At 36.6% G+C, this 288,358-nt stretch overlaps 5 protein-coding genes across 5 annotated transcripts; 2 read left to right on the top strand and 3 right to left on the bottom strand.

Annotated features, from left to right (window-relative positions):
• Positions 1-12,165: 12,165 nt before the first annotated feature.
• LOC131029600 (endo-1,4-beta-xylanase 5) lies at positions 12,166-17,456 on the top strand. Its single transcript, XM_057960135.2, has 9 exons — positions 12,166-12,374; positions 13,103-13,198; positions 13,299-13,336; positions 13,485-13,707; positions 14,856-15,046; positions 15,231-15,329; positions 15,426-15,572; positions 16,314-16,754; positions 16,891-17,456. The coding sequence occupies exons 1-9, from the start codon at positions 12,359-12,361 to the stop codon at positions 17,434-17,436; spliced, it is 1,797 nt and encodes a 598-aa protein (XP_057816118.2). The 5' UTR covers positions 12,166-12,358; the 3' UTR covers positions 17,437-17,456.
• A 5,429-nt stretch (positions 17,457-22,885) lies between these two features.
• On the top strand, positions 22,886-29,147 carry LOC131029639 (endo-1,4-beta-xylanase 5-like). Its single transcript, XM_059217341.1, has 5 exons — positions 22,886-22,892; positions 26,997-27,088; positions 27,188-27,334; positions 28,028-28,465; positions 28,602-29,147. The coding sequence occupies exons 1-5, from the start codon at positions 22,886-22,888 to the stop codon at positions 29,145-29,147; spliced, it is 1,230 nt and encodes a 409-aa protein (XP_059073324.1).
• A 40,076-nt stretch (positions 29,148-69,223) lies between these two features.
• On the bottom strand, positions 69,224-69,883 carry LOC131874099 (predicted GPI-anchored protein 58). Its single transcript, XM_059217340.1, has 2 exons — positions 69,783-69,883; positions 69,224-69,686 (listed from the first exon to the last, which is right to left on the bottom strand). Exons 1-2 carry the CDS (start codon positions 69,881-69,883, stop codon positions 69,224-69,226), a joined length of 564 nt encoding a protein of 187 aa, XP_059073323.1.
• Positions 69,884-94,744: 24,861 nt separating this feature from the next.
• On the bottom strand, positions 94,745-253,057 carry LOC131029625 (uncharacterized). The gene is made up of 18 exons (XM_057960193.2): positions 252,408-253,057; positions 219,866-219,974; positions 219,536-219,643; positions 218,765-218,946; positions 178,975-179,170; positions 167,454-167,711; positions 167,088-167,234; positions 166,159-166,237; positions 159,083-159,196; positions 158,693-158,865; positions 155,782-155,900; positions 151,503-151,626; positions 151,258-151,329; positions 150,529-150,655; positions 150,217-150,331; positions 95,465-95,655; positions 95,214-95,326; positions 94,745-95,119 (listed from the first exon to the last, which is right to left on the bottom strand). The coding sequence occupies exons 1-18, from the start codon at positions 252,755-252,757 to the stop codon at positions 94,838-94,840; spliced, it is 2,859 nt and encodes a 952-aa protein (XP_057816176.1). The 5' UTR covers positions 252,758-253,057; the 3' UTR covers positions 94,745-94,837.
• A 30,335-nt stretch (positions 253,058-283,392) lies between these two features.
• LOC131874607 (uncharacterized) lies at positions 283,393-286,345 on the bottom strand. The gene is made up of 2 exons (XM_059218233.1): positions 286,122-286,345; positions 283,393-285,835 (listed from the first exon to the last, which is right to left on the bottom strand). Exon 2 carries the CDS (start codon positions 285,812-285,814, stop codon positions 283,496-283,498), a length of 2,319 nt encoding a protein of 772 aa, XP_059074216.1. The 5' UTR covers positions 285,815-285,835; positions 286,122-286,345; the 3' UTR covers positions 283,393-283,495.
• Between the last annotated feature and the right edge of the window lie 2,013 nt (positions 286,346-288,358).

The following is a 288,358-nucleotide window of genomic DNA, read 5'->3' as shown; positions in this document are numbered from 1 at the left end:
TAATGTTATCGATAAAAAAAAAAGAAAATGTATATTTTTATTTTTTATTATAAAAGATCTCTTTTTAAAATTAATATTATTTAAGTGATTAATTCTATAGTCTTCCTTCTTCTCCCCAATTTTAAATCATTGATTTCAATAAGTAGGTGGTTCACTTCATATAGGAAATGCTTCGACATAATAATTATAATATAATAAATTTATGATTTTCAAAAAGTATTAAAGAATAGAATGATTTCAAAAAATATATAAAATATAATTATAAAGAATATATATAATAATTAGGTTTATTTTTTGCCAATAGTGGCATGTTGTGATGGTTAAGTTGTTGTGTTGTCGTTCTTGCTGTCAAGGTTCAAGCCCCGCCGGTTCATAGCTCCGGGTTAAAAGCATTTACCCATTAAAAAAATAAAAAAATAATTAGGTTTATTTTTTAATAAAAATATTTGTATTTAATTTTTAATTTAATTTCATTTAAACTAAATGAAATCCTTATAATTGTTTTTATTGTCTATATTTTAAAATAAAAAATAACTATTAAAATTTATATGTTTATTTAGAATAAACTTTTTATTAATATTATTATAAATGATAAAAAATGTAAAAAACTGTTTAAAATAGACATTTCACTTTTTAAAATACAAAGAAATCCAAAAAAACCTAAAAAATCTATCATGCCTAAAAATTTGCTCCTATAACACCAAATTTTTTAAACCAATCATAGTGTAGATAAATAATTGTTATAATATTTTAAATTTAAAAATATAAATCTTAACTTTACAAAAACCAAGTTTTTTTTTTAAGAATAAATAATAATCTCTTTTGATTGGTCAAACTAATTGAATAAAGAAGCTTCACTCAATGCAATAGTATTGCCTAGGCAAGTATAAAAGGATATAATTGTTTTCATTTTTTAAAATATTTTTAATAAGATTGTCCTAAATATGAATTTAGAAACTTGTCATAATTGAAATAATATGATATAATTGTTTTTTATTTTTTAAATATTTTAATATGAATTTTTAAAATAGTTTCTTTCTTTCTATATGGTTTTAGAAACTTGTCATAATATACAAAACTTAAACTTTTGACATTTATTATTAGTAAATTAGTAATTATTAATTGATTATAATTTAATATTAATATGTAATATATATGATTGTATAATGTTTAAAATAAATTAAATGAAAATTGAATTAAATAAATAAAATATTTTATTTAGCTTCTTTTCGTTTAATTTTTACTTCAACTTATACTTAGTCGAATTAGCTTGCAATTTTATAAAAATTGTAAGCTTTCCTTATTAACAAATCAACTTATACATGAAAATTGCAAAGTTTTCCTTATTAACTAAACAATTTATACTAAGTCTAGTTAATATCTAGTAATATAGGTATTTATTTTATGAAAATTGCAACGTTTTCTTATTGATATTATTCTTAAATAGAACAAAAGTTGCATAATTTGCAAGTTTTCCTTGTTAACCAAACATTTTATACTTAGTCCAGTTAACTTGGAGAAATACAAACATTTATTTGATGTAAATTGCAAGTTTTCCTTATTAATATTACTTTTAACTAGAAGGGAAGTTGCATAATTTGTAAGTTTTCCTTATTTATAATCTTTTTAATTAGAAGAGGAAGTCTTCCTTATACTTGCATTATTTAAGATGGTTTGGTGAACAAATTAGTGGCTATCCATTTGAATAATATACTCTCCTTCATTCCATTTGCTACAACACTTATTGAGGTATCCATCACAACAATAATAGTCATCTTTGATGCTTTAATCCATAATGAAAGTTATTTGTAAATTCTAAGAACGGATATTATCTTTATATGTTCTCCCATTTGAAATATGATAGTTTTGAGACTAAAGTAATTGTGTGGTTTACCATTTCTTTTATATGTTGATAATTCCTTTTTTTTTAAAATTGGAGTGGTGTCAGTTGATTTTCCTACAACACCTTTGCTACTAGCAAGGGCTCATATTTGCATATCTACTTCTCATACTAAGTAAGATTTATTGAGAGTGTCGAAAGTATGTATATGGTCCTAGATCCGTTACTATTGTAACTGCATTTTTTGTTTTGAATGTAGAACCTCTGGGCATTGTTCAAATGAAAATGTAAATACAAATATGATGTTTTTATCCCATATTTAAAGAATGATCATACTAGATATTTTCTTAATCGCATGTGTTAACAAGCACTTATTAACATCCCTGAGAGCCTCATTCATCTGTTTGATGGCATTTCTTTGTTGCTCTATTGGTTGAATTTTTTGTTGGACCAGTAACGAACAATTTGTAGCTAGGTTTCATTCATATAAAAATGGTCTTGTTTGTCTCTTTGAAATTATTTATCATGAGAATTCTATTTTGATGAAATTCTTCCAAACTACTATTTAAACTATTGATCTTAGATTTGGCTTCTACTTTAAAGGATCTCTTCAAAATAGAAACCAACATTTCAAATAGAAGCTTTAATAGAAATATATATAATTTTCCATATATTGTATATGAATTAAATCCAATTATTAAATATTTTTAAAAGAAAATATAACCTTATTGTAATTAAAATTAGAAGGCATGCAATCAATGAAAACAACCAACTATGACTTAATCTTGAATTTGGAGCTTATTAACCATATGAAATTAATTAATCTATGATTTTTTAAATTTGATATCTCTCGACGAACCTTCTACATAAATTTTATTTATAAAATATAGGTATGCTAGTCTAGACTATTTCAAATGTTTATTGTGTATATTAATTAATTAGTCTAGATAATACATTTGAGGAATTCTAATAAAACATCATAAATTTATGGAAAGTTTATTTTCCTCTATATTTATGGCACGGATTTGCTTGCTCTTATATGACCTAATTTCTTGATAGGAATCTTTGTCAACATTATTATTTCCAAATACAATATCTCTCATTCACCATCCATATCCAACATTGTCTAGGGTTTGATTTACCTTTCTTATTCATTTCAATTGAAATTTGGGTATACATAATGATTTATCTTCTCCCACCTTCCCACTCTAGGATATTGTCATTACGGCTCCAATGATGTGAAGTCTTGCATTCTCAAATATCTCATTTATATTGCCCATCGTCAAATTGTTTTCATACTAAATATGAATATCCTTATATATTGTGTAGTCTATGATGAAGTGCCATTTAGTCTCAACCACCCCTTTGTTGCAAAAAATGTAATTTCTTTCTTCCAAATCTTTCTTGGGGTTTGTCCATTTACCAATCTCACACTTAACATGATGTGAACACCTCAACTATGCAACTAAAAGCTCATCCTTTCCCATATTTGCAGCCGAAAAATAGGTTTTTTCATCATATTTCTACATGAGGTTGAACTCTTTGACATAATGTGTGTTAATTGGCCAATCTATTTTGTCCACATGACACTCTTGAATTCCTCTAACACAAACTTTTTGATTTTTTATAATGGTAAATTAGGTGAATTAGAAAGTAAAAGGGAACATTATAAGACTTCAAATTTCAATACTACAATATAATTCTTCATCAAGAGTAAAGTTAAGAACTTTTCTCTTTCACTTTTAATTCACAAAACTAACATTTAATCTTTTACAGTTATTGATATACATGCCCACAATTTTTCTATCTAGATTATTTCAAATGCTTATTGTTTATATTAATTAATTAGTCTGCATAGCCCATTTGAGGAATTCTAATAAAACATCATAAGTTTAGGGAAAGCTTATTTTTCTTTATATTTATTGTACGGATTTGTTTGCTCTTACATGACCTATTTTCTTGATAGGAATTTTCGTCAACATTATGATTTCTAAATACGTTCTCTCTCATTCATCATCTATATCCAACATTATGTAGGGTCTGATTTACCTTTCTTATTCATTTCAATTGAAATTTGGGTATACATAATGATTTATCTTCTCCCACCTTCTAACCCTAGGATATTGTCATTATGGCTCCAATTTTGCGAATTCTTTCATTCTCAAATATCTCATTTAGATTGCCCATCGTCAAATTATTTTCATACTATATATGAATATCCTCATATATTGTCCAGTTTATGATAAAGTTCCATTTAGTTTCAATTACCCCTTTGTTGCAAAAAATATAATTTATTTCTTCTCAATCTTTCTTGAGAATTGTCCATTTACCAATCTCATACCTAAGATGATGTGAACAAGTCCTCCAATATGCAACTAAAAGCTCATCCTTTCCCTTCTTTATGGCCCACAAATAGGTTTTTTCATCTTTTTTCTACAAGAGATTGAACTCTTTGACATAATGTGTTTTTTTTTGGTGAATCTATTCTGCCCACATGACACTCTTGGATTTCTCTAACACAATTTTTTTAATTTAATATATTGGTAAATTAGGTGAATTAGAAAGTAAAAGGGCATATTATAAGACTTTAAATTTTAATACTACAATATAATTATTCAGCGAGCGTAAAGTTAAGAACTTTTCTCTTTCACTTTGAATTCACAAAACTAGAGAACCCAAGTTGGATTCATATATGATTTCTCTTGGGATTTGGGAGCCACTTATGGGTGGTATTGGCTTTTGTTTGTGATTCCACTTTAGTGGTTTCCTAGATTAGTTGTTGTTTATTTTTTGGGTTTTACAGATGAAATTTGGATAAAGTATTTTTAGGTAATGTAATATTACTAATATTGCTCTAAACTAAGTGTTGGTGGTATCTCTTAATAAGGGTCCTTTCCTAGATAATATTGTAACTAATATTGTTGATGATTAATACATTAGTTAGAGTTTGGAGACTAGTTTTATATTGAAAGGGTTTTCTTGAAAGATACATTATTGTGGTATGGTGAATGATTTTATTATATGTTTCTTTTCTATACATTATTTTAGATTAGTTTTTTGCTCATCTCTCTTCTTATATTATCGTAGGAATTTTTTCTTCACCTTAGCTTCCTTTCACTCACCAATGCCCTTACAATAATATTTCCAAATCTTCAAAGAATAATAAAATAGTTATGCATACACTTACATGAGTTATCCATATAACCCACTACATAGAATTTGGAGATTCATAGATAACTGACTATCTATGAACTATGAAAACTTATGATATGAAAGGTGAATAGTGAGGGTGAACAAGCATTAAAAGATAGGGAATTATAAGGCAACATAAGTTCCCTCCCTACTATCTTCATGTGCACTAGGACTATAAAAAATAGTGGATACTACTTCAAATAAAAGAATTATAATTAAAACAAGATATCAATTCTCTACCACTTAAAGTACAAGTCTAAACTCACTATTCAATAATATATCATCATTTAAGAACTCATAATTAGCATGTAAAAAATATTTTACGCGTAAAGAAGCATTTGTAGAACCATCATAATATTTATGTAACAATTCCTCACCGAGAGTATCATCAAGTGACTTAACATTTTTAAAATGCCTAGTTTTGATTACACTTTCAACACACATGGAAGGATAGAAAGGTTATGGTAGGGGTGTTAGCTTTCTTGTTTTCAAGGAAACCATTGTAGCTACTACAAGGTTGAAAATTGACAACAAGAAGGTCAAAAAGCAAGAAAAAATTAGGGACAAATAAAGAATCAACCAATTTCTCAATACTAGAGAACTTATCAAAATTTAAAATATTTTTAAGTGGGTAGATATCCCATATTCTTGGGAAAATATTAGTCAAGTGCTCATTAAGTACTTCACTCTTAAAGAAAGATTTAAATGTGTTTTTCATTATCATTATTTGCTTCTTAACCATCTTAGGCATAATAAGGTTATCAATTTTGTCCTTTTTTTTCTTAGCTCCCTTGAAAATTTGGTTAAAGAGTTTGATAATGATAATGCTTTGGTGCCTCTATGCTAGGGCATAAGTTTTAGACTTCATAAGTTCCACCTTGCTATGTTCCCATAGAAACCTATTATTCTTCTTATTTCAAGGCATACATTGTTCCCTACCCCTATTCTTATGAAAGCTTAAGGTGGTACTTTTGTTTTGCTTGCTCTCTCTTTTTCCACGAGTAAGGGTAAACCTATCAAACTTTTTCCATTCCTATCAAGCACAAATTGATCTTTGAAAGTGGGCCTAGTAATGTGATGGTGAGAAATATTGAACTTGGTAAAGAAAATACCAAGGATATTGATAAAGGCATCCTTTAATATTCTACAATTGAATCCCTTTGAAAATAACCTCTCAAACCCTCAATAAATTTAGCAATAATGTTAATATAACTATGGCCAAGACTAAAAACCCAAAGATTTAATGCTCTAACTAACCTATTACTACTTTTGGTAAGGAGAATTTACTTGCTAAGAACAAGAACACTAAGGCCCCTATCATGGATACTTCTAATAGTTTAGTTGCTATGAAAAATCCACCAAAGGGAAATCATTGAGATGATCCAAAAGGCTAACTTCCAAAATTTATACTAATTTTGCTACTACTATCAATGTGGAAGTGATCATTTCTATTGACAAAGATTCTACTAGGAATGAATAATGATTACATCAATAGTGGGAATGCGGATCTTAGTCATTGCTAAGACCCCATGAAAGATGAAGGTGATTCTCCTACCAATGATTCTATTCCTAGTTTATTTCCTTAAATGAATTCTCATTATGATATTGATTTGTCTAACCTTGGGGATAATTTTGAGGTTTACAAAGATGTGACTTTAGACTCTAAAATGACATCATGTCTAAGAAAGATCCTAAGCGTAAAGTAATCTAGGAGGATAACAAGATTGATTCCATGTATTTATTCTCTCATTGTGCCTATAACACCAATTCTTTAAGTTAATATAGCAAAGTATAAACACTTTGGAGGAAAGGGTTAATAATGTGCTTAATTTTAGTAAAAAGGTTGTGTAGGTTTAATTCTACTCTACATCTACTTAAAATGCTATCCAAGACCTCCCAAAAAAAGGATTGAGGATAAGGGTGTGTGCAAGATCATGGGGGTCCAAAAAGTGGCAATGGGAAAAAAAACGCGTTTTAAACTATGCCAAACACGCCAAATTTCGCTTCGACTTTTTGTATGGGTTGGGAAAAATTGACTTTGGTTTGTTAATACCAAACCAAAATAGATATCCATTAATAACAAATATCTGTTTTGTGACATCATTGTTGTGATGTCATCTTTTCCAAAATGGATATTTGTTTTGCTTAGCCTAAAAACCATACTTTAGTAAAATGGGCATAACTTTTGTGTTTCTTATCGAAATTTTGATCTTTTATAGGCGTTGGAAAGGTGATTTAGAGACCTATAAAATGAATAAGATAATTTTATTATAGTAGAGACCAAAAATTAATTATAATATTTCTAAGTCAATCCTTCATTTTTAAAACTTTAAAAACTCACAAATTTTGCATACAAAGTCTTTTTAAATTTTTATTTTTTTTGCTCCCTGAAGAATTAAAACATCTAAAAAGTAGTAAATAATGATTTTTTAAAATTTTAAATACTAATGATACTAAAAAAATTAAATAAATCATCATAGAAGATTGACTTGTTGTCTTTGATCCTATGCATGTACCTTTGCCGAAGTTGATGTAGGAGAAAATGTCCTATACCTCTCTATCCTTCTCTCTATTTACTTAGGTATATCTCATTGTCTCCCCCTCTCCTTATATCTCCCTCTAAAATATATCTCTCTCCCTTTCACTTACTCTACTTCTATATATATCTTTCATCTATCTCTTCCTTCTCTACTTATCTCACTCCTTTTCTCATCCCATCTAGATATTTCCCAAGTTACATCTATCTCTACATATATATACTTCTTTCTATTCCCATCTCTCCCTCTCCAACTCTACCCCTATCACTCCTTATTTCTATATCTCTCTAATAATATCTCTTCTCAACTCTATTTATCTCCCCTTTCTACCTTTCTTTGCCTGCACCTATTTATTAATTGTCTATATCACCTCCTTTCTCTCCCATTCTTGTCCCCTCTATATCTATCTCTCTATAGATCTATCTTCATGTATATCTATATCTCTTTATCAACAAAAGGAGAGGGGGATAGAGGTGAGAGAGATGGTAATTGGGGGGAAGAGAGAATGAGAGAGAGAGAGAGTTGGGAGTAATTAGGGGGTAGGAGGAGATGGTAAGAGGGGAAAGTATCAACAAAGGGAGAGAGAGAGATATGGGGAGAGAGGTCCAGAGAGAAGGTAATTAGGGGGAGGGGGGAGAGGGGAGTATCAACACAGAGAGAGAGAGAGAGAGAGAGAGAGAGAGAGAGAGAGAGAGAGAGAGAGAGAGAGAGGTGGGAGGAGGGTAAGTATCAACAATGGGAGAGATGGGGAAAGAGCCCCCTAATTAACCTCTCTCTCTCTCTCTCTCTCTCTATCTATCTCTTTATTGATACTTCCATCTCCCCCCTAATTGCCCCCTCTCTTTGTCTCTCTTCACCTCTCTCCTCATCTCTCCCCCTCTCCCTCTCCTCCTATCGACTAATTACCTCCAACTCTCTCATTCTTACTTTCCCCCAATTACCCTCTCTCTCTCTCTCTCACTACTCACCCCTTATGTCTTTATAGACACTTTCCTCTGTTGCAAGGTGTGTGCCCTTGGTATCCTTGTGTTGTGCAACGCAGTGCTCAAGTTTGTGACATGGCTTAACCGTCTCTTGTGGATTTTATAAGTCTAGTGGTTGTATCAAGCATTAACAGGTTGATCTTTTGGTGCAACGACAACCATACTTCTAACAAGTGGTATTAGAGCCTAGGTCATAGGTTCAAACCCCCTTGCTTGTGCTGGGGGGGATTGTTGCAAGGTGTGCACCCTTGGTCTCCTTGTGCTCAATGCAACACTTGATTTTGTGACATGGCTTAACTGCCTCTTGGGGATTCTATAAGTCTAGTGGTTGTATTGGGCATTAACAGGTCAATCTTTTGGTGCAACAACAACCATAATTCTAACATCCTCTCCACCCCCTAATTACTCTCTCTCTCTTTATCTCTCTTTATCTCTCTTCACCTCTCTCCCTTTCTCTCCTTTTCTCTCTTTGTTGATACTTGTCACTCTCCCCCTAACTATCCCCAACTCTCTCTGTGACCTCTCTCCCCCTCTCCATCTATCCCTTTGTTGATACTTGCCCCTCTCCCCCTCTCCTCCTACCACCTAATTACCTCCAACCCCCCCCTTCTCTCTCTCTCTCTCTCTCTCTCTCTCTCTCTCTCTCTCTCTCACCCTTTGTTGATACTTCCCTCTGCTCCTCTCTTCCTCCCCTCTAAATTTTGTTGCTAGGGATGAGAGGGAGATGTAGAGAGACAAATCTAGATCTTAGGGAAGAGAGAGAGATAAAGGAGGGAGTGATGAAGAGGTAGAAACATAAGTGTATTGCTTGAGAGAGAGAAGGAATGAGGGATTCAACAAGAGTTAGAGAGATAGGTCTAGAGAGAGATGCATAAATATGGACAAAAAGAGAGGGAGGGAGCAATAGATAGGTGGAGTGATAGGTTTAGATCTTAGGAGAGAGAGGTAGAGAAAGGAACATAGAAAGTTAACATGGTTTATCAGAATTTATCACACTTTAATAAAATTCCTAAATTTATTATTTTATTTCTCATTTAACGTTTCAAGTATTTTGAGATGATTGTTACAAAAAATTTCATGAAAGTGGGAATTCATTTACAAAAATTGTGAGCTTTTGATGTTTAAAAAATAAATGATGAATTTAAATTAATTATAATTATTTTTCTATACAAGTTATATGAATACTATCTATTCCATATCATAGAGCTTTGAATTACCTTTCCAATGGCTATAAAAAATCAAAATTTTGATAAGAAACATAAAAGTTATGCTCATTTTACTAAAATGTGTTTTTCTAAACTTTTCAAAACAGATATATGTTTTGGTTTCCAAAACATGACATCACAACAATGATGCCAGGAAATGGATATCCATTTTTTTAACATAATTTTTTCCCTTCGTTTTTCCCTCGGGTCTTGCTTTGGGATTTGACTTGGACATACCAAACCTAGAAAGTCAACCCAAAAAATGTGTTTACAAGTTTTCTTTGGTTTTCTAGATTTTGCCCATGTGGCTGATGACTTTTATTTTATCCAAAATTGATGAAACGAAAATGGTCTTTTAAGAAATTGTCAGTTTTTTACCAATATAAAGTTTGTCTTATTTTGAATTTAATAAATTATTATTGTTGATTTTTTACACACATTATGTCTAAAGTCTTGATTGATAGGCCGATTGAAAAATATCTATAACATTAAGATGGTTAAACATTTTTCAAATCCAAAAAATGTTGCACATTCTATGCTTCATCTACTATAAGAATAAAAAAAAAATTGAATTTCATGGATTTTTTACCAAGTTATGGTCCGTAGGCAAACATGCTTTCTTATTTTTAAAAAGTTATAATAAAAAATTCATAATTAATTATTTACTTGCCATACCTACTTTTTATTTTTTCCCTAAAATTTTTGTACTACTGCATTGAAATTTCAATTTTCACCAACTAGATTTAGATTTTTCTAAAAAACAACTAGTATCTTAGAAACTAGATTCAATTTGTTACAAATTTTGTTAATAACCTATTCAAATTTTTATGTCAAGTTGCCTAACTCTAATTTTATGAATTTTTATTGCCACATAAGGGACTATTTTAGACCCCCATGATCTTGCACACACCCATAATCCTAATTATCTTGCTTTGAAGAAAGCCAAAAAGGATGACCCTAAGGTCATTTTTGAAGATATGGGGAAATGTGCCTCCCTACAAAAAAATGTTGTAACTACTCATTGCTTCCCACTATTTTTTTGTTGTGTGTGTGTGTTGTTTGTCTTTACTTTTCTACTAGTTCTTTCTATTTCATCATTTTTTTTTATTTTTTCCCTCTCAACCTATGGGCTTGCAATGTATTAGTGTTGGGAACTTGGTTTCCCATTTTGTAATATAAAAAATATTTAGATTTAAAGGTATTCCAAGCAACTTAGATTCACCTATAAACTTAGAGATAAATTTAATGCCCTTTGACTTGTTTTCCATTTTATCTTGGGAGCAACCTCTTATAAACACGATGTCCATTGTTAGATCTTCCATGATTTCCCCCTCAGATAGCAAGGATGTGACCACATCTTCAAGCTTTAATTTGGATAATGTACTACTAACAAATATAACAATTTTATTTTCATACATCTAAAAAATAAAATAAAAAAGTGATGCATTTATCTTTTACATCTATTTTAATACCAACAAAGATTAATTTACTTACCAAAATGGCGAAATCACATAATTGCTCTATTGTAATCACCTTGATTCATCTTAAGAGACTACAAGTTTCAAAGAACTTTTTCATACTAAGAATTTTTCTTTATGATACAGATACCCTATTTATCCCATAGTCCTTAGCATTAATTTCTCTTGAAACATTCAACCTTCCCATTAATATTCATTCAATCTTTGTCATCTTACTATTGGGACTCTTTCTTGACTCAATAACCCACCAATCTTTGTCCACAAGATCTTCCATTATTGATTTTGAACATTAGATTTCTTTATCTTTATTATTTCTTTTTCTTTCTTATATGAAACTAAAAGAAATACTGAAACTATAACATATACATATCTTACCCTTGCATATTCAATCTCATATCTCTAGATAGAAACACAACTTTCGACCATCCACCCAAATCAAGCATCCATTCACATAACCAAAATCTATTAAGAATTGTATCCTTGCTTTTCCTACAATATTGGTAGTTTATTGAACAAACAACTACCATTGTTGGTGCCTTCACGCATCAAATGAAATAGTCTTTGAAGAAAACCATGACAGATAAAATCGTATCCTCAAAACACTTTATCAAACCCCACAATTACCGCATACAAAAGTGGAAGCCAACAAATAAGCTAAATAAATATGGAGATGGGAATGATATACAAGCAAAGTCATTTGAGACAAAACCACAAATATATTTATATATAGTATATCTTTCTATGACACAAATAATGAATATATACACATTCTTAAACATAAAAAACAGAGAATGGACAAATCTAGTGGGTCATCTTGGTTTTTGTTGTCTTCTCAATCAATTTGACATGTATTCATAGGATGGAGTGTCACTTCTTCTAGTGGACATGGGGCATACCTAAACTTTAAATCCCTGTTTGTTGCAAGCATTTCACTGTCTTCTCTGCTAAAGAAAGATTCATAGTGCTCATTCACTACTAATCAGGAATGGTTTTTAAATCTGAATTGCCCACTTCACACTGAAGCTTTTAGTGTGTATATATTTTATCTTGGCTGATCAGGCTCAGCACATGTATATAAAGCCTCCTCCAATCCCATAAAATTTCAAAGAAGTGGAGTACTCCTATGCAATCTTTTGAAGGTGTGTAGCCTAATATGATTATGTCTATAATCTATGTAACAAACACAAAATGTATTTGAGAAACACAAGATAGCTTTCAATTTATGTTTAAGATATGCCACATTTACTTGTTCAGAAGAGTTTTTCTTTGGGTATTTTGGTAATGTATAAAGTTTAGGAGCTTTCTTTGATCCTATTCCTTTCAGATTCTTTGTTACCATCTAAGTTATAGGCTTCACAGATTCTCTGTTGTCAAGAATTTTTATGGGTGGATGTGTTTCCTGCAGTCAGTGTTAATAGATTTTTAGTTTTACAGTCAGATCACGTTTTAGAAGTTTGAAGTATTATAATTATAATTGGTTGAATTATATGTTGTTGATTGAAGGATAAAATAGGTTTTGAAGGGACCTGAAATCTTTAAAAACACGAAAAACTGATATACAAGATAAACTATGCCAAACAACAATTATTAGCGAAACAGCAGAAAGCCAATTTCATAAATTTTGTGATTCAACTGACCACAAATTATATGATATTGACTCTTAATTTTGAAATCATAATTGAGAGTGGGGTTAATGTGTCACTGTTCTTGATTTTACAATCACAAAATTTGGCCAACAACTTATAAGGCAGATCATAAATCTACAATGTTTTCCCCTCTTCCTAACTCACTAGGCAGTCAGCTAAGGTTGATGGTATTTCTTTTTCATTTTCTGCTACTGCTAACAAAAGTTGTCATGTCATATCAGATATAGCAATTATGGGTACTAGCCATCTTACAGCAAATTTCATAATTTTGCTAGTTTTGCTATCCTCAGCCCATCTGGAAGCAGTTTATGCCAATGGTATATCTATATACATGCATTTTTTATTACATATGATATTAACTAACCTTATTTGATTAATTGAAAGCCCTTAAACTTATGCCACACATTCTGTTTGCAGAGGCAGGGTCTTATTATGATTCTTTTGCTACTACAAAGGTAATGCAGTGTTATTTACCATGTCTTATAGGGGACAATCCTTTCTGTACATATATATATGTGCCTATGTACAGTTTATATATTGACTGTAAGTAAAACATCAAATTTGGTATATTGTTAATTGATATTACTCTATTTTCTGTTACAGTGTGTTAGCTTGCCACTGGCATCTTCATATGGAGGAGGAATTATTGTGAATCCTGAGTTTGACAATGGGATGGATGGTTGGAGTGCCTTTGGAGGTAGCAAACTAGAAATAAGATCTGATGAAGGAGGAAATAAATATATTGCTGCCACTGAAAGAAAAAACAGCTGTGACTCTGCCTCTCAGAATCTCAACTTAACCCAAGATCTGATGTACACATTAGCAGGTATGAACTATGATGTAGGTTAATTTTTAGTACCAATCCGGATAGATATTGATTATTGTGCAAAGAAATTCAAATAAACTTGAATTGCCCTTTTGAAATTGACTGTTATGTGTTACTAATTGAGGGAGCCACTTTTATATGGTCTGCTTTATATTATATAGTGTAATGGTTGAATTGTGGTGTTGTGATTCTTGTCACTTCTGTTCAAATTTTTATTTGTGTTATTGTCGAGTATTCTTCATAATAAAGATGAGATCCCACAAATTTGAAAATATATGATTTATCAATATATATGCACAAATAAATTTTATAGTTAAAAATTAATTATTATTAGAATTGAATCTATAGATAAATTTAATGTAAAATTAACATTATGTAAATTTTTATTATGTTTAATCTTCATTCTCTTTACTTTTTTAGATAGATGTACATAAATTATCTATATTAATTGTTATGAAAAATATGATAATAAATTTAATATATGTTTATTATATACTAAAAAATAACTTATAATATTTAAAAATTGAATCAAAATAATTAAATAAATATTTTTTAAATACTTTAATTTTTTTTATTATTTTATATTTTAATTTTTTTCACTATATAAATATAATAAGACAAATATATAAAAAAATAAACACATTTTTTTTAAATACAATAAAAAAAAAGTAGAGAATGCACATTTAGCAACTTGTGTGTGTATGTATATATGTATATGTATATGTATGAATTAAGTAATTGAAAACTTTTAATTTTATTTAAGTCTAAATTTAGACAATTAAATGTAAAAGATAAAAAACAAATATTATTTTTAAGTCTAATTATTTATTTTACATTAAAATTTATAGCTATCCATTTAATATCTATTTTTTTTTAAATAGATAATAATAAAAAAGCCACACAATTAAAGTTTTGACTTCTCATCCATTAGGAGGTCTACTGTTATTCATTTGAGGTGATGGTATAGCGAACAAGTTACAAACGATCTTCAATAAGAAGTCAAAACTTTAGTTATGTAAGATCCAACCATGAATGCCATGGTGCATCCTGATGACTGAATAGCCATTCCCAACAAGAATACTAGTATATAGAAAATTAATTCATATTACAACTAAAATTCTGTAAAATATAGTTTTTTTTTTCATCAGCATGGGTGCAGATAAGTGGAGAAAATTCCAGTGCTGCTATTGTCAAAGCCACAGTTGCCATGAAAGACCCCAACACAGGCAGTACCACTTACAACTGTGCTGGTACGGCCATTGCCCAATCTGGTTGTTGGACTCAACTCAAAGGAGGTCTCACTGCAGACTTCTCTTCTTCAGCCACAATATACTTTGAGGTACATCACCATATTTTACTTCTTCTACAACATGCTATCATTTTTTTACCTCTAACTCTTCAATACCATTGCATATTTCATCCCTATACTGATATGCAATATAGTTTTAATTGCAATTCTAATCCCTTATAAGATGTGTAAATTTAACAATGCAATTAATGTATGTATCTGTATAATATATCAGAGTACAGATGTTGGAGTAGAAATCTTTTTGGATAGTGTGTCTCTGCAACCATTCACTAAAGAAGAATGGAGATCACATCAACAAGCCAGCATTGAAAAGGTAAAACATATATTTTTCTGCTCATAGCTTAAGTTGATCAATCTGTTATCAAGATATTTTATCAGTAAATAACAATAGATTTTATATATATGACAGAATAGAAAAGGGAATGTTACTGTGCATGTTGTAGACAGTGAAGGGAATCCTGTGAAGGGAGCCAAAATCATGATAAACCAAATCAAGAGGGAGTTTCCCTTTGGATCAGCCATAGCTAAAACCATCCTGGCTAATGATACTTATCAGGTATATATATAGAGAGTAGAATCATCTTCTTTTGAGATATATTAAATAGTTATTGTTTCCCTTTTATTGATATATTATGTGTTTAGAGTCTTCTTTTAATGAGTCAAAAATAAGTTTTAAAAAGATTATTTAAGATAATTATAAAGATGTTTAAAATGTTTCAAAAGATAATAATTTTTATTAAATTTATTTATATTTTATTTAAATTTATTTAGATAATTTAAATAAATTATTAAACTTATTTATATTTTATTTAAATTAATTTAGATATTTTAAATATATTTATCTAAAAAATGTCAAGAAATATTAGGTTCTAATTATCTTTTTTAAATTTAGAGTATGGTAAGTTTTATATACTTGTAGGTTACTTTTTGATAATTTCTTTTTTAGATATTAACAAATATAATTTATAAATTTTATATTTGGTAATATTTTACAAGAGTAATTTGTATTTTTAAAGTGTTATTTGTGATCATCTATTTATCACTAATACTAGATCTTATCAATTATATATACAATTGACAAAATTGCATTATAATAATTTGTTTTTAATTAAAAAAGATTGGAACTTGGTACCATTATATTCAATTGGATGATAATCTTATTATATACTAGTTTATTTTCTTCCATCTAAATACATCATTTTTCAAATTTTAAGAATGGTTTTAAAAATAATTTGTTTTTAATTATTAAACATTAAAATTTATGTTTAACATTTCAATGATTTTATTGAAATTGCAGAAATGGTTTGTGGAGCGATTTAATGTGGCAACTTTTGAGAATGAGTTAAAATGGTATAGTACAGAGAATCAACAAGGATATCTCAACTACAAAGATGCAGATGCTTTGGTAGAATTTTGCAATTCTAATAACATATCCATGCGAGGGCATAATATCTTTTGGGAGGACCCAAAGTACACTCCTCAATGGGTTAAGGATTTGCCTGATACACAACAACTACAAAGTGCAGTGGAGTCTCGAATTCGATCCCTAGTGGGTCGTTATAAAGGTCAATTTTTAAATTGGGATGTGAGCAATGAGATGCTTCATTTCTCCTTCTTTGAAAATAAGCTAGGACCTAATGCGTCACTTGAGTTCTTCAAACTTGCTCAAGAATTGGACCCCACAACACCTATGTTCATGAATGATTATAACACCATTGAGACTTGCAATGATATCATGGTAAATAACATGGTCATGAAAACAAGAAATATTCATTTATTAGATATAACATTATAACATAAGGAAAATTCTTAGACCACTATATATATGCGTTTTGAATTTATTTTATAAGTGACATCCTTGTCTCACCTTGCAGGCTATTCCAGATGAATATCTAAGAAAATTGCAAGACATATCAAGTCTAGGGGTGATGACTGGAATCGGTTTGGAATCTCATTTTGGAAAGGCAAACATTCCTTTGATGCGTTCAATTTTGGATAGATTGGGGTCTATAGGGTTACCTATTTGGCTTACAGAAGTGGATATACAAAATTCTTTAGGTGGTGATAAACAAGCAGAGTACTTAGAAGAAGTGCTAAGAGAAGGATATTCACATCAATTTGTGAATGGGATTGTGATGTGGTCAGCATTGCATCCATATGGGTGTTACCAAATGTGTTTAACAGATAACAATTTCAACAATTTAGCCACTGGAAATGTTGTGGACAAGTTGATAGAAGAGTGGAACAATGAAAGCATTGAAGGAATCACTGATGAAAATGGTGAATTTAAGTTTTTTGGATTTCGGGCATATTATAAAGCCATTGTAATGCATTTAGAGCTTAGCAATTCTACTACTTTTAAAGTGACTAGGGTTTCAACTACCACATATCAACCACAACAAATCTATATTGTAATATGACCCTATAACAATATAATAAGATGAATGGTAAAAGCACCATACTTTAATAATACATTATTATTTGATTTTATTGGGCTTCAAATTTTCAAATTTGTGTGTTTTTAAAGATTAAATATTATACACAAAATACGTTTCTCATAAAGCTTGTGAAATTAAAGTTGTTGGTCCTCATTTGTTGTTGGTCCTCATTTGTTTATTGTGGAATGGAAAATCAATCAAACTTTATACCATATTTTACATAATATGGGTGTCTTTATTGTTGAGAAACATGGTACAAACTACTACAATGTAAGCACAAACAAATAGTAAGCAAATCCGGTGTACCAATCAAAATTGCATGAGATTAACCATAAAATAACATGAAAAAGCATATAGAAATATGTATTAGCAAATTAAAATAAGAAAACACTTATACTAATGAATGTACATGGAGAAATCTTTTTGGAAAAAAACTCTATTACCAAAGATTGATTTCTAGGATTTATTGTCATCACGATTTATGATTAGTAGATGCTAGTTCTAATTCTTATTTAGTTGCATAGCTTGTTGTACAATCATCACCACAAAAAAAATTCCTTAGTAATCCTCTCATCTTTATTCTCCTATTATATGTTGTACCACATACTAAATCTAGATAAAAATTATTATTATGTTCCCTCTATTATGCCACTTCAACACTTGAATGCCATCCATTTTTCATTTACTTTGTACCCATTGACTACACATATATGTATATACATACAAACACATATATACATACATGTGTACATTTACATGTGTTAAATTTGAACCAGAATATAAGAACAAACTGAGAACAAAAACTAAGAGAAACACAAATACACAAGTCCTTATCCTGGGAAAACCCTCCACCTAAGGGTGAAAAACCCAACCCACAAAAGTAATCTCTTTATTGAAAACTTCAAATGATCAATACATATATAGAAAGCTGCAATTGACTATCACAAAGTCTGAATCACTTTCTTATTAGATACAACTCCTTGACAAAATGATAACTAATGATATACACATCAATTGTTCTCCATAAAACAATAAATGCCAAAAATCTCAGAATTCGGACTTAGCAAAATACTGAAAAATAATAACACGTGACATAAGACAAAGTATACAAATAACTATCCACCACCTGCACGAAACATAAATACCTATATATTGCCGAAAGAGAGAGCACTCAACATCAAGAAGAATACACACACACACACACACACACACAAATATATATATATATATATATATATATATATATAAAATGTACATAATGCATAATCTTTTAGGAGACGTCGATACAAGAAGGTATCATAGAAATGCCAAGAGACATTCTCACCAAAGAACCGGTTACACTCCTACAATAACTCATGAAAAATGGTAACAAAAGAAGATAGATAAGCCACCAACATCCACCTAGAAGACTCACCAACAACTACAATAAATAATTCACTGACAACCACCATAGCAATCGGAAAAGCCAAAAATAATATTGAAAGAAACGGATGCCAAAAAAGCGGTAAAGAGGTAACCGAAATCACCAAGATGGAGACAAATAGAAGGTAGCCATTTGAAATAAATAGGAGACATTGAAAGAAAGGAGATATGCATCTTTAGACCTCTATCTTATCTATAATCTTCAACACTCCCTCTTAGCAAGAGAGAGATCTTCATTTTGTCATCTCATGACAGGTACATACAGTTGCAACCAAAGAAAATCAACAGAGTCTCATCACATATTTTATTCAATAAAACTGTTATCTCAACATAACAATATTCACCATAGCTAAACCTAGAGGGTGAATGAAAACAGAAATAAAAATCATAAAGTCATACACATGACTTCCACAATAGCTACTCCCAGAGGGTGGATCAAGAGATTTCACCTTGAACTTCTCTCACAGAGAAGAACTCATTAATAAAGGGATTTCACCTCGAACTTCTCTCACAGAGAATACTCATTAATTAAGGGATTTCACCATGAACTTATCTCACAAAGAAGAACTCATTAATCAAGGGATTTCACCACGAACTTCTCTTACAGAGAAGAACTCATTAATAATAAGGAAAGAATCAATAAAGCTGAGAGTCTCTTCAGCAAGAGCTTCATTCTCCACAATACCAAGCTTATCTTGGAAGTAACAAAACTTCACTCTTGGAAGCGGCTTGGTGAGAATGTCTGTTGTCTACTCTTCTGTAGAAATATACTTGAGTTCAACTGCTTTTCACTGAACCATGTCTCTTAAGTAATGATATTTAATTTCCACATGTTTGGTTCTATCTTGAAACATTGGATTAAGTGAAAGCTTCACACAACTTTGATTATCACACATAATCACAGTAGGTTCCAAAGGCTGCTCAAACAAGCGTGTAAGTAATTTACGAAGCCAAACATTTTCTCTTGCAGTCACACCAGCTGCAACATATTTTGCTTCAGTTGTACTCTAAGAAACACAAGATTGTTTCTTGTTGCACTAGGAAATCTTAGCTGAACCCAGGCCAAAACAACAACTTGAAGTGCTTTTCCTATCAGGCACACAACCTGCCCAATCTGAATCTGTAAACCCTAGCAATTTCAGATCTACACAAGAAGAAAATTTTAAGCCAAATCCAATTGTACCACGTACATATCTCAATATGTGTTTGGCTGCCACAAGGTGAATATGCCTTGGTTCATACATGAACTGACTCAAGGTATTAACTTCATAGCATATATCGGGCCTTGTGTTAATCAAGTACATGAACGAGTGAATTAATTTCCTATACATAGTAGGATCAACTAAATCTGAATTTGTTGCATCATCATGTATTTTTTTTCAGATTTAGCTCCATAGGAGTCACCATAGACTTACACTCTAACATGTCAAATCTTTTCAAAATATCAATTGCATATTTTCCTTGATTCAATATGATTTCATTGGGTCTTTGCCATATTTCAAGTCCAAGAAAATATTGTCACAAGCCAAGATATTTCATTTCAAATTCTCAAGCTAATTCCTTCTTGCATTTGACAATAAGATCATCATCACCAGTGAGAAATAAATCATCAACATATAACACTAAAATCAGCATCTTGTCATCACATGCCTTGAAGTATAAATTTGGATCAACATCATTCTTTAGAAAAACCAAGCTCAAGAGATAGTGATCTATCCTCTCATACCAAGCACGAGGGGCTTGTTTAAGACCATATAAGGCCTTTTTCGGTTTGCATACATGTAAGTCTCTATTATGAATAAGAAATCCCTCTAGTTGCTCAATGTAAACCTCCTCTTCAATTTTACCATTCAAGAAGGTTGTTTTCACATCCATTTGATGAAGTTTCCAACCCTTAACAACTACAACAGCTATAGTAGTCCTGATAGAAGTGTAACGTGCTATAGGTGCAAAGGTTTCTTCGAAATCTATACCTTCCTTTTGGGAAAAACCTCTGGCTACAAATTTGGCCTTGTACTTTTCTATACTCCCATCAGCTGCATGTTTGATTTTGAACATCCACTTAGAAGAAACCACAGATTTGTTTTTAGGTCTTGGAACAATGTCCCATACATCATTTTTCATAATAGATTGATATTCCTCTATCATGGCATCCTTCCACACTTGCTGATTTAAAGCCTCTTCAACATTTGAAGGCTCAGATGCTAAGATATGACTCATCAAAGATACGTAGCCAGCAAACTTGTGAGGTCTTTTTCTTTCTCTGAAAGTACCACGAGGGGCTACATATTTTTTAGCATCTTCCATAGTATGTCTAGCCCACAAAGGTCTTTTCTTGTTAGCTGAACTAATATTGGGACCTGCTGATGTAACTATAGAGTCTACTAGATCTATTGGATCAGCTGAATCAACATGATTTCATAAATCTGTAAACTCCCTCTGAATGTCTGAAGATGGATTCAGATCATCTGTATCTAAATCTTGAGGGTTCTCAAAATCTTCTTTATTAGCTTCTATGCTAGATTCTTTGAATTTCATGCAAGCTACATCTTCATCAAAAGAAACATCCTTGTTGATCTCAATTTGTTTTTGTCTAGGAATGTAAATTCTATATGCTTTTGAAGAATCACTATAACCAACAAAGATGCCTTTGTTGCCTAAAGGTTCTAATTTAGATATTTTCTCTTTAGGAACATGAAATAAGAAGTAACAGATTCTCCTCTAGACATTTTCACATGAAGCAGTTGATGCCCAAGGGATAAAGATCTGCTGGTATTGTTGAATTCATAAAGATCATTTAGAGAAACATTTCCTTAGCTGAATCCAACTTAGAGATGATAGGTACTAGATGATACTTAATAGAATCAATTAGAATTTTCTTAGCCATGGTCTTGTTCTTTCTCCATTGAACTTTCTCTCCATCAGTAGAAGGTTCTTCTACATCTTTCGAGACATAGTCAAGGAGATCATTCTCTTCTAGAGTAATCATAATTCTAAATTTCCAAGAAGAGAAATTTGACGAACCATCTAGTCTATCTTCTACTTTCAAACCGTTCACCATAATGAATGACTTGGGCAAACAACTGAGAGAAATAAAGAACTTAAAATTCTGGTTCTGGATCAATCTTGTAGATCTTCTCTAATACCATGTTAAATTTGAATCAGAATATAAGAACAAATTGAGAACATAAACTAAGAGAAACACAAATACACAAGTGCTTATCTTGGGAAAACCCTCTCCACGTGAGGGTGAAAAACCTGGCCCGCAAAAGTAATGTCTTTATTGAAAACTTCAAATGATAAATACATATATAGAAAGATTCAATTGACTATCACAAAGTCTGAATCACTTTCTTATTAGATACAACTCCTTGACAGAATCATAACTAATGATATACACATCAATTGTTCTCCATAAAACAATAAATGCCAAAAATATTAGAATTCGGACTTAGCAAAATACTGAAAAGCATAACACATGACTGAAGATGAAGTATACAAATAACTATTTACCACTTGTGCGAAACATAAATACCGATATATTGTCCAAAGAGAGAGCCCTCAACATCAACAAAAATACACATATATATTACAAAACACATAATCTTTTAGGAGACGTTGATACAAGAAGCTATCATGGAAATGCCAAGAGACATTCTCGCCAAAGAACCGATAACACTCCTACATTAAATCATGAAAAACGGTAACCGATGAAGATAAATAAGCCACTGACATCCACCTAGAAGACTCACCAACAACCACCATAAAGAATTCACCGACAACCACCATAGCAATTAGAAAAGCCAAAAATAATATTGAAAGAAACGGATGCCAAAGAAGCGACCTAAAGAGGTAACAGAAATCACCAAGACGAAGACAAATATAGGGTAGCCATATGAAATAAAGGGAGACATTGAAAGAAAGGAGATATGCATCTTTAGATCTCTATCGCAGCTATAATCTTCAACACTCCCTCTTAGCAAGAGAGAGATCTTCATTTTGTCGTCTCATGGCAGGTACATACAACTGCAACCAAAGAAAGTCAACAGAGTCTCATCACATATTTTATTCAATAAAACTGTTATCTCAACATAACAATATTCACCATAGCTACTCCTAGAGGGTGAATGAAAACATAAATAAAAATCATAGTCATACACATGACTTCCACCATAGCTACTCCCAGAGGGTGGATCAAGGGATTTCTCCTCGAACTTGTCTTACAGAGAAGAACTCATTAATAGGGGATTTCACCTCAAACTTCTCTCACAGAGAAGACTCATTAATCAAAGGATTTTACCTCGAACTTCTCTCACATAGAAGAACTCATTAATCAAGGGATTTCACCTTGAACTTCTCTCACAGAGAGAGAAGAACTCATTAATAATACGTGTAGACGTATAAAAATGACCACTTTCCTAAGTGAATATTTAATATTCATTTTAAACCTCATTCCTCTATTTAATTAAATTTTGTTTAATTAAATTATTCATATTCATCTATTTGATTAAATGAATTACTCAATTTATTTAATTAAGTTCACCTAAGCCTTTCATAGCCTTTAATTAAATAAATCACTTTATTTAATTAATTCCCCTTTCTCCTCTTTTAATTAAATTTACATTTAATTAAATTGATCCTTGCAAGTAAATAAATCTAATTTATTTATTTTAATTCTTCACTTGTATTTATGCAAGTTGCATCTATTTTTGTTGAAATAAAGTAATTTATTTTAATTAAAATTCCTCTCCATCCACTTGCATTCTCCTACATCTCCCACTTGCCTCTCTAACCCCCCTTCTGGATTCTTCTAATCACTTCTAAATTAGCCTAACCCATCTCTTAAATATTGTCACATCCCTAAGCAAAGGGAAGTCACTTCTCAAACCCTCAAAGTCTTTGAAAACCATTAAAGGCTTTATGTCTTCATCAAGTTAACCTTGAAAGTCTTCCAAACCATTAATGGTTAACTCAACCCTCTTGCATGATCAAAGACTTTCTCTCTAACTCAAACCTCATCTAACCCAAGGGTCTCATCAAGCATTCATTGCTTTGACCATGGTTATCCCTTTAACCCTTGCACAAGAGTTTGCCCCTTGGGTAAAAGCTTTATCCAATGGATAACCCTAACCTAACCTTAACCCTTACCTCCTAGGGTAACCATGAGGTATTCTCAAGCATTTAATGCTTCTTACATCTCCTCTCAAGCACTCTTATGTTTACAATTGTCACCATTTCATTGGTGAGAATTGTAAACATGGATTGATAACTTTCAATCCTAGCCCTTGTTGAAATTATTCAATCTTGACCATCCATTGCCCTGTTTTTTCCTATAAATAGAGCCCCCCTTCTATCATTTTCATATCCAAGTCTTTAGTATCAAACTTATAGACATTTTATTAAGCATCTAATCTAAAATCATTTTAATCAAGCATTTAGCCTCTCTTTGAATAGAAATAATCTTGATAATCATTTTAGGAAGCATTTCTATTATCATTGCATTCTCATGTTAGACTAGTATATCATGCTAGGATAGTTTTACTAATCCTTTCATCTTATTATCATATCCATGTTAGATTTAATATCATGCATAAATAGGAATGCATTCATGTTAAGTTGATCAACATCCCTCGTTCTCATGGTTGTCATCCCTAAGTCACTTTGCTCAGTGATCTGAGAGCAAAGGCATTGGCTTGAGGGGTCTTGTGAGATAGAGAACAATTGAACGTCCCTTGGGAAGTTGAGTTATTCAATATAACTCCATAACTTGCACCAAGAGTCCCATTGGTGTGTGGACTTGTCCAGAAACCAAAATCCAAGTTTCATCCCCCCACTTTTCCCGCACACATTTCTGGCGCCCACCGTGGGGCTTAACCCCATAAATGATATCGTTTTTAATGCAAGACTAATATTGCAGGTACACGGAAAAGCTGAGTTAGCGCATTGGTGCCTTCTTTTAGCACATTCGGGCCGTTTGTCAACGCATTGTGAGTACTATTTAGCGCGTCAGACCCAAACCTTAGCGCATACCATAGTCTGAATAGTGCATAACTCTTTCTCTGGCAACTGATAAACCTCAACGCATTGAAGCCTCAGTTCAACGCATCCAAGCAATGACTTAGTGCATCCAATTTGTTCGGTAGCGCATCCGTGCCTTTATGTAGCGCATAGAATTGGCAGAACAAAAAAAAAATTGTAATAGAGGAATATCATTTTAGGCTTGTGGAAGCTCACCTAAGATTTCAACTTTTGACTAACTTCTTTCTTGCAGGTTCTAACAATTTCTTGCAGGTTATAGGAGATAGAATTAGGAATTTTAGTTTATTTTTAAAAAGCTTTTTCAAAAGTTGGATAAAAAGAACTCATCTTTCCTTTGGGCTAAAAAGAGCATTACCTTTATTTTGGGCTTAAAATTAATGACATTTTTTTCTTTGGGTTTAAAAAGAATTGAAGTTTTTAAGGTAAAAGAACCACAAAAATCATTTTTTTTCTTTCTTAGGGAGAAAACACTTCATTTTGGGCTCTAAAAAGAGTAAGACAAAATTTTCTTTCTTGCAAAGTTTAAAACGAACCTCACCATCCTTTGGTGTTTAAGAGGATCCACTTTACTTTGCACAAGTAAAAGAACCTCACTTTCAAATTCTAGACAAAACAAAAGAGGGAAATCTTTCCCCTTTCAAATTTATATTTTGTTGACCAAATCGCAAATTTGCTTTGTTGACCAGGTTTGATTCAAGAATTTAATCTTAGAAATGCACACTTTGCTATGGGGAATTAAAAAGAACACCATGTCTTTTTGGAGCAACATCTCCAAGTAGAAGTTAGAAAATCATCGCCTTTGAGGGTTAAAAAGAACTTGATTGCTTTGTCTTGAAAGTGGAAGGTATATGCTCTCCCTTAACTGGGTGACCAAAAAGCCACACCACTCTTATGCTTTATGTATTTTAAGTACTTAAATCCTTAGCGCCATTTAAATGGTCGGTGAGAGGGGAACGACCTAAGTAGGAAACAATTTTTTCGCCAAGTGTTCCGACCCACTATAATCAAAAGTGGAGGTTGACAAAAGTCTCTTCAACGGTTTTGCTCAGCGATTAGCCTTCCCCCAGTATCTTCACGATACGTAAAGCCTTTGTTCTAAAGGTTGGGAAGCCTCCCGAGGGAGTTTATCACTGAAGACCGAACATGAAGCTTGATTACGAACTTTAGCAATAGAAACCTTGAGCTGAGTAAGCATCCAAACATCTTCGATATCCTAGTGCAAGAGTGGGGAAGAATCCGCCCCCAAGATTACTCACCATGTATCTCCCAAGATAACTACCCAATTGTGAAGCAATTCACTTTGGGTTAATTTCTGGCAAAAGACAAAAAAACGGGCGCTCCCTAGGGGGTGACACGGCTGTTTGAGCTGACGGAGTATCGAGACTAGTGGGCTATGATATTGTTGATGACCCTTGAATAAAGAGTCTATCTGATTTGTCTTCTTTGTATCCAAACCTATGAAAACATTGGGGATTTGAACACATCCTTGCAGAACATACACTATCTGTTTAGCATAGGCAAAATTGGTCTCTTTCATGTTGTGTTTTCAATTTATATTTTCAGAAAATCATCCATCAAAATCAAACAAGTGTTGAAAATTTCCAAAAAGGCCAAAAACAGAGCAATCAAGGCAGTTTAACGCATAAGAGCAACTTCTTAGCACATCTGAGACATTATCTAGCGCGTACCAACCCAACCTTAGCGCTTTTATCCATCAATCTAGCGCATAACACTTATCTTTCTGATAAATATTTCACTAGCGCTTCTAGATACCGTATTGGCGCTTCCAAGCACCAGTCTAGCGCATTGGGGGCAAACCTTAGCACGTTGAGTCTAAACTTTAGTGTGTATTGAGGACATAATAGCGCTTAATCTTCCCAGTCAATTTTTTTAAAAAACTTTGAGTTAGCGCGTCGCACATGCATCTTGGCGCATAAGGGACTTTGAATAGCGCATCTAGATCATATATTAGCGCATCATGTCTCTGTCTTAGCGCATGGTTAAAACTTAGAAAAACAGAGAGTAAACCAAGCAGTTTTGAAATTTTTTATCATCAGTCTTAAATACCCTTTTGAGTACAGATGTTGGAGTAGAAATATTTTTGGATAGTGTGTCTCTACAACCATTCACTAAAGAAGAATGGAGATCACATCAACAAGCCAACATTGAAAAGGTAAAACATATATGTTTCTGCTCATAGCTTAACTTGAATATCAATCTGTTATCAAGATATTTTATCAGTAAATAACAATAGATTTTATATATATGACAGAATAGAAAAGGGAATGTTACTGTGCATGTTGTAGACAGTGAAGGGAATCCTGTGAAGGGAGCCAAAATCATGATAAACCAAATCAAGAGGGAGTTTCCCTTTGGATCAGCCATAGCTAAAACCATCCTGGCTAATGATACTTATCAGGCATATAGAGAGAGTAGAATCATCTTCTTTTGAGATATATTAAATAGTTATTGTTTCCCTTTGATTGATATATTATGTGTTTAGAGTCTTCTTTTAATGAGTCAAAAATAAGTTTAAAAAAGATTATTTAAGATAATTATAAAGATGTTTAAAATGTTTCAAAAGATAATAATTTTTATTAAATTTATTTATATTTTATTTAAATTAATTTAGATAATTTAAATATATTTATCTAAAAAATGTCAAGACATATTAGGTTCTAATTTTATTTTTTTAAATTTAGAGTATGGTAAGTTTTATATACTTGTAGGTTACTTTTTGATAATTTCTTTTTTAGATATTAACAAATATAATTTATAAATTTTATTTTTGGTAATATTTTACAAGAGTAATTTGTATTTTTAAAGTGTTATTTGTGATCATCTATTTACCACTAATACTAGATCTTATCAATTATATATACAATTGACAAAAGATGGTTGCATTATAATAATTTGTTTTTAATTAAAAAAGATTGGAACTTGGTACCATTATATTCAATTGGATGATAATCTTATTTTATACTAGTTTATTTTCTTCCATCTAAATACATCACTTTTCAAATTTTAAGAATGGTTTTAAAAATAGTTTGTTTTTAATTATTAAACATTAAAATTTATGTTTAAAATTTCAATGATTTTATTGAAATTGCAGAAATGGTTTGAGCGATTTAATGTGGCAACTTTTGAGAATGAGTTAAAATGGTATAGTACAGAGAATCAACAAGGATATCTCAACTACAAAGATGCAGATGCTTTGGTAGAATTTTGCAATTCTAATAACATATCCATGCGAGGGCATAATATCTTTTGGGAGGACCCAAAGTACACTCCTCAATGGGTTAAGGATTTGCCTGATACACAACAACTACAAAGTGCAGTGGAGTCTCGAATTCGATCCCTAGTGGGTCGTTATAAAGGTCAATTTTTAAATTGGGATGTGAGCAATGAGATGCTTCATTTCTCCTTCTTTGAAAATAAGCTAGGACCTAATGCGTCACTTGAGTTCTTCAAACTTGCTCAAGAATTGGACCCCACAACACCTATGTTCATGAATGATTATAACACCATTGAGACTTGCAATGATATCATGGTAAATAACATGGTCATGAAAACAAGAAATATTCATTTATTAGATATAACATTATAACATAAGGAAAATTCTTAGACCACTATATATATGCGTTTTGAATTTATTTTATAAGTGACATCCTTGTCTCACCTTGCAGGCTATTCCAGATGAATATCTAAGAAAATTGCAAGACATATCAAGCCTAGGGGTGATGACAGGAATTGGTTTGGAATCTCATTTTGGAAAGGCAAACATTCCTTTGATGCGTTCAATTTTGGATAGATTGGGGTCTATAGGGTTACCTATTTGGCTTACAGAAGTGGATATACAAAATTCTTTAGGTGGTGATAAACAAGTAGAGTACTTAGAAGAAGTGCTAAGAGAAGGATATTCACATCAATTTGTGGATGGGATTGTGATGTGGTCAGCATTGCATCCATATGGGTGTTACCAAATGTGTTTAACAGATAACAATTTCAACAATTTAGCCACTGAAAATGTTGTGGACAAGTTGATAGAAGAGTGGAACAATGAAAGCATTGAAGGAATCACTGATGAAAATGGTGAATTAAATTTTTTTGGATTTCGGGCATATTATAAAGCCATTGTAATGCATTTAGAGCTTAACAATTCTACTACTTTTAAAGTGAGTAGGGTTTCAATGACCACATATCAATCGCGACAAATCTATATTGTAATATGACCGTATAACAATATAATAAGATGAATGGTAAAAGCACCATACTTTAATAATACATTATTATTTGATATTATTGGGCTTCAAATTTTCAAATTTGTGTGTTTTTAAAGATTAAATATTAGACACAAAATATGTTTCTCATAAAGCTTATGAAATTAAAGTTGTTGGTCCTCATTTGTTTATTGTGGAATGGAAAATCAATCAAACTTTATACCATGTTTTACATAATATGGGTGTCTTTATTGTTGAGAAACATGGTACAAACTACTACAATGTAAGCACAAACAAATAGTAAGCAAATCTGGTCTACCAATCAAAATTGCATGAGATTAACGATAAAATAACATGAAAAAGCATATAGAAATATGTATTAGCATATTAAATTAAGCAAACACTTATACTAATGAATGTACATGGAGAAATCTTTTTGGAAAAAAACTCTATTACCAAAGATTGATCTCTAGGATTTACTGTCATCATGATTTTGATTATTAGATGCTAGTTCTAATTCTTATTTAGTTGCATAGCTTGTTGTACAATCATCACCACACAAAAAATTCCTTAGTAATCCTCTCATCTTTATTCTCCTATTATATGTTGTACCACATACTAAATCTAGATTAAAAATATTATTATGTTACCTCCATTATGCCACTTCAACACTTGAATGCCATCCATTTTTCATTTACTTTGTACCCATTGACTATGTATATATGTATACATATATGTATACTTGTATACATATATACATATGTATACATATATGTATATATATGTACATGTATATATATGTGTGTGTGTGTGTGTGTGTGTGTGTGTGTGTGTGTGTGTGTTTGTGTGTGTGTGTGTGTGTGTGTGTGTGTGTGTGTGTGTATGTATATGTATATGTGTATATATATATGTATGTATGTATATATATACATATACACACACAATTCCTCATACACATACATGTATGCATATATACATACACAAACACATATATACATACATGTGTTAAATTTGAACCAGAATATAAGAACAAACTGAGAACAGAAACTAGGAGAAACACAAATACACAAGTCCTTATCCTGGGAAAACCCTCCACTCGAGGGTGAAAAACCCGGCCCGCAAAAGTAATCTCTTTATTGAAAACTTCAAATGATCAATACATATATAGAAAACTTGACTTGACTATCACAAAGTCTGAATCACTTTCTTATCAGATACAACTCCTTGACAGAATGATAACTAATGATATACACATCAATTGTTTTCCATAAAACAATAAATGCCAAAAATCTCAGAATTTGGAGTTAGCAAAATATTGAAAAGCATAACATGTGACTGAAGATAAAGTATACAAATAACTATCCACCACCTGCACAAAACAAAAATACCTATATATTGTCGAAAGAGAGAGCACTCATCATCAAGAAGAATACACACACACACACACACACACACACACACACACACACACACACACACACACACACACACACACACACACACACTTATGTATAGAACGCATAATCTTTTAGGAGACGTCAATACAAGAAGGTATCATGGAAATGCCAAGAGACATTCTCGCCAAAGAATCGGTTACACTCCCGCAATAACTCATGAAAAACGGTAACGGAAGAAGATAGATAATCCACCGACATCCACCTAGAAGACTCACCGACATCCACCATAAAGAATTCACTGATAGCCACCATAGCAATCGAAAAAGCCAAAAATAATATTGAAAGAAATAGATGCCAAAGAAGCGGTAAAACGGTAATTGAAATCACCAAGACGGAGGCAAATAGAAGGTAGCCATATGAAATAAATAGGAGAGATTGAAAGAAAGGAGATATGCATCTTTAGATCTCTATCGCAACTATAATCTTCAACACTCCCTCTTAGCAAGAGAGAGATCTTCATTTTGTCATCTCATGACAGGTACATACCAAAGAAAGCCAACAAAGTCTCATCACATATTTTATTCAATAAAATTGTTATCTCAGCATAACAATATTCACCATAGCTACTCGTAGAGGGTGAATGAAAACATAAATAAAAATCATAAAGTCATACACATGACTTCAACCATAGCTACTCCCAGAGGGTGGATCAAGGGATTTCTCCTCGAACTTCTCTCGTAGAGAAGAACTCATTAATCAAGAGATTTCGCCTCAAACTTCTCTCGCATAGAAGACTCATTAATCAAGGGATTTCACCTCGAACTTCTCTTGCAGAGAAGAACTCATTAATAAAGGGATTTCACCTTGAACTTCTCTCACAAAGAAGAACTCATTAATAATAAGCAAAGAATCAATAAAGTTGAGAATCTCTCTCAGCAAGAGCTTCATTCTCCACAATGCCAAGCTTATCTCGGAAGTAACAGAACTTCACTCTCGGAAGTGGCTTGGTGAGAATGTCTGTTGTCTGCTCTTCTGTAGAAATATACTTGAGTTCAATTGCTTTTCGCTGAACCATGTCTCTCAAGTAATGATATTTAATTTTCACATGTTTGGTTCTATCATGAAACATTGGATTAACTGAAAGCTTCACACAGCTTTGATTATCAAGCATAATCACAATAGGTTCCAAAGGCTACTCAAACAAGCCTGCAAGTAATTTACGAAGCCACACAACTTCTCTTGCAGTCACACAGGCTGCAACATATTCTGCTTCAGTTGTACTCTAAGCAACATGAGATTGTTTCCTGCTGCACTAGGAAATCATAGCTGAACCTAGGCTAAAACAGTAACCTGAAGTGCTTTTCCTATCAGGCACACAACCTGCCCAATCTGATTCTGTAAACCCCAACAATTTCAGATCTACACAAGAAGAAAATTTTAAGCCAAATCCAATTGTACCACGTACATATCTCAATATGTATTTGACTGCCACAAGGTGAATATACCTTGGTTCACACATGAATTGACTCAAGGTATTAACTGCATAGCATATATTAGGCCGTGTGTTAATCAAGTACATTAAAGAGCCAATTTATTGTCTGTACATAGTAGGATCAACTAAATTTGAATTTGCTTCATCATTATATAATTTTTTCAGATTTACCTCCATAGGAGTCACCTTAAACTTACACTCTAACATGTCAAATCTTTTCGAAATATCAATTGCATATTTTCCTTGATTCAATATGATTTCATTGGGTCTTTGCCATATTTCAAGTCCAAGAAAATAATGTAACAAGCCAAGATATTTCATTTCAAATTTTGAAGCTAACTCCTTGCATTTGACAATGGGATCATCATCACCAGTGAGAAATAAATCATCAACATATAGCACTAAAATCAACATCTTATCATCACATACCTTGAAGTATAAATTTGGATCAACATCATTCTTTAGAACACCCAAGCTCAAGAGATAGTAATTTATCCTCTGATACCAAGCATGAGGGGCTTGTTTGAAACCATATAAGGCCTTTTTCTGTCTGCATACATGTGAGTCTCTATTATGAATAACAAAGCCCTCTAGCTGCTCAATGTAAACCTCCTCTTCAATTTTACCATTCAAGAAGGTTGTTTTCACATCCATTTGATGAAATTTCCAACCCTTAATAGTTGCAATAGCTATAATAGTCCTGATAGAAGTGTAACGTGCTATAGGTGCTATGAGTTTCTTCGAAATCTATACCTTCCTTTTGGGAAAAACCTCTGGCTACAAATCTAGCCTTGTACTTTTCTATACTCCCATCAGCTGCATGTTTGATTTTGAACAACCACTTAGAAGAAACCACAAATTTTTTTTTAGGTCTTGGAACAATGTCCCATACATCATTTTTCATAATAGATTGATATTCCTCTATCATGGCATCCTTCCACACTTGCTGATTTAAAGCCTCTTCAACATCTGAAGGCCCAGATGCTAATATATGACTCATCAAAGATACGTAACCAGCAAACTTGTGAGGTCTTTTTCTTTCTCTGAAAGTACCATGAGGGGTTGCATATTTTTTAGCATCTTCCATAGTATGTCTAGCCCACAAAGGTCTTTTCTTGTTAGCTAAACTAATACTGGGACCTATTGATGTAACTATAGAGTCAACTAGATCAATTGGATCAGCTGAATCAACATGATTTTCTAAATCTATAAATTCCCTCTAAATGTCTGAAGATGGATTCAGATTAGTTGTATCTAAATCTTGAGGGTGCTCAAAATCTTCTTTATCAACTTCTATGCTAGATTTTTTGAATTTCATGCAAGCTACATCTTCATCAAAAGAAACATCCCTGCTAATCTCAATCTGTTTTTGTCCAGGAATGTAAATTCTATGTGCCTTTGAAGAATCACTATAACCAACAAATATGCCTTTCTTGCCTGAAGGTTCTAATTTAGATCTTTTCTCTTTAGGAACATGAATATAAACAGGGCATCCAAAGATTCTGAAATAACTTACATATGGTTTGACACTTGTAAAGGCTTCTTCTGGAGTCAAGTTGTTTAGAATCTAATGAGGACTACAATTCTGAATGTGAACTGCTGTCATGCAAGCCTCGACCTAAAGAAATGTTTGAAGACTTTGGTCATGAATCATAGCCTTTATTGCTTCAACAATTGTCCTATTCTTCCTTTCAGCCACATCGTTTTGTTGAGGATTATAAGGGACACAAAACTCTCTCTTAATCCCAATTTCAACACAAAAGTTATGGAAAACACCAGAAACATATTCTCCTCCATTATCAGATCTAAGAATTTTTATTTTCTTGCTAGATAAATTTTCAACTAGAGCTTTGAACTCTTTAAATTTGGACAACACTCCATCAGACTATTTAGACTTAAGAAAGTAAATCCAGCACTTACGTGAAAAAAAATCAATGAAGGTGACATAATACCAAAAACCACTAAGAGAAGCAATTGACATAGGTCCACATAAATCAAAACGAATTAATTCTAGATCATCCTTTGCCTTACTTTCACTACTATGAAAAAAAGTGCTCTTAATGTTCTTACCTAAAGCACACCCCTTGCAAACACCTTCATGATTTTGATTCTGCGTTGGAAGACCATTGACAACCTTCTCCATTGCAGACAAAGTTTTGAAATTCAAATGATCAAATCTCTTATGCCACAACTCACTTGAACTTGAGGAATCATGAGCTAAGACTTGAATGATATGAGTTGAAAGTTTATAAAGACTATCTTGACGAACACCAATAACACGAGGTGATTGAATATTTGAGTTCTTCTTCCATGCAAGTACTTTTCCATCATCAAAAGCAACATGATAACCTTTGTCTTCTAATGCAGAAATAGAAATCACATTCCTCTTAATTCCAAGAACAAAAAGAACATCACTTAAATGAAGAGGAATACCACAGTCCAACTGAAAAGAAGTAGAACCAACACCCTTCACAGAATAGCATGCATCATCACCGAATATTAACTTGAAGATGAGAGTCTTTTTCTTTCAAGTTAGAAAGGTGTTCACGATAACCAGTGATATGACGAGATGCTCCACTATCTATCAACCACATATCACTGTTAGTAAGAATATTACTAGAAAGTGCAGAAATAAATAAGAAGCCTTCAAAATTTTCTCTTGACTCTCTTTGAGGAGAAGGATTCTCAACATTTGCAGCAACTATTCGAGTCTTCGATTTTCAAACACAATCATAGGCAAAGTGATGAAATTTGTCACACCTAAAACACTAAATTCTAGAAAGGTCCTTCCAATTTTTCTTGGCAACAGGGGCTGACTCATCGTTCTAGTCTCTGAATCTTTTGAAGTTACCTTTCTTTCCTTTCCCCTTAGATGCATGGGCAGCAAGCACATGATCATCTTCATGATGAGATTTGTGACCATAACCTCTTGCTTCTTGTCTGCATTCTTCCTGAATGCAATCTACCCTCAACCTATCGAATTTAGGAGGATCATCTCTTCCACTAATGCCTTGAATGAAGGATTCCCAGGAGATGGGAAGTCCATTCATAGCTAACATAACCAAGTCTTTATCAACAAAAGTATCTCCAATTGCACTGAGTTGATCTTTTAACTCATAAATTTTCATGAAATAAGAAGTAACAAATTCTCCTCTAGACATTTTCACATGCAGCAGTTGACGCCTAAGGGTTAAAGCTCTACTGGTATTGTTGAATTCATAAAGATCCTTTAGAGTTTGAAATCCTTAGCTGAATCCAACTTAGAGATGATAGGCACCAGATGATCCTTAAAAGAATCAATCAAAATTTTCTTAGCCATGGTCTTGTTCTTTCTCCATTGAACTTTCTTTGCATCAACAGAAGGTTCTTCTACATCTTTTGAGACATAGTCAAGGAGATCATTTTCTTCTAGAGTAATCAGAATTCTAAATTTCCAAGAAGAGAAATTTGACGAACCATCTAGTCTATCTTCTACTTTCAATCCGTTCACCATAATGAATGACTTAGGCAAACAACTGAGAGAAATAAATAACTTAAAATTCTGGTTCTGGATCGATCTTCTAGACCCGCTCTAATACCATGTTAAATTTGAACCAGAATATAAGAACAAACTGAGAACATAAACTAAGAGAAACACAAATACACAAGTCCTTATCCTAGGAAGACCTTCCACCCGAGGGTGAAAAACCCAACTCGCAAAAGTAATCTCTTTATTGAAAACTTCAAATGATCAATACATATATAGAAAGCTTCAATTGACTATCACAAAGTCTGAATCGCTTTCTTATCAGATACAACTCCTTGACAGAATGATAACTAATGATATACACATCAATTGTTCTCCATAAAACAATAAATGCCAAAAATCTCAGAATTCGGACTTAGCAAAATACTGAAAAGCATAAGACGTGACTGAAGACGAAGTATACAAATAACTATACACCACCTACATGAAACTTAAATACCTATATATTGCCAAAAGAGAGAGCACTCAAAATCAAGAAGAATATATTATTCTTCATAAAACAATAAATGCCAAAAATCTCAGAATTCGGACTTAGCAAAATACTGAAAAGCATAACACGTGACTGAAGATGAAGTATACAAATAACTATCCACCACCCGCACGAAACATAAATACCTATATATTGCCAAAAGAGAGAGCACTCAACATCAAGAAGAATATATATATATATATATATTCTGTACAAAACACATAATCTTTTAGGAGACACCGATACAAGAAGCTATCACGGAAATGCCAAGAGACATTCTCGCCAAAGAACCAGTTACACTCCCGTAATAACTCATGAAAAACGATAAGGGTAGAAGATAGATAAGCCACCAATATCCACCTAGAAGACTCACCGACAACCACCATAAATAATTCACCGACAACCACCATAGCAATCGGAAAAGCCAAAAACAATATTGAAAGAAACAAATGCCAAAGAAGCGGTAAAGAGGTAACTGAAATCACCAAGATGAAGACAAATAGAAGGTAGCCATATGAAATAAATAGGAAACATTGAAAGAAAGGAGATATGCATCTTTAGATCTCTATCGCAGCTATAATCTTCAACAACATGTATGTATATATATACACACACATACTCATACATATATACGTATGCATACATGCACATACACATGCACATACACACCCATATACATACATACATATACAATATATACATATATACATACACAAACATACATATATGTCAATCTCAATCTCAATTAATATATCTTTAACATTGTAGAATGTATTTAAATAATTCAACATATTCAAATCTTTGCAATTAAGCAATGTGTGTATTTATATGTCAACAAATAAATGCCCTTAATCAAATATCTATTCATTTTGATTATGCATTAGTACTTTTATATACAAATATTATTGGCCTACCAAACTACCATCATAAATAGAAATCTATATTTTTTTCATATTTAATGTGTGATTAATAAATTTTTTTTAAATGAATGTGTAATATAATAGGAGCTCTCTATTCTCCATACAAAACAGTATCTCATGGAAAACACAAAATCTGTATATCACAACAGATTTTTATGTGATTTTTATTAGTTATGTGATTTTTAGTAGTTAGATCCTCTTAATCTGTCTTTTAAATGCTGTAAAAATGAAAAAAATGACTGAAAAACAACAATTATACTATACAGATTTGTGTTTTTTATCAGATACTGTTTTGTATGAAAAATGACAATTACCAATATAATATGACTCGATTCTTCCAAGTGTTGCAAAATTCCACAGATCTTCTACATGCGCTTCTTCCCATGGCGTTGAAGATTTGCATACAGGCGTTGCAATTGGGGGCGGCTCATTTCATTTTGTTGCAGGATGCCGCCACCAAACCTAGTTTTAGTAAAGCTCTGCTCAATGGCACGCAGGCTGGAGCTTCCCTTCATTGCCTCCCCTTAATGGCCGAAACCCTAGATTGGTTTGCCAAATTAATGGGTCGCTCAGAGATGATGCGACCATGACTACGCATCAAAAGGGCTGCTTGGATCCACTCTCTCCTTTCACCTCCCTCAGTCAGGGGTTTGTGTCAGTGTTGGCGGAGCCTTATCATTCAGAAGCCATACCTGAGATTTGTCTGGATAGGCAGGATTTTTGTAACAGGGCATTCTTTCATCTACAGATTTACCACATCGTGGTCGAAGCTTTGCGATCTGCATGCGTGGATCCCAAATTGCTGGAAAGAGGGTTTAGAGGAGAAAGCATTAACCTTTGCGATCTTTATAGGGAGGATCCTTTATGCTTATGTCTAGCTTACCAAAAAAAGAAAGAGTATGATTAATAATACGTGATAAAGATGTTTAGTGTAAATTATTTCATGTAAAAAAAATTATTTTTATTAATTTTGATAAATTTAATGGTTTTTTGTTAATAATTTTTTTTAAAATGTCAATTGAAGTTAGTTCAATCACAAAACTGTCGTAATATTTTCATATAACTATAAGGGTGATAATCAAATTAAAAGTCTAATGTGAAAGGGTAAACATGATTATTATGAAAGGTTTAAAGTAATGAATACATAACTGTAATGGTGAAAAAAGAATATTTATTATCTTTTTTCTTATGTTTATGGACTATTTTCATTATTTTGTTTTTTATGAAATAATTTTACAAGTGGATACACTCTGCATAAAATTTTATTTATAATTTTATTTTAATCTATCTCGCCACCACTCATTCTTGAGAACTATTTCCAATACCTATATATTTCATTTGCCACCTTGATTTAGATTTGTAGATGCTAAAAATTGACCTAGTTCATTTTTGTGCACATGGATTTGAACCTCAAAATTTAAAACTAAAATTTCAAATTTGAACTTACTATAAGTTTCTTAGCAAATCTTGTGATTTGATCTAATACACATTTGCATGGATTTGTGTCTTGTGATGTGTTTGAGAACATGTGTTGATTCATTATTATCATGCATGGACATTCACGACATATTCATAGAGAATATAAATGAAGCGTCAATAGTACATCACCAACTTACATCTTCGTAGGCATATTGCATTTAAGTATTTGTGTACTATGTTGCATTAAAAGTATGCCTTAATTGATTAGTATCATCTAGATCTAAGAGCAATTATGATACATCTATATAGATCATAACTAGAGTGTTAGCATTACATCATGTGCTTGCATCATCCTAGGCATATTACACTTAAGAACTTGTGTGTTATATTATTGTTTTTAAGAAGATTGTCCTAATTTATTGTAATCACATAGATTTAGAAGTGTTCATGATACATTCATATAGAGAATAAATTGAACATTAGCATTGTATCATCTGCTTACATCATTCTAAATATATTTGTTCCTATGAAGAAGGATCTTACCTAATTTATTGTTAGGAATACAATTTATTCTTGTCATATTGATCTTTTGAATACATTGTGCTTTTCATTAGGCCTTTAGCATTCGGTGGCTATCTCTATATCCAAATTTTACATGGTATTAGAGCTTGTTGAATGCAATTGGTTGGTATTTTGGTCAATCTTGAGTGTAGATCTTGGTTGGTATTGAAAATTTGATTATACTCTTTTCTCATATCAAGTGATGACCTAGAGAATTAAAAAAATGATAAAAATATCAAAATTTAGGAGGGTTTCTCTTTGTGAATTTGTATTGCAAGTTCATATTAAAGCAAGTGTAAAATTGAGCTCGCCATTGAGTTCAAGGTGTCCATTAATAGCCTTTTGATTCATCTAAATTGAAAATTAGAAGCTAAATAATAAGGGTTTGAAGTTGGATCGTGGTTGTCAGATATGGAAGGTAGCTGCATTTTTGGAAATCAAATATGACCCTACCATAGCATCTAAAAGGTCCAAGACCCTAAATATTAATTGTTAATTCGTAAAATTTGGAGCAATTTTCCCCAAGCCCTTTGGAAAAAGTCTACCCTCCCCCATCGTATAGATTGTACCTTATAGAATATTCTATGCACAATGAAAAAGATGTCACTCTACACATGCATCGAAAATTCATATTGGTAAATTTTTTTTATTTTTTTTCATTATTTTTTTAGAATTGAATTTTTTTTATTAAAACCATCCTTGTATAGGGTACTATTCAAACCCTGCATAGATTGAAAATATATTAGTACCCCAAGGGCCTTGCGAGAGCCACATGGCTTCTAGTGCATTAGTAGATCACTTCGCCCTAGCCAACCCTCCTTTCTAATGGGATTTTGGTTTAAGTAGTTTATCTTTATATTATCCAACTCAATCATCTAATCTCCTTTTTGTTTTTGTTTTATTATTTTGGGTAACATTTTTGTGAGCTTCGTAGTGATATACGTATTTTTCTGTTTTTGGTGTCTTATTTTTTTAGAAATTATAGTTTTTGTAGATGAACATGCTAATTAGTTCTTATTTGGGGAACTTCCAAGGCTCCATACAATAACATTTTTTTATATGCAATTTTTTTTTTGTTAAAGTGAATAATTGTTTTGTGTACTTTACATTGTTGTGATCCAATTAACCCCATTTTATCAAAAAAATTGAGTTTTCTTTTTTATGGTCAAATTTGGCGTTTTTTATATACTATGATCAAAACCACTTTATAGTTTTGGCAAGTGGCACATATAATTACAATGACTATAAATTGTCAAATCATATTTTTGGGGGTTCTTTCATAAAGTGAATTTGAGAGTGTAATCTTGTGGTTGATTCATATGTTTTGAGATTATTGGTCTTTGATTTTATCATTTGAAGTTATATCATAAGTTTTTGTTCATCCTTATGTGGTAATATTTAATAGTATAGGTGTTGAGGAAAAATCAACTCAACAGCTCCCAAGGATCACTTGCATGCAAACCTGCCATAAAAGGAGAGAAGCAAAAACAAAGCTATGGAGGCCAGAATTTAATGATCCAAAAAAGAGGAGTCATATTGATTGTGCAAGAATAATGCAATACAATTATAAAATACAAAGAGAGAATCCTTATAAAAGGATACTAGAAACCCTAAAGGAGAAAACCCTAAAGAATTATAAGATGCCTAAGTTTAGCTTAAGCGTAGAGTATAATAGACTAATAATTAAATAAATAATTATTAGCCACAACATGATAACTCTAACACCCCCTTTAAGATGAACTTAGGGAGTAGCTAAAAAAAACTAAGCACTAAAAAATGCATGTAACAAAATGCATGAAAGTAACAATGGGTCCCGACAACTAGTCCTGATGAGGTACCCAAGTACAAAAGATCTCTCACAACTGGAGAAAAGGAGAAAACCTCATGGGAAAAACTCCTCTCCTAAAGAGAGAAATACAAGTGAAGGACTGAAGAAGCCTCCAAACAAGAGAATGTTCCAGCAAACAGGAACAAAGGATGAACATGAAGAACACCACTGAAGCATGAAGCTGCAAACACTGTCAAAGAATAACTGTCGATTTGAAGAACCTCCACTGAAAAAGAAGATGATCAGGTAGAGAAGACTGTAATTTGCATGAGTGCCCTCAAATAATACTACTTGAATTAGATGGCAAACAAAGGCAAACAACTAAACTTGAAGATACAGATGGTTAAAACACCAAAGTCTGAAGAGCTGATCAATCGAAGATGAAAGGTTGCCTCCAAAAAAAGGAATGAAAGAGTGTCCATATGGTAAATGATCCATCTCATCGAAATGCATAGGTAACTAGCCACTGCATCCACCTAGTACATAGGAACAAATACTGAATACATAGATCACTCCAATGAACCAAGGAAGCATTAGAACCAAAAACCAATAGGAGAAACCCCCCCATAATGCTGACAAGGGAGAGGTGACAGGTACACTGAAACTGATTTCTAAGAAAAACTACATGATGAAGAACTAGGAACATCGAGAGTGCAACAAAAAGTACAAACACATATGAAGGCTAGTGTCATGGAAGGAACACTCACTTGACACACATCATGAGGCTAATGTCGTGGAAGGAACACTCATGTGATAAAGGTAGATGGTAAACAAAGACAAACATCAAACACCCCCATGGCACTTTATAATGGAGTGCAAGTACAATAAGGCACAAGATGTGCAAGAGCCCAAGCATAGTGGCACTTTATCTCAGTGCATTTGCAAAAAGTAAAATGCTTACAAAATGATGTATACAATTCTCAAAGAAGACAAAAGGCTAAAAATATAGAAATAATAGCCAAAGATGAGTCATCCCACACAAAGAAAAAGATCCCACGAGCTGAAATATCTAAGATATTCATCAGAGTGCATAAATGCAAAACACTGAATAAAATGTACCTGGAGAAGAATCTAGAAAGAAGACCCATACCACTAGAAATTGCACAAGACCATCTTTCTAACGATATCTTGTGTGCCAAAAACGGAGTCCGGATGCTCAAGATATGTCTCCCGAAGTGCAAAAAAGAACTTCTGGCTTTGACGTCAAAAAAAGACATCAAAAAAACAAAAAAAAAATATCAAACCTCCAGATCTAAAGAGAGATCAAAAAGATATTTCTAATGCCTATTTGTTTGCCAAAATCCAACTCCGTTTGCTCAAGTTATGGTGAAAAAACCAACCCCCTATCCAAAAGGCTTGCAAGAGGGGCCTAAGTGGTGACTGGGCGGAGCTGCCGGTGGAGGTGGCATGTAGGAGGAGGATCGAGGTGCACGAGCGGCGGCGGTGGTGGCCAGTGGTGGCGATTACTGCTAGCCACAATGGTTAACAAACCGTCAGAGGGCTACTAACCGTGGCGGCGACGACTGGCTCAGGTGGTCGGCTCAGGCGGTGGTGGCAACTGATGACAAGGTCGATCGGCGGGGGCCTAGGTGGCGACAAAGACTCCAAGGCGGCAAAGCGGGGCAACTGTCTGACAGAGCAGGTGGGTTGTAGAATGGGCAGTAGTGACAGGGGGTCGCCAACCAGAAACATGCGGGGGCTGTGGAAAGAACTGGCGATGGGTGAGGCCCGACAATGATAACTCTAACAAATAGGATAGTTATAAATATTGACAAAAAGACATCCTAAAACATTTTAGGTGGCTTATTATTTTTCCTTATCTTTATGGACTCCTACCTAATATGGGGGAAGCTAGTAGTAAATTATGTGAATCCTATGGTTAAACAAGGGATAAAAGATTAGGAATGGAAAGAATTGAAAGAATTAGGCTTACTAAAAACTAAAGTTTTAGCATTATAGAATATTTTGAATAATAGGAAAATTTGGTTGACAAAAGGAGAAGACTACATTAGATGGGATTTATCTAAGAATGGAGAGTATTTTGTTGAGATTGGCTTTACGGTAGAAGTGTCAATTGAAAAGAAGACTAATATTACCCATTTCTCTATGTTGAAACAAACTTTGCCTTCCCATAGCTAGGGTCTTTACATGGGAAACATTACATAAGAAAGTCTTAAATCCAAAAAGATATAAAAAACTTGGCGACAACATCCCCTCATTATGTGCACTATGAAAGAAAAGAAAATACACAATAGATTATTTGCTACTAAATTATCAATTCTGAAAAAAGTGTTGGTAATGGTTGTATGCTAGGCTATGGTGGAAAAGTTCTTTGCCATTGATATATTTAGCCTCTTTCAATCATGTTCAGTTCGAAAAAGGAAAGCTATCATTTCCAAAATTTGGATAAATAGCCCATTATTTAAGATGTAGGAGATCTAGAAACATTTTTTAACAACTTAGATCCACTATTCAAAGGTGGTAAATAATAGAACTATGGTGTAATCATGAAAAAGGAATCTTTCACAATGTGGGATAATGAAATTGTCAAAAATCGGCAAGGACTTAAAGTTCCTCTTAATGGGAATGGAAAAGTCAAATCCTCATCTTAGGAAATAAGCACATTGGTATAGTGTCATAAATTGTAGCCCCTAGCAATTTCACACTTCTTTTTGGGCCCTTTCCTTAGTGTGTCCCCTCATAGCTCATCTCAAGCCTATTTTTGGCTTTTTCACATCCAAACTATCATCATGTGCTTATTTGGTGAACATATCCTATGCCCTAAACTTGTGCAATCCATATATGCCTCTATTTCACCCATTTTTGGGTGGACTATGGTGCTAGATGCCATAGTATTGCTGGACTAGGGTGCTAGGTTCCATAGTACACCCCGAAAACAAGCCCAAATTCAAATGTGTGGATGTAATGGTTCTTGTCATTTGTGATTCTATCTTGAAATTGTAATATGACAATTGGAAGTAGGTCTAATTTATGAAATACCTTGAGAACCCTATTTAAGAGCATCTTTACTAATTCATTTTCATCCCTAAGCATCCTACAACATTACAAATTATTGAGATCATCCTAAGAAAGCATTATAAGAAAATTTATTTACATTTGAGCATTATGGAGCAACAAGTTATAACAACCTTCATGGAAGTGTGTTTTCATGATTGATTTCATCTTGTTATGTCATGTTATTGTATCAACACTTGAGGGTCCTATTCGAAGAACATTGCATCACCACCATTATCAAATTTGAGGTATGATCTTGTCAATCCAACATTTTGCTTCATATTTAGCCTCGTCCTTACAAAGGGTAAGATCTCTTTTCTAATCATAATTGTTGTAATGGAGGTTATCTCCTAAGATCTCTTTTCTAATCATAATTGTTGTAATTGAGGTTATCTCCTACCCGACATTTGGTTTAGGCAAGCCCCTATATAACCCAACACTTTTCTATATGTGTGTAGATGATAGATCCGACAATAAATAATTGCATATATAGGAAGAGTGGACTGAAACTAGCAGTTCTAGATTCAAAACATGCAAAAAACCTTGAACACTATCAATTCACTCTAGTGTTTGACAATTTTTTGTTGACATTTCAGGAGCATGATCTACACAACATATTGATACAGAATCTACACTTCAAATTTGACTTAGACACCCTTGGACAGTGGCACCTATTGACATAGTCCATGGTAGTTTTAGGCCCATATTGTGAACACAGATTCCTCTTTATATCACTCTTCCAGATCTAACTTTAGAACTTGCATTCCTATTTTGTAGCTTACTATTTAAGCTAATTTTGGTCAATTTTCTAGCTCTTTACCTAGTTCTTACACTTGATCATCAACTTAATCAAACTAACAACAAAAAGGATAATATCACATACAACATCTAGCTCTCCTTTAAGGGATTGATGTTGGATCTTATTGACTACCCCTCCTTAATGAAACAAGTGGGAATAGTGATTACCTAAGTTATTAGTTTACATTTCTAAGATAAGACTCATATTTTCACCCTTCATCTTGACTAACTCAATACTCCTTACATTTAAATGCATAAGTTTTATTTAGAGTTTTAGATTGATTTTCATTACAGATCTTACAAAATTTGATTGGTTTGCAGTTTCACATGTAGTTGCACTTCTCATTAGTTAGATCCATCAACATCGCATGTTGAATGTTGGCTTCTTTCACTTCATGTTGCTTGCAATGATTCATTGCATTTTAATGTATTAAAAAATGAAGGTTTAAAAGATATTTCCAACATTTACTTCATTTCTAAAAGCTTTCATATATATTTCATTGAATGTTTGGAATTCATTAAATATCTAGGGGATGTTTCATTAGGTACCTTTGATAATCCTTCTATAAATGATGTTGAGATGGATAATGCTTGCATGTCTTCTAGAGTATCCCTTAATCATGAGGAAAGAGTTAATACTCCTATCAATGATCTCTCCAATGAAGATGTAGCATTGAAGAGTAATGATGGATCCTCTTTCCATAAGGTTATTTTGGTGCAAGAGGGACATGCTTCAAACAAAATCTCAACACATCTATCACCTTAGGTCCTCCTTATTCCCCTAGAGCTTATCTTAACCATCAATATGTTTTGAGACAAGATGATGTTATACATTTACTTAATGATATGTCACCTAGAATTACATTGAGTAGAAATGAAACTTTAGATGATGAGAACACCTCTTCCCAACCCAAAAATTTAATGCAAAAGGACTCTCTTACCTCTGAAGTGGACAATGATAAAGTTGTGCATCCTCCTACACAAATCCCTCCTTCTTTTGGTCCTTCAAGGTATACTTATATAAAAAAATTCAGTGAGGTCTATGATGAAAGAAGATCCCTGCACATTTGCAAACTAATTATAAGCTTGGATTTGACATGATTTCTAAACAAGGATATAGTGGTCATGGTCTTGGAAAGATGGGACAAGGAATCAAGGTCCCTATAGAAACCTTATCCTAATACACTAGAGAGGGTGTAAGATTTCCTACTCCTTTCTTGTCAGCTCCTTCATCAAACCCTAGTCTTCCTCTCCCACAAGAGAAAATGGATTTTTCTATGTTGGAAAAAGTGTTTTGGAAACTTCTAAATGATGGTCAAATCACCTTTCCTCTCAATAGTTGTATTGCTAAACCAAGAGGTTGCACAAAATATTGTCTTTATCATCGTGTGCATGGTCATATTATTATTGATTGTAAAGAATTTGTTCACGACTTATATGTCAAATCTCTTATTCATATAAAATCCGATGTTGATGATTTTATAAATCCAAAATTGCATGTAGTTCCTTAGCACTCCTCATCCCTATTATGTTGCTTCTCACTATGTGACATTAGTAGCTTGTCTTTTGGGAGCTCATTGTCATTCATGGTAGTACAATTTCATGTGCGATCATACTTGGCTAGCAACATAATAACCTAATTATTCTTGTCTCTATTCTAGGTGGCAAGAATAATTTTTAAATCATTCCTCCTTCAAAAGGACCCACTTTCCCTTTTTTTTGTTGCATCTTTTATAAGGATATCCTTTCTTGCATATAATTGTTTATATTTGATGAGCATTTTCTCCTTGCTTGAAGGTGTGTATTCTTGATTAGGGCCTATTCATTTCTTGAAATAATATCTTTTATAAATGATCTCTCATTAGTGTTGAAAGTGTGTAATCCTTCACCAAGAATTCCTCTCCTAGAAATAGAGAAGGTGTATATTCTTGACCTCATTCCCCTTTCTTAGTGTTAAAGATGTCATTTTTATTAAATATCTCCTCTCTTCTTGGAGGTAGATATCTTTAGGAAAAGATCTATTCTTCCCCTTTGATAGTTATGCATCCTTGATAAGCATCCCTTCACACTTGTTGCAAGATATCTCTTCTGCAATTATCTCTTCCTCACTTGAAGATTGGATTCTTCCTAGCTTGGGAGTGTATGCATTTTTGTTAAGGATATCTCCTTGGTGGTGAAGGTGTTTATCCTTTGTATGGATCTATATCTTCCTTAATATATCATAGATGTATGTTGACATCTTAAGGTGGGGGTAGGAGGGGATGCGAGCCCTCCTATTTTTCTGTGCTTGGTGACTGCAACACCCATTTTGTAGTCTCACATCAATTTTTTTCTTGGTGCACACTGCATCACCCATTTTTGTAGTATCATATCTTGGTGCATATTGTAGCACCCATTTTACACTCATGTTTTCAAATTACTTTGCAAATAGAGGTTTTGTTTTGTAATATGTGTTTGGTGTATGCTGCAACACCCATTTTGTTGTTGCATTTTCAAATTATCTAGCAAATAGAGATTTTTCTTTGTAGTCTTCCTTAGTGTGAGTCAACTAGCATAATACACCTTGCTAGACCTGCTTGATTCTCATTAATCTAAAATAGAGCACACAACATAACACACCTTGATGTTTAGTAAAATTCCTGCTTCTCCCTCTTTTTCTTGGATCACCTAACATAAGACAACTTTCTAGATTATAAAATGCACACCTTTAACATGAATCACCCAACATAACAAACCTTGTTAACTAGTTGAATTCATAGTTTTCATTAACCCATTACATAACACACCTTGCTGGTTATTGTATCATGGTTTCTTGTCTCATCAATTGGTGTAGGCTCTTTCTCTTTCTATAGGATCATTTATACTCTTGCGACAACATTCCAAGAATGATATTAGCAACGCAAACAATTTGATTAACAAGGTCTCTTCAACTAGTTGACTTGGAGCCTTTGTTTTTGTATATGGTGAAAAGTGATGATGATAAACTATTTTAAAACCATAAAGATCCAACCACAAACAATCTAGGTCCTACAATGAAGCATTCACCAATACCAATAGAGATACCTAAGATCATGTAAATCAACAAAATAAAATAATATTACCATTCACATGTCAAGTAGGGTTTCAATCTCCATTGATCTTGTTTGATATATTTGCTCTCAGATTTTATGTGTGCACAAGAGCTCAACAAAGAATAGATTGTGGTTGATATCTTGATCGCAAGAAAGCTTAATTGCATAAGATTGATTAGACACATTGATTAGACAATTAGGGTTAAAAAGGAAGAGGGCATCCTCTTATATAGAGAACACTATAAGAAATGGAGGGATAATATTAAGAGGTGTAAAAGATAAATGGTTGGCTAGGATTAAAGGGTAGGTAGAGGAAATAATTAAATGATAAAGGGGGTAGGTAAGAGAAGAATTAAGAGATGAATGACATGTATCATGGGTAGAAAAGGCTAATTAATTAATTAATTAAATAAAGATTTATTTAATTAATAGAAGTGGGATCAATTAAAAAAATAAAATATTTATTTAATTTAGGAAAAGGACAATTTAAATAAATAAAAGTATTTATTTAAATGAGGAAAGGCTTAGAAGAGGATTAATGAATTATTTAAATAAATAAGAATTTATTTAATTAATAGAAAAATTAGGATAAAATAATTAAATAAATAAAATATTTATTTAATTAGACAGGACAATTTTAGGTGTCTACATTTTGCCCCTCTTTGAGACAATGCAGCTTGTCGTGTTGGCTCAAAGAAGAAAAAATGATACAAAGTTGCCCCATAACGGGAATGATATGCCACCTCGAGAGATTGGATGGAAATGTTTGAAAAGATTGTAGACAATCTCTCACTAAGAAAGAAAGGCCAGAAAGGATTGACAAGATAGGGTGACAAGGTCACGTAGGAAAAAGACTGACTCAAGAGGAATCAACAAAATCATGTCTATGTCTTAAAAAAATAAAATTGACACTTTTGTGATGAGCATACACTATCAATTGGATAAGATGCTGAGAGGATTCACTCAAACATGTGCCCTAGGGAAGACAAACTGAAAACAAGACTAAAATTGACAATTCTGTGATAAACATGCGTTGCCAATTGGATAAGTTGTTGAGAGGATTCACTCAAATAGGTGCCCTAAAACATGTAGGTTTTCTTTAAGCTGAGTATAGGATAAGTCGTCAAATTGATAAAATTTGGCAAGTGCTCTAGCAAGATAGGATATAGTGCAATGTGACAAACATATACACTAGGATGCAATGCCATGTGATATACATAAGCACTAGGATAGAAGTAGCACTATATGATGAACATGAGTACCACTAGGATTGACATGATTGATTTGGTTGGATGTAGGATTACTTACCCCAAATTGAGTCTAGAGAGCGATTCCCTATGACATAACGGTTACGAACAAATTTGACTATTGAGGACCACACCACAATCAAGGCGATGGGATTGAGACACAATATGCATATGCTTGATATTTGGGCAAACAGAAGACTGCTAACTACTTTGGTGAAAATATGGTCCCATAGGGTCTGTAGGAGGGGACATACAAGATGATCCAGGGGTTGGTCCTTCGGGAGCTTAGATTCCTTTGAGGCCAGCTATCTCTAAGGGATGGTCTTCATCATAGCTCTCTTGGATCCCATTTTGTATCAGTTTTTGTATGATGATGTAGACACCTTTGGGTGATTTTGTAGTCTTATGAGATATTGACATCAGTGTATCATGACACTTATTATTATTTTTGATATATATATGAGATGAATCATCCTTGCAGTAGCTATATGCATGTGTTCCTATGGATGTTCTATATGCTTTATGATGATTTTATGATGCTTATGATATGGATGAAAATATGTACATGATGAAATGCAATATATTTTTGTTCCTTTTTTTGGTTTATATGTACTAAATGCAGATGAGTATATGGTAATGATATGATATGATTATTTACAGGATGAGATGCATGATGTGTTATTATTTTGGCATTTTATGTTTTATATGAGAATGAAAATTCTTATTATTAGATGCTAATCAAAGTGTGTGCAAGATGTGATGCAATTATGATATCTATATGCATTTGGCGTGTCATTATACTCAGTCATGTGATAGCAGGCTACACAGACTCAGGAAGGACGATGGAGGTCAATCATGAAAGGGGAATGAAAAATAGAAGATATGGAGGTGAAAGAGCTTCTTGTGCTTTATCATCATTGAGATTTATTATGGAAAATAGGTTATGACAATCGAGGTATAGGTTTGACCCAAAAAGTCATTGTACCCGTTTGCATGGAGATCATACAATTGCAAACAAGGAATGCCCTAGTTCACACTAGACTCACAATATCCTCATATCCTTGGACAAGTCATAACATTACTAAGAGACAATCCACAGACAGCAAAATAATAGGTGAACATATCCCATCCTCGCCTTTCTAGTCAAAGACATCCTGGAGATAGCATCTTTGGTCAGAGACATCCTGGAAAAGCTAAAAAACATGTCACCAAAAAATGAAATCAAAAGAAAACCAAGACTTGACACCAACACACAATGAAATCTTCAAGTTACTTGTGTTTCTTTCCACATATGTTAACATGTTTGATTTGGTCACAAAACTATCAGATTCCTGATAAAGAACAGATTATGTTGAAAAACATGTTGTTGCCAAAGTCTGCTGAAAGATTTGATTTGTTGAAAGCCCACTGGTGCTTGTGTCTCATCTGAAACTGACATGATCCATGAAACCGATACTTTATTGCGAAGAATATCAAAACTTTATTTCATATTGGCGATGCAAAGGACCTTTATTGTGGATTGTGTGTGAAAAGGAGTTATGAAAAGATGATGCTCTTCAAAACATGCGATGCTTAGGGTACCACTTCCGTCACTAGATTTAGGGTTTTGCCCCAGTTGCAGATTGGACCTGATTTATTATGGAAGGACAGGGTGAAAAGAGAGGTTTTATTATGAATGGCTAACCAATCTTAGGTAGATCAATACAAGACATGATGGGAATGTGTAAGTTTATTATGGATGTATAAGTTGTGAGTGTGTGCAAAGTGAAAGGATAAGATTTGAATCTTGAAGGAGAGAGGAGAAATGTCTCTATACATGGCGCCGGTAACTCGGTTTTCACCATGGTACTTGCCTAGGGTGCCACTGAAGTGGTTTTCACCATTGGAAAAATTTATTTCTCTTTACGTTTTTTGATTTTTTTCAATTTTTTTGTGTCCCAAGGTGCCTATTTGCCAAGTTTTCACCAAGTAACATTTTTATTTTATTTTTATGATTATTTTTTTTTATTTTTGATATTTTTTTTCATTTTTTGATATTAGGATATCTGAAGAGCTATGTGTAAAACCTACGAAGGTGCATGTTGTTGATGGGATCTTTAAAGGTTCTCCATCTGGTGTTGCGAGTTGATATGCACCTGATCCGTAGACTGTTGTGATGACATAAGGACCAAGCCAATTTGGTTCAAACTTTCCTTTCTCTTCTCGGTCCTATTGATTCTTAGGATTCTCTCTCAATACTAAGTCACCCACCTCAAATGTGCGAGGCTTTACCTTATGATTGTAGATTTGACGTTCCTTGAATGAATGATGTGTAGCTCCATAAATTATCTTCCTTGATGAAGGAACTAAGGTAGAATTACTAATGTGTGGACTACGTTCGCCCATATGCATGTCACCTATAGAAGTTTGGGCATCCCTGATAACAAAGTCCTTCGAGGAAGTTCCATTAAAGGTCCATTGATGTGATGTATCACCAAAAGGGAATGAATGTGTGGAACAAGTGGATGAGTTATGAAGGCTTATGATTGTGAAAAGAAGTGAAAGTAGCATGGCATGATGGAGACTTAGGATCAACAAGTATTCTTTTTGACTTGAAATATTAGAACTTTTGCCCCTAGTTGTTTTGATATTAGGGGAGATCAACTCTTGTTCTTTTTTTTTCTTAGGATTTTTATCGTTGACTTTGATTTTTGTAGAGTCCAATAACTTTTGATTTTGATTTGGACTGAAGGACCTCTTTTTATTTTTTACCTTTAGATTTTTCTTTTCAAGGCTTAATTTTTGATCCCCAATAAGTAAGGGCTTTTGTAATTCTTGTTGATCCAAGTCTAGAAGTAGGGTCGAAATGGAATGAGTAGATGAAATGGTAAATCTATGGGAGTTCTCAAGAGGGTTGGCGATATATTCATTTGATTCTTTGTTGGATCCACTCTTATGACTATTGATATCAAGAGCTACTTGCACCATTAGAGGATATTTGCATTCAGACTTAGTAGCCACAACACTTGGTGGTTCACACCTAATTCCTTGATATTGCAAATTGTTTGTAGGTTGTTCCCATTGACTAAATGTTTTAGGAGATAGTGGGAGTTGATCAACAGAAAAGATATACTCACCACATCCCATGCATTTAACCTTGAATTTTTCTTTTAGCTCTGCTTGTTTTGATGTAGAAGGTTTTAATGATTCAGGATCAACATATGCGGATGATGGAGTTGCTTCTCTATTGGTTGGTATTATTGTTTCCAATTTTGGCCGCAAGTTATTGCAATATATGAATAGATTTGGATTGCCATTGACTATCACTTTGGTGCAGTCACCGATTGGGAGGGACCTCAAAGAGATCAATCCAGACCGGGTTGCAAGAGTAAACACAACAAAAACAAGAGGCTATGATGGAGGCAATGCAGAACTGAATGAATTAGATCATAAAAGTTGATTACAGATAACTGGTAACATCCAGGTTACAAGATTCATCTCACTAACCTGCAACAAACATTCTTAATTACAGAACAGGTCACTCTCGAACCTCCAACCTAAGATCTGTCTACTATGTTCTATTTGATTTCCTTTTGAATGACTTCTAATGCTTAATTTCAATGATTTATATGAGCCAAGGAGATCCGGTTGGCTCCAAAATGATCAAATGTCGAAGAACCAAATCAAGCATGTAAAACCAACAGGTTGGCCTCCGCCAAAGAGATTCCTTCGGAAAATACAAAGGATGAAGTGCGGATAAAAGGGAAGGTTGGCCACATGCCAAGGAATATTGGAATCAATGCATAGGGCTCTACAAGATATGAAAGGGATATGGTAGATTCACCAATGCAAAAAGGTCCAAATGGTTCTGGTGCCAGAAAACTGTCTCAGAATCCAGAGTCAATAACTTGCTCGAAAATGATCCAAATGCTCCATGGTTTAGGAATAAGGAATATGATCACGTCCTCAGGAAAAATCCAAATCCACAAGATCCAGTGAGCCAATGCAAGAAAATGCAGAATGAAATGTTGAAACTGCAAAACAAAAAACAAACAGAGAAGAAATATTTTTGGTTGATGCAAGATTGCCAAGAACCGGGGATGCTCCTGCATCAAACATCTAGGGTTGTTGAAAAAGTGAGTCTCTCACTTTGTTGGGGTCAAAGGAAAACCAAGGCGGTCTACCTCTTCCTGAGAAATCCAAGATGAATCTTGAACTGGTGTGCCCTTCCATTTTATAGGATACTCCTTATATTGTCTACTCTGGGTGCTACGCCCAATCCTACTGTCCAAAATGTCTTCAATTTGATCTCGCTCCTTTCGAGGCAACTATTTTTCCAAGTCTGCAATACTATCCTCACTGAATTTTTATTCATGATACTGATGTAGATCTGCAATGTTGAATATAGATGAAATAGTCAAACTATCTGGTAACTCCACTTCATATGCATTTTCAGAACTGAACTTCCTCAAGATCTTACAAGGTCCAAACTTCCTCATATGCAACTTGTTATAGGTTCCAACGGGAAATCTCTCTTTTCTCAGATACACCATCACTTCATCACCAACTTCAAATTCCTTATGTCTTCTCTTCTCATTTGCCTTCTCCTTATACTTGTTGTTCATATCCTCCAAATGTTGCTTAACCTGAATATGAAAGGCCTTCATGTGATCTACAAAATCTTCTACCTCTGCACTCCACTTGTCTTCATTACTTACATCTCTTAATTCTGATATACCTCTAGGGTGTGGTCCAGTAACAGTCTCAAAAGGTGTTCTTCCGGTACTCTTGTTCATTGAATTATCGTAGGCAAACTCTGCTTGTGCAAGAATCAAATCCCAACTTCCGGTCTTTTCTCCAACCAAGCATCTCAACAAATTTTCCAAGCTTCGGTTTACTACTTCTATCTGTCCATCGGTTTGTGGGTGAAAAGTAGAGCTGAATTTCAAATCTATCTTCATCTTCTTCCAAAGTGTTCTCCAAAAGTAACCAGCAAACTTAGTATCTCTATCTGAAACTATGCTCTTAGGTAATCCATGCAATCTCACCACTTCCTTGAAAAATAGGTCAGCTATATGCACTGCATCTAATGTCTTCTTACAAGGTATGAAATAAGCCATCTTCAAGAATCTATCCACTACCACAAATATAGAATCATTTCCTCTTTGTCTCTTAGGCAATCCAAGTATGAAATCCATGCTTATATCTTCCCAAGGTCTCTACGGTACTGTCGAAGGCTTATACAATCTCACATTCTGACTACTGCCTTTTTCAACTTGACAAGCTCTACAACTTTGCACAAATTTCCTAACATCCTTATGAATCTAAGGCCATAAGTAATGCTCACTCACCAATTTTATTGTCTTATCAACACCAAAGTGTTTGTCTAATCCTTCACTATGCTTCTCCTTTATCAGATTCTCTCTCATAGAACTCTTAGGTATGCACAACTGAACTCTTCTGAATAACATTCCATCCTGAATGAAGTAATCCAACCACTTGCTTCAATCTACCATAACCGGTTCTCTACATGCTTTCCAAGGTTCTACAAAATCCAGGTCATCATCAAACAAGGTCTTCAACTCCTTAAATCCTAATACTATCACTCTCATCTTTGTCAACAAATTCCTTCTTCTAATCAATGCATCAACAACTTTGTTAGATTTCCCACTTGCATGCTTCAACACAAAGGTGTAACTTTGCAAAAAAATCTACCCGTCTCATATGTCTCTGATTCAACTTACTCTGACTATTCAAATATTGCAAGGCTTGATGATCGATATACAACACAAACTACTTAGGCAACAATTAATGTCTCCATTTCTTCAAGGCTTGAACTATGACATAAAATTCCTGATGATACACTGAATATCTCCTCCTGGCATCATTCAACTTCTCACTAAAATAAGCTACTACTCTCCCTTCTTGACTCAATACAGCTCCAATTGCGGTTCCAATTGCATCACAATCTACTTGAAACACTTTGTTGAGATCCGGTAAAGCTAACACAGGCTTCTCAGTCACTTTCTGCTTCAACAATTCAAAACTTTTGTTTTCTCCGATTGTCCACTTGAATTCCTTCCTATCTCCCCTCATTGTCTTAGTCATAGGGTTACAAATTGAACCGAAATTTTTGATAAACTTCCAGTAGAAACTAACCAATCCATGAAATGATCTTACCTCTCCAATGCTCTTCGGTGTAGGCCATTTAATAATTACTTTTACATTCTCAGGGTCCATCTTCAAACCATCTGTAGATATCACAAATCCCAAATAGACTAACTCTTCCTTCATGAAAGTACACTTTTAGAGGTTTATCAACAAATTTTCTTCTCTCAACCTTTGCAAAACTTGTTTTAAATGCAACAAATGCTCCTCTTTTGTCTTACTAAAAATCAAAATGTCATCCAAATATACAATAGCAAACTTACCCAAGAATTTATTTAATACCTCATTCATCAATCTCATGAAAGTACTTGGTGCATTACTCAACCCAAAAGGCATCACCAACCATTCATATAGTCCTTCGTTTGTCTTGAATGTTGTCTTCCACTCATCTCCTTCTCCGATTTTGATATGATGATATCCACTCTTCAACTATATCATTGTGTAGTATTTGGCTCCACTCAAACAGTCCATTATGTCGTCCATCGTAGGTAAAGGAAACCGATATTTCATTGTGATCTTGTTTATTGCTCTGGAATAGGTACACATCCTCCATTCTCCATTCTTCTTAGGTGCTAATACTACTAGTACTCCAAAAGGACTCATAATTTATCTAATCAAACCTTTCTTAAAAAATTCTTGGACTTGTCTATTCAACTCTTCATTCTCTGCCGATGTCAACTGGTGTGCATCTTTGTTAGGCAAACTAGCCCTAGGAATCAAGTCCATGCAATGACTGATACTTCTCACAAGTGGTAATCAATTAGGTACATTATTTAAAATGATGTCTTCATACTTTTCCAGCAACTCCCTTATCTCCTCCGGTTGTTCTTCTTCATGTTCTGGATGTTGAGTCTTCTTAGGAACTAAGGAAAAACACACATTCTCATGTCTTATTCAATCCAGGAATTTCCTTCCATCCACTAAACAAATTCTAGCATTCGTACAACATTCACTCTTCAAAGGCTCCTCCAAGGGTAACAAGGTTTGTTTCATCCCATTTGATACAATAGTGTATATATGTTCTTTCTCCCATCGTGTATTTCCTTTTTATCAAACTACCAAGGTCTACCAAAAAAAAGGTGACAAATATCCATATGCATAATATCACACAGGACTTCATCATGATAATTTCCAATTTTTCAGTTTCACCAAACATTGCTCACTTACTAAAAACTTATGATCATCCTGAATCCATGCTATCTGATAAGGCTTAGTGTGTTTCAATCTTTCCAATGTCAACTTATTCACCATCTCTTGGGAAACTAGATTATCTGAACTATCACTATCAATAACAACTTTACAACACTTACCGGATACCTTACATCTGGTCTTGAACAAATTTCTCCTCTGCAAGGGCTCTTTATCTTCTCCGATATGACACAAAGCTCTCCTCATCATCAACAGTTCTCCATCTTCCGGTTTGTTAGCTGATCCTGTGGGGCTTTCTTGTACCAATGTTTTTCTCCTAGTGTTCTTTGTCTTCTTACATTCGAAAGCATGATGTCCTCCTTCACACTTATAGAAAGTTCCTCTAAACACTCTCTTATCTTGTCTTCTATCATATTTTCCAAAACCCTCATTCCGGTAGCCATCAGGTTCTCTCCTCCAGTAGAAATTGTTGTCATCCTTTCGGTATGAATTACTTTCTTTTCTTATTTCCTTGTCCTTGTTATGATCTATATAGGTTCCTCTTCCTCTGGTATATCCTCTTCCTACTTGAAATCTTCCTCCAGAAAACCTTCACCTCTACCTCACTGTCTCTGCTCGTGTCTTTTGTTCAGCTTCTCTTCTACTTTCAAGGCATATTGATAAGCTTCTTCAACACTCTGTAACTTGATCAAACTGAGTTCGTCCTGTATAGACATTCACAATCCATTTAGATATCTTGCAACTTGTTCAACCTCATCAGCAACATGTCCAGATCTGATATTCAACTTGTAGAATTCTTCGATGTACTCCTTCACACTAGATTTCTTTTTCTTGAAGCAAAAGGAATCTAGTGTGAAGGAGTACACCGAAGCATTCTACAAGTTGAATATCAGATCCCTTCTAGAACATATTTACTTGATAATCAGCTGGCATAAACTTTGATTTTAACTTAGCAACCATCCGCTCCCATGATTTGATGTTCTCTTTACCTCTTCTATGTCTATCAACCTGCAAATTCTCCCACCAAAGAGATGCATGACGTTTCAACCGGGTATAGGCATACTTCACCTTTCTTTCCTTTGTGGTGTTCTCAAAATCAAAATACTTCTCCATCTCCGAGATCCAATCCATCAATTCATCTGAATCCAACTTTCCATCATACTCCGGTGGGGTAAAATGTGGTTTAGTGTTCGCCCTACTCAAAACCCTCAAGAACCTTTCTTCTTCTGGATCAATCGCTGGTGGATTTTCTACTTGTTATGTCGAGGCCTCTTCTTCCTCATCTTTTCTCACATATTCAATATGTCGGCCTCTTCTCTAGGTTGTCTTAATGACTTCCAACTGGGCTACAATTCCTCGCAACATTTCCATCACAATAGGGTCTACATTCCCACGTGCTCCACCATTCCTATTTCCCCTTTGCGCCATCTTCGCAATAGTCCTCTATAGCTGCATGTCGGATCCACAATCCGCCACCCCACAACAAGATTCTCAAGACAACACAATCTTTGAAACGAAATCTCGCTCTGATACCACTTGGTGCAGTCACTGGTTAGGAGGGACCTCAAAGAGATCAATTCGGACCGGGAAACAAGAGTAAACACAACAGAAACAAGAGTCTATGATGGAGGAAATGCAAAACTGAATGAATTAGATCATGAAAACTGATTACAGATAATCGGTAACATTCGGGTTACACGATTCGACTCACTAGCCTGCTACAAACATGCTTAATTACAAAACAGGTCAGTCCCAGACCTCCAACCTAAGATCTGTCTACTATGTTCTATCTGATTTCCTTTTGACTTACTTCTAATGCTCAATTACAATGATTTATACAATCCAAGAGGATCCGGTCAGCCCCAAAAGGATCAAATGTCAAAGAACAAGATCAAACGTGTAAAACCAACAGGTCGGCCTCTGCCAAAGAGATTCCTCCGAAAAATCCAAAGGATAAAGTGCGGATCAAAGGGAAGGTCGACCACATGCCAAGGGATATCAGAATCAACGCACAAGGCTATGTAAGCTATGAAAGGGATCCGATAGATTCACCAATGCAAAAAGGCCCAAATGGTTCCGGTGCCAGAAAACTGTCTTGGAATCCAGAATCGATAACTTGCCAGGAAATGATCCAAATGCTCCGCGGTTTAAGAATAAGGAACATGATCATGTCTTCAAGCAAAATCCAACTCCACAAGATCTGATGAGTCAATGCAAGAAAATGCAGAATAAAATGTTGAAACTACAAAACAGAAAACAAACAGAAAAGAAATATTTTTGGTTGATGCAAGATTGCCAAGAACCAGGGATGCTCTTACATCACACTTTAACTCCATTGTGAGGAAATTTTATGCATTGATGATATATTGATGGTATATCTCTCATTTCATGTATCCATGGGCATCCCAAGAGTATATTGTATTTGAGATCTAGATCAAGGGCTTGACAAACCACATCCTTCGTGATTGGTCCAAATCTTAAAGGTAAGGTGACTATGCCCTTGGATGAGTGCTCTTCGTCATCATATGTGTTTATGGTGATTGCATGTGTAGAATTCACAGCCTTTTCAGAATATCCCAATTGATTAATAATGTTCAATGTACAAATTTTTAGACCTGCTTCTCCATCTATCAAGACTCGTTTTATTCTATTTTTATGGAGAAAGGATTTAATATGTAAAGATGCATTATGAGGCTGGGTTACAGATGCATCATCGACTTCTATGAATGTAAGGCAATGTGGAACAAAAAGGTATCTCACCATGGCTTGAAACTTGTCCGCGTTCAGATCAGTGGGTACAAAAGTATCTCTCAAAGTCTTGTTAAGAATAGCGCTATGTGAAGGGGATATGCTTAAAAGCTCAAGGATGGATATGAGGGCGGATGTTTTCCCTAGTTGATCTACAAGGTCATACTCATTCTTGGTGGATGATGAGGCTGTGGTCTTGGATGAAATGCCTTGCAAGGTGACTTTACCTCGACGAGTTGTGACATTACATTCAGAGGTTTCATCTTTAGAAGATGAAGAAGATGGTCCAATGTCATTTAAAACAAATTTACTCCTTTGGGTAGACCCTTCAGGAGTTTTGTCCTTTATAATGATAGTAGAAACATTATTGTCCATTGAAATGTGATTAATAGTGGAATCATAGTCATAGGACATCTTGGTATAATTGTCTTGATTATCCGTAGTTTTTCCTTTTCCTTTTTCATGTTTAGGAAATGGCTCCTTGAACATCTCATGCTCTTCATTGGAGGTATGACCATCAACCTCTATGTCACCTCTGTCAGTGAGATCATGTATGATATTCTTCAATCTGTGACAATTGCTAGTTAAATGCCCTTTACTCTTGTGATATTCACAATATTCATCATCAATGTCATTCCACCAATTTGGTTTTACTTTCAGCTCATATGGTAGATTTTTAGGTAGTGTCATGAGCTTGTTTGCCATTAATTTCATGAATGATGTTTCAATCGGTTCTCCCAACGAAGTGTACTTTCTTTGGGGTTTTGATTGCCTTTGATTGTTCACTTGATCATTCGTATTGGATGAGCTTGCATTGGGGAAATTTATCTTAGGTTTCACAATATTTACATTTACTACCATATCATTGACTGTGTTCTTATTCTTGTTCCAAAAGCTAGGTTTGTCTTTCCCATTTTATTCCTTTTTGTTCTCTTTGAATATCTTAATGACACCTTGTTCGATAAGGACTTTTTCTATTGCCATTACTTTCTCAATGACCTCTTTGAAGGTAGACAAACAAGCTTTTATTATCTCATATCCAATACCCTTGTTGATGTTTTGAGTGATTATTTCTACCATTTGTTTTTGTGGCATATCACAAAAGCATCAACTAGCAAGACCTCTCCATCGCTATAAAAATGAAGAGAAGGATTCCCCATTTTTCTACCTAGTATTGCACAAAGTAGCTACTGACACATCTTCTTCAATTTTGTATGAGAAACATTGTATGGAATCCTTTGCTAGGTCACTCCATGATTTAATTCCAAGTGGAAGTTGGGAGAACCATTCCATTGCTTGTTCACCTAAGATTTGTGGGAACAATCTCATCAAGTACGTTTTCTCTCCTACTACCTCAATGCAAGCTATGAAAAACTATCTTATGTGTGCCTTAGGATCCCCTTTGCCTTTGTACTTATCAAATATTGGTGTCACAAAATGTGGAGGGAATGGAGGCATTGGAATGCTTCTATCAAATGGGTAAGGACATATATCTTCCATTGTATATTGTTGCTTTTGTGTACTCATGTCCACCATTTTATTTTGTAAATCCTTGATCTCTTGTTGCAAGTCATTCTTGGGTGGTGTATTTTCTCTTTGAGCTAGTCCCATGCTTGAGACAATGGGAGGAGGAGGGATATAATGCATATATGGATGGTATTGATCATAGATGTGTTCATATGGAGGAAGGACATAGTTGTAGCTTGCATATGGCCCACTTGGTATGGTATTATAGCGAGGAGCACTAGGTCTAGGTCGATACATGTCATGACCATAAGGATAGGAGGTGTCATAAGAGTGATCTTAAGTATTGCCCCCAAATCTGACATGGGGTCTCCTCGTGACACGATTTTGAATATTTTCTTGGGCCTAATTGTATGCATGGGTAAGATCTTGGGTATTATCATGGTCATTTATAGTGGTAGTTCTTCTCCATGGGAAAGGTCGACTGCAAGGTTGTTCATGAGAGGTTCTATCATAACTGGCATGAGAATGAGTGTATGTGTTTGTAATTTTAGGTTTTTGAAATAGGGAGGAAGGTGACTCAAGCACGAGACACTCTCTTCTATTACCACCATTATTAGGCATCCTATGCCTTGTATTAACTTGATTTGTTTGATTTGGATCATCCTCCAAAATTTATAACATATTAAAATCATGGGGTAATCTTGTTCCACTTTGTGCCATGACTTGGAAGAAATATTGTCTATCTCTCTTCATGATTTCTTGAATCAATTTTAATTAAAATGGGCTATCCATGATAGTTTCCTCAACATCTGCAGAATCCACAGATGCATTGTCATTGTCATTATCATTTCCATTGTTGTTCTCATTGTCTGGTATATTACTGCGATTGTCAAATGGATTGTAGAATTTGTCTCGATCAAACTCATAGGCACACATGTTTAAAGACCTTAGAGATTCTTTAACTTCCCTTCTAGACCTTTGTGAACGAGTTTCAACCATGAACTAAAGTCTTGACCAAAATGAAAGGTAGTATGAAAATGCAAAGACTATGGAAGACCAAGAGGTGTATGAAGTGTAGATGAATCTAGGGTAAAATTGCAATGTCCAAGAGTGTAAGACCAAAGTATGTATGTTTGAGAGTAAGGTGTGGCTTCCAAAGAGATGATGGATCTCTTGATGAGGTAAGTTGACCTTTACTCAAGAAGACCAAATGAGACCCTAAGATGATAGATCTTGATGTGGGAATCACCTAGTGTTGTGTTGTAGTATGTTTTCAAAGTGTGATGAGGACATGCAAAGTAACCTCTTGACTAAAATTTAGAAGATATGTATGAGGGCAATGCAAATGAAGGAAAATGATTGACTGTGTGTGACCAAGACAGGTTGACTGAAGAATGAAGCCCTATAGGAAGCAACTTTAGAAGCTATTTGAATCTGAAAACTTAAGTCCTTTTTCTCTTGACAAATCTTTTGCAATTTCTTAGTTCTGAACACAGACACAGTTTAAGTAAACCTAGATGTGATTTTGAAAATGTTTTGCAATTCTGTCCAATTGTGAAGTTGTCGAATGTGACCAAACCTCGATGTTTTGACTTTTAGCGACAAGAAAACACATCAAACAATGACAACACAATGTGTGAAGGTGTTTTTGTCCAAAAATGATAGTGTTTCAATTTCAAGTGTGATTATAAAATGTCCTTGTTTGTTTTGCATACACTTGAAAACACAATAAACACAATGTTTCTTTGTTTTGTTTGAAAATGTTTGTGTGTTTTGATCATGTAATCACAAATCCTAAGGTTGACGAGGATAATAGTTGTTGAATCTCACTTGGGGGGGTTACCCCAAGCTATGCAATTCAAAGCAGATACTTAGATGCTTGACCCCATAACACCACCCTCGGTACTCACTTCTCTGAGACAGACAAGCACTAGTCCCCACGAAAACTCCTTATGGCAAACTTTGTATCTCTACTAAGAACCGTAAGAATGTGAGCCGCTTCAGAGGTCCAACCTCCTGCGCCAACAACTAGAAGGTTTTTGGCTTCTAACATAAAATAGTGTCTAGTAAGGGCATCCGTTCGGGTGGCTATAATCAACAGCTTGTTACGCTTCGTTAAATGGAAGGCCTCCCAACCTATAGAGGTTGCGCTCTATAGGATTTATGGGGAGTCATCATGTCGTTATAGTAGCATGTAACACCTATTGCTTGCAACTTTCATCACAAACACTTTTATTTATAGTGGTTTGGAAGAGCTTGACTTTAGCCCGTTACCACTTGTTTTGTTCCCTCTCACTTGACCTTATGGGTTATTCGGGAGGCAAGCCCTCTAAAAGGTAAAACAAAAAGAGCCTATTTCTCAAGACACAAAAGAAACTTGTTAATTTTAGAGAACCAATTGAAGTGTTTTGCTAGACTATAGAAGACAAAGCAAGAATCTCAAAATAAAAAATATTGCCCAAGGTCCTGCACCAAACTTGTTAGTAGTTTTTGAAATGATACCCCTCCTGCAAGAACACAAGTTAGGTAAATTTTTAGAAATCCCAAATCATGGTATTAATATTTTATTATTTAAATCATTTTCGTGATTTAAATAATGATACATATGTGAAGAGTGAGGGCATAGTTTTGTATGGCGCCTACCTCTCATACCATACACTCAAATCAACTAGGTGTGAAATATGGGGTTAAACGTAATACAAAGTTATTATTATTTAATAATGTTTTTTAAACATTATTAAATATGTATCCTAAATGTAAAAACGGTTTTCTATCATATGGGCCCCATTATTTTCTCTTTGGGCTAATATTTCACTCGGAGCTCGGTAAGGGTGAAAAATCTACTTCAACGAGTGCCGAGTTGGTATAAAGAAGGAAAGAATATAAAATTTTGTGGGGCCCTCCTTTAACATTCACTAGCAAAGGAAAAGTCTCAAAATAGCTTTTATTTAAATCACTGTTTAATAATGTAAAAAAATATTTAAACATTGCAAATGGACGCACCTTGTTTATACAAACAAAAGCAATACTCGGGGCTGAACAAGGTATGGAAAGAGGCTTTAAAGAGCCTCGAGAAAATGACCAAATTAGAAAAGGGCGAAGTTGAAGTTTGTGGGGGCATTTAAATTTTAAGTCAAATCTCAATGAGTCCCGAGTAAGTTATGCTCTTAACTCCCACTTGAAAGGAGATTAAATTAGGGTTTCAAGGATTTTTACGAGAAAAGGGAACTATGGATATAGTGGCCAATATTATTTGACATAATGCTTCAGAAAGATGACATCTAATGGATTGCACACAATGAATTTGTTGATATGGTTTTAGAAACTTCAAGCTATTTCAATTTGCAGATGTAAAATCTATCTGTCACCAATCTGTTGATGTTTTTAAAAATACGATTTGGGTTTGGCTGATTCCTAGATATGTTTTAGAAGACTCAGGTTTGAAGAAATACTTAGAGCTGCAGAAAACCCAGATTGTGGATTGAAAGATACAGTACCCAAAAGCTATAGAAGTTATTGTAGAAAATATGGAAAACATAGAAGCACAGGTAATGCACAGAGAATGTGAGCTATGACCTTCTAGAATGCCCCAAAGAAATGTGATATCATGGTTGCAACAATCACTGAAAAAACATACGTATTTTGGTTTTGTGGAGTGGGCATATTATTATGGTCTAATAAATAAATGAAAAATCAAAGTGCAATAAGTTTTAAGTTTTCACTCAGTGGTAAAAGCATTCACATGAAAGGTTAAAATATACATAGGTGGGCACTAGTCTTTGATGCCAAATGTAAAAGTGCAAGTGAATGAATTTCACCAGGATCAAAATTTTGCACCTATGCAGGGACTAAAATTTTCTTCCAATAGTGAAAGATTGGTTTTACTGACAAAATTCATTTTCACTTGGGAAATGAAATTATTTTGGGAAAATGATAATGTGGTAAGTTATAAATGGAAAGAATACACATGGGTGATAAATGATTATTCTAGATTAAAATTAAGCAATGGAAGGAACACAAATGGTAATATTCAAGAAGGGGCACATGTGTATTTGATTTATTACTGAAATGGTGATTCTTTGTTTTCACCTTAAATGAAACTTATTTCACAAAAGGTGTGGCCTATTTTGGATGAGGCCAAATTTTCTAGTTGAAAGTGGTTCATGAGGAATATTTGTTATACTAAAGAAATGTTATTTTCATTCATGTGAACATAGAGTGAGATGATTATTATTGTCACTAGTAATATTGTTTCATTTAAAGGGGTGAAATTTTGCATCAAGACAATTATTGTCTTCTTCTCCTTCTCCTTCTCCTCCTCCTCCTCCTCCTCCTTCCTTCTCCTTCTCCTTTTCCTTCTCCACCTCATGAGTAAATAATAGTCAGATTGAGCATTAGATAGATAACATTTTCAGAATTGTCTCCATGATTGTAAATTCATTCTCATTTGAATACAATGCATTAAGGATGCTTTGGATACATCCTTTCAGAATTCCCGATTTTTGTTAGTTGTATAGGGGTTGCAGTTTTGTTTTAAGTTTTGTGCATAGGTTAGGGCTGAAATCTAGAGTTAGGGATATGGCTTGCTGTTTGTAAGTGTCCAGTCTCATGAGTAAATAATAGCCAGTTTGAGCATTAGATAGATAACATTTTCAGATTTGTCTCCATGATTGTAAATTCAATCTCATTTGAATACAATGCAATAAGGATGCTTTGAATTTGTCCTTTCAGAACTCCCGATTTTTGTTAGTTGTTTTTTGCTTCCTTCCAAGTGAGGGATTAGATTGCTTTGAGCAACTTGCAGTGAGGTTGAGTGAGTAATATGGATCTCTAAGAAGAGTTATGTGAGCAAATTTGTTAATATCAAGCATTAACATAATAAAATCTATTGGTTATAATGAGTTTACTAATGAGATTCTATTTGCATCCTTTTGTTTGACTCTTTGCCCTAGGATAGGCATTGTTCTATGTATAGATTAATTCATTTTCGAAATATATTCATTATCGAAATCATTTTTTCTTTTCATGTTTTTAGGAGTAGAATTGGAATAAAGTTTTTACTCTCAGATGTGCATAAAAGAGATATAACCAAGATAGAGCTAATTTTGGATAGTGTTTTATGTATTCTGGATATTCAAGTTGAGAGCTATTTGTTGTATGTAACATTTGTCTCAAATTATGTCAGATTTGTAAATGTTGCTAGAGGTATACCCACCTAGTTTTGTAGAGCCTAAAGTGTATAAGGGTTGCTTAGTTCATAGGAAACCCTTATCAATTGGCCAATGAACTTAGAATTCTGTTGAAAGAAGAAGGCTACTTTTGAGGTAATTCTGAGACATCCCTTGGAAAAACCAACAACCTATAAGCTATATCATGCCTTAGGGAACCTTTACAATGCATATTTCAAAAATTCCCAGATATCATAAATGAAGGTGACAGAGATGACAACTTCTGGAAGCTGAGGCTATAGGTTTGATGTGACTGATGCAAGCATGCTCAACTGCAATATTTTCTATCGAAGTCAATCTGTACTTCAACTTTGGCTTTGTCAGGTACTTTGGGGGCTGATGAGTGAAGAATGAGTGCTCCAATCTCCCCGTCCAAAATTGGAAACCTGTCCAAAAATATAGGAGGTACAAATGTGGAAAAGACAACGACTAATCCTCCTCCTTTGGTTGATCCTCTTCCAAAGAAAAATACCTTTTGTGCCATACATGTATCTCATCAACTGGCCGAGAAAATGTCTTCAAGCCTTGCAACTTACTCATTGCCTCTTTTGTCCTATGAGCTGGCATAGTTGCGGCCTCGAAGGTGAACTTATGGTACACTGAATCAACTTCCATAATATTGTCAATAATTAAGTGACATGAATCACCTTGGGAAGAGTCCTTAGCCAATGAATTCAAAACTGCATTGATCGCCTCCTGGAATCCCTGCTTCCACATGTCTAAATCCTTGATTTATCCTTCTATTGTCAAAATAAGGGGAATATCCCACTTCTCAAGGCCTTTGAATAATTCCATCCTTTCACCCAATGCTTTCTTTTCCTCTTCAACGTGGGGAAGCTCTTTAATCAACAAATTGTAGTTTTTCCACGTTGTCCCCACAATCTGGGGTGTAGATGGCATATTTTTGACTGCCAAAAGAATTTATTTTAATATCTGACCCTTAGGCAGCCAACTAATCCTAATAGGCTGAAAGAACAAAAAAAATTCATCCAATTGGCTAAGGAGCTGTGACATCAAAGAATAAGAGGTATGCAACTCACTTAATTTTTCAATAATCTTATTAGAGACCTGCAAAATTGTTGACCTTCTTAGCTCAAAATAATTTATTTCTGCATCTTCCTTTGCCTTCTGAAGGTCTTCCTTTAATTTCTCAAAATGTTTTGGCTTGGGTCATGCCAGGGTTCCAATATCTCTCTTGGCTAGCTCCTTCATTAATCTCACATTTTCAATGAATACCTTATTGTCATTATTTGTGAGGGCCACACGCCTATCCCTTAGAGTACCATGCCTCTTTTCATCCTCTTCAACTGCCAACTTTGCAAAATATGCAACATGATATGAAATTGTTGCTGCCTCAATAGATGAAGTGTTAGCTAGGGTCTTGATTACTGCATCTCCAACTTTATGCTTAACCCCATACAATATAGCTGGATTATTTGTTCTAGGGGCCCTTGACCAAAGTGCAAAAGCCTTTACACTCAAGGATTAACCCCCAACCCATGCTCACCAAATTCTTGAGCATAGATTGGGTCCTTTTGCCTCATGACTTGATCTAACAAGAAAAAAATTTTGCTGTCCCACCTCGGGATAAGCATTGTCACTTTTTCCTACTATATCCCTTCCTTCTTCAGGGGTGCACTTATACTATCATTATCAAAATTCTAGAGCTCCTCCTCAGATAGATCCTTTAATTTCTCCCTCATCCAAAATGATTTGAATTCAAGAGTGTTGACAAGAAGCATCATTTGTCATAAATTGCATTCAATCAATTATTCTTTCATCCATTGCCTTCTCTAGTGGAATGGCGCTTGGGATCAGAGACCTGTCAAGGTCTACAAGCACCTCTACTGCTTCATCATCTTGGAAAGTGTCCCTTGGTGGAGAGGGTGGCTTGATACTTTCATCAAATTCAAGGTCAATGACTTCCACAAAGTTAGAGAGCTTTGCTTTTTCTTTTTCCACCTTCCTTGCAGGTGTTTCCTATTGTGGAGAGGGTTGTGGGGGGACATCTTGAGAGGATTCCCCAGTGAGGGGTTCCTTTCCTTTTGACCCTAAAGGCTCATAGGCTAGCCTCTCCTCCAATTTATCCTCAACCTGCCCACCCTCTCTTCTCTTCTTTTCGGAAGCAAGAATTTCATTTTTCTCTTCTCTGGATAGCCTCTACAGAGCTAACATTTTTTATTAAGTCCTCCCCTTCATTTAATTGATGAGAGTAACCTCTCACCTCCAGCCTTTGAGTCCTCAAATCATGAATGTATCCTTTTGGATCAAAATTCCTTGCTTGACCTACCTTGAGCCTATAATTGCTCACCAAGAAACTTTACACTTTCTCAAGTATGTTGGATCCTACAAGGAAGTCCTAAAACATTATAGCCCTTGGGAGGTGTTGCCCCTTTCTCTCTTTTTTGACTATCTCCTTCTCCATCCACATCAACTGTCACATAAGCTCTATGATTGCAAGTTGTGGAAGGACTGCTATTAGCAGAATGTGTGGTGGCTGGGGGCATCCATAAACCCTGATTATTATGCAATCCGCATAGAAAAAAAAATCACCAAAAATTTGGGAGAATCCCCCCTCTCGGTATTCAGTATTCTTTGCCCTGACATCCTTCATTCTTAGAACTTTGGCAATATGCACAAGAATCCTTGGCATCCTGACCCCCATCATTCCCAGGACCTTCATTACAAAAGGATCACAAAAAGATTTGTAATCTACAAACATAGACCTTTTGTCCCAGACTTGGGTCCACCTCTAAATTGGCCATCTATCTCGTGTTCGAATTTCTTTATCTGCAGTTCATCATTCCAATCTGTCCTATTTTGAAAAAGAATCATGTGGCATATAAAAGATTAGTCTTTGAATTTTAAATTTTCTCTTAGATCCTTGGCCGCTAATAAGCCCTCATACAACTTGTCTTCAATATATGTAATAAAATCATAGAGTTCACTTGTTTCAAGGAACTGAATCCTCATTGCCATAGCCATAAAGCCTATTGGCATCTGAGTCAGTCCATATTCCTCCCCTAACACGTGGCATAGAGCATGATAAGTTTTTACAAAATAATCCTAAAAATTTTGTAGCTCAAAGGGCTCCCTCTCAGAGTCAAAAAGATATCTTTTTGATCCCTTGAACATCCTTTTCATATAAAGGGGTAAAATATTTCCCCTATAGAGCTTCTTTTTAGCAATGTACTCTACTTCCAACCTGTTCTTGTTGATCGTGGTGAGGGCACTTTTGTCTAGATTAAAACATTCTGCTATAGCATCTTTGGAGACATCCAAAAGAATGTTGCCATTTGTTGTCCTCGCAGTCATGTTCTCTGGATGATAATGCTTTGCCAAATCCTTGATCAATAGTGGCTCAACAAAAACATTGGGAACTACTAGATTACCCAAATTAAGGTTTCAAGGATTGGATACAAGAGCAACCTTGTCCCTATTCCCATAGAAAAAGTGGAAAATATCCCACCCCCTTTCAGTGGTGTGGGCATCCTTCCATTGGGCACTATTGTCTCCAAAATTTTCTTTGAAATTCTCCATTATAGTTGACCCTTTGAACATTTCTAAAAGATCTTGGCTGAAACTTCGGGGTTCCTTCTTCTTTTTCTACTCTTTAGCTTCCAATTTCTCTGCCAATTCCTTGGCAATCTCCTCAAGAGTCTTGGCTGGGACAAATGAGGATGGGGCTTCTTCTGTTTGCTTCTGTTGGGCCTCTGAGGGGTTTTCACTAGTAGGAGGCATGGGCTCTACCTCAGCGGTTTGTCCTGATTTAGCTGATGCTGAGGGTGTGGATTTCTTTGTGGGAGCCCTTCTTCTTTTGGGCTTGGGAGCCTCTTCTTGAGGGTTAGACCCCTCTTCTTGTGGTTTTTTTGCAATTGGAGAAGCTGGTGTAGATGATTGTGCAGATGGTTTTTTGGGAGAAGCCCTCCTTCTCTTGGGAATGGGCTTTATAGCTTCTGGAGAAGGATGGGGCTCAACAAAATGTTCACTATCAGAAGAGACTACAGTGGCATTCTTGACTGATCTCTTTCTCTTTGGTTTAGCAACTTCCCGCTGCTGCGGTGGTGCGCTTGACTCCCCAGCCTTAGAAATTTAGGTAGTAGCTAGAGGGTTTGTCCCTTCCGTGGGTTTATCTACAATGGATTGGATAGGCAGAACAACTGACAAGGAAATTGCATGGGTAATCTGAGGCTGGGTGGAGCTTGTTCCTGATTGGGGAGCCTCTTGGGAAGTAATAGGGATGGTTTTTTCAATTGCAGAGGCCATTGCTTCATCTAGAACAACAAAATTTAAAAGAAACCCCACACAGACATACACTCCCTCTAAACCTAGGGCAAAATTATCAAATTCACACATTGACACTCCTCAATTTCCCTACAAAAACACATAGAAGGACTTGGAAATTCGATTTACTGATTTGCACGCAAATGGGTGTTGTTGAAAACTCTGGAGGTGCACTGATTGCTCTGGTTCACCTTGTCACTCTATGCTTCGCTCTTCAATTGCAGGGTGAGGAACTATGCTTCAAATTCCACTTTTATTTCTCGTAGATGAAACACCATTACTTCATACGTGCAAGCTTCCACTGGTTGGTGGCCTTCAAGATTCAAATGCTATCGTTGATCCTCAAATGAATGATCCAGATCCTGTGTTGACAAACATGAATGCTAACATGACCCCCTTCTCTAATTACTTTGCCACCTTTGAAAACACGTTGCTTATTCAAATCTTCAACTTTACCATCCTTATGAAAATATGACCCATGCGAGATAGCGGGGCCCTTGTATTTCCTTGTTGCTCAACATCCTGCATGGTCCTCGATGTGCCCTCTGCCTTGCCACGTGATAGTGGGAATCATTACTCCCTTGCTATTCAATCATCTTGTGCCACTATCTTCCTATTTCTATTTACCCCACGGGATTGCGAGGCTTCATTGTTTCTTATCACTTCACTACCCCGTAGTGTCCCTTCTTTGTTGCTAAGACACCTGTGGGATGGCGGGGAAAGCGAAACACTTGACCCGCTACCCCGCACAAATTTTCTTGATAATTGTTTAGCTCTACGAGAAGCCCCTTTCTAAGCACTTGACCCCTTCCTGCTATCCCGCACTCATGTCCTTCTTGTTTATTTTCTTTGTTGTGCTTATGCATTCATCAACCCTGCGGGATAGCGGGGCCCTATAGTCCTTCGATCGCCTTGTCACCTCGCAACATCCTTTCCTTGTTATTAATTCAACCGCGGGATAGCGGGGACAACAAAATACTTATCCTGCTATCCCACATAGTATGCTTTTACCTCATTGCTTAATGCCTTCTCTACCTACTTGCTCATTGATTCCCCTCCTGAGGGATAGCGGGGTCCTATTTCTTCATGTGCCAAGATCATCCCGCGAGGTCTTAATTTTATTGCTTTATTCATCTAGTGCCTCTTCCCGCTATCCCGCACCTTCTAAAGACCCCTAACAAATGACTTGCGGGTTAGGAACAAAGTGTTCCTAAACAACGATCCCGCTATCCCACACTCACCAAGAATAGAAGGGTGGATTTAAGTGAAATATTTTAGCACGTGATCACTTACTAAGGGCGAACGGGGTCATAGTATGGGTATACCTAAGACACATAGACCTTAGAACATGGTATTTCGACAAAAGACATCAGATCATTTGAAAAATTGATAGCGACCGGTACAAAAGGTGAAACCTAGCATGTGGGGCGAGTAAACATACGACTAACAACCCTCCCGAGGACAACTTAAGATGCAAAGACCGACTACTCGCTGTCAATGAAGAATTAGGACAAAGCTGAGAATAAAACACAAGCCACTTAGAAAAATTGAAACCCCTCTAAAACCCTACAACCAAGGACATTTCAAAAACACAGAAGACTCAATTAGATTAGAAAATATCACTCCCAACAGTTTCTACATTCAGTCTGCCATTGGCTCCTCATCTTCAATGCTTAAATGGGTCACTAACCAAACATAGTGAAGATATTTGTGTGCTTGATTTCCAACCAATGTTCCTTGAAGTTTCTTGACACAGGGATAGGTTTCGGGGATGGGGGTATAGAAGGACTGTGGGGGGATGACAACTAGGGTAGTGGAGCAGTGCTGAAATACATACAATACTTGAAAATTAGTTGTAAAAAGATGTATAACTGTATAAAGAATAAGTACATACATTGAAATATTGCATTGAACTTTGAACATTAAACTATAAACTTAATAACTATTAAATTATTAACATTTAACTAGTAGTAGTTTTTACAGTGAAAATAAAAAATATCGACATTGAAATGAGAATTTTCAAATTTTCATAATGATAATTCATGATTACAATCAACAACGTTCAAAGTTCAAATTTCAAAAACAAAATAGTAAATAGTTGATAGTAATACTAATGACTCTTGCCTCATGAGTCAATGACCCGATGCCTCTAATCATCCCCAAGCTCTTCGCCAAACCTCTCATCAATGGAACTACTAGACCCCACATGTCCAAGCTCATCTACAACAATACCAACCACTCTTGTTTGTGTAGTATCATCATCAATCCATGTTGGCTCTTCTAGCTCTACATCTAAGCTAGTTGTTATACTCTTCTTGTACATAAGTGTGTTGCGGTCAATGAGATGCAATACACTATGTATAGCCACAAGCTTCTTTGCCCTCCTAGAAGTAAGCTTGTCCTTTAATGGAGTGGATGAAGCTATAAGTAGACCAGTTCCTCTCAGCAATATAAGAACTAAAAACCCAAGACAACAAATGAATGGATAGAGTTGTAGTCAAAGATATAGGTCCATGCAAACTCCACCACAACTTGGGGTCCTCTCATAACATTCTCGAGATCTATATTGGTAGCATTTGAATATCCCCAAAGAGTGACAAGTTTTGTCCACTTAATATGAATCAAGTTGGCCCCTATAGGATCATACATTTTCTCAATGGCCTTCATGAACCCATCCTTCACCTTAGCATCCTCTACAGGTGTAATTCTATAGAACCTTTGCAGGTACCGCTTCAAGTTCAATGCATAGGCAGCCATGTGTAAGGAAGTGTTTAGCTTCTCCCATCTATGCTAAATGATTGGTTGAATATATTGTATGTAGAATTGGAATGTGGGGTACTCTCACACAACAACCTTCATTTAATCAAGCATATAATCAATGCAGTCATACACCTCTCCAAGGGAAGGTGCATTAGAATCCTCATATCTAATACCCCTGAAGGATTGGAGTAATGATGGAGACAACATATTTGACTTTGGCCCAAAAGACATCATTCTTCACCACCTTCTTCACCCTAAATCCCTGTTGTGTCTTTGACTCAAGGCCACCGATTCCATTATGTTGTCATAACCATTAGTTGCAATGCCTCTTGCAAATCAAGCATCCTCTCCAAGAGAATAAAGTATGATGCATATTGAGTCTCTACAAGTTTCAAAAATTCTCTCTTAGAGGACCTAAAAAGCGCATGTGAAGTGTGTTGATTGCAAATAAACATTTGCACATCTCTAGCATCATTGACAATTGTTATGATCCAACATATTTTACCCATGTCCTTGAGTGCATTATTCATGGCATGCAAACAACAAGAAGTCCACCAAATATGTAAATAGGCTATCTCAATCAACTTCCCTATAACTTTGTACAGATAGATTGCATATGTCACAACCTGCACCACATTTTGTGACCCAACCTCCTCTATAGCATCTTTGACGACCTGGAACTAAAAATGAGCATCCCTACAATGTTGTGAACAATCAATAGTCCTAAGGAAATAAACATATGTTGTAGATGTCACCATGATATTAATGATTGGATGATTCCTAATGTCCGTCTACCCATCCATGACTATGTTGCATCCACTTGTGACTTAGGTTCTCTTCATCTTCTCCATCAAAGTATTAATCTAGGAATAGTTTTGATTCAAGAATGTTGTCCTCAATTTAGACTCCCCTAATGGTACATATGATTGTCTTTCCCTTATTATCTTTGAATAGCTACCTTATAAAAAGGAGAGTAAGCCACATAAAATGGAATGCCATTGGCAAACATTTACCAATGGAATCATCTCCCGCATCCTTTGCTTGCACATTGAATAAATTTGTCAATGGTTGTGCCAATGGTTGTGAAGATGGACTAGTCATCTTACATTTGACCTTAGGCTCTACTACCCCTGAACTAGATGGATTCAGTGGCCTTAGATTTTGCAAACTAGAAGTAGAAACTATAAAAATCCAACGACCCCTACTCCTTTGTAACAAAGTGGCAAATGCAAGTACTTTGAATCTTCATTGCAACCCAGTAATTTTAATATTTCAGACCTATATTTCAAGCACCCTTCTACTTTTTTACATACATCTACAACTTTTCCTAGGACAAGAAGGAAGTGAGTATTAGATCTAGTAATGTGGCTAAACCATTCAAGATTACACATGGCACTTCCACTGTCTAGCACCCCCAGCTGTCCCAAGCTTTGCCAGTACCTTAGATGCAAATTTTTTTAAAGGTAAATTTAGATCATTTGCAGGATTTGAGAAGGGCAACCATAATTTTGACTAGTCCCAATAGAATTTGTTTCAGTCTGAGTGTTAAGTCATCTCCCATTCCTTCTATGCCAGGACCATTCGATGATTCATTTTACTTTGAATTTCTACTTCAACCTCTTGACCCTCATCCTTGCTCATGTTGTGATAATTCATAATGATAATGATGTTGCAAGAAAGAATGATTAAAAAAAATCAGAAAACCTATATGATGGTCATAATTTATTAATTTCAAATTTGTCAAATTAAAAAAATTGCTATGAATTAAATTTTTTTGAAGTAAACATTTTAAGTTTTGGACAATGAATTTGAGTGCATCATTGCCTACACATTGTCAAATTCTGATATAAATTATTAAACAATGACAATGACAAAAAGGGGCAATGTTTTCATTGTTTCGATCATTCATAAACAATAGGGGTTTCAATGTTCATTGTGTCAAATATCAATCTCAAACAACAATGTTTTACTTTCCATTGTTTTAATCATTCATGAATCATAAATTTAAAAAGTAAATCATGATTCATGATAGTTGTTCTCTTCCTATAGAAAATATTAAGAATCTCCAGTTTGCTTGCTCCTCTTCCTATGTTTGCTTCCAACTCAATCTCCTCTTCACTCTTCACTTTTAGACTGCAGCCACTAATTTTGTGTGAAATTGAATGGGACCAAATATTTCTTTTACAACTTTTTTAGAGGCCTCTCCTTCCAACTCAATCTTTCAGTCTACACTCTTCGCTTTTAGATTGGAGCCACTAATTTTGTATTAGATTGAATGGGACCAAATGTTTCTTGGGATTGGTGTCGAATTAGGATTAGGGTTAGTCACTTTGAAGTGACTTTTTTCTTTTATTTTTATTTTAAAAAACTTGCTTGAATCTCTTTCGCCACAAGAAACTTAGCCACATCTCCTCCAAGGTCAAGAAAAGCCTGGGTGTCTCAAGAATGCCCCAATGTCCCCTTTTGCCATTTCCCAACAAGAAACATCTTAGAGATGTCCCCTATTAGAGGAAACGCCCCAGAAATGGCAAAGGGTGTGTGGTGGCGGCAGAGGGATGGTGGGGGACACTTCCTTGGTGTTTCCACTTCTTGAGGATGTCCCCGTCTCGAAAATGCCTAGTTTTTTTGGCGGTATGTGTCCCATGGAACCAAGTTTTCGACCATAATAACATTATCCTGGGTTAATGTTGCTCTATCCTCCAATTTTAGTTTTTTGACACATGGTTGAGAACTGTAGACGTATAAAAATGACCATATTCCAAAATGAATATGTAATGTTCATTTTATTCTCATTCCTTTATTTTAGTTAAATCTAATTTAATTAAATCACTCGCATTCTTCTATTTAATTAAATAAATTATTCAATTTATTTATTTAAATTCACTTAAGCCCTTTACATCATTTAATTGAATAAATCATTTTATTTAATTAAATCCATTCTCTCTACTTTTTAATTAAATTTACATTTAATTAAATAGTTTACCCCAATTAGATAATCCCCAACTTGCAACCAAATTAAAATGAATTAATTTTAATTTATTTAAATTCTACTTTCCCCACCCACTTGCATTTTCCTACATCTCCCACTTGCATCCTAACCCTCTTCCTAATTTCTTCTAGAATCCATCTAATCCTAATCAATTAGCCTAAACCCATCTAAAGTCCCTTTTCACTAAATTTGAGGAGGTCACTTCTCAAATTTGGAGTAAAGTCTTCAAAATGCATTAAAGCCTTTATGCCTTCAACAAGCTAAATTGTTGAATACCCCCAAATTTGGAAGGACTCTTACAAATTTGTCCCCAAAGTCTTCAAACCATTAATGATTAACTAAACCTTAGTGACATGGTTAGAGACTTTTTGCTTAATTTAACCCTCATCTAACCCATGGGTCTCATCAAGCATTCATTGCTTTGACCATGGTTATCCCTTTAACCTTTGCACAAGAGTTTATCCCTTGGGTAAAAGCTTTATCCATTGGATAACCCTAACCTAACCTTAACCCTTACCTTCTAAGGTAACCATGAGGTCTTCTCAAGCATTTAATGCTTCTTACCTCTCCTCTCAAGCAGTCTTATGTTGACAATTGCCACCATTTCATTGGTGGAAATTGTAAACATGGATTGATAGCTTTCAAATCCTGACCCTTGATTAACTCCTTCAATCCTGACCTTCCATTGCCCTATTTTCACTATAAATTGAGCTCTCATTCCTCCATTTCAAAGATGATCCAAGCTTTTAGTATCTCATTTATGCTCGATTTTATCAATACATCTAGCCTCTCTTTATAATAGGAATAAATCTAATAAGCATTTTAGAATATTTATGTTATCATTAGCTTAAATCATTAACTAGTATATCATGTTAGGATAGTATTGCTACTAACCTTGTCAACTTATAATCTAGTTTAAACTCATTTGTAGAATCATGCATAAATAGGATGCATTTCATGCTAATATCAATCTAAAGCATCCCTCGTTCTTGCATTCGTCATCCCTAAGTCACTTTTCTTAGTGATATGAGAGCGAAGGCATTGGCTTGAGGGACCTTGTGAGATAGAGAACCATGGAACCTACCTTGGGAAGTTGAGTCATTCTTCATGACTCCATAACTTGCACCAAGAAGTATAGTGGGTGTGTGGACAAGCTCTTTGAACATCATTTTTCACATTTTGAGTTTCATAGCCCCGCTTTTCCCGCATACATTTTTGGCGCCCACCGTGGGGCTCAACCCCATTAATCAAATTGGTTTTTAAATTTAATCATTTTTGCAGGTACGTGGGAAACAAGAATCTACGCGTGGGGAATATCCCTTAGCGCATCTGGTTAACATTCCAATGCATCCAGCTCACTATTTAGCGCGTGGGACTCATTTCCTAGCGTGTGCAGAACATCACTTAGCGCATATAATTTTTAACATTTTTCTTGTAGGTCTCAGTACGGGAACTTAACAGAGCAGCGCATTCGGAAAACATTTCAGCGCATCAGATTTGTCTGATAGCGCATCCCGGTTATCCTGTAGCGCATACAGTCTTTTCTGTAACGCATCACAGACAGAAAACAAAAAATTAATTTGTAATCGAGATTAAATCTAGACTCGTAGAAGTCCAAAAAAGCCAAGGTTTTTCTAACTGTTTTGATTGGTATTTTGCAGGATTTTTTGACAATTTCTTGTAGGTGGAGCTTAGTTTTAGTCTAAGAATTACAATAGTTTAAATTTTTACTAACTTAGTTAAAGTTGATTAAAAATTTAGAGTCTTTTAATTCTTGTTGGATAAAATTGAACTCACCTTATTTTGGGCAAATAAAAAGAACCACAAAAAAAAAACATTTTTCTTGCTTTTTCTAGGAGAAAAAATTTCACTTTGGGCTATAAAAAGAACAAGACAAATCTTTTTATTGTTGCAAACAAAGGGGTTTAAAAAAACTTCACCATCCTTTGGTGCATAAAAGGACCCACTTCAATTTTTGCAAAGTAAAAGAATCACACATATCCAAGTTCATTCATAATTAAAGAGGGAAAATCTTCCCCTTTTGATCGATTTCTTTTGTTGACCAAACATCGAAGTTGCTTTGTTGACCAAGTTCTTTTTTCTAGATCAGAAAATCATTGCTTTGAAGGGATACAATAAACACCATGTTTTTGTGGAGCAACATCTCCATATAGATTTTACCAAATCATTGCAATACAAGTTAAAAAGAACACTTGTTTGCTTTGCTACGAAAGTGGAAGGAATATGCTCTCCCAACTGGGTGATCAAAAAACCAGACCACTCTTACGCTTTCAGTGTTTATTGCATTAAATCCTTTAGCAGTCCTGCCTTCCCGAGGGGTTGAAAAACTCTTAAAGTCATTCTTTGGCCGATGTGAAGGGAATGGCCTAAGTGGGAAACAACTTTGATGCCAAGTGTTCCAACCCACTATAATTAAAAGTGTAAAGTGACGAAAGTCCTTTTCAACAATTGCGTGCAGCGATTAGTCTTCCCCCAGTATCCTTGAGATATGTAAAACCTTTGTTCTAAAGATTGGGAAGCCTCCTAGGGAGTTTATCACTAACGGTCGAACGGGAAGCCTGATTATGAACTTTAGCATAGAAAATTTGAGCCGAGTCAGTATCTAGACATTTGTAATATCACAGTGCAAGGGTGGGGAAGAATCCATCCCCAAGATTGCTCACCATATATCTCCCAAGATAACTACTCAATTGTGAAACAATTCACTTTAGGTTAATTTCTGGAAAAAGGCAAAAAAATGGGCGCCCCCTAGGGGATGACTAGGCTGTTTGAGCTGACGGAATATTGAGACTAGTGGGCTATGATATTACTTATGACCCTTGAATAAAGAGTCCAACTGAATTGTATGTTGTTGTATCTAAACTTGTTAAAACATTGGGGATTTGAACACATCCTCGTAGAACATACACTCATTGTTTAGATTAAGCAAAATGGTGTCTTCTTTTGTGCCATGCTTTCATTTATTACTTCAGAAAATAATCCATCATCATTGAAAACAAAGTCCCAAAGATTGCAGAAAAACAACCAAGTCAAACTATTAGGGCAGTTTAGCACGTAAGAGCAACTTCTTAGTGTGTGGAAACCATCCTTTAGCGCACTCGACCTTCACCTTAGCGCATTAAGTCTGTACTTTAGCGCTTCATCAAAATCCAAAACTAGGAGTTTAAAAGTAGCACTTTTTGAAAACATTCTGGCGCGTTGAAGCAACAGCTTAGTGCGTGGGGATCAAGAGTTAGCGCTTAGAGACCAGCAGCTAGAGCATTGACATCACATATTAGCGCATAACGTTTTAGACCAAGACAAATTCAAAGCAAACCAGTTAGCGTGTCACAGAGGGCAGCTTAGCGCGTGGAGTCTGTTTTCTAGCGCATTAAAGACATTTTTTAGCGCATTGCATTTCTGTTTTAGCACGTAGCAAAAACAAAGAAAACAGGGGGCAAAATAGAGGCTATTTTTGAAAAAACTGAAAAACAATTTAGGAAGCTTTTTTTCCTCAGCCTGAACTTCATCAAACAGAAAATCAAAACAGAGTATCAAAAGATATTCTCAAAGCAAGTTTTCTGTCAAACAAAGTTGTCAAAATTTGAAAAACTAGTCGCAAGATAAAACACATCTCTCCTATCAAAATCAGGAAACCTCATCACAAGTATCAACAGGTCCTTCAATCTAAAGGATTTCTATCCAAAAAAACACACTTGTTTTTAACACTCCAAGTTGTCAAATCAAGTTTCCATATCGGGAAAGCTCGTATTTCATATCATTTGACACTCTTTGTCGTGAGGGGGCATCTAAACCTTCATTTGATAAAGTAAAACTTGAATTTCCAAAACAAGCTAACTAAATCCAAAATAAATCAAAGGAAACCATTGATTGCTTGTGTATGACTAATCCTCATATTCTGAGAAGAAAGAGTATTTATCATAACACTAAGTTGAGGAAACAACAACCCAGTTCTCTAAAACTTGCCAAACGGAATAAATTTTTATACATCAATTGCCATCTCTTCAAGTCTCATCGAACATTCCTTCATCATATCCGCTTGTATCTTCAAGACAAAACCAACGAATTTGACAAGGAACCATTGAGGAGTAGAACATTCTATCAAAAATCAACATTCAATCAACGCCTAAATCAAGGAGGAAAGATCAATCCGACCTTATTCTCTGAAGAGTGCATCACTTACAACATACCCCGATTTGAACCACCAACCCTTGAACAAAACATCGAAGAGGAGTTCGTTCCTTTTGTCACAGAAAGCTTCTACTAGATGTCCGTTGTTACTCGCTCTCAATGAAACAAACAAAGCGAAATGCAACCAGAGTCCAACATGAATCGAAGATTATCAAATCCTTTCGAGTGTCCAAATCTAGAGGACACCAAAATTTCTGAGGAACTCCTCCAAGAGTGTCAAGAAAGCGCTTCATTTCAAAAACTTGTGGAGAGACTCATGGAAAACGACAAAGAAAAATATCTACTCATGCTCACAAGAAAAGGAGTTAAACTCCCTGAAGACTTTGACACTGATATATTTAGAACAGGATCTCGACATTATGACTATCAAGAATGACAAAGAGAGGAGGAAGCACGTGACCCTGAACAAAACATACCTGAACAAAATCTACCAGAACAAAATTTGCTTGAGCAAAACATCCTTGAGCAAAACATACCCCACCACGCACCATTTCAACTTAGAAATAATGCAAGGGAAGAACTCTTCCCTCGATAGGCAAATGCACCTTTGATTGCTCACTCAGCAAATGCAAATGTTGCAAAGACAAATGCAAGACATGCAACAAGGGACAACAATACAGTACTCCTTGACTGAAATTTGTCCTTATCCTTTTGACAAACGGTTAAACATGGTGCCTTTTCCCCCAAACTCAGATATTCCCAAATTTGACAAATATAATGGGAAAAGCGATCCTCGTGATCATGTTCAGGAATTTTGTACCATGAGTCTTGAATTTGCCCATGATGACACCTATTTGATGAGGTTATTCCTAAGAAGCTTGGGAGGACAAACAATGGAATGGTTATCCAAAATCACACCTCCTGTCAGATCATTCGATGAATTAGTCAACAAATTCATAACTAAATATTCTTATAACATTCAACATGCTATCACTACGCTAGATGTCTGTAATACCAAGCAGAAAAACAATGAAACATTCATAGTATTTCTTCAACGATGGCGACGTATGGTTTCAAGATATCCTTGAGATGTGCCCGAAAAGGAAAAGATGGAAATTTTCATCGACAACTTGAATAGTGATATGAGTTACATACTCAAACTTCAATGCATACCATCTTTTGCCAAATTGATTGAAAATGGCATCCAAGTAGAGGAAGCATGTGTCAAAAAAGGAACATTAAAATTCTTCAAAGAAGGAACAAGTTCATCCAACTACAACAACCAAAACAACAACTTGGACAAATCTAGATTCTGGACAAGAAACAAAAACAATGGAAATGAAGGAGGAAATGAATTAAATGATACAAAATCCAAACAACTAGTGCTAGCGTTATCAGGTAATCCTCAAGCTACAAAAAATCCAAAAGGTGCTAACCAAGGCACTCACACTTATACACCAAATACCAATCAAGATCAACTCAACACAAACAACGCCAACAATACCCAAATCAATAACACCAATCGAGGACCTAATACAAACTCACGAGATAACGCCAACAACTTTCCAAAATGCATTTACACACCACTAGGGCAATCTTTGGAGTCAGTATTCAGAGAACTCCAGGCAAACAAAATTATCTCCTTACCAGCGATCAACAGCGTTGAACCACAAATCAAACAACACTGGTGGAATGACTCACACTTTTGTGATTTTCATTGCAACAAAGGTCATCAAACAAATGATTGCATGGGATTGAAAAACATTGTTCAAGACATGATTGATAGAGGCGATTTAACAGCTGATGGTCTCAAGACCAACGGTGACCATGGAGCCTTTAAGAATCCTCTTCCCAACTACAACAAGGATGGAGCTTCAACCTCTCAAACAATACACGTGGCACTCATATCAATCACATATACAATAACACCATCAATCATATATCAACCGAGGACAATCAAGTAAATGTCATCACAATCAAAGACAAGTGTGAACATGAATCCATCAACATAACCACCAGAGCTCAAAAATATGTCTTGAAGGGGCATACGTCAATAACAAACATCATACCCAAGATTCAATATGATCTAGTCAGCCAATTGCGCAAAACTCCTGCTGAAATATCTATATTGGAGTTGCTAAAACTTTCACCAAAACACAAAGACATCTTGGAACAAGCACTATTGGAAACAAATGTACCTCAAGATCTGGATGCTGACAAATTCCAAGCCATGGTGGCTCATATGATAGGGCCTCATAACCATACCTTTTCTGAGCATGATAATATCTCATTGAGCCATCTACACAATACTCCACTCCACATTGAAGTCTTGGTCTACAAGCATTGAGTCAAAAGAGTATTAATAGACTGAGGAGTTGGACTCAATATCTGTACCTTGAAACTTATCTATGCATTAGGCTTCTCTGAGCAATCTATTGATCCATGCAAAAAGATCACTATCAAAGCATATGATGATGAAGAAAGATCATCCAAAGGAACAATAATGTTGCCAATTCAAGTAGGACCAATACAAAAGGACACTATGTGCCAAGTCTTAGACATAGACCTCACATATAATATCTTATTGGGTTGACCTTGGATACATGAAATGCAAGCAATACCTTCTACTTATCATTAGTGTGTTAAGTTCCCCTACAATGGACAGGAGATTTCTATATCAACAGATCATAACCCATTTCAACATTGTAATGCTATGGGGGCAGCCCAAGATAGCTTGGTTCCACATAATAGAGAAAAACAAAGTTCCTTAGCACCAACTATTCAACAAGAAAAATCTAAATTGCTATCTATGGATTTCAAGAAGAAAATGAAAATCAAAGAGCATGACATGGTAGAATACTCTTTGGAACCTTTATGTTTAGCCAACTTACCAGCATCACCTAAATCTCATGGATTACCTACAACATCAACACATCAAGCAACACAGCCCATCACCAAGTTTGATGGCAAATTTATCCAACTAGACACTCTAGCACATGAATCAGAGGAAAAAGACATCCTTAGTTGGATATACAAGGATGAGGAAGAAGACAAAGTGGCTACTATGGAGGTAGCTATACCAACACACATGTATGGAAAAGGTTACTTGATCATGCAACAAATGGGATAGAATGGCAAAGGACCTATCGGAAAATGACAGGAAGGCGTCACAGAACCATTAGATCCTCCTTCACAATTCAGTAAAGACAAAACAGGATTGGGCTATGAACACACTCTACCACCAAGGAAGACACCAAGCAAATACCAAAAACCTCAGTGGAAGGCAAAGAAGAAATACAAGGAGGACTCCTGGCAATAAGCACTATTTGAATCAGCAGAGACAATACGTAAAGAACAAGAATATCAAGAAAGAAATCAACATCAAGAGAAGCCCATCAAACAAAAGAAGGAAGCTGCTACTGTAGAATTACATCATGTTCAAGAATCAGTGCCTGACAAAGAGGAATCTCTTCCTGATAACATCATTCCTCCCCAACGAGAGACAGTATATGAACAAATGCAAAGAGTGGAAGCAGGATCTGACACATAATCAATCATCAAAGACCTGTTTTCACCCTACAACATACCCGTCCACAACACTGCCAGAATCTGGGATAATACCTCTAAGACTGATTCCAATGAATATGAATGGGGCAACTGTTCTAATGTTACTGAAGATATTGCTACAAATGACAGTCATACACCCATCTCTCAAGAAGAACACGACACAAAACCTAAACCACTTGAATTTGGTCGACAAAATATCTATGACGCCAAAGAAAACGAGCAACGACATTACGAGCAAGTCTACATAGAAGATGATACCATCGAAGACCTCGACGAAATCCTTAACTTCTTTAACACCCTAGCCAACCACGATGATACCTCCATCCTGACACTTACATTAGCTGAACTTGATCCACCTAATGACTCCTTACCACTTATCTTTCCTAACCTCATAGACTGGGACGAACCTGAAAATCATGACATACCAATTTTCCCAAATGACGAATCCACTATCCATTACTTATGTATCGTTAAGCTGGAAATAGACTCTACTAGTGAACAAAGTAACGACATCTGCAATTAGGGGAGTGTCAAGTCTCTCAGTCACAAAAATAAACAACATAAAAGATCTACTGCTGAAAACCAGTCAATGGCAGCAATAGATCACAAAAAAGTAAAAATAAAGGACGCATCTGAGGGTGAAAACCTTTTTAAGGCACCTAGAGATTGGAGACTTGACACTCTTCCTAAACATTATCAGGAGCGATCACCCATATTTATTGAGCCCACTCAATCAATCAACATTGGTACAACAAAAGCAGCCAAAAACATACACCTTGCATAATCTTTGACAAAGGAAGAAAAATCAAAGTTTATCCAATTTTTTAAAGAAAATAAAATCAACTTTGCTTGGTCATATGCAGATATGCCTGGGATTGATCCACAATTAATCATGCATCACTTGTCCATTGCTCCAGGAGCTAAGCCAATCAAGCAAAAACTGAGAAAGATGAATCCACACGTAGCACTCATGGTCAAAGCTGAGCTGAAGAAACTATTAGACGTCGGATTTATTCGACCTATCGACTATGCTGAATGCATTTCCAACATCGTACCAATATCTAAACCAGATGGCAGTATCAGAATATGCACTGATTTTAGAGATGTCAACAAAGCATGTCCAAAGGATGACTTTCCTTTGCCCAGTATCGACATAATTGTAGACCTCATAGCAGGCCATGCAATGCTATCACTAATGGACGGTTTTTCGGGCTATAATCAAATCAAGATAGCCCTAGAGGATCAAGATAGAACAACGTTTACCTGTCCTTGGGGAATGTATTGTTGCAATGTCATGCCTTTTGGCCTAAAGAATGTAGGGGCAACTTATCAATGAGCAATGACAACAATCTTTCATGACATGATGCACACCTTCATGGAGGACTATGTGGATGATTTAGTAGCTAAATCATTTACTCGGGCATAACATCTAAGCATCTTAGAAAAGGATTTTGACATATTGGAGAAATTCCAAGTCAGACTCAACCCTAAGAAGTGTGTCTTTGGGGTTACATCAGACAAGTTACTAGGCTACATAGTTTCGGCAAAGGACATTGAAGTGGATCCATCAAAGGTACAAGCCATAATGGAGATGCCACCACCAAAGAACATCAGCTAGCTTAGATCTCTACAAGGACGGCTCCAGTCAATCAGGCGATTCATCACTCAACTAGCAGATAAAAGTCTACAATTCAATCATTTGCTACATAAAAATGTACCATTCAGATGGGAAGCCAAATGTGCAGAATCATTCTATCAAATCAAGCAATATCTAATGAACCCACCAGTTCTAATACCACCAATAGCAGGAAAGCCACTCATTCTCTACATTTCAACAACAGATATATCACTAGGGGCATTATTGGCACAAGAAGATCAACAAGGCAAGGAACGAGCTATATATTACATCAATAGGACATTAAACGGATATGAACTCAACTATACATTCATTGAGAAGGCTTGTCTAACAGTGGTTTTTGCTTCTCAAAAGTTCTGGCATTACATGCTAGCTCACACAATTAAGCTAGTCGCAAAAATTGATCCTCTCAAATATTTGCTCAATAAAGCAGCTCTTACAGGAAGATTGGCTAAATGGGTCATGATTCTCAGTGAATTTGATATCCACTACATAGAGCGACGAGCTATCAAAGGACAAACAATTCCGGATCAACTGGTTGAAGCACCACTACCTAGAAAACAACCAATGGAGATCGAATTTCTGGACAGGGATGTTCTTTCTATTTCCACCAAACAATGGACCCTATACTTTGATGGATCCTATACTCAACATGGCTCAGGTGCTGGCATTCTGTTCATCACTCCTGACGGGCATACCATACCAAGATCATATAGGCTCATGTTTCCATGCACAAATAGCGTTGTTGAATATGACGCACTGGTTATAGGCATCAAAATGGACGTGGAATGGAGAATCACATAATTAAAAGTCTATGGAGATTCACAACTAGTCATCAATCAAATCAACAATGACTATCAGACAAAGGACGACAAGCTACTACCCTACAAACGAATGGTGGATGATTTCAAACAATATTTTGTACACATCACCTTCGAGCAAATACCAAGGTTGGACAACAGAGCAGCCGATGCAATGGCTACTATCGCTTCACTACTGCAAATTCCAGAGCAACAAAGTCGTTACGAGTTTTTGATAGAGCAACTGTTCTCTCCAACCTATGACCATTCTGATTCCCATGTTATCTACGCCTTGACCGATTCAGACTCTCCGTTATACGGACCGATATATGACTATCTTAAAAGCAATATCCTACCCATTGACCTATCCCGAAACCAAAAACGCAACTTTATCCGGCAAGACGCCTGTTATACTCTCACTGCTGATACTTTGTATCGTCGAAGTCTAGATGGTACTCTTCTTCGTTGCCTTGATCGTAATGAATCTGACTCCACTTTACAAGAGCTTCACGAAGGTATCTGTGGCACACATTCAAGTGGTCCTACTCTTGCTAAAAAACTTCTAAGAATGGGATATTACTGGCCAACAATGGAAAAAGACTCTTATCATTTTGCAAAGAAGTGTCCTAAATGCCAAATCCATGGCAATCTTATACATGCACTAGCACAGGAACTGCAGCCATTCACAACATCCTGGCCCTTTTGCCAGTGGGGACTGGACTTAGTCGGCAAAATTCATCCTTCACCTTCAAATGGACACAAGTTCATTATAACTGCAACAAAATATTTTACCAAATGGATTGAAGCAATCGCTATGACCACAGTGACTGGGAAACAAATAGCCTCTTTTATTCTTAATTATCTAATCTGCAGATATGGCATTCCAAGTTCCATCATCACAGATAATGGACGACCTTTCAAGAACCAAGATGTGCGAGAACTATGTGAAAAATTCAAAATCCAACATCGTTTCTCTACACCTTACTACCCACGGGGGAATGGTCAGGCAGAAGCATCCAACAAAACAATATTGAAAATCCTAAAGAAAACAATGAATGGTGCAGGTAAAAATTGGCATGTACAACTCAATCTAGCACTTTGGGCATACAAAACTAGCATTCGCACACCTACGAGAGCTACACCATATTCATTGGTATATGGTTCAGAGGCAATTTTACCCCTGGAGGTAGAAATTCAATCTCTCAGTCTCTTTGAAAGGCCTAATTCTAGATGAAGAGTATCGAGTTAACCGACTACAAGAGCTAGAACTTCTAGATGAAAGATGCCAACATACCTACACTCACCTCAAAGCATATCAACGACGCATGTGTAGAAGTTACAACCACAAGGTCATTCCCAGAATTTTTAAAATTGGTGACCTAGTACTCAAAGAAAATCCTAGAAATCAGCAAGATCGGGAAAAGAAAGGGAAATTTGAACATAATTGGTTAGGTCCTTATGTCATCATATCAGCCTATGGATCAGGTGCTTATCAGCTAACAACTTTAGAAGGAGATGTGCTCGACGAACCAACTAACAACATCCATCTGAAGAAATACTACACTTGAGTAGTCTAATGCACGGAAAAGACGAAAATATCAAAAAAAAAAAAAAAAAAAGTATCAACAAAAAAAAACAAAAAACAAATAAAAAGGTACAATAAAAACAACTAGTGAAAACCGGGCAACAGGCGCAACTGTGAGAGGACAACTCCTCTATCTATCTTTACTACCAAACCATTATATCCACAGTCAAGCACTATCGGCCATCGCCCGACATTTTTATCACATTATCTAGGACATACTTAGTGTAGTCACTATCCTGGTTTATCCACATATCCTTTCACCACATCTCACCATGGCTTGGTAATCATTGTACATATCCGCATTAAGAGGAAAACTCAGCTAGGGGCAGCATTGATCAAAATTTGTAGTACATTCAGAACATCAAAACTTGCAGCAAACTCAGACAATCATATCCAGCAAACAGATCAACAATAACAAAACCAACCATTGATCACTTAAAGATTCACAAAACATGATGGATGATTTTATGAAGTATCAAATGTTTGCATCTTGCATGAAGTCTTGACTATTTTGCACTTAAACTTTTTGAACTATTGGATCCTCTACATTTTTTCAACAATGCATCAAGCTGGAGAAAAGTCATGGGAAATCCAATATTTTTTAGTTTTTTGTTTGTGAGGCGATCACTTGTACTGTGCAAATATTTGTCTCGAGACGTGATTCAAAGCATATCGTTGAAGACATGACTCCACTTTGCGCATACAAATGATTTAATCTTGTCTATTTATACACAATCCGCACTCAGGTCGTCCTGGTTCAATTATACCTTGACGCTTGTGCTATCTTGCAATATCAAAAATCATGTAAATTTTTCTCAGGTCATTATGGTTCAATTATACCATTATGCTTGTATAAATTTTCAAAATATCCCAACAAATCAATGCTCAATGATGATACCTACAAAGAAAGAAAAAACATGTGACTATATAGGGATGGCAAACGCCGAATGAGGATGCTCAAATTAGTTGCACATCATTTTACAATTAGTTGCATATCATATCATACATCTCATTTTCAATATACATCTCACAACATATCATATCATACATCTCATTTTCAAGATACATCTCACAACATATCATTATCATCTCATTTTCAAGACACATCTCACAGCATATCATTATCATACATTTTCAAAATACATCTCACAGCATATCATTATCATACATTTTCAAGATACATCTCACAACATATCATTATCATACATTTTCAAGATACATCTCACAGCATATCATATCATACATCTCATTTTCAAGATACATCTCATAACATCATGCATTAACACATCATATTCATATCAAATCACATACATCTAAGCATTGCATCATCATCATCATATTAGAAACATCAAAATCATATAGAAAGCATCATCCATAACACATCACATGAGAATCAAGGAAAATGGTGTCATATGTATCTCAAAAATGATCAATGTACAAAATATGTCATGTCTATGCCAAGTACAACAGAATGATCAAAATACAATGGAGACAATGTCTCTCAGGTATGACTATCTCCTGAGGATGACGGTCTCGCGCAGATGTCCCAACACCTGGATCTCCAGGAGGATCCTGTCTGGTAGGCCATGTCACGCCTCTGCTCGCTGTCCTCGACTTAGTCTCTCGGGATCGACTGGATCTCGAAGCTGTAAAACTCGGCACTCGGCTCTCCATGGGCACCGCATCCTTGTAATGCCTCTAGTAATACTCTACCTCCTTGGCTCTCAAAGCCACCTCTCTCAAGGTATCTCCCATCGAGCCACCCGCCACCGCTCTCTCCAAAGCCTTTGCTCGAGCCTTAGATCGACCCAACCGCTCTAGAACTGTATCTTGCTCTGTGGTCAGCAGTATAATTTGCTACTGATGCGCCAGTAGCTGTGTCTGTAGGTGTTGCACTGATAACTGCAGCGACCTAATCTGTGCGTCCTCCCGGTGCATCGGAATCCGCATCTGGATGGGTACCTGGGAAGTGGTACCCCCTACCCATCTCCCTGTCCTTGGTGCCGATGGGGGTAACACATCGGACCTCCTCCTCCGAGCCGGCTGTCTAAACTTGTCAGTCCCTCCCACCGCTGCTATCACCTCTCCTACCCTCTCCTCTCCCCCAGCTCCGATAGCTAAACCTCCTCTCCCTCTATCCACCACAGCTCGTCGCACTGCTCTCTCCACCCGCATCCCTTTGTCACCACCATCACCACCCCTATCTCCTCTCCTTCCCCGATCTCCACCCCTATCTTCTCTCCTCCCTCTATCCCCTTGCCGACCTCGACCACCTCTACCATCAAATCCATCATCCCCTCCACCATCCCCACCTCCCTCATCCATCTCCTCTCCACCCTCTCCCCATCTCCCTAGCCTCTCGGGCTGCTCATCCTCATCATTGTCAAAAGCGGGAATCATCTCTACTAGATCTGATATCCTAGCCACAACATGTGCTGCAAACAGTGTGGTGAACTCCTCTGTCATCCCTGCGTCCACTACCCCATAGGCGTAGTCCCATATCTGGTCGGCTAAGTGAAAGAACTCCTCAACTGCCGCTGCGCTATCAATAGTGCGTCCCCACTCTGGTATATCATGTCTCTGTCGAGCATACAAGCATGCTCCCTATGGAACTCCCTGCTGACAACCATACTGCCGCAACACCCGGCTATGCAAGAATCTCTCAATAACAAAGGGTGTCCGCCCTATCAAGAATCGGGACATGTAGACATAGGGCATCTCCATCCCATCCTCTGCCCATACCTCGCATTCCATGTATGGTAAATAGACGACCGTATCAATATCATCTAACACTCTCCTCCAATGCTCTAGTTTTCCCAACTTATGTTGGACAACTATCCCTCGATATCCGTATGCATAAGCACACCCAACAGACCTATCCGTATGCATAAGCACACCCAACAGGCCTATCTCTGTCTGCAAGTGGCCTGGCTGCGGGAATATGCTCCCACGCCCATACCTGTAGCAGTGTAACTCCAACGGATAGACTGTTGTACCCCAAGTAAACCACATGATGCAGATCCATGTATAAGTGGGCCAGCATAGTAGACCCCCATGCAAATCGGCGACCCTGTGTCACCATGTCCTCCAGGACCAACCCCCATCCTACTGCCAGTCCCTTTGACCTACGGTCAGGACATAAGCAACCACCTATGAATCATGCCAACACTGATGGTAGAGGAGCGTAATCCAAATCAATGAACTCCTACCAGGGGATCTCATATCCACAAATCGTATCATCCTATCGAATCCGACGAAGTACCTCTGTCCCGCCCTCCTCTGTTTGCTCATATGGTAACAGTGCACCTACCACGGGAATCCGCAGAATCCTGTAGCAATTCTCAGGTGTCATTGTGATCTCACCTATCGCTGAATGGAAGGTATTGGTGTCGCTATGCCACCTCTCGGCCAACGCTATCAATAAACCCCGGTTAATGATAAGCCGGGGCATCTCTAACAAAAAGGAGAGACCACACCTCTCAATGATATCCCTGTCAGCCTGTGTCAATCGTGGTATCAATGACCACGGTCTCAAAAATCATTCTCGTGACTGAACAACTCCAATGCACTCCTGTCAGAAAGCAAAACAAGTCCAATATCAGTTTCCTCATCAAATCAATTCATATCAAAATCAAATTCATATCAACTTGAAAATTTGAAAATCTAATCAAGTGTCACATCATATCAAATCCATTTCCATATCAAATCATATTAACTTGTAACACAACTCAAGTTCCACAATCATATCAGCTTGTAAAACAACTCAAGTTCCACAATCATATCAGCTTGTAAAACAACTCAAGTTCCACATATATATCAACTTGAAACAATGCATATCAAATCAAGTTCATATCAAAACATCCATATCAAAATCCACATCATATCACATCATCATCAAATCAATATCAACTTGAAACATTGCAAATCAAATCGAGTTATCTATCCAAAAACCATATCGGAACTCATATTGGACAACTTATCAAAACAATGACAGCAGACACGCAGGCTGGAATTCGCACCCATCCCAGCAAAAATTGACAAAAACTTACCTATTTTTCTTCATCCACAATCCTACTTTACCCAAATTTTTCCGCTCATGCGCTCTTATCTACATGCTAAGTTGCTGCCTATGCGCTACCTTTTCCTATCAATGCGATACACCATTAACCCTACACGCTAGCCTACACCTATGCGCTACCCTGCCCTATCGACGCGCCACCTAAACTACCCTCTGTGCCACTTCTTTCCTACGTGCTATCCCTTTTCCCCTACGCGCTACCCTGTGCCCCTGATTCACGAATTTATATCCACGTGCTACCCTAACCTATCGTTGTGCTATCCTAATCTACTCGAACACTACCCTACTTCATTAAACTCTATACGCTATGCAACCTATTGTATGTGCTACAGTTTAACCCCGACGTGCTAAACGATTAAATTCGTGTGGAAAAATTCAAAAACATGATAAAAAAATGACAAAACAAAAATCCAAAAGAGGTAAAAAAGGATGACTCACCGGTGGTCCATACGTGGCGGACCTCCGATACCTTCGAATGTGCTCGAATCGATGATAAGCAAAAGGAATCGACATTTTGTCTTTTTCTCCAAGTGTCACTTTCTCCAAAGTCAACAAACACAAATGAGACAAAATAAATCACTTTTTACCTTTTTATAGGGTAAATGAAAATTAGGGTTGCGTGGACAAGCACGCAAATTGCTCGTGGTCTCATTTCTAACCCTCGCAAACATCATTATCGGGAGATGAATCAATTTATCGCATTCAACATAGACAAAAATTTAAAATGCAATCAAATTTATCAAAACAAATTAAATTTTCAAATTTTTGATTCATCTCCCGAAGGGGCATTATCAACATCATTTATCAAATATGGGGCACGACATGAACATCTTGACACGACATCACACTGATCATAACCAAATCATGACGACCTATCATTTTCTTTGAATCAACATGTGCACACACGTCACTTCAAAAAGGGACAAAATGTAGACGTATAAAAATGACCATATTCCTAAATGAATATGTAATGTTCATTTTATTCTCATTCCTCTATTTTAGTTAAATCTAATTTAATTAAATCACTCGCATTCTTCTATTTAATTAAATAAATTATTCAATTTATTTATTTAAATTCACTTAAGCCCTTTACATCATTTAATTGAATAAATCATTTTATTTAATTAAATCCCTTCTCTCTACTTTTTAATTAAATTTACATTTAATTAAATAGTTTACCCCAATTAAATAAATCTAATTTATTTAATCCCCAACTTGCAACCAAATTAAAATAAATTAATTTTAATTTATTTAAATTCTATTTTCTCCACCCACTTGCATTTTCCTACATCTCCCACTTGCATCCTAACCCTCTTCCTAATTTCTTTTAGAATCCATCTAATCCTAATCAATTAGCCTAAACCCATCCATTGTCCCTTTTCCCTAAATTTGAGGAGGTCACTTCTCAAATTTGGAGTAAAGTTTTCAAAAGGCATTAAAGCCCCTATGCCTTCAACAAGCTAACTTGTTGAATACCCCCAAATTTGGAAGGACTCTTACAAATTTGTCCCCAAATTCTTCAAACCATTAATGGTTAACTAACCCTTAATGACATAGTTAGAGACTTTTTGCCTAACTTTACCCTCATCTAACCTAGGGGTCTCATCAAACATTCATTGCTTTGACTATGGTTATCCCTTTAACCTTTGCACAAGAGTTTACCCCTTGGGTAAAAACTTTATCCATTGGATAACCTTAACCTAACCTTAACCCTTACCTTCTAAGGTAACCATGAGGTCTTCTCAAGCATTTAATGCTTCTTACCTCTCCTCTCAAGCAGTCTTATGTTGACAATTGTCACCATTTCATTGGTGGAAATTGTAAACATGGATTGATAACTTTCAATCCTGACCTTCCATTGCCTTATTTTCACTATAAATAGAGCTCTCATTCCTCCATTTCAAAGATGATCCAAACTTTTAGTATCTCATTTATGCTCAATTTTATCAATACATCTAACCTCTCTTTATAATAGGAATAAATCTAATAAGCATTTAAAAACATTTCTGTTATCATTAGCTTAAATCATTAACTAGTATATCATGTTAGGATAGTATTGCTACTAACCTTGTCATCTTATAATCTAATTTAAACTCATTTGTAGAATCATGCATAAATATGATGCATTTCATGTTAATATCAATCTAAAGCATCCCTCGTTCTTGCATTTGTCATCCCTAAGTCACTTTGCTTAGTGATATGAAAGCAAAGACATTGGCTTGAGGGATCTTGTGAGATAGAGAACCATGAAACCTACCTTGGGAAGTTGAGTCAATCTTTATGATTCCATAACTTGCACCAAGAAGTCCCGTGGGTGTGTGGACAAGCTCTTTGAACATCATTTTTCACATTTTGAGTTTCATAGCCCCACTTTTCCCGCATACAAGAACATTAACCAATTTCAAAAACAACTTATAAATAATCCTTTCCAGATATAAAAACTTACAACATTGTTGCTTTACAAAATTGTGAATTTCTTCTTCAAGATTCATAACAAAAGGGCCGAGTTAGAGAGAAATCTGAAATAGTGTTTGTTTTTGGACCTCTATGTCCCTTAGACCACTTGGTCTTGTAGAGGTTATTAAAATTCCTTCATTCATTACATATTTGTCTTTGATGTGGCATGAATTAATGTAATAATCATATATTCTCTTTTTTGTAATAACTAGTAAGAAACAAACAACATTAGATATAACTATGTATAATAACCATGTACGACTCCTTACTATCAACATCCATCGATTGTACATTGTGTAAGTTTTACTTGGGAGGCTATACCTAATAAATCAAAAAGCCTAGTCCCTAGTCCCTAGTGGGTTTTTTTGAGTGTGGATTTACATTTACAAGTAAGAGGTCACGTTGGAATACTGCTGGCACGCTCTCCACATCAAGCAAGCTTTAAAACCTTTGCTTGAGAGAGGCAATAATGAATTATAAAGTTGTTATTGCCCCATCAAAAATCCCGATTTGGTCTTCTAGATGGATTTAAATCTACAAGGAAATGATCAAGTTTACCCCCATCTAGTCTCTTTGTATTGTAAACTTCGCTTTGACAGTTCATTGCAACATACCCTATAGAATCCACTAAGGATAGCCATACATGTCTGAAATGGTCAGCCTTGTTGAGTCCAAACAATACGTATACTAAGGTCTTTTCTGTATGACTTACAAAAGGATCTGGAATCCCTTTAGACAATAACTTAAATCAATGCACAATGATCTGATACGCATTACCAAATAAGACCAGAAAAAATTAGGTTAGTAATCAGTTCGAGATTTGAACTGGTAAACTTCTGCCATGTATTAATATAGAAACCTTTTTACATTATCATACAATGAAGAAGGCAAGTTCTTCATAAATTAGCATGATCAAGTCTTGCAATAGTCTTTCAATACTTGTCTTGCAAGATCCACTGCACCGCTATTTTTATATATCAAATGCAAATTATAAGCTGCCTCCTTTCCCAAGTCACAGTGTCCATAATTTTCAAGCTTAGGTTCAATCTCAGATACAAAGCATGTATCCTCGTGTGGAAGTTTTGGGATTGGATGATCCTTCTCATAATGAGCAAGGACCTTCTCATAATATAAAACAGCCAAATGTACAAGCCCCACATGCTGATATGCACGAGCAAGGTTGTAATTAGATTCCTGCAAAAAAGTGTTAATTTAATGAGGTAGTTTAGTTTTCAGAATATTTCATACTAAAAATAGAGGGAGCTACAAGTACAGGGATAATTCAAACCTGATTATTTTTACATAGTCGTTGGTAGTTGTATAAGAAGGCAAAACCTTGTACGACACATTGGTTTCGGTTGTTAACTCGAAACCCAAGAGCCAAATTGATGAAGGATGTTCCTACAACATATAAAGGGAATAGAGTTAGACAATTCAGTATTATATTTTAAAACTAAACAAGTTTTACCATTTCAAAAGCATCACAAACAAAAAAAATTAGATCCAAAAAGTAAAAGTATTCATAATTAAATGTCATACCAACACACAGATTGATCAATGGATTATCAGGCTGTGTCTTGTATGCTTCCAGATACTCTCGAAGAGCACCTTGCGATTGACTAATCATAGCAAATTGATGCCCACATATCACCATTGGTGGTACACAGTCTGGATACTTTGCTCGCATTGCAAGCATAAACTTGCCATGTTTCCCAACACGACTCTCCAATCTGGAAAAAACAGAAACTAGCATTAAATTATTGAACACTGAATTTGGCAGAATGGATAATAAGAAAATGGCAAGTTTAAAATTTAAACCCAAAATAGAAAATCTTTGAATGAAATGAACACTTCTCAACTAAGGACAGCATACTAGTTTCTTTGTGCTGTCAACATGCCACGTGGCTTGGAAAACTTCACTAACAAGTCCTTGAAAAATTGAGCAAGCAGTCAAGGAGATAAGATAGATGACTTTTAACATTGTTTAGGCCAAAATGATCCGTAAAACTATCAAAGTGTTTTTCACTTATTTAGAAGATTGTTTCTATGTATTTAGAATCCAGATTTCAAGTGATCATCCCAGGCATTATTTGATTCTCTCGATTTATGATTTTCATGTGCTAGTTATGACTGTCAATATCTTATAGCTGCATTCTAAGTATATATAGTGGATAGGTTAAAAGGAAATTTATCTTATCTTCTGCTTCATCTAAACTATACAAACTTCACAAATTCTTTGTGACTTGGGTGAGGTGGTTCTTGGTTTTGCAATCATTGAGGCAGGTTAGCTTACATGGATAAGTTTGATACTTGATGGTATATTGTTCTTATTTTAAAAATATAATTTTATATTTAAGTATAAAAATTAGACACATGGAAGGGGTCTGAAATAAAACCAAACCAGCTTCAAGCTGATTTTGAGTAGTAGATACATAAGACTAGTGAGGGAATCACTGATAAAAAAGATAAGAATAGTAGATGCCTAAATGAATAGCCTGCAATTAAGATACAGAAGGCTGCTGAGAGTAAAAAATTTCAGATGTAACATTGAGAAGAAATCATAGAAACAGTGAGTTAAAGCATTTGAAGAATATTAACATATCTTTTGCTACTGTTATAATCTGAAAGATGTTCATTCTTTTGTAGAGAAATTATAATCATGAAAAGTTTGAGGGCAACTTTCCTTTTGTGGAGGGTGTGTTGTGACGTTTTCACACATCACCCCATTGCAAATGGAGATCCCCAATTTTTTCTTAGATTAGGTGTCTTAGTTTGCTTAGCTTGGCAATAGTTTCTTTAGTCGTTAACCTTTGCTAGTGAGTAAGAGATATCAGGTTGAGTTCCCATTGCAAAATTGCTGGAGGTTGTAGGAAGATGTCAATAATGTGTTGGCATTCTGATGCAGTTTTGTATGACCGGTAAATGATATGGTTGTCATTGTTGGCAACATCATCTCTTAAGTCTTCAACAGTCCATCGGTAGTAAGCAGACTAGGATATTGAGGTCAACCGGCTAAGCAATAAGTAAACAGGATAAGCAGTAAGCAAACCAGCAAGCAATAAGTAGACCGGGTAGCGGTGAGTAGATCGGCACAGTAGAGGTCCATCGGCTAAGCAAAGAACAGATCGGTATACAGGAGGAAACTGGCTAGACAAATTTTGATTGGTACACTAGAAGAGTCTGTAACCGACAAACTGGTAACGTTCAGTTAAACCGGAAGTCTTTTCCAGTCAACTGACGAACTTATCGGCATGTTCAATTGTCTTGACAGAGATTCCTGCGATGATTTCAGGGGCGTGATTTAAGGCATGATGACAGAATTTCGAATGGGATGTTTTGGAGGGAAAGTTGGCGACAAACTGAAGGGTCAATAAATTCACATATCTCATTCTTGAGATGGTTGTTGTCAAGGTGAGTTAAGATAATGTGAAAGTGCACACAGGGGAAGTTTAAAAGATTGCAGAGCCGAGTGACAGAGGACCGGTAGAGTGAAGTTCCACAGAGTGGTGACCCAAGTGATAGAGGATTGGCAATATGGAATCCAAGGATCAACAAATCGGCAAAGGACAGAGTTGAAGGTGTATTCAGGAAATCAATATTGTGCAGAACAGACACAACCGATGCAGACATAGTGTGATTCTTCACTGTGATTTGATCAAGCTAATGTGTAGCCACTTTAGCAGATCATCATTTTGTTGCTCTCTAACCATTGCAACTAAAATCCCTTAATAGGGCGGACTTTAACAGGTCCCTTTTGTAAAATCCCTTAATCGGGTGACATCTTAATTGATGTTCTTAAGTCCTTTAATAGGGTAAAGGCACTAACCGTCCTTGAACAAAAAACCTTAACCGGGTGGCACCTAACAGTGTCTTTGTAATCTCCTAATAGGGATGGCTCTTCACCGAGCGTACTCCAGAAGAGTACAAATTTTGTGAGTCCAGAAGAGTACAAATTTTGTGAGTTACTACTCACACCGTGGTTTTCTCCCATTTGGGTTTCCACGAGATAAATCTTGGTGTCACTGTATTTCCTTTCATGCATGGTTATTCTTCTGCAATAGTTATTTATATAAATGAATGTTAAGTTAGTGATAAATTAAAAGTTTTAAAAGAATAAAACCGGTAAAGTGTTGATTCACCCCTCCCCTCTCAACACCGTTGGGACTAACATAATGTCGATATGTTGCAAGAATTGCCAAGGTTGTCAGGAAGGAGTCAAGGCAAATGAACTAGAAAATTCCCTTCTAGGCCTTGATTTCAGGAAAATAATGATTTTGAAGGAAATAAAATCTTCCTTGTATAATGAAGTCCTTCTCTTGTGCATTTCAATTTTCATCTTTAGGAGAGAGCAAAATTCTAAGGCAATGGAGTTGGACAATTTACCTCCACAAACATGGAAGGGGTGTGGATCAAGCTAAACAAACAAGTAAGGCGAAAAAATATTAAGTTTGAAGGATCAATCAACCATCAAGGTAAAGAAAATTTTCAACCTCAAACATCAAGCAAGAGCCTGCACATCAACTTAAGTTAATAAGAAAGGGGGCGCGCAACAACTTAGGATCAACCCTCAAAGACAAAAAGGCTTGGGGATCAACTTAGGTTGATAGGAAGTAAAATTTTCTAAGTGAAGGCATGTGGATCAACTTAGGTTGATAGGAAGCGAAAAATTTCCTTAATAAAATATTAAGCCTCAAAATCAAGGAGGGCTTGCGGATAAACTTAGGTTGATGGGAAAGTGAAATTAGCTTAACCAAAATTTTAACCTCCTAAAACAAAGAAGAGGATGCACAACAACTTAAGTTAACAAGGAGGATACACACCAATTTGAGTTAGTAAGGAAGAAGGGTGTGGATCAACTAAGCTTGATGTGGAAGGTGAGGCAAATCAACCCTCACAAGTGAGGAAGGCGAATTTTAAAAGCAAAATACATAAAACGTTTTTTCTTGTAGATGAGGAAAAAAAGCGAGCCCAGGTGACTAGGACCTAATCCCACTTTTGCCAACACATTGGGAATACGAAAGAGCCTAGGGAGATAGCTCACTTTGGCTACTTCTTGTGAGAAAGAGAGAACCAAGGATTATCTTAGGGTTTCTATTGCTCTTGTTGTGTATGAAGATAAGATGTGAAGAATAGGGTGTGATTGATCAACTAGACTAGGAGATGAACAATGAAGCATATATGAACTGAAATTGCAGAAACTTACAGATCTAAAACTGAGATACTGGAAGCAGAGAAGGGGGAGGAATTTGAATGTGTACCTAGTGTTGAAAAATGAGCCAAATTAACTTGGATAGGGATTCCATGCTCCGATCCTGTTTTGTCTGACAGAAAGCTGCAACTGAAGACTTGCAAATTTGATGCTCTGAGCTTCCACCATGCCAAATTTCACCTGAAACTGGGAGGACCAGGGCGCAAGACCAAAGTGCCCAGAGAGGACTAGAGTGCCTAGAGAGAAACAGGGCGCCTAGAGAGGACCAGAGAGAGGACCAGGGCGCAGGACCAGAGCACCATGACCCTGACCCACTGATTTCTGCTCAAATTTGATCTTCGGGATTGTGTCTGTGTGCTTTGTCAGACCTGAAAATGCAACGATGATTGGATCTTGTACCTACACCTGTAACTGAAAATAGGGTTTTGGGTGGCTATATAGGGTTTTGCCTCAATCAAATCTCTATTTCAGTGATTTCCACCTCAACAAATAGCCGATTTGTATAGTAAAATAGTGTGTGTACAAGATCCTAAGATGAATGAAAACAATCTAGAGCAACCCTAAAGAGTAAACCCTAAATGCTTGTAATTGACAAAGTAAATGCTCTAAATCAATGATGAAAAGTGATCTAAAGCATGAATTTAAATATGCAAATTGATGTAATGAAGCCCATGCAAAGACATAAAAACAACATGAAATCATACCCAACCCCTAAGGGAGGGGTACAAACCAGTCGTCAATCGGTGATCTCCTATTATTCTTCAATGTCTTCAAGGCTCCTAATTGATGATGAATGCTTGACAAATAATTGATGGGTGCTTGATGAATGTTGTTGAATGTTGTTGAAGACTCCACATAAGCCTCTCTTTCACTACATAAAAGGTTCCTTGTGCTCGCTCCAAAAGCTTTTTTCTAGATTCCATTAGATGCCTTCAAATGAAGAAACAAAGCTCTTATGTATGAAACCCTAGATCTTAATTTCATCTTTAAGGCGACCTAGGAATTGAATTTCCTGCCAATCTTTCGAGGTTAAGCATTATAATATCATAGAATTATGCTCCCAAAATTTTGGGAAAAATGTCGGGGACTAGGTGCAAAGTTCACCCGGTTCGACCAACTTTTCACAAAATTTTCAAGGCCATTAGATATGATGATATTAGAGCGAATCCCAAAGTTACAGCTGATTTCAAGATGTTTTGATATGCAAAATCGAGCCTTCAAGGTCGAAATATGACATAATTAGGGTTTATGATTTAATGATTCATTGGAAGAATAAAATAAAAAGGGGCACACTTAGGGTAAAGGGCCCAATTTTATGATGTCGGGAGTGATGAAATATGACTTTAGATTTAATTTAATTAATTAATTAAATGCTTAAAGAGAATTTACAATGCAAGATGCAAATGCACTAAGGCGGGTGCTAAACTAAGTGTAGAATTGTACCACCCTAGCAAGGGTGTACAATTTACGACGCTACATTTAACCCCCCACTTTAGTAGTCATATGACACTACGTGCATATGCAAGCTAAATTAAAGAAAAACAAACATTAATGAAAAAGGATATATCCACAAGTTGTCGAACGAAGCCCCCAGTGGTATCTGCAGTACACAGTTAGGAACCGCACCCTACAAAACCACATGTTAGATAAAATCACAAAATCACCTAAATGCTTACTAAGGAAGGTGATGAAAATCCGAGGGTAGCTATATGCCCCCCCTGTTTTGGCTTCCTAATTTAGTGAGTTCAAACAGGGTATCATGTTTACCACATCGAATTGTGAAAGAAGATTGATGACAAATGCTCACAAGAATATTTGATACAAGATCAAAAACTAATGGGAATCATTTGGTAAGAAAGAGGACTAGACCTCAATTCGAACACAACAAAGAGTGTGAGGATTTGAGAGCTCTTTAACACAAGATGAAAGATTTAAATGAAAACAAATGCAAAAGATATAATTCAAAAATGCAACTCCATAAAGGAAATTGGAAAAAAATGGAGGATTGAAATGACATCAAAGAGATATTACTTATAGCAACACTCTTCTTAAAGAAGGCAAGGGATCCTCATCAGGGACATGCACGTTCACAAAATAGAAGGGTGTATTATAAAAGATACTTCTCAATGAAGAAAAGAAATTGATGAATGATCAAAGACTTCCAACACCAAGGAGGAGGTCCCAATTAAGGATATGTACTTACGATCCCCATTAGGGATGCTTGTTCCAATATGAGAGAAGGAATTCAAATATGAATACACCTCTACAATCAATAAGAAATCCTTATAGAAGACACTACTTCAGAAAGGGGAAATTTTAATCTTAAGGAGAGATGTTTGAAATCACTCTTGCCCCCCATATATAGGGAGAAGAGATGAGATAGAAATAGGCTATTATGTTGCTTCCAAAAGTATGATTGCACGTGAAATTGTACCATCATGAGTGACAATGAGCCCCCAGTAAGTGAGCTACCAATGTCACATAATGATGAGCAACATAATAGTCATTAATGTTATTTAAAGACATGATAGATTGAATGAAGTATTTGAATATGACATGTTAAATGCTCTACTATAAGTGAGATTAAAAACATGTATAAGATGATGAATTTTAAAAAGTCTTTAGAAAGAGAGAAGTTTATAGGAGAAGAATAGGCCACTGAGTCATACTTTTTTTGCACACAAGAAATCTTAGGAGAGGGATAAGTGTAATTCATTAGAGCCTTATTTCTAGAAGAAGGGATTTTAGAATGAGTAGAAGATAAAGTCTCATAAGTGGGATTAGAAATCTCTTGAGGAGATTCATAAAGAGATTTGTTCATCACCAAGATTTCTTTATGAGGGGGATGAGTGTTGAAAGAAGTAGAAGATGATTTAATTGAGGTGAGGTCATCATCACTACTAAATATAGCATTCACATTGAGAGATGGTCTTTTAGATGCTTTGGTGTGCTTAGAAGGATTATATCCAAGTCCAAATGAAGCTTCATGTGTGTTAAGTTCTCAAGGAACTTTAATTCCTTGTTCATTTGCGCCACAACCATTGCCATTATAGCCACTCTTAGCTAAAATGTGAAAACCAGGACCATAAAGGGATGCCAAATCAGAGAGAGATGGTTGCACCTCATTGGTCTCAGTGCTATATGAATTAGAGGAATGATTTGAAGAATTATTTGGATTAGAAGCAGCCACAAAGTGGTTACTTAGTTGTTCAAACAAAGTGGGTTTCTCTTTAGGTTCCTCCTTAAATTTCTACTTCTCAGTCTTAGATTCTTTCCAAGATACTCTATACTCTCCTATAAAAGTAGGGTTAAAGTCTAGAGATCCCCAATCATCATTTGAGAGCACTCCTTCGAGAGAAAAGATATCTTTGGGAGGAGATTCCGATTGAGTAGAAGAATCAGGAGTACTAGAAGGAACAAGATCATTAAAGGAAATAGATGTATTTGAAGAAGTCGGAAGATCGGGAGAAGAATGGGAAGTAGTTGAACAAGAAGATCTGAATTTTAATGGAGCTTGAAGATTGGTATCAGCTAACAAGGTGTATGTCGTATTGTTGTAAATGAACTTGACTTGCCTATGCAAAGTTGAGGGGACAACTTAAATGCTATGAATCCAAGGTCTCCCTAATAGAAGGTTATATATCAAATTACCAAGCATGACATGAATAGGTGTAGGTAAAATAAGAGGATCTACCTTAACAGGCAAGGTTATGACACCTAAACATTATTTAGCTACATTATCAAAGCCTCAAATAGAAATAGAAGCAGGTTCGATGAGAGAACGATCCACATTAATCTTATAAAATCTTATCCAATAAGTCCACACCGCAAAAATTAAGGCCAGATCCATTGTCCACAAGGGTTCGTCTTATAGTAGTATCGTTGATAATAACCACAATCATAAGAGGATCATATTGATGTTGAATTTCATGAGAAGGTAACTCATCTTGTGTGAATGTAATTTGAGCTTTGGGTTTGTTTGTAGGATCAATCATAGAAGCCATGTTATTAGGTGTCACTGCAGGTGGGACATCTAAGTTTTTCAAAGCATCTTGTAACATCCCGTGATAAGCAGGTGAATTTTGAACCATCCCAAATAGAAATCTTGGCAGGAGTAGCTTTAAGTTGTTCAATGAGATCATACTCCTTACTAAGAGTTTGTGATATATGAGGTGCTTGTGGAAGAGTAGGTTGAGAGGGAGGAAGTGAAGTTAAGATAACTAGAGGAGGACTAGGTTGCCTATTGTTTCTTGTGTTGTAAGTATGAGCAACCGTATGATAACTCTCTTCGGTGATTTTCTTAGCATACTCATAAGGGCTCTTAGTAGGATAACCTCCTTGCATAGTAATAATAGGTTTCTTAAGAGTGCAAAAAGAATCATTAGCATAACCACCTTAAACCACTAAGATAGGCTTACGTTAAGAATTTTGAGAAGGACAAGCACCTTGAACTGTGAAGAGGGGTTTATTAGGTGTTTCATTCAGATGTATCAAATTGATTGAAGATGGTTTAGGAATATCAAAGGTGTCCTTATGAATTTTAGAAGAAGAATGGACAAGATTGTTGGAAGAATTGTTGATAGTCTCTTCTCGCACTAAAATGTTATCATGGATAAGATCAATTTTAGGAGGTAGACTAGGAGTAGGCATTGATGTTTTAGAAGGAAGAGTATTAGTAGGAAAGGTCATATCAGCCTTTATCATCAAAGGATCTACATGGGGAATAGACTCTCTAGGAGAAGGATCAACATTACTCTCTAAAGTTTTACCTTTGAGAGGGAGACCTTTGAAAGAGATATTAACAATCTCTTCTTGAACTAAGGTATCCTTATGAGTAGAACCTAGTTGGGGAAAAGGAGATGCCTTACCTTTAGAGGAAAAATGATTGAGATTCATGGAAGGTGAGATGCTATCAAGAGAGTTACTCTCATAGGGTAGAGAATAATCAACACCTTCTTCTAATGGTTAATCCCAAATAGTGAGGTCTTTGAGAAAAGTATTAGAAATATCTTGCACAAAGATGTCCTTATTGTTATTGCCAATTCTGGGAGAAGGGATAACCTTGTTCAATAATTCTTCATCCTTAGAAGGCAGAGCATCACTATATGTGTTTAAATCATCCTCTTGCCTCAAAATGTGTTCAATAGGATGTTTAGGGGAGAGAGAATCAAGGAAATTGATTATAATTTCACCTTCTTTTTCTAAGGCATCTTTATGGGTAAGACAAGCTTCGGGGCAAGGAGAAGCATTTCTCATTAATGCATCATCTCTAGTGGGAATTTTGTTGAAGTCAAAAGAGGAAATGCCATCACTAGGAGAAGTAAGGACAATACCATCTTCTTGCACAAAATGATCCTCATAAAGGGAGTATTCTTTAGGAGGGAGATGAACATATTTCTCCAAAGATTCATGCTTAGGAAGGAGATCCTTGAAAGAAGTGCTCATAACCTCTTGTTGCACTAACATGCCCCCATTGGTAGGACCAAATTTAGGAGAAGATAAGTCAATGTCCATCAATGCCTTTTCACTTAGAGAGACATCATGTAAAGAAGGTAAAGTAACATTAAGAAAGGTGTTTATGATATCATCCTCTTCCTCTAAGATAGCTAGATGGGAAGGGCACATTTTAAGAGAATTGTCAAGATCACTCTTCAAATCTTCATTCTTAGAGCATGGGAGAGTTTTGAAGGGGTTAGTAACAACTCTTTTAGGCACTAAAATGTTGTCATAGATAGGAGGAGGTTTTTAAGAGATGCAAAAATTGACGCAAGGGAAGCTAACCCATTATCCCATTTATGAAATGAATGCATCATGACCACAATTTTCCTCTTTCAAATGATAACATATGCAAAATAGAAGGAAATGTTCAATTTTAATCAATGCAAGCACACTAAATGTTGATTTAGAAAATGAAATTTATGAGTGAAACGTGTTCCTAAATCAGATCTGAAATTAATGATCCAAATTAAGCTATCCACAAGTTCAATTTTGAATTGAAAAATTAGGGTTTTAAAAAAAATTGACCTATAAATTTTTTTTTAATTTTTTTTGAAACTTGTAAATGTAAATTTGAATTTGAAATAGCAAAAACACTCAGATTTGAGAACATAAATCAGAATTTAAGGAAGATTGGATTCACGTCGGGTTCACCAAAATGTGGAGGGGAAAAAGCGAGACCGGGTGACTAGGATCTAATCCCACTTTTGCCAACACATTGGGAATACGAAAGAGCCTATGGAGATAGCTCACTTTAGCTACTTCTTGTAAGAAAGAGAGAGCCAAGGATTATCTCTTAGGGTTTCTATTCCTCTTGTTGTATATGAAGATAAGATGTGAAGAATAGGGTGTGATTGATCAACTAGACTAGGAGATGAACAATGAAGCATATTACTACAGATGCAAAAGCATATGGATTTCAAAGAATCGATGTTGTTCAATTAATCGAGGAGACAAAGCTCCTTTAAATAGAGTTATAAAGACGATGTTTCTAAAAGAAACAATCATTAACTAGAGGCGAAATTAGAAACAACTTAAATCACCATTAATAACACAAAGAGAAAGATATTATTCTAATACCCTCCCTTAATGGTCATCATTCTAACTACCAAGAGAAATAATAGAGAAGGTTGCCCCCTTCTTCTCAAAACACGTTGCAACAGAAGACAAGAGCTTGCCACTAACTCTGCCGCTTCAGATGAGTCTGCCACCAACCCTCCCAGAAATTGCAGAACTTCTGGAGATACACAAAACAACACCAACCGTCCAAACTGATGTTGGAGAACTGTCCCTCCCTGTAACCAGAGACACACCAAGAACAGCTGTCACGATTTTGAAGAAAAAATCGGCAAACCCTCCAAACTATTGCAGATGAGCAAGATGCCCGAAAATAAACTGCAAACAAGAGACTAGTGCAAATGTTTGCACAACAACTCCAAGTGCAACTAAAAACAGATTGCAGCAAAGTACAATTTTTGAGGAAAAAATCATAAACCCTCCCATGATTTCTCTTTTTACAAGGAAAAAAAATATTTAAAAACCCACAGATAATTTTTTAGGACAAAATTATTAAAACCCACATATTTTTTCGAAGGAAAAAAATATTAAAACCCATCAGAATTTTTTTTTAGGTAAAAAAATATTAAAACCCGAAACAAACATCGATGCCCATAAGCCATCTTCATGCTTTTTGAGGCACAAAAAACAAGGTACTGAGAAGATGCTAAGTGCACAAAACCCGACTACCTTTCAATGATGCCATCTTGCACGTTTCCCAATGAACGAAAAAGAAAAAAACTGAGAAGAGGAGCTGGCACAGAATTCAAAAAAATTGAATCCCAATGCAGAATCAGAGGCAAATGTAGGTACAGACTTCAAAAAATTAAGTACGACGGGCACGAATTTCAAGAAAAAAATTCCGGTTGACCTAGAAAAATCCAAAGACAACCCAAAAATCCTTGCGAAAAACCTAGAAAGAATCTGTTGTCGGAATCTGGATCCACTGGCTCGAAAATCGAGGCACTAAAATCGAAGCACCCAAAAAATTCTGACGACGACCCAGTTGAGATCTTGAAAAACCCACCAAGAATCTGCAATCGGAAAAAAATTCGACTTGATCTGAAGGGTAAAAACCCTAATCGAAAATGCAGATTTCCGTCCAAAAATGGCAGAAAAAAATTTGCACGCAGGAAAAAATTTGCATCGCATGGTTGCGCGAAATGCAGGAGAGACAGGTTGCGGGAGAGGGCAGAAAATAGCTAGAAAAGCCTAGTAGCTGCAGCCAAAACGAACTGCCAAAGTAGCAATTTCGAATAAACAAAGAAATTTTTCAAAAAAAACTGTTAAAAATTCATGATGAATTTTTAATTGAAAAATTATTTCGAAAATAACCAAGGCTCTGATACCATAATATAGATGCAAAAGCATATGTATTTCAAAGAATCGATGTTGTTCAATTAATCGAGGAGACAAAGCTCCTTTAAATAGAGTTACAAAGACAATGTTTCTAAAAGAAACAATCGTTAACTAGAGGCGAAATTAGAAACAACTTAAATGACCATTAATAACACAAAGAGAAAGATATTATTCTAATACATATATGAACTGAAATTGCAGAAACTTACAGATCTAAAACTGAGATACTGAAAGCAAAGAAGGGGGAGGAATTTGAATGTGTACTTGGTGTTAAAAAATGAGCCAAATTAACCTAGACAGGGATGCCACGCTCTAGTCCTATTTTGTCTAACAGAAAGCTGCAACTGAAGATCTGCAAATTTGATGCTTTGAGCTTCCACCCTGCCAAGTTTCACCTGAAACTGGGAGGACCAAGGCACAGGACCAGGGTGCCCAAAGAGGACCAGAGCGCCCAGAGAGGACCAGGGTGCCCAGAGAGGACTAGAGCGCCTAGAGAGGACTAGGGCGCAGGACCAGGGTGCCTAGAGAGGACCAAAGCACCTAGAGAGGATCAGGACCAGAGCGCCACACCCTTGTTCCAGTGATTTCTGCTTAAATTTGATCTTCAGGACTGTGTCTGTGTGCTCTGTCGAACCTAAAAATTGCAGCGACGATCGGATCCTGTACCTGCACCTGTAACTGAAAATAGGGTTTTGCCTTAATCAAACCCCTGTTTCAGTGATTTCCACCTAAGGAAATAGCCGATTTGTATAGTAAAATAGTGTGCAGGAATTTTGTGTGTGTGCAAGATCCTAGGATGAATGCAAACAATCTAGAGCAACCCTAAAGAGTAAACCCTAAAAGCTTGTAATTGACAAAGTAAATGCTCTAAATCAATGATGCAATGTGATCTAAAGCATGAATGCAAATATGCAAATTGATGTAATGAAGACCATGCAAAGACATGAAAACAACATGTAATCATACCCAACCCCTAAGGGACGGGGACAAGCCAATCGTCAGCCGGTGATCTATTATTCTTCAATATCTTCAAGGCTCCTAATTGATGATGAATGCTTGACAAATACTTGATGAATGCTTGATGAATGTTATTGAATGTTGTTGAAGACTCCACATAAGCTCCTCTTTCACTACATAGAAGGCTCCTTGTGCTCGCTCCAAAAGCTTTTTTCTAGATTCCATTTGATGCCTTCAAATGAAGAAAGAGAGCTCTTGTGTATGAAACCCTAGATCTTAATTTCATCTTTAGGCCGACCTAGGAGTTGAATTTCCTGCCAATCTTTTGGGTTTAAGCATTATAATATCATAGAATTATGCTCCTAAAATTTCGGGAAAAATGTTGGGGACCAGGTGCAAAGTGCACCCGGTCCGACCAACTTTTCACCAAATTTTCAGGGCCGTTAGATATGATGATATTAGAGCGAATCCCAAAGTTACAGCTGATTTCGAGATGTTTTGATATGCGAAATTGGGCCTTAAAGGTCAAAATAGGACATAATTAGGGTTTATGATTTAATGATTCATTGGAGGAATAAAATAAAAAGGGGCACACTGCACACTTAGGGTAAAGGGCCCAATTTTATGATGTCCGGAGTGATGAAATATGACTTTAGATTTAATTAAATTAATTAATTAAATGCTTAAAGAGAATTTACAATGCAAGATGCAAACACACTAAGGCGGATGCTAAACTAAGCGTAGAATTGTACCACCCTAGCAAGGGTGTACAATTTACGATGCTACATTAGAGAAGAGGAAAGTCGGCTTAATCATTAAACATATGCAAATTCGAATTTAAGCAAATACCAAAAAATGTTGTTTCTAAAGAAAGTCAACTGTCTAATTGGAATGAAAGGGTGCGATCTTTGGTAGGAGATGTGTATATAACAAAGGAAGAAAGTACTATTTTAAAAAGCAATTCAAGTCACATCCGATCTGCCTCTCCAAATTTCCACAATAGATAGGAAGATTACTTCAAATTTGCATTTAGGAAGATCTCCCAATTTTGCACTCAGCCAGTAGAAATTCGAAATTCAGACATTATTTTGTCCTAGCTTTGGTAGGCGAAATTGGAAGCAAAATCAAAATCACATGAAGATATCAGAAAATCAGCAGTCAAACTTCTGGAAACTCAGAAAATCAGACCTGATTTTGGCGAATTTCTCCAGCTAGGGCATTCTGATTTGAACATCATTTGATCAGATCACAAGTCAAGCAACATCAGTTCCAGCTTTGGAAATTCATGATCAGATTTGAAAGGGTTTTAGGAAGCATAAATTTTGTGAAATATTGTTTTCATTCCTAGTGCTTTAATGCGAAAATCTCTTTGTTTTCCAGATTTTATATGAGGATGGAAAGCTAGGAAGGGGAGGATTTGACAAGGATGGTGAAGGAGTTGAGCTGCACAAGGTCAAAGTTAAGAGGAAGACTACCCCAAACATGAAGGAGACTTCACATGAATTCCAGAGGATGAAGGACCTTTCAACACAATAATCAGAACATTCCAAGGGAATCACCAAGTGTTTGAACTTCTAAGTGAGGATGGAAGAGGATCAAGGGACATTAACATCACAACTCAACAACATGATGACTTCAAGTTGACAACGCAAGAAAGATCAAGATCCGAGCTAGCGAAGATGAACATTCAAAGTGACATGAAGACTAAATATTCATCAAAGTCTACATTTCAAGACAACAACATGTTCCAAATCCCCAAAGAAGGTTGAGGAGGAAAATACTTCATGATTCAAAGGTTGAGATTGTGAATGCATCACAAGGAGGAAAATTTCCAAGTTAAGAGTAAAGAAGAGTGAACGTGATCAAGGAATGGAGATAGTTTCAGAAGATGCTGAAGTGGCATCCTATTCACATTCAAGCCAATCAAGTTACTTCCACATCAGCAAGTCCAAGTTCAATGAACTTGATTCATCAAGTGACACATTGCGTTTCATCAGATATTATTTTATGTACCTAAACTCATCGCTCATTGGTGCATATTCAATGTTGGACATGTGTTTAAATTATTGTAATTATTTCATTGGCCAAAAGGAAGTTTGTTGTAACAAACCCTAATTAGGGTTTTATTGTAAGATCTCGGCCATTGATCACAAATTGATTTGAGCCATTGAGTTGTATTGAGAGCACTGTATAAGACTCAAATCACCCATTTGTAAAAAGTTAACAAGAGTAGAATAATAGTGGAGTAATAGATAATAGTTCATAGATAGCAATTAGAATAGAAGTTAGATTAGGAGAAGGCAAAGATTGTTGCCAAGACTTTGTTGTAAAGAGCGTATGATTTCATTGAAGCTATGGTGAATTTGATGTGTTATTTCAACAAGTTGCATGGCCTCTACTTTTCAATTCATTTTCATGTTGTTTAGATGAATGAACGAACATTGTGCATGATTAATGGTGAAATTCATATATCCATACCACTAGCAATTTACTGATTGTAAGTTTGCCTAGAGTGGTCAACTAGAATCCTTAAATGAGCTTAACTTCAATTGCTATTCACATTTTGATATGCATTGCCTTAATGGTATCCTCGTTGTTGATAGTGATTTGAACATCACATGCTTACCTTAGAAGATCGCACTCATCTTTGTGGAGATGTTTCTTTGCATGTCAAAGCAAGGTTTAGTTGAGTTTCACCAAAGATTGTCCATCGTTCCTACATTCTTAGGATTAGGTTAGAATCCCTAAACCTCGTGTCTTTTGCCCTTTTTTTATTTTCAAAGCAAGTACTCAAATGATCAAGTTCCAACAACATCCAAACATTCAAGCATTCAAGATTCAACGTAAGTCCCCTTGTGATTCCAACAAAATCACATCATATCACTAAGTCTATATCCAACATAAAGTCAAGACCTGACTATAGAAACCTTGGAGTCATCTTGGTTGATCATTCAATTTAGCATCCACGAAGATTTTGATCAAGAGGGGATATTTTAATCTGTGATAGAGGTGTCTAAAAAACACGTCAACAAGGTGGAATTGCCATGGATTAAGGGTCATATTTTTCTTTTATTAAAAGCTATGGACATTTAGCTCTTCACACGGTTGGGTTGATGGATCTTTGGCATCTGAAGACATGACACTTTGGAGGAGGAATTGTCATGTCCCCTTTCTAGAGTGGACATCAGAGACGGAGGAGTTAGCCTATCATTGGAGTCTCGTAGCCTAGCAGAGGTTGATTGGGACTCATTCAATGCATATAGTGATTGGATTTTGGCTTTACAGGTAGTTTCGAGCTAGTTTGGAGCAGTTCCTAGATTTTAGGGGGTATCCCTAAATTTTAGGAGGTCGTGACAGTTGCCAGTCGTGAGGTTATTCGTGACCTTTTTGATGGTTTCAGTTTCAGGAGATTTGGGTGTGTTTCCTAGTTTCTAGGAGCATCCCTAGATTTTAGGGACGAGACTGCCAGTTGATCCATGATTTCCGACTTCAGTCACAGACAGGTGGCAAGTTTCGTTTCAGGCTTTTGGAGTCATTTGAGCCTTCTACAGCTATTTGGGATATATTTTTAATATATTTAAATATTTCCTAAGTTAGCATTTAATTATTTAAATAAGGCTATGTTTATAGCCATTTTGGAGTAATAAGGGGTTTTTGGCTTCATTTGGATGCGTATCCCTTGGTATAATAGCTCGTTGGAAAGGTCTTGGACTTTTCTAAATATTTCTCTTTTGACTCAAATCCTTTCGATGAACAAATTTCTTTATATTTGAAAAAAGGTCATTTTCTATGCACTTGGCAACTTAAAATGAGAAATATAACATTTTAACCCTAAACGCCCCATTGAGTCACTTTTAGGGTTCGAGCTAAGTGGGAAGGTGTTATAAGGAAATTGAGACCTAATTCTTATTATCTTTTACACATTTTACATCTTGGATTTGAGATTTGGCTCTGGAAGAGCTTTTCAGCATCTGGGACGCCAACCCCAATGCCTTGCCTGTTTGGGACGTAGCCCCCAATACAGATGTTTGGATTTGCTTGCAGCTATTAGCATCTTGGAGATTGTACGACATTCTTTCTGGAGGTTCAGCGATTCTGACAGAGTTCAGCGTGGGGTTTGGGGTTTCTAACCAGTTGGGTGTAATTGGCAGCCACTTTCCTTCCCACGTGCAACACTTGGAGGGCTGGAATCTTGCCGCAGCTTCATTCCTGGTTATGTTACTCTTTCAGCATTCAGGTTGGGATTATTCCTGATTGTAATCTTCCTGAATTATTGGAAATCTTCATCTGGTCAAATATTTGATTTTATATCCAGAAATCTGCCCTGAATCGAATTTGTTTTGGCTGTATATGAACTTCATTTTCAGTACTTTGTTCATGTACTTGTACTTCATTATTTACTTGTTGAAAAATTATCAAAATACAAAAAGAATCCAACCCTTCTACAACTTCTGTCTATTTCTGAAAGAAAATATTAATAAGCAGGAAAAATCAATTTAAAATAATAAAAATTACAGCAGATTAGTAAAAGAGATCCATCAGGGATCTTTCAAATTGCTTGATTTGTTCTTGAATTATTTCCATGATTCTATGTTGAACATTTTCTAAGAGGAAGAAAGAGTTGATTTCCTGCAGCATGTGTTCACAATTCTTGACAATCGCATTCAATTTGGCAAGGCATGTGTTCATAGTCTCAATTTGCTCCCATTGTTGTCCACTACATATAAGAGCCTCAAGAGACCTGTTTCCCTTGGGGCTCCTTATCTCCGTCAGATGTTTGCTTTGAGCCTAGATGGATTGAAAAATATCTTTTAAAGATTGAAAGCAGATTCATGTCTGCATTTTATGCTCTTCAGTGCAAAGCGATCTTATATAGGCAGGCCACCATAAAAAACACAAGTGATGCTTGATGAGAGCTAAGAAGAGGGAATCTATGGGCTAATATGTAGTATTGAGGTTGGAAATTAAGAAGTTTGATGTGTTGTAGGTGGGTCAAGTGAAAGAGGAGATAAATCTTGAGAGGAATTAAGGTCAAATCTGGTTAAAGAATAGGCTAGTGAAAGTCTAGCCATGGTATTGAAATGTAGTGGATTCAGTCACAAAAAAAGTTTGTTGTGGTTGCATAACTTTGGGATAAACAATGGAGGATGGGAAGGATAGAGTTGAGTCAATAGCAATAGGAGTCAACATCTAATTGAGATTGATATACCTAGGTTGGCAAGACACAGAAGAAGCAAACACAATCATGAAGTCACTCTTCATATGGTTTGGAACACATTCCTAATCATCCACAGAGGATGCTAAGGAATATGGTTGCCACTTCTTTCTTTTCACATTTCAGTTCTAGAACTTTTTCTCACTTTTTTATCTTTTGTCGACCTTCACCTCAGCTTTCTTTACTTTTTGTTTGCTCTAACCTCTTCCAGGTTGTTGATTTATGAGAGTTTTCTAATGCCTTGATGAATAGTCATATAATACCGGAGCTTTTCTTGTCTTTGATAAGTACATTGTGTGTCAGAAAGAACAAATAGATTTGTCCAGACTTCGGACATAGCTATCTTTGTTTTACATTAATAGATTAATACTGTAAATATCAAAGATTTTTCTTGAGCCAGATATTTGTTTGGAAACTTTAGCTTTTACGATCAACTTGACAGAATTTTAAATTCTTAACTAACTGGTGCTACTAATGCTCCAAATTCCCATACATAGTCGACTTATTTATTTTTTCCTGAATATTAATTTTAGAATAATATCTAATTGTAAAATGCTTCTGCACAAACTAATTTGGCCAATAGAGATCGATGTGGTTACATGCTATTCTTGGTGAGGATGGTCATCCTCGTAATTTCAAACCACTTTGCACGGGGGCTTCACTGGCTAGGCAATATTATATCACGTGCATTCATATTGGGGGGTTTCATATCCCAAAAATGAGGGTACAATATTGCCTATTGGTGAAAATAGGGGGGTTTTTAATTCGGGCTATGAAAAAATACAATATATGGCAAAAACTAGGGGTGCTTTTAATTCAAGTTGTGTATTGTGTAATGTCCCCACTTTGAAAAAGAATTTAATAATAAATGATAATAATAAAATTAAAAAATTAAAAATTAAATTAAAATATAAAATAATATAATTAAATATGATTAATTAAAAATTAATTAAGTTAATGAAAAGTCAAAAGACATGAAAGGAAAAGTTGCGACTCCCTCAACAATGAGATATAAAAGATAGAAGAAAACCTCATTTGAGAGGGGGGGATAATTTGGAAATGAGAAGTGCAGATCTGATTTAAATAATAAGTGGAGATCTGATTATGAAACGCTGTGTCCCTTTCAAAGGGTAGAAATAATGAAGAGTTGCACTCTTTCAAAGGGTGCTGATGGTGAAAGGGTATGTCTCTTGCCAAAGGGCATACATGATGAAGAGGTGTGACCTCTCCCTCAAATTGAGAGATATAAAGGGAAGGAATCAAAAGCATCTAGTGACATCACCATTGATCAGATCAGATCAGAATTGTTATCAAGTTACAGGCAATAACATTTGTGTTCTTGGTGGTATGCACGTGCTTAATATGTATGCTTAGTATATAAAGCCTGATAAAGTTGTTATGCAGAATCTAGTAATAACATTGTTATAAACTGCAATATGTATGGCAGTCATACTTAATTTCATATATATTTATAATACATGAGAAGTGAGAAGTTAGTGTACTTATAGTCTAAATCATGTTATTACTGTTAGTATTTAAGAAGATGGGGATGAGATGTTCCAAAGAGGGGCAGTCTAAATCCAAGCAATAGGTTAAGTCCCAAGATAGGGTGGGGATCAGCGACCCATAAACCTTGAGGGTATAGACCCAAGATAGGTAAGGGCTTGGATCTGTAAACTTTGAGGGAACCTATTGTAGTTGGTCTCTAAGCGCTTTGATAACATACGTAAACCCTTCTCCCTTAAAACTGAAGTAGTAACAAGGTCTGGTATCTATATTAATAATGATATTAATCATCCAATGAGGAAAATAGATAAGCACTTGTTAATAACTAATTGAAGAATATCAATCAATTTTAATATGTTGAAATAGATCAGGTAGGGGACATTACATATTGGGAGGGGGTGACAAAAAAGGAGTTTAGGGCAATATTTTTTGAAAATAGGGGGTATTCTTTAGTATGCTATGAACGCATGTGATATAACCCTGGTTCACTAAGTGAAGCCGCCGTGCCACTTTGCAGCTAGCCATATAAAAATATGTTTGGTAAAACATAAGCAAATAATTCAAGGGAAATAAACTTGGACCCTTGAAAAGAGCAAAATTCTTCCACCCATTGGATTAAATGACAAACCTAAGCACTATTTTCTCTTCAATCACTTTGTTCGAAGTGATATAAAATGAAGCAAATCTTCTTTCACAACACCTAAATAACTCCCTAGATGCAAGCTACATAAACGATTTAAGATGAGATGGTGATTTCCTATAAAATTTGCAATTTCTCTCTTTGTGAATAGCTTCATGTATCTATGCATTTTTTGCCAAGTTGTGAAACAACAAATCCAAACAATGGGCTGCACCTTGGCTCCAAATATATTTGTGGGTACTTCTCTACAATCAACTTCCTAGATCCTACACATTTTTCTGCACTCAATTAGTACTTAAACCACATTCTTCACACTTAAAAAGTTTTAAACATATACTGTAAAGTTTTCTTATGGTTAATGGTGTCAATCACCTTTAAAAACCACAACACTTTTGAGGGCAAGCCACTGAAACATTAATCAATGGCCTCTGACATATATTTGACCCTCCATCACTTAGTCTAGTGCAGCCTATTGCCCTCCAAGGGGCTTTGATCTCAGCTAATCTTGAAGTCACTCTATTGTTTAACCTCTACAAAAGAGTAGTTTGAAAAGATTGTGAATAGGGCATGTTTACCCTTTTCCAAACTATGCAACTTTTTTAATTGTATTCCAAAAATGGCAACTTCTAGCTACATTGAATGGAATAGCACTTGAATAAAACAAATCAACTAATGTGTCGTCCACTTGTTTTTCCACTAGTTTACACAAGCTATTCAATGTTGCATGCTCTATTGAGGACTTGGGCATAGTAGAAGAGGAAGACATAGAAGATGATGAGAACCTAGACATGTCCTCTTCAATTCTTTGTTTCTTTTGTGTTAATTTCATCTTTCTTGTAATCAAAAAGAAATATTCTCTAATCCTTGGAGTCACTTTATTACATGGAGTAACAACCCCTCCAACACCCGCCATGATGCCAAGCATGCAATCCATCACCCTTGTTAAAGTTCTGAAAAAAGGAACCAATATAATTAACATTCGATATTAACATTGTTGTAGGACACGGTATTTTGATTAAAAAAGTGAAGAAAGGGCCCTGATCCCAAGAGTTCGCATCAAAAACATCAAAAAACTAAACCTAGAAGGGAATGCAGGCCCAAACCAAGAGCAAAAATTGGCATGCAAGTCAAAGACAAACACGTAGAACATAAAAGGAGGCACGTAGGCCAATACTTATCATATGAATAGGCATGCATGCCTGATAACAACACACCATAAAAGAACAGACCAATAGGAAGCAACAAAGAAAAACAGTAGAATCCATCAATCTAAAGAACCTTTAATAAGATTCCTAATGTCCTTGAGGTAGTCCTAGGACTCCATCCACTCTTCTTTGGTCTTCTTGTTTTTACCTTTACCAAAATCTTTAAGCTCATAATTCTTGTTTTGTTTATTTTTCTTCTTTTTTATCTTTGACTGCCTTGAAACTGTACCCATGACTGTTTTATGCATTATATAGTTGGTCACCAAAATTATGCTGCTAGGAGCTTGCTCCATCTTATTCAATTTCTCAACATTATTTAAAGAGTCAATCTTAGATTCCAAGACAAAAATGCGAACATGGAGATTGGCAATCAAAACCTTAAGATCATTATTCTCTTCCATATCAGTCTTATAAACTATATCATAAATCTCCTTGTTTGTGTCAAGCTCAGTCTCCATTTCCATAACATCCTCCTCCCTCTTGTAGTCTTCTTCCTCCTCTCCAATATAAACCTCAATCTCCTCATCCACAATATCCTCATCCTTTTCCTTTTCTATATTACCCCCGAGACAGCCTTCAACATCATCCTTGTCAACCTCCTCTTCTTGGACACTATCTTGAAGGCTCTCCTTAGAAGTCTAGGGGTTAAACTCCTCATTTGTAGAGTCCTCGTCCTCATCAAAAATAATTTCTTTTCATTTTGGCTTGGGACGCTTCCCATGGGAAGCAGCCTTAGCCAGTTGTGCTGACCTTCTACCACTCGACTGTACAAAACCAGAGTGCCCTAAATTCTTCCCCTCTTTTTCTCAATCCCAACGTCGTCAAAAATATCAATTGTTTCCTCCGGGACACCCAAGCCTGGATTATAGTCTAATTTCCTCTTTTTTGAGGAGCTAAGGGTATGGGAAGAGGAAAGTTTTCTTTTTTCTAGGGTGATTTTCAACAAATCCTTCGATAGGAACGAGGTTGACGGAATACCACCACTAATTGCCAAAGACAATTTATTAGTTTTGGCTTTTTTTGCCCTCGAGAGTTTGGGTTTGAAAAGGGTTTTGAGTAGCAAAATGGGGCTTATTCTCAATTAACTTAATCTTAACCAAGCTCTGTACTGCACTAGGGTTGGGTTGAGGAACACAAGAAAGCACATACTTGTATAAGGCCGTATCAAGCCTTGGTGGAGAGGAGGGAAAGCCCCATTCTTGATACATTTTTGGAGTGAGGATAATAAATAGGAAGGAATATTGATTTTTTCCATGTCTAATATGATTGAAGATGGGAAAATTATACCATGCACAATCATGAATCTACCATCTAGTGTGAAGTACTACATAACATGAAAACTTACCAAATCCTAAGGAGTAGGGAGGTTAACTATGTTGAAACAGTTTTGGAACCACTCAACTTTTTCTCCCTCAAAGAATTTGTCAATGAACTTTGATATTTCACATTGCTCTTTTTAACCACCTTGAGACCATTACATTGCAATCCCGTTGCACCTATAATCAACTTTGACATCATTGAGAAATGTAGACTCCCAATTGTGACCTCACCATCATTCCAAGAGTTGTAGGATTTAGAAGTGAGCTCGTCATTATACCCTTTCATGGTGTCGAAAAAAGGAGTGAGTCCAACATTGTCAAATATTTTCCTTGATTCTACGTTTTGTTGAAGCATGTTGGACATAGGTTCTGAACGCTTCCCGGGCCCTCCCATCTTTCCACAATAGTTATGCTCTCCAGAAAAACCCTTTCTCACCACAATAATTACAAGGACCACAAGCTTGTGAAAATAAGGCTTCAAATTGCATATACCACTCTAGTCTTCTAATTGAGCAACTAAGCTACTTAGCAAAACAATACTTTACACACAATTAATAGAGGCAATCTAATGATATTTCCAATTGTTGTTGTTGTAACACATCATCATACTATTACATTTATTTAAACTTACCTTTTGTGGCCTTTCCAAAGAATGGTTTCCCAAATTGAAGTCGGCAATCATGCAATAAAATAAAATCATTGCACACATGAGAATGATTTCCTAAAGAGTGCTTGGACTAAGACCCTTTATCCAGCCTCTCAGGGAGTCTTCTAATCTATCCATAAACAATTCTATCAACCTCCTCTCTATATGTCGTTAACCAAAATAGAAAATCTTTTAAAATCAGCAATGTAAGTGTCTACTTATCCCCAGTGTTCCAGCTGAGCCAACTTCTTACGTGAAGATCTGGATCCTTCTTATCATATTTGTTAACGAGTCCCTAAATAATCTCTGTGTAAGATGCAATCTAGTTATGTCACATTGTAACCAACCCATAGTGCCAACATTCAGGAGCAACACCATCTAAATGAATGGCAACATATTTTACGGCCTCATCTTCTAGGATGGGATTAAGCTAGAAGTTTCTACTTTCTAAACCCATGCTTTAGCTGTAGTTTTACCTGACCTGTCATAGAAGGGAAGTGATAACTTACCAATATTTCTTTGTAGATCATTATTATGTGCTCTACCTCCCCTATGAGGTATATGCTTCATCTAAGGTCCGTATAATGGAGGATAAACTATGGCATAGAATGGAGGAACTTGGGATCCCTTTGCATCTTAGTTGTCAGTAGGCTTTATGAAGAGGTTAAAATTATAATCAGAACTTTGACAGGAATTTCAGAAAGTTTCAGGAGCAACATTGGGATCAAGCAAGGGTGCCCCTTATCCTACTCTTTATGGTCTTTATATTGACAAGCTTGAGAAATGGTTAAATTCACAAGGTAATTATGGTGTTCGTTTGGGGGTGTGTGTGATAAGAATTCTTATCTACGCTGCTGACCTTATTTTGATTGCGAATTCAGCTCAAGGGTTGCAAGTGCACTTATATGCACTTGAACATTTTTGCAGTGTAGTGGGGATGCAAGTTAATATCAACAAGACTAAAGTCACGATTTTCTCTAATAGAAGAAAGCAAAGCCAACATAAGTTCTACTTTGAGGAAATATTCTTGAAGAAGTTACGGAGTACAAATATCTTGGGATTGACTTCAACAACAAGCTAAATTGGGAGGGCTGCAAAACAAGAAAAGAACTTTGGGAGGCTGAAAAGCATTATATGCTCTTCAAAATAGATGTAGGGATGCCGAACTTTGAGATTGGAAAGCTACCTAGGTTCTTTTTTCTCTTCTAGTGCTTTCAGTGGTGCTGTATAGGTGTGAATTGTGGGCTAGCAGCACTTCTTAATCAAAGTGGAAACAAATTGAGAAATACAAAAGCGCTTGATCACAAGAAAGTTCAAAATTAAAAGTTCGGTTACTAATAATATTATGTTGAGCGAAGTGTGGGTAGATTCTATTGAAGCAATACTATGATGCATCTCATAAGATATTTTAAAAAAATCGAACAAATGGAAGCAAGTACATGGCCTAAGGTTGTTTTCAATGATTGCTTGAGCAAAAGAAAGAAGACTTGGATGAGACAAAACAGTAGATGGATAGGTAAATAGGATATCTAACTAACTGCTTGCCCTATAGATAACAAAGAGATAAAGGCTTTTGTTATGGATAATTTTAGTACGCATACTTGGAGTAAACTGCTAGGGGGCAAAAAGAAATATTATATTGAGTTCAATCCCACGTGATCTTTTCAAAAAGTGTCCATAAAGGCTTATTTTGTGGAGAAACAAAATTCTTATTGCTCAATTAAGAACTAACTCTCATCAACTCCGATGTGAAAGGGGCTAGTCGAAAAGGCCGAAAGAAGCTTGGGAAGAAAGGGTGTGTATTTTTTGCACTTCCAAAAGAGCAGAATCTGAAAAACACTTAATTTTGGAGTGTGATGCTTATTGAGACATCAGAAGCAATTATCTTGATATCTTGATAGCTGGTTCTTGGTATAACCTTTTAAATGAGGGAGCTGTTGGAAAGATGGGGGAGCTCATCATCATCTTGTATAGAAAAGGGATTGTCCCATAGGTTATTTAATGTTTAGCCTCGTGGACATTAAAAAACTTTATTTATCCTTCTTTCTTTCTATTATCTCCAAGAGATATATCAGCCTGAAATTCTGGACCTGCATTCCTCCAATCCTGGTCTGAACTGATCTTGTGAATCAGTTAATGTATGTTAATCTTTTGCTTGTGGTTGGACTCTAGTTGGGAAGATTGGCATCAGAGGTCTAGTATTAGCTGCTTCAACATGCTGATTTGCAATCTTCTTATTCACTGAATTGTCACCCTGATTGTTATTACCTCCATTGTTTCCACCATTGTTATTGTTATTGTTATTGTCATTATTATGGTTGAAAGCGAGGTTTTGAGCCATCAAGTCCATCAATGAGCCATGTGCTGATTTGTTGTACGTTCCACGATATAGTCATTTAGAAGATTCATTGCGAGATCTCCTCCTGCATCTCTGTCACGTCACCCATATTCACTTCTCCCTGATCACCACCACCTATGATGGAGTTTGAGTTATTTGTCCCACTACTAGAAGATGAGTCCCGATGGATTCCAAGTATACCAGAAACAATTTTTCCTTCAGGAACCTGTGGGGGCTGCCACCTAGTACGCCACCTCATGATATATGACCGGCAAGTCCGATGAGGCCAAAGGGGTATGAAGGGTGCTGCCTTTGGGTCTGTGAAGGGTGGACTTTCTGGGCACCCAATGGTAAACTGCCCTCAAGATCTGCCCTCAAGATCTCTATCATAGTGAATGTCTGTCTTAAAAGATATTCAATTATAGGAAGTAGGATAGAAGTGACAAGATCAAGGGGAACAGTGATAGGACGCTTCACCAGGTATGCCAATTCATATGAACGGCATGGGCCACATGAGGCCAAGGGGGACAAGGTCTACCCTTAGGTCTGGGATAGAGGGTCTCTAGGACACCCTATCGAGTCATCCTATCTTAGACCCCCAATGGTTGAACCCTCTCAAAATGATGTTAAGTATTGAATTTATACTTTTAATATGTATACAAATATGTTGTTACTTCCTAAATGAAGTTATCTATTTTGATGAGTTATGATTACTAAGAAATCCCTAACTTGTTTGCAGGACCTTCATCGAAGTAAAAGGTATCTCTAACCCTGCTCTGATTTAATTAGAATTTGTGCCCTAGGGCAGAATTTAGGCATTTATAATTTGGGGACATTACACATAAACTCAACTCCAAGCCCTCCAAACATACCAGCAGCAAATAGACAAAAGACTTCAAGCAAGAAGAGTATCAAACACGAAACTGAAAGGAGCTCGTGGCAAGGTAAGAAGTATCACATCTGCTGAAAGAAGCCCATGATTTGAAATTAGCCGTACCCTAGGCCAGTCACATTCTCCAAAATATTGAAGCGACCACTTTGATTTTGGTTCTCACGCTATAGTGGGAGAAAAATAATTACAAACTGAGCAGCCCACAATCTCCAATTCTCAGACATAAGTTGTTCAACCACAAGAAATATATTTGCCCAAACATAAGATATAGTATGATGAAATGTACAGCTAGGTACATTAAATTTGAGAAGTCACTTTCAGTGACAAATTTCAGTGGTATATATTGACAAGCTTGTCAAGAAATGATGTTTGTATTATAATATCTATTGCAAGCTTATATTAAGTTGAATATTCTTATGATTTGGTGTGAACTTTTTGGGCATGTGAAATCAAATACATACTATTGCTTATGTTTGGGCGAATAAATTTCCTGTGGTTCTAGGGCAGATAGTTTTACTACCAAAACCAGCAATCCCTTAGGGTTTTCATCCTAGGGTTACAAGCTCCAAGAAGCTCTCCAAATAAATAAGAGAAAATAACCAAGCATATCTCAATTGGGGACCAAACTGCTCTTCCATAACTACTAGAGAAGCTTCTATACACATTTTTGGTTTTTCCTCTATTTTTCATTTAAACTAAAACTTATGAAATTAATAAAGTGACTTTATTAAAACTTCACTAGATAATCATTAAAGTCAATTTATACACTTTACTAAATTAATTAAATAGTATTACCATTATAATAAATTTTGATGATAATATTAAATAATCTAATTAATTGATTCCCTTTCTCCAGCTATAGCCTACAAGAATTAAATAGGCTATTAGGTCCTCCTAGAATGACTACTCCGAAAGGGACATTACATAGAATACAAACACCCTTGCAAAAGTCAACAAACACTTCTATAAGGAAGCAAATGCTTGAAAAATTTGAAGTCAGAATACTAGCACACCAACATATAGGAATATTTCTTCTTTCTATGCAAAAGCATGTCAATAGAGTAATGGTGCACACAAGATAAGCATGGTGCACTCATTCAAAGTCATTTTGTGTTTAAATGTGTTTAACAAGGTATTGGTGCATGCCAACATGATCAAGTGTGCCAACTGCCAATACAAAGTAATTGTATCAACAAGTTCATTCCAAAAATAATAATTGTTGCCTAGACTATAGCGACTTGTGTAAGAAGAATGTTGTGTCTCAACAAAAAATTACAATCTCTATGGCATGTGAGGATTCAAAACAATTTGGAAGTGTGCAAGATCGAGAAGGTGCTCAAAAGATAGTGTATAGGTGTGCATCAAAGTAGAAGCATGTGCTTCTACATAGAGGTTGAAATTTTACAAAAATAAAACATGTTTATTGATGCACGCTAAGAGACAAGTGTGTGCCTTAACAAAGGCATGTGGAATAGATGAAATTCACTTATGAAAGAGGTTTAGACTTCAAAACAAAACTTGTGAACACCAATATATTGGCACACACCAAAGCAAAGTACACAACAAGCATACACTAAAGATGCATACAAAGGTAGAAGCACTTCTACAAAAAATGTTTTCATTTAAAAAGATTTTGAATGCCAATGTGTTGGTTTGTGCATAAGGAAGAGTATTTTTTAAGCAAATTCCTCTAGACCACTCGCATGTGCCTAAGGCCATAGCATGCCTATACAAAGCAAATGTTTTTCAAATAACATACATAAAGACTATAGGTGCATGGGTGGAAAGAGGTGTGCTTCTATAAAGAAGTGAAAATATTGAAGAAGCTAAATCCGTTGTTGTAGCATTCACCTGAGCTTTGGTGCATGCCAATACAAACAAGTCTTTTGAGTTACATCTTCATTGTCCAATGTTTAGGCACATGTCTAACTAGAAATGAGTGTCAATACAAAGAAAACTATTCATTCTAACATTTTCCAATTCATGTGTAGATGCATATCAAAGTAGAAACGTGCAGATATACAAAACAGGGAATTTTACAAGTACATACCTATGTAAATTTTTTAACTTTTTTAGTATGTTAGCCATGATTGGTGGAAAATTTCCAAAATCATGAAAATCATCTGGAGTTGCCTATCCAATAGTCTATTTTTGGCCCATGCTAAAAATAGCTTGTGTTATTTTAAGTTGTCACCGTTGATTGTTTTTTAGACACAATCTAACACAAAATAAAATACCCAAAAGTATCTTATCCTCTCTTGAACAAAGTTATTCAAATGTTGAAAATTAGCTTAAGGATCACTTGAGACAACTCCAAGGTTTCTATATGTCAGGTCACGACGTGTGGATAAGCACAGTTGGCCGTTGTGTTTGTTGTTTCATCAAGGGGCCTTGTGTTTTCTTAATGCTCAAGGAATGGTGTTTAGGCAATAGGCAATGAATCTTTCTTACTACTACTAGACGTTCATAAAAAAAAAGCAAAAGGATATGGTTGCGAGATACTAAAACTATATCTAGGAATGCAAGGATGAAGGATAATTTTAGTGAAACTCAACTAGTCTTAGTTTTGCCAAAACAAGAACAACTCCACTAAGGCTAATGCAATCTTCTAAGGGGATCAAACGAATTTCAAATTATTATCAAGCAAAGACACCATCAATTTGACGCATATCAATGACCAAATAACAATTGAACTTAAGCACATTTAAATATTCCGGTTGACCACACAAGGCATTTGCAATCAACAAACAGGTAGTGGTATGGATTAAGAGTTCCACCATAAATCATACGCAACATTCTACCATCCAATTCTAATACTTAAACAAAATTCTAAAATTTGGATTGAGAAGATGAATAACCATACATATGCTCCAAAGATTAAGTAGAAAACACCACACTTCTATGTTTTTATTAATCTAGCAGCAAAGTAGCAACAATTGTTCAAGTTTCTCATACCTACAAATAAAAGAAATGGTAGCTTATATAGAGCTCCAAAATAAAATAGAGGGCCAAGATTGCCCTGGAATGGACGATTGAGATCAAAACCCTAATTAGGGTTAGTTGTAGCCAACTAACCAACTACATAATTAACCAAATAGAAATAAGGCATGTTTTGACACAAACTTCAAGAATATCTCCACCAATGAGAAAATAAACATCACATACAGCTCATAACAAACTTTCTTCTAGAAGTTTGTTTCCTTGATCCTTCTCTTTGATAGCAAATGCAATGAATCTGGACATCACTGCGTTGAGTTCCTCCATGGACAAGTTAGGCAAATTATCGAGTTTGAACTCGATCACGTCCAATGCATCAGCACAAGCGGGAAGACCTTTTGTCATTCTCTTTCCTTCTTTTGAAACATTCCCATGAAAGCCATGAATGAACATGCTCCTGTCAAAACAGCATCTGAGAATCATGTGGTTGGCTAGATTATAGACTTCACTTGATTATACAATTCTTGAGCACTGAAACCATCTTCATCAAGCATATCTTGTAGGAACATTTCTTTGGTTAAAATGAAGAATTGTCCTTGAATTGCTTTGAGTGATTCCTCCATCTTGATGCAATCATCCTTTGTTTTATCAATAGTTTCCTTTTTAGTCACCAAAATGCAATACCATCTGTTGAAGTCATAAACTACTTTAGCATCCATCACTCTATCATCAATCACCATTTGTTTGGGGATTTCCTTCGATGCCTGTAAACGCTGAATAGTCTTATCCCGGATGAACTGAAATTCATCCCATATCTCCATAATGTTCTAGATTCTGCACAAGAATGTGGTGACTCTATCATAAGTTTGTAGATACTCATGGGTGAAGGTACTGGCTTTCTGAAAAGCATTCTCAATCCATGCCTTAGTGGTTTGAGCTATCACCCTTGTTTCTTCTACCCCCTCAACTGTTTCTTTGGAAAGTATTTGAAGTGGAGGAGGTGCATCTTCTTGTCTGGAAGACATGTGATGGATGTAATCTATTAATTGCTTGTTTTCTTCTTTCAATTGCTTCTTCTTTCTGAACTCGATTTCTTATTGCTCTTCCATGTTAGAGGCTAATCCTCTAAACTCCTCAACAACCTGTGTTTGCTGGTACAACTGGTAAATTAAATATAGGAAATAATGATGTACATGACAATGCATACCAGACACGACAGAAAATATATCTTTATTTGCACATTCAATTATTACAGAGAAGAGACCAAAGATGGTCGGCCAAGGATTACACTAGATCCGACAATACCATCCCCTTCCTTGACAATACACAACATATTTAAAGGACCCGACGGTTGCCGAGAGGTACACAACCGTCAACCAACCGACACATAACCACTCGAGATTGACAACCCACTTAATACAATTAATTAATACCTTGTCGGATAACAAATATTATCAAACATAACAATAGGCAATTTATGCCGACAACATCATCCCCCCCAAAAGAAAAAAGTCGTCTTCCAGACAACAAGCAAACATCAAGTAATATTTGGGAAGACTAACGACAACCAACAACTTCAATTGGACAACCACAACTTGTAGTGTACCTGCCAAATCAAATGGGGGTTTGGGGCAACGCCCCCAACAGGGTCAAGGGGCAGCGCCCCCAGCGGGGTCAAGGGGCAAAGCCCCTGGCGAGGTCAAGGGGCAGCGCCCCTCGCACGGTCCTAGGGCGTGCATCAATTTTCTACTTTTTTAAGACGTCAGGGGCGAGGCCAATGAAGTCAAAATTCTGATCAAGGTGCATTCTCCAGTACGGGAATTGTGTTTTCTGACTTGTTCTTTCGTACAGACTTGTGCTTCTCTCTTGGTTGTACGATGCATAGGTGTGTGGCTTGAGACTCCCTTCATCCAACTCAAAGTTGATGCCTTCGAGTTTTTGATATATTGCTTCCTTGACTATATGGTATTCCTCCTGTGGTCCGTACGGGTTTCTCTTGGTTGTTGTATGGCCTCCGTCTTTGGTTGTCGTACCTGTAGCGTGATCGAACGACCTCTCCCTGATTGCATCCCTGTAAACCATACGATGCCTCATGTACGATGTTCGTACGGCTTCCATGTATGTCGTACGATGGTACGGTTTCACCGTACACCGCACCCTTCTCTATGTAGGTTATGTCGTACATCGTACGGGTCGAATGAATGGACTATGTCGTACGGAATGGTTGGATGAGCTACGTCATATGGCTTGATTGAACTAGGTACGTCGTACGGGTGAGCTACGCTGTACGGAATGGTGTTATGCGCCTGTGTGTCGACCGTACTTGTTGAACGTACAGCATACGGAATGGTGCTCTGTTGTACGTCGTACGGACTCCTTGCCTTGCTATACGGAATGGTGCTATGCGCCTGTGTGTCAATCGTACAGCATATGACATTTCTGCTTCTTCACTTGCACCGTACGGATTCGACTTCTCTTGTGGCTGGATGGGAATGTTCCTTCCCTTGCTCGATTTTGTCCTGCTGTCAAATCTGCTTCCCCGGCTCTCCCTTGACTGTACGGATCTCCAGCACTCGGCTTCTTTAGTTTGTACGGTGTAGTTGGGGCTCTTAGCTTTGTGTGGTAACCTCATCACGTCGACGCAACCTGGACCCTCAGAAACCAACTTGCTCTTGTCTGCTCTGAACCGTTTAGCGTATAGTATTAACTTATTCGGGGCATCTCCACCAGGCTCTACGGCATCCAATTTCAGATCCTCGTCCTGTGAATCTTCTTTGTACACCTTAGATACTTCCCCATTCCCATTCGGCGGCCTCTGTTCATATGGTACAAGCTCACTTGGTAATTGTTCATATAGCCCAGACACACCAACGTCGGATATGCACAGATGAATATCGTACGACAAACTTTGTACTTCCTCAATTTGGCCAATTTGTAGCATGTTACAATCGGGGTGGAAAACTTCATAATCCTCCATCTACTAGTGGAATAATCCATTAAGAGAACTCGTCTCATCTTCAGAGCAATCTTCTAGTTTGAGCACCCCTTCATCATTGGGTTTCCTGCCTTTCCTTCCTCCGTCCATACCTAACTCTCCACACTCGGACTCAGAGTCTGAGGGTGCTAGTTTTTCACTCACCGCCTGGTTCCACAAGTCAATGACGTGCTTCCTCCCGTCACTCTCGATCGAGAGTGTGTTTCGCTTCCAGTTATGATTTGCCTTGGCAATAACCAACCATCCCCTCCCGAGAAGTGCATCATACGCCTTCTTCCGTAACCGGATAACTACAAAGTCCAAGAAAAATTGTTGTGTCCCAATCATTACTTTTTGTGCCATCAATGTTCCCAATGGCTGGATGTCGTTGCTGGTCGGCACCTACCAAGTGGAAGGTTGGCAGCCAAAGCTTCAGCTTCCCCAGACATTTCCATGTGTCTTTTGGCAGTACATTTACTCCTGAGCCTCCATCAACAATGGTGTTTGTCAACTTCTTCCCCATTATTTCCATCTCGACGACCGCCGGCTTCCTCCTAATGCTCACCATAAACAACATTGGATCACTGGACTCATTCCCTTCGGCTGATGGTTTTCTCGTCAGTTCCTCCTCATGTGGCTTACATTGGTTCTGAAAACTGTGTCATCACTGACTGTGTTGGCAATCGCCATCCTCAGTTGCGGCATAGTTTGAAGAAGGTCTGCCACCTTGATGGGTACGGTTGTTTGTAGCACCTATCGGACTATGTTCTTCTCTGACTCCCGCAATGACATACTTGCAGTTCCCTTGGAAGTTACTCGTTCCTTTGCCAACACTTGTTCTACTTCGGCTTGTTCCTTTTTCGTACTAGAGTTTGAATACATTGCCTTCTTTATTTGTGCTCTTGTGATTGCCAAAACTACGTCCTCTTGTTCCTCCACGTCCAGCATATTAATACCCTTTTGATTCAGGCAGTTTGTGTCTTCATGGTCACCTGGTCCACACCATTTGCACAGTAATTGTATGTTGTCTTTCCTGTTATGGCAGTCTCTCGCAAAGTGTCCCCATTCACTACATTGTCAACACTATATGATAGGACGTCCTTTGGAGTCATACTGTATTTGGTTTCACCCTCGTTGATTTCTATAACCATTTGGCGATACATTCTGTGATTTCGATGGGCTGGACTCTCTCTGTGTGAAGAGTACTTGTGTACTTCTCATCTTCAAATTGTACGGGCACTCCTTGATTGAATGCCCCAGCACTCGACAAATTTCACAAAACATATTTCTAGGACAATTAGCTTTCGTGTGCCCCTCCCTTTTGCACTCAATACACCATAGTTCATTACCTTCATTGTTGGTTCTTTTCTCAACCTTCAATTCTTTCATCATTCTCAACATATCCCGTTGAAGGGCTCGTACGGTTTTGGATTCTTCGTCACTGCTACCTTCGGTGCTCTCATCATTATTGGTCTTCCTCTTCTCTCGGGAGGAGGTTTTATTTTCTCTCTCGATGTCCATCGCTCAATTGTATGCATCGGAGTATGAGGATGGAGGCACCACTTTCATCTTCTTGCACAATGAGGGTATCAATCCCTCCGTGAACCATCTCTTCTTCAACCCGTCGACTGGCTGGTTTTCCATCTTGTTCAACAGTTCTTTGAGCCTACGGTTGTAAGCACGTACACTCTCATTTTTTCCTTGCTTAGTATTATAGATTTCGGCCACAATCTCATTATCATCCCTCAAGAGTTTGAATTCCTCCCGAAACGCCTTCTTCAGATCACTCCATCTCGTCTTGTGCTGGGCATCGAGGTTTGTGTACTAGTCAAAGGCGATCCCCTGAAGGGTGGCGGGAAATGCCTTCAGCCAGTAGTCCCTGTCATCTTGGCCATTTGCCTCCCAAATGGTTATGCATGTTTTGCAATGCCGTATCGGGTCCTCCGGCCTGTCTCCCGTGAACTTCAGCAGTCTCTGCTTCTCCTGGGTGTTCAACATTATTTTCACTCAGAAGGTACGTGTGTATTCGCCTTGTGTGCCGAACCTGGGTGGACTATTTCAACCGCTACGTTCCGGTGCTTTCCCTGCACTGTTGGCCACGCAGGCGTCCTCTACACGTCCACCTTCAACGTCCCCAACACTTCGAGTACTTCCAGGTGTGTTGGACCTGAGTGAACTGTTCCGACTGCTACGTTCCAGTGCTTTCCTTGCACTCTCAGACACGAGCGCGTCCTCTACACGTCCACCTCTAGCGTCCCAACACTCCGAGTACTTCCAGGCTTCGACTCATCTCTGTGCTCCCTCCGGCCGAGGGTCGGCAGGTCACCTAATCGCTTGGTCTTGACCACCCTGTGGCCTCTTCTCACCTTTGATGGAATCTACGAACATGAATCACTCAAGGCTGACCCGATTTCTTTTAAGGCAACGGCGCCAAAATGTTTGCTGGTACAACTGGTAAATTAAATATAGGGAATAATGATGTACATGACAATGCGTACCAGACACGACAGAAAATATATCTTTATTTGCACATTCAATTATTACAGAGAAGAGACCAAAGATGGTCGGCCAAGGATTACACTGGATCCGACAATACCATCCCCTTCCTTGACAGTACACAACATATTTAAAGGACCCAACGGTTGCCGAGAGGTACACAACCATCAACCACCCGAGACTGACAACCCACTTAATACAATTAATTAATACCTTGTTGGATAACAAATATTATCAAACATAACAATAGGCAATTTATGCCGACAACCTGAGTACGAGTGATAGGGCCAATATCTATCTCTCTTATGTCAATCTTCTGCAGTGATTTGATCCCTGGGCTTGTCATATTTAGGAACAACCACTTGCACCTTTCATGAGCCAGATGCATCTTTCACAATTCCGAAGTACTTCTTAGGCTTCTTTTTTTCATTCTAATCCGCCCTTGCAAGCAAAGTATCCAAATCTCTAACCTCATCTACTACTGTCACCGGCTTCTTCTTCATTCTTTCTTTCAACCATTCAGGTGTCTGATCATCTAATTCTTCTAAATCAGATTGCTGCTGATTGCTATTGGGCGCCATAAATGTACCTTGATGATGTCCTTGATTTTGATCCTCAACATCCATGTCTTGTGCTTCTTCATTGGTATTGATTTGCTGATCATAGATATGTTCTTCATCATGCGCTGGTGAATCAACCTCTTGCTCCTCTTGTTGATTGGTGTCATTAGATTCATTGACACTCCTCCTATCTTGAGTATTATGAACAACTCCATCTTCCTGTGATATGTCCTTCCCTTTCAGTGTTGTATTCATATCTACAAAGATGTTCACTTCTCTTTCAAAGGGAATATTGGTGGTAGATGTAGTCTTTCCTAATTTTTGCTTCTTTTGCTGAGATGTATTATTATTCATCCTTTTCCTCTTATTTGCTTGGCCTTGCGAACTTTCAGGGATATCTTGTTGATTGCTCTCTCCTTGCGTGTGTCCATTTCTTGCATTTTCATCTTTAGACTCCTCTGATTCTTCATATTGATAGGAAGACGATTCTTCAATGTCCATTCGATCATATGTCAAAGTGATACCTTTTGCTCTCAGTTTATCTGATTGATACAATATCCATTTTCTGGTGTTGTCTTGCACTATTTGATTTACAATTTCTAATTGAGTCACCTCAAGAGCGTACCAATCTATTGAAGGAAGGGGCTTATCCTTTTCTTTTTTGTAGTGTGATAATACCACATCTTCATCCCCTTCAAGCTGGTCTGGCACCCGCAATACTTTTGTTTGTCTGATCAATTTGAGAGAGAATCGTGAGTACTTTCTCTTATCTCAAAATCATCTTTTGCATTAGCCCAATGATCCTCCACGTGCATGATGTGACAAAACCTCTCTTTATTCACTGTTCGGATGTTATGATAGGGATCAAAATAGCTTCTCGAGGTGTGAGTCCTGAGATTATAGCATTGCAATTCTCCCTCCATTGCTTGTGCTGCTAAATAGGTAGGGCATGTTTCGAGTGATTTCCCTACTGAGACTGGGAAAGTAGTCTTTGCTTTCTTACTTTCCCTCTTGATTGCATCATATTCTAACAGTTGTCTGGATGCTTCTAACAACACCATTATGTCAGTAGGGTATCTTGGTAGTCGATAGGCATATGAAGAACACCCTTGTATCCTCAAATATGTGAATTTCGGAAATTGAGTATACCAACATCCATACTTCTTTATCAGGTTCATGGATTCCTTGGATAATCTGATATGAGTGCCTCCTTGCAGTCTCCTCACAATGTGCATGGTGAATGCATCATTTACCCTTCTGAAATGAGCAACACTATTTCTTAATTGCAACTGTGGATATGCATCGTATGAGAGCATTTGTCCTTCTGCTGGACCAACAAGTGCTCTACTATTCAAACCTTTATACTTTCCATACCTTGCCAAAATGTATACCAAGTACGAGCGCATATAAAATGTCTTAGATTGCTCAACATTCTTCAATTGCTCGTGTAGATTATCACTAACTATCTTAGCCCAATTGATTATGTTGGCACCTTTAATTACTTCTTCTATGTAGTACCACATCCAAGAATTGTAGGAGGCTGATTGTGGAGATCCCATGACCCTGTTCAGCATTATTACAAGCTCGGCTATTCCTTCCTTGAAATCTGACTTGAGAAGCATCTTCTTGGGCATTCTCTTGGTACGGCTCCATGGTTCTACGACCCAATTCTTGTTGAGGATATCATCGCACACATCGGGCTTGCTTTGATATAGTGCTTGCGAATCATCCTTGCTCTTGTAGACTAACTTGTCGTACGTGGGCACATTGAATACTTCGGCTATAGACAGCTCAGTGAGGTGTGCTATCTTGTTCCCATCTGGTGCTACTATGACCCTTCTCTCCGAGTCATAATGTCTTGCGCATTCTAGGACCAGTTCACTACATTGCATTGCTAGAGGGAAACATGCAATGTGAGCAATGCCATTCCTTATGAGCTTCTTTGCTATATTTGAGGTGATGTATTTGCCCCTTCCAAACACTCGGTCTAGAAAATCCTCCATGTCGGTGTGTCCGAAGCTGGTGTCACCAATCTCACGCCATTTGGAGGTGAGCTGGGTTTCAACGAGTGTATCTTTGAATTCAATCTTCATCTGGACCTGCCTCTTGTTTCCTCGTGCCTTCGTTTTAGTCATTCACCTGCAAATAATACAAGCTTGTCACTAGATAGATATGGCTCTTAAAGATTTGAGGGGTGAATTATGATGGATAAGAAGGCTTTTGATATTTGATCTGAATAATACCCTATCTTACCTTTGCTTAAGCAAACAAAACTTTGACAAAACTTGAAAGTTACAACCCTATGACAGAATCAGACCTGAAAATAATAAAATGAATATAAATTTTCCATCCTTTTATAGTAATCTGTCAAAGCCCTAGGGTTTGTAAAGGTAGCGAATGATGAACCACCAAATGTGAAGGTCTGATTTGACCTAATTTTACCTTATATATGCAGATATGGGGGTAAATTTTACACAGGTTTTGAACTGAAATGTCTTCAAAATCCGAATAAGGATTCTCAAATTGACCTCTTGTGAATGTGTTTGATCAATGAAATGATAAAACCTTTGTCTAAAATCGCCAATATAGATAACTTCGCCCTTGAAGCTTGCTGTTAAAATCGCATACTGTGGATGACTTTTGGCTTTTAAAATCGTGATCTCAGGGATAAAGATCTGAATGTTGCTTTTGAAATCGATTTCTTCTCCCTCACAAAGACAGTGTGTTGCCAACGAAATGATCAATTTCGCAATGACAACCACTGGTGTAGGTGAATTCATCTCCCTTGCAGATGAATGTTTCAATCAAAATCACTGTTGTGGAAGGAAAATCGTGATTTTCAGAGATGCAGCTATGAATATCGGATTAATATTCACCCCTCTTGCAAATGTGCAATGATCAAACTCGCTTTGTCTATGTAGACAGATTCACCCTTCTTGATTGTTGAACCTGCACCTATTGTGAATGTATTTGCTTAGTGTTGGTGAGTTTTCTTTGATTGCAGATGAATTCGCCTTTATAGTAAATTGATTCGCTTCGATTTGATGGAAGAATTCGCTTTGAAGAGGTGATTAAATGATTGCATCAGGCATCCTTATATAGGCATTGGAGGTAAGAGACATCTCTTGAGGATAAGGCCGACTTGATATAATAATAAAAAAATTTAATCTTTCCCTTCCCTAGGGTGGCCGACTTGACATTTCGTTTTGTGACCTTTACATCTTTGGCAGATTTTGATAAGACCTTTGCCACCTTCTAACACTCGGTCGGCTAATAGAGAGAGCTTTGCCATCTAGGCCTCAAATCGGAAATTCACAAGTACTTTGCCACTTTGAATCAAGGCGGAATTTTGAGTTGGCATTGCCACTTAAGCTCTAAGTCAGAATTTCTTATGACCTTTGCCATCATAGCATCATGGTGGAATTTTGGATGACCTTTGCCACTTGACACTAGATCGGATTTTAGGGGGGTCATTGCCAGCAAAGGCCATGTTGTGAGTTTTCACACATCACCCCATTGCAAATGGGGACCCCCTACTTTTTAGCCCCTCTCGGTCTTTTGTCTTTTGTTTGTTGGATCTTTTCGGCAGTCTCGTTAGTCCTCTCAATTTGCAAGTGTTTGGGGGTCAATTTGATCAAGTTTGCAGCTTGTTTGACCAAATTTGGTTAAGTCTGGAGCTTGTTTTATTTGTTTTAGGGTTTTGACCTTCAGACTTGAATTTGAGGCCTTTCCTTTAGGGTTTTGAAAAAACTGAACATTGCATTGGAATCAAGACCCTTTAAGGAACCCGCACGTGAAATTTGAGTGAATTCTGAGCAACTTTCTATTTTTAGAAAGTTTCTATTTTTTAGGGATTTCACTGCCTCCCGGATTGGTCTTAATTTTGCCAAAAATCAAACTTACTATTTTTAGCAGTTTCTATTTTTAGTAAGTTTTTATTTATAGTAAGTGATTTTTTGGCCTGTTTTGCTCTGATCCTAACATTTTGAAACACTTACTATTTTGGGAAAGTCTACTTTTGGCAGGGTCTTCACAGGCAGTGGTGCTGGCACTGAGGACAAAGCATTCCTGAACATTTCTAAATCCGGAAAGTTTGAAAAAGCAAGCTAATTGATCAAAAAAATGGCTTTGTGGACTCCCATTCCAGAAGTGGAAAGCATTGAAAATCCTCTAAGGGATGGAAATCCATTTCAATTCCAAAGATGGCGTCCTAATCCGGAAATGAGCAAAAATTGACCAAGTCTAGAAGAAAACCAAGCAAGAATCCCACATCGGAAGAATGCATCCAAATGCATATTGGTGCCCAAATGAGGCCATGGAGGAATTTTCCTCCATGGCGAGTTTTCCATGACAAGGTGATTTTGGCACTCAAGGAAGGAAGTGGGCGCTAGAATGGGGTGGTGGAGGAATTTTCCTACCCCCCCAATTTTCCTTGACCACATCAAATTAGCACACAAGAGCAAAGAGGAGCACTAAAGCATGGTTGTGGAGGAATTTTCCTCCAGAACACAAATTCCTCCATGCTACCAAAATAGGGCCCAAGTTAGGTATGGAGCACTAAAACTAAGGTGTCAGGGAAAACCAAAAAAAATGAAAAATCCTCCATGATGGTGAATTAGCGCCCGAGTGTGCATCAGAATGCTGGAAAAGGATAAGTAAGGAATTTTCCTTCCAAGGTGTAATTCCACCCAAGGAAGAATTAAGGCCACAAAATGCAAGGGGCATGGAAAAATGAAGAAAATGAAAATTCCACATCCACGCTTGAAGGTGAAAAAAATTCTAAAGGCATGGAAATCAAAGGTCAAGGAAGAACTAAGAAAGAAATTCCCCTCGGGAAACTTTTTGAAAAATCCATTTTCGGGCATCAAAAATCATCCGAATTTCAAAATGATGATGGATTTCGATTCGTAGAAGATTTATCTCTCTCCTGTACCTTGGAAGTCAAATTTCAAAAAATTCCTACAAAATAGGAAATGTGGCAAATTGATGAAAAAGCTTCCTCGGGACATGATGAACTCAAAAAGCACAAAAAAATACTTCCTCAAGGAACAAATTTCCAAAATTTCTTCTCCGGTTCTGAAATGTGCCTAAGGTTGGAAGCAGAACGTGAAAATCAAGGTTCAGAAAGAAAACTTCAAGAATTCAAAAAATTCCTTCCCCGAGGAAGAAATGGACCCAGGGTGAGAAATTCAAAGAAAGTCGAAAAATTGACTAAGCGTTGGAAATTCCTTCCTTTAGGACAAAATTCCAAGAAAGTGGAAAAATTGACTACGTGTCTGAAATTCCTTCCTTCAGGACAAAATTCTTGGAAAATGTGAAATTTGGCTAAGGCATAACGAATTCCTTCCTCAAAGGGTAAAGTAGAATCAATGTAAAAATGAGTTTGAGGAATTTTTCCTCCACATCGAAATTCCTTCACCATGGAGAAAATGTGCTCCGAGAAAGGAATGGGCGCCAAATGAAGGTAAGGAAAGAATTTTCCTTCCAAGATGAAATTCCTCCAAGACATGAAAATTTCGCCAAAAGAAGAAGTTGAAAAGAGAGGCAAGGAAATTAAGTTAGGGATAGAGAAGAAAGGAAAAATCCCCTTAGGAAAGAAAATCAAAAAATTCCTTCATTGCATGAATTCTACGCCTAGGATGAATTGAAGATGAAAATTCCAACGGAAGGAATCAAAGATGAATAGAACGAGAAAATTCCACGCAAGAATTTTTTTGAAAAATAACATTTCAAGCATCAAAATCATTCGAATTTCAAGTGATGATGGATTTGGATTCGTGAGAGGATTTCTCTCTCCTGGACCCCAGAACCCTAATTTGGGAAAATTCTTAAAAAATAGGAAATGTGCAATATTGATGAAACATCTTCTCCAAGACAAGGAAAATTCGAAACTTCAAGAAAATTCTTCCTAGATGAGATTTTCCCTCTAGTTTCTCGCCAAGTGGCGGTCGGGTCAACGCACGTTGAATTTATGGAGCATCTTTTGCATGTAACCGCCACATTTATGACATTATGGCAGATTCCTTTTGCATGCAGTCGTCGCATGTGGAGATGATGGTGCACTTATGACAACATGGCAATTTGGCATGTAGAACATTCAATGCATGTGGACAAATTTGGTAAAGGTGGTGCATTTAATGCACAAATGGATGCTATTTTGGGTATTTTTGAATTAATTGTATAAGGACATGATGGGTTATTGATTGCTGATTCCCACCTTGTTGCATCATGTGTGGGGAATCTTTTAGGGAAAACCCTAATTAGGATTTGCATGTCTTCAAGGCTTGAGGCCTATATAAAGGGGTGACCCCTCCCCTCATTTGTAAAGTGGGGGAGCTTTGTATGAAATTGTTGCAATAAGTTATTGAGATAATAACAGTGAAACATTGTTCTCTGATGGTGTCCACTTAAGTTATTTTTTCATAACTTGCATGGTTTCACCTTCCTCACTTAGAGAAGAATTTTATTTTTCAAGCAGTTAGATGAATGAGGTTGACTGCAATGTGTTAAGGAGAAGATCGCTTGCTCATAACTTTTGTTGATAGATGATTGTTATCAAGAGTGCAAGGTTGGACTGAGCTATTTTACGTGTGCGCTTAATCTAAATTATTGAATGAGTATTGTTCTCTGATGACTTAAAATCTTTCGACACAACCCTTGAAGATTGCACCTACTTCATGTAGTTTTCTCCTAGTGGCTTAGTGAAGTATGGTTGATCCTATCCTAAGCATTGCTATCTACTGAGTTCTTAGTTTAGAATAGCTTTCCTAAACCCTTTCCCCTCTAATTTCAGTACATTCCAGTTCAATCTGCTCAAAGCAGAAGCATCACAAAATTGCCATATCTGTGCCATATCTGATGATGATGTCCCACGCCACAACAATGAAGTGAAGAACGATCCAAAAGTAGGGCCCCTTGGATTACCAACAATCACATCCACCAACTAAGTCACGTCCATCGCGAAAAGGAACCTTGGAGTCAATTGTTTGAACTCACGACAATCTTAGCATACAATCATACTTTGATCAAGAGAGAGTGAAGTGACCGTTTAGGCAACTTTATTCTGTGTTCGACGTAGTCATAAAAAACACGTAAACAGGTCCATTTCGGAAATCAAAGGGGTCATTGTCGGCAAAGGTCAATTCGGAAATCAAGGGGGTCATTGCTAGCAAAGGTCCATTTCGGAAATCAAGAGGGTCATTGCCAGCAAAGGTCCATTTCGAAAATCAAGGGGGTCATTGCTGGCAAAGGTCAATTCGGAAATCAAGGGGGTCATTGCCAGCAAAGGTCTATTTGGGAAATCAAGGGGTCCATTGGCAACAAAGGTCAATTCGGAAATCAAGGGGGTCATTGCTAGTTTTTATCAAATCGAAATTTTGACTCCCCTTTGCAAGTATTGATCTTGTTGACATGCATTGCCACCTTTGGAACTCCAATACTTAGTCAGATTTATATCTTACCTTCGCATTACACTCTTGGGTGACATATTGGAGTAGCATTGCAAATTTGCTCTTAGCGGCTATTTGAAAGACCATTGCAACTTGTTTGCATTAAAGTTCCATCCTGATTTTAAGACTATACTGACAAACTTTCAGATCTTGATTCAATACTTTATCCTCAACTATTCCAAGACTTTTTCGCACTAGGGTTTGATGCTTTGATACAAATGATGCAAACCTTAATACTCGGCGACATCAAGGATCTCAATCCTTCTACACGCCTTCTAACCTATGAATATCATCTTTAGCTCAATAAGGTCTCTAAAACCTTAGACAAAAGGAAACTTAATTTGGAGCCTAACCTCGAGAGTTAACCATTTGACCAACTGACTGCTACTGCTGGAAGCAAAAGAGGAGGTCCCCATTTTGATGGGGTGATGTGTGAAATGATCACAACAGTCACCATTTTAAAAGATTAGAGAATATTCTAGGATTTACTATTTTTAGCTGAATCTATTTATACCTTATTCTATTTGAAATAGTTTCTATTTTTAGTGCAAGGAGCATGTGTTATTTTTAGCATTCATTAGTTATAACTTGTATTCACCTATTTTTAATCCTCCTATTCTTAGATCTTTTGCCATTTGAGCATCAGGTCATAGTTTGTAACAAGTTCAATCTATAGCTTAATTGGAGGTTGCATGGTTAGTTTTAGTATTAAAGGATAAAAATTTGTAATACAAATTGCATTTCATGCAATCAATTATTCTTAGAGTAGAAGTAGCAGTTAGTTTTTTATTTATTTCCATGCCTTAGCTTTATAATCAATATTAAAAAGTGAAAAAGTTTCTTTTTGCACGTAGTTCATGGAAGGGGGTGGGAATGGTAAATCTCATGATTGCATATTGCTAGAGTTGCTATTCATCCAGCCTTCAATGCATTGTTTAACCAAAATTTGTTATTTACTCAATGACATTTATTATGCCTATTTTGCTTACAAATGTTTATTAAGATGTCTTGTTATGTGTTTTGAGCATTAAATTGCTCTGACAAATTTAAAAGTTTTGTATTGTATATGAGCTCAAAGGTGTAGATGATGGCTTTGTATCAAGTCTCACATTTAATTAAATTGATGCATTTGTGTTTATGCATTATCCTATTCAACTCCTAGTGTACCTACCTCACCCAGTCTCTATCTTTAATTGAACATAAACATTTAGTTGTAGAATTTGTTTTAAGTCGAAAAGCATAAAATCTTTTGTATAGTATTGAAAGAGTATCATAGCATTTTATCCTAGGCAAAACCAATAAGATACACATTTACATCTTATTTAGCATGAATGTGAACTACCCCAAAAATCATTGTAGAGTGTGAAAATTGCAAGTAAATATTGTCCAATTTTATGTTATTTTTAAATTTACAGGAAACACCCCCTTCTATCCAAAAGGGCAGTTTTACCACACATCTATTTCATTTTGTGTCACTGAAAGGTGTGAATTAAAATGCTAACATAAACCCAAGTGGACAACTGGTTTATTGTATCAGTTCTATGTCCATTGTGAGGTATATAGACACTTACAATGCATAGATTTCTTTGGATTTATAGGAACAGAAAAGGGAGACCATCCACTAAGCAAATGATTGGTAAAGATGTAATGCATACTTTGCAGGGTTCATATTAATCAGTCCTGGTGAGCTCACAAGAAATTTTATATTTACTTCTCAACTGTTGGGGAGTTTGAAGCTCCTTCTTTTGACTTTCATGTCTCTTGCAAAAAAACAGCCAACCCATTCTTTCTGTCTTCACTTTATTCTTGACAAATTGGTGTTTGTCATGCATCCTGAAGCCTCTACTATCCCATTATAGTATCCAAATCTGAACAGATGGAATGGTATCTTCAGGCCCTATGAATTATGAGGGCACTACGTGTTGATCTGGTTTAGTCATTGTTGCCTTAAATGTCTGAAATTGCCCTTGTTTGGTTGATTGCTTTGTTGGGAAGAAAGGAAAAGCAACATTTGTGGAGTCAGGAATGGATTTCCATCTTTTCAGCCCTTAAAATGGTTAAAAACAATTGGGTTGAAATCCTAATCATCTTTGCTTTACTCTTGCTACTTTTACAGTTTGTTACAGACTTGGTGAAGCTAGCCATAGATATAAACTAGAGAATTTATGTGGTTGTTCCTATGGCTTGCACCTAATATTCTAGTGATGAGATATTCTCAATTGTTCCTTGGATGATGTTTTTGTTTACTAATTAAACTGATTATGTAATGTCCCATTCCCAATTTGCCCTAGAATTTTGCCCTAAGATCACAATTGCAACAAATTAGGGTTAGGGTTTCCTTTTACCAAATAAATATCTCTTTCATGATTCAATCCTGGATTTGAATCCTGCAATCACACATTACAACTTATGCCAACATACATACATACATATATACATATAAATACATATATATACATTTATACATACACATGTATGTATACATGTATATATAGATACATACATTCATATATATATATATATATATATATATATATATATATATATATATATATGTGTGTGTATGTGTGTGTGTGTGTGTGTGTGTACATACATATGTACATATATATCATAGAAGAAGCGTTAATCATTTGAGGAATTAATCGGCAAAACAAAACTATACGATTTTTTGAAAAAATCAGGAAAAAATTGGCAAAAAATCAGATTTACAAAAAAACATAAAAAATTACAAAAAACCAATCAAAAATTATTTTTTATATATATTTAAGGGCATTACCATAGCATAGAAATATTGTAGGCAAATAAAATAGATTTTTGTTGTTTATAATAAAAAAGCCTGCTATTTTTCAACTTAAATGTATTTTAAAGCATAAAGATATATTTAAAAAAATAAAAATGAAAGCATAAATATAGGATGGCAGCCCCTAGCATGTCCAAGGGCTTTTGAATAATGTTCCGAATTAAAATTCAATAATTTCAAAATAAATTTAAAATAGTTTTGAATAAAAATAATATAATTAAAATTAAACTATTTAAATAATTCTAAAATAAAATAAAACAATTCACATTTTGCATATATGTATATAAGTTTCTATATAAAGTTTTATGTTACTTAAAAATATTTAATTCCTATTTTATTTTATGTATATTATTTACTTTATTTATTTGTGAAGAAGTATTTTTATTTATTCAAAGCGATTTATCCATTTCAAAATTATTTTATTTCAATTTAATATTATTCGAATATTTTATTTTACAATAAAAAATTTGGTGATAATTTTTTCTTTATTTATATTATTTCAACAATTGTTTTGGAAAAAAATTGGCAAATCAAAAGTATAAGATTTTTTGAAAAAATGGGAGAATAATCGTCAAAAAAAATGGATTTAAAAAATGTATATTAAAAAATTAAAATAAATGTTTTTAAAATTTGAAGGTATTTATCATTGTAATTAATAATTATGTCATACTGACAATAAAATTCCAATTAAAGTTTTAAAAGATATATATTTTTATTTTAATATAAATATTTATATTTCTTAATTTTTATTTTTTAGTAAATCAAAATTATTAATAAAATTAAGTAAACTATAATAAATTAGAAATATTAATAAGTTTTAAAATTGAATTTAAATAATTACGTTTGTTAATAGTAAAATAAAACAAACTATATTTCTTAAATTTAATTGAAAATTTTCTATATTAATATTTTAAAATTAACTATAATATTTTTCAAAATTAATTTTAATTTATTAAACAATGATTTTTAATGTATAAAAAATATATTAAAGAAAAATAAATGTAAATTTGTATTGTATTGTAATAAATTTAAAATTTAATTGAAATAATTACATTTGTCAATATTAAAAAAACAATGTTATATTACTTAAATTTAATTTAAATATTTGAATTGTTAAATTTTATATATTGATAATTTAAAATTAAATTTTAACTAATTAAAATGTATTTTTTAAATCTAGGAAAAACATATTAAATTTATATATTTATTGTAAATGTTAAATTTTATCATTTTATAATAAATTTAAAATATTAATACCTTTAAAATTTAATTGAAATAGTCCATGGGGTTAAGCTTAACTAGTTAAAACATTGGATTCTCACTGTGGAGACCCAAGTTCAATTCCCAATAGGGACATTTGAAGTGGAATTCTAAGATGTGACTCTTGGCCTTCCATAGGATGGGGAAGGTCTTGGGGTCAATCTAATCAAACATAATAATAATAATAATAATTCAAAGATATGTAATGGGGATGGGGCCCCCTACTGTGTCCCCACTGGTTCATAGCTCCAGTCAAAAGCTATTTAGGCTTCGGCCAATTACCGATAAAAATAAGAAAAAAGAAGCGAATTTATCATTGTTAAAAATTATGATAAATGTTAAATTTAAATATTATTGTATTGTAAAAGTAAGAAAAAAAAAAAAAAATTATCATTGTTAAATTTTACAAAATCAAACATGTTCATATATGTTTAAATTTATCAGAAGTGTTAAATCTTACTACAGAAAAAAAATAATAAAGAATACAACAAAAGAAAAACCCTAGGGCATGGAATCGCACGGGCTACCGATTCCCAGTTTTAAAAGATTAATTGCGATTTTTACACGATTTTTGCTTCTTTGATATATATATATATATATATACATAATCGTTAGAATTAGGCAAATCAATCATAATCATAGATTAGTTATAATACTACTAATTACATTAGAGTTTGGAGGAAGAGACAAGATGGGTCTGCTCAAAGCCATTCCTACACCAAGCCCAAGGGGATGTCTACCATAGCCCTCTTGCTTGCTTGGTGGCTTGTACCTGCTTTCTCCATTCATGGCTCATCTTTGATATATATAAAGAATACAACAAAAGAAAAACCCTAGGGCATGGAATCGCACGGGCTGCTGATTCCCGATTTTTAAAGATTAATCGCGATTTTTTCACGATTTTTGCTTCTTTGATATATATGTGTGTGTGTGTGTGTGTGTGTGTGTGTGTGTGTGTGTGTCTATATATATATATATATATATATATATATATATATATATATATAATCATTAGAATTAGGCAAATAATAAAGAATACAACATAAGAAAAACCCTAGGGCATGGAATCGCATGGGCTGCCGATTCCCGATTTTTAAAGATTCATCGCGATTTTTTCACGATTTTTGCTTCTTTGATATATATATATATACATACATAATCATTAGAATTAGGCAAATCAAGATGGGTCTGCTCAAAGCCATTCCTACACCAAGCCCAAGGGGATGTCTACCACAACCCTCTTGCTTGCTTGGTGGCTTGTACCTGCTTTCTCCATTCATGTCTCATCTTCTTCAAGACACATGTCCTCTTGCAGGATTGGGGGGGACGTTGTAAGGGGGTTGCTTGACTCTATAAGTGCTCTCTTTGTGCTAGGCCGCAGTGGTCTTACTTGGACGGCCTCCTTATGAGCCTGCTAGCCACCCACATCTTACTCCTCAGGCCTTCTCCCACAAGAGGGATTTCAAACAATCAAGCACACTTGTACACTTAAGCATTCTCTATTATGCATAAGCCAACCATAATAAGAGTAACTATATACAGAAACATACATAATAAATCTATTTAGTATTCTACCTTCTATCAATGTAAGACAGATACCAATTAAGTCAATTGGAATGCCCTGCATTATACTTCATACCAAGGTGCTGATTAGTATGACAATACTGTCTAACTTGTTAATAGTGAGATTGTTGATCTCTTATTTGTTTTCTGATTTATACTTTTGATATTCGATCTGACCGTATAATATCTGATCTACAGATGTCTTGTATTTCTTGAAGCTGCTTTCCTAATGCTAATTGTTATGATTTTCTGATTGATATTCTGATGATGATGCTCTGATGATGATTTGATTTGTAGATTCTATCTTCAAGTCTGCTCAAAATGTATTTATCTCTTCTGTAGTTTTTGTTTTATATCTACCATGTTGGATGCATTCCCCTCTGCCTTGTCTATTCCTTTATACCATTCAAATGATGCAACTCTTCCAAGGAGAGATGTCTTTTCCCAGGGGTATGACTGTTAGAACTTGGAAGGGTCGGCCATCATATGAGTCGGCTACTCATAACAAATTGGTTAATGATTAATATCATTAAGTCGGCCCTCATAACAATTATTATTATTATTGAGTCGGCCCTGAAGTGGATATTAAATTAAATCAATTTCCTAAGCTTTAGGTGCCAAGGATAAAGAGGGTCGGCCAGGGCAGACTTGGAATTAGGGTTCTGTTTATTTGTATGCAGGGACATGACAGATTATCCTCCATGGCCACTGGTTTAGGATCAGCTAGGGGCTCAAAAGGATTAGACATAAATAATTTACTGTGCTATGAGCATCTTTGCCATTTATCAAATAGACCTGATTTATTCATAAATCAGGCTACTCCCTGAAACACCTTGTCAGTTTCTTGCTTAGAAGAAAACACAATCATGAAGTTACTTGCAATGTCCCCTTTTTCGATCACCTTATATTTTGCCCTAAATTTACAAATCCAATAAAATAAGGAACATAATATAGTTAGAGGCATAATTCTCACCCAAGGACAAGATAAGTCTGTTTTGGAAACATGCAATCAAGTGAGATAGCATTAAAGATATAATTCGTGAGATAAATCCATTAGTAGGGTTAAAGAAAACATATACTCATAACGAATAACAAATCTAAACTATCATGTGGGGTTCAACCATAATGGGTGATGAGATAAGGAGACATGATAAGGAGCCCAAAATATCCCCTACCCTAGGCCCAAGAGCAGATAATCTTGTCCCACTTGGCCTTATGTTGCCTATTGCCATCCCATGAGGTGGTGTATCTAGTGAGGCTTCCATAGTCATTCCCCTTCATCATGCCATCCTTCTCACCCTCTTATGATTGAAGTTCCCTTGAGTTTATCCCAACAATTGATCAATATAGGGGTTGAGGAAGAAATTGCAATAGGGTGCCCTAAAACGACCCTCTACCCTAGGCTCAAGAGTAGAATCTGTCTCTCTTGGCCTCATGTGGCCTTTTTGCAATCTAGATGAGGTGGTGTGCCTAGTGAGGGATCCATAGTCGTTCCTCCTCCTTGCAAAAAATTGGCAGGGGAACATCTTGGCATGGAGTATGCAAAAACTCTGTTCGGGCACTAATAATCAAGCAAAAGAAAAAGTGGTGCTCCTTGCTATGAAATTAGTGAAGAAATTGTCAGTCTACTTGATTCATTTGGAGGGAGATTCGCAAATCATTATGAATTCATTAATCAAAGGAGGCATAGAGAACTGGAAGTTGGACAGGTTGGTGAAGGTTACAAAACATTTGCTTTCAACGTTCAATAATTTTAAAATTCCTCACAAGCGCTGTAAGGGAAACACGATGGCTGATGATTTCTACAAGTTGGCGGTAGAGTTAAGGCAAGGGAATGAGGAGAAAATCTAGGAGAATCTCCAAGGCAATGGGCTAAGTGAGGTGGTGACTAGCAAGGACGATAGGATAGGATGGTCAACAAAGAATTAATTCATCATTGGTTGAATGGAGTTAGTTGTAACTATCGCTAATTAGGGTTTTATCATGTAATCCCAATTGTTGATCTTGAATCAATTTGAGACATTCATTCTAAATGAGACCTCTATATAAGGCTCGATTCACTCAATTGTAAGGGTTAATAGTTAATTGTTATTAGATGACCAGTATTAGCAGTTAGAGTAGAGTAGGAGGAAAGGAGATTGTTGCCAAGGCCTGTTGTAATAAACATACTATTTTCATTGAAGAGATGGTGGATTTTGTGTGCTATTTCAACTTGTTGCATGGTCCTAATTCTCATAGTTTAGATGTATTAGTTGAATGGAAGACATTATTATTGAGGAATGGTGAAGCTTAACGTTCATACAACTTGAAATTTGTTGATTGCAAGTTGTAGTGCATGGTTAGACTGAACTTATCTAGAAGCTTAACTTCAATTACTTAATGCTCATTTTCATATTGCTGATGTGCTAAGTTGTAGGGTTCGCCGAGTTTAGGGCCTGGTACTGGTCCGGTCCAATTTGGGTTTGGGTCCTAGTCCGGTTCACCTCTAGGTCCAGCCAGGATTCATGCCCAGATGAGTTGGTTCGTCTAGGGCAAACTTGGAGACCCAAGCGCCCAAATTTACATTTTTTTTTGAAATTTTTTATAAAATTTATAGCAATGAGGGTTTCTTATTCGTAGAGATATGTGTTTCAGACTTGCAGATTTGTGTGATTGTTTTGCAAGTTATCATGTAGGTTTATATCTGAAGCAGGATAGAACATAGAAGCAAACAATTGAGTTTTGGCCTCTTACTTGTTAACCTTATACAATGTAATGGAGCAGTGCTCAATCACAACAACAGAATACCCATGCATTAGCTTATTCTGATTTACAATCCTCGGCTTATGATCCTGAGCTTACTTATGATTTACACACTTAAGTAGTTGGACTCACTAAATACAGAAATCCCTGAACTTGTATCAGACCTTACAATCTGAGATATACACAATACTTTTAATAGAATAGCTGATCTCCACATAGATTTAGAGTCCCAATCTTCTCCTAAAATAAACATAAGCTAAATTGCAATTAGCTTCTTATTCCCACACGACTTTCATGACCACCAGTAGTCTGATATGATTTGTATATATTCAACACTTCTTTAGTTGTAAATCACAGACAAGATCTAACAAAATTATGGTGCTTTTGTTGTTTATATGCTGCTATGTGACATTCTAATCTTAATTCATGCTTATATATATATAGACACACACACACACACACACACACACTAACGAACCCAAACCCCTTTTCAAAATTTTATCGAACTAGCGAACCGGGTCCTCGAACCCGAATCGGTGCCTGAACCGACAACTTAGTTGATGTGCATAAGAGATATGAAAATCATTTGTTTAGCCATAGGAGATTGCACCATCTTTGTGTAATTGTTTCCTCACGGCCAAGAAAAGCTTGGTTTGGTTGCACCGAGTCAACAATCATTTCTTACATTGTTAGGAGTAGCATAGACTTCCTAAACCCTTTCCTTTTATCTTTTATTTTCCAAGCAAGTTAAGTAAGATTCTGCGTTCCAACAGTGTTCATAAGCGTAAGTCCCGTTGTGATTACCAGCAAGATCACATCAAACACATAAAGTCTATCCACAATTTAAAGTCGATTGTTCACATTGTAAACCTTGGAGTTGTCTCATTTGATCATATTCTTTAGCATATGAGGTTTCTTTATTCAAGAGAGGATAAAATACTGGGTGTACTTTTTGTGTTCGAGGTGTCCTAAAAAAACACATCAACACTAACCATGCAATTGGGTTTTGAAAAGCCAAGGAAACTCATATAAGGGAGATAATATAAGGTTTCTTCTAGGGAAAAACTGCTTCCAAACTCATGTAGTTAAATTGGTTACATTATTTACAACCCTGAAAAACAAAATTGAAGCTCCCTTCAAAGACATTACAACCAGCAGTATTTATTACTATTGGCATAAAATCTACCAGCATGATTTGCTATGGTATAGTCTATATGACCATAACCCATGGCTATGAGAAACTGCACGTGTTTTGTATAGGACCTCAGAAATAGTTTGATGCAACTCTTCATACACACCACTTTATTTTGTAAACTGACCAGCATAGAAACCTTTGGGATTTTATAACTGCTGCCAAGAAAAAACTACCTAATTACTACAGTCTCACAGGAAAATTATGTAATTCAATATAAAACCTAATTCATATCAAGCGAATTATATATGATTTCTCTTTTCCCGTTGATTGAGATGTATGTGTCTATTAAGGGGCTCCAGCCAATAACAAAAATAAGAGATACAGACTATAAATAGATCAATGCTTCTGTTATTAATGGCCCACATAGTGGCATAATAGGCCATTAAAGGCACCTATTTATACTATACAATCATACAAAAACACTTTTTCTGGTGAGAAAAAAGAATAAAATGTCCCAAAGATTATATTTTGGGGGAAGCCTTCCTATCATGAATCTCCACCCACCCTATCTTCCTCATCATCATATTCATTTGAAACAGGGGAAGCTTATAGAGATTGGAGAATCTACAATATTAGCTTCAATATCCCCATTCCTCAGCATGTGCCAAACCTGATAGGACCAAGAACTCTTGCTAGCATTAAAAGGGAAAGGAATGGAGAATGAAGGGACAAGACCTACAGAGCCTCTAACAGGAGAAACGGGTGATTTCTGATTACCCAGATATTTTGCAGAAGACAAAGGAAAAGTGAACAAGGGGATCACAGAAACAGAGCCACCAGTAAGTGATACAGAAGATATCTAATTATCTTGATGCTTTGCAAAAACTAAACCAACACTCCCATTAATATTGTAATGCAAGCTTTTTAAAAGGTCTAATTTGATGAACTCAAAGAATTGTCCAAATCATCAGAAAGTTCAAGCTCTGGTTGCTTCACAATTAAACCAGCACTCCCATTAATATTGTAATGCAACCTTGTTCAAGGGTTGATTTGATAAATTCAAAGAGCTTCCTGAATCATCAAAAAGTTCAAGCTCTGCTTGCTTAACAATTAAATGGAATATCAATAAACTCACGCAATTCCACAAAGTGGATTTTTTGGAGGAATTCTGTTTTCTGGTTTTGCAACTAGCAGCAATATGGCCAACTTGGAAACACCTTCTACATCTAAATGCAATATTTTCCGAGTCTAGAATATGTTTCTATACGCAACTGATTTGATGCTTTGCAAAAATAAACCAGCACTCCAATTAAATTTGTAATGCAATCTTTTTCAAAGGTCTGATTTGATGAATTCAAAGAACTGCCTGAATCATCAAAAAGTTCAAGCTCTGGTTGCTTCACAATTAAATGGGATAAACACACCATTCCACCACGTAGATTTTTTGGAGGAATTTGGTTTTCTGGTTTTGCAACTAGCACAATATAAACAACTTGGAAACACCTTCTACATCTAAATGGTATATTTTCCAAGTCTAGAATTTGTTTCCATACACAATTCTCTACCTTGAACCATGTCTCTTCAGATAGTCCTTTTAAAATATCAATCTTGACCTGGATTCTTGCTGAAGTAGAATGGATCAAACCATCAGTTTCTGAGTCCAGAGATAAAAATTTACCTGGGTCAATCTAACCATACAGACATAACTGAAAAAAAATTGTCATTGGGTTAAGGCTGGGAACTAGAGCTTAACCAACAATGCATGTTCATCACAAAAGCAAGGGCCCTTTTCCAAAATGAAAGATCTTCCAGGGATTTGAATAGCAGAAAAAAGAAATCCTTGAGCACTAGGATAGCTTTTAATCAAATCCTTGATTCTAGAGTTCCAATTTTTAGAGATCCATGCATACAATTTGATCAGACTTGGTCAGAAAGAATTGAACTTACAACTCAAGCCCAACCTGGAGTATTTCCCCTTCTCTATAAGAACTTCTTGTCCAAGCATTATTACTGGATGGAGACCCAAATAGTGGACAATGTCCATCCTTCGCATCTATGCCTCTAACACTGCCACCTGCTAATTGTTCTAAAATTTAGGATCCACTGCATTTGCCAATAGAGCCTTTGAGCATGCCTAATGAAACCCCCCCACACAGTAGGGACCACATTATTTCTCTTGGCACCATTTGGGTCTTGTTCACTACAAGTAACAGGAGCCACCAATATACTATCCCTCGGTCATGAGAGAACAAGGATCAAGAGAATATTGCCAATAGGACAAGAAGAATCTACAACATTTGTCGCTAGCTGCTTTGGAGATTCCCTAGATTTCTACAAATATCATTGGTCTAGGGTTTGTCGAGGAAGGAGTGGGAAAAGCCATTTCAAAAACACTGAAAGGTATATTTGATTCACAAATTCTTATGTCTCTTAAATACGATTTCTTAGTGCCCAAATGCATTTAAGAACAGAAAGTGTAAATATTGGTTAGAAACTATACATTATACTAAAAAAGGGATAAACTCTATATTCTCTTACCGCGAAACCACTTTGTAGTAGCAATTCCATGCACCAAGGCTATATGGATGTTGTTGAACAATGTAGCGTGCACAGTCATATCCATTTTTGGGGTCCGTTGTATTGTATGCAACCTCTGCATGCACCACAACAAAAGAAACTATTAAATGTGAAATCATGGATATTCAATTGATTTGGGTAAAAATATAATTATGTCAAATCAAAGGCATCATATGAACTTACAGTTTGTTCAAACCTCAAATCTACAATTCAAGTAAACCTAAAGTACCCTAAGTTTGAACAGAAATTGTCAAGACAAAATCACAATCTTACGTGCACCCAATGAACGAAGTTCATCTTGCTTTTCTTGACAAAAATGGTTGTGGCCCAATTTCAAGCTATGATTTATGATTTCCAATGCTTCCCAATATCTCTTTAATGATGCCAATGCCTTGCATATCTGTAGAAAATAACTGAAGAGAGGTTATGACTGGATTTTTCTTGGCAATTTATTTTGAAATATGGTCCAAAAACAGCCAATGTTGCAGCTGCTCACTATAAATAAAATGTTAGATCTTCTTGTCTATTATAATGAGCACCCAACATCATTATATTCATTTTTAGGACCTCGTTTCTTTTTAAGGTGAAGAAACAAATTTCAGGTTCACCCTTCAAATTTTAATGCTCAAAGATGCAATGGGGTGGATTCCTTATTGAAAACTAAAATTCATTTGTCAATTTATGTTTATAAGTCAGAGCGAGCACTCAAATGTACCCTAATTTTTAAAATGTATGTTGTTTCCTATTTGATTACAGATATCTTTGCTTATGGGTCACAATGTAGTACTAGTATGGTATAGATGCAAGAGAGAATGAAAAAGATTCATGATACTGTAGTACCGTTCTTCAAAAATACAAAATGTGGATTACCATCAGTGATCATGGACTGCATGGATCTTGCACTAGATGCTTGTCAGCGATAGCAAGGATCACTCAAAAAAATGGCTTTCAGTATTGACTAGCAAGGTGATGGAAAAGGAAAACAAAAGTATGACTACATACCTCAATAATCAGTTCATAATGTTCCTCATCCTTGAGCAGATCTGGTAAGGGAGGCTCCTTTATCACAGGTTCCTGTCACATCATTATTTTTCAGTGCCACTTAATATCAGCACATGCAATATTAGAAAAACAAATACATTATAGTCGGCACTACTTAGTAAATATCATTTATGATTCCACTTCAGGACATTCATCCATTAAGCTTGACAAAATTTCCAACATATTGCCCGTAAAATAATTCTTACTGGAAGTTCTTCATCATCTGAATCACTCTGCCATTCTAAGCCTGCAGCCAAGGCAGCAGCTTTCTTCTCTTCCTTTCTAGAAGCCAATTTTGCAAGTCTTCTTCTTGCTCTTAGAGCTTTGTTCCTACAAGAAAAGAAATACACCAAAACAAATACTAGATAAGTAAATGGCATTAGCAAGATTTAAAAAATAGAAACCCTAGATCCTCATTAAATTGAATATATGAAGTGACATAAAGAATTCAAATGTAATTATATGGAAGCCAAAACACTTAGGAGATAATGCTATATGGCATTAAAAAATGAAAAAAATGAGAATGACTTCCAAGGTTGATTGGTACAATTATTTTCTGTCATAAACACTTAGCATTTACAGATAATTTAACAAAAAGCTACAAATATCAGTGTTCCACGGGGACGTGCCCCCCCCAAGGCCCATGTCCCCCTGTCCCCGAAACTCGTCCCCAAAACTTAAGCCCTTTGTCCCCCTGTCCCCAACGCCCATGGAACATTGACAAATATAGAATGTGAAATCAAATACTTTAAAGAAATCAACAAAGTAAAATACAATTTATTTCATATCCCTTTAAAATTTAAATCATAGTTCCACAAAGTTTCCTAACGAGGGGACAGGTTTAGGGGACAAAGGGACCAGGGGCCTAAGTTCAGGGAATAAAAAGATGTATGAAGAATAACCATTAGAATTTCAAATGAAACTTTGGCAAATCAACAGGAAATCAAAAGAAAATGCTTTGTGACTTTGATATACAGCCCTTGCAATGACTCAATCCATGATAAGCAAGCTCCTTTTCAAGGAGAAACTCAGCATTAGTCTCCTCAAATCTACTCACTCATTAAAGTCTACACATTCCAGCACACATCTGAAAACGGACATCGAAATAACAACCTTAACTAAAAAAAAATTTACCCCTAAAGCAAGATCCTAGAAAACAACTACTTTTATGTAAAACAAAAAAAAAATAGATGTCTCATGAAGCCAACTAATTGCTTTTGTATACAACACCTGTACCAAGTACAAGTTAAATGGTCCAGCAACCATATCACTATGACATAAGAAACTGTTGCCACCAACATACCCAACTGTCACAAAAACTTGAGCCCAATACAATTGATTCAAACTTTTAAGAGATGTTTGTTTTGTAAGCTAAATCTTTGTGTAAGAGACAATGCTCTACATAGATGGCTTTCTGTGTGTCTGTTCAAGATAGGATCTTTAGCTCTTCATGATTATGTTCCATTTATTCTTCATCTTTCCCTCGATTGCAAAATTCTATTATTTACCTAGCATTTCATTCTTTCTTTTTATTCTCTTATTCAATCATTGCTCGCCATTTATTTGTTTCCTTCATCCATTTTGAACCACTTAGAGCCCTTGAGATTGAAAAATGTAGTCTCATCTTGTTCAATGTTTCCTCACAGTCTTTCTTGACTTATTTCCAAGCCTTTTGATTTCTCTTACAATGCTTAGCAAGCAAGTGAACGTCAAGTGGCTTTATCCTGTTTTTGTTTCACCCAAGGTTTGCTTTTAATTTCTTTAGTTTATCTCATCCTGAAATATTTTGTGATTGTCTAATTTATTTAAATTTATTGATATTTCTAATGTTTTCTTATTTTTCAAAAGACCATCCCCATGCTCAGTGTGCACAACCACTTGCAACCTTTCTCCCAAGGTCATGTATGTTGTGTTTATAAAGGCTTCTAATTCTTGTGCATGTCAAAGAAACAAGGAAGTGACATTTGGCATATTTTCACTTTGCCTCAATTTAATGAGTTTAAACTTAAGTGTTTAAACAGTTCTCCATTTTTCCTTTGTTTCAAGATTGAAGGATGAGCAATAGGATCGGTCGCTCACTCACTCGTGCCTTCCATTGCTTCTCCAAAGTATTTTCAATTCTTTCACTTATCAAGTGAATGACATTTCTACACGACATAAACCCAACCTCTCTAGATGCATCTCAAGATTCATTTCAAAGATCTCTATTGTTTATTGGTAAGCTCCTCCGAACCCAAAGCAAGTGAGAAGGTGACAGATGTCATCAGCTCAACATCCTTCCTTCCATCATGTCTATTTTGGGATCTTCCTTCAAATTTGATGCCACTTATGGTGATTTCCAAGACAATTAGCACATAAAATCAACATCATCTTCCTCTATAAGTAAACCAATTTTCAAATTTTGTATTACCAAACACAAAATTTTCAAAGAAGAAAAGTTATCATAAGACTCACAGACGAAACAAATTACAAGAGCAGAGAAGGCTAGTTTATTAGACAAGGAGGAAATTTAGAGACAAAAAGGAAGAATTCAACAGATTTACAGGGCTATGGCACCAACAAAGAAAGCACATACACAATTGTTGAACAATGTGTGACCATGAATGCCTTAAGAAAATTTGTAAACAACTAAAGATCTACCCCATTTGATCAAAACATGGATCCAAAATATACTTGGAGTTTTAAGCTTAAATTAGTTCTTTCCAACTCTCTGACTGATACAATGCCTGTGAGGATTCCTTCTCAATACTTGTGAGCTCATTGAGTAGTATAAAACCCTATAATAAAACAGCAGTGTACTACCTAGCATGGATGCAAGACTTGCCGAAAACTCGCGTGTTTTTCAGCTCAACGCGTTTTTGTGCCAAAAACTCGCACAAAGACTCTCCAAGTTTTTGTGAAAAAAGCGTCAAGTTTTTGGTGAGATTTTCACAAAAACTCAGTGACTCTTTGGCAAAAACTTGTCTACATAAAAAAAAGAGGCCCAGACGTGTCAAAATATTATCTATTGTTTTTTTCTTCAAGTCAATCTCATTCTCTTCATCAGAATATATACATGAAACATAACATTTAAGTTATACTTCATGTTATATTTCATGTATATATTGACAAAACGTTTGAGAGTGGTTTCAGATCTCTAGGAGTTATAATGCAAATTCTAGGTTTTAGAAGATCTTATAAATTTTCAGACTTAGTCAAATTTCAATAATCAGCAGGCTTCTATCAACATTTTCTCGCTCTCTCTATCTCACTCACTTTATCTGCCCTAAACCTAGACCTATCTCTCTCCCTATCACTCTTCCTCTATTTCCTCTCTCTACTACTCTCTATCTCACTCTCTCCTCTCTCCCCCAAGATCAAGACCTATCTCTCGACCTCCCTTTCTCTCACTCTCAAACCCTCGCGAGGGGTGCTACCCTCAACCTCATTTTGGTGAGGTGGAGTCACAGCGGACTCCTAGGACTAAATCCTCTAGTTCTACCTCTCCCCTAGTTTTCACTAGATTTGGGAAGAGGAAGATGTAAAATGTTTTGATGTAGTATTTACTTTAAGTTTTACAAAAACAATTTGCTATTTTCAGTTTGTTTCGAACCATCAGCCATCAGCATTCCACATGAGGATGCCATTTTGTACCCAATTTGCATTTAAATCAATTAACTAGATTCATCTTGTTTCTTTTATGTACTCATTTATTGACTCATTGGATGCATCTCCTCATTGAATTTTGCAAAAAAAATGTGTTTCTAATGAAACTTAAGCAATTTTTTAAGTTGTCGAAATTTTGTTGAGTCACAATTTCAGGCCTCACCAAATCCGAGTTTTTCAACTATGCTACCTAGTAGCCATGACTCCTCTTTACAGCTTGGATACATACCCATCAAACAAACCCTCACACAAGAAACTTAGCAAAGGAACCATAGACAAGTTGTATTTAAAAAATTCATGCAATGCTCTTTTTGACAGTGATTTAGTTCCTTCCTCAAATTACAAGTTTTCCTGCAAGATTTGTGAGTCTTTCTGAAAAACATGTGGGGAGTTTCTATCATTACTAAATGCTGAGAGCTAGTGTGAGTTACTCACAAGCCTAATAGACTCACAAGATTAGCAAGTATTACCTGATTTTGCAACCATGAAAGAAACATTTTTTGGATTGGAATCATGGTTCCAAATAACAGCTTCAATTAGCAGCGTTTTGAACCATAAAAAGTTACTTTATAGAAAAAACGTAGCTTAACATTAAAACTATTTCTGGAAGCAGTGTAGCTTTAAATCTCTGATTGGGCTCCTCCTATTTATAGATTAGAAACCATGTAGTTCTGCCATACGGTGGAATATTAAATTCTCCTTACCTAACTTTTAGCCATTATAGTTTAAAAACTTTTGCATGTTGTTCCTCACAAAAGTATCAACTGCACAGTAGCTTTAAAATGGAATCTGCAGCATAAAGTGGTGTATTATGATCTTCAGAAAAGATAGCAAGCTTACATGTCAGATGTTGATAAAATAGGTCTAAAGCCTCGAAATACATTATCTACATGACTATCATCAAGCCACTTCACCCTTTCCGATAGAACACTCTTTGGCAATTTATTCTTCATTCTGACCTGTTTGCAAAGCAGTCATAGTGGATTATAAATAAGTAATGAATTATTAAATACAATGTATTTGGACTAACAAATTTGTAATAAATATTAAAATATAAAGCAAATTATAATCAAATCAGAAGCAATACTATAATATCTACGATAAGCAACAACTTGTATTACAACTCAATGAAATGAATAAAGGAAACCAAAAATATTAATTACAGATGTCATTAGGATCTGATGACAGCTACTTAAACACAGCCAGAAAACTATGTATATAATAAACTTGCCAGAAAACTGGTGAATCTAATTAGTACCCAAATCATGCAGGCCTAAATGAGCCTTGCCACCTCAAACCATAAAACCCTAATACTAACAATCCATGGCCCCATTGTTTTTCTTTTTAATAGCATATGAATTAATAAGAACTTGAGGTGTTCAAGGAGGGATCCAAGACTAGAAGGTTGCTCAGCTGGTAAAAATTAATATATATGGAACACTCTTAGTTCAATTAGCCTTGTAATTTGTTCCTTCGAGGACAAACAAAACAGAATGGTAAGTAAGATAAAAACCTTTCTTCAAACTAGAAGGGGAAGCTCCATTGTAACAAAAGATAACCCTGGAACTCTAAACAATTAGTTTTCACTATGCAATACAAACAAATTTAAAGCAAACATCTGTCTCTTCATTTCTCAAGCAAGGCCACAAGGCTTATCAACAGTTCTGCTTAGGACAAGATATTTACATCTTTTTTTAAGAAAGCTAACATCTACAATAGCTAACAAATGCTCACACTCTCACTAAAAACAAAGACTACAAATCATGAGTACAACACAAGAAATTGATAAACTACTATTATATATAAGGCTACAATAACTTCTTTGATGAAAGCTACAATACAAAGCCTACATTTTTCAAGAAAGACTACTAGATCTGATAAGTCAACAAACACAAGATTGAACAAGACAACGTGAACAATAATTCTAGTAACAAGTAGGCAAGAGATTTCTATTCATTGACTACTTTGGAGGCCAATACCACTTATTTAAAAGTGTTTACAATGTTGCATGTGAAAATAAAGAAAAGTCATACTAAAAATCCCTACACTAAAAATGATTTGCTTGAACAAAAATCAAGCCAAACATACAAAATTGTCTTCAAATACATTATCTGAAACAAAGAAACCTCAAACAGAACGCCTCTAAATAGACCTTCTTGAAGATCATGTAGAAATAGTTGTCTCTGAAAAAAAATTTGGCTAATAATTAACAAAGTATGGCATAAAAATAACTAGTTTGGTGTTGTTTGGCTCCTCCCATTGATTCTGATGTAGCCCCTTTGTTATAACCATGAAAAATTCTCAAAAGAAACTTAAGAAACCCTGACAAAAAATATTTGCATCGTAACACGCAATAAAAAAGAATTTGAATCCCCATCGCAACTGTAGCACGTGATTGCCAAATCTTCTGCTCGCCATTCATTGGGCTCTGTTGCTTCGACAAGCAAGGCAAGTCTTCATGGGACGTCTGATTGCTCCAAACTTCTTCTCATGTGACAGCTTAGGCACAATAGGAGCTTCGCGAGATGACTTGGGCACAATGGGAGACTTGTGGAAACAGTGAGAGATGGCAACAGAACAAACCCTGCAAACCGAGATGTTTCCGGTACGGGAGACTCGACCCGGTCCCCAAGATGCGTCTCCCAGTAACTATGATTTTTAATAATTTCCTTTTTTTAATAGTCATCCCTTGTCATCCCCATCACAAAAACTTGGGTAAGCATAAATTTGAAGCCATTTAGACTATTTGTTTTAATTGTTTTTAATACAATGCTTTGCTAGTAGAAGGAGGACCTATCACAAAATCAGCCTCTTAACCCTATAATCGAGATGAAATGTTATTTTTAAGACTAACAGTTGTTGTTTGTTAGTTAGGACACAGCTATTGGTCTAAAGGTTCATAACTACCATTTGAAGTACACTACCTAAGCCAACAATTTATAAACAACAAAATGGTCAGCAAAAACCATTTATTAAGGATAACATATAATTTTCTATAATATGTACTATGAAAAAAAGAGAGAAAATATAGTTTTTCATTTAATTAAGGCAATTTGAATAAAGATAGAAACTATGGTTTTTCATTTAATTAAGGCAACTTTCATACTATTGTTCCACTTATTCAGAAAACGACTGAGAAGCAACAAAGAAGTTACTAATAAAAACTCTACGAAAACAAGGATGGCAATGAATGTGGCCAAGAAAGCATTACAATATTCCATGTATTCAATAGCATTTTAGCTAAGTAGCCTGCCGAATAGCAAAACCCTATTAACTTCTATTGAAGGATGGCTCACCCACTTAAGTCATCATCATTAATGCAGCACTGAATTAAAACTAGTTACATCAACCTGACGTTGCACAATTAAGAAGAGATACCTAGGACACCACCTAGATTTGTGATTAATGTGTCTTTTTTCTGCGAGTCTTGAGCCTTGCCCTTCTAAATCTTCGTAATGATGTATAGTTTTTGAAAAGCTTTCGTAGATATGTTTTCTTATTTAATCTTTGTTATGAGATCTTAATGACTTAAATAAACATTTGTGTATTTATCAATTACTTATTTATCACATATTTGATATTTATATGTGACCTTATTACTAGCTTCGTTTATTATTCATGACCTTAGATTTATGATAATAAAACATATATGGTTGAAATATATGTTTTAAAAATGTAATAACAAAAAGACCATGATTAAATCAAATCTGGAATAATAAGCTAATGCAGATGTCATATTCAGTAAAGATACCTTCTGGTTTAAAGTCTCCAAATATAACGTCTCCTTGATTGATGATGCAATAGCCTCTACAAAAAGTTCCGCCTTTCCTTGAGCCTGATAAATTTGTGCTAGCTTCTTCTTAACTTTTCCATTTGACCACCATGGGCGCCCATCAATGTTGCTTGCATCATTGGTAGGTTGCTCTAGAGCCAAATGCAAACAATCTAAAATGAAGAATGCATAACAAGACCCTAAAACATTAAAGAAATAACCAGGGCACTAACAAATACAAAGAGCTATATTCCCTGTGTCTAATAAAATTATATCCAGTTCATTGTTGTTTCTATAAATTGACATTTAACATTCCTTTAAGATATACATTTACTCAAAAATGAATCTACAAAATAGCATTAAAGTTACCAATATGCTGTGGAGGTAAAAGTAGTTGTATCGCTTCATCTGTTCTATCATGTTCAATAAGTAGAGATGCTAAGGTCAATCGTACATCAACATTATCTGGCATACCATCTAGAGCTGCATACAACAAACAAAAGGCATAAAACATTAATGCTGTTGTACTAAATGATTTAAGCTAAATTACTAGTCTGGGTTCATGTAAGGGGATTCAGGTACCCTGGTACAACAAAAAAAATGGGGTGGGGATCGTTTTGGGTCTATTTGTACAAAAGTATATATAAAAATCACAAATATATACATATTCTAGCCATGTGTAAAGATAAAACCTCTCTAGATTATACGTATATCAACTGAAAGCTAGATATAAGCTAAAAATTAGAAATATATTGATTGAATAAATTAATAATATAAATAAGTATTAGGTAATATTATAATTATAAATATATCCCAGCAAAAATTATAACTTATTAAATATCTACCCATGATACAAATGTGGTTAAAGACTGATGTGCAAAACAGTCGAGTAAATATAAATTACAAACACAGAGCAAAGATTGAAAAATTCAGATAAAGAACAAAAGGAGTGGAGGCCAATAACGAGATCTACTGGCACTAAAAAATACATGAGCATGGATTGTTCTGCAGGGAAATAAAGCTCACCACAGAATGTATGTACGCAATAATAATATACGTCAGGTCGGGATTTTAGAAATAGCATTCATAGGAGCCAGGTACATGGGTGATTTATTCATTTTATTCATGAAATGTGATGATAATCTTCCTGGGTTACTTCAGGACTATTTTGCAGGCCTCTAGCCAGATCCACAGGGGACATGAATCAGTACCCAAAACACATACAATACCAGTTCTAGATCCAGGCTGCATGGGGGGCAAATAGTCAACAGAGGGCAATATTATTAATTGCAACCGCTTAATATAAACTGGCACTAACAGCAGTCAGAAGCTACAGACAAAGAAATATCAATCTAATCCAAGTGACTTGCAATGCACTTCAATAAACAGAAAAAAGTTGGTATACCTATGTCTATTTTGATAAAAGGTAGGCATGATATCTGATGATTTAGAGCCCTATATCAGTTAACAATGTAGTGACCCAAAGCTGGACATGTGGGCAGCATATAATGCATTTAACATTCTAAATGCTGCATTTCTAACTTTTGAAACATAAACTGCATGACACAATTTGCTAAAAGTCCAATCAAATTCATTTTGGATAGATCAAGTCTTTATTAATAATGTGAAGAAAAACTTATTAATAATCAAACTGCAAATTGAAAACATCACAAATTTCCCTCAAATTTCTTTATAGCATAAAAAAGCTATGTTCCATCAAGTTTCCGAGATGAGAACATGGGGATGCATTTTGCAGAAAGATTTTTTGGAGGCCATTTTAAGGACAGCATGGGGCGGCTATTAAAAAAATAGGAAATTATTTAAATATAGAGAAATTTCAAATATTCATATCATAAAATTGACAAGGCAATCATCATGTACATAATAGATCGTTAATACAAAATGAAAAAACATGGAAAATATTCTACTAACCCTGAGCTTGCAAAGAATGTGAAATCAATGAGCCTATCTCCCTTGTCTCAGGATTGTAGTAGTTAACAAAACTGAACACAAGTTCCTCACTTTGTATTAAGATTGGAAAGGAGGCTACCTCGATATGACTGAAATCTTTGCGATTATATATTGCAAACCTGCAATTTTGTGACTACAAAAACAACTAAAACTGTTGTTTTCAATGATAGAGGACCACCACCATGGGACTGAAAAACCACCTTAGGAGGTATAGCTGGAGCTTGAAATCCTAGGTGTTGTTCTGCCTCACATAAAGGAGCCTAAATCTGTTCATGTTGTTTTGCAGACCAAAATCTGTGGTCCCCCACAAAAGAACAATAAAATACTTTATAGTTTATTTTGGGCCTTTTTCAAAAAAATTAGGTGTAACTGCAAGTGGATGACTGGCTTTCCCCAAGATGATTAGGTGGCATCATTGACGTCCCTAGCTGCCCCAACAAAGTCCCCTCACTTCCGGGATATTTCAAATATGTCAAGACCATATATATTGATTGAGGACAGTGGGGGCACCTTCCAAGGCATCCTCACATCCCCAGAAAATCCTCAATATGGTGATGTTTCAAAAAATGTCAAGGACACATCTTGGTGAACATAGCAAAACGCCTATCTTAATGTCAAGAAGGATTGCTCACACATATTTTGTTCAGTTGTTTCTAGGCAATATCATAAGATAATGATATTTAATTTCATATAATTGAGTCTAATTGAGTAAAATTTCCCTAAAGACAAGTTCTAAGATATGAATTAAAAGACATTATAACAGAAGGAACAACCAAATGGTATATATGGCAAATATATTGATGGTAGCTATATTGATGCAATTTATTCAAAGCAAACATCTAAAGATAGTATCACTTCATGGCTCCATCAAGATACTATGCAAAAAGAAAGTTTGGACCAGCCTTTGCTGTTAGTGTTTGTATCTTAGGGAGATATTTTCTTTTAAGTTAATATAGTAAATGATAATTAAGGCAAGTCGGCCTTATTACAAAATTATATTTTATATTCTTCTAAAGGAGGCCAACCTAAGTGAAGAGTCACCATGTTTGGTATATATACAAGGAGGAGTTCATTCGATTATGATATCAAGACAAGTTCGCATTCAAGGAAGGAGTTCGATATCTTCAGCAGATTGACATATTGCTTCAGATCGATATCTTGAGAGAAGATATTATTTTCATTGGTAAATTCGCACCTAGTGAGGTGCGTATAATTCATCTTTGATTCGGCCTTGAGAGTAGCCAAATTGTAAAGACAGATTTTACAATTATTCAATAATATAAGTGACATTATTGGCTGGGTTTTTCTCCCTCAAGAAGGAGGGTTTTCCCAGGATACTTGTTGTGTTCAAGTGTTCATTATTTTGTGTTTCTGCTTATTGCAAATCTGATCATAAAAAAAACATGGTATCAAAGCCAAGTTCATGGAAATCTGATCAGATTTGTCTAAGCCAAATTTGTGAAGTCTTCATTCGAAGAAACGCCCTGCAATCCTCAGTGCGAAAGCTCGGTGCGATTTGAACCCGAGATGTAACATTCTGAAAAGACGCCAAGAGAGCAGAGAAGTTGATAGGGGTTCAGATAACGCAGATTTCTATGGCCAATGCGAGCATGGTAATGGTGACACCGACAGAAAGCGAGCGCAAGAGAACACGAGACAATGGGCCAACACAGGACTTGAATTCTCAGAAATGCAGCAGCAGCCGGAAAACGATTTTCCGGCACCTGGTGCTGTAGCAGAAGATTCAGAGGCACAAGTAGGTACTCGCCATGCCAAGAGAACGTGCCTAGAACTCGGGTCGCCTCCCGTGCTTCTTGACAATGAAAATGGTACTGATAAGCATGTTTTGGAGCACGAAAATTGCATGCATAATGAGGAAAATAAGGTCGCTCAGGAAAAGGTCGTTTCTCGCCGCGCGAAGAAGAGCTCAATACAATGATTGAAGAATCCCAGCAGCGAAGAGTGAGCCCTAGGCTCCAGACCGTCGAAAGGCCTCTGTACTTCCCACATCCTCGGATTGTGCAAGCCAAAGCTAAGGAAAATGATAATGATGATCATGATCATGATGATGATGATAGAAAGCAGGGCTCCCGTGAGAAACCTGAAAGGGCCCCTCGAAATGGTGTTACTCAGTACGATGGGGCAGTACCACTGGCAAATGGTTTGTAGGAGATATCTTCCAATGGCTTTGGTCCACATGCCATGGGGCTAAAGGACCAGGATATGCTAATTCCCTTGGCTGATACGAACAACCTAAAGCCAAATGGCAAAGGGGCTACTCAGGCCGAAGGGAAAATCCAGTCAAGCGATGCCCCATTGGAGGAGTCTCCACAAACATCTGATCAATGTGTCTTTGGACTTTCTGCAAATAGCATACTTACTCCTGAGGCTGTTCCCATACCAGTGAAGACAAATGGGGTGTCTAAGCACACTAGGCATAATAAGGCTAATAATGTCAACAATTCAGCTTCCCTGAACCCTACCAGTAATTCAGCACAAGCAAGGAAAGGAAAATTAGGAGAAAATCAAATTAAACAAACAACTTCCATACTTAGTGTGTAATATCGTTGAGATATTGGAGATAAACCCTGAGGAAGAAGCCGATCGGTTTCTTCAAAGAGGAAGAACCTATACAAATTGCGATCAGTTTCTTCAAAGAGGAGGAAATAACATTCAGAGGGAGTCTGACAAACCAACAGAGGCAACCTTGGACAAGGAGGTTAGGAGGTTGATGCAAGAACTTGGAGCTTCAGAGGGAGCCACATCATCATGAAGATTTGTTGTAATGTATATTTCTCTAAGATGGAGAAGTATGAGGTGAAAACCCTTGTTAGTGTATATTTCTCTGAGACGGAGAAGTATGAGGTGAAAGCCCTTGTTAGTGTATATTTCTCTGTGATGGAGAAGTATGAGGTGAAAGCCCTTGTAATGCATTTTTCTCTGTGACAGAGAAATTTGAGGTGAAAGCCCTTGTCTTTCCACCCTCTAGGAGTAGCCATGGTAGACGTCATGTTGAGAGACTCCAAGACAACATCACGTTGAGAGACTCGGTGATGAATTCTTTGAACTTGTGTTTTTTTCACTTATGGGAAAAGCCATGGTGGACGTTATGTTGAGAGACTCCATGACGACATCACGTTTAGAGACTCCGTGATGGGCACTTGTATGTGTTTCTTTGCACACATGGGAGTAGCCATGGTGGACGTCATGTTGAGAGACTCCATGACAACATCACATTGAGAGACTCCGTGATGAACCTTTGAGCTTTCCACAAATGGGTGTAGCCATTGTGGGCATCATGTTGAGAGACTCCATGACGACATCACATTGAGAGACTCCGTGATGAACCTTTGAGCTTTCCACAAATGGGTGTGGCCATTGTGAGCGTCATGTTGAGAGACTCCATGACGAAGATATCTGGAAAATACCTCCCTAGCTAAGAGGGAGTGTTAGTGTTTGTACCTTAGGGAGATATTTTATTTTAAGTTAATATAATAAATGATAATTAAGGCAAGTTGGCCTTATTACAAAATCATATTTTCTATTCTTCTAAAGGAGGCCAACCTAAGTGAAGAGTCACCTTGTTTGGTATATATACAAGGAATTCATTCGATTATGATATCAAGACAAGTTCGCATTCAAGGAAGGAGTTCGATATCTTTAGCAGATTGACATATTGCTTCAAATCGATATCTTGAGAGAAGATATTATTTTCATTGGTAAATTCGCACCTAGTGAGGTGCTTATAATTCATCTTTGATTCAGCCTTGAGAGTGGCCAAATTGTTAAGACAGATTTTACAATTATTCAATAATATAAGTGATATTATTGGCTGGGTTTTTCTCCCTCAAGGAGGGTTTTCCCAGGATATTTGCTGTGTTCAAGTGTTCATTATTTTGTGTTTCTGCTTATTGCAAATCTGATCATAAAAAACAACATTTGCACCCTTGAGGATGGTGGAAAAACAACATAGAAATCCTAAATATTATAAGTACTTGAAAGTGCACACTTTTTGTAACCCATCACTAGAATCAACTTGCTTTTCTACACTGCAATCCTTCCAATAGGCTTCTGCCTTCAGTAAACTTTTCAAACCAAGGAGCTTGATGTGTTTTTTTATTTTTTTCCATTGATGCATACTCAAGGTGTTTCTTCATAAAACATTTCAAGCCATAGGGAGCTTGGCATTCTTTTCTATCCATTGATGCATGTTCAATGCATAGCACAAAATAATCAAAGTTATTTGGGAGCTAATTGACTTGCTTGCAACTGCATATTGAACACAATTATGTACTACAAATAAGGAGCAATCGACCAAGTTTAAGTACACTCCATCCTATCTTTCCCATTTGTTAACTGGTTTACTTCAAGATAGGATGTTCCGGCAATGAGTATTCAATCCTCAAATCTCACATGGCCCAATATGATCTCAATAAATTTGAAGCCATGTAATGTTGCTTAAATATATCTAGATGGATTATTTTATTTTTCTCAAATAGTCTTATTATTTGTCTACAACTACGAATTATTACAACAAATATATAGAGTGAGCAACATGCACACTAACATTTACAAATGCTAGCATCAATATGATCAAATAGGATCTCCCCATCACGAATTTACATTAGAAACAATCAGTATAAAAACTAGTAATAAGATTTTTGGCCTACATTTTCTAAAGCCCAGACTTGTGATAACCCTCAAAATTAACATAATTGAATCCTGGTTGAAAACTTGATAAATATCCAAGTTTTTGTTTTGTTTTTTCCATTTTTTTCGCTTATAATAAAAGGTGATTTTAACAATCAGTCGCAGCACCCCTGCAATCATTGGGTTCCTCACCATTCTTCACCTGGAAACTTTACTCCTTACCGCACAGAGCATGCAGAAACAATTTGAGGATGACATAATTTAGGTTTAGGCAAAGGAAGCCTCCAAAACCTTACTGCTGATTAGAGCCGCTGCCTGAAGAATTTGTTGTAATGAGCCATTATCATGTGCATAGTAGCCATTAATTTCAGCACTTTTGCAGGATCACGTAGCAAACATCCAAATTGCCTATTTTCTTTTTTTAACTAACAGAACATATGTAAGATTTAACTGAGATTTAGTATTTTAGCTTCTACTTCACTACATATATTTCGTCAACCAAAGTACTTATTTATTTATTTATTTTTATTTACTCAAATTATGGATGAGATAAATTCGCATATCCTTTCTAGCATAAAATTTCTCTTTGTTTCCAAACTTGAATATGTTAAACTGAGATATAATAATTTACGTACCATTCGGAGAATATGATAACTACTGAACTATTCTACATCCTAAATTTGCAAAAAAATAGCTTGTTTATTAAACAGAATTATACTACCAAGACAAGATATTTTCTCTTTGATGTTCCATGAGATTTCACTAGTTTCTTATGTCCATTGTTCTTTTTTACAGCATACAACTGTAGATAGATAAAAATGTACCTTTGTAATAGAATTTTATAGCATCTGAGTAAGACTCAACAGCTGCATGGCATTGAGCAACCTTCAACCATAAATGAGCCTACATGTATTCAAACAATATCACAGGTATCTTTTTTAGTTTTTGCAAAATAAATCTCAAAAGAACAAAAATATCATGAAGGAACTTTCTGCCTAAATGAGAAATATAATGATCCTAAACAAAATACACATTTTAAATTATGAGAAAACTCGTCGTTTTAAATTATGAGAAAACTCATAATTTAGATGATAAAAAAAGTAATGAGCATAAAAAACAGTGATCAAATAAGTTGAGCAAAAAACATACAAAATATCAAAAGATAAATGCAACCACCATCATATGGATAGGGCAAATACAAATGATACAACATGAGATTTACTACTTCCAAACAGGAACATTATTTGTAGTGGTCAATCCCCCAATTTTTACCTATAATTGGAGAATTATCTGGGTCACCAAGATCACATGCATTTTGGCTTTGTGATTCTAGGGATTACTAGTTGTGATGTGAACTCTAAGATTCCCTAGTCGCTAAGGTAGGATAATAGAATATCCTTTGTTTGTAAAAGGGCATATTTTTCCTTATGGCTGTGTTGGAAATTGTCCTATAGTAACAAAAGAACAGATGGATCTTTGGAGGCAGAACTGGAAAGAATTTTAACAAATTGAACTCATAATTTGGTCCATGGAAAGAAATGACTGCAGCTACTAATTCCCCAGTAAATTCTTTTCTCATAGTTATACAAGTAGTTTGGATATTTACCTAACTGGCTTGACTATAATTCATCTACAGAGCTGACACATCGATGGAAGACAAAAAAATCATGCAACAAATAAGTGTATTCCATATGTACTTCCTACAATAGCTCTAACTCAACCAAACAACATGGAGCAAGATAAGATGCTTTACATTCTCAAATGGGGTTGTTCCTTCCAGCATACTATAATATTCCAGAGCACGGTGATGATGTCCAAGGCTTGTATATGCATCAGCAACATCAATTATTGATTCTGCAAGCTCTTCTGATTGTTCTGCATGGAGATCCTCAAAAAAATTCTACAGTAAAGGTAAAAAAACCATTTGTTAAAAGTTTAAAACCATCTTTGCAATTACAGGAACATGCAATTCAAACATGAGATTATAGTAATCTACATTACATGATCAGGAATATGTTCTGAAAATGTGAGTTAAAGTTTATGCCAACTTTTATTAAAATGATAACTACAACGAAGGCAGCACAGAGATTATGAAAATTGTCTGTTATCTAAAGCATACCTCAGCTTGTTCCAAATTTCCAAGGTGTGCATAGCAAATACCCGCTTTGATAGCAAGTTCTGGTGGTAATCCCTGTCCAGAACAGTAAATCATGCGTGCATGCTCAATATGTTGAATTGCTCTGGAAAAGGTTTTATTTTCCATGTGTAGTGCAGCCAACAAGTTAACAACAGTCAGATCAGCCTCTGATGGATGTTCATCAATAAGCTTTTCTAAAACCTCTCTTGCTCGTTGACTTTGACCACTTCTATGGTGCATCTAGAACACATAAGAAATGCAAATTTAATATTCTTTATGATGTTAAAGAACATAAAGTTAAAGGTAATGAAGGAATTTGCAAAACACAACCAAATCTTTGCCATCCCGAACTGACGATAAAAACATAAGTGATTACATCTGTGAATCATTGTACCACTAGAAAGCAAATTTCAAGTATAGATAAGAATCCTCATTGTCAACCACTCACTCACAAGTGCATACCATATTTTACAATTACATGACAATGTTAGACAAACAACAACAATAAAATTTATTTAAATATTTCAAAGTTTAAATGCATATGCAAACTGATGAAGAAGCAGATAAAGGAACATGGGAACAATAGAAAGTACACACGTTCCAACCTGTATTTATGTCATACATGCCTTATGGGATGTAGTTGCTAAACCAGAATCAATGAGATAAAATAGCCATCCTTAATGGGTCATGCAAAACTCTTGAATCTTACATAAGAAGCTGGCAATCAGACAGGCTATTACATGCTGACTATGTCACAAGACTCAAGTTCATGTTCGTGTTCAGCAACAATAAAATTCAGACAAATTTCGGCAGACAAAAAATTCAAAAAAAAATCTTACATAAATTTGAAGTTTTTATAAAATATAAATAATAAACCTGTAAATATAAAACAATATCACATTAACTTTGAAAACACTAAACATAATTTAAAAGCATTATATTATTATAATATAAATATGTTTAAAAATTTAATTTAAAAAAATTAATATATAAAATTTCAAGTATTATATAAATATACTACAAATAAAAATCTAACTTTAGTATTTTAAAATATTAAATTGTAATATATTGAATACACAGTAAAAATAAAAAATAAAACGACATTATTTAGAAAACAAAATATAAAGATTATATTTTTAAACTAAAATAAAAAACAATCATGACCCTAAGAATAGAACTTAATCAAAACCCAATGGGCTTGAGCTAGAAGTCTGATACAAGTAAACTGCCCACGACTAGAGATGAAGAAAACGCACATGTTTGTATGGTAAATTTGAAAATATCACACTAAATATTTTTCCCTTATGGAAGCTACTCTAACCAAAAAGTTATAATCTCATACTCGTGAGCTCACTCCTGAGCTCTTCTGAATCGTATAAATCTGCAAGCTCAACATAGTCGGTACATATTATAAACACTCAAAGATTCATTTTTTAAAATATATTTTAATAGAAAACCTATGCCCTATTCCATATTATTAAAATAATATTATAATATTTAGTTATAATGATCAATTAAGTTGTTAAAGTAGACTTTAGGAATATTCTTTATTCTTCTAGTTGTCATCTACATTTCTTAATTGGCAATCTTATCCTTATCAAATAAATTGTTTGTAACTCTTATTTAAGGAGACTTTCGCTTCTTTGTTAATATCAAATATCTTGGCAATCATTCTCTGTGCCATTACTTTCTATAATATGTTATTAGAGCTTGACTTTTGAAAACCTCAAGATCGATGAATGAAAATTCGTATTCATCACAAAGAGTTTAACAAAGGAAGCTGTATGGATTTTTGGAAAGACTTTTCGAATAAATTCATGAGTATATTTCTCAAGTTTTTTGACAGATTTTTTAAAATAAAATCATCAATTTTCTTTGTGCTCCAAATCTAAGTCACAACATTCGAATTCGAATTCAAATTTGGCAACCATAAAATTCAGATGAAGTTCGATAAGGGTAAAAATTCAGAAAAACAAATTGGATTAAATTCGCCTTATATAATTATTTATTTTTAATTATAATTAATGTATCATTGTATCCTTTTTTAGAATTTCAACAAATCGAAATGGCTCTGCATTTCGGCGGACAACGCAACTACCAGAGTAAGGGTTTTTATAATGTAGGAAAGCTTCCATCCACCGGTAGGGGCCCCCATCTGCAGAACCAGCCATGGCAAGTGGTGAAAAGCAGGCGAGCTGCTAGAGCTGAAAGAAGGGAGGCTAGGGTTTCCTTAGATTTGTCGAATGTTTGGGCGGTTCCCATTACATCACGAATCACAAGCTGCGCCACAAAGGCAAACTGCATCCCCTTGGGAACCAAAGCGACTGCTTTTGGCCCGTGTCAATCCCTTCAAAAGCCCCTGCAGAGTTCACAGCCACGCATCAACCAAGCGGAGGGTTTCATAAAACCTACCGGTGGTGGAGGAAAGGCCTTGCCATACCGACGCCATAATGTAAAAAATACCGAGCTTGCTTCGGTAATGAGGAATTCTCTTAACCACGAATGTAATGATGCCCTCAAGGCAACAAGGAACGAATGTGCCCTAAAGCTGGTTACTCCCAACTTGGATTGCATTCTAGTGGATGTAATGCAGCATTTTATGATCCTCTGCTTGTTAGGAGGCCTTGATGCATATTTGCCTTTGAGAAGAGGTTTGAGGCGATGAAGTGGTAGAAATCAACCCAAAAGAAGAATTTCGCTCTTGACCCTTCCAAAGGGACTAGAGCAAAATTCCCTATAGGTCTTGTCCTTGGCCTAGGTCCAGAGCGAAATCCTTAGTTTGACCCCCCTATCTTGCCTAAAATGATGAAAATGACCTTGTCTTGAGCTAGTTTGATGGTGGATTCACTTAAATGTGGAGAAAGGAGCTTGAATTTGATCAAGTTTGAAGGAGAATTGGATGAAGGAAGTGGAAAACCAACCAAGAATGTGGATTTCGCTCCTGACCCTTCGAAAGGGTCCAGAGCGAAAATCCCCATAGACCTCATTTTCTTCCTTGTTTTGGCCAAGTTCTTAGTTTCCAAGACATGTTGTGAAGGTTTTGATATGTTCTTGCCTTGAGAACTGATTGAAAGCATTAAAAGATGAAGGACTTTAGCCTAAAACTTGAATTTCCCTCCTAACCCTTCCAAAGGGTCTAGAGCGAAATTCTTGAAAGCACCCAATTTCTCCTTAGATGAGGTCAAGACCTTGGTTCCTATGGTGTGGATGCAAGTGGAGTTATGTATATTTGCCTTGCAAAGAAGATTGGAGTTGAAGAGATGAAGAGTCAAGCCTAAAACTTGAATTTCGCTCCTGACCCTTCCAAAGGGTCCAGAGCGAAATTCCTCTAAACCTCTCTTTTCTCTCAATTTTATGCCAAGACAAGTGTGGGTCAGGGTGAATTAGGATTGGAGATGTCCTTAGGCATGACTTTGAGTTGCTAGTAATCAACAAATTTGAAGGAATTGAGCAAAAACTAGAATTTCGAAACTGACCCTTCCAAAGGGTCCAGAGCGAAATTCCTAAGATCGCCTATTTCCCCTTCAAAACAAGTCAAACTTTTGGTTTCTATTTGGCCTAGAGAGGAATGGAGTAACGTTTCCTTGACCTTTGAGGTGAATTGAAGTGGAAAAATGATGAAATAAGCTCAAGAAGGTGAATTTCGCTCCTAACCCTTCCAAAGGGTCCAGAGCGAAATTCCTAAAATCCACCTTTTCCTTTCATTTTTGTGTTAAGCCAAGTGTGGATCAAGGTAGATTGAGCTTGGAAGGACCTCTAGGCATGCCTTGGAATGGATTGTGGCCACCAATGATGAATATTTTAGGCCAGGACAAGGATTTCGCTCCTGACCCTTCCAAAGGGTCTAGGGCGAAATCCTAGATAGGTCCTGTCCCTAGCCATGATTTTTAGCGAAATTCTCCTTTCTAGCCATTTTGAGGTCAAACAAAGTATGAGAGGAGGATCCAAAGGGAGATTGAAGGGGGGAACAAAGTGAGAAGAATGGAGCTAAGCAAGAGAAAACAAGCAAGGAATGAATTTCGCTCCTGACCCTTCCAAAGGGTCCAGAGCGAATTTCTTCAAACCACCGATTTTCTCCTTGAGTGAAGCCAAAACTTTGATCCCTATGGCATGGTTGAAGGTGGAGTGAGGTATTCTTACCTTGTAAGGTGAATTGAAGTGAAGGAAGTAAAGAAATAAGTCTAAAACTTGAATTTCACTCCTGACCCTTCCAAAGGGTCCAGAGCGAAATTCTCAATTTCACCTAATTTGCTCATAATGAAGGTCAAGGGGTGGATTCCTAGGCTTTAAAGGAGAGAAGGCTAGTGTATGCTTGCCTTGGAAGGCATTTTGGAGTTGAGAAATAATAGAATTTGTCCTAGAAATAACACATTTACATCCCTGTCATTTTTTCCTAAAGAGAAAATTCTCGTTATGCTGATATAAAGAACTTTATTTATTCATGCATTTTCTCATCTCACAGGTTCTTGGATATATAAAAATATAAATATGAACATAGTCATATTTATATATATAAAATATTTACAGAGATATATGCATATATATATATATATATAGACACTAATATTTAGATATACATATATACACATACATACATATATGTATATATATATACATATGTATACATATGTATATATGTATGTATGTATGTATGTATGTATGTATGTATGAATGTATGTATATATATATAGATATTTATTTGTATATATATATATATATATACAAATAAATATCTATATATATAATTATATACATACATTCATACATACATATATATATATATACATAACAGATATTTAAATACAATTATAATGATGCATATGCTGACATATATGTGTATATATATAAATAGGTGTATATGTATATATATGGGTGTGTATATATATATATATATATATATATATATATACAAACATTTAGGAAGATATATATGCTCATAGGCATATATATATTTTCATTGATTTGTCAACACATTTGTATAATCATCCATACATTAATACAAATATTAATCTATAAGTTCTCGAGCATAGCCTTTCTTCTACTCAAATTAAATCCTCTATTCTAGCGGCATATTCAGAGACGATGATGTGACCTTCCTTGCCACGTGCGCTAGCTATAACTTGTAAGTAGCAAGCTCAACTAATGCCGACAGTATCTTGGAGATCGTCTGGCTCCACTTGCCTTGCATCGTGACCCTTCATTCCTGCTCCTCTGATACTCTTAAGCGATCAAATTGGTTCTTTACCGAGATAGCTGAGTTGTATTTTACGACGCCTTTCAAAGCACAATTAATATAAGTAATGGCTATGTTTGTAAAGCAGTCGGTTATCCCAATATAATCAAGGTTGTCTTGTGATCTGAATGAGTTAAGCTTATTATGGATACTCCGCTGAGGCTAGTGGGGCTCAAGCGACAAATGGCATTTACAAGTGACATCAAAGAAGACGGATTGAAAGGCATTTTGGTCTTCCCAAATATCCTGGTTATTCGGGCAGTCAAGAAAATACTAGGGGAGGAGTATATTAAGAATGAGGACCACACTAGGGCCAATTCTGATATAGTGGCAATGTTCTTAGCGGTGGCCATGCACTTTGAGAGGGATAAGGAGGTGGTTGTGAAATTATGCCAAAGTTTGGGTTTTCAGTTCTTTTCCAAAAAAAAAATCATGGTGGTGGATTTTCTTATTTTTTCCAAAAAAAATTATGGTGGAGGGTTTGCTGATTTTTCCACAAAATCGTGGTTTCAATTTTTTGCCGATTCTTTTGTCAACAAAAATCGAAGTTTTTTGAGAAGCTGATCTTGGTGTCTCTAGATGACGTGAGGCATAGCTTTGTTACCCAACATCAAGTTGGAAGGATTATGGTAAACTTGGTCATATCTAGAAGTTTTGCAAAACCAGGGAGGGTCTCAGTGACAAGTTCATGTCACAGAGCATTCTGAGGAGAAGGGGGCAGCCTTCCATGCATTCATGGCTAAATGACCTACAGATTATGTGGTCTTTTGTAGGGTAGTTAGTAGAATGACCATTAAGGGAGGGTATTAAAGTAATTATGTAATATTTCTATAATAATCATTTGGTTAGTTAGTTTAAGATATTTCCTTCTCATAGTTTGTTTTTATTTAGAATGTTTCTTTTGGGTCTTTTGTTTTTGCTTTAGAAACTTTGCTTGTAATTGCTTATCTAAGAAGCCTTCGTCTCCTTTGTTACCTTTGTTAATATAACGTAAAATAATCAATTATCATTTCAACCAATAGCCTTAAAACATCAACAATTTTCTCAATGGTATGCCCACTTCCATTGTTAATGACTTTGAAAGATGCTGACCGGGAAATGGCACTAATCTGACTTATTTGTTTTCAGTATAAATCTTTAACCAGCAAATTAATGCTTTGGGGTTTGATGGAGCTTTGAGGTATTTTTGACTTTTTGAAGTTTATGCTTAGAATTTGACAATATAGAATGAATGCAAATGCAATACATGAAGAATAATAGACTGATATTTGGTTTCAGACTTCTGATTTTATTTATCAGCAAAGCCAATAATGGCCTACCAGGAATCCAACGATGGATTGAGGGTGACTTTATTTGCTTGAAAAGTGAGATAGAATGTTTGAAGCACCTCCAGTTGTAGCTAATGACTCCAGTAAGCTTTATTCATCTAATAAATAATTATCAAAAACAAATTTATAAAGAAATCTCAGGTCCAGTGCAATTTCTAGAATCTTGCCAGGCAAGATCTCTAGGAATGACCAATTTTCCCCACTAATCTGCTGACACAACTCCAAAATAACCATTGACTTCTTCTTATTAGCTGCCAACAATGAAATTTGATATGATTTGCTGGGCTAAAACCCTAGCAATTATTTTTATTGCAATCACCAGGCAAAACCAGTGGTATGGCCAGGCTGGGAAATGTACGGCCAGCTTGGAGAATGAAGAATCTTGCTGGAAATGGTATCTTTTCTACTCTGATCTGAAATTTGAACCCCTATGATGTTGTAATACTCTGATTTGCTCTTGAATTTGGCCCAAATGACCTGAAAAGAGCTTCCAATGAAGAACAATTTTCTGATTGGTGATAGGGTTTTCGTCCTACACCTGCAATTTGGAGGTTTCCATCCCCAAATCTGCTCCAGAGCTCTGTCAATATGCTACAGACCTGCTAAAGGTAAGAAATTCCCAAAATTCATCAAAACACATAATAATCCCCCAAAAGCTACGCCCAACTTGTTTTATGGCTTTCAACCCTAATTAAACCTCCATTGGAAAGATTCCAAGATTCCAAAGAACCTTCTCCCTTCATAACTCCACGCCAAGCTTGAGGGTTGCTTCTCATGAAAAGTTGGTCACTTTTAAAAGATATAATTACCATGGAGGGTGTGCAAGGTGATTTTACATTAAGTCTTCATTAAACATCTTTTAAGTTAACTTTTCCTATTTTAGAAAAAGTGACTTTATAACTATATATTATAAAGTTTCATTATAAGGCTCACCAAAGCAAGAAAATGACTAAGTGTAAGTCCCCTTTGGCTAACCAATCATCCCCTATACTGAGCATTTGTCTGCGGAGATGGATAACAAACAAATCTACAAATCTGGATGGCATCTAGAAAAGTGGGGACATTACAGACTTTTGGCAAGAATTGTTTAAGATGCAAGAATGCATGTGAAAATGAGCTTGACATATCATTATAAAACTAATGGTTAGACATAGATAATAAATGAATTCATGGAGACTTATTTACATTGCTTTTCTTTGGAACAATAGACTCATTGGGCTAAAAGGCTATCCCTTGCAGAATGGTGGTACAATACCTCTTCTCATTCTTCCATCAAGAAGATACAATATGAAGCAATAGATGGCCAACGTTTGCCATCTTTCACATCCTAGCTTGCAAGCAATTCAAAGGTACAAATTGTTGATTCAACTCTCAAGCTTTGAAAATATCCTTGAATTTTCATTTCTTCTTGCTCAAAGGTTGGGCCAAAGTCATAAACAATGGAAGTGGGCATACCATTGAGCAAGAAGATTTGATCAAGGAAGAGTTGGGCAAAAACAGAGGCTTTACAAGGATTGGAGAATAAAATTTGTGAAAATGTTTGTTTGTCTTGTTAGCATTTTGATTTGTCTGTATAGAGACAACAAATAACATGTGAGAGGTTGGACCTACCTTCTAATAGTAAGAGAAAGGTCCCTAGAAAATTAAAATAACTCTAGTCTCTAACACATGAACAAAATACACAATTATTAACAATATATAACATTATCTAGGGATTTTGGATAGATGTAAAAACTGAAATAAATTCCTAAAATTCCTGCCCTATCTTTATCATTTTAAGAATGAACATAAGACCCAATTTTCATAAGTGAAACAACTAAACTAGACACAACAAATACTTTCCCACTAGCAACAACATAAAACACTGAGTCGACACACATGAAAACAGGATAGAAGAACTGCCTCTAACACAAACAAACAATGTAAGAGTTTCGAAAATTAAATAACTTAGATGCATACAAAGCTATAAATAAGATGAGCATTAGTGGTACTACAAAGCTTAACACTATTCATCACTTTCAGTTCAACAAACATGCTAATCACACAAATTTCATATTCAACACTTCAATGACAAATTCTATTGTATAAGCATAACTTCAACTATCATTTATAATTTTTTGTGCCCAAAGCACTTATTTATAAATTACAAAGACCACCCAATTTTTGAGACTAGAGATAATAATTATTTATCCAAAAAATCGAAGTTTTAAGCAAAACTCTAAAAGCTACTTAAAAGAAAGAAAGAAAGTACTTAAAGGTAAAAACTATTATAAACAAAATAAATAAAAATTGCCCAAAACATACTATCCCCATCCCATCTAATCCCACCAAAAATAGACTTAGCCCAAAAAAGCTAATCTAAAAAGTCTTCTACATTTGAAGAATTTGAACTTTAAGTATCCAACGAGCCTAGAGAAACTAATCTTGGTGTACTATACTTGTCAACTGCCAACTAAACCTTTTCAATGAATTCTTTGGCAACATCTTCAATAGGCCTAGAAATTATTGTTTCCTTCTTGATTTGGGAATTAGCAAAAGTTGTACTACGACCCCTAGATCTCAATCTATGAGCATATCCTTCATCTTGAGCTTTAAAGCTCAAAATTTGTGCCTAAGAACTTCTCCATTTCTATCTTTGATGTGCTTGTCACTTTTCTTGCAACAAGATCTCAAATACAAGCCTTCGTTCAATCCAACATTTGTACAAAAATCCCTTGTCCCTAACACTTAGAATCTAACATAATCAAGCTTTGATACAAAAATGAATGAAAGAAAACATGCAGAATACACTTCCTACACTAATCTATAACAGGAGGTATGTGCAAATACACTAAATCTTTGCAGTTACAAGGAAAAATACACAACAAACTAATATACCATAAAACAATAATTTGTGGGAAAACTCTTTTTGGAAAAAAAAAACCACTCTAAAGCAACTCAATGTATTATTTAGTAATCAAAGGTTACAATACACTTGCAAAGTCTAAGCCTTCATAGGAGTATAACCAATAAGAGATATGGAGCAATTCTAGCAACATAACAGTACCTACAAAACTCATTATAAAAACCTCCATGTCCAGCACCTCAGAAATTGGAAAAGCTGTAAATGAAACCATCAAATGGTAATTAGGAAAGCCTGAACTAAAACCACTCAAAATGTGGTGCCCAGGTCCCTAGTTGAAAATCCAATGCTCAATCTTAAGATAAGTCCCCAAGTTAAAAATAGCATCTTCCTTCCACCTACCATAAGTTTGTGAGAATTACAAAGATGCCTTATGATGCATCATAACACATATCGTAAGTTGGTCAATGAGTCTAACTCTCTCTTACAGCTCTTTTATGGTCACATATTTTTACATTTCCAATGTAGGAGGCCCGAATCCCAAGGCCATAGTTTTTTATCAAGGGAGACAATCAAGGCCTTTTATAAAATTGTGGAGTTTGAAGAGATCTATGTCCCGAGCATCTTCAAAACCAATGCCAAACAACCTAGAATTATTTTTGAGACCTAACATGACCTCTATAGCCTAAGAATTGACCTTTTTTTGGTTCTATAGCCTAAAATTGTATTTTTAGTATTGTTAACATTAGGAGCAAAGTTGAGAGTCGAGACAACTTTCCTACCACATTGTCGTTCACCAAAAACTAACCATGAATAAATTAGTAACAAAAGCAAGAACCAAATGCAATCACAAACAACAATTTTGAAAAAGTATAATCATTCTACTGAGAAATTGTAATGATAAAATGCAAACATGAACGTTGTATAATTCATTGCCATTTTATTAATAGAAGAAAGAATCTATATCAACGTCCAAAATGATTGCTAGAAATTGTTCTTCAAATAAAGAAAAAGACAGCCACAAAATAAAAAAATCAAAGTCTACCAAAGAAAGCTGAACCAAAAAACTAAGAAGTCAAGTATTGCATTAAAACACATTGCACAATACAAAATCTACTTGAAGGTGCAAGAGAATCATTGGCAGTGAACATTTATATCAAAAAGAAAGGTTGTGTGATCAAGAAAAGAGTTTGTTGGATTATCGCCTTCTAAACAGCCATCAATAGAGCATCTATTACTGTCACCAAATTCTTGCCTTGACCAATTGAGCTATGTGAAGCTATATTTAGACATCGTAGATTACACCTTATCTTCAACCAAAAAGAGTTGAAGATCTTCTAAAAGAGGTCATAAAGCCAGAGAAACTAATCTATCTGTGGAATCTAAAATGGATGCAATGAAATTTGAACCTCCGAAATGATTGAACATTCCAATCAGTTACCGAAGTGTACATGCAATGGTTAGTGGTATAATCATTCCAAATCAACAACTGCATTAGAAAGCTTATCTTCATAGAATGGTTGATTGCATATATCAAGCTAGACTGGTCAAGCATACTTGAGTTAAATAGTACTGGGATGGGTATCAGCCTAGGAAATACAGATCCATAGGTGCAAATCACCATGAATGATGGAAGGTACACAAAGAGTCATTAACAAATGCAAAGAGTGCAAGGTGTATTAATTAAGCTCATGTGAGATTAGTAGTTGTGAATTAAATTACAACTCAATAAAGATGGGTTATTGAAGGAATGAGCTGGGTATTAAATACTTTACTATACAATTAATCCCAAAAAATGATTTCTGAAATAAGGAGTTGCATGCTTTCTTTTATAGTTCATTTAAAAGGTAGTATAAACTAATTAAACTATAAGAAAAAAATGAAAAAAACTTATCAAATTCATTTTCTCAATCATACCAAAGAAGCGAACAAATTTGTTGAACAATTCTTAAGACATTGAGCAATTTATATCAGTAAATCTCAATTACACCATAAGAAAAAAAACTACCATAATTATTGACTCCAACAAATTGTTCTTGATAATTAGAATAACCTATTGTTCTATTTTCTTCTAAATCCAATAAGTCATACAATTCAAACCTTTGCAGCCATCTTCCATGCTTCGACATCAGATGGACGATAAGCTGCTATTTGATCAAATGCTTCTGCTGCCCTGTGGTAATCATTAAGATCGACATACAAGGAAGCACGATCCCATTTGATAGCCATGTCATCTGGATCTGCTTTCATTGCTTTAGTAAGACAATAAATCAGCTGGCCTGTGTTTCCTTGCTCCCTGTACATGTCCAATTCAAATTACAAAACGTATTTTGGTTAGTCCAGTCTCCAACTACAAATAACATGAGTTGCAAAAATTTCAACACAGTTAGTACCAATAATCAGAATTCTTCAGAATCTAACATTACCAATATTAATTGTTCTAGATGTTTACCATGTATCTCTCTGTCTACATAAATTGTCAAATACAAATGTTGGACGCTCAACATCACCAAACAGCATGAGTGCAAAGGCCAGGGTATTTATTTGGAATTATTCAGCCTCGTCATGTCAAGTTATACCCTCCTCTATTCCACATTGTGCAAGCTTATTGGAGGAGGTTTTGTGCATACATGTAACCTCAATGAACAAATGAATTGTAAGTGGTACTTGCTAGATCAAATTCAGGGACAACAAACCAGACAGATTACAACCACCTGAACCTAATTTATCTAAGGCATTGTTAATATCGTAATAAATTTTAAGTTGCAACTGTATACACAAGAACGATGCATGTTATTAATATACTCAGTTGGGAAATCCTTCTTTCAAGCCAATTCAGTATGATTTAATCACACATTAGGGCATAAAATCAATTTTAGATGAAACAATACAAGAATTATTGACAATCACAGAGAAAGCTTGAGGTGGGCTGGTCATTGCTAAACATTAAAATTCTTCTCATCAAATCCAACACATTCAATTCTCATTAACTCTAATCAACACAATTAAGCTAAGTTACCGAATCGGGTACGGATACGAGTACGGGTACGTAGTTTCGGTACGCGGATACGTCAATTTTTTTGGAGGGGGTTGGGTACGTTTTGGGTACGCCTCTTTAATAAACATATGAAATCATAAATATATACATATTTAATACCTAAAACTTTAATGTCATAATAATATAAATCTATATTATATTAAATTTATAAGTTTATGAACTATTATCTTAATACCATATTAATATAAAATTATTTGATATTATTGAGTTTTTAAACATGTTAAATATTAATAATAAATATTAACAAAATAAAAGTAAAACTATATTCCTATCACTATTTTTCAAAACCTGTTAATATAAATACTACTTATTAGATCATTCATAAAATAACACATGTATAATAATAATAAAAATAATTAAATTAACAATAAATATTAAATAATATTTAATTTAATATTAATTAATATAATTTAATATAACTAATTTAAGTTTAAATTTAATAAACAATAGAATTCATTAAAACAATTGTAAGCTTCTTAATGTTAATAATAATAATAAACGATATTAAATTTAATAAAATTTTAGTAAATTAAAAACCTAAAATTAAAGTTAAAACACTTCCGTCGAACACAACTTTGGTTTTATCTCCGTCGGGAAGAAGCTATTCGAATGGATGGAAGAGTGAATCTTCGTTGGGAGGTGGCTACTTTGCCCTCGTCTGCCCTCATTTGACCTCATCGTGTGTCACCTCCCCTCGTCTGCCCTCGTTGTGCGTCGCCTTGCTGCGTCGTCTATGCTTGCATCTGTTCTAAAAAAACCCCTCGAAATCCACATTCGACATTGACTCGTCAAAAACGCCACAGAATCGAAAAATAAACGCCACGTCATTCCAAATACGTTGGGATTCATGGTTGAAAACGCGGATACGTTTCAGAGGGCAAATGCAGGAACCCTGTTCGATTCCACAGGGATTCCAGTTCGAATCCGAATCTGATTCGAATCGTACCCGAATCCAGGTCAAAACCTAGACGTACCGGTAACTTAGCAATTAAGCATTGACATGAAAAAAGTTAAGCATGATTCTGCTCCATGATGCTGACCAAGCTAGAAAATTTAAGCAAATGTCTTACAATCGCAGTCTACACATCTGTACACCTAAATAAATTAAAACAACATAATTTAGCAACTCGCCAAATTATACACATTCCAGCTGTTTGTTAATGGAAATCTTTAACAATGAACAATTTTGCAAAATTGTTAGCACAAGATACCATTCCCCAGTCTGAAATGGCTAATCAAGGTTTTTAATTACACTACAATTGCTTGAAAAAATAATCATATAGAGATGTATAGATTTACCATCAATATCTTGTGCAGGCAGCAAGATGGGTACTTGGTATACCTTTTTTATAGTTATGTAATGTTCCCTATTTTTAATTTTGTCTGTTTTCAAATTCTATTGTATTTTCTGATTATTGGAAGCAAGAAATTAACTAAAACAGCAAACTGAAAATTTAAATAAGTGGCTGGAAACACAAGAGTCAAACGTTCACATGTTGTTATAAACCCTCAAATACATCAATAGAGTGGATCTAACATGTAAATAACAATCTTCCACAAGGACACTTGCTGATTTGAACTTAATTGACCATGACCAGCTGGTATTGGAATAATAACAATACTCAAATTTGAGTTCAAACAGCCATACTACTTGTAAACATAATTTAAAAGATTCAAACTAGAATTTTATTAATCGCAGCTGTTGTAGCAAAATTAGAAATTTACAATGATGAAATTATAATTCACAACTTGTATGGCCAGTGCAAATGGAAAATCAGATTTGAAACTCTTGCAAAGTCCTTCTAAAACTGCTGTTCAAACCCCTCCAAAAATTGCTAAAGACTGATAAAGACAAATCTGATCCAAAAGACCTTGATTTATTGCTTGCTACAGTGGCAAACAGGGCTGTATGGACAGTTCTAGCGTATAAGCTGCTGATATAATGCTAGCACAAAAGTCAAAGTAGCAAGTATAATGTCTGAAAGTGATATGGCAGCTCCCAATTCATTGCGCAGACCTGAGTGTGATGTGTGATTTCCTAAAAATGATGATTGATCAAGTGCTCTAACTTTTGAACTGTACAGAAACCGTGGCTAGTACGAATGGCTGGCTGGACACACAATTTTGCTGATGACAAAAACAGAACAGCAATTACAGTTGCTTGATCTACCCTCAGAATGATGCCATCCAAGATGTATGACTGTAATTGAGGATTGTAGCAAAGTATAGCCCTGGAAAAGCATTCAAAATGCCCAAATTCGATTTGTACCCCTCTAAAAATGATGGCACTTCACTTCAATATGCTGGTCGCTGATGTGCGGTAACTGAAATGATGTAAACCAGCATCTGTATAATTGATCTCTAGCCTGGAATTTTCTGATTTTACTCCTCCAAAGGTATGCTCAGCTATGGTTGTTAAACTTAGTATAAACTATAAAGTCCTTAAATCCAACAAATGGCGATGCCAAACAACTCATATAATTCTGAAAACTGATGTAAAAACTCTCCAATATCCTAGGGAAACACTATAGCAGCACTATAGCAACAACATATATGATATAAACCATCAAAAGATAAAATCTTCAACAAATCACTATAGCAGTAACATGCAGAGTTGAAAAATGTCTTCAAATCCTCACTTAACATATCAGTACATTTGTGATCCCCAGATGGAATCACCCAAAATGGGAAACAAGGGTTTTCTTCCTTGATCCCAAATGTGGAATCCAAGAGGGTTTCTGTCCTCTCAACCCCTGAGCAAACCAAAGGTATTCATACTTCGATGGCAAAACTTGAATACCAAATCTCACAATGAAAATGCCAAATGAGGCTAGGTGCCTTGTTCTATATTCTTCCAATTTAGGACGTTGATTAAATTTCACTCCAATTAATATTTAAAAATACTTTTTATTTTATTTTATTTTTGATATACAAAAATATTTTTTATTTTTGATATTCAAAAATATTTTTTATTTTTGATATTCAAAAATATTTTTTATTTTAATATTAGTGTTTGAAATGTTGATGTTATAGCAGCAGGAGATATCTTTCCCCTGACTGTTATCTTAACTATTATAAATAGTTTATTCATCGCTGACTTCATTCATCACTGTCTTAACTAAATTGATTGTTATTCCTACGTGTGTTTCTTTTTAGTTTATATTCATTTGTTAACGGATGATTAAGACTAGTCGGGTGTTAGTTAATTCGCACCCCTTGCTTTAATGTATCACCGCGATTGGGGTCATGACTCTTCACGTCTTTTGATCGGGTATTTTATCCCTTCAATTGAGGGACATTAGAACACACACGATCAGGAGTTATATGCTGTTCTTATACTGCGATCTCTGTGAATGATCTGCTGTATAGTTCGCTGAACATAATCGGTGAATGAATGCTGCATGATACCTGTGAAAGATATACCGTGTGATGCCCGTGATTTATATATGCGATATATAAATGCTCAGCAAACAAATACAATCAAATTGAACATAACACAAAAGGAAGAAATCAATTTCTTCAATATACTGTTACATTGCTTCAGATCGATATAATTTAAGGAGATATTAAATTAAATAATTCTGCAAATTTAAATTCTGATCCAAAATTTAACATGGTATCAGAGCGGGTCTAAGCAAAGATTGTGATCAGAATTATTTAAACAGCGAAATATTCTTCTCTTCTTCTTAGGGCATCTATCTTAGCATCGAAAATGGTAAACGGACTCAAGGTTGAAGATAGACTCGATGGTGCCTCTAACTTCACCTCTTGGAAGTTTAGAGTCCTAAATGCATTAGAAGAAAACAATATTCTCGAGTTTGTGGAAAAAGAAGTGCCCGAACCTTCCGATGAGACTGAGAAAACACAATGGAGGAAGAATGGCACAAAGGCCAAGAAGATATTGATTGATTCCGTGAAGGATCACCTTGTGGCTATTATCTCCAAGTTGAAATCAGCTAGAGAAATGTTCAAAACTTTGGAGGGATTGTATGAGATTAATAACACCAGCAGAGCTCTTGCTTTAATACAACAGCTTCATCACATCAAGATGGCTAAAGGAGATTCAGTCATCTCCTTCTTCATGAAGATTACTGAACTAAAGAATCAACTATATGCCATTGGAGACATAGTATAAGATAGGGAATTAGTCATGTTGGCACTTAATGGTCTTCCCCAGTCTTGGGAGCCTTTTATCCAAAGTATCAATGGAAGATCTAAGCTACCAAAGTTTGATCGTCTTAGAGCAGATTGCATCCAAGAGGAATCCAAGTTGGCAGCGAAAGGTATTGGTCGTAGCTCTCACAATGAAGACAATTATGTTCTTGGTGCTCAAACTTCAAAGAGGAAAAGAAGAGAAGGGAGAAAAGGAAATTTCAAGAGGAATAAAGATAGGAAATCAGATGCTACTCCTGAATCAAAGACGAAGAAGGATCTCTCCCATATTCAATGCTTCAGATGTGACAAGTATGGTCACTATGCTAAAGATTGTCCAACAAGACCAAAGCATCATGCCTCTATCGCAGATATGAATGACGTCTCTCCTCTGAAGGAATCAAGAGATAATTCAAGTGGATTTCTATTCATCTCTGCCCTATCAAGCAATGTTCCAACCGATAGTAGCACATGGTTGATTGATAGTGGCGCTTCAAGTCACATTACAAGTTATAGAGAACATCTTTCAAAATTAATAGAAAGAGAAACTCACCTTCAAGTGGTAATTGGAGATGATGCTTGCTATTCAATAAAAGGTGTTGGAAACACCTCTCTTCACCTAGATTCTGGCATCCCTCTTCATTTGAGTGATGTCTTGTTCGTGCCAGGAATCAAGAGGAATCTTGTATCAATTTCAGCTTTAGAAGACAAAGGATATCAAGTTGCATTTTCTAAGGGAAAAGTTCTTGCTTGGCCAAAGAACTCTAGCATCAAAATAGCCCGAGTGATTGGTGTTCATCAAGAGAGTCTATATAGACTTCCCATTCGCCCAATTTAAGCATTGATGCATGATTCCACCAACTCAAGTGAGCTATGGCATAGGAGACTTGCTCACCTTCACTTTAGAGCTCTTCCATCCATGGAGAAGATGGTTACCAGCCTTCCAAAACTCAGTCAAAAGCATGATTGTATTTGTACAGGATGTGCAATGGGTAAAAATACTAACGGTCCTTTTCATAGTAGTGAAAGTAGATCAAAATGTATTCTAGATCTCGTTCATTCTGATTTGTGTGGACCAATGCCTATGGCATCCTTGAGTGGTTTTTGGTATTATGTAATTTTCATTGATGACTACTCTAGAAAGACTTGGATTTATTTTTTGAAGTCTAAGGAATCTGAAGAAGTGCTTGAGAAATTCAAAGAATTTAAGGCTCAAGTAGAAAATTTGTCCGAGAAAAGGATCCAAGGTTCTGAGATCTAATAACGGAGGAGAATACACCTCTGGAAGCTTCCATAATTTGTGTATCGAGGCAGGGATTAAGAGAGAGTTTTGTGTTCCTTACAATCCCTGTTGCCAGGAATAATCATTATGTTATGTTGTCATATTATGTTTATGTTGTCGTTGGTAATAATGAGTTACAGCGGTCAGTTAGTTAGCCGACGGGTAAGTAGTTGGAGTCGCGACGGTTGTGTCGTACCCCTTCGGCTGTTATATATTGCACTACCTTTCCTTCTTAGAGAATCATCATGTTAGTCGTGTCAGATGTAATGTTATAAGCACTTGATGTACATGGACTGTTGAATTAATATAGAGACTAGTTATTTAATGTATTTCCATTATGTTCTATGCATTTACTTTCTGCATTTAACCGTTTACCCGAGAGGGCAAACAATCCCCAGCAAAACGGAGTTGCAAAAAGGAAAAACAGATCCATAGTTGAGGCAACCAAAGCTATGATTCATGATCAAGACTTACAAACCTTCCTTTGGGCAAAAGCATCCAGAACTGCAGTGTATGTTCAGAATCGGAGCCCTCATAGAATATTGGAAAACATGACTCCTAAAGAAGCATTTATAGGTGTGAAACCTGAGGTTAGTCATTTGAGAATCTTTGGTTGTCATGTTTATATTCATGTGCCTAAAGATAAGAGATCTAAGTTGGAACCATCTGGCAAGAAAGGAATGTTTGTGGGTTACAGTGAATCTTCAAAATCCTACAAGAATTACATTTCTGGACAGAAATAAATAGAGATCAGCAGGGATGTCACTTTTGAAGAAGATGTTGCATTCAAAAGATCTAAAGGTTCATACATGGAGATAGATAATGAAGACCAAGAGACTCCTCAGGACATGGACGTTAATCATACTCCTGAGATTCAGAGGGAGTCTACTGAACCTGAAGAGGCTATTGATCCAGTTAAGCCTTTGGAACCTACTGATAGTCCAAGAGATATTGGTATAGGTCGAAAGAGACCTCTATGGGTTAGACAGACTATGCAAGATGCAGAAAAGTATGCAGCTCCTAGAGGCACATTCAGAGAAAGCAAAAGACCACAAAAGTTTCCAGGCTATGTGGCATCAATGAGCCACATCATTGAGTCTGAGCCTTCCAGTGTTGAGGAGGCATCAACTCAACAAGTATGGAAAGATGCTATGACAGAGGAGTATCAGCCCATTCTCAAGAATGATGTTTGGGATGTTGTACCTAGACTAGAAGGGAAATTAGTTGTGTCTTCCAACTAGCTTTTCAAGATCAAGCATGCAGCTGATGGAAGGAAGCATTGAAAAGTACAAAGAAAGATTTGTGGCTAGAGGTTTCTCTCAGAAAGAGGGAATAGATTATGAGGAGACCTTTGCTCCTATTGCTCACTATACATCCATCAAGACTATTATTGCTATTGCATCAGCTAAAGGATGGAAGCTACACCAAATGGACATAAAGACAACATTCCTTAATGGTGTAATTGAAGAAGTGTACATTGAACAACCAGATGGGTTTGTGATTCATGGAAAGGAATCACATGTATGCAGATTGAAAAAGGCATTGTATGGCCTTAAACATGCACCTCGTGCTTGGTATGAGAGGATTGATCGATACTTGATGAGCTTGGGATTCTCCAAGAATGATGCAGATTCAAATCTCTACTTCAAGGTAATTGATGGTGAGACTCTAATATTGATTCTTTATGTTGATGACTTGTTTCTTACTGGAGAAGATCATCTCATTGTCAAATGCAAGGAGTTAGCTTCTGAATTTGAGATGAAGGATTTAGGTCTTATGCATTACTTTCTAGGATTGGAGGTGTGGCAGAGCCCCAATGAGACTATTCTAAGTCAAGGGAAATATACTATAGATATCTTGAAGAGAGTTGGGATGATGGATTGCAAATCTATGACTACACTGATGGAAACAAATTTGAAGAAGTTAAGTGTCTGTAACTAGTTCAGATCTAGTGGATCCTACTATGTACCGACAGTTGATTGGATCGTTAATGTATCTAGTCAATACTAGACCAGACATTTGCTATGCAGTGAGTGCCCTCAATCAGTTCATGTGTGAAACAAGGCAAATTCATCTAGTTGCAGCTAAGCATATCTTGAGATACTTGTGTGGCACAGTTGGATATGGTTTGAGATATTCTTCCAATGTAGATCTAAAGCTACAAGGCTACTCCAATTCTGATTGGGCCGGAAGCATAGTTGACAGGCAGAGCACCTCTGGATGTTGCTTTAGCTTGGGGTCTGCCATGATTTCTTGGTGTAGTAGGAAGCAGTCTTCAGTGGCACTAAGCATTGCAGAGGCTAAATATATTGCAGCATGTGTAGCAGTTCAAGAAGCGGTGTGGCTTCCGAAGTTCCTTTCAAGATTGTTTGCACAAACATTGGAGTCGACTATCATTCATTGTGACAATCAAAGCTGTGTGAAACTATCTGTCAATCCAGTGTTTCATGACAAGAACAAAACATGTTGACATCAAATAACGTTATATCAGAGATATGGTGTTGAGGAAAGCAATTCAACTCAAGTATATTTGCACTGATGAACAGACGGCTGATATTCTCACCAAGCCTCTCTCCAGAGTAAAGTTTGTGCATTTTCGAGACAAGCTTGGAGTTGTGGAGAATGAAGCCCTTGCTGAGAGGGAGACGCAACATCAGTGATCTTTTGTAATTTGTTATAATGCATCTTTCTCTGTAACAGAGAAATTTGAGGTGAAAGCCCTTGTCCATCTCTAAGCTGGAGATGTGGTTCTTCCACCCTCTATGTGTTACGGGACTTTTTCTCATGAAAATAAATTGTAATAAATGTAATTATGAACATTATTATAGTTATGAAAGGGTGTGATTTTGGTAATCACCCTGTGACATTATATAAACCCGTGAATTAATAAAGAAGGATATTGTTGATGTGTCTTTTGTACACGACCAAACACAGAATAAAATACCTAAAGGTACCTTATCCTCTATTGAACAAAGTTTCCCGACTGCTGAAGATCTCGCCAAAGGATCAGTCGGAGTAACTCCAAGGCTATGATATGTAGGTTCTCTACGTGTGGATAAGCTCTTCGAGGTACGATGTGATTTTGCTGGAATCACAAGGGGACTTACATTCGACGACCTGAACGTCTGATTTACTTTGGATATTGTTGGAACGTGAGATTTTATTGGTCCTAGATTTTGAAAAAAAAGGAAAAAGGAGAAGGGTTGAAACGGGATCTATTTCTAATACTAAGAATGTAAGAGCAATGAATGACCTTTGATGAAATTCTAATAAGTCTTGCTTTGACATACCAGGACCATCTCCACAAGGTTAGTGCAATCTTCCGAGGAAAGCTTTATGATGTTCAAATCACCGCTACAGGCATGGACACCATCAGGCTGTTGCATATCAATGAAGAAGTGACAATTGAAGTTAAGCTTAAGCTGAATGATTCCAGTTGACTACACAAGGCAAGTCTGCAATCAACAAACTGCTAGTAGTATGGATATACAAATTTCACCATCGATCATACACATTTCTTCCACTCATCTAATAACATGAAATCAAATTTGAGAAGTATAGAGACCATGCAAATTGTTGAATCGACCCATAGAATTCACCATTTCTTCAATGAAGTTTACAAGTCTTTTTGCAACAATATCTTGGCAACAATTTTTGCCTTCTCTTTCTACTCTATTCTAACTATTTCCTACTCTCTGACTATTCACTATTAGCTAACTATTAACCCCACATTAACTATTAACCAACTATCAACCCTTACAAATGAGGAGCCAGGGCTTTATATAAAGAACCCTTTACAAACATACGGCTCTAATGGACTTAGAACCAATGGCTAGGATTACAAGATAGAAACCCTAATTAGGGTTTGTTACAACAATTTTCCTTAGCCAATTAGAAAATTACATTTCAGGAGTGAGGACCAATAAGAAGCAAGGGTAGGTGCCTCAAAGTTTGTGCCATCCCCGATAAATGAGGTACATTGAATCTGGACATGCTGAGGTGGACCAATCCGACTAGAGGCAAAATGACTAGGATGCCACCTTGTTTGATGTTTGTGCCTTGATTGATCTTCCTTCGTCCTTGATGTACTTTGATGAAAAGCGTGCCTCCTTGACTCCCATATGCTTGATGAGGCTTCCTTATTGTCAAGTCTTCCTTCTCCAGTAGCATATCTTGCCCTGAAGTGCTGGCAACTCCTTTCTTTGTCATCATGTGGTTCCTTAGTGTGGTGAAGTGAAAGTTTTGGCAATTGCTTGAACACTTGTAGTCTTTCAATGCTTCAAAACACCTTGAGTCCACCTTTATGCTTTTGGGATGTCCTTGATGAGGATGGACTGGAATAGGTCGTCCTTGTCTTGGCCTAGTCTTCTTTCATCTGCAAAACAAACCAAAAGATGATTAAGGACACATATGACATATTCATTTCAACATAGCATTTTCCACCTTAAATCATTAATGAGAAGACATCAAAATGGAATTTCGCTCAAGATTTTCCCCAGGGACAGGCCCTATAAGAATTTCGCCTTGGACCCTTTGGAAGGGTCAGGAGCGAAATTTGCATTCCTGGCCAATTTAGACCTCATTTCATCATAATCTCACAACTAGCCCTTTGCCTGGCTCAAACAAGGTGAAAAAATAGGAGTTTCAAAGGATTTCGCCCTAGACCCTCTGGAAGGGTCCAAAGCGATTTCCATGATTATGTCTCAACTGTCTCAATTCCTTACTCCGAATTGCTCTTAAAGGTGAGCATATGCTAGTTTTATTTCAACAAAGCCTAGAAATTCCATTTTTTAGCTTCCACCATGGGTGAATTAGGTGATCATGAGAATTTCACTCTGTACCCTTTGGAAGGGTCAGGAGCGAAATTCAGCCTTTAGGTCAAAATTCACCCTTCTTAAACTCAAAACTTACTCAAATGCAAGCTCGTGGCAATCTTCAAGTCTAATCCACCTTGATCACTATCTTGGCTCAACACAATCTTGGAGGAAACATGAGATTTTCTGAATTTCGCTCTGGACCCTTTGGAAGGGTCAGGAGCGAAATTCAAGTCTTAGGCTTAATTCTCCATTTCCTTCACTTCAACTCATTTTGCAGGGCAAAGTAAATATCATTCCAACCTCAACCACGCCCTAGGAATCAAAGTCCTAGCTTCACACAAGGAGGAAATAGGCAGTTTTGAAGTATCTCGCTCTGGACCCTTTGGAAGGGTCAGGAGCGAAATTCATATTTTGCTTGTTTTTCTTGAGTCAACTCCATTCCTTTCCTCTAGACTCCCTCATTTGAATCCATCTCTCATCTTGGCAACATTTGCTTGATCCTCAAAAGGCTTGAAAAGGAAAATTCGCTCAAAAACCTAGTCAGGGACAGGACCTATCTGGAATTTCGCTCTGGACTCTTTGGAAGGGTCAGGAGCGAAATTCATATTTTAGCTCAAAATTTGCATTTTTGGTGATCAAGAATCGTTCAAAGGCAATCCAAAGGATTTCTCTCACCTAGGTCTAGGCCTGACTTCACACAAAATTTGGAGAAAAAGATGGTTTTAGGGTTTTTTCGCTCTGGACCCTTTGGAAGGGTTAGGAGCGAAAATCTTGTTTTGAGCTTATTCTTCCATCCTTTCAACCTCTATCAACTTCAAAAGGGCAAGAACACCTCTCCTCACACTCATCCAAGCTACAAAAACTCAAAGTTTGACTTGACCTATAGGGAAAATAGGTGATTTTAGAAATTTCGATTTGGACCCTTTGGAAGGGTCAAGAGCGAAATTCATATTTTGCTCAATTCCTTCAAATTCCTGGATCACTAGCAACTCAAAGTCATTCTTAGGGACATCTCCTTCTTGATTTTACCTTAGCCCACACTTGATCTAGCACAAAGTTAAGAGAAAAGAGTGATTTTGAGAAAATTCGCTCTGGACCCTTTGGAAGGGTCAGGAGCAAATTTCTTATTCTTGACTTGATTCTTCATCCTTTCAATCTCATTCTTCATTATAATATTAAATTTCATCGTTTTTCACCCAAGGAACAAAGTTTTAAGCCCAAGCAAGGTTAAAAAATAGGTTTGTAAGGAATTTCGCTCTGGACCCTTTGGAAGGGTCAGGAGCGAAATTTCCATTCTTGGACAAAATCCTCACTTTTCAACGCTTTCAATCATCCCCCAAGGCAAGCACACATCAATCCACCTTCCAACATGCTTTAGAGACCAACACTTAGCCAAAATTAGGAAGGAAATGAGGGTTATGAGGATTTTTCACTCTGGACCCTTTGGAAGGGTCAGGAGCGAAAATCTTGATTTATCCAATTCTCTCTCAAACTTGATCAATTTCAAGGTCCTTTCAAACTCTATTCATCATTTTAGGCAAGATAGAAGGTAAAATGGAAGATTTCGCTCTGGACCCTTTGGAAGGGTCAGGAGCGAAATTTCCATTCTAGGTTGATTTTCACCATTTCATCTAATCCATCTTTAAACTTGATCAAATTTGCCTCTCCTTACCACCATCAAGTCCATTTGCCACTCACTTGGCTCAAAGCAAGGTCTTTCCAATGTCCTAGGCAAAATAGAGGGTCGGATGAGGATTTCGCTCTAGACCCTTTGGAAGGGTCAGGAGCGAAATCCCTACTTTAGGCTAATTTCCATCATTTTGTAGTCTTAAACCTCCTCTCCAAGGCAAACATGCATCCAAGTCTCCTCAACTATGCCTCAAAAATCCAAAACTTGGCCATATGAAAGAGCAAAATAGAGGAAAAGGTGAATTTCGCTCTAGACCCTTTGGAAGGGTCAGGAGCGAAACTCATGCTTTAGACAAAATCCACACTCTCCAACTCCTTCAATCACTCCCTAGGGCTAGAACATATCAAATTGCCCTTACCATGCCCAAGGAACAAGGTTTTCAGTGCAAACAAGGAGAAAAAGGTGACCTCTAAGAATTTCGCTCTGGACCCTTCGGAAGGGTCAAGAGCGAAATTCACCTTTTGAGCTAATTTCTCACTTATTTTCTCCTCTTCATACCTTGGACAAACCTCGTTAGGCTTCCTTCCATCATGATCACATGAATTTGCTCTTCAAGTTGACATCTAGCCCAAGAATTTGGTGAAAAATAGGGTTTTACATGAATTTCGCTCTGGACCCTTTGGAAGGGTCAAGAGCGAAATTCAACTTAGGGTATAATCCTGACTTCATCTTTCACATTCCTTCACTTAAACAAGTGCTTTTGCCTCCACTCAAGTCTAGGAATGAGCTAGTTCATGATCTTGGGCAATATAGAGTTGACCTATAGAGGAATTCGCTTTGGACCCTTTGGAAGGGTCAGAAGCGAAATTCCTATTCTAAGCTCAATTCTCCTTCAAACTTACTTGACTTTGCCTTGGACATGATCCTAGACACATTTCCTTCCATGTCTTTCGCCAATTTTCTCAACCACTCACTGACTTACTCGAACTCAAATGAGACACAACCAACAAAACTAAGCCTAAGGAAGACCTTGAAAGAAACCCTAACTTGGAGCATCCACTGACTCATCCTAGCTCAAGCAAAGCCTACTATCAGGCGATCCCCTTGACAGCACTCATCATGCAAAGGCTTACTGACAAAACCCTAAAAGACCAAGAAAGCAAACCCTAGAAAGCAAAAAGTAGGGGTCCCCATTTGCAATGGGGCGATGTGTGAATACGTCACAATAGATACACGGGGAGAAAATAATAGAAGAAAAAGAAATTGAAAGAAGCAAAAGTGAGAGGATAGTTAAGGTCTGGTGGTTGGGCATTGGGCATTGGAGAAGGGGCATACAGTGTGTGTCCAACTCGGGGTACAGTGTACACCCGAGAGTGTCCTGGCCAAGGTTGTGTTTATTTCATGCCGTGAAGGCATGTGGGGTTCTGTGTAGGAACTGTGTCCTCTTGCAATGCTTCCTTGCCTGGAAACCCTAGGCCTATAACTAATCCTCTACGTGTGGGAAAACAACCTCTATGTGATTTACAGATATGTATTAATCAATTTCATATAGTCATTGCCCTAATGTTTCACTACTGCAAATTATTTTCTCAATGTTTTATTCTTGATATATATATTAATGTTAAGATTTCCTCCTTAAATGGATTTAATGTATAAAATTTATATGGTTATATTTCAAATGTTTCTTTGAAATAAATTTATAATTAATTTATCTATTATTACATTTACTTTTCTAAATGTATTAAATGTGGTATTAAAGCATTATAATAAATAATAAATTAAATTGCCTTACTGTCAAGATTATTTATATTAGGTGAAAAGGTTAATTACATTAGGTTAAACTTTAATATTTGATTTATTTAATCCGTTGTTAATATTTAATTAACCATAGAGGAAAAGTACCATCACACTAGGAGTAGCCATGGTGGATGTCATGTTGAGAGACTCCATGACAACATCACACTGAGAGACTCCATGATGAATCCTTTGTACTTGTGTTTTTTTTTCCACACATGGGAGTAGCCATGGTGGACGACATCACGTTGAGTGACTCCATGATGGGCACTTCTGCACATATTCCTTTGCACACATGGGAGTAGCAATGGTGGAAATCACGTTGAGTGACTCTGTGATGAACCCTTCTTCCACAAATGGGTGTAGCCATTGTGAGTGTCATGTTGAGAGACTCCATGACATGGATATTTGGAAAGATACCTCCCTAGCTAAGAGGGAGTGTTGATGTTATAGCAGCAACAGATATCTTTCCCCTTATTGCTATCTTAACTATTATTAATAGCTTATTCATCGCTGTCTTAACTAAATTGATTGTTAGTCCTACGTGTGTTTCTTTTTAGTTTATATTCATTTGTTAACGGATGATTAAGACTAGTCGGGTGTTAGTTAATTCGCACCTCTTGCTTTGATGTATCACCCTGATTGGGATCATGACTCTTCACGTCTTTTGATCAGGTATTTTAACCCTTCAATCGGGGGGCATTAGAACACACAATCAGGAGTTATATGCTGTTCTTATACTGCGATCTCTGTGAATGGAACATGTATAGTTCATGGAACATAATCAGTGAATGAATGCTGCATGATACCTGTGAAAGATATACTGTGTGTGATGCCTGTGATTTATATATGCGATATATGAATGCTCAGCAAACAAATACAATCAAATTGAACATAACACAAAAGGAAGAAATCAATATCTTCAGTATAATGTTGCATTGCTTCAGATCGATATAATTTAGAGAGATATTAAATTAAATAATTCTAATCAATAATTTAACATGAAAAACACTTTGTTTAATGATATTATTTAAGTAGCTCCTTAGATTAAAAAATTAACAAGCCCAACTTAAAAATACGTAAATTTATTTCCCTGCTTTGCACTTAATCCTACAGGAAAAAGAAAAAGGCTAGAAGTCTTCTCCATGGTACTATTTCCGAAAAGGGGACATGACAAGTTAATCCCAAGTATTTAATATCTATGATGCCACTCGATAATTATTTTTCAATTCATATACTTATTGTTATTTAGAGGATTATCAAGTAATGAAGTATCAATGTTTAGCAATCAATGGTTGTTATATGTTTCCACATATTCATTGTTTTCTTATATGCTGCTGCCAATTTGTTAATGCTGCAATTTATAATATAATTTTTAATAGAAAGGATAGAATTAATATATGTTATCATTGATGAACCCGATATAGCAGCATGAGAAAATTTTGTCATTATACATTGATAGCAGCTTTGAACGCCAAGCTATGATTAGACATCAAAAAGTAAGACGAGAAAAACAAAGCAGAAGCTAAGAGACAGGAGATCTGAATGGTTGTGCAAACAAAAGCAACCTATTGATATCAATATCTATCATATTCCTGTATTAGAAACAGAAGCAGTTAAGTTGTCTCTGTTAGAATTAGGATCACTAAGCATTTGCTAGTATCAAATTTGGAGTAAATTACTAAATTAATAATGAATAATGTATGTACAAATAGGTAGAGTGATTGGGTTGAATCAGAAGTCAATCCCACCACTCCATCAGTGATGGCAATTAAGCTCGACCATCTGGCAAAAAATTGGCGACATGTGCCTTGGATGAGTTTGACCAACTCTCCAAGTTGCCATATAACCTACATAGGGATACTTATTAAATAATAAGTGAAAAATATTCTACACTAACACCCTTCCTTAAGAACAACTTAGGGAGGAATGAATGCAATGATGATGGATCCCATCTACCAGCCTGTTAGGTACCCATGTACAATTGAAGATCTCTCATAAACAGAGAAAGGGAGAAAACCCTATGGGAACAAAACTCCCCTCTAATGAGAAAGAGAAGGATAAGACCTCCTACAAAGATGTTTATGTGAAGATGAACATGAGAATAAAGAACTCCTAAAGCATGTCAAGAACGTAAACTCTGCCGAAAGATGAACTAGTGTATGCCGGAATCAATGAACCTCCCAAAGGTGTAGATCAAGAGATACAAAACTCTACATGGGTGAACCTATAGATCACTACTCAACCATGAAGTTGAAGATGTAGATAGAGCTATGATCAAAGACTACAAATAAGAAAGCATGAGTGTCACATAGTACACTACTTAGAAGTGTCCGGTGTTCAACATGGATAATCAAAGAACAGAAATAACAAAGCACAAGTGTCACATAGTACACTACTTAGAAGTGCCTAGTGTTCAACATGGATAATTAAAGAACACAATAACAAAGCACGAGTGTCACATAGTACACTACTCAGAAATGCTTAGTGTTCATGAATCTCACCAAAAATGATCCACTGAAAGAATTCCCCATATGAAAGATACAAAAGAGTAGGTCTATGAGACCCCCTGCAAATTTTTGAAGTTCATATGGCTCCACGAGATTCCTCCACTGCTCCACTAAAGACAGAAAGTATAAGCGATACTCCACTAAAGACAGAAAGCATTAGCTATACAAATGTCATAATTCCCTCCTTAATGCTGATGAGGAAGTGTAATGTTGGCAAACCGACTGAATTTCGGCACAATGACGTGCATAGGAGTGAGACTCAACATTAGATCTACTATTCCCTCCATAAGGAACACAGATTCAATTTTGTGGGACTTTATATGAGTGTGTTTACAGAAATATATGCTATAAGCTGAGCTCATACATGTTTTATGTCATGGTGTGTACAATGAAGACATATACAAGGTGTCATTCAAACCTTAGCATGTACTGTCATTTCCTATATTTTGCCTTAGAATTCCCAAAAAGGTATGAAGTATATTTGGGAAACGAAAATTGCCAATCTTTAAATCGCGATTTAGATCCAAGCACTTGAAAATATATGAGCCTGCTGACTATTCTTATGAATTTTGAAACTGATTGTTTCTTCCTTGATCAGTTGCCTTCTTTCCCTTCAATATGATACGTGCCTGATCTCAGTTTGCTCTTATTGCTTAATATTGTCTTCTTTGACTGGTACTGATGTTCTCTTCAATTGTTTGCCGAAGATGTCTTTTGATCTTCCTTGATATGATCCTGATTTGGTCGATTCTATAGATAAGGACTTCTACTCTGATTTGATGCTTTCCCTCTCTTTGGGGTCTTCCTTCATTTCCTGAATTTAATTCCAGGCTCCCAATTCTTATTCCTCAATTGATCCTTCTATAGGGACTGAATTGCTGATCTGCTAATTCAATTTCTAGTCCAAATTAATGTCCTCGTCTCCTTTGATCAACTGACTTTCTTTTATCTATTTTTTATGTTCTGTCCTCCCTTTCTATCTTACATCCCATCTTCTATTTATACCACTCCATTATGCCTCTTCATCCAAGGAAAGCGATTCTTCAAGAGAGTCAGCCAGATTTTGAAAATAATAAATTTATTTTTATCTCCTCAATAGGGGCAACCATACCAAGAGTGTTGACCCAAATCAAGGAGCCTCAAATAATAATTTTAATTCTATTTCACTTTCTCAAGTTGGTGCCAGTATTAGATGAAGTCGGACAGCAATTATGGGCACCAAAAGTAGAATCAAACCACCTTGGAGGTCGGCCAATGTTTGCACATAAAATATCTAATGGGTCAGCTAGGCAATTAATATATAGGTCCTTAACATGGTCGGCCTAAGGGAATTTCATCACCCTGGGTTTCATTATAAAGCTGCAATCTGGGTGGGGGCATGAAACAACAAGATGACAAAAGCTGAAAAAGAAACCACCATAATGCAAGACATGAGCCCCAAAAAATTTGGTGCTTTATAAAGTAATGCATTTTACAAAATAAATTTGACCAATGCATGGGAAATGTCAAAACATTAACTTTTGAAAAAGATGGCACACAATTTTGACTTCCGTTCAAAAGTTATAACAAAAACAATTTATAGCTCAAGTTGCCTATTTTAATTACAACAGCACTAATAGATCAAAAAATGCACTAAGGAGAGATCCACCATAGACATGCAACCACTCATTGGAATCAGGATGAAATAAGATTTCTAACAAGTATTCACACTCGAAAAAAATGCCTCCAATATGCAAGTTATGCAAAAAAAGCAAACAGCCACCCCCCTTACAAGCACTTGAATGCTAACTAATTGTATAAAAATCAATGATCGTTAATAGTTAGCGAAAAATGATAGTGCTGAGTTTGCTGATTGTTACAACATTAAATTTTTTGCACCAACCAAATTAACATGCCTAAAGAGATAAGTTGTAAAGAACTTTTTACTAAGTAATGAGGCACTTGTAGGGAATTTTGGTGTTGAAGACTGCTGAAGGTTAATGTTAGGTGATTGAAGACTCTGATCAAATGAGAAATCTTCCCAATAGTGAGCCCACATAGAGGAGTGGTGTTTGCAAGCCTGCAGATGGAGTTCTCCTGGGAAAAATTCCCAATTGTTTGATGAAGTCAACTACTACAGGTTTGACCACATGAAATCTGCAAAAAAAAAAAAAAAACTCAACAAATGCGGATGATGAACAGTCAGCAAATAGTAGCGTGTAGGAGACCACTGCCCAACAATAAATAACAATAGATGTTGTCAAAGAACCCTGCCAAGCGAAGAGGAGTTTTGACCACGAATAGTGGTGAGTGGTGAGTTTGACCACCAATCGTGGTGACTTTTCTTTTGTGCTTTCCCACTGCCACAAAATTCTTCTTCACTACTGAACAACAACAGCAGCCAAAACCACATAATTTGATGGCAAATAATGTGCAGATTTCCTCATGCAATGACTGCATATAGGCACCAAAGGAGGAGACTTCTAAGCTGTGTAGGAGTGTTGTAGGAGGCGTGGCAGAGTGTAGATGCAAGCAAATCACCTATTGCGCATGTAGTGATCACATCCCACAATATAGATTGAGCAAAGATGCGCTATGCTAACAATCAGAGCGGAAGCTTGCCAAAAAGCAAGTTTGAACAAGAGCAAGACCCTTTGGCATGAAAAGACAACTTCAAACATGGGGTGCAGCAAATGAATCCTTCCAGCCAATAATATGTTGTCTATAGCAGAGGCGTGCTGGTCTTTTTTTTTTCTGAATGAGCAAATAAATGGTGCCTCCAACAGAAAAATGGCCTAGCAGGTCTGGTAAAGTCAATGAAGGTCGCAGAAAAATAATGGCAACCACAAATAAAATAAAATTGCAACAAGAAAAATAATGGCAACCACAAAAAGGCCAATCAGCCACAATTTCTGTTGCACAAATAGGCCAAAGAGGATGCAATTTCCACAAAACTTACAAACAGACCAATAAAATGGCCACAAAACTTCTACAAGACAGGCCAAAATGACCAAATGGGCTGGAATAAACTGCAATATTTCCACAAAATTAGATTTCCAAAATGGCGAAAAATCCTACAAATAGGCCAATGTAGGCCACAAATTCCTACAAACGAGGCAACAAAATCCCTGCAAAAATAGTGAAACTATTGTACTAAATAGATGTTACATCCCACTTGTGCCCTAGCTGTTTTTATGCTACATCTACGCCATGATGTTTGTGCCCTGGTTGTTTTATGCTATAATTATGACATGTTAATCGTGCCCTAGATGTTTCATGTTATAATTGATGATGTTATTTGTGCTCAGTATAATGAAATGATGACTCACAATTGTTAAATTGATGTTTTGATATTCAACATGATGACATTTAAGATGTTTTACTTTTGTTTATAATATTTTTGAAATGTCAGAGTTATGACAAGGTTTCAGGCCAACTGTTTGAATTGGCCAAGTGTGTGCAGGTGTTTGCTGTCCTCCGAGAAGGGAGGGGAAGTATCATTAGAATGGGATGTAATGAAAGAGAGTTCATGCCATCTGAAAACCCTAACCGTAAGTTGATTCAGGTTGTCTCATGTTGACCATGTCTTTCGTCAACCTATCGTGTCAAGTAATCCTAATTTGGTCTGAATAGGAGTTTAGGGTTTCACAACTCTAATCATAGATTGGTATTCCAAGTTAATTTATTACTATTTTAATTATGGGATTTAACCGTTTTATCGCTCTTGCATTAATATAATTTATACATGTATATATTAATATATACATATACTCCCATATGTAAGTGTGTATATACATGTATCCAAGACATTAATGGATACATACATATAAGTGCTTGTATAGAGAGATATGCATATAATATAGATGTATAGAAAATTAGAAATATAAATATTAATTCACACCCCTTTTATTGTATAATATTGTTATTAAATATTTTGACCAAACTTTTGATATGGTCTTTTATAAATTCATTAGCAGGTGCCATGCTACTTGTGCAAGTCTAATGAAAAGTTTCATTGGCACCAAATTTATACTAGTAATTTTATAAGAACTTAGACTACCGTTGAAAGCTTATTCTTTTTATTTAATATATTTCAACACTTATTATCGATGGCATAGATATAAGTTGTTTGTGCAAGTATTGTTTTTAAACTGGGAAAATATAAAAGATTTTAAAGGCAAAACATTAGTGTATGCTTCAGCCCGATAAACATATATAAATCTCCATCGGGCATAAAACAAGGGAATGTAATGGGTTTTAAACCACTGTAGTGGCAAGTCAGAATACATGGCACGTTTTTCATTTTTTTTTAATTTGAAATTCACTCTATTGGAATGAATAAACTCGATATGGAAGGACCGATTCTTCTAGAAAAATAAAAGAGGAAGTCATTTTGGCATGACTCTTATCTTCTCCTTCAAGAAAAGGGCATGGAATTGGTGTGATTATTTGGTAATGAAAATGAAATTAGGTCGAAATTGTATAAACTGCCTCATATCATGGATGTATATAGTTAATTTGGGTGAAGTGATAGACACTTTTGGTTTTTGTTTTGCAAAAATACACGAGCTCTGCATATACTATCACAGTCTTCCTTCCAATATAGCGACAACAATTCTGGAAAAATAATACTCATCTTGGAAGCTCAGAGGGTTCACGGAGCTGAAGAGCTGTGCAAAGAAGCAATATCCAATCGCATCTCTCTTAAATAACCAGGTCATGTTATTTATATAAACCTAGTAAAGCTTTGTGTATACATTCTCTTTCTTTCTTTCTGAGTCTGAATTGAGGATGGTTAAGCTTAGAGAAAATGCATAAGGATATATATAGTATGGCTGTAAAATTATTCTATTTTGGGGAATGGGAAAAATATAAATGTGTATAGAAATATACAGCACGGCTATGGAATTATTCTCATTTGTGATTAGAGAAATATAAGAACACAAGGAAATATTTGTTTGCCCTCTCGGGTGAATACTTAAAGCATAAAGTACGTTATGCAGAACAATGCCATAAATATCAAACAAGTATCAGATATGTTATTCCATTCATAATTCGTGTGTTGCAAGTTACATTCTGAAGTATATAAAGATACCGAGGGGGTGCGAGTGCCAACCGTCGCACCGCAACTACCACCACTTGGCTGCCAACTAACAAACCCAATTACAACTTAATTAACTAGTCGTATTCCCGTATACAATAATGCGGCTAACATCATCCCCCCAAAAGAAAAGTCGTCTCCACGTGACTTACAACAAAAATGGAGATCATGCAACCTAGACTATATACATATCAGAAAAACTAGGGAGGGGGCTGAGGAAGCATCCCTGAAACAGAAGGCTGAGATGCCGGTGTCTGGGCCGCCAAGCGGGCGCGGAGCTCATACACCTGCTGAGTGCGTACAATCACATCTCACTCTGCCACCAATACTTTCTCCAAAGCTGTCTTCACCATGTGTGTGGCTTCCAGCAACTCCTCCTCTTTTGTATCCCCTGCCTCCGTCGCGCAGACCAACCGAGTCTGCAACAGACTCCTCTCAGTATTGACGGCATCCAACTCCTGCTGCACGTGGCTTCTCACACTCTGCTTAGCCGCCAGACGAATCTCTACCTCGGCCTTCTCTACCCGGGTCTCAGCCGTCTCTGCGCGGGCCACCTCAAGCTGTGCCAACAACTGCGCCCTCTCGGCTGCCCAGGAGGCCTGCTGATTGGCCATCTCCTTCTCCAACGCTACTCGTGAAGCCTCGCAGACCGCAGACTCTTGTTGTGTACGCCTCAATGTATAATAGGGGACAACTGCCGTCACCCAACTCTCCACAACGGGCTTGCGTAGCCTCCAAGCCTGGAGCATCTCCTCTGTCTCAGTAGTCGGCCAACCTTGAGACTCAAAGCAAGTAGCAAAGGCTGCCGGGCAGCCCACCCGCATAAACTGTAAGACTTGCTCTAGCTCCACCATCACCTGCTACAATGCTTGCGTTTGGGCAGCGGCCACCACCCGCCTACCCCTCGTCACCATGTCAGCCATGTCAGCTAGATAGGTCTCAATATCCTCCCCCGTCTGTGCCGAAGGCTGTGAAGTCTCTGGTGGAACGGACACAACGGCATCTTGCTATGAAGGTACCTCCTCCGCCACCGAAGGTGTACCATCTCCTAGCGCCTACCCAGCAGAGGCGACCTCCCCCGCCTCGTTCCCAACTGTGAGTCCATGTGCCTCTCCTGATGAGTCATCCAAGTCGACTACCTCTACTCTAGTCTCTCGACACGGTGAGAATACAACAGCTCCCTCCGATTGTGCCAGTGTCATCTGAAACCGCTGTGTGAGCCAGCTCTGCATAGCCACGAGGTCGGCACGCATCTCTACGACCGGGGGATGGTTCGCTGTCATCGGCTCCTCCAACAAGGAAGCAGAAATAGTCACCACTGCGTCACTCCCCACAACGTCCAACCGTACCTGAGGCTCTGTATCCATCACCTCCCTCAGCCCCTCCTCCTCATTGACCACTACCCGATGCGGTGACTCCTTCGTCCCTGACTCGGCCATGTCCTCAATAAGTGTCGCCGTGGTTGGGCTCGATGATGCTACCCGTTGCTATAGGGGGCCAAGTGTAACTGGCGTGCGGCTCTGTCCGAAGGCCAAAATAAAGGTCCGCCTACTCCAGATGATGGCAACGGCGTGCCCATCAGTAGTAGGGGTGGGGCAAACAGGACCCGCTCCTCCGTTGCCCTGCTGCTATCATCCTCCTCTTCCGCTTCTGATTCCTCTGTGCTACTGGAATCCGTCCCGCTGTCAGGCTCCCTTGAAGCCGAGGCCGTATCTACCGCCCTTTTCCGCTTCGCGGAAGAGTGCCCAATGTCCAAGTGCCTCCAATACATTATTGGAGGCTCACTTGCTGCCAACGGTCCCTATGGTCGTACCTCCAGCTCTTCCTCGAGCACTGCTTCCCGCGTGGCCTCAAGGAACAACCCTATAGCGTAGTGAGGCATATAGAATGTGCGATGTTGCAGAGTCAAAAACTCATACATGCCCTCTGCGAGTAACGCGGCCCAATCATACACGATGCCATTCATCAACCCGTTCATCAGCATAATCTGAGGGAGGGCGATGTCCAACGCCCTATCCGACTCTATCAATCTGCTCTTGATGACATCCATAATGCATCTCCAGTGGCCCTCCGCAACAAAAGTCTTACGGATTCCTCGACCCTTCGTGGCACTAGCCACACTATCCAACTCTGCTAACGTCAAGTTCCTAGAGATTAATTTAATCCACCACTCCTTCTCTTCCCGCTTCATCTTTTTAGCCTTCAATTCTATTTTCTTGCCCTGGCTGCCTGGAATGCCGAATACCCTTGTGAAATCCCCTGCTTTGAAGGATATAGTAACATCCCTCCCGAGGTATTCAAACGTGTTGGTGCATGTGTGCCTGTCGAAGGTGTCTACCATGAACCGGAGGGCACCCTCATACTCTCGGATAGGAAATACGGGCATCTGAATAGCCCACTCTACTTGTGCCTTTCGGAGATTTTGCTTCACAAGATCATTGTCGGGAGTGTCCTGCCACCATTTCCGACACCCGACCCGTTCAGGCCTTCAAAGGTGATGTTCTGGGGGGTTAATGTATTTTTCGCACTTACGGCAGCCTGTGGTGCCTTCTGCTTTTGCTTTTGTCGGGCGCTGGCATCCATGGTGCTGCCTGCAACACGTACGCCTGACGCTAAAACCTTGGTATTGCTATCCCTCTGGCTGCTACTGGAGGGAGCATGTAGCTGTTTTTTCCAACTTCTTTTCCCTGCTGAATCCATTAATCTCTGTATAACTGAATTCCTGAATTCCTGTTAAAAAATCGTACAGTCTTAGGCACCTTCGTAACGACCTCCTTTTTCTTGTGTGGCTGCGTGATCTACCTGTGGCGGTCCTTTTTCCCTTGCGTGGCGATCCTTTTTTTTCTTTACGTGGCTGTGCGGGACTGCGCGGCTTCCTTTTTAGCGATTTCCGTTTTTTGTGTTTGTGCGGGGTTTATATTAGCGGGTGGCGTGTGCCGGCTGGGCGGCATTGTGCGGCGTGCGCGGGCTGGCTTTTCTTTTTATTTCCGTTTGCTCAGGGGTTTATGCAGTTGGCGGTGTGTGGGTGACCACCGCACAGTAGCATCCACCGCTGGTGGCCCCACTTTTTTTTTTCTTCTTTAATTTTTTTTCCGTACGGTACGGTTGTCGTACAGACCGTACTTTTTTTTTTTTTCTATCTTATAATAGACTGACAAACATCCAGACTAGAGGGGCCAGGTTGCCTCCGTTCATGATAAATCTTTAATTTCGATCCATTGATGGCGTCTAGCACCTCCTTCCCGTCCGGCGTCCACAACTTAATCGCCCCGTTGGTATTGACCTTGCATACCCTGAAGGGCCCTAGCCATCGCACTTTGAATTTCCCAGGTTTGATTTCGTTCTTCCCATTGAATTTCAACACTAGCTGTCCGGGAGTAAACTTCATTCGCCGAAGGTGCTTGTCGTGCCACACCTTTCGTCTTTGCTAGGCTGTCTCTGTGGCCCATTGTGCCAGCATTCTTTTTTCGTCCAACTTACTTAAGGCATACAGTCTCTCCCTCAGGCTTTCCATATCCCCGAGTTTGTTCTCTACTGCAATGCGAAGGCTTGGCACCATGAATTCCGCTGGCACCACCGCTTCCTAACCGTACATGAGTTGGTACGAAGTCTGACCCGTGGTTACTTTGTAAGTCGTTCTGTAGGCCCATAGTACAGAGGGTAACCTCTCCTCCCAATCTTCCTTTTCTACCCCGCAGGACTTGTAAATTACCGATACCAATATTTTTTTTGTGGCCTCCGCCTGGCCATTGGCACGTGGGTAGTACAGGCTCGATAATGAGTGAAAAATCTTGAACTCTAATGTCAACAGCCGTATGACATGGTTCACGAAGTGGCCCCCCCGGTCACTGGCCAACTGAATAGGTATACCATATCGCGTAATGATTTGTTCGTAAATAAATTTCGCCGTGCTTACTGCCGAATTATCAGGGAGAGCCCTTGCCTCCACCCACTTAGTCAAGTATTATGTCGCAACCACAATGTATCGGCACCGTCGTGTGCGGCTGGCCTTAAGAGGACCCACAAAGTCGAGTCCCCATCGTTCAAAGAGTTCATGTGCATGCGACGGGTTGAGGGGCATGAAGTCCCGCTTCAGAGGTTTGCCCGCCCGTTGGCAAGTGTCGCACCCCATGACCCACTCCCTGGCATCGTGATGTACAGTTGGCCACCATAGTCCTGCCAAAAGCACCTTGCAGGCTATAGTGTCTGGGCCCATATGTCCACCTGCGGGTCCTTCGTGTGCCTCCCTTAATACGCTCGAGACTTCTTCCTCCATGACACAACACCTTAATACCTGGTCCGGCCCCATTTTGTAGAGTAACCCGTTGATGAGCGAAAAAGTCCTGCTCCTTAATACGAGCTTTCTACGTTCCCCTGGAGGCATACCCTCTGGAAATCAGGACGTCGATAGGTACTCTCCAATCTTCCTGTACCACGAAGGGAGTACAGCTATTTGGAACAAGTGTGCGTCCGGAAAATCATCATTTACTCCCTCTAGAGGTTCCCCCAACTTAATCCGGGACAGCTGGTCGGCTATGACATGGCTTCACCCTGGTCTTACCACAATTAAAAATGTGAACTCCTGTAGTAGCAATAGCCAACGGCTTATCCTCCCCTGGATAATAGGCTTGTTTACCAAGTACATGAGTGCCTGGTGGTCTACATAAAATGTGAATAGTGTGGCCAGGAGGTAATGACGGAATTTCTGTACGGCATAGACCATACCGAGGGCTTCACGTTCCGTGGTACTGTAGTTCTTTTCCGCCTTCGAGAGCAACCTATTGGCAAAATAAACGGGGTGGTCCAACCCGTGTCCTCCTACTTGGGCTAATGTAGCCCCGATGGCATAGTTTGAGGCATCCACGTGAACGTGGAATTCCTTATCCCAATTCGGGTATGCTAGTATGGGTGCTCCCATCAACCTTGTCTTCAGCTCTTCAAAGGCCTTGCTCTGTGGCTCAGCCCAAATGTATGGTTCCCCTTTCCGTGTCAACTTATCCAACGGGTGGGACACCTCAGCGAAGTTCTTGATGAACCTCCTGTAGTACCCCACATGACCAAGGAAGGACTTTATCCCCGTGACGTCCGTAGGAGGTTCCATTTCTACTATTACCCGAATCTTGTCCGGGTCCGTTTTCAATCCTTCTTTACACACAATGTGTCCCAACAATCTTCCCTGTGGTACCATGAATCTACATTTCTTCAGGTTGAGGGCCAACTGTGCCCTCTGACATCTCTCTAAGCACTCCCCGAGAGTTTTTAAGTGGATGTCCTGTCCGCTGTAAATAGACCAATCATCCAAGAAGGCCTCAGCCTCCGTCTACGTTCAACTTGCTGCTCCAGAATCAAGGCCCTCTGCGCGGCCTCCCACTCGTCCGTTTTTGCTTTTTTGTTTCTATCTTTATTCAATAGGTTGGGCATTAATTGTCGCACATTTCCATAACTCACAATGCATAAAGCAAAACACGTCTTTATTAATTCATTTCCTCCAATACAACTCGTGTCAATGACACTTTTATTTGAATATGAAAAGTTCAAGGTTCAATTCCCTCCTAGCCTGGCGCCATCTCGTTCCGTTTCCCGTCGGCTGTTTTCTTCGTAGCGTTGAAGGATTTGTTGGCGTCGCTCTTCCTGGGCAATCTCCACCAGGCGAGCCTGTTGTGCCAGCAATGCCTGTGCAAGCAACGAGGGGAGGTGGTTCATCAACCGGTTTACTGCTGGGCTAACCTCCAGTGTTGTCCACACGGCACTTGGTGGGATTTCCGCCTCCACCGCCTCTCATTGGACGTAGGTTTGGATGGCTACCTGGAGCAAAATTGAAAATTCTCTCATTGCCGTGACTTCTCCTGTGTAAAGTTTTGTTCACGCGTCGTCAACCTCTGGGTTTATTTCACCAACGGGTAGGCCCATTGTGTCCGTACGCCATCCGCGTCTTACGCTCCTGAGTACGTCTAGGCAACGGCGCCAAATGTTTGCCCTCTCGGGTGAATACTTAAAGCATAAAGTACATAATGCAGAACAATGCCATAGATATCAGAAAAGTATCAGATATATTATTCCATTCATAATTCGTGTGTTGCAAGTTACATTCTTAAGTATATAAAGATACCGAGGGGGTGCAAGTGCCAACCGTCGCACCGCAACTACCACCGCTCGGCTGCCAACTAACAAACCCAATTACAACTTAATTAACTAGTCGTATTCCCGTATACAATAATGCGGCTAACAATATTCAGTATAACTATGACTGAAAGAGTACTGAATTCATGAAATGTTTGACATAACTAGCATAGCCTTTCTTTTTCGAACTGTGTTTTGATTGCATTAAACCCTTATAATTCTTGGAAAATGAATTCATATTATAAGTACATTCAAGGAGATCTTAGACAGATTGACAAGACTGAAAATATAGTGCAGCCGTAGTGAATATATTGAAAGGAGAGTTGGAAAATTCTGCAATCACTTCGTACAGTATAGGGTCTGGCAGAGATTAACTCTTAGCTAGCAAAAGATTATTCTCTGCCATGCAATAGGCTGTACGGCTGTGAAGGCCTCATAAGAACAGTAAGATATGGTAACTATGTTATTGTTGCAATAGAATAGAGAATAAATCTTTAGTTGGGATGAAAATGTATGGACTTGAAATACTACCTTAGTCATTGTAGACTTGCACCAAAACCCTAGTTAAGTTTGCAACAAAACCCACATAATTTTGGGGTACATATGTAACTCAGATTTACTCAATATGGTAATAGATGAGCTGAAGAGATTGCTCCTTATAACACAACCATTATGTAATACAAGAATTGGGAATTATCAATCAGCAGTGAAGTTGCTTCCACATTAGAGATTAACCCTTCATTAGCATGAGGTTTGAACTAAACCTTAGTTTGGGAAAAGAAAGTCGGCAAGAGAAGAACAGCAGTACTCCATAATGCAGTTAGCAAATCAGTTATAAAAAACGCAATTAGATATTGCAGAGTCAGAAGAGACATGTCATGCAAGATATTCATACAAAAACTTAAGAGTACATGAGAAGCTGGTAGCTCTTTAAGCCTTCTTATCTTTCCAAACCAAGGGGTTAGTTTATTTACCAATTCCTTATACAATGAATTATGAGAGGAACAAATTTGAAAATCTCATTCGAGAACTGTTGTTTGTTAACAAAATTCACATAATCCTCATGTGAGGCAATAGGTCCCTATGTGAGTACGATAATGGTCAACTAAAACCTTAAACTCTTAAACAAAACCTATGTCCTGAAACCTTAAGTTGTAGCTGAGTAGGGTGGAACTTGACTTCGCACGCTAGTGTGACTGCAACTGTATTAAAACCTTTGGCCAAGGTTGTGCTCGATTCAAAAAGCATCAGTCAGTTCTATAGTCCAGATATACACCCCAGTCAGAGGTCATACTAGTTAGGGGTATCCTATAGTGTATGATCGACTAGGGAGATGTGTAGGATTATACAGCATTCTCAGATGGCATGAGTTCAACTTTCCGTTACCTCCCTGCGAAGGGTTGAGCCGATCCCGTTGGATATGACACGGGGGACTAGTAAGTTCGTCGTTGGGTGGAAAAGCACCTTGATGATACTTTCCCTCCTCGATGGTCTATTGGTAAAGTTATAAAAAGATCAGAATTTGGCATCTGGAAAATGTATTTTCTGAACCTCTCTATTCATTTAATTTGAAATGTTAAAGTTTTCATTTGTATCTACTATTTTTGCTCATAGCTTAAATCTCTGTTCAATTCAAGATTTCAGTTTTAAGTTCAAGTTTCCTTTCAGTTAATTAATGTTGCAAAAAAAAAAAAACTGTCAAGTGTTTCCTTTCTTTCTACTTAAAGTTGAAAAAGTGGTAATTTAATTTGCATAGTTTAATTCGCACGTTACAATAGATCTCCAACCTACAAATCAGCAATGCAATTATAGGTGAGACAATAAGTCAATTTCCTCAATGTTGCAAAAAAAATAATGCCCAAATCTGCCTCTCTTGAAGTCAATGCTTTGCCTCCACATTCAACCAACAAATTACATTAGTTTGGTTCTAATACCATGTTAGAATTAGGATCTATGTCACAGGGTTCGCCAAACTTCATGGTTGAAGTTTGGAATTCAGCTAACATTTAAAAAACATATAAAATTCTTGGTAAATTTGTATGGAAAAGAACATAAATTTTTATTAGCATTTTTGAGAATAGAATTTTTCAAACTCGCAACTAGGGCACAACGCATTTCTTCCAGCCACGATAGCCAAAAAACAATGGGTGAGATGAGTTGCTTTGAATTGAGCCTGGTGTCAAATGGAAACGCATGGATTTAAAGAAATCCATGAGATCCGCCTCCTCCACAATGATTGTCCCATCGACCTTCACAACCACGAACATTGCAGCTCTCTCCATACATCACTAAGCTTCCTTTGCGCTCTTTATCTTCATGTTGTCTACTCGTAGCTGCGATGGCCCTCCTCAAGTAAGTTGTCGCAATTTCAATTGAAGTTTTTCTATATATACTTGTTTTTAGACTTTTATATAGTTTAAAAAATTTTAAAATGTTTATTTTTATTAAAAAGAAACATTTCATATATTTAAAATTAATATTATTTTACTTGTTTATTTTTATTTATTTGTAATATTAACATCTAATAATTAAACATTTTTTTATATTTAAGCTAAATTTTTAAACTTATCAACTTAATATATATTATTTTAGAATTTAGTATTTATAAATTATAATTTTGTGAATATATTACTTATATTTTAAAAAATTTAAATTTATATAAGGCAAATTTAATCACTAATTTATTATCGAATTTTTTCTCCTTGTCGAACTTCATCCGAATTTTATTGTTGCCGAACACGAACTTGAATTCGAACCTTGTGACTTAGATTAGGATCGCTAAGCATTTGCTAGTATCAAATTTGGAGTAAATTGATAATGAATCTTGTGTGTACAAATAGGTAAGAGTGATTGGGTTGAATTAGAAGTCAATCCTAACACTTAATAAGTGGTGGCAATTAAGCTCCACCAAGTGGCAAAAAAGTGGTGACATGTGTCTTGGATGAGCTTGACCAACTCTCCAAGTTGCCACATAACCTACCTAAGGTGGCTTAAAGCCATGTGTAGAGATACATAGAGATAATTACTTATTAAATGATAAGTAAAATATATTCACTAACAGTCTCCACAGCTTGGAAAACTTGAAGTGCCCCAAGAACAACTGCTTTAAAGGTTAGAAGCACAATAGCATTGTAATCCAAAAAATCATTGTTTATTTAAAGTGTAACCCGCCACATTTCTGGTGCAGCTTCCCAAGTTTTTCGAAAAGTGATTGTAATTTTTACTTTATAATGATTTATTTTAGAACTAAAATTTCAAGGGCTTTTGAGGCTGTCTCTAAAATGGTAGACCCTGCTCCATGATGGCAGGGTCTACTATTTTAAGACCAGTCCTTTGCTGTTACATAAACTCTCATATATAAAAGTAAATTAGTTCTTTCAAAAAATGCTATTCATTTTTCTATGATTGGCATTTCGCTGTGTACTATATTTACTTTTATCTCTAGAGTCTACAGTTACACATTATATTTGACATGAAATAACAAAATCATTGATCTCTATTTATCGTTTTTCAGTTTCCCAAGATTTTACCAAGCTTGTAGCATTTCAAACACGAGGAATTGAATTTCATTAACACTTTTGCCACCCCATGTCAACGCCATGTAATTGGAATGCTACTATGGTTAGAAGGGACCTCCGTTGCCACAAAGGATCCAGAACCAAGAATATACACAATTCAGAGAATTTTAATAAACAAAATTCAATTAAGCTAATTCTTTGTTCACAAAAGCAGAAAATAGCATAAGTCAGTACTAAACCTATTGTGAGAAAAGAATGGAAATCATGTCATCACTGATTTTTAAACCTGCAAGCTTTGATGATGAACCTAATCAAGAGCCAACAACACACTTCTTGAACTGGAGATGCTATTAAAAAGCCATTAAGGTCATAGAAGATACAGCACAACTAGAATATTTCCAAACAAGCATACAAGATTATGCTACAAAATGGTATGCTAAATTAAAGAAAAAGAAAATGACAGGTGGTCTAAGGTAAGACTGCCTTTACAAAAGATTTAAACAGAGGAAAATAGGTGTCCTTGTATTGAATTAATTAACGTGTCTTAAAAAAGGAAAAGATAAGTCAATCAAAGACTAACACAAGAATGTCAAACCTAGTACAAATAGTCGTAAATTTGTTAGGCGAAGATTTAAAACAGCATTAATTAGTACATCAACTAATGAAACAGTCAAAAGAAGTTTAAGAATGTTAGCATTTTAATTTGCAACTTTCAAACAGTGATAAATTTGCCAGGGGAAGTTTTAAAACTGCATTAATTAATACATCAACTACTGAAACAGTCAAAAGAAATTTGAGAATCTTGGCATTTAATTTGCAATTTTCAATACAACTCGTAACAGAATGAGTAGGAGGATCAACCTCTCTTCAAATTGGAAGTGGAAGCTCCCTATAACAAAAACCCTAGAACCTAGGGATACATCCTCTAGCTTTTTACAACATGTACAATCTAACTCTAGGGGTTTCGGATATACATTGCAAAAAGAAACTAAATAGCGACCTATCTTTTAATTCTTAAGCAAGGGTACAAGGTTTAACACACTTCTACACAAGATACAATTTTTATGTCTTTTAACTTAAAGCAAACAACCTACTGACACTAATAAAATGCCACCTTTTCCAGCTAAAAGCAGAGACCAAAAGTGTGAGCACGACACAAGGATTGAGTTGGTTTAAACAAAGGACACACACATAATTAAAACAAATCAAATGAAGGAAACTGTAAAAAAACGACAAAGACCACACTTCACTAAAATTAACAATAAAAAGCAATTTTCAAGGGAAACAAATTGATTTACCTAAGCAACACATACACAAGAGCATGAAAAGCTCGAATAGTAATTTCAGCAGCGAAGTTGGCATACAAATTTCAGTCATAAAAGACTAAGTGCAAATAGCACTTATTTAGAAGCATTTACAAAATTTTACATGAGAAATAATAAAAAGAAGTTAACTACAACTTAAATGCTATGAAAAGTTTTCTTGCACACAAAGCAACAAGCTTATTGTACAATTTTGTCCACTAATACCAAACCCTGAATCAAGATATCTACAAATAGATTTCTGATAGGAATAATTATCAACTAAAAAAAGACCACCTAGAATGTCGTCTAAAAATAGCTGATTTGACACTTGGCTCTAGCAATGATTTTGCCAAAGCTCTTTGTTCCTAACATGATGGTTCCTCTGAAGTGTTGAGACATGAGATAGGACTCGAACCTAGGACCTTCCATACGCTACTGGAGTGCTCTACCACTGAGCTACTGGCCCCTCTTGGACCAGTCCATCGTCGGATCGGGTGTGGCTTATTTCCAACACCAACACCCCCCCTTAAGCCACACCTCTCGTTTGCTTGGGGCTCCTAGCCTGGACTTGGCTCTGATACCATGTTGATATGCGGTGTGCTGGATTAACCATGGGCAATGACATAGCGTTGCCCTCCCAACCATAGACGATAAACTCTATCGTCACCCCGAGCACATCTTTCCTAAATTCAGTCTGCTATGTGTTGTCACACTGCTGTGTGTTCTCCTTCGAATAATTGTAGAGAGGGGACCGATCTTGTTTATACCCATATGTGGGTGACTCTTCACCAATGGGTCGGCTCTATTCAAACCCACATGTCTTTCCTCAAGGGTGGGGAACTTTCCAAGTCAGCCCACTTAATAATATACTTTATTAACAAAGCGATTATATTAAACGACCCATACAAATATGTAAAGCTGAAAGGCTAATTATGTATTTGATCGTAGTCGGCTAAGGATTACTACTGAAGCTACAATAACATCAACACTCCCTCTTAGCTAGGGAGGAACCCTTCTTGATATCTTAGTCACGTAGTGACATCCACCATGGCTACTCCCAGAGGGTGGGTCCATCATGGCTCCTCCCATGAATGGAAATGCAAATGAACACAAGTGCCCATCACGGAATCCTCAACGTGATGTCATCATCTCATCATGATGTTCACCATGGCTACTCCCAGAAGATGAATAAACACAAGTGCTAAGTCATGGAGTCTCTCACATGACATCCACCATGGCTACTCCCAAAGGGTTGATCCACCATGGCTACTCCCAGAGGGTGGAACAAGGGCTTTCACCTCAAACTTCTCCCTCACAAAGAAGAATGCATTAACAAGGGCTTTCACCTCAAACTTCTCTCGCAGAGAAGAATGCATTAACAAGGGTTTGCACCTCAAACTTCTCCCGCAGAGAAGAATACATTAAGCAGATCTTTATGATGATGTGGCTCCCTTTGAATCTGATATCAACCTTCTGACCTCCTCATCCAAGGTTGCCTCTGATGGATTGTCAAACTTCCTCTGAATGTTAATTTCTCCTCTTCGAAGAAACATCTTCAGCCACCAACTCAATCTCATGGCAGCAATTATCAAGTTCTTCCTTCCTTGAATGCAATCTCTTATGCTTCTTGGTCCGTCTTGAAAGCATTTTAGAGAGAGATTACAAATAGTTCATAGAAACTAATCTATCCCGAAGGGAAACAACAATTCTAGAAGCATACATGATTCACTATAAAAATGCATGAATTAATAGCTACACAAAAGTTCATGAACATTATTCAACCATGAAATACTTATCTCTTTATTGAGTCTAATGCAGCCACTTTACTTTTCCTGAAAACACAAGGATGCACTCAGATCTGAATTGTCTGCTCCAATGGTGGACGAATAAGGCCTGCTTCACTGCTGTACCAGACCTGTAACTAAATCATGCACAATGGCCATCAATGTTGCCTCCAATGCGGATCGCTCCACTTCCAAAATATGGAAGCCACAATAGTCGCCAGCTGCAAGGAGCTCTAAGAGTATCCACACATTTATAACTTCTTCCTTTATTGACTGAAAATGAGAGCGTACAGCTAAGACTCTTGTCTTTCCCTCGACAAGGAAATGCCTATGTTATTGAAGAAACAAGCAACATCCAAACCACATACGCAACCCACAAACGGTGAAGTTGTTCGATCAGTAAATGCAGAGGTGGCCGACCATTGTTTGTGATAAACTCGAATGTCTTTGATCAACCATATTGCATTAAATATTTGCATCCTTCATGTGTTTAATAAATACATGAACCATAGCGATTTACGATAAGGCATTTTGTTTACAACCGATGCTTGAAGATCATCACAAAACAATTTATTAAATGCAAGCACCTAATGATCTGCGATGAAATTCTTGGGACGTCGATAACTCCAAATTTGATCATTTCATTTGATCAAATCAACATCGTTTTTACTCACTTCAGCGAATTAATCTTCTGATCATATTTGGCGATACACATCTGACTCTGCATTACTTCGATACCGAATTCCATTTTGAGACAAGGCAATTCTAATTTGTATTGCACCATAGCGAATTTTACTTTCATATTGACAGCGATTCATACAACATTGAGTCTCTGTGATTTTTAAAGAGGAAACACTCATTTTGGGATCTGCGATTTTCACATTCACCTTTGACAGCGATCTAATACTCCAGTTGATCTTCATTAGGCTGCAATTCCACTTACTGATTTGATTGTTGTATAAGCCAGGATCAGAACTTGCTCTGATACCATGTTGAGACATGGACCAGCTAGGACTCAAACCTAGGACCTTATATACGCTGCTGGAGTGCTCTACCACTGAGCTACTGGCCCCTCTTGGACCAGTCCATCATCGGTCCGGGTGTGGCTTATTTCCAACACCAACACCCCCCCTTAAGCCACACCTCTCGTGTGCTTGGGGCTCCTAGCCTGGACTTGGCTCTGATACCATGTTGATATGCAGCGTGCTCGATTAACCATGGGCAATGACATAGCGTTGCCCTCCCAACCATAGACGATAAACTCTATCGTCACCCCAAGCACATCTTTCCTAAATTCAGTCTGCTATATGTTATCACACTGCTGTGTGTTCTCCTTGAATAATTGTAGAGAGGGGACCGATCTTGTTTATACCCATATGTGGGTGACTCTTCACCAATGGGTCGGCTCTATTCAGACCCACATGTCTTTCCTCAAGGGTGGGGAACTTTCCAAGTCAACCCACTTAATAATATACTTTATTAACAAAGCGATTATATTAAACGACCCATACAAATATGTAAAGCTGAAAGGCTAATTATGTATTTGATCGTAGTTGGCTAAGGATTACTACTAAAGCTAAAATAAAATCAACATGAAGAAGCCTTGCAAACCATGACAACCAATCTTGGTGACTTGACTTTGATTCCTTCAGTGGAAACTTGTACAATCCATTGTTTTATACTTAAATCCTAACTATGATCAAGGCAAGTGTTGATCCTTGGATAAATATGATAAAGCTTGAGGTAGCTATCATCAACAATGAACAAGAGATTCTGGAAGTGATCTTTAATGTTCTCCCTTGGTGTTCTTAGGATGAAACCCAAACTCTAACATATGAGATGGTGCTTTTTGTTCTTCACTTATGTCTCTACCCTTCTTTCTAACATCCAGCCCCTCCTAGGCACACCTAGGGTGCTTGGCACTTTGTCTTTTATTTCTTCGTGGAAATTTTGACACCAAGACCCCCTTCAAAGCTCTCAATCACTTAAAGCACTTTTTGATATGTTTTTGAGTTGACAACTTAAGATTTGTGGGCCTAGCAGCATGCTAGAGAGCATGTATTCACTTTTGATCTAATTTAAAAGTGACATAACAACACTCACCTCCTAAGGTGTGCCTAGATTGGAAGAGCACTTTTAGCATGTTTTCATTTTTTTTTTTGTCACTTAAATCATGAGTGCACTAGGGGGACCCGAGACATTTCTTGTTAAGTTTTTGCAAGTGACTTTTGTCACTTAAGTGGCTAGGCATGCATCCAAGGTGTTGAGTGTCTCTTTTTTAATCTTTTCACTTAAGCCAAAAAGACCCATATTCGATTTCTTCATTGACTTAAACTCATAAGTGAAAAAGTGACGTATACGTAACTTAAGTGATCTATTTCTCCATTGATATTGTAAAGTGCATAGTTTGATGGCTTGAAATATGTTTTACCTTCCAACATTACATTAGACCCCTCCCAAGGGCACCCAGGCTTCTTGGAGCCATTTTTTCTTGATCTTGAGATTACAATATGATTTCTTCTTGCTTTGGCATCTTCTAAACCACACATTACCTCTTTTAACCTAAAATTGCTTTGAAGTACTTTTTATTACATTTCTCCTTGTTGAGACAACTTTCTAAAACCCTAACATTCATTTACTTATCTTTGCATTACATTGCCCTTCCCTACATCTCACTAACACATTCTTCTTCTTGGCACATCAGAACACATTATTTCTTTAGTCTTGCACATGAAGTATCGCAAAAATTGGCCATGACGAAATTAACACTTAACTAACAAGAAGATTTTAGAAATGGCTTAACAATGAGACATTATAAATTGTGTACTTAGAAACTAATTCATGAATGAAGAACAAGCACCTTTTATTCCATAACTTGATGCAATTGGAAAAACTTTCATATGGGTTTAATAAAGTAGAGTCCCAGATTCTAAATACCATGACACATATCAACAATTTTAACAGCATCAATATCTACAAAATGAAAACATTGATGACAATTTGGATAACTATTTTAACTTTTAAGAAATGTTGAAATTAATAAATAAGAAATAAGGCAAAAAAATGCATGCAGAAATAACTGTGTATCGTGTTTGAAATATAAGTGAAAGGCACAAAGAAGATGTGTATCCTATTAAGTACCACATGATTTCAAATGTGAAGCCACGTGATATTAATGATTGACCATACAAGTGGAGATTACTGTTAAGTGAAATCAGAAGTACTCGAGCAACATCAGTAGTGGAATTAGAGGAACAAGAACACCAATTATAGACAATAAGAAAGGTAGACATATCATACAGCAAAGAAATGCAATCAATGGGTCATATGGCTAAGGAATGTCCCAAACACCAACACAAGTCACCAAATTATGTACAATGTGTGGTCCTGGTGACTATGACAACAATGAGAGTCCAACAATAAAATCAACTAATATGGTTGAAATTGAGCAAGACAAAGAGCAAAGTATTTATTAAAAGTCAAAAGATCAGACAAAGAAAAGGAATTGCACAAGCTACTCATCCTAGTGACCATAATGACAACGAATTACAAAAATAAGATCAGCCAATATGGTTGATATTGAGCAAGACAAAGAAGAAAAGTATATATTGGCAGTCACAAGGGCAGCAAAGACTTAGCCAAATGGATATGGGAAATGACCTTGACCAATAAGGTTAAGAGGTAGGTAAAAAAATGGTCATTAGAATTGAAATTCCAAATCAAGCATGAGTAACTTAAGAATTATCAATAGGAAAAGGCCCAAAAAGAATGGAAAAGTAAAAGAATGCAACCATAAAAACTGTGACTATTACTTTGATGCATTGATTGCCAATTATCGATGGAGATCAAAAAATTTCATTAAGTGATTCCATTAGTTGCCTAAACTTAAAGCATTGACTATTTTTCTCATGTTTGGTTGGGCATTCCAGCCACGAGTATGACTTTTTTCTAGCTGTAGTTGGAAAATTTATTGTCCCTTTTTTATTTACCCTATCCCAATAAAATTTGTACTTATAATTACAAAAAGATCAAAAAATTCCTCCACTCAATTCAATATAAATTCAATTGATTTGACTAGTCCCAACATTGGATTGTAATAACAATCGCTCTCAAACAATGTTTGCTATATAGGCAGAATATGCATAAACTATGAAGTTGACAAAATTACTCTACATGAAATTCCAGTACGTAGAGAAGAACAATGGCTATATAGTAACATGAACAATAAACAGACTTCTCTATCAAGAAAAAATTGTGTACTAGCAACCTTAAAACTTCGTTTTGACTTTTTATTATAAACTCACTTCATTGCCATAAATAATGATTAAGAAATAAATCAATCTTAAAAGATTACTCCTAATACTTTCCAACTGATACTTCTTGGTGTTAGCTTATTGTAGAAAATAAAAATGAACATTGATATTTCCTAGCACTGATAGAATTATTTCAAGGTCATTTGTGGTATATCAAGCAACCATTTGATCATAATATGCAAAAAATATCCCATGGAATCATTTAAGTTGGAAGGAAAAATTATCAGACGAGTTGAAAATTTATTTAGGTGCTATATACCTTATGAAATTTGTTGTGTGCCTATTCTTTATTGACAGTGTGATATAAGGTAGAAATGGAAATGAACACAGGTGCCATATTTATCTTATAGACGAAATTATTGCCTATTTGATCATTTAGTATCACCAAAGAATGGACAATTTATTATAGAATGAATCCCATTTTTTAGTAGTGTACCATGAAATTTGCAGGTATTAGTATCCTTCAGTGATGGTATAATAATACAAATCTAAAATATGTGACTTTGATGGACCACAAAAACAACTTACATGGAATAGGAAGCAAGTCGTTTCCAAAGCAAGGAATCTTTGGGTGTAAGATGAGCAGCTATCATGTAAAAATTGATTGCTTTTGTCTTATCACCAAGTGAAATGTAGACAAGTGCTAGTGTATGATAGGGATCTGGGACATTAGGAATAAGACGTATGACATCTTGCAGCAGGTCTACAGCCTGAAGTAACCACCAAAAGAAACAGGCACTGATCAATAATTAATAACTGATAATGTAAATACTCATGCATCAATAGAAAACAAATCACTCAATTCTCTGATGTCTGAAAGGTAGAAAAAAATATCAGATATGCACAAACAAAAAAATTTAACTCCTTCCAAATTTCAAGAAAGCAACTTGCAGTATGAATTTTAAGCATAAAAAATTTAACAAGCATTCAAACAATAGATGCAAAATCAAGCCAAACAGGAACTATCAGAAACTTTCTACGATGTAAGATGTCTTTCCTGTTTGTGATAACAGCTATGTATATTACCCAAGCACAGATATTTGAAATAAAATGATACAAGGCTCTAATACGAAAAACAGAAAAAGCTATTCAGTTACAGTGTGCTCATTGTCCAGTGTACAGAAAAGAATAAATCTGATAATCTAATAAATTTTCACTGCTACTTAGTTTGTAGCACCAAACTTTGCTTCAGATCAAGTCATTGCAAACTTCATGTGCAGTTACCACCATATTTTAGCATTTACTGTTATAAATATTCACACACAAATTATCTGAAAAGAAAAGGAATGCAATATGTACCTCATCATAGCGACCTGTGGCATAAAGAAGATTTGCTTCACCTAGTTTTCTTGTCACTTCAGGAGTTAACTTGGGCCCTTCTCCCTTTCTGCGCCCACTCTTTTTACTCTGTAACACAAAATTTGAATTAGAAAAGCTGAGAAATGTGAGAACAAAAACATAAGGCCTAGTTGAAACTCAGCTCACAAACTGTATGCTCAAACATGTATCCACTCAGAAAGCTTCATAAGTTATTTTTAATGATACAGACTATTATTTTTCCTGAAGATTCAGTTTTTTTCACATAATCAGGCACATTAGATGTAAATGGATGTATAAAGATTAGAACACCTTTCTTTTATGTTCTCTCCTTCCTAACCCAAAATTTGCTGCCTCCAAAATTTCATCCATGCTGGCACCAAAGAGGTCTTTTTGCGTAGCTTTTTTCGTATGATCATCCCTGTCAGTGAGAAGAATTAATTCAAGTTACAATTCTTGTTTAGTCAAAAACTCAAAACAATTTAAAATAGGATTTTAGAAGCAAAGTGTTTGCAGATAAATAGTCTTACTTAAAAGAACTTTGCAGCATATTTTTATGCCTAGAAGAACAGCATTTGAATTGAAACCAAAGATATATGACATATCAAATATATTTTAAACTGAAGTTAACTTGCATACAAAGAGATGGAGAAACAATTTTGTACATTGTTTAGTTTGCGTATATAGAGTGGATCAGTCCAGATCATCTGCATCCAGGAATCAGAACTGTCAGGAAAGGAAATAGGAGATTGGATTTCCAAACACTAGAAATCTTGGACTCCTCTTGCAGTTGAGGCCTCAGGTCATTCTGGTAATTTGATCATAATGTGGAACCTTAGAAACATTAAAGGCATCCCCTTCATCGCCAGTATAAATTGGATGGATTGCCAGATTCAGAGTGACAAGGAGTACTTGAATGTGGTCCTCATCAATATCTAAGCTTCAACCTTGTGTAATGTCCCGTTTCTGACAGTATTGGATATTAAAATTTATTTTAATTTTTGAAGCTAAAATGGAGCAAAAAATAATTAAAGTTAATTATTTAATATCATTACCTAAAAGCTAAATTAAAGGTAATATTAAATAATTAATGTTTGTGACTTTAGACTAAATTAATTAAAGTCGCTAATAAATCATAAGTGTGTGGGAGACTGATTGCAACAGAAAAAAATATTATATTAATGTCCTGGGGCTTGGTGAAGATTATGTAATGATTAATTATTTTTATTATATTTCTGAGGAATTTCTCAGAGCTGCAGACTCGGGACGGAAACCCTGAAGACACCATTTTCGGTAGTGGAACTGATCCATCCTAAATGGTCTCGGATGAGTCAGGCAGGCTTCTTGGCTGGGATTAATGGACAAATTTGCAGTATAAAGGTTTAACAGAGGAATTTGATAATTTAAGAATAAAGGACTTGCTGAAGTATTTATTCATTTTCAAGATTAGTTAATATTATTGCTGAGAAATAATATAATAAAGATATTCAGTACACTTGATATTCCCAGCCTGTGCAAGGAGATCAAGTTGGGAAACCCACAGACCTTTCCTCATTCTAAATTTTATATTCATGGAGGAGACTTATTTAATTGGTAATTTTGTTGGAGCAGCTAATATTATTCTAGTGAGAGGAATATGGAATCTATTGAAGGTAAATAATTATCCATCTTGATTTCTGTTAGCTACTTTTGAAACATATCAATGTTTGTATTAATTCTGAAGGTTAATACATTTTGGATGCCTATTCATATTGAAAATTAGATATACTTTACTAGCATGGGATTAAATATTGGCTGCCTCACCTATTCGAAGTTGTGACTCTCTTACCTTTAGCGCAAGACCTCATTTTAGACGTTGGCCTTTTATTGGTGGTCTTGCTATGCGTGATTCCTTCATTTCTGAGAGCAAGTATATTTCTTGGTTCTCTAAAACCTATCATATTAGTGTGACTTCCTGGACAAAGGTGTTAAGTTCATCATATAACAATGCCTTAGTTTATATATATATTTTCTGGCACATTTTTGATTTAATATAGCCTCCAATTTTAAAATTTGATTTAGTATAGCCTCCTCCGCCTCCGGTCGGCTGGAAGTACCCGTCGTACCCTTCGCCTTCTCCCTCTCTCGTATCTCTTTCTCAATTTCTTCCCGTACCCTTCACTTCTCCGTCTCCGGGTCTGGGCACGTCACTTGTCTGGCTTGGGCGCGGGTTACGGCCAGCACTTCCTCTTCTTTGGTTTCCTCGATATTGAGCAAGTTGACGCCGGACTTCGGGCAGGTGGCATCTTCGTGGCCTTCCGGTCCGCACCATTTGCACAAATATTGTGTGGCCTCTCCCTTCGGGTAGTCTCGGGCGAAGTGCCCCCACTGGCTGCACGCTCTGCATTGTATCATCGGTCGGCCTTTGGAGTCGTATTGGATTCGGCTCCTTGTATTGTTATTGTTGTTATTGTTGTTTCGTCCTCCCCATCGGTTATCTCGGTAGCCTCCCGATGTTGCATTGTCCTTCATCCTCAGCATGTCCTTCTGCAGGGCTTGCACCTTTTTGTCGGACTCGCCATTGCCACTGCTTCCCTCGAAAGAGTCATCATCCTTGGACGAGCTATCCTTCTTCATTTTCTTCTTGGATGTCTTGGGCTCGCTCTCGAGATCCATCGCTCTATTATATGAATCTTCGTACGAGGTTGGTGGAACAATTTTCATCTTCTTCCGGATGGAGTGTTTCGGTCCCTCCATGAACCATCTCTTTTTCAACCCATTCGCTGGTTGGCTATCCATATCCCCAATAGTTCCTTGAGCCGCCAACTATAGGCTCTAACAGTCTCTTTCTTGTTCTGCTTTGTGCCATAGATTTCCGCTACTATTTCATTGTCCTCTTTGAGGAGGCGGAACTCTATCTTGAACTCCTTCTTCAGATTGGGCCATGTGCCGACTTTGGCCTTATCCGTATCGGAGTACCAGTCGATGGCCACTCCCCTTAAGGTTGCTGGAAATTGTGTTACCCACTCGTCCTGGTCGGTAACACCATTGGCTGACCATATGGTTTCGCAAGTGCGGCAATGGCGGACGGGATCTTCCTTCCTGTCGTCGTTGAACTTCGGCAGCTTCTATTTACTAGCCATCCCACCGCTGGGTCTCGCTCCTCTAGTGCCTTGTGTGCTTGTACCTGGTGATCCTCCGCCTCCTGCACCTGACCCTCCACTGTTGGGTTCTCCAGAGAAGGTTGCTGACCCTGAACCGAACAAATTGCCTCCTGTATGGTACCCTTGTGCTCCCTCGACACCTTCGGTCGTACCGTCACCTTCGGTCGTCTCCCTCCAGTCGGTTGTCTCCCTCCGGTTGTCCTCCGAAATGGACAAGTTCTTTAGTAGGTCTCTGGTAGCGTCGATCAGGTTTAGACTTCGCCTTGTTTGTTCCACCAACTCTTCGCGACTTCTTACCCTACGGTGGTATTCTGCCGAACTCTAGAGTTCTCCTTCAGCACCCTCCGTGACTCCTTCTAGGTTCCCTTCGGGCAACCCTACGACAATGTAGAGAGTGTAATTCCCTTCGTCTATCTCTGCCTCCGCAACCTCCGTGACACCTCCTAGGTTCCCTTCGAGCAACCCCTCGACCGGTCATCCCTCAACAAGCTGCCTTAGCCTACGCCTTCGTTCTATCTGTTGTCTGAGATTCAACGCTCTTTGTGCCACTTCCCATTCGTCACTTTGTATCTTTTTATTTTTGTCCTTATTTAGTATATTGGGCATAAATCACTTCCGTACATAGCAAGCACACACCATGTACACAACAAAAAACTTTTATTATTTTCCCTTTCGGCCACAATTTATGTCAACATTGTGCCAGGATTATTACAGTATTGCTTTATTCCTCTCGGAGGTTCAGGGTTCAATTTCCCCCTCGCCTCTTGCCATCACCCTCTGCTTCCCAACGACGATTGTTTTCTTCGTATTGTCAGAGGACCTGTTGGCGTCGCTCCTCACGGGCAATCTCCTCCAGGCAGGTTTGTTGTGCCAGTGATACCTGTGCAAGCAATCAGGGGAGGAGGTTCATCAACCGATTCACTATGGGGCTAACTTCCAGTGCGGTCCAAACAGCACTTGTTGGGACTTCAACCTTTGTGGCCTCTCTTCGGACGTAGGTCTCGATGGCCGCCTGAAGCACGATTGCGAATTCCCTCGTTGCAGTGTCCTCTCCGTCGTAGAGTTCTATTTGTGCGTCGTTGGCCTCTCGGTTAATCTCACCGACGGTTAGGCACATCGTGTCCGTACGCCATCCGCTCCCTCCTTTCCCGAGTATGTCTAGGCAACGGCACCAGATGTTTGCCACATACAGGTAAACGATTAAATGCAGAAAGTAAATGCACAGAACATAATGGAAATATATTAAAGAACCAGTCTCTGTATTAATTCAACAGTCCATGTACATCAAGTGCTTATAACATCACACCCAGATACGACTATGATGATGATACTAAGAAGGAAAGGTATGCAATATATAATACCAGAAGGGGTGTGACCAACCATCGCGTCCAAGTGCCCTTCGGGATGACTAACTGACTGTCGTAACCCATTATTATCGACGACAACATAACATAATGATTATTCCCGGCAACAAGTGATAACCTCTAAAATGAGATTATTCAATGGCATTCCTCGACTCCCATCCTCAAAATGCCTAGTAATCCTCTGACTCATGTCCTTAGATTACCTTGGAAACTATGAACATCCCATCCAAAAGTCTCCTTCTCTACCGGTTTATCAGCCACAGAAGAAACAAGCAAAGCTTAGCTAAAATCTGCAACAAGAATGATGTTGAATAAAGCCCAAATTCATATTTTATAGAGAAATATCAAATTTCCAAGTTGGGAACCCAATACCCACGACCAAGATGGAATATTCTTTGTATTTCCAAGAATGTAACTCCTCCACTTGTCTTTCACCTCTCGACTTTCTGGTTGCAACTTGCCACTTGCCCATTTTGTCAAAAGTTACCAAATGCCACTTAACATTCTAACATGTGCTTTCTAATTTTTGATGCCATATTTTGCCTCCAAAACAATTCAAATGTTATTTATTAATTTAATACTAAATCTAATTTTGATCATTTGACCTTGAAAGACAATATTTCCCAATTTATATGTAGGTCTTGATTCACTATTTTTGGGGCAGATAACTTACTATTTTTAGTAAGTATCTATTTATAGAAAATTGTGAAAAGGGGACGTGACATTCTTTTATTCTTTCACTTCAGTTCTTATCCTCTTCTTTGCTTAGTTGTTGATCTTAACCTTTACAAATAGATTTTTGTAATCTCTTAATTAAGGAGACTTTCGCTCCTTACATCAATATCAAATATCTTAAAAATCATTCTCTATGTTTTCTATTATTTTATGGCATCAGAGCTTAGGTTTGTAAAATTTCAAGATCTGTGAGCATGTCAAATCTACTATAATGTACCATACGCTTTCTTGCCGTACGACAACACAACCTCCACCGTACGGACAGCTCCACCTTCATCGTACGGGCAACGCTACGTCCACCGTACAGCCAACACCCTCCACCATTCGGTCAATAGCGTACAGCCAACACAACCTCCACTGTACGGCCCTACACTCTGTATGCTCCTTGCCTTCTGTATGGTCAATTTGACTCTCCGTGTACGAACTAATAATCACGGCCTCGAAAAGATGGTTCCATTATATGCAATATGTTGGACAATATAATTAGTTTAACACGATTTGGCACAGGAATGAACACACCAGGCAAGTAGAAATTCAAATTCAATAATGATAACACTTCATATTACAAAAAAATCTCAGACTGAGGGCTGAGCAGAGTAGGGTGAGGAGTTACTCGAAAGAGCGGATGCCAAGTAGGGAGGATCTTCCATCTCCGAAATGGCAAACAACTGAACTCCAACTGGAATTCGCACGCACAAAGAAAACACCAAATTCGCATATATCTACAACTAAGCCAAACTCGGCCATATAAATGGGCTCCAGGAAGTTTCCCGAAGGGTTACAAATAGGCCGACACCAAAAAGTTTATAACTATCTAATTAATAAAAAGGGCCCGAAATAGATTATTAAGTACGGGGCCGTACAATAAATTATTTAAATTGACTATTTAATTATATAGGGGACATTACAGTCCTCCCGGGCCTAGAATTGCTTGCCCTCAAGCAATTGCAAACTCGAATGCTCCACGATCTGTTCGCTCTCCCATTTGGAATCTCCAATCGACAGGTCCTTCCATCGGACTAGGTATTCCTTGATGGTGTGTGACCTCATCTTTTTCTCTCTGACGTCAATGATCTCTGCGTGCTCCAAAATAAGTTTTCCTTCATCATCAATGGGTGGAAGTTCCTTAGAAATCGTGACACCTTTGTCGAGGAGTTCCTGGATCGTCCTCTCTAACTCATATTTAAACTTCTTAGGGTGGCGATAGGGCGTGGTGATAACAGGCTTGGCTCCTTCCTCTAGCTCGATGGCATGCTCAAAACATCGATGCAGGGTAATACCAGTTGGAATGTCTGCAAAAACCAAACTACGTTTGCCCAACACCGCCTGAAACTCATAATCCTGATAGTATGCATGTTGCCCACACAATGGTTTGTTTGAGACCAAGCAGTGTGCCTCCCAGACGATGTCATCATGTCTGAAGATTGCCTCCATTCGTCTAACCGAAATTTCCCTCACGCCGCCATTGGAAATTCCCCCTTAGTACCACCTTCTTACCATCCACTTCGAATGAGAATTCCATCCTATTGAAGCTTTGTGTGTACTGGTCGAGGGTCTCCATCCATTGAATGCCCAAGATGACATCTGTATCATCCAAATCAATCACGAAGAAATCATCTGTCACTGTGTAGTTCCCCATGGTGATGCTGAGTTGTGGAACCAGATGAGTACATGACAATAGATTTCCTCCTGCCACCTTAACTTCAAACCCCTCATGCTCTTTTGTATGCAAACCCCTCCTGGTGACGAGTGATGAGTTGATAGAGTTGAGAGTGGCCCCATTGTCCAACATGACTATGACCCGTTGCCCTTAGAGTGTATCGCAAACCCGAAACACACTGCACCCTCGAGTGTTGGTCAGAGCGGCAATGGCACCTCCCCTACGAACCAGTGTGGACATTCTCTCTACACGATTTATGTTTTCTTTAGCCTCCCTCGTGCTTTGTTGACTATCTTCCTCATTCTCTTCTTCGTTGTCGGACACCACTTCAATGCCTAAGCATCGGTGCCCTGGTTCCCACGGCTCCTTGCAGGTAAAGCAGAGTTTCCTTCTCTTGAGTTCCTGCCTTGTGGCTTCATCTAATGATGGCTTCTTCGGGGCTAGGGGTGGTTTGTCATGCGAGTAACACTTGGAGGAAGAAGATGAGGTAGCCATGTCAGGTTTGTTGCCAGTAAAGGCTTCTTCAAGGGTTTTATTATCAAGAAGAGAATGAGAACATCTATTTTGAATGTACACAGTTGTCCTAGATGCTTCAGCCCAAAATGAGGTTTCTATATTTTGGTCAAACAACATAGCCCTAGCAGCTTCTACTATAGTCCTATTCTTTCTATCAACTGCCCCATTTTGTTGTGGGTTATAAGGTAGAGTTAACTCCCTCTTAATCCCACCATTTATACAATAATCTTTAAACATATCAGAAGTGTATTCCCCCCCATTGTCTGTTCTTAAGGTTATGATTTTCTTACCTGTCATATTTTCTGCAAGAGCTTTGAATTCCTTAAATTTAGAAAGGATTTCTTCAGACTCTTTGTACCTCAGAAAATATATCCAGGTCTTCCTAGAATAATCATCTACAAATATTACATAATATAAAAATCCCCCTAATGAGTGTACAGACATGGGTCCACATAAATCAGAATGAACTAAGTCTAATACATTTTTGGATTTACTGTTGCTAGAATTAAAAGACCCTTTAGTATTCTTTCCCAAGCCACGCCCTTTGCAGGCTCCTTCAGATTTTTGACTTAGCTTGGGTAAGCCCATCACCATCTTCTCTATCTTAGGTAGGGCATGGAAATGAAGGTGCCCTAATCTCCTATGCCAAAGTTCATTCAAATCTGGAGTCTCATGAATCAAGGCTAGAGGTGGAGTGGTGCAAAGTTTGTAGAGGCTCCCTTGTCTTACTCCAATGGTGTGGGCTTTCTTGATGGTGGAGTTCTTTGGCCAAGCAAGTACCTTTCCTTCCATAAAGGTTAATCTGTAACCCTTATCTTCAAGTACAGAAACTAAGACAAGGTTTCTCTTTATACCAGGTACAAATAGAACTCCAGTCAGCTGTAGGGATATGCCTGACTTTAGGTTGATATTGCAGGTTCCTATTCCCATAACTGGATAATTTGAGCCATCACCAATTCTCACTTCTTCATTTGAACTTTCCACAAGTGCATCTAGGTGCTCACGAAATCCAGTGATGTGTCGAGATGCTCCGTTGTCAATCACCCATGTGTTGAAACTTGAGGTGACTTGACTAGAGAGGGTTGAGTAGAAGACTAGCTTCTCGGAATTACTCCCTTTCTTAATTTCTGCCATTGAAGCTTGTTGTTTGATCCTGTCTGGACACTTCATTGCATAGTGCCCATATTGGTCAAATCTAAAACATTGTACTTCAAAAATGTCTCTCTTCTTCTTTGAAGACCTCTTCCCATTTGAGTTGTTGTCCCTTTTTCTCTTAAAGTTCTTCTTCTTTCCTTTCTTGTGGGAATTAGAGTTTATAACTTGAATGTCTTCATTACCATTATTTTGTTTTATTCCTCCTGTGACAAGCCGAGATTCCTCTTGAATGCAATCGGTTTTCAATCTATCAAACTTAGGAAATTTAGAACGAGCACTGATTCCTTAAATGAACGATTCCCATGAGGTAGGAAGTCCATTTAGGGCCATCATAGCAAGTTCTTTGTTGTCTACTAGATGTCCAATAGTGGATAGTTGATCCCTAAGCTCAATGATCCTCAAGAAATAGGATGTAACTGTTTCTCCTTTATTCACTTTTATATGGTGCAGTTGATTCTTTAGGGTTGTTGATTTCATAAATGTCATAAATGTCAGCTAGAGCTTTGAACATCTGAAAGGCCGTCTCATATTTAGAAATAATTGGTACAATGTGGTCTCTTACTGAATCCACAATTATCTTAAGGGCCTTCTCACTGTCCTTGCTACACTGAATTTTCTTTGTATCATCAGAGGGTTTAGGAATTTCACTTTTGACATGGGAGTCAATTTTATTTTCTTTCAAAACAAGCATGATCGTGAATTTCCAAGATACAAAATTTGATGCTCCATCTAATCTATCTTCAAACCTAACTCTGGTTGCCATTAGGATTATAGGAATGTGATCTTAGTTAGAGCCTGGTGAAAGTCTATGAGATCGTTACAGAATTTTATTATGATCTTCCTTAACTTCACTCTGATATAATGTTAAGTTCTTTCAATATTCTGTGATCAAAAATAGAAGAGATGGAGATATCATCTGAAAATTGTATTTTATCTGCTATAGCATGATTTAAAGATGCATCACACTTATCAATTTCGGTGTATGCATCCTCCTCAATGTAAGCATGCTATATAAGTGGATGAGGGGTTACGTAGTGAAGAGATATGTCTTCCCACGTGGGAAGACACATCTCTTCCCTACGTACCTCTCACCACAGTACATAAACTGATCACCATTTACTTACATGATCGGAAAGAGTGCGACTTGTTTGAGAATCGCCCGATACCATGAACGGTGTAACCATTGGTCAAATGTGATAAATTAACTTTGGTTTTATTTATCATTAGTTAACGTATATACTACAAGTTAACATATTAGTATATGTAATCAAATTAATATATATATTGGAAGCATGAAATAGCACGACCGACGTTATAAAATTAACACATTGGACCAATTTGCAGCACCTGGAGGCTCCTGTATTGCTTTGTACACCAAACCCAGCATCAAAATAAGCTCATTCAGCAAGGCATTGGACACCTGGTAGGCCAATTTTGCCTCTAGTTGTCTTAAATAATCATTCTCTTGAATTTGTAATTTGCTGCAATAAAATCAGAGTTCTGAAATTTTATTTCAATCAGTTGTTTCTTTTATGTATTGCATTCTTTTGACAATTTCGCATTGGCATAATCAAGCAAAAACCTCAAAAACTAAAAAACATCAAAAAATTTCACCTCAAACCAATAAACAAATTCATTTGTCAAAGATTTGAAAGCAAACAAAAAACTTCAGTTTGGGTCAGATTCTCAGTTGGCATCTTTCATAGGAAGAGTTTTAGATTAAAGATTTCATATTACTATTAAAAAGATTTAATAATATGATATCTTTAAATAAAAATAGATTTCATATTAAATAGATTAAAGATTAAAGATCAATATTAATCTTTAATCTATTAAATATATTTAATCTTTAAAGATTTCACATTAATATTAATAGAGTTAATCTTTAATCTATTCATATTTATTATTTTATCATTTTTACTTATATTAAATAAAAATATTATATTTATTTAAAATTAATAATAATTTACTTTTATTTATATTAAATAAAAATATTACATATATTAAAAAATAATAATAATTTATATAAGTTGAAATTTTTTTCCAATGTTTTTGCCCTTGCCGAATTTCATTGGAATTTTATAGTTGTCGAACTCGAATACGAACACAATGACTTAGGCCAAAAGGACAAAGCAAACCAGAAAGCAACTCCAAGAAGGTTATCACATGTCACTATTGTGGTAAGCTGAACCATATGAAGAAGCAGTATAGAAAACGGTTGGCTGACGAGCAATCCAACCAGGGAGGATCTCAACAGAAGGCCCATGTTGCAGAGCACTAAGTAGGAGTCTACCTTTTATGTTTTTATGGCCAAAAGACTAGCAAACCAAGTTAAATCATTTGCCTGGTACATTGATTTTGGAGCATCTCGACATTTCACGCACAGAAGAGATTGGTTCACAAAGTACATGGCTTGCTCTGATCCAGTGATCTTTGGAGGAGGTGAAGAGTATACAATTGTCGGCAAGAGCAACATTCATATTACATCTAGTGGGAGGAATCTCATATTCCTCAACGTATACTATGTTCCAAGCATGGAGCTGCATCTGCTTTTTGTTAGTCAAATGATGTGACACTGTCTGAAGTTGGCCATTGTCTTCAGTGCACACAAGTGCCACATTGTTGATAAGGAATCCAAGAAGACAATTGTTGTTGGCCTCAAAAATCATGGATTGTACACGCTGAATGATATTGGAGAGTCTTCAGAGATTGCAATGGCTACGAAGAGTTCTTCCATTAGCACTCTTTGGCATCAACAATATGGGCACCTCAACCTACCATATCTCTCATGTTGGCTCGAGAGAATCTGGTAGAAAGCTTACTTGAGATTTAGAAACAACCACATGGTGTATGCGAAGTTTGCCAAGCAAGGAAGCAGCATCAAACTCCATTCTCTAACAAATAAGCTTGGAGAGCATCCAAGGTATTACAGCTAGTTCATGTGAATGTTTGTGGACCAATGAATATGGCATCGATCACTGGTGCCAAATATTTTATTCAGTTTGTCAATGATTTTAGTAGAAAAAAGTGGGTGTTTTTTCTCAAAGCAAAATCAGATGTGTTTAATGAATTTCAAAAGTTTAAAGCATTAGTTGAAAAAAAGTCAAGACATCAAATAATAACTTTTAGGTCAAAAAATGGAGATGAATTTTGTTCCACTAAATTCACAAACTTCTATGCTAAACACGGTATCAAGCGTCAATTTACCACACCCTATACCCCTCAACAAAATGGTGTTGTTAAGCAAAAGAATCGAACCATAACAGAGATAGCTCAATGTATGATAGAAAACAAGAATGTGGCTAAGAAATTTTCAGTTGAAGCAATCTTTACTGCAGTATACCTTTTGAATTGATCTCCCACACAAGCCGTTAAGAAGATGACTCCCAAGGAAGCTTGGTCAAGTAGGAAACCAAAAATCAGCCACCTCAACGTTTTTTGGTCAACTACATATACTTGGATTCTTGATGCCAAGAGAATAAAGCTAGATTCCAAGAGTCAAAAGTTGATGCTTACAGGCTACAATGATAATCATAAGGCCTATCAGTTGATTGATGTGGACACTAACCGTCTCACATTTAATAGAGATGTGGTTTTTGATGAAGATAGTGTGCCCTTTCAGCTCACTTCTTCCATCTTGCATCCTAAAGATCAGCCTCTTCAAAAAACGGATATAGGTGTTAGGCTTCCATTAGCTTCACCTTAAGGGAGGGATTCTAATGATTCTAAACCTGAAGTTGTGGAATCACCAAGGCATGATATTGTACCACCAAAGTTCCCTCAAGATAACTTGGATCAACATCCAAATGATTTTATTCCAGGCAGCCCAAATCATGTTGATACGCCTGATTTGGAAGTAGATAGTTCTGCTCTCCAACCTAAGTGGTGGAAAAAGTTTATCGGTGATGTTTGGGACGATGAGCTTTTCAAAGTAGATCTTTTAGAAGCAAGAACAAGAAAAACACAGTCAATTTTGCTCTTATGGCAAACATTCAAAGTGTTTATGAGCCCCAGACTTGAATAATTGAATGGGAAAAGGCTATGGAAGCTAAACATCATAATCTGTCAGATCTTCTACCCGGGAAGAATCCCATTGGCTGCAAATAGATCTATAAAGTCAAGTACAAAGCTGACAGAACACTTGATAAATACAAAGCTCGGTTGGTGGCTAAAGGCTTATCACAAAAAGGAGTTAATTACGAGGAAACCTTTGCTCCCACAACAAAAATGGGCACCATCTGACTACTTCTAGCTATTGCAGAATAGTCTAGCTAGAAAGTCCATCACATGCACGTAAAGAGTGCCTTCCTCAATGGTGATTTGGAGGAAGAGGTCTACATGACGCAGCCTCAAGGTTTCGACGTTGCAGGCAAAGAGCACCAGGTATGTAAACTAGTAAAGCCTCTTTATGGCCTAAAACAAGCCCCCAAGCAACTAGTTGGCAGCCTTATCTATCTTACGGCCACTAAACCTGATCTTCGTTATGCTATGAGCTACATATCTCCTTTCATGTCAGCCCCAAAAGCATAACATTAGGTTGCAATGAAGCATGTACTAAGATATGTGAAAGGGACACTTAACTTTGACATTACATACGGCAGAATCAAAGATCCTCGGCTAATTGGTTTTACAAACTCAAATTGGGTAGGTTCTGTTGATGACAAGAAGTCTACTTTTGGGTATGTCTTAAGTCTTGGCACGAGTGCAGTCACACGGACCCCTAAGAAGCAGCAAGCAATTGTTCTTTCCTTGATAGAAGCAAAGTCTCAGGGAACTGTTAAGGCAGCATGTGAGGCAATTTGGCTTTGAAGGATGCCTTCTGACATGAAAATGTCTCAAGCAAGGCCTTCACCCTTGTTTTGTGACAATCAAGGGGTGCTGAAACTTACCAGGAATCCTATCTTCCACGAGCGCACCAAACATGTAAAGCTTCATTGTCATTTCATTCACTAGTTTGTTGAAGATGGAATTGTAGTCTTGCAGTATGTTCCAACCGTGGACTAAACTGTAGACATTCTCACCAAGTCTCTGAGCCCGAACAAGTTTGTAGAATTTAGGGGGCAACTTGGTGTAGTTGATAGGATGACCATTAAGGGAGGGTAGTATAGTAATTAATAGTTATTTAATGGTCATTTAGTTTAAGTTTAGTTTGCCTAGATAGTTTCTATTTCTGTCTTCTGTTTTCGATTGTTTCGTTTAGAAACATCGTAATGTAATTGCCTTTATATTCTTCCATCTTCATTAATTCAAAATGCAATTACCATTTCAGTAATAAAATATGTATGGTTCATATTTAAAAGGTAAAAATGACAACATTACCACCCTTCAGATAATGTCATATCCTTGTATAGACAGCGGAAATGATTAGAAAACATAAACTATACGCAATATGTACATAAATATATATTTTTCCAAATATTCAAATTCATAAATTATTTTGACCGCTTAAATGCGTTTATATCTTAACTAGTATTAGTGATGAAAGGACACGTCCATTCCCAAGTCATCTCCGGAATAGATGCCATGTTTCCAAGGGAATCGTGTGGTTTCAAGAGGTATAAACCCCGCACCCCAAGGGAAGCACGGGAGAAGGAGGTGACAAGGAGAGAAGGGCAAGGAGAAGCGTCTAACAGGTAGCCCCGTTACTCGGCATTAGTATTGATTCCGTTTCATTTACCATGTGTCCAAGTGGCCCACGGGATAGTCTGTGGATGTATCAGGCTTATACCGTGGGGAGGAGTGTAGCTGGTTCTTCCCAGCGATGAAGAACCAGAGGTGCAGGACACCCTCCCCTCCCCATTGCCGGCAGGCTGATACGCTCCCAAGCTAAGCTGTCTGGGTGGCTCAAATCACCTATGTTGTTACCGTCCACTAAAGGATATTGTCATAAGCAAATTGCTCAATTTTAGTTTCTGTAATTTACTTGAATCTTAACAAGAATAACCATAGTTCATGCAGTAGTACAGGCAACATGCTAACAATCATATTCATTATTATTCAAAACATAATGCAGATCCGTAAATGAACATGTGTGTCAATTAATCATATTTATAATAAGTAGAACATACAGTAGTCAAGGTTATAATTAACTTATCGTTCACGCCAGACATAAGACCTGCAATATCAGGTTTTGTTATTAATTACTAAAATGAACTCTAACCACAGGCAGCAATGAATTGAGTGAATGTATATAAACCATTAATTCACAGTCACATAAATATGAGATAAGGAAAGAACTGTAATTAACAGCAATCATGCTTATGCAATTAAAACGTAATGAAACCACACTTCCATAAATAGAATGAAGTCAAGTAACACATATGCTGAATTTATTAATTTTTGTTCCCTGTAGACATGTGTAATCTTCCTACTGTTTTCTGTTTGTTAGCCCATTCGGAATAAGGGGGTCCCAGACAGGGGTGTGCTGGTCCCATCCTCAGGTAACCCTACGAGCCCTAAAAGACGGGATGGGTTTGGATGGGTAGCCTAGCCAACCGGGCGCGTCCCCAACATTCTGAATGGGTCTATTTTGTGTAACTGAATTACTATTATTGCTGATATATATATGTATTGCAATGTCTATAATGCTGCAGGGAACCCTTGATCTGATTTATTGCCCATTCATACCCATTGGAGTGACAAATTGGATTCAATTCTCAGGAGAGCAAGGCAGGGACAACAAAGGCACATTGCAGATTATCCCCACTCGCATCATTTCAATGGAGGTTCTGATTCCTGAGGAATTCTTGAAAGTGGAAGGATACTATTGATTTTGGGGAAGCAATGATCTAAATTAGAATTATATATGTTTTGAATAGAAGGTTTTTGATCTTAAGTTTGGATTATGTTTGATTAAGGTCTGTCCACAATTGTATTCTTAAGGTGACAGTTTTTGGTGTTTAGTTTAATTCAAGCCTTTCATTAATTGTTTTGCTATTTCAACTGACTTCAGACCTTGGACTGATGCTGATATATGTTGGTTTTGTGTAACTAGGATAGGAAAATAAATAGGATTCGGATGATGCCTTAAGGCATCATCCGAATCCTTATAGGGCAGGGCCCTATCTATTGTATTTATATGTAATGTGTAAAACCATTAAGGGCTGGACCTAACATGTAAAGGGGCGCATCTCTAGGTCCAACGTGTGGACCAATCTCCAGCACAAACATTTTGTGGCGTATAGTCTTATGTATTGACCATTTATGAGGGGCTGGGCCCAAATGATTGTATTATTAAAAGGACGCATCCCTTCTCCAAACGTGTGGTCCTATATCTTATTTTAGCACATCTCTATGTAGCGTGGGCTCTTGTAACGTGGAAACTATATTGTTTAGGTCCCATGCTTATGGTGGCGTGTGGAACTAATATTATAGTGTTGGCCCCAAGGATGGATTGGGCCGACCCAAGATAGGGCTCACCTCTTGTATATATGCACAAGTGTAAAGTTTTATTCAATTGCAATAAAAGAACAAATTATATATGTGAGAATTTTATATGATTATATTGTCTGATAATCTGATTGTTTTGTTGCAGGCTGAAGGAGAGAGATCATTAATATTTTTATATATCTTCTCCAAATGATTCATGTCGGGCTTTATATGTTTTAGAAGACCGGTCAATAGACGTCTTGACCGGTCATGTCTTTTAGACATGACCGATCAAGGCACCTATTGATCAGTGCCTTTCCATATTGCACGTCCCGATTTCGGTTATGTTTGGTAAATAACATTTAATACTTAAACACTCGGTTGAAACGGTGTTAGTTATGATGCTTTGTTAATGGCCCGATTATAAATGTTTATCGATATGAACTAAACCCGATAACAAATAGCATTACATATGCTATCGGGTTATTAGACCGATAGCATTTAGATCGACGCTTAACTATGTTAAGCAAGTCGTCGATCCAATCCATCTTTATCCAATGCCAATATCATAATCATGATCAATGTTACAATATGATAAACATATTCAGTTCGGAAAGCATAAATCAGATAATCTAATAGCATAGATGAATAAACCATAACAGAATAAAGGAGATTAATGGGTTAGAGAAGTCTTATCTTGCAGAAGCTACTAATGCATTAACACTCCCTCTTAGCTTTGGAAGAGAGATAAAGTAACCTGCATCACATATCTCTTTCATAACTAGAATAATGTCAGTCTCCAAGAATATATATCATCTATACATATGATATGAAGTACCATCAGGACACAAGATACAAATATAAAACATCACTCTAAGTATGTGACATAGAGTATCACCTAACCATGTGATATAGAAGATTCATCATTTCATTTTGACAAGATATCACCTGAACACGTGATATCAGTATTGCCTAAACACGCAATACTACGGATAAACATATGAGGATGGTTAAATTCTCATCTTATCCAGGTTGTGATATGTGCACAAACATTTTATACAAATGTTTTACCACAACACCATCATGGCACATCCATGACATACCAGAGATCCAACATGATAACTGGTTTAGAGAATCATAAGATCGTCACCTTATGATGTCTGCATACAAGTGTTCATAATCTGAGAGATCGTCACCTCTTAGATACGAACACAAGGGGTGAAACCCAAAATGTCCCAACATGACAAAAGAAGTTTACACATTAAATATCTTATTTACAAAGCAGATTACCTTTCTATCATACCTAAACCTTATCTGAAGTGATCAATCTTCACTCTGGAAAGAGGTTTGGTCAGAATGTCTACAGTTTGATCTCCTGTAAAAACATATTCTAATTGAATTACATTGCTGTCAACCTATCTCGTACATAGTGGTATGGGATCTCAATATGTTTGGACCTGTCATAGAATACTGGATTTACTGAAAGTTTTATGCAGCTCTGATTGTCACAATGAATAATAGTAGGTTTCATAGGTTCTCCAGACAATCCCACAAGCAACTTCCTAAGCCATACTGCCTCTCGGGCAGCCATAGAAGCTGCAATATATTCGGCCTCGGTGGAACTTTGAGCTACAGAAGACTGCTTTCTGTTGATCCAAGATATCATGGCTGAACCTAAACTGAAACAACACCCTGAAGTGCTTTTTCTGTCAGTCACGCTGCCAGCCCAATCTGAATCTGTAAATCCATGTAGATCTATATCAACTTTCTCATATTTAAGACCAAGGTTTAGGGTACCTTGTAAGTATCTCATAATATGTTTTACTGCCACCAAGTGTATCTCCTTAGGTTCACACATAAACTGACTTAGAGCATTAACAACATAACAAATATCTGGCCTTATATTTAATAGATACATTAGGGACCCAATCATCTGCATGTACTGAGCAGGATCAATGGACTGTGATTCTGAAGCTGCTTCTTTAAGTTTATGTAAGTTGGTTTCCATAGGAGAGGTCATGGGCCTATAGTTTAGCATTCTGAATCTCGTCAAAATCTCCAAGGTGTACTTTCCTTGGTTTAGTACAATATTATTGAAATTCTGCCATACTTCTAACCCTAGGAAGCAATGAAGTAGTCCCAAGTCCTTCATATCGAATTATGTGGATAGATCTTTCTTGCATTGATCTATAAGGTGATTATCTCCTGTGATTAATAGGTCATCAACATATAAAATCAATATTAGCATATCACCTTTATTTCTTTTGTAGTAGAGATTAGGATCTGCATCATTTTTAGTGAAACCTAGTTTTGAGAGATAGGTGTCAATTCTTTCATACCAGGCCCTGGGAGCCTGTTTGAGCCCATAGAGAGCTTTATTAAGTCTACATACATGAGACTCTGCATTATGAATTTCAAACCCTTCAGGTTGCTCTAGGTAGACTTCTTTTGAGATCTCACCATTTAAAAATGTTGTCTTAACATCCATCTGGTGTACCTTCCATCCCTTTGTTGCTGCAATGGCCAGTACAGCTCTTACCGATATATATCTGGCAACAGGTGCAAATGTTTCTTCATAATCTATTCCTTCCCTTTGTGAGAACCCTCTAGCTACAAATCTGGCCTTGTGTTTCTCAATACTGCCATCTGCAGCATGTTTGATCTTGAAAAGCCATTTAGATGAAACAACAGATTTCTTAGTTGGCCTAGGAACAATCTCCCAAACATCATTCTTCATAATGGATTGATACTCTTCAGACATGGCATCCTTCCATACTTGATGTTCAAGTGCATCTGATACATTGTTTGGTTCAACTTTAGAGAGATCATTCATAAGGGCAACATAGCTAGTGAATTTATTAGGCCTTTTACTTTCCCTGAAGGTTCCTGAAGGAGCAGCAAAGTTCTGAGCTTCTATTACAGTCTTGGTGGCCCATAGTGGTCTTTTCTTGAGTTTTTCTCTAGGTGGGTTTTGAGTTTCACCTATAGTCTCCTCAAGATTCTCCCTCTGAAGCTCAGGAGTAGGATCTTCTTCTATGTTAGGAGTAGGGATATAGATTTCAGGTTCTATTGTACTTTAAGCTCTTTTGAAGGCTAAGTCTTCTTCAAAGATTACATCCCTACTAAGTTCAATATTTCTTTGACCTTGTATATAAATTCTATAGGCCTTGGATGTTTCACTATATCCTACAAGTATTCCCCTTTTTCCAAAAGGTTCTAGTTTTAGTCTTTTCTCTTTAGGTACATGTATATAGACAGGATACCCAAATATCCTAAAGTGGCTGATATCTGGCTTTATTTTGGTGAAGACTTCCTCGGGAGTTTTATCTTCAAGGTGGGAGTGAGGACATCTGTTTTGTATACCGTAGTGCTAGTTGCTTCTGCCCAAAGTTTGATATTTAGATTTTGATCAAGGATCATGGCTTTGGCAGCTTCTACAATAGTCCTATTTTTCCTCTCAGCTACCCCATTTTGTTGAGGATTATAAGGTATTGTTAACTCCCTCTTAATCCCTGAATTTTTACAAAAATCTTTAAATAATTCTGAAGTATATTCCCCCCAATTGTCAGTTCTTAGGGTTTTAATATTATTTCCTGAGTAGTTCTCTATTAGTGATTTGAATTCTTTAAACCTATTGAGGATCTCTTCTGATTCTTTACATTTTAGAAAGTACATCCAAGTTTTCCTAGAGTAGTCATCAGCAAATATTACATAATATAAAAATCCCCCTAGAGAGTGTTCGGACATAGGTCCACATACATCAGAATAAACTAATTCCAATATTTTGCTTGTCTTCCTAGTACTATTTTGGAAGGCACCCTTGGTATTTGTACCTAGGGCACATCCCTTGCACGCCTCTGAATGATATTGCTTCAACTTAGGTAGACCTGTGACAAGATTTCCCATAGATGATAAAGCCTTATAATTCAGGTGGCCTAGTCTTCTATGCCACACCTCATTTGCATTTGTGGCTTCATGAATTAAGGCTAAGTTGGGCTCTGTGCATAGCTCATACAAATAGCCTTGTCTTTGTCCAATGACTTTAGCTTTCTTAATGGTAGAATTTCTCGACCAAGCCAACACCTTGTTTTCCATGAAGGTCGCTCTGTATCCATTATCCTCTAGTGCTGATATGGAGACTAGATTTCTTTTGATGTCGGGGACATATAGTACTCCTTCAAGTTGCAATGACATGCCTGTCTTTAATTTGATGATGCAGGTTCCAATTCCTCTGACTGGATGTGAGGAATCATCTCCGATGGTCACTTCCTCATCATTCTCCTCTATCATGGAATCTAGCACTTCTCTAAAACCGGTAATGTGTCTGGATGAACCACTGTCGATCACCCATGAATTAGACTTGTTTGTTGTATGGCTTGTGAGTGCTGAGTAGAGGACATAGTTCTCGAAGTCATCTTCCCTTTTGGATTTTCCTACTTTGACAAATGTGGCTTGTTTGGCTATCTCCAGACATTTCGCAACATAGTGTTCGAATTTGTCACACCTATAACATTGAATATGTGATAGGTCTTTCTTTGGAGTGTTCTTGCCTTGATGACTTTTTCTTTTCCTAAATTGTTTCTTCTTACTTTTCTTATTTGCGTTAGTATTTAAGACTTGAAGGTCTTCGTTTATGTTCTTTTGTTTTATTTCAATTTTGTTCAATCTCGACTCTTCTTGGAGACAATCATCTCTTAACCTTTCAAACTTAGAATATTTGCACTAATGCCTTGGACAAATGTATTCCATCCACTGGGCAACCCATCTAGAGCAATGAGTGTTAATTCTTTACTCTGGATCTCATAATCAAGGGTTGCAAGTTCATCTCTTAGGGTTGATATTCGCATGAAGTAGGAGTTGATTGTCTCCCCTTTGTTAATCGTGATATGATTTATCTCTCGTTTCAATGCCAGAGTATGACTTGCATTTGATATCTCAAATGTCCTTTCAAGTGCTTTGAACATTTTGTAAGCCGTCTCTTGTTTCTTTATGATGGGCATTATGTTGTTTCTTACCCCATCAACTATTATTTTAATAGCCTTTTCATTTCCCTCAATCCATGTTGTTTTGTCGGGTTCATTCTCGGGTGCTGCACTTTCAGTTTGAACATATGAATCAACTTTGTTTTCTCTCAAAATCATTTTGATTCTAAACTTCCAAGCTAAGAAATCATCGCTACCTCCGAGTCTATCTTCGAATCTAATAGCGCTGGCCGTTTTGAAAATGTGATGTAATATATAATTTTGTTCTTGAATTATTCAGAAATTGAATAGCCTCAGATTCGATTAGCCTCGCTCTGATACCATGTAAAGTTTTATTCAATTGCAATAAAAGAACAAATTATATATGTGAGAATTTTATATGATTATATTGTCTGAGAATCTGATTGTTTTGTTGCAGGCTGAAGGAGAGAGATCATTAATATTTTTATATATCTTCTCCAAAATGATTCATGTAGAGCTTTATATGTTTTAGAAGATCGGTCAATAGATGTCTTGACCGGTCATGTCTTTTAGACATGACCGATCAAGGCATCTATTGATCGGTGTCTTTCCATATTGCACATCCCGACTTCGGTTATGTTTGGTAACTAACATTTAATACTTAAACACTCGGTTGAAACGGTGTTAGTTATGATGCTTTGTTAATGGCCCAATTATAAATGTTTATCGGTATGAACTAAACCCGATAACAAATAGCATTACATATGCTATCGGGTTAATACCCCGATAGCATATTAATGCTGATTCATAAATGAATCGACATTAATATGCTATTGGGTTATTAGCCCGATAGCATTTAGATCGACGCTTAACTATGTTAAGCAAGTCGTTGATCTAATCCATCTTTATCCAATGCCAATATCATAATCATGATCAATGTTACAATCTGATAAACATATTCAGTTCGGAAAGCATAAATCAAATAATCTAATAGCATAGATGAATAAACCATAACAAAATAAAGGAGATTAACAGGTTAGAGAAGTCTTATCTTGCAGAAGCTACTAATGAATTAACAACAAGCATATCACTAGTCGTAAATGCAATCAAGGAATCCGAATATTAGACAATCAATGTGAACACCCTGTGCTCTGCAATGAAAGGTCAATGCGAATTCTGATCAAGGAATCAGCGAATTACTTCTGCCATCAGCATTTGCCATACATGCGATCTTGGACAGTGAATACATTGAAGAGGATAGCGAGTTCCTCTTGAAGGTCTACAAACACCATTAGGTCTGCAATCTTCAGTGAAGAACTACGAAGAGCTAGAAGTTGTATGCTGATGATATTCTTATATAAGAAAGAGATAAGTCTGCTATCTTCTGTTGTTACACTATGCCCTAGCTGGGTTACGACTGTAACTCTAATTCTGCCCTAGGTTGACAGTTATATCAGATAAGTAATCTGATCTTTATTGCCATTGTATTCTACAATTAATAAAAGGATCTAGATCTGATTTGTTGCTGGGTTTTTCCTCCAAGAGGGAGGTTTTCCCAGGGTATGTGTTGTGTCTTGTCTCTTTTGTATTCTTGCATTCACATTGTTCTCTGCAATCTGATCACTAAAGTTAACATGGTATCAGAGCCTAGGTTTGCATGTGCAATGATCAGATTTACAGCCTGGACTTCTATGTGACGGCTAGGGTTTTCAAATGATTACATGCACAGTCAAGGTCCTTCATTTGCATCAATGGATTCCTCATCCTCTTAGCATCTTAGAACCTTCAAAGGTGATGAATCTCAATTTATTTCAAGGGAGATAGGTAAGTGAAGTTGTGGGTGAATTGAAGCTACCTTATTTTGATACTTGTTGTCATCCTTATATATTTCTGCTATCATATACCTGCTATCACTTATATATTCAATGTATTCATGGCTGAATAGTGATAGTTGTTAATGCATTAGTAGCTTTTGCAAGATAAGACTTTCCTAACTCGTTAATCTCCTCTATTCTGTTTTGGTTTACTCATCTATGCTATTAGATTATCTGATTTATGCTTTCCGAACTGAACATGTTTATCAGACTGTAACATTGATCTTGATTATGATATTGATATTGGATAAAGATGGATTAGATCGACGACGTGCTTAACATAGTTAAGCGTCGATCTAAATGCTATCGAGCTAGTAACCCGATAGATGAATCGGAATTAATATACTATCGGGGTATTAACCCGATAGCATATATAATGCTATTTGTTATAGGGCTTGTTTGCTTTGACACCGATTCATTATCGAGTGTGTTTATATCGATCTGTTATCATTTGCTTTGACACCGATTCATTATCGGGTGTGTTTATATCGATCTGTTATCATTTACATTGGCACCGATTAGTTAGCATAAACACCGAGTGAATCAGTAGACAGTCACGACCAAGTGACATCTTGGTCGGACATGTCTAAAAGACATGTCCGATCAAGGTGCCACTTGATCGTGACTGCCTTACTATATATACATCATTCAAAAGAAAAGGGATGACATTGAAATTGATACATGTTCATCCTCCATACCTACAGAAAAGAAAGACGATAATATTATTGTCATAGTAATAATACCAAAATCTTAAATACACCATCTAGCATATAACTTGTTCATTAAATTGGAAATTGCAATAACATTTACATGGTATTAGAGCCACGTTGATCGAACTTGAGGCTATTCAATTTTGTGAATAATTTAAGAACAAGGTTATATACTACATCACATTTCTCCAATGGCCAATGCTATCAGATTCGAAGACAGACTCGGAGGTGGCGATGATTTTTTCGCCTGGAAGTTCAGAATCCAGATGATCTTAAAAGAGAACAAAGTGGATTCATTTGTTCAAACTAAAAATGACCAACCTGAAAATGATCCTGACAAAATAGCATGGATTGAGGGAAATGAAAAGGCCATAAAAATAATAGTTGATGGGGTGAGAAACAACATAATGCCCATCATAAGAAAACATCAGACAGCCTATAAAATGTTCAAAGCACTCGAAAGAACATTTGAGATATCAAATGCAAGTCGAACTCTGACATTAAAACGAGAAATAAATCATATCACCATGAACAAGGGGGAGACAATCAACGCCTACTTTATGCGGATATCAATTCTAAGAGACAAACTAGCAACTCTGGATTACGAGATCCAAAGCAAAGAGTTAACACTCATAGCTATAGATGGGTTGCCTAGTGGATGGAGTACATTCGTCCAAGGCATCAGTGCAAGGTCCAAGTATCCTAAGTTTGAAAGATTAAGAGACGATTGTCTCCAAGAAGAATCAAGATTGAACAAGATGGGATTAAAACAAAAGAACATAGACGAAGACCTTCAAGTTCTAAATACTAACACAAATAAGACAACCAAGAAGAAGCAATTTAGGAAGAGGAAGGGTCATCAAGGCAAGAACACTTCACAGAAAGACCTATCACATATTCAATGCTATAGGTGCGATAAGTTTGGACACTTTGTTGCAAAATGTCCAGAGAGAGCCAAACAAGCCACATTTGCCAGAGCAGGAAAATCCAAAAGAGAAGATGACTCCCAGAACTATGTCCTCTACTCAGCACTTACAAGCCATGCATCAAATAAATCTAACTCCTGGGTGATCGACAGTGGCTCATCCAGACACATTACAGGGTTTAGAGAAGTGCTAGACTCCATGACAGAGGATAATGATGAGGAAGTAACCATCGGAGATGATTCCTCACATCCAGTTAGAGGAATTGGTTCCTGCACCATCAAACTGAAGACAGGCATATCATTGCAACTCAAAGGAGTACTATATGTCCCCGGCAACAAGAGAAATCTAGTCTCCATATCAGCCCTAGAAGATAACGGATACAGAGTAACCTTCATGGAGAACAAGGTGTTGGCTTCGCCAAGAAATTCTTCCATCAAGAAAGCTAGAGTCATTGGTCAAAGACAAGGCTATTTGTATGAGCTGTGCACAAAGCCCAACCTAGCCCTAATTCATGAAGCAACAAATGCAAATGAGGTTTGACATAGAAAACTAGGCCACCTGAATTATAGAGCTTTATCATCTATGGGAAACCTTGTCACAGGTTTACCTAAGTTGCAGCAATATCATTCAGAGGCATGCAAGGGATGTGCCCTAGGTAAGAATATCAAGGGTGCCTTCCATAATAGTACTAGGAAGACAAGCAAATTTTTAGAGTTAGTTCATTCTGATGTATGTGGACCAATGTCCATTCCCTCTCTAGGAGGATGTTTGTATTATGTAATATTTGTTGATGACTACTCTAGGAAAACATGGATCTACTTTCTGAAGTGTAAAGAATCAGAAGAGATCCTTAGTAGGTTTAAAGAGTTTAAATCACTGATGGAGAACTACTCAGGAAATAAAATTAAAATCCTAAGGACTGATAATGGGGGGGAATACACATCAGAACTATTTAAAGATTTTTGTAAAAACTCAGGGATTAAGAGGGCGCTAACAATACCTTACAATCCTCAACAAAATGGGGTAGCTGAGAGGAAAAATAGGACAATTGTAGAAGCTGCCAAAGCCATGATTCTTGATCAGAATCTAAATATCAATCTTTGGGCAGAAGCAACTAACATTGTTGTGTATATACAAAACAGATGTCCTCACTCACATCTTGAAGATAAAACTCCTGAAGAAATATTTACCAAACTAAAGCCAGATATCAGCCACCTTAGGATATTTGGGTGTCATGTCTATATACATGTACCTAAAGAGAAAAGACTAAAACTAGAACCTTCTGGAAAAAGAGGAATACTTGTAGGATATAGTGAAACATCCAAGGCCTATAGAATATATATACATGGTCGGAGAAATATTGAACTTAGTAGGGATGTAATCTTTGAAGAAGATTTAGCCTTCAAAAGAGCCCTAAGTACAATAGAGCCTGAAATCTATATCCCCACTCCTAACATAGAAGAAGATCCTACTCCTAAGCTTCAGATGTAGAATCTTGAGGAAACTATAGGTGAAACTCCAATCCTATCTAGAGAAAACCTCAAGAAAAGACCTCTATGGGCCACCAAGACTGTAGCAGAAGCTCAGAAGTTTGTTGCTCCTTCAGGAACCTTCAGAGAAAGCAAAAGACCTAATAAATTCACTAGCTATGTTGCTCTTATGAATGATCTCTCTAAAGCTGAACCAAACAATGTATCAGATGCACTTAAACATCAAGTATGGAAGGATGCCATGTCTGAAGAGTATCAGTCCATTATGAAGAATGATATTTGGGAGATCGTTCCTAGGCCTACTAAGAAATCAATTGTTTCATCAAAATGACTTTTTAAAATCAAACATGCTGCAGATGGCAGTATTGAAAAGCACAAGGCCAAATTTGTAGCTAGAGGGTTCTCTCAAAGGGAAGGAATAGACTATGAAGAAACCTTTGCACCTGTGGCCAAATATACCTCAGTAAGAGCAGTACTAGTCATTGCAACAGCAAAGGGGTGGAGGGTGCACCAGATGGATGTTAAAACAGCATTTCTTAATGGTGAGATCTCAGAAGAAGTCTACCTAGAGCAACCTAAAGGATTTGAAATTCAGGGTGCAGAGTCTCATGTGTGCAGACTCAAGAAAGCTCTCTATGGGCTTAAACAGGCTCCCAGGGCCTGGTATGAAAGAATTGACACCTATCTCTCTAAACTAGGCTTCTCTAAAAATGATGCAGATCCAAATCTCTACTACAAACAAAATAAAGGTGATATGTTAATATTGATTTTATATGTTGATGACTTACTAATCACAGGAGAAGATCACCTCATAAATCAATGTAAGAAAGATTTATCTAAAGAATTTGATATGAAGGACTTGGGACTCCTTCATTACTTCTTAGGTTTAGAAATATGGCAAAATTCTGAAAATATTATACTAAACCAGGGAAAGTATACCTTGGACATCTTGAAGAGATTCGAAATGCATAACTGCAGACCTATGACCTCTCCCATGGAAACAAATTTACATAAACTTAAGGATGCATCAGCAGAGTCACAATCCACTGACCCTACTCTCTACAGATAGATGATTGGGTCTCTAATGTATCTAGTGAATACAAGGCCAGATATCTGTTATGCAGTCAATGCCCTAAGTCAATTTATGTGTGAGCCTAAGGAAATCCACTTGATTGCAGTGAAACACATTATGAGATACTTACAAGGTACTCTAAACCTTGGTCTCAAATATGAGAAAGTCGATCTAGGCCTACACGGATTTACAGACTCGAATTGGGCTGGGAGTGTGACTGACAGGAAAAGCACTTCAGGGTGTTGCTTCAGTTTAGGATCAGCTATGATTTTTTGGATCAGCAGAAAACAATCTTCTGTAGCACAAAGTTCCACCGAGGTTGAGTACATTGCAGCTTCCATGGCTGCTCGAGAGGTAGTATGGTTTAGGAAGTTGCTTGTGTGACTATTTGGTGAACCCATGAAACCCACTGTCATCCACTGTGACAACCAGAGCTGCATAAAGCTTTCTATAAATCCAGTACTTCATGACAGATCTAAGCATATTGAGATTCCATATCATTATGTACAAGACATGGTAGACAAAAATGTGATCAAATTGGAATATGTTAGTACAGGAGATTAGACTGCAGATATTCTGACCAAACCACTTTCCAGAGTGAAGGTTGATCACTTCAGAAAAGGTTTAGGTATGATAGAAAGGTAATCTGCTTTGTAAATAAGATGTTTAATGTGTAAACTTCTTTTGTCATGTTGAGACATTTTGGGTTTCACCCCCTGTGTTCATATCTAAGAGGTGACGATCTCTCAGATTATGAACACTTGTATGTAGACATCATAAGGTGACGATCTTATGATTCTCTAAACCAGTTATCATGTTGGATCTCTGGTATGTCATGGATGTGCCATGATGGTGTTGTGATAAAACATTTGTATAAAATGTTTGTGCACATATCACAACCAGGATAAGATGAGAATCTAACCATTCTCATATGTTTATCCTTAGTATTGTGTGTTTAGGCAATACCGATATCACGTGTTTAGGTGATATCTTGTCATAATGAAATGATGAATCTTTTATATCGCATGGTTAGGTGATACCCTATGAGTGATGTTTTATATATGTATATTATGTCCTGATGATACTTCATATCATATGTATAGATGATATATATTCTTGGAGACTGACATTATGGAAAAAGAAATGTGATGAAGGTTACTTTATCTATCTTCCAAAGCTAAGAGGGAGTGTTAATGCATTAGTAGCTTCTGTAAGATAAGACTTTCCTAACTCGTTAATCTCCTCTATTATGTTTTGGTTTACTCATCTATGCTATTAGATTATCTGATTTATGCTTTCCGAACTAAATATGTTTATCAAACTATAACATTGATCTTGATTATGATATTGATATTGGATAAAGATGGATTAGATCGACTACCTTCTTAACATAGTTAAGCGTCGATCTAAATGCTATCGGGCTAGTAACCCGATAGCATATTAGTGTCGATTCATTTATGAATCAGCATTAATATACTATCGGGGTATTAACCCGATAGCATATATAGTGCTATTTGTTATCGAGCTTGTTTGCTTTAACACCGATTCATTATCGGGTGTGTTTATATCGATTTGTTATCATTTGCTTTGACACCGATTCATTATCAAGTGTGTTTATATTGATCTGTTATCATTTACATTGGCACCAATTAGTTAGCATAAACACCGAGTGAATCGGTAGACAGTCACGACCAAGTGACATCTTGGTCGGACATGTCTAAAAGACATGTCCGATCAAGGTGCCACTTGATCGTGACTGCCTTACTATATATACATCATTCAAAAGAAAAGGGATGACATTGAAATCGATACATGTTCATCCTCCATACCTGCAGAAAAGAAAGACGATAATATTATTGTCATAGTAATAATACCAAAATCTTAAATACACCATTTAGCATATAACTTGTTCATTAAATTGGAAATTGCAATAACATTTACAATAGTCTATATATATGGATGTGTATTAACTATTAGGATCCGAGTATAGGTAAATGTCTTCTATCTATATGTCTGAATCTGTGTGTTGAGGGTTTGTAAAGGTTGGTGTTTTGTTTTACTATATCATGTCTCTAAGGTAACCTAATGTCTACTCTTAAAAGATAATGTTTTCAGGTTATGTCTCTTTGAAGAAAGCATTCCTACATGACCTGAGAAGCCCTACCTCAATCAGATCTTGTCATCGAACTAATTATGAAAGTCTACCTTTCATCTCTCTCTTTTAAGATGCTATGGGTCCACTTCGTAAGTAAGAATGAATCATCAAGTCTGTGAATTCCTTATTTAGATAGGGTTTTAGAGGGAGTCTTGATATCTTTTAATATATCATTTCATTCTTGGGTTCTAATCATTATGGTTTAATAGAGGAATTGATAAAATATATCTAATGTATATTCCTTGTCTATGGCAAAATGTTTATTTATCATGATACTAACCTCGATACACTGGATGTATCATCCACCCTCTGCGGAGTGCAAGGTGGTAGTGCTCGCTCACCCTCTGCGGAGTGCAAGGTGGCGGTTCTTTCCACCCTCTGCGGAGTGCAAGGTGGCAGTTCTTTCCACCCTCTGCGGAGTGCAAGGTGGCGGTTATTTCTCACCCTCTATGGAGTGCAAGGTGGGTTCACCCTCTGCAGAGTGCAAGGTGGGTTCACCCTCTGCGATGTGCAAGGTGACAGGTTGTTCTTCTCAGTGAAGAAGCTTATGTATCCTCTGCGATTGTGCATGAATGTTGTATATATGTCTGAGTGATTATCCTGCAAGTGTGCATATGGAAAGGTCTCTTTCATCCTCTGTGGATGTGCATGATGAAAGATAATGGTGTTATATGCAGGTCCCCAGGAAAGTGTGAAGTTATGAAGCGTTGGCTTCTTCCTTTGTAGGCATTGCAAGGAGAACGTCATGGAAAGATTCATATTGTAATGTAATTGTGTGATCAGATCACGATGTGTATATTGTTTGTACTCTTAGGGCTAGGCCCTAAACCTTGTAAATGTTCTTGCCATGGGTTTGTCCATGTGAATTTGGTTATGTATTTACTTTCCTCCCTAGTTAAGAGGGAGTGTTGGTTTTTTGTGTAACTAGGATAGGAAAATAAATAGGATTCGGATTGCCTTAAGGCATCATCCGAATCCTTATAGGGCAGGGCCCTATCTATTGTATTTATATGTAATGTGTAAAACCATTAAGGGTTGGACCTAACATGTAAAGGGGCGCATCTCTAGGTCCAACGTGTGGACCTATCTCCAGCACACACATTTTGTGGCGTATAGTTGTATGTATTGATCATTTATGATGGGCTGGGCCCAAATGATTGTATTATTAAAAGAACGCATCCCTTCTCCAAACGTGTGGTCCTATATCTTATTTTAGCACATCTCTATGTAGCGTGGGCTCTTGTAATGTGGAAACTATATTGTTTAGGTCCCATGCTTATGGTGGCATGTGGAACTAATATTATAGTGTTGGCCCCAAGGATGGATTGGGCCGACCCAAGATAGGGCTCACCTCTTGTATATATGCACAAGCATATCACTAGTCGTAAATGCAATCAAGGAATCCGAATATTAGACAATCAATGTGAACACCCTGTGCTCTGCAATAAAAGGTCAATGCGAATTCTGATCAAGGAATCAGCGAATTACTTCTGCCATCAGCATTTGCCATACATGCGATCTTGGACAGTGAATACATTGAAGAGGATAGCGAGTTCCTCTTGAAGGTCTACAAACACCATTAGGTCTGCAATCTTCAGTGAAGAACTACGAAGAGCTGGAAGCTGTATGCTGATGATATTCTTATATAAGAAAGAGATAAGTCTGCTATCTTCTGCTGTTACACTGTGCCCTAGCTGGGTTACGACTGTAACTCTAATTCTGCCCTAGGTTGACAGTTATATCAGATAAGTAATCTGATCTTTATTGCCATTGTATTCTACAATTAATAAAAGGATCTAGATCTGATTTGTTGCTGGGTTTTTCCTCCAAGAGGGAGGTTTTCCCAGGGTATGTGTTGTGTCTTGTCTCTTTTGTATTCTTGCATTCACATTGTTCTCTGCAATCTGATCACTAAAGTTAACAATGATCTAAATTAGAATTATATATGTTTTGAATAGAAGGTTTTTGATCTTCAGTTTGGATTATGTTTGATTAAGGTCTGTCCACAATTGTATTTTTAAGGTGACAGTTTTTTGGTGTTTAGTTTAATTCAAGCCTTTCATTAATTGTTTTGCTATTTCAACTGACTTCAGACCTTGGACTGAAGCTGATATACATGTTCTACCTTTGCTTCCGGCCTGCTAATGCTCCTATCCTGCTACTGTATTAGATGACATAACCTAGCCTCCATTACACTTTAAAGGCCTTTAGTGCACTAGAGCAATGACTGAAGTGAAGACTGAATCATTAATTGGGAAATCATCTCATTATGTTACAATCTTTTTAAACTCAAAAGACTTGAAGACTAACTCAACAACCACTGTCAGATTCCCCCCAGCATGTAACTAAAAGAAAGCTAAGGAAAGATTAAGGAGATCAATCGAACAGTAGTGTGAAACAGATTTTGTCAGGAGTTGTAAGTGTGACTAAGTCAATTCTTTTTTGCAATTTTTGCATTTGTTGAAATGCACACAGAGATCACTAAATGATTTTACAAAAAGGCATGTTTATATTTTGTCTCATCAAATACGATGATTACTGGTTGTGTGCTCAGTGGTCATCTTCACAAAGCTATTCACTAATTTGTGGTCTGGAAAGCAATCAATACTAAATAGATCTAATTTGGCTTGCTCTTTAATATTTTGGAACTTTTACGAAAAATTCTAATGACAAATGTAAAGCCAGAACCATTCTTTACCAGCTGTGCCATTGCTGGAACTCTGCAAGCAAGTTTGCAGCAGGCTCACAATTTGTTTGACAAAATGTCTTGTTGATGGTTTTGTGGATTGTATGGGCAATATTGCTTGCTGGTAAAGACAAAGTGACTCTAGGAAATTGCAGTCAGCATTTAAAGCTTGACCGATGACCAAAATTTGGATATTGTGGAAAACTGATCCATGTTCACAACAAGTGTCATGGTAGCTCAGAGAATTTTAAGTGGATTTTACTGACCAAAGTTTCAAAGAAAAATAGGGTTCGCTTGTGTCAAGAGTGCATGCTTCCACCCCATATCAACTTAAGGACTTTTGATGTTGTGTCGCGATTTTTTTTTAATCCCCAACCCACCTTGCCTTGGTCTTACTTTTACTGCCAAGTGGGAGCCAGGAATGGGCAAGCTGGGATGAAACTAATCCCCTGGGGATGCACACAATCACCCGCAAACCACAAGCATCAAGCAAGTCCGAACCTCAGAGTTGAACAAATGGAAAACAAACCCACGGCCCAAGCCAACTCCACTATTCGTGCAGGCTGTGTCAAGAACATTGTTAGTGGACATTAATATAGACATGTTACTCTTAATGTGTGTGTGTGAGAGAGAGAGAGAGGGGGAGAGAACTTTTCTTCGAAGGTAGCAGAATTCCAAGGCTTGAAATAATAGGTAACTGTGACTTAATTAGCCTATTGCCAGTTCGGATTCATCTTAGAAGACAACAATCCCACAGCAACATACGTATAATGGGGGAGAAATTAGGAGCTCAAATCGTCGGATGTCTCTAGGCGCATATCACATCAACGCTAACATGAGTATATGCTAGGTCTAGAGACTGTGTAATATGCCAGAATGCTGTTCTTGGCAGATTTCATTTCTTCCTCTATTTATAATGGGTGACAGACCCACAAAATTCCCATTCCCCAAACACAATAAAAAAACAACCAAATGAAAACCTCGAATTCCAAGTGTGGGCCAACTTAGGGTTTACTTTAGGGTTTTCGATGATGAGAAAGGGAGTAAAGCAATGTACCGGTTAAGCTGGTGTTGTTTGCGTTTGCGAGCGGCGAGGGTCTCGTATTCGAGCCTCTGGAACTGCTCATATGGTTGTGCTCCGCTCTGATCGTTCTCTGCAAATGCGAGGGGGTCCATCTCCCCCTGAAAGCGCAGAGTGTACTCCTCTTCATCCTCTTCATCTTCTTCTTCTCCTTCTACTTCTACTTCCCCTTCTCCTTCTCCTTCTCCTTCTTCTTCGAAATTGAAGTCCAGTTCATCCAAATCTATGTCCATGTTGTCTATGGACAAATTGTTATTGACTGCTCCCTGCATTTCATTTTCCTGCTCGTCATCCATGCTTTCTGCTTCAATGCTCTCGGTTTCCATTTTTTTGGATTTCAATACATATTGACATCAAAGCCTTGTTTGCTGTAAATTTATAAGATATGACATGCTTTTCTGGCTAAGAAATTTGCAACGGTTACAGGAAATTTGAAATTTTTTGGTTACGTTGGGGAGGTGTTGTTTGGCGTGTAAAAATTTTGATTCTGCTAAAATTCTTCTGCTTTTTACCGACTTCAAACGATGACAGGGTTACACAAATTTGTGCGGGAGATGAGCTATTTTATACCTTATTGTAATATAGGGGAAAGGATCTACTTACTAGTTGTGCACCCTACCTTCGTGTTTCTCAAAATTCTACTTGAAAATTTCAAATCACTTTGGCAAGTCCCTTGCTTATAACTAAGGTTTCAGGGCCACATCAGCATGTTTTTTGCCAAGGTGTCTAAAACAACCCTAAACAAAGTGAGACCAATAGGCATGCAAAAGAGACCCTAATAGTTGTGCAGCTAATATGGCATCACCTGATTGGTTACTTTTTACAATATTAGTACATTTCTTAACAACTATTGGTACATTTCCTAACAAGTGTTGGTACATTTCCTAACAAAAATTGATATTTTTTGTTTCAAACAATAAGTTTTATTTGTTCAATTTTTGGAACAAAATGTATCAACAACCCTCACAACAATTGGTACATGCTCAACTAGCAATGTCATGAGTATCAATGAGTTATAAAACCAGCAAATTTATATTTATTTGAAGTATATAGTCATGTAATAGATGAGATCAATTAATAAGTTGTTAAGTAATTAAAGTTGTCTATAATCAAATTTTTTAAAGGTTGTAGTCATGTAATAGATGGGATCAATTAATAATTTGTTAAGTAATTAAAGTTGTGTACAATCAATTTTTTAATGGATGAGTAACGATTTTAAATTGACTATTCATCAACATACATCAACTTTTAATCTCTTAAGTTGCATAAGAATACTCCCTTTGTCTTGACCTTTGTCCTTCCTCTTTCACACATACTTTCTCCCTTTCTTGACCCCTCTATCTCTATCTCCTCTCTCTCTCTCTCTTTGTCTCTCTACTTCTCTATATCTTTGCCTCTCTCCTCCTTAAAGTTTGTCAAGCTATTTGATGAGAGTGAAAGAGTATATGCTACTAATAGGTTCACCTTGAGATTGTGAAAGAACATATGGTAGTAATTAAAATTAATACAACTAAAATATCAACAAAAATAGTTGAATGGTGGTGATAGGCTCTCTACATTATAATAATAATCATATTTTATGAGACCTATCTTATTATTTCATGTAGTCGAACACTTTATAGGCATACACCAATTTTTTGTGCTTCACACATGTCAAGCTTAAAAAGAAAATATATTTAATATAAACATACTATATTTGTATCTTTTTAAGTACATCAATAATTAATAAAATTGTATATTTAGATTATATACTATATATGAAATTTTATATGGTATAAATTATTAAAAAATATATTTTTAATATCATATTGTAATTCATATATTCTATGTTAATGTTGTTTTTATTAAATTTAATTAAAGATTTATTTTATTTATAAAATCTAAATTTTAAATATGTTTATTATTTTATATTGTATTATATACTATACACTATTAAATATAAATATAAATTATATATAATCAATAAATACAATATATTTTTACATATAACAGTATTAAATTAACTTATAAGAAATCTAATTTTTTCTCTCTCTAGCTTTCTCTTCCTCTCTCTATCTATGTTACTTTCTCATATCCCTCTATGTTGCTCTCTCATTGTACCGACACTCTTTTTCTCCACTCAATATTCCTTAATAATTGCAATTTTTTTGGGGTTGTTAAATCTTGATTGAGGTTGTGGGAGGCCTTTAGCCAATAGCAAGGTAAGTTGGAAGGATACAAAAACCTAACATTCTTGATGTTTCACCTATACAAAGAAGGGAGCATGGCCATTAACACGTCAAAAGGCACATACAATATCTTCTCCTCCTTTCATTCCCAAGATTCATTCATTGAATTCCTAAAAATATTTCCCCTAAGCCTATAATTATCCCCATTCATCTAATGCTTAAAGGAAGTACTTTAATTCTACTCATTTATCTTTGAGATAGTAGACGCTATAAAAAAATGTGAGCATGGAAGACGTCCACAATATTGAGAAGTTTCTTTTGTTGCCTAAGATTGATGTCACATCCCCATAAAAAAGGGCCACTTCACATCGGCATTGGTGGTTAATGAAGGAAAAAATTAAAAATAAAGTAGATTAAAACATCAATAGAAATAAGAGAAAGGAAAGGACAAGAAATCCCAAATCGAATGAGTATGGTTTAGTAGATGGGAAAGGAAATATGTGTGCCATGATGAGGGCATCAAAACCCTCTCTTGAGAAAAAAAATGGTAGGTCAAGGGTCAAACCACGTGGGAGTTTTGAGTCAGGGAAAAGACCAAGTCACCAAAGCAAAGAGGTGAGAATAAATTTCATAAGAGGAAAAAAACATAAGATTTTGAGAATCAAGGATACTATTGAAAAGGTACTCGACTAAAGGGATAAACATAACTCTAATTCTAAAAAATACATGCATAAGAAAAAATGAAAAAAATAGGGATTTGAGATGCCAAAGAAGAGTTACTTAGGTAAAGGGATGGAAAAAACTCTTACTCTAAAAAGTAACTTAGTGGAAAGGGTTGGAAGTCAAGCATAAAAGGCAAAACATGTTCATAAGATAAATCCAAATACTTTGAAAAAGGAAAAGGAAATGCAGGGTTTGAGAAAAGGGCATGTCATAAACAATGACTTCAAAAAAACATTGACAAGTAAAAATCGTGAAGTTAGAGAATTGATAAAATGCAAAGCTAAATGGGAAATTTTGATACTCCAAGAAAGACAAGGGAAAGAGGTGAAATTAGCCAAAAAGACACATGAAAAGGTAAACTCCAATAGAGATAATAGGAAGGGAAATTATGAAACTTTGATAGCCTACCCACACTTGTGAAATGACTAGAAAAAAAACTAACACTTATAATTTTTTGAAATTTTCACAAATTCTAACACATGTTGAGCACATGGGGATAACAAAGGTGGAGACCCAGTTAGACTCTCTCAAATTGGTTATAATTGATGGATTAGAACAAGGTGGGCCAACATTTAGGATTTTTGTATTTTGAGGTATATAAAATAAGGCTCCAACACCTTCATCTTTCACATCCTCACAATATTTCATTTACTCTCCTTTGTGGACTTTTGGAGTTCATCTAGACCTCTTCCTTTCCCTTCCTCTCCACTTCCATCTTTTAATTCAACATTTTTTCTATATTACTTACAATCCCTCTTCCAAAATTCTTTTCCACCTCCAAATATCCTTGTTTTACACATTTATATTTAGTTGCAGTGTTTTAATGGAAATCCATACTTTCATCACTACATCAATTTCTCACCTCCAATGTTGTAATAAAACTTTTCACACCCCATCCTTCTATAATATCCCTCTTTCCCTCCAATGTTTTCTTTTGGAATTTCGATGAAGTTTCAAAATTTCATTCTAATGTCTCATCTTGACTTCCATTTTTGTATCAAAATCCCACTAAAGTTCTTGATGCTTTTTTTATTACTTTTGTCATATGTGAAGTTCAAGCTAATCTTTGAACGTCTAAATTTCCACCTAAAAATCCTACCCTATTTATAATTATATATATTTCTCTTACTTTTCTCCATAGTGTTTCATTTGCATATCTCATCCTTTTGTGGAGTTTTGATGTACTTCATGTCAATGATGGATGGTGAGGGAAATCATATTGTCATTAATGTGATGGTTTAGTTTTAAATGTAGATGATCTTCATGTAAGGTCTAGGTTTCTCATTCAATGGTTTTCATGGGATTTCAACCTGTCTTTCACTCCATATTTATGACCTTTGGTTCTTTCTTGAATTCCCAGGAGTGACTAGGCAACTCAAACAAAGTGTTACATACCAATTTATTTTTCATTCAAAGGGTTGATCATTTTTGCTTTCCAAATGAATGTAATTGAAGATTATCCAAGTTTTCAACTCTTACATGTCCAATCATCTACTTAGAAACACATTTTGTAAATAATAAAGAGGTGTGGATTTTTTAATTGGTGTTTATAACTACATGTCTCCTTGGCCAATTGTAAATCTTGAACGGAACTTGTATGTGACGAATTGCAAACAAGATTCTAGAATAGTATTTTATCTTGCTACATTTACTGGTATGATTATAATAAGGATTTTATAAGTGTCACAATACTTTAAGTCATTACAAGTATTTTTTTTAAATATTCTTCTCTTTATTACATATGAATTTTTAGAGTTGGAGAAGAATTATTAAGTATGTTTAGTTATTCATTGTCATACTTATGTTGTTATTTTAGTATTTTTTTTCTCAATAATAACTGTGATTTTATTGCTCAAAATAAAGTAAGTACATAAATATAAAGTTCCAGATCCTACAAACCACCAGATCAAAATTGCATTTACGGCTTCTACCCAAACCAACCTAACAACAAAACAAGACATCTACAGATTCATTCATGATCACCTACATAAAAACATTCCCAAAAAAACTCTAACATACATTTATCTACAGAATTAGCCATACCCGTAAAACTTGTCAATTCTTGTAAACATCCAAAATATAGAAGAGCGGGTTACACCACATGGTTCAAATGAAAGATAACCAGACAAAAACAATATTTTGCACACCTCGATACATGGGCAATCAAAAAAAGGAAACTAACAATTGAATCATCCTTTGCGAGAGGAGCACACCACACCACTGGGACCGGAGCCAACCTTTTCCTTACTCGGACGAAGAACATGTCATCCTACTTCCGCCTCCTCTGCCTTCGCTTGCTCAATCACCATTTCCAACTCCTTAATCTCAATCAACAACTTTAGAGCTTCCCAGCCCCTTTGTGCCTCCAAACTACGATGGTATTTGCACTATCCTCGTGCCCATCACATAAATGGCTTATTGACCTACTTAATGCCTTCAACTTCTTACTTTATTCCTTTCCCCAATGTCAAAGCCAACTCTCGGGTCTACCCATTTGAGCAGTGAATCCAATTCACCTAGGTAGGCAACAAGAACTAAGGCTTACATCACACGCTTCACCGTCCATGTATTGTCTCCGCTCTGCAAACCCCAAGTCATCACTAATGAATACACATCCATCCTGGTCCTATAGCGGTGTTTTATTCCCTTGAAAGTATTTCCCACAATCAAATAAATGCAGGGTGCCAGATATTCATCCCACAGATTAAAGAAACTCTTTACCCTGCGATCAGTCATCTCTTTGTGGAATGAGCTTGAAGTTGTTTCTGTGTCTTGAGGGTGAAGTTAGCTTCCATCTCATACCCCTACACACAAAATCACCTCTGCCACCTCTATGCAAATTCACAACCATGCGCGAACTCTGTTTCAAACCCTTCACTGCCGACTCCTGCTTTGTTTGTGCATTAATTGGCATGAAGAAGTAGTAAAATCTCCCTTAAAATCAATCCTCACTCCCTCTTTAAGACTGTGTGTGACATTAAAACAACGTCGCCTTCCATTCCATATATCATCCGCATTCGTACTATTCACAATCTCGAGGATCTCAAAGTTGCATTCAAATGACATCATCACCTTGTCCTTTAATCATCAAAGTTAGTTGTCTCGTGTCTTTGATTCTCACTTCACCAATCCATTAAAACCCAATGCCCATTTTGATAAAACATCTGCTTCCATATTACCCATCCTTTTAATATGGCTAACTCTAAAGTCTTCAAAATTATTTAATTCTTCCATAATATTCTGAATGTGGTTTTGCAGATGCCACACATCAATCGAACCCTTCATGATTGCTTGTATGATCACCAACGAATCACCTTCAAGATGTAGTTTCCTCACCCCCATCTGCCAACAAAAACTTACTGCCATCAACGTCGCATTAACTTTCACTACATTATTAGTCCCAAATTCAAGTTTTTTCGCTCCTATAAACAAAACCTTACCACACCAATCCCTTACATTGAAACCTGCCCCTGATGGTCCTGGATTACCCTTTGAGGCACCGTCAAAATTTACCTTCACCCAACCTTCCAAAGGTTTTTCCCATACCACCTTAGGCTGCACCAAGGAGTTGTCTTAAACCCAGCCATGCCCATTAACGAGCTCTGAAAGATAGGGTCTTTGAGGTTGGCGCAGTGCGCACAACCAGGGGAGTCGAGTTATTTTAGTATGTTGCTTCTCCTAATAAACTATGAATTTGTAACTAGTAGCTAAGAATTTCTCTTAGAAGTCTATGACCTACCACACACTCAAATTGGAATACATATTTCACTAGAGGTTTAGGAGTAGGTTAATAGTTTATATGGATCTAATGACTTAATGGTTCATCTAGGGAGACACATTCAATAAACCATGATAATTATCATCTCGAGGAGTCATTTTTTGTATACCTACATCTTTTGTTTGTGAAATAATGTTCATATTAGCTTAATAGATGTTTTTTAGCAGGTTAATTTTTTCGCTATTGATAATCTTTAAGGCTAAGAGCATATTGGATACTACTACAAAATTATTTAATTTTTTTATCTCTATGTGTAGTTGTCTTGTTAAGGAATGCCTCTAAGAACACCCTCTTTCTTCTAGTTGAGATTGAAGTGAAGGTTAGGTTGAGAGAATTTATACTTTAGACCTTAATGGTTTGATTGGAGATCAAAAGGTTTACCTAATTAATAATGTCAGAACATATAAAGAGCATACACAATTGTTGGTAGCTTGAGGTCTTGAGGAGCATAATTATGCCTGTATGAATTCAACTTCTTAGATTCATATGCTATTACAGACCCTTCCTACATGAGAAATACACCCAATCCTTGTCTTGAAGCATCAATGACCACTACAAACTAACCCTCTCAATCTAGAACCTTCAAAATATGAGTTTTTGTTAACCTCTCATTAAGGTGATTGAATGCTTCCTAACACTTATCTACCCATTCAAATATTTTTCCTTTTATTCAAAGAGAGGTAATAGGGTTGGATGTCTTGGAAAATTTCATCATGAACTTCCTATAGTATCATGCTAAACCCATAAAACTATGCACTTCATGAATGTTTCTCAATGTTGGCCATTCAAGAATTGCTTTGATCTTTGCTAGATATACTATTATTCCTTCAGCAAAAATAATATGATCCAAATATAGAACTTCTCTCTATCTAAGAAGGTACACTTGGATAATTTCCTATACAATTTTTGCTCTCAAGTGTTGAAGAACAATTTGGACGTATTGATAGTGTTCTTCTTCATTCTTGGAGTATATATAAGAATGTCATCCAAGAATACTAAGACAAAATTGTTAAGCTAGTCTTGTAAGACATTGTTCATCAAATTAATGAAAGATATTGGGGAATTTGTGAGTCAAAAAGGTAAAATCGTGAACTCATATAATTCAGTGCCTATATCTTGTTTAGAAGGATGTATTATGGGGCAAAAGCATGAAGTTGTGTCACACTTAGGGCTAACTGGGGGTAGTTCAATCGTACTACCACCCTGCCACGTGGTGCCCCGTGTTGCTGGCATGGCACCTAAATGGCGCCAAGAGTTCGACCGAACTCAGTTCGCCCAAAATCTTGGTGCCATTTAGGCGCTTTTTGTGAGCGCTTGAGCTCAAATTTTTCAAAATAGTTCGACTGAACTTAGTTCGACCAGACTCTGAGTTCGATCAGACTCCCCTATGTGGCAGGTGATGTGGCAGCCAAATCACCTATTTTGTCTGTATTTATGAAACTTTTCACTTTTGCTCAATTTTTCTTCAGGCAGAATATTTTTTTACAAAAATAAAAAAATACCCTTTTGTAGAGCTCGAAATCATGAATCTGGACATATAATGTTAATTGTATTTTGATTAATTTTATTTTTTTATTAATTAAACATTGTGAGTAGGTTTTTTAAGTTAAAAAAGAAGCTAATTAGAAATTTTAAAAAATATATATTAAATGATATTAATTTTTTTTTTAAATATATTTTTCACTAGATGAGAGAATCTTCTCCAAAAGGGTATAATTTTTTTTTGGTAATCATAAATTTAGTAGACAAAAAGTGACGCCAAATGAAAACTACGAAATTCAGCTATACTGGACTTTAAAATATTATTACGAGAAAAATATACATCAATTTTTATTTTTTTTTAACATTGCATATATATGTCCTCTATTTGGAAAATTAAAATCAACAAAAAATAAGTTCATTTTCATTTTGTTTGGTGATGGCGACTAGAACCCCTGATTTTCAACATTTTTCGGCAATAAATTTTTTATCTTTGAATATATAAAACAAATGTCAAATTTTAAAAAAAAAAATTTAAAAATAACAGACATAAATTTCATTAATATTTCTATATTTGATCAGTTCACATCATTTTGAAATTCAATTTAGAAATGTCACTTTGATGCAGTCAAATTTAAACAATTTTAGTTGTGTTGGTCACTTCCTTTATAAAAGTGTGACACATCGTTGTGCTTTTACCCTATGAATGTCCTCATCTTTCAGCCTCAATTGGTGGTAGCCTAATTGTAAATAGATCTTTGAGAATACTAGAGCTCCACACATTTGATCAAAGAGATCATCTATACATGGAAAGGGACCTACTTATTCCTTATCATTGTTTTATTGAACATACAATAATCTATGCATAAGTGCACTGCACCATTCTTCTTCTTAACAAAGCTCCCAAGGGTAGAACACTGAGTCTTATCAAACACTTGTTCAACAATTCTTGTAACTAATCTTTCGACTCCATCAACTTCAATGTGGTTGTCATTCAACAGGGTGCTTTTGATGTTGGTTCTGATTCTAGAGCTAGGTCAATGGAAAGTCAAAAACTCTCTTTGGGTGTAACCCTATAAGTTCTATAGGAAAAATATCTTAATAATATTAAAGGTAGGGATACTCTTATTTAAATTATTTTCCATGAACACCAAAAACATTTTCTCCAAGCCCTTAGAGCTTCAAATGTTCATAGATCATTAGGTCATCAATAATATCTATCTCTTTGGATTCCTCAAGTTCTTCCATTTTAATTATAAAAAGTTGAGATCCTTTTTGTATGGCTCTCTTAAGTTGCATGGCAAATAATTGCTTGAGCTTAACCTCTCATTGGGTGCCTTGAAGGAATTATCTATTCCCTTCATCTAGGCACTCTACTCTTTTTGAAAAATAGTCTACTTTTTCCCTATGACTCCACAACCAGTTCATTCCTAGGATAATGTCATAGGATCCTAAGGGAGCTACATAAAGGTTCGCCTTAGTTGAAAATACTTGTAAGTTCAACCTTGGCTTCAAATAGACATTTCTCTACTTAATCTCTCATCTGATTAGTATATTTAACAGATCATGACTTAGTCATAAAACCAACTCTCTTGGGAAATTTTCTTACAGTCTTAATTGCAAAAATCTTTATGTTGCACCCATATCTATAAGAATAGAAAGTGGAGTTCCAATAATGTACATTTTATTTCAATAGGAGTGATTTGTTATTCTGCCTACCAGTTTTCTTGATTTGCATGTGTATCCTTTGTTGAAAAGCTACCTACTAAGACGATGGGGGTTTCTTTTTTGTGGTACCCCTTGACTCTTACTTAGGCACTAGTTGGCGTAATGCTCGCCTCCACATGTAAAACACCCTCCTAAAGGTCCTATCTTATTTGTGTCCCTACTTGAGTTGTCTCCATATTTCTTGAAATTATTGTAGCTTTTCTTATCATTCTGAGGTTCATGTTTGTTACCCTTGAACCCCTTGTTGTTCCTCCTTTCCATTTCATGCTCATCATTCTTCTTTTTGAAGGTTTGGGAATATTGCAACCACTTAAACATCTTGTGAATCCTCTCACAGTATGCAACATCTACCTTCAATTTTTGTTCTTGTTTTATTGCCTTTTAATAGACTTTGTCCATGGTAGTAAGTCCATGAACATCAACCTCACCACCAATTTGATATTAAATAACCCCATAATGAATTTTATAATTTTGAACCTCTCATCTGCTTGGTACTGGAGTACATATCTGAGGAGTGTAAAATTCTCCTAATACCCATCCATAAAAGAATCTCCCTATTGAAGATTCTAAAAATCCATCAATTTCTAGTCAAAAAAGAGTTGGGCCAGCCACCTTTGCCTAAAAATGACCACAAATTGGTCCTAGGTAAGGCTCAAGGAACTCATCCCCAACTTTTCATTTTTTCTCTCCCACCATTTGGATGCTTCACCTACCAACTGGTAAGCTCCCATACTGCTTTAGTCACCTTCGAGTAGTTTCTAATTTTAAAGTATTTCTCCATCTCAATAAGCCACACCTCTACAACATATCCTGACACTTAGCAATCAAATTTAGGAGGGGTAACTTTCTTCATATCTCAATAAAATTATAATGTAAGTTGGTTTATCATCTCGTAATGAGCTCTAACATATAAACTCTCCTCCATATGCTCACTTTGTGTACTGCAGTAACGTCTATTAATATCCCCGCTTTCTTGGGTTTCTTCTTTATTATCTCTCGGCCTACTCTTGCCCCTCACTTGTTTCAAAGTTCCAATTCTAGTCCATGTTTCACTAAGTATGGACAAAATTTGTTCCAACTTGGCCATAGGGTTTTTAGAGGGATTAGAATCCTCTTAGGTCCCCACAATATTAATCCTAGAATGATCCATTTTGGTTATCATAGCATTTTAATTTGCAAAATTAATCTTTATTGGCCATTATGTTTAAGTTTCTTTCCAATTTAAACTCAAATTGAAACATTAAACAAGATAATTCACATATTTGCAAATATGGAACTCTTTTATGACATATACATCAGTTTTATACATTATTATTTATACTATTTCTCTTTGCACATGGTTTCAAAATTTATAAATTTACATGTTGCTATCACCACTAGTGGATGATGCTTCTATGGGTTATGCTTGCCCTCAAAGTTTGATATAAGGAAGTGGGAGGTATGATGAATTTTGAAGTTCGCCTCTTCATCCTTCACTTCTTTCCCCTTGGAGGGGGTTTCACGATCATGCTCCTCTAGCATGTCATGGTGTAAAATTGGTTTAGATGAGGATGAAGGGGCTAATATTTTTTTGTTTTCAACTGGCCATTTTTTCCCCTCATTCCAAAGGTGTTTAATGACATTTGCAAGGATTTAATCATCAGATATAAGAGTGCATTCTAAATGATCATATAAGGTAATATGTTACTTGTTCAAGTGTTGAACTAAAATAGGTTCTTGCAAACTAACTTTTATAGGGTTTGTCAAATTCTCATCCTTGTCAACTAGACAAGAATACTTGTTTACATTATCTAATTATTAAGTTTTGAGTCTAAAAGTTTCTTGATGGTGAGCTCTCAGGTCCTAGTATTGAACTTGATAGCTTTGACACCATATGTAACAACTCACTCTACTTAATAAAGGAAAGTAATTGAATTCACTATATAGTAAAGTAAAAATATGAATATAAATAGCCATCTAAAAAATGTTCTAACTTTCAAAATAACTTTTTTTCTCAACATATATCAAGTGATTCATTTCATTGCATAAGATATACTCAAATAACTATGGATATCTCATCGAAAATCAAACACATCATTTTCTTTTCAAGTAATAACATACTTTTCAATCAAACAAATGAAATAATATAGCTCAACCGATAGAGTTTAGAGTGTATTGGTGTTTGGATAAACTAGTATTTATCTCAAGCCTTGATGAGTTATTATAGGAGGGAGAGCATCACCCGAGTACATTTTCTCCAACCAGAGACCAACACTCCCCACCAAACCTTCCCTTCATAAGGGTATAGACAAGGGATTTGGTAAAGGTATGCCATCTAAGTTTGGTTTGGTATCCTGCATAGCTCAAATCGACCATACAACAATAAATGTCCTTCTAAAACTATGTATACTGGACTATGCAACTAGAACATAGTGAATTGACTAGACAGAAATAGAATTTATATCACTTTGGGGAAAGATTCATATAAATATCACTTATCTAGAAATATATTTGAACATTTAGACATCCCTACTTGACTTGGAGTACTATATATTCATCTTATAGTTTTAACTCAAATGACTCAATGACAAATCAAAAGTTGAAATGAAACTTTTAGTCATGCGTCCACTGACTCCAACAACTAACTAGTTCTCATGACATAAAGAAAAACAAGTATTTTAAAAGAGAGATCTAGTCTCAACACAATACAACATAACTTGCAATTTGGTTAGGAACATGCAATAATTATCGCCCTTCACATACTCATGACTTGGTGAGTTATAATACACCTAGTGAGGATAGTTAACATATTGTTCAAACCCAAAAAATTCTCCTATGTTCTTGTTGGTATTGAACACACCACAAGTTTGGGAGGGGGGGTGAATCAGAACAAACCTTAAAAAAACTTATTCAAACTTCAAATCACAATTAAATTATCTTTGCAATTATGAAACATGAAAGTATAAAGCACAATACACACAAGAACACCAGATTTATGTGGAAAACCAAAGAAGAGAAAAGCCATGGGGAGAATCACACTCACAATATGAATGGTTGATTACAATGTTTTAGGCTCAAGTCCAAGGAATCACAAAACACATGAATGTACTTGAAAAACTAAGGAGCACATTCTTAGGTCAAGATACAAGGAACTTGCATTACTAAGATGCACAATATTAGGGAAAGATACAAAGATTGCACAAGTTGCCAAAGGGCTCACTATTTTCTAATAGGTACATGAAAATGATGAATTAAAATGAACAAGATCTTCAAATCATGAAACTATCCTTGAAACACTATGTCAAGCGAACAATGTCATGACAAACATATCTCACTTCATTCACTATCTCAAAATATTGCCACACTCATCACAAACTAAAATTCACACTTCTCTTTATTGACAATCACTTGCATATCATTCACATAGAATTCACAACAATCTATACTTCAATTTACACATCCACACTTCCTTTGATGCAAGGGTCTTGAAACCCTCAACTAGGTCGGCCACAAAGAAAATATACATGAATTACATATTTAGTCAGCCATCCGGACCAAAAACACACAATGTGATCCACTCAAGAATATAAAAGGGGACCCAAATTACTCAATGTGGATCTACACATGCCATTGTGAGACCCATATCAACATTTTAACTCAACCTCCAATGCATGTTCAAACCAAAAGAGTATGATCCAAATGAGATAAATCAAATGATCAGCCAGAGACCAACACAACTAACAACACTGAACATAGAACAATATAAAGTTCATTTGCCAATCAAACCAACACTAGAAATATGAACTAAAGCACTACATGAACTATATGAACCTGTTCTCCAAGGCATAACACTTGAATAAATAGAACAACGCAATGAAAAGCATTCACTAGACCAGTCCCGACAGACAACCTCACTATTATCAAACTACCACAACCAACTTCATCATTTAAGAAACCGAGGACCTGGAAACATGATAATAAAATTTACACAGAATGTAGACATTATATCTAGAACCACAAGCCATCATCATCAATAATTGGAGGAATGTGGAGCATTCTTTCATAAGGAAATTAAATACTCTTTCCTATATATCGTAACTTCCATTATAGTAGCCTTCCAGATTGACCTCATAATTACTTAACATCATCACTAGACAACATAACAACATGTGAACACTCATTTTTTGATGTAGGAGCATCCTTGGTTCTTGACATTCTTGCATCAACCAAAAAACATTTTCCTTTCATTTTGTTTTACTGTTTTGCAGTTTCAGTAATTCTTTCAACATTTCTTCTTGTTCGCTCAATGAATGTTGCGGAGCTGGATTTGGTTCGTGGATATGTTCATCAATCTTATCCTTGGTATGTGGGACATTTGGATCTTTTTTCGGCAAGTTATCGCTTTTGGAATATGGGACAGTTTTATTTCCTGTGTACCGGAGCTGCTTGGACCTATTTACTATTGTTGATGCTTGTGGATCTTTCTCGTTGCTAGCGGAGCCTAATTTTGTTGTTTCCAATGTTCCTTGGCATGTGGTCGATCGCCCCTTAGGTCTGCACCTCATTCTTTGTATTTTTTAGAGGAATTTCTTTGGCGGAAGCCAACCTTGTTGTTTTACACGTTTCATCTTGTTCATTGGCATTTGTTTCATCTTAGGCCGACGCGAATCATCCTTGGTCATATAGATCAATGTAATTAAGCATTGAGAAATCAATTTTTAGAATATAGAACATAGATTGAAAGGTTAGGAGTTCCGGGGTTGGCTTGCATTCTTGCTTGAGCCGAATGTTGCATAACACACATGTTTTGTACTCAGGCCTGTGACTCAAATGTTGTGAGCCCACATGTTTTTTATTAGGATAAATAGGTTTTGAGGGGACCCAAAAACCCTTACAACAGGTTTTGAAGGGACCCGAAACCCTCGGATTTTACTAGGATCTGAAAGCCAAAATAGACAGCTGCAAACGATACATCAAAGATAAATAGCAACCTAAAACCAGCCTAGCAGCACAAAGATATCAATGAAACCTCATTGAAAAGGGAGGAGGAAAAAGCCTTTCACTAGCACAAGGGTTTTATCAAGGCTCCCTTGACCTTCAACAAAAACCAAGGGTTTTTGCAGGCACCCATAACCTGATTAATGGGTTTTACAAGGCTCCCACAACCAGAATTGGGTTTTGAATTGGCTCCCACAACCAACACCATTTTGAGTTTTGAAAGGGCTCCCAAAACCCACACAAGAAGGGTTTTCCAAGGCCCCATAACCTGTAACAGAATCTCCAGGCCACAACCAAAGCCTGGTCCTAACCAAAAACAAAAACTAGGCCCTTGAAAACTGCCAACATCCAGCCTATCCTTGAGAAGAGCAAAAAATAGAGGGATTTTTTGGGCTCCCTGAACCTTGAAAGGGTTTTGAGAAGGCACCCATAACCTTTTGCAGAGAATACCATGAGGGTTTTGATAGTCTCCCTCAACTAGCAAGACAAACAACAATAGCCTTAAAACTCCCACGCACCATCTCTCCACCATAAAAGGAGAGAGATTCACCTCAATAGGAAAGATCAGAGAGCAGACCAACTGTCCAAAAAACCCTTTCACAACCCACAACCCATGCAACCACTCCACCTCTATAGGAGAGCAAACCTCCTAAATCAGAGAACTATGAGAACGGGAAAGAAGAGAATAAAAAATCTCACGAAAAAACAAGCAATGAGCGCACCGAGGTCCACACAAAAGAAACCAACCCTACACATGCGAAAAATAACTCCTCCTCCAAAGAATCAAACCCCGCCTCAAAACGGGGAAAAAAGAAAGGATTCTTTTGAAGGAGAAGCCAAACCAAGAGCATTCCATCACCAAAACATCCTCTGTCCAACAACAAAACCTCCGAACAAGAACATCCATCTCTTCCAACAAAGGATGTCTCCACCTCAATAGGAGACACAATCATCTTGAAAGGCACAAAGAGTGAAGAGAGATGTCAAAAAGCCACCCAAACCCCATACCTATCCACCACAATCCAATCCACCTCCATAGGAAAGGACAACAACTCCATAGAAGAAGAAGAGGGAGAACTCTAGGGAATGACAACCAAAGCCCTTAGAGAACACAAGAAAGCCATAGAGACTAGGGCATTGAAGGAACAAAAGAGGCGAAATAGAGGATACAAAGCAAACGAAAAAACAGGGACATAGGAAGGCATCCACACGCTAACAAACCATACATAGGACCAATCCAAGCCCCCAGAGAGGGAAGCAACCACCACATAGGAAACGCCAAAAAGCCCCACCACGGAGGAAGAACGCACCAAAAAAGCATTGCGAGCTGAGAAACCTCCGATCTGACAAGGGAAGGCACATAAAGGAGGAGAGGTTGTCGACGAAAAGAAGAGTGGACACCAAGGTGCCACAGACAAAGCCACGACCCAGGAGAAATCCGACCCAAGACGTCGAGGACAAAACATGGTGGCAGACACATCTCCTTCCAGCAGCCGAACCACAGAACCTTCAACCCAGACGACCAAGAAAAATGGGTCATCATCATCTCCATCTGAATCCTCCCCATCCTCAGCAAATCCAGAAACCCTAGCTTGCACGACACCCGCTGCCTCTCCCACCCTTGCGATCCATTCCAATTGATATTATGAGCTTGCATGTTGCCGACAGTTTGTAATTGAATTCTATGATCAAATAAAGATTGATTTTGCATTTCTTCCATCGAATTGATTTGTTTGTGTTGTGTTTCATTTGTTGCACGGTCCGGATTGTTTTCCTTGAGGACCCTTCTAACCGTGACTTCGACACAACTAAAAAACTCTAATTACCTCAACACACAATCACAAACCACACAAATTGTGTCATCAATGACAAGACAACTCAAGTTTCCAACAAATGATCGGTCTTCAAATTGGTCTATATATAGCATGATTTCAGATTTAATGACCCATATCACTCATACAAAATTATAATTATCTATTAATACAAAGGGTTTACAACATATATAATTCTTTATTAAGAATGAGTCTTGGATGAGGTATAGCTTACTCATCGTCCTCTTTGGTCACAAATCAACTTTTTATGTCCTTTCATTCATATTACACTAAATAAGTTAATATAATTTTATTCGCTTGAATATGTACATAAAGTGCATGCCTTGCACTTATATGCATACATGCAGGCTTATGAGAAATTATGTGTTTTCTATGCTCATAGCATGATAAGATATAAACAATACTCTTCTTCGATATGACTAAGTGATAAAACAAATAGGAATTTTCTACCATTCTAAAAAAGAATTTATTCATAATAAATATATGATTATCTCAAAATAAATCTGCATTTAAAGAAGAGTCTATATAATCTTAGGCTTATTTTCTAAATATAAATAAACTGAAATTTCCTTTTAGAATTAAGAATATACTCCTTTGTTTACGAGGTTACATTCGTATGCATCTAGTTTAACTCATAATAACATACCATAGCCTAGATTTCATATATGGATATTCCATATAAAGCGATAATGCAACTACACTCTCTTTTTATACATTTGAGGGCAAATAATTATCTTACTAGTATACATATATTTTAAATATATGTAAAATATGCCGATAGATATCTTATAATAGAAGAGAATCATCTGTAAAATAAATGTTCTTCTAAAATACTAAATACCAAGAATACAAATCTATTAAAGTCCTACATGCAAATAACTCACTACTACAAATCGCGAATATAATAACTCACTACTACAGGCATACAGACATATGATAACAATCAAGAAACAGTTTGAGAGATTCAGCTCTCTCCCACGAGAACGCAAGGTGAAAAGTATAAATCGTTGCCAGACAATAATGTCTCTTCCTTAACATATCTCGAGCTATTTTTCCGAAATTAGAATGAAAAGAGAGTACTCAAAAATGGTTTCTCCAAGAAGCTCATATCGCAATATCAAAGAGAGGTAAAAACGGTTTCATAACAAGAAGTATCTATCCATATCAGCTCCTATCGAGCTCTTCATAAGAATATGCCCATCTGAAATAAAGTAACGGTTGAGAGCTTAATATCTCCTTTCCCATCATGCCCAATAATGCAGCTTTCAAAGTGTATATACCCGCATTTTGAACTCCCTATTCACAATTAAGAACGCGATAATAACATGCTTGTGGCTTAAAGCCAACGTGGATTAATATCCACTAAATACACAAAATCACAAAACATTAATACTTCGATATCAAGCTTGCTGATATCGACCAAGGTGGCACGGTTACAATATTATGAATTCACAAATCAAAACACACCAATAAATATCAATGCGAGGCTATGAGAAGCTGTTTATAATTGGCAAAGCACAAAATCAAAATAGCACAACTTCGGTAATTATGCCACATGGGATTTAATCCGGCTATGATTCGAAATACATAAACTTATATAAGTTAACTTCATCACCATGAATTCACCTCCTCCCCCCCACACACATATATATAAGTACAAATATACCTACATAGTTTCATATCTTTATATATATGCCCCAATTTCTCATCCATCAATTGTAATTTCAGTCGAATTCGAACCTCGGATCGATATATTCTTTGACTATATTGGTGGAAATCAAACATTCCAAACGTCCCATGTTGCTTCCTTATCCCTCCCACAACAATTAACAAATCGGCAGGTAGGGAATTGATCGTACAACCAACAGTAGTGGAGGGTATGGCTCGATATCAATAATTAGAAAAGGGGATTTGCTTGCCGAATCAGAGGGATTTCGAATGGATAATCATCCATCAAAAAATGAATCCTCTATAGCACTGAACGGATACAGAATCTGATCCATTTCCATTTCTAACGGATCTACCAATTAATCGAATTTCAATACAACATCTATATATATAAAACCTATGTAGGGCAATATAAGTACAAATATATGTAAGTATACTTAGGGTAAGTGACATGATGAAAACTAGTTTTTGGCTTTGTGTGTAAGTTAGCAATATACATGTGCCCTACTCTTTGGGAAAAGTTGTCACATTCACCTATATTATTCATCCTTCAAATTCTCTAGCCTTGGATCCTGATCATTCTAACATTCCCATTTGCCATATATACATACCTATCACATTCACATATCTATATTCTCATGGTTATCCATCCTACCTCCTCGCTTTTGACCTTGATAAGGAAGTTGACAAGATCTTAAAATATTTTTATGGACACATCTTAATATATATCTAATTGTTCAAAGAAAAAAACTCAAGTATATTATTATGATTAATGAATGTAGTTGGTATAACTTTAGCAAGAATTTCAAGATAGCATCATGAATAACACATAATATCTAGAGGGGCATCTCACTCCTATACAATGCATTCCTTAAATACCACATCCTAAATTCCTTCCTCATTTTTATCATGAATTTCCAAAATTCTTCCATCTATCCAACGCCATCGCCTCTGTTGGCAATATGCGTTGTCATTGATGTCAACCTAATGCCTGACAATATGTGTTTTCCTTGATGAGTATTGATGTTGTGGTGATTGTTGGCAATATATGGAGATTATGTTATGGTCATTAATGATGTGGAGTTTATGATTTGATATTGTGGAGATTGTTTTGCTATGGTTTGTTGAGGCTAATGTTGTCACGATTGAGGAAGATTTTATATAGTATAGATAGTCGATGGTTATAGTTGCTTTGGGTTGTGGATCTACACTTTCTTGGTTTATAATGTCTACATCATGTATAAATTGTTGATGATAATATGGTAGGTCGTCGGAATTCTGATGAACACGGGCATTTTTTTTAAAAAAAATCAAATTTTCACACAATGCCCCTTGTCCGTCGGAAACCTCTGTCAGAATTTAACCCCAAATGTATTAGTGGGTGGTGAAGGTGAAGATGTTCTTTCCTTGATCCTAGCACTCTTGTTCAAATTACTATTATTTTTGAATGTTTTTTTAGTATGAGGAGATGTCATATGTAGGAAAGAGTATTTAAAGTCTGGTTAGAAGAATGCTCTGCATTCCTCCACATTTGATAATTTGGTCTTGTGGATTTGGGCATATTGTTTATGATTTGTGGGCACTACACTTCTATCTTTTTAGGTTCCTGGCTAGTGATTGTTGTTTGTTGGAAATTTGACTATCTGTCAAAAGTGGATTTGATTGGTCCAGAAAATGCTTCGCTTATCTTTGCATTAATATTTTGGGTGCTATGAATTCAAGGACATGATTTTGATGTTTGTGCATTGTCTCAGTTCTAGTTTCATGTGTTGAAGTGTTTTGCAAGAAGTTTTATGGATGTTTTGTGTAGGACCATGTTCTTGGCATTCTAACAATGAACTGTTATGTGTTTGTTTATGTTGTACCAACATGTATAGATGTGAAAGTGAGAAACACGTATTTGGGAATGATTTTGGATGTTCTGAGAATATTCTTATGTGCTCCACATGGTGTTGAATGTTTTGATTGGTGCTACATTGTGTCTGATGTTGTCTTCTAGGTAGTTGGTGTGGTTTTGCTAACAAAATTTTGGTTCTCAACTTGTCCTATGATCTTAATGATATTTTTTAACTTTGGAGAGTTTGTTAAGGTGCATTTGGGTCCTACCCTTGGCTATGGGGATCCATATTAATTTTATTCATTTGGATGCAATGTTTTTGGGCCAACTGGTTATGTGCTACATTGTTTACCAACACATTTCCTAGTTGTTGTCCTTGGATGATGTGTGATAGTGTGTGTATTATTTCGAGCTACTTAGAGAAGTGTAATATGATGTTTTAAGTCCTCTCTATCTACTGGATTGGACCACATTCGCCATAATTGTATTTGGTGGCCAACTTAATTGGTTCTATGCTTATCCTTTGTTTTGGTTGACCTAATTGACTTTTGTAATGAAGAAAATGGTGTATATAGAAGATCATTCTAGAGCTTTGAAGTGGGTGTTTCAGAATGTGAATGAATAAATTAGAATAGGTGCAAATGTGCTTTCACGATCATAGATTAGTTGTAGAGTTATGCGATGCAAAGACAATGACAATGTGATGGTGATTGTTGTTGGAGTTGGCTACTTGTGGAAATGATTCAAGTGTTGCTTCATTTTGGACAAGACTTTATTCTATTGGTTCAATTTTTGTGATATTGTATCTTGCCCTAGAGAATTGATCTTCAGCTTGCAAGTCCTTTTGTATCTTGTCCCGAAGCAACGAGTTGTAAGTCCTTGTGTATCTTTCCCTAAGATACTGCATCTCAACCTGCAAGTCTTTTAGGTGGCAGTGTGCTTACTTGGTAGTGAGCCTAAAATAGATTTGTAATCATTTCAAATATTGTGAGTTGACTCTCACTGTGGTTTTTCCCTCATTGGGTTTTGAATGTAAATCTAGTGTTCTCTTTGTGCATTATGTTTCTTTTCTTTAGTCTTCATTATTGCTTATAAAGTAAGAAAAAAGTTGATTGAAAAGTTTTAGGTTAAATGTTTTAAGGTCCAGATTGATCCACCCCCCCTCTTATTCCTAAGGTGTGTTAAACACACCCCTAGTCCTAGAAAAGATATTGGCTTGTGTTTTCACAAATTCAATCCATATAGCATTTCCAAAGCCAATGCTCCTAGCTATCCATACACGTAGAAAAGTAGAAAAATCTAACTGTAACTATCCAAACAATCTACTATGTAGATCTAAATGCATCGATAGCTTTTGTGCCCAATGTCATTTAATCATTATATTATTGTCTAGATATAGATCATTTCCAAATTAAAAAAGCTATTATCATCACCACCACCACCACCACCACCACCACCATCATCATCATCATCATCATCATCATCATCATCATCATCATCATCATCATCATCATCATCATCATCATCATCATTGTCATCATCATTGTTATCATGTCATCATCATTGTCATCACCATCATCCTCATTATCATTATCGTCGTCGTTGTCATCGTCGTCGTTATCGTCATCGTCGTTGTCATCATCATCATCATCATCATCATCATCATCATTATCATCATTGTTGTTGTCGTCATCGTCATTGTCATTGTCACCAATTGATCCTTACAATATAGCTTGAATTGGAGCAAAAAATTACAATTTATTGAGCTTATTATATACTTCCTTACATATGTGTCTTCATATTTTTCTTCTCATTTGTATCAGTCCTCAGAGTATTCTATGGCAATTGTATCCTCGTGGTATTTTATATAATGGTACATCTTATAATTTTCCTACTTGAATCATGTTTTCTATGTACAAGACAAAAATCATGTCTTCTTGGTCTTCCATATCATGATCCATCTTATCATGTGCTATAATAAATACTATTGCTCAAACATTTAAAATTCAGTATAAGATTCACAATATTCATCTTCACATCATCCACACACCTCTTTATTTATTCTTAACTACCTATTCATAAAGAATGTTCATTCAATACCATCTTTTGATTTTAACAAATCCAATCTATCTCAAGTTTTATCATTTTATTTTGAGTGTTTTATTCATCTCTTTCATCCCTGCATGCCCTCTCAAGGACATCTCTCTAACTATCATGATAGTTGGGACATCCTCTTGCATCTATAATTTTACTTTTAATTTCTTTGAAACCCAACTTCTACTAGATGAAATACCCTTTAAAAGAGGGGCAAATATAGTTGTACCTAGATTTTTTCACCTTAAATTTATTGTAATCATTCCATCTTATTCACCCTAGTCTCATGCTCTCGACTAACTTCATGATGCTAACTTATCAATTCTATCATCATTTGTCAAATAACTAATTTTGTTGTCTTCATTATCTCATTGTGGCATCAACTTTTTATAAGTTGTGCAAAATTTTAAGGTGGTTGTGCTGGAATCCAAGAACACTGAGAGGGGGGGGGGGGGGTGTGAATCAGTGTTCTACCAGTGAGATCAATTTTAACCTTATTAACAAAGTATTTCCGTAACCGGTAACCATAAAAGAATATAATAGTAAATAGAAATGAAGCGACCACAAGAACATGTACACCATAACACAGAGATTTATATGTGGAAAACCTCAAGGAGGAAAAACCACGGTGGGATTGGTGACCCACAATTACTATCCACTGGCCAAATGAATAAATATTACAATAGGTGTCTGCACATGTAGGAAGGCCAACAACCTAGAGCGCACTGCTCATCATAAAAGGAGCCTCACTGACTACAAACACCAAATGTGGAGTTGCAAACAAAATTCTGAGCTCAGAGAATGCATCTACTATGTTGGATGAGTTCCGGTTCAAGCACTGTCTGTACTGATTTTCACTGTGTCCTCCCTTACCGGTAACTTACTTCACATCCCAAACCTCTAAACCAATAATCAAGACCAACTACAGAATATTATATTTGCATTTAGTCGATCAACATCGCTTGCACAATATCATATCACTATATATTCCTTCTCTCTGTGTTTCTTCAAAATAACCTAACCGTACTAACTTAAATGCCCTTCCCAATCACAAACATAAATGCCTTATGTCGGCTTACAAAGATATTATAATTTATTTACATGTTGGCCTAGACAAAAATAAATACATTAAACTTCGTGACCGATGTCGCTGATTGATGTCGTGTAAACCTGCCAGATCAATCTCCTATGTTGGTCTCATATACCGGTTCCTAGTTTGCCGGTTTCCCTGAATGGCGGTTTCTGAATCATGAATATCGGTGAGTATCAATTAAGTGTCCAACCCAAAATGATGTGTGTTACCATCAATAACAACACAACTAAACCGGATGTGTGTCAATTGCCAAAAATCTCTCCCTTTGGCATTGATGGCAACACTCATGTAAAAAATGGATCGTTGAAGTGTTGTCCCGGTTCCTCCCAAAACTGATGACCAAAAATGACCCTGCTCCCCCTGAGCTATACATTACTTCTTATGTCCCTTAACATTTTTCACATCAACCTCTCCCCCTTTGACATCAATGACAAAGGCTGGGGCAAATGAATAAAAGAATGAAATAAAAATGTGTTTATCGAATCTAGATGTACTTGAATATATCTGGGTAAGCACCCTTCAAAAATCCTAAGTAAGTATCCCAACTAGTTTTCAATGTTCCTAAAATAGATACAAACCCATTGAGAATGTTTGCATGTAGTTCTTCTTCTATTAGATCTGTCGGTGTGGGTTTATTCATCAATACTATACTTTCTTGCTTATGAAGTAACAAAGTGTTCAATCGGGGACTAACCAATCCTCTCAATTCCCTTGCTCGCCAGATTAATATGTCCATATCTTTCTCCAAGGCTGATATCTCTGACTTTGTAACCAGAATTTGACCATCAATAGCGCTGGTCAAGGACTGAGTACCATCAAAATTGTAAGCCAGATGTTCCAACCGGGCCTTTGCCACTTTTATTTTTACCTCCAGGTCAACTGTAAGATTGTCGGTGTTAGTACAAGACCTATATATACAACTGCACTGATTAAGAGCCTCATCAATCTTTGTTAGTTCCTCTGTCATCTTGACCTTGTCTGATGTGATCATATTGTCATAGGTGACCTTCCTAGCTGCAATGTACCTCTCTATTAACTGTCAGCTTGATATCTTTTCAAGAGTTTGAAACTCTTTTGCAATGTGTTATGTCAAACTCTTAATCTTATCAGAGGGGCTAGCTAACGGACTGGTGTATCTTGGAACTAGTTGCTGCAGAACCGGAATGGCCTGCTCAATGACTTGCTTGTCTTCTGATCCTTCCTTCCTTAACTTCTGAGTTGCTACAAACATTAATTCAAAACTTCTCAGTTGCTCAATATTCCTTTGTCCAAAATCAACTTGACCGAATGAGCCAAGTGCCAACAATGAATGACTAGACTCTCCAACCTGTTGACTGGCACCGGTGGCTTCGCCACTTCGTGTAGTAACTTGCTCAACCTTAGCCTCTTCTATATGTACACTTGTTGCTGGAGATTCAATATCCTCAACCTGTTTATCGTCTGTATCCGCATCAATAACCTCTACATCTGGAATGTTCTGTTATGGTGTATCTTGCTTATCATTCACAGATTTAGTGAACTATCTACTGGTTTTTCTATATTATGTACAAGTAATTCTGCCAGAGGAATATCCTCTATTAGTTTTTGTTCCAAAATCGGTGAATCCAAACCTAATATACCTTTCCCCTTACCATCAACTGATATGTCTTGAATACCAAATTTAAGAGGGAATACCGGTGGAGTAAAGAAATGAGGTTTATCTACAAAGAATTTTACCCATGCCTTGTGGGTCTCCTTAACTATTTCATTTACTCTACCTACCATGAGACTCACATGTCGGTGTCTACTCCAGAAAATTGTTTTATTTGCATATTCCAAACACTATTGCATCTCTTCATTAGTTATAGCACCACAAACAATCAATAACTCTTGCATCTTTATATATTTATCCTCTTCAACTATAGACAATCTCCTAGCATCTAGCTTATTGTAAAAATCTCCCAGTATTTATTTTTCAATCTCAAGTAATGCTTTCTTATATATATCTACGTATAACAAAACTGCTTCCTCAATCTCCATTTGTTCCTTATCATCCATATGTACATAATAATTGTGGATATTGCTCAAAATTCCATCTTTAGTTATTTGATCAATCAATTCAACAACTCAGAGATGAGGAATGACTTCAATACTCTTACCGGATTCGAGAGCTACATCTATATCTGATTTCTTCTTCTTGCTGGGAGTAGAAGTAGATTCCTTAACCGGTTTCCTCTTCTCTGTGGGTTTTCTCTCCTTCAAAATTTTCTTTGGGGCTGCTAGAGGGGTGACCTTTACTTTTTGTTTCTTTCCTTCCTCGGGATTCTTCCTCTGTATCGTGATGTAAGTTTGGGGAATCTTTGGGGGCACAACATCAGTATCAAAACTGGATTCAATAGGGGCAATATAAGTTTCCGGTTTCTTTCTCTTCAATACACCCTTGCTGATTGTTGTTGCTGGTGGAATTTTAATTGTTGTCGGAGATGACCCTTCTGCTAGTTCAATGATCTGTTTGATTTCTGAGGACATTTTATCCACATCTTCCCCAACCTTCTTGGTTTTTCCTTCATTTCTCTTCCTACTAAAACCTATCTGAACTTCAGATTCCTTTTGCTGTGTTGTCCCAAAGGTTTTCTCAACTTCATCAACTGAGGCATCAATAAGAGTTTTGGCATATAAGTCCAAGATCTCAGCATCAACCTCATAGCCCATCTCAGTGATCCAAACCTTTCGTGGTTGCACTACCTCCATCAATGTTTCATCCTTCTTCACCATAAAGCAGATTTATGTAGAGTACTTATTAACAATATGTTTAGGCACTCTTTCTCTCTTCTTCATTGTCTTCTGAAATGATTTGAAATAACCCCATAAAATGGAGTCTCTCTCCTTGTCCTGTCCCAAGACTCTTATAGCATTTTTTATTTGTTTTCCTACCGACATATCAAATGTCCATTGTGTTTTACTGGATCCTGGTAACTCATTCAAAAAGAAAAGCATCAAGCAAACAACAAGGTCACCATACCAAAAAACACCTTTCTTCTTACCCTTAATCTTCCCTAGGTTTAAAATTAGCTCTTCACACATCCATTGATAGAGATCATACCTATCATTTTCTTTCACCATCTTATGAGTACAGTAAATGCATGAACTAGAAATAAAGTTCAATTGGTTTGATTGGGTTACCTTGTAACTGATGATCATGCTTGCAAATTAAACAACTTTGTCTTTGATAGTGTTTATCCTCATTAACTGGTTGTCAAAAGTTGCACCAGTTAACTTCTCCACCTCATTGTTAGATATTTTCTTCTTTCTGGGAGTTTGATTAGTCTGGGGAAAATAGGTGATTGCACGAATAACCTCCTTGGTGATTTTGTAAGGTTGGTCTAGCCACATGAATTCATCGTGGACATGACTCAGCACATACTAGATCATTTCATCTTCAAATTTTGGCATCTCCAAAATGTCTGTGAAACCCTAATCCTTCAAAATTTGGAATTCCGATTTCATCAATCCCTTCCTGTCCAGCAAATTTTTCATGTACATTGATTTGATTTCAGGAGAACTTAAATCCTCTAGAGTGCAGTGGATATATGCACAAACATCTTCAATATACAAAACTCCATCTAGAACCCTAGAAAATGTGTCGACTGAATCATCGACCTTTGCAATCTGAGGACATTGCTTGAAAACCGGGCGTGGACGATCCTTGATGTCAACAACAATAAGGGTATCCACACCTACCGAAGCGAGAGATGATCCAGAAGCTATTGCAAACAAAAGATAGCATAGAAACTAATAAAATACCTCACAACCTTCGTCGGTGAAAGTTCTTGAAAATCTGCACTAAATGCATTGGAATTCGCTTGAAAATGCTCTTGATCGCCTTAAACCCTCTACTTCACTCTGAATGTTGTGTGATCAGAAATGAACCAACATTTCCCTTTTATTATGCGAAAACCCTAATTTCACATTGAGATAAATGTGTGTCGGCCTATCATACCGGATTCAAAATCCATAATCTTAGTATCGGAAAACCTTCAGATTGACTTGTCCAAGATTTGAAACAATCTTTCAAACCGCTACCAAGGGTAATGAAAGAGCTATCATTAATTTGCCTCCCCCAAGGCTAATTGTTGAGACATGGACCAGTCAGGACTCAAACCTAGGACTTTCCATACGTTGCTGGAGTGCTCTACCATTGAGCTGCTGGCCCCTCTTGGACCAGTCCATCGTCAGCTCGGGCGTGGCTTATTTCCAACACTAACACCCCCCCTTAAGCCACACCTCTCATGTGCTTGGGGCTCCTATCCTGGACCTAGCTCTGACACCATGTTGAGACATGGACCAACTAGGACTCAAACCTAGGACCTTACATACGTTGTTGGAGTGCTCTACCATTGAGCTACTAGCCCCTCTTGGACCAGTCCATCGTCGGTCCGGGTGTGGCTTATTTCCAGTACCAACACTAATACCTTAGTTACCGGATGAGTTTCCTGCTGGTGCAGGAGCATTCTGCTCTATCGGTTGAGTAACTGGGTTGTTTGTCTCTATCGGTTGATCTTCAGATTTCCTAACCCATTTCTTCTCATGCTCCTTTCAGATATCATCAACCTTCTATTTTCCTTTCTCATCATTTCCTACCGGATTGTTCTTGCTTTTGCAAAATTTAGCAATATGTCGTATTTTGTTGCATGCATAGAAAGTAACATTATTTTTCTAAATTGCTTTATTGTATCCTTGATCATTCCTTGACATGCATTGATTAGCCATATGTCCAAACTTTCCACATGCATGACATTTCACATTCATTCTACAATCTTCTGTCCTATGACCATACTTCTTACAATTTCAACACTGACCGAGAACTGTATTATTATCCCGATTTGCTCTATTTCTGCAATGTCTTGCCATATGACCAAATTTATTGCAAACAAAACATCTACCACTAAATTTATGTGCATTGGGTTGCCTTACCGGTGATTTCTGGTTCCAGTTGATAGGTGGATTCTCCTTCTGATCGGTTGCTTCAACTTCATTTGCAGTACCAGAGCTTTCTCCATGCTCAAATCCAAGACCTCTAGTGTCTCCCTTGCGCCTTTGATCCTTCAATAGCTCATCAAGCTTTACAAAACTATCCTTAAACTTGTTTGTGTATTCATTTGTAGTATCCAGATCTCCCCTTAAGACTGTTATCAATCTTTCCAACTCCTACTCATTATTCTGGGATTGCACCAGCTCAATTCTCAACATATCAAACTCATGTGCCAGCCTAATGCATTCCTCGGATCTGTCTTTCTAAGATTTGCCAAGATTTTCTGCATTCTTCTTGTGGTCTTCAATCTTCTTGGACATCCTCATAGTTAGGGCTTGCATTTCATTCTTCATGACACTATTCTCCCGACTCAGCTTCTGACATTGTTCTTTAAGGGCATTCTTCTCTTCATCATCCTAATTTTATAAAAGTTCCTTCCTTCTAGCTTGAGCAATGACAACCTCTCCTGTAGGATAAGAATGAATTCCTTTGCAGAGTTCAACTCATCTTGCAACTTCAAGTTCTTCATCCTTTCAACATCATAGTCTTCAAGTGCTACTTCAATTTGTTTCTGCATACTCATCTCCATGGATTCTGGATTCAAGATCTTCCTTAAACTATTAGACTTACTCCAAGGCACCAGACTCTGATACCAATTGTTGGAATACAAGAACACTGAGAGGGGGGGGGGGGGGGTGAATCGGTGTTCCACCGGTGAGATCAATTTTAACCTTATTAACAAAGTATTTCAGTAACAGGTAACCATAAAAGAATATAACAGTAAGTAGAAATGAAGCGACCACAAGAACTTGTACACCATAACACATAGATTTATACGTTAAAAACCTCAAGGAGGAAAAACCATGGCGAGATTGATGACCCACAATGTCTATCCATTGGCCAAATGAATAAATATTACAATAGGGGCCTACACATGCAGAAAGACCAACAACCTAGAACGCATTACTCATCATAAAAGGAGCCTCACTAACTACAAACACCAAATATGGAGTTGCAAACAAAATTTTGAACTCAGAGAATGCATCTACTATGTTGGATGAGTTCCGGTTCAAGCACTGTCTGTACCGGTTTTCACTGTGTCCTCCCTTACTGGTAACTTACTTCGCATCCCAAACCTCTAAACCAATAATCAAGACCAACTATAGAATATTATATTCGCATTCAGTCGATCAACATCGCTCACACAATATCATATCACTATATATTCCTTATCTTTGTGTTTCTTCAAAATAGCCTAACCGGACTGACTTAAATACCCTTCCCAATCACAAACATAAATGCTTTATGTCGACTTACAAAGATATTACAATTTATTTACATGTCGGTCTAAACAAAAACAAATACATTGAACTTTGTGACCGATGTCGCTGATTGTTGTCGTGTAAACCTGTCGGATCAATCTCCTATGTCGGCCTCATATACCGGTTCCTAGTTTGTCGGTTTCCCTAAATGCCGATTGCCAAATCATGAATATCGGTGAGTACTGGTTAAGTGTCCAACCCAAAATGATGTGTGTTGCCATCAATGACAACACAACTAAACCGGACGAGTGTGAATTGCCAACGAGTTGTAGTGCACAGTTATTGGAGTATCTTTAAGTAGATGTTGGGTGAAACCTCTAAATGAACACTTTCTGACATTTGTGCACATAACATTTCATCCAATATTCTTTGTAACTATTCAGAAGATGAAACAATAGCTTTAAGCTCTTAAATCACATACGAAAACAACAACAAAAAAATCATTGTCAAAATAAATCCAATGTATCTTTTAGAAACTTAAGATATACAAAATTAATGATAACAACTAATGATACCCTTACCTATATATTTAGTATACATAAATGAATCTATAAAACAACAAACCTAATGAACACTATTTCACTAATATTCACATGAGTTTTTTTAAACTTTTTTTTTAACCTTTTCTTTTCGTTCATATTAGCAGGCAAAACATCTCTTAGATAGATTCCTCAATTTTCATAATGTTTCATATTAGCAGGCAAAACATCTCTTAAATAGATTCCTCAATTTTCTTTTTGTTTTTTTAAGGCGTGTAGGTAACTTTCAATTCAATTCAATTCAATCTCCAATAATCAGTGTTCCACGGGCGTTCGGGACGGGGGGACGGGGGGACGAGGGGGACGCGTCTCGGGGACGGGGGGACCAAGGGCCTAAATTTGGGGACGGCGGGGGGGACGGCGGGGGGACGGCGGCGGGGGGGGTGGCGGGGTGGTGGTGCTCATATATATACATATAGTACTTGAAAAACTAGTTTTGAAAAGATGTATAACAGTATAACAGTATAAGAATTAGATTTCAAATGAAACTATAGGAAATACCAAGATTACTTAGATTAGTGATACGTAACTAATTGCTAATTGCTAAAACTAAAAGTAAATAAAATTTGACAAATGAAATTGTCAAATTGGAGATTTCTCATTTCTATCATATGAATATCGAAAAAGGAAAACAAAAAATATGAATATCTGATGCCATTGCAAAGTCTATAATAATAAAGATGATTACATGATTCATCATTACAATGAGTAGCCAAATACAAATACGTGTAGCAATAGCATTACAAAAGAGACGAGTCAAATACAAAATGACAAAACTGAAAAGTGAAAACTCAAACTATAGCTAATGGAGGCCTCTAATCATCTGCAAACTCCTCCTCACTGGAACTGCTGGACTCCTGAGGATCAAGGTCCCTCAAGCTCACACCAACTAGCCCTGCATCTGAAGTGGTAGGATCATCCTCATCAATCTGTGAAGGCTCCTCTGGCTCTACATCCCATCGTGCCGCTGGACTCTCCTTGTACATAAGTGTCTTGCGGTCAATGAGACGCAAAGCACTATGTACAGCCACAAGCTTCTCTGCTCTCTTAGAGGTAAGTCTGTTCCTCTTAAGAGAGTGGATGAAGCTATATGTAGACCAGTTCCTCTCAGCAGCTGAAGAACTGGAAACCTGGGATAGCAGACGGATGGCTAGAGTGGTGGTCAAAGATTTCGGGCCATGACATTTCCACCACAAAAGTGGGTCCTCCTGTGCCATAATGTCTATATCCATCTTTGCTGCATCTGAATAACCTCTAAGAGTGGCAAATCTTCCCCACTCAGTGCGTATTGTGCCGGCATCTCTGGAATCAAACATCTTCTCTATGCACCTAAAGAAACCTGCCTTCACCTCATCATCCTCAATCGGTGTCGTTCTACCCGGTCTAGCCTTGTACCACTTAGGATTCAAGGCAAAGGCAGCCATATGCAAAGGAGTGTTCAACTTGTCCCATCTACTCTGAATGATAGGCCGGATTTGCTCATTGTAGAATGCTAGAGAGGGGTCCTTCACTCGCACAGCAGCCCTCATCTGGCCAAGCATAGAGTCAATGCACTCATACACCTCTCCAAGGTTAGGTGCATCCCCATCCCCATATCTGATCACCTGGAATACTGGAGAAATGATGGAGACAATGTATTTCGTATCAGTCCAAAACACATCACTCTTCACTATCTCCTTCACCCTTCTCCCCTGCTCTGTCTTGGCCTCAGCCCACCTATTCCACTCATTAGTCATAACCATGAGTTGCAATGCCTCTTGCAACTCAATCATTCTCTCCAAGAGAATGAAATAGGATGCATATCTAGTCTCAACTGGTTTCAAGAACTCCTTCTTCGCGAAGGTCCTGAATAGTGCATGTGAAATGTGGTGGTTGTAGATAAACATCTGCACATCTCTCGCATCGGTGACCACTCCTCTAATCCAGTCAATCTTCCCCATGTCCTTGAGTGCATTGTTCATGGCATGCACACAACATGGGGTCCACCAAATGTGTCTATAGGCTGCCTCAACGAGTCTCCCTGCTGCTCTACACACATATGCTGCATCTGTCACTACTTGGACCACATTTTGTGGCCCAACCTCCTCAATAGCCTCCCTGAGGACCTGAAACTGGAAATCAGCATCTTTACGATGCCCTGTACAATCAACTGCTCTAAGGAAGTATGGGCCCTCTGCACATGTGACCATGATGTTGATGAGTGGACGATGGCTAATGTTCGTCCACCCATCCATAACTATGTTGCACCCCAATGCCACCCAACATGCCTTCATCTTCTCCATCAAAATATTGATCTTGGAATAGCTTTTATCCAAGATCGAGGTCCTCATTTTCGTCTCCCCTGGTGGCACATAAGATGGTCCTCCCTTGGCCACCATATCTATCATCTTCCTATAATAAGGAGACCGTGAAACATGAAATGGAATGCCATTGGCAAAGAAGAAATTGCCAATGGATTCATCTATCTCATCTCTCAGCTGCACATTAAACATATCAGCAATGGGGTTGCTCTGTGGTGTATGCAACTTACGTTTCCCAGTCCTGGCAACAGTAGAAGTGGAAGTAGATGGAGATCCAAACATCATTCCTCCCGCCTGCGAAGCATGATAAGTATGTGGCACTGGCACATTCTGGCTGTCGTGAAGTGATGCCCTAGCAGACAAAGTAGTAGGCATTGAAATATTTGTGTCATCTGGAACCCCCCAAAGCCTGTTAAACTCAATTCTGTACTGTATATTTTTGGGTTCCTCCAAAAACTTACAATGTTTCACGCCTTTTCCTCTCCAAAATAGAAAGTGTGCATTCACCCTGCTAATGCTACCGAACCATTCTCTGTCACAAATATTGCACTTCCACTTCCTTGTTCCCCCACTTGAATGTGATGCAGTGCCTTGTACTGATATTTGTGAAGCAAACTGTTTTAGAGGAGACTTAGGATCAAAATGACCCCTAGCATATGGTGCCAACAACTCTGAAGGGCAACCTGTACTAGCTGCTGCACTTGCCATAGAACTAGATTGGGCTCCAGGATCAGCCCCATGGTCACCCCCCTCATTTTCAGGTTCATATTCTGAATCATTCTCACTATGAGAATGGATTTCCATGTTATCTTGACTCGTGCCTTGGGAGCTCATTGTGAAATTTTCAAATTGACACTGCATTTCACAAAATAAAAATAAAAATAAAAATAAAATCAGCCTTGTTTAACAATATATTTTTAAATTTTTAAATTTTTTTTCCTATTCATCTCAAAATGAGATTTGATGTTGAATCTTGAGGGCAAAATGATGAATCATTTTGCCCTCAAGATTCAACATCAAACCTCATTTTGAGTCTTAAGATGAATAGGGAAAAAAAATTAAAAAAACCAAAAATGACATAGAACAATGAAAATCAGAAAGTAAAACAAAAAAAAAACAAGAAGAAGTTGAAAAACCCTACCTTGTGCTTGAAAAATCTCTCCAAAATGTAGAAGAATCTTCTTCTTCCTCTTCTTCTTGCTTCTTCTAGCTCCTATCACACTTGTAGTCACTTTTCTCACCCCTTCAATCAATCTTCTTCAAGCTGTTCCTCCTCTTCAAGCTGCTGGAAAAAAAATCAGTTTTGCATAATGAGAGTGAAATCCAAACTAAACATGTTTTTGTGTTGTTTTGGGGGGTGGGGTGGGGCCCACGTCCAATTAGGGTTACCCCTTAACCCCCCCTAAAAAGCACATGTCATAAAAATTAAAAAAAAAAATGAAAACTGCGCTTTTTATCCCGTGCGAACGCGGGAGACGCCTGGGCGCCCCCCCGTCCCTCGAGAGACGTCTGGGCGTCTCTCGAGGGACGGGGGGGACGCCCAGGCGTCTCCCACGGAGACGCCCAGACGTCCCCCAGGAGACGCCCAGACGTCTCCGCGTCGGGGACGTCTCCCCGTCCCGGCGGAGTTTGGGTGGCGGTGGCGGGACGGCGGGGGACGTCGCGTCCCCGTCCCCGCGTCCCCGAGACGTCTCTGACGGGGGGACGCGCCCAAAAATGGGGGGGACGCGTCCCCGTGGTTCACTGAGATTCTCCATTAAGCATGCTTCTTGATCGTCTGCTTTTTCATCCACGTGTCGAATTCTCCCTGCACTACAGGATAAAACCACGTTTTATGTGCGTCAGATCTGCGTGCAAGACGCCACAACCACACACTCATTAATCACGCTTCTTCATCTTTCGACGTTTTCGCCACTAACGTACAGTCATTTGACGTAGACATTTCACGTCGCTAAAAATTTAAAAAACATGCATTCAATCCCAGCAGATACTGAAAAATCATGCATTCAATTTTTAAATTTAAAATTGTGTATGTTTTCCATCGTAGCAGTTGAGAATTTCATAATTTTGAATTTTAAATTTCATGTTTTTGTTGCAGCAGTTGTAGATTTCCTCACTTGGGTGGTCTCATGGAGTCATCAAAATATGTAATTACAGTAACATTTGTTGAAGATGAGAATTTTTTTTCTTCCTATAAATAGGCCTTTGGCCTTCAAAATTTTATCATACTCTATTAATCATATTTGGTCTACCAATTCAGTTTCCTTGCTTATAAAGTCCAGAGAAATGGCAACTTATTTAAAGAGGATAGCAGTCTTTGGAGCTCTGCTACTGATTTCAATGGGTAAGATTGTTGTGGGTATCATAATTTTTCATTTTTCATTTTTTGTTAACTTTTAAATCTTCTATTTTATTGTATTCTACATGTTTTGTGTAGATTAGATGATAAACATTTAGTCTACATCTTGCTTATAGTAATAAGGTGGTCTTATATATTTTTACCTTTGCTTACCAAAAACCAGTCTAATTATGAATTGGTCAGTTTTTATTTTTGTTTTTTTTCAAAGATTAAAATGATCAATTTGTTATTGTTTAAGGGATAATTTTTTTAATCCTCCCCAATTACACTAAGAAATATATTTGAACACATCATAAACATTAGAATTAAGAGAGATAATTGTAATTAATAGTTATGTATATTTCCCATATCCTCTGGTCTTCTCCCTGTACAAAAGAGTGGCTACTCATTCTTTATATTGCATACTTCTGAGATATTTAGCCATAGTTCTTTAATTCCAGAATATAGTGGAAGCCCAAAACATTTGGCTCCCTAATTGTAACTTAGTTAAAGTTATAGGATCCGACTTCTATGTAATACTAACAACTACATCCTTTTCGTTCCCTTTTAAATTATTATTAAACAAGCTGTAATACTAACTAAATTGGTGTCCACCATTTTTAACAGAAAAGGTGAAGGGTCCATAATTCAACATAATATTTATGAGATCTTTGGATAAAAATAATGTTTCTTTGTATACAAGTGCTTTCTATTGATGTCGGATTGGTGTCCATTTCTTTTTTGATCTTGAATTTTCTGTGATGAATTTTGATCAAGTAATATGTTGTTTTTATCAGTCTATTGATGCCAAATTGATAAGAGCTATTAGATTTCCACAATCCATTCAAATAATATATGTAGTTTCTAAATTTGATTGTGTTAAATTTTCTTACCATCAACGTTTCAAATCACACTCTGCAATGCATCATCAGAATGCAAGAGAGTTCTAAGCTAAGTCACCAGGTTCGGCCGAATTTCATCCTTGAAGTTCGAAATTCGCCGAACAAAAAAAAAAAAAAAAAATTCGTTAAAATTCGCCG

The sequence above is a fragment of the Cryptomeria japonica genome, chromosome 3 (assembly GCF_030272615.1).
Source record: "Cryptomeria japonica chromosome 3, Sugi_1.0, whole genome shotgun sequence".
NCBI lineage: Eukaryota > Viridiplantae > Streptophyta > Pinopsida > Cupressales > Cupressaceae > Cryptomeria > Cryptomeria japonica.
The sequence above is the reverse complement of the archived record's forward strand: the minus strand, read 5'-3'. Positions and strand labels throughout refer to the sequence as shown.

Bases quoted from the DNA above. Each gene is read 5' to 3' on its own strand.
- LOC131029600 (XM_057960135.2), top strand. The intron at 13,337-13,484 runs GTAATGCAGTGT...TTTCTGTTACAG, and splicing joins ATTCTTTTGCTACTACAAAG to TGTGTTAGCTTGCCACTGGC. The intron at 15,330-15,425 runs GTAAAACATATA...TATATATGACAG, and splicing joins AACAAGCCAGCATTGAAAAG to AATAGAAAAGGGAATGTTAC.
- LOC131029639 (XM_059217341.1), top strand. The intron at 27,089-27,187 runs GTAAAACATATA...TATATATGACAG, and splicing joins AACAAGCCAACATTGAAAAG to AATAGAAAAGGGAATGTTAC. The intron at 27,335-28,027 runs GCATATAGAGAG...TTGAAATTGCAG, and splicing joins TGGCTAATGATACTTATCAG to AAATGGTTTGAGCGATTTAA.
- LOC131874099 (XM_059217340.1), bottom strand. From the start codon at position 69,883: ATGGCCTCTGCAATTGAAAAAACCATCCCTATTACTTCCCAAGAGGCT. The intron at 69,687-69,782 runs GTCAGTTGTTCT...TGGGGAGTCAAG, and splicing joins ATTACCCATGCAATTTCCTT to CGCACCACCGCAGCAGCGGG.
- LOC131029625 (XM_057960193.2), bottom strand. From the start codon at position 252,757: ATGGAAACCGAGAGCATTGAAGCAGAAAGCATGGATGACGAGCAGGAA. The intron at 151,330-151,502 runs GTAAGAATTATT...ATGATGTGACAG, and splicing joins CAGATGATGAAGAACTTCCA to GAACCTGTGATAAAGGAGCC. The intron at 150,656-151,257 runs GTATGTAGTCAT...TATTTTCTACAG, and splicing joins ATTATGAACTGATTATTGAG to ATATGCAAGGCATTGGCATC.
- LOC131874607 (XM_059218233.1), bottom strand. From the start codon at position 285,814: ATGAGCTCCCAAGGCACGAGTCAAGATAACATGGAAATCCATTCTCAT.